General features: G+C 44.7%; 12 protein-coding genes and 1 long non-coding RNA gene across 50 annotated transcripts; 7 read left to right on the top strand and 6 right to left on the bottom strand.

Annotated features, from left to right (window-relative positions):
- Window positions 1-19,149: 19,149 nt before the first annotated feature.
- On the top strand, window positions 19,150-51,983 carry FOXJ2 (forkhead box J2). 2 transcript variants are annotated; one of them, XM_083801642.1, is made up of 11 exons: window positions 19,150-20,721; window positions 36,516-36,868; window positions 37,408-37,482; window positions 39,413-39,481; window positions 39,844-39,984; window positions 40,322-40,517; window positions 42,421-42,747; window positions 43,145-43,246; window positions 43,725-43,925; window positions 44,693-44,791; window positions 49,449-51,983. In XM_083801642.1, the coding sequence occupies exons 2-11, from the start codon at window positions 36,536-36,538 to the stop codon at window positions 49,535-49,537; spliced, it is 1,632 nt and encodes a 543-aa protein (XP_083657768.1). In that variant the 5' UTR covers window positions 19,150-20,721; window positions 36,516-36,535; the 3' UTR covers window positions 49,538-51,983. The 2 variants fall into 2 exon arrangements, with proteins under 2 accessions (XP_083657768.1, XP_083657767.1); XM_083801641.1 differs by having other exon boundaries at window positions 19,153-20,721; window positions 40,319-40,517.
- On the bottom strand, window positions 51,327-57,200 carry C3AR1 (complement C3a receptor 1). Its single transcript, XM_083801681.1, has 2 exons — window positions 56,572-57,200; window positions 51,327-54,769 (listed from the first exon to the last, which is right to left on the bottom strand). Exon 2 carries the CDS (start codon window positions 54,766-54,768, stop codon window positions 53,365-53,367), a length of 1,404 nt encoding a protein of 467 aa, XP_083657807.1. The 5' UTR covers window position 54,769; window positions 56,572-57,200; the 3' UTR covers window positions 51,327-53,364.
- A 7,321-nt stretch (window positions 57,201-64,521) lies between these two features.
- Window positions 64,522-68,375, bottom strand: LOC310883235. Of its 11 annotated transcripts, none has more exons than XR_014573382.1 (5): window positions 68,237-68,375; window positions 67,788-67,851; window positions 67,497-67,687; window positions 67,110-67,253; window positions 65,833-66,500 (listed from the first exon to the last, which is right to left on the bottom strand). It is a non-coding gene; the product is annotated as an uncharacterized lncRNA (long non-coding RNA). The 11 variants fall into 11 exon arrangements; XR_014573384.1 differs by having other exon boundaries at window positions 68,249-68,373; XR_014573391.1 differs by lacking the exon at window positions 68,237-68,375 and adding an exon at window positions 67,995-68,226.
- An 86-nt stretch (window positions 68,376-68,461) lies between these two features.
- NECAP1 (NECAP endocytosis associated 1) lies at window positions 68,462-75,425 on the top strand. Its single transcript, XM_083803246.1, has 8 exons — window positions 68,462-68,710; window positions 70,147-70,247; window positions 70,424-70,528; window positions 70,963-71,044; window positions 71,417-71,525; window positions 71,608-71,794; window positions 72,848-72,941; window positions 73,066-75,425. Exons 1-8 carry the CDS (start codon window positions 68,613-68,615, stop codon window positions 73,112-73,114), a joined length of 825 nt encoding a protein of 274 aa, XP_083659372.1. The 5' UTR covers window positions 68,462-68,612; the 3' UTR covers window positions 73,115-75,425.
- A 10,545-nt stretch (window positions 75,426-85,970) lies between these two features.
- Window positions 85,971-112,797, top strand: LOC310894954 (uncharacterized protein). The gene is made up of 11 exons (XM_083825685.1): window positions 85,971-88,067; window positions 90,539-90,655; window positions 93,064-93,156; window positions 93,678-93,829; window positions 94,054-94,187; window positions 94,967-95,111; window positions 105,240-105,567; window positions 106,640-106,732; window positions 108,416-108,585; window positions 108,805-108,935; window positions 109,211-112,797. Exons 1-11 carry the CDS (start codon window positions 88,001-88,003, stop codon window positions 109,368-109,370), a joined length of 1,590 nt encoding a protein of 529 aa, XP_083681811.1. The 5' UTR covers window positions 85,971-88,000; the 3' UTR covers window positions 109,371-112,797.
- A 6,450-nt stretch (window positions 112,798-119,247) lies between these two features.
- On the bottom strand, window positions 119,248-126,441 carry LOC310905422 (C-type lectin domain family 4 member D-like). Of its 2 annotated transcripts, XM_083851687.1 has the most exons (6): window positions 124,890-126,440; window positions 124,148-124,243; window positions 122,981-123,073; window positions 121,010-121,179; window positions 120,650-120,783; window positions 119,248-119,800 (listed from the first exon to the last, which is right to left on the bottom strand). In XM_083851687.1, exons 1-6 carry the CDS (start codon window positions 124,954-124,956, stop codon window positions 119,653-119,655), a joined length of 708 nt encoding a protein of 235 aa, XP_083707813.1. In that variant the 5' UTR covers window positions 124,957-126,440; the 3' UTR covers window positions 119,248-119,652. The 2 variants fall into 2 exon arrangements, with proteins under 2 accessions (XP_083707813.1, XP_083707814.1); XM_083851688.1 differs by lacking the exon at window positions 124,148-124,243 and having other exon boundaries at window positions 124,890-126,441.
- A 12,517-nt stretch (window positions 126,442-138,958) lies between these two features.
- TCAF2 (TRPM8 channel associated factor 2) lies at window positions 138,959-161,218 on the bottom strand. Of its 11 annotated transcripts, XM_083851544.1 has the most exons (11): window positions 160,525-160,719; window positions 156,743-156,821; window positions 156,442-156,615; window positions 153,607-153,728; window positions 152,126-152,759; window positions 149,404-150,374; window positions 147,356-147,450; window positions 146,211-146,424; window positions 145,197-145,436; window positions 142,004-142,341; window positions 138,959-140,189 (listed from the first exon to the last, which is right to left on the bottom strand). In XM_083851544.1, the coding sequence occupies exons 3-11, from the start codon at window positions 156,516-156,518 to the stop codon at window positions 139,944-139,946; spliced, it is 2,937 nt and encodes a 978-aa protein (XP_083707670.1). In that variant the 5' UTR covers window positions 156,519-156,615; window positions 156,743-156,821; window positions 160,525-160,719; the 3' UTR covers window positions 138,959-139,943. The 11 variants fall into 11 exon arrangements, with proteins under 11 accessions (XP_083707670.1, XP_083707668.1, XP_083707674.1 ...); XM_083851542.1 differs by lacking the exon at window positions 160,525-160,719 and adding an exon at window positions 161,160-161,218 and having other exon boundaries at window positions 156,442-156,821; XM_083851548.1 differs by lacking the exons at window positions 156,442-156,615; window positions 160,525-160,719 and adding an exon at window positions 161,160-161,218 and having other exon boundaries at window positions 156,672-156,821.
- Window positions 161,219-161,372: 154 nt separating this feature from the next.
- FKBP4 (FKBP prolyl isomerase 4) lies at window positions 161,373-177,430 on the top strand. 2 transcript variants are annotated; one of them, XR_014589023.1, is made up of 11 exons: window positions 161,373-161,506; window positions 164,092-164,236; window positions 165,543-165,685; window positions 168,349-168,469; window positions 169,015-169,171; window positions 170,497-170,587; window positions 170,929-171,012; window positions 171,757-171,942; window positions 173,107-173,346; window positions 175,137-175,226; window positions 176,538-177,430. XR_014589023.1 is itself a non-coding variant. In XM_083851648.1 (10 exons), exons 1-10 carry the CDS (start codon window positions 161,423-161,425, stop codon window positions 176,634-176,636), a joined length of 1,350 nt encoding a protein of 449 aa, XP_083707774.1. In that variant the 5' UTR covers window positions 161,373-161,422; the 3' UTR covers window positions 176,637-177,430. The 2 variants fall into 2 exon arrangements, 1 of the variants encoding a protein (XP_083707774.1); XM_083851648.1 differs by lacking the exon at window positions 175,137-175,226.
- A 2,466-nt stretch (window positions 177,431-179,896) lies between these two features.
- On the top strand, window positions 179,897-195,127 carry ITFG2 (integrin alpha FG-GAP repeat containing 2). The gene is made up of 12 exons (XM_083851632.1): window positions 179,897-180,126; window positions 181,100-181,195; window positions 181,628-181,669; window positions 182,372-182,543; window positions 182,863-183,002; window positions 183,374-183,522; window positions 184,767-184,861; window positions 187,361-187,414; window positions 189,570-189,661; window positions 190,170-190,287; window positions 190,891-191,064; window positions 191,224-195,127. The coding sequence occupies exons 1-12, from the start codon at window positions 180,031-180,033 to the stop codon at window positions 191,370-191,372; spliced, it is 1,377 nt and encodes a 458-aa protein (XP_083707758.1). The 5' UTR covers window positions 179,897-180,030; the 3' UTR covers window positions 191,373-195,127.
- On the bottom strand, window positions 194,098-219,582 carry NRIP2 (nuclear receptor interacting protein 2). Of its 4 annotated transcripts, none has more exons than XM_083851651.1 (6): window positions 218,522-219,582; window positions 217,853-218,394; window positions 211,412-211,588; window positions 205,087-205,169; window positions 203,381-203,508; window positions 194,098-199,118 (listed from the first exon to the last, which is right to left on the bottom strand). In XM_083851651.1, exons 2-6 carry the CDS (start codon window positions 218,081-218,083, stop codon window positions 198,898-198,900), a joined length of 840 nt encoding a protein of 279 aa, XP_083707777.1. In that variant the 5' UTR covers window positions 218,084-218,394; window positions 218,522-219,582; the 3' UTR covers window positions 194,098-198,897. The 4 variants fall into 4 exon arrangements, with proteins under 4 accessions (XP_083707777.1, XP_083707778.1, XP_083707776.1 ...); XM_083851652.1 differs by lacking the exon at window positions 218,522-219,582 and having other exon boundaries at window positions 194,098-198,316; window positions 199,066-199,118; window positions 217,853-218,507; XM_083851650.1 differs by lacking the exon at window positions 218,522-219,582 and having other exon boundaries at window positions 217,853-218,509.
- A 10,154-nt stretch (window positions 219,583-229,736) lies between these two features.
- On the bottom strand, window positions 229,737-240,588 carry FOXM1 (forkhead box M1). 4 transcript variants are annotated; one of them, XM_083824821.1, is made up of 10 exons: window positions 240,441-240,588; window positions 238,583-239,176; window positions 237,365-237,513; window positions 236,935-237,159; window positions 236,382-236,510; window positions 235,757-235,801; window positions 234,739-234,811; window positions 234,019-234,200; window positions 232,808-232,928; window positions 232,524-232,703 (listed from the first exon to the last, which is right to left on the bottom strand). In XM_083824821.1, exons 2-10 carry the CDS (start codon window positions 239,130-239,132, stop codon window positions 232,663-232,665), a joined length of 1,515 nt encoding a protein of 504 aa, XP_083680947.1. In that variant the 5' UTR covers window positions 239,133-239,176; window positions 240,441-240,588; the 3' UTR covers window positions 232,524-232,662. The 4 variants fall into 4 exon arrangements, with proteins under 4 accessions (XP_083680944.1, XP_083680945.1, XP_083680946.1 ...); XM_083824818.1 differs by having other exon boundaries at window positions 229,737-232,928; XM_083824819.1 differs by having other exon boundaries at window positions 229,737-232,928; window positions 234,739-234,808.
- Window positions 240,589-240,610: 22 nt separating this feature from the next.
- Window positions 240,611-245,327, top strand: RHNO1 (RAD9-HUS1-RAD1 interacting nuclear orphan 1). The gene is made up of 3 exons (XM_083825169.1): window positions 240,611-240,763; window positions 241,734-241,953; window positions 244,534-245,327. The coding sequence occupies exons 2-3, from the start codon at window positions 241,786-241,788 to the stop codon at window positions 245,182-245,184; spliced, it is 819 nt and encodes a 272-aa protein (XP_083681295.1). The 5' UTR covers window positions 240,611-240,763; window positions 241,734-241,785; the 3' UTR covers window positions 245,185-245,327.
- TULP3 (TUB like protein 3) lies at window positions 245,049-281,113 on the top strand. Of its 9 annotated transcripts, none has more exons than XM_083824955.1 (11): window positions 245,049-245,189; window positions 260,869-260,920; window positions 266,062-266,224; window positions 269,005-269,181; window positions 270,873-271,042; window positions 272,479-272,676; window positions 273,156-273,268; window positions 273,692-273,806; window positions 276,270-276,368; window positions 278,539-278,710; window positions 279,203-281,113. In XM_083824955.1, the coding sequence occupies exons 2-11, from the start codon at window positions 260,888-260,890 to the stop codon at window positions 279,334-279,336; spliced, it is 1,374 nt and encodes a 457-aa protein (XP_083681081.1). In that variant the 5' UTR covers window positions 245,049-245,189; window positions 260,869-260,887; the 3' UTR covers window positions 279,337-281,113. The 9 variants fall into 9 exon arrangements, with proteins under 9 accessions (XP_083681081.1, XP_083681077.1, XP_083681083.1 ...); XM_083824951.1 differs by lacking the exon at window positions 245,049-245,189 and adding an exon at window positions 245,257-245,507; XM_083824957.1 differs by lacking the exon at window positions 245,049-245,189 and adding an exon at window positions 245,514-245,962.
- The last annotated feature ends 954 nt before the right edge of the window (window positions 281,114-282,067 follow it).

Here is a 282,067-nt window from a genome sequence, read left to right as displayed (position 1 = left end):
AAATTGAAAGAAGGATGAAGAAGATCTGAAGCAAAAAGTAAGGAGAAAAAAATACCTGTCTTACAGAAAATGAGGGAAGGACAGGAAAAAAAGAGCAACAGAAAAACAAAATGCAGGTTAAGACTATACATGAAAGGAATAACTATGTGAGAAATGTATTTGCAAAAGACAAGAATAATAAAAAATGAAGAAAAGAAGAAAAAAATACATCTGATATAGAAACATTTCTCCTTACTGCAGCTATATTCTTCTGACTTGCAGAAAGCAATTGGGTAAAAGTTGCGGGACAGCATAAGGGAAGGATGTTCTTGCAGTGTTTTTGTACTAAGTGAAGTAATTAGTGCAGCAATGAGTGTGTGTGTGGGGGGGGGGCAGAACACGTGCAAGACTCCTTCAGTATCCACAGAAGGGTTTTCTTTTAAGATGTTAAATCATTACTTCAGTTATTCACTAGCTTGGAGGTCTTCAGAGTTTCTCTTGGTCAGAAAATATCTCCTGAATTATACCTAGTGTTAGGTACAGGCTCTCTCTGCAGCTCTTTGTGCCATAAAGGAGCTGGGCACCACAGCCATTCAGCCTAACCTATGCCAAGAGTTCAGGTTTCCCTGGGAATTTGGGACCCTGAGGCAAATCACCTTTACCAGGTCTAAATACTTATCAGATAACACATTCTTCAGCCTTTCAGAAGAATCACTGGATCAGAGACAGAGAGGACAATGTGCTAGTCACATGAGACCCTAAATCCTGAACTGACCTAAAAGTGCAGTGAAGCTCAGAACTCCATAAATGACCGATTCATATGCAACTGATCCCTAATCAAGTGTTAATGCAAGATTTCTGGGAACACCTTAAACTGTGGGGTGAAATGTAGTAGTAAAATACATGCATCACCACTATTGCTGGGTCCATACAGCAGGCCCAGGCCTCCCCCAGATCCCCATTTTTGTGCAAGGCTCAGGGCAAGACCTGGAATTATTTCCCCATGGCAGCCACTCCCCTGTTTGTTCCAGAGTTTACCCCATAGAGCTCAGAATATTTCAGAAACTAAAAATAAAAATTAAATAGAAAAATAATGATAAATTAAAAAAAAAAAACTACTGCTGACATGGCTTTCAGAGCCTGCAGCCAGCTAGGCATGGATTATAATAGGAATAATTAGTGCTCCTAAAGGGTCCAGCTGAAATCACAATGACCCTGTAGAAAGGACTGTATATAAACAGTAAGAGTTAGCCATGTCTCGAAGATCTATCTCAAGACCAACAGAGATAAGGAAAAAGAATTCATGTTAACACTGTTTTGCTGATATGGGAACCAGGCATGGAGTGATTACATGGTTTAGCCCAAGAGAAAATCTGTGATGATGTTATAAACAAAACCCCAACATGCTGAGACCCAGACTGGTGCTGTACCAGCTAAGCAATCCGTGATCTCCCCCTGGACTAGGAGCAGACACCACGACACAGATGTCTGTTATGTCTAGAAAACGGGGCTGCTACATATGCTGTATTTTTAATGCAGTTCATCTTTACCCTAGATTCCATGCTCCTTTACTTACTCGAAGCCTCTGGCACCAAAGAATAATCTGTGGGGAAGTGAGGAAGTGTAGTTATGGATCATAAACCTTCGCTTGCCTGCTGGGAATGTCCACAGCTGATGCTATCAGTAGGACAGATGTCAGATTCTGCCATCTAGCCCAGACCAGAAGCAAGAAAATCACCTTTAGAGTTGCACTCCACATTTTTCTGCCTAGGTGACTGGTTCTAGTAGGACACTCAAAAAGGGCAACACTCTTCCGAAACCAGGATGAAAATCAAAGATACTTGCTGTTTGGCATTATGCACCAAAAAAAGTTGGGGTACAGCCCTTGAGATACTGCAGCAAAACATCAAAATGCTGTTGTGACTGCCTATGTGAGCACAAGCATATTCCTACTTTTTACTGATAGGAATAAATACTGTTCAGGACGGTGACATTGTTCCTAAATTGCAGCTGGAAGTTGACAGCCTGTCAAAGAGAGGAACCAAGCATCACTGAAGAATATATGTCAAAAATGCAACCTACTTTTGCATCCCTATGGCCTGTTCTCCCACAGGCACCTCCCACAGGCTAAATCAAACCTTGGTGGTTTGTAGTGTAGTAAAAGATCTGCCTAGACCCAAGTAAAAGAGAAGGGACATGACATGCTCAAACACAGAACGCCTTTTTCTGTCTCTGATTTTGACTCCCTTGTGGCATAATTACTGGGTCTGGAGTAAACTGTTAATGCTGAAGCAGGTCTATATGAGTTCAGCATGCTCTGTGGAGAACAGCTGTCTCCCGCTTCCAGACGAGACTGATTGTGCGGCAGCAGGTGTGGAAGTTGAACCTGTCCATCCCCTAACAGTGAGAGGAAAACATATGGAGTAAATGTGGATTTTATCTACAGGGAAGGCTCTTACAGTTGCCACGACTCCACACTGGCTCCTCCCCAGCTGTAAAGATGATGCAACATCTGACAGCAATCAATGGCATCTGAGTACTGAGTACTGTGTTCCCCTCACTCCGCGTTGCTTCTGTCCCCACCTTGCCTGCAGCTTTTGGAGCCCCACCAGAGCAGCCCCACTTTATGACTCACCACTGGGAGTATGTTCTCCTTCACCAGTGTGAAATTCAGACGGACAGACAGCAATTTAAATGTCAATACAATTAACTGTAAACTTAACTCCCTTTCAAAGAGAGCAGGTGAATATATGTCATCTATTCCCTCCGTTGCACAAATCATGTGAACAGAGGTTATTACAACCTGAAAAACTGAACGAGGACTAACCATGGCAATCCAACACAGACAAGCCAGAGCCCCCTCTCTCCAGATACCACCTCTGGCATTCCCACCTTACAAAACCCCTTCCCTTGGGGTCCCCTCTGTCTGCAGCACTCTCCTCCGTTATATACCCAGGTATATACCCTGGAGGAGCTCTGTTACCATTTGAAACCTTTGTGCTCACCACGCGTGCTCTAACATTCTCTTCAGCTGCTTTTCTAACTCCCAGGACATGCAGTCCCCCTTTCACCTTCAAAGCACCTTCCCGAGGGCAGTGGTCCTGCTACAGAAGCTGGTATTGGTTTCCTCCTCGTCTTCCCGCCTCGGCTGACCTGGCTGAACCTCGAGCACCCAACTAGCCTACCCATTTCGCCTGCCTTCACTGAGTAATTCAGGAAGGTGGAAGGCAGCATGGCAAAAGGAAGAGCTACAGCTGGGTCACCACGTTAGCTGAGCATGCTGCAGAGCAGGCTGCATTCCCTGATGCCTCTTGACTTGCCACAGGGCACTGTGAAACCCCTCACCAGCTCACGTGTTTCTAGGAAGACCTAGAAGCACTGCAGCCCGCTTCCTCCCTTTTAAAGCTTGCCAGCTGTCTTCCACTCACAGCTGAATTAATCAGATGTCCTCACTCCACTGGGGACAAGTACTGTGCTTCTAGGTATGCAAAAATCGTGACCATGTCAGAGTTAACTCTGGCTCGTGAATTTTGCAAAAGGCTGACAGTTTTCTTTCTTTCAGCTAAAGAGTGATGTTGCTAAAACATACTGAGTTCTCCTAACAATGTTTCCTTCAACCCAATCACGAGCCAAATAAGCACAGCCAATATTTGCGATTCTTCTGTTGGGCATTGTATCGTTTTAGGCTTTTAAACTCCTTTTACTAGAGTGTAGTTCAGAAATAGGCAGCATTTGAGAGATGCAAACAAATTTCCCTTGCAGTTTTTCCCTTGAGTCATCTTGTCATGGATTTGTTATAAAAAACTAACATCCTGCTTCACAATGAATGGGCATTTTGATAGTTATAAGATCTGTTTCTGATGTGTGCATGGTCTTTCAAAGTTCCATGCATGTTTTCCAGGCTAAAATGGCTTTGGGAGGCAGGGTACTTATAACTGATTAAGGTCATTTTTATTTTCTATGAAAAATGGATGTAGGGACAGCCACAGAGAAGAGTAATTATCTCACTGAGATGAACACCAGTTTACTTCCCCTCATAAATAAGTATGTCTAGATTCAACAACAACACAAGCAATTGTAGTCAGCAAGGCCTGAGAACAAGGGAACCTTCTTGGGCATATTAATATCTCTCCAGACAAAGTCAGCCTTGATTTGTCATTGTTAAGTATTGTACTCAGAACGTCACATTAAGGACTGCACAGAGAAGTTACCACAAAAGCAGCAACTAGTATTCCCAAGAGTTTACAAAGGTCAGAATTATTTAATGCCCTTGCCAAATGACAATGATTGGTCATGCCAGACCTGGAAATGGATTTCGGGCTATTTCTGTGATCCCATTATCCTCTGTTTCCCACCTGCACAGCAACTGAAATTCCTGGCCCTTCTTCTGTCCTCCTCTACTTTAGCATCTCTCCAGCCAAAGCTCCAAGACAAGTAACATCATGGAAATGTGCAACTGGATCCACCAGCCTCCCCTTCTCCCCTCATGCCCATGCACCTTCCCTGTGCTCACTTTCCTGTAACAGGTCCCCTCTCATCTTTAAGCATCTGCGCTGTGGTCTGTGCACAGCATCACCCAGCTCCTGCATTCATTCCCTCGTGCATTGTACGTCTCCCTTGTGTATGCAGCCATTCCCTTCTGCATCATCTTTTCTCCATCATCTTTCTCCTCTTCAGCCTCCTTTTTTTCAACATCTCCCTCCTGGCTTAATCTAGACTGAGGTTAAGGTGTGATGTTAGCCACCCAGGATAACCCAACTAGTTTTTTTTGCCCAGAGAAGCTGTGGATGCCCCATCCCTGGAGGTGTTCAAGGCCAGGCTGGATGGGGCTTTGGGCAACCTGGTCTGGTGGGAGGTGTCCCTGCACATGGCAGGGGGTTGGAACTGGGTGATCTTTAAGGTCCCTTCCAACAGAAGCCATTCTATGATTCTGATTTTTACCGGTCTAATGTGGACACAGCAGACTGGTTTTAAGAAATGTTAAGTGGATCATTAGAATCTAAAAGGTACACTTTAATTCCTAATCTAGGCAAGAAAGTTAAGTTGCTTTGCAGCTCTCTCAGTTTCTATCAGTTTCTGACTCATTGTTTCCAAGGGTCTCTCCTCAGTTTTGCTCTGGTCTTCGTCATTTGGAACCCATCTCTTTTTCCTTCTTGTCTTCCCCAAAGAGGCTCTTTTGTACAATTTCTCCATCACCCCAAACAGCACACAACTCTTTGTTTTCCCCCTTCAGACTCTGCTACCCGCAACATGTTTTTTAGCCATTCTCAGAAAAAATCACATGGCCTTTCTCATTTTGTTACTTCCTCCTCTTACGCGTTCCTGTTAATATTTGCTTGTTTCTCATTGGGAGTTTATCACTCCTTCCTCAGAGACAAGAGAGAGAAAGAGAGAAAGAAAGAGAAACAAAGGACGTGTTTTGCGCCTTAGACATGGATTAGGTGAGGTCGGGATCTGGGAGGACTTTTGCTAACAATAAAGGGAGGCAGAAAGGGAACTAAAGAGACTTTCATCTCTGGGGCCCCCAGTGTAAGAAGGACACAAATGTATTAGAACAAGCCCAGAGGACAGCCAAGATGAACAAGTTGCCCAGAGAAGCTGTGGATGCACATCCTTGGAAGTCTTCAAGGCCAGGTTGGATGGGGATTTGAGCAACCTGGTCTGGTGGGAGGTGTCCCTTCCCATTGCAGGGGAGTTGGAACTGGATGGTCTTTAGGGTCCCTGCCAACCCAGACCATTCTGTGATTCTATGACTAGAAAATAAGATGGAGTTAAAGCATAAAAGCAAAAGGTTGCAGGTAGGGCTGAGTAACAGCTAACATCAAGAACAACAAAGAGGCCTGATCCCACCTTCCAGTGCTGCCTTTCCTATCTAGGAGAGGGCAGGTGGCAGCAAAAACTGGATTGCACGAGGGGCACCAACCACTCCAACACTCCCCTCTGCTGGCCACTGCCCAGGGGGAACCGGCAGGGAGTGGCGGGGTGCTGCGGCAGGGTGCGGGACTGCGGGTCCCAGGGGGCCCCCAAAAATGTCGCTCTTAGCTGAGCCACAGAGTTCTCATTAAGGCTGAGAATGGCTGAACTACTGGCGGAATTCATAGCTAAGTTCTGGACGTTTGGATTGTGTTACTAGTTATACGTGGTATCAACACACCAAATCTACTAAATTCGTAGCTCTTTTACGCCTTTAAATGCATATTAATATCCCACAGCATTCTCATCTCCTTATGGCACTTAACAGCTTCCTCCAGTGGTCTGGTTTTCTTTCCTCACTGCTGTTAAAAGGGGGCAGAAGCTACGACGAAATGACGAGCAGAAGCCCTGAAAGGCTACATCATTTACAAAACAACGTGGAGGCATGCGTTCATAGCATGTTAAATAGCATGAAAAAAAAATATATATGTTTTGCTGCATCCTTTTGTGCTTAAAAAGTACTGATGCATGATCTTGGTTTAACACACATGAAGAACTTCTTGGCCTACTCCCGAGAATCGCATGGCTCTGTAAAATTTGCTACAGCTTTTCTGTTGACAGTGCAATGCAGAAGGCACTCTTATTTGGCTACAGCAGAGCCCGTTTTCCTTTTGTTTTCCCCAGGGGATCTACAGCGTGCGTCATGTGTCTGCTGCGTGTGTATTGGAGGAGTTTCTGGATTTCCTTCCCGTGCTTGTATGATGGTGGGCTCACAGCCAAGTCCCATTTTTCCCTAGGTTCCGATCTCTAGATTTTTAATTTTTTTTTAACTGAGCACTTCCTTTGCCCTGCTTTTAGTGACGTGCTCTAGACGGGTTTTCAGGCCTGCTTTAATCTCGGCAGGCGTTTCAGCACGGCGGACATCCTCACGGCGGCTCTGCGCTCCCCCTTCTTGATCCGGAGCCTCCCCCTGCAGCCCTGGGGGCTCTGCTCCCCGCTCCGCCCCCTCTGTGCCCTCCCTCTTCGCTCCCCCCGCCCCTGCCCCGCTCCTTCTCCCTGCACGCCTGCAGGACCGCCGGGCAGAGACGCCCTCCCTCCCCTCTCCCTTCTGCAAACTCACCTCGGCCAGTCCCGGGCAAGAGAGGGCCATTTTTTAAGGCTTCAGTTCCCAGCGGTCACCCAGCCGCCCGCAGCCCTCTGCCTCCGAACGGGGCGGGTTGTGAGGCAGGGGATTGTGATGCGCCTCTCGCCCCCGGGGACCCGCGGGCCGCCCTCCTCGGGCCGCTAAACAGTGCTTTTCTGCCTGGGGACAGGGCTAAAAGCTGGCAGCACTTCTGCTCGGAAGGACCTGTTGCAAAACAGGGGGAGCAGGGACATGCCAGGACCACCCGCTGCCGAGCGGCAGAGGCTGCAGAAGACGTGGGTGATTTACCGCAGTGTCTGACTGGCAGCTCATTGCTTGCCACAGACAGTAAGCGAACGGTACGGCAGGAAGAGCAAGCAGTTCCCATGGCAGCAGAGCTCAAGGCATCTAAGGTCAAGATATGACAGAGGCTGCCGGAGAAAATGAGTTTTGCCGAGAGGATAAAACCCGCGGCACGGGGCTCCCGAGCAGCTCTGCAAACGCCCCCCAGCCAGCCTGCATCGCTCCCAGCTACAGCGCTGCCCAGGGGCTCTCCCGGGGCCTGACCATCCACCTCAGAGCCTGTCCTGAATCCACCCATAGCTATTTTTGTTTCTGGGTCACCGAGAATACATCTGCACAGCCAGCAGAGGCGGTTGATTGCAGCATGGGCTGGCGTGTGCACACTACGCTCAGTCACGAGCAAGGGCAGCACCACGCAGGCTGCACAGCAGGCTGCACCAACCCGCCGCAGCTTCCCAGGGAAGATTCAGCTTGCCAGGCACCACTTCCTCACCGTCCTCAACTACCCAAGCCGACTCGGTAAAAAGCCAGCATAGGCATGCCTAGAGACGACAAAACCACATTGTCTTCTCGTGCAGGCTTTTTCCTTTCTCTCTCCACCTCCGTCCCTTTTTGGTAGCAGTGCAGGCTTTGCAGCCCTGTAAATCTTCCAGACGGGAAAGCAGCTGGAATTCAGCGAGTCTGCCTGCAGAATCCTGACGTGTAAAAAATGGATTTCTGTTGCCATCTGGTGGATACCTGACGAGCACTTGGAAATAAATAAATAAATAAATAAATAAATACCAAGATCCACCCCCTCCCCACCCCTGCCATTCTTTGAGAGGTGCTTATTCGCCTCTGTTTATCCCACAGGCCCTTACTCTTGCCACATCACAAATTTTTCATGTTAGAGGGGAGTATGTTAGTGTTGTTGGATTATTTTTTTATTATTTAGTCTAATGTTATTAAATTTCTTGTTATACCTGCCATTGCAAGTCTTCTCCATAGTTCTCAATTCAACACTGGCAATTTTCTTGAGTACTCCACGTGCTGCAGTCAAGAGTCCCTCCTAACTTCTGAAGCTTGTGGTTTAGCTGGCCCTAAATTAGAAAGATTCACTTCATCCCTGTGAGCTGCTGAATGAGTCACCCACTGTGGGTCAGTTAATGAATGTAAAATTACTAACCCCGTCTGCCTGTTGCAGAAATCAACAGGATTTATAAGATCGTGCCCCTGCTTACCAAGGGACTTAAAAACCAGCAGCCATCTTCAGAAAATTTGTCTACTTCAGGGCTCCATCTCTGGCATAGTGGCAGATATCTCACAGAATGCAGGAATCTCACATCAGATGGTTTGCTCACATGTGCTCCTTTCGTGGGTACTGTTGTGCAGAAAGGGTTGAGCCTGGCTTAAATTGTAGAATAAAAGAGCTAGCAAAAAAAAAAAAATCACCCTCTTCTCATCTCCTTATGTTTTGGTATAGAATAATTCCCTTCCCATTTAAGGATGGGACCAGATCCCAAAACTCTGCAGACAATTCAGAGGGAGGGCATCCTGATGGCATTTGACAGTAGTTTTCCTTCAGCGTTGGCTCCCAGCTATGCTTAACTCCTTGCTCAAGCCCTGCCTTCGTGCCTCCCTTCCATGCCAGCCTCGCTTCTGCCTGTTCCTTGCGCCAGCTCAGCCACCTCTGCCTGTGTGAACACCCGGCCTTGTGACCGTCTTGCCCGAACTCTCGCAAACTGATTGACCACTCAGGCACAGAGTACCTGATGAATTTCCCATTCCAGTGTTCCCAAAGGCAGGGGTGACTCACGACATTTAGTCACTCCCAGTGACCCAGCCCATGAAATCTGAGGAGCAGCAAGCCGCTCTCCAACTCCGTGTGGACGCTGGTGCACAGGTTTCTGCCCCATGTGAGACTGACCACAGAAGTGCAGTGATCACTAGCCCCATCTCACAGTTTATGTAGACCCCAAGGGAGTTCAGTCAGCAGCAGCTGCACTCACAGCAATAAAGCAACAGCAGTGGGACTGTATGGGGATCTTTGGCCATACCGTGACCCTCAGTGCGGCCCCTGGAAGGAGCCCTGCAGTGCAACATTCCCATCTCCAGCAGGGATCAATTGGAGAAGTCCTGGTGCGGTTGAAAACATCCTTCACTTTAGGTAATTTATTTTTTATTCTCTACATCAGTACTGGCCTGCCCTGGGAAGACAGAAGGCTGAGAGTTTGAGGGACTCATAACCAGCAGTGATTTTCTCATCCAGCTCTCTAGCGCTACATCTTTCAGCTTCGCATTCAGCCCAGTGCATTCACAACTGACCAAAGATCAGAGAGAGGCACTCAGCTCGAAGGAGTTGTTAGCCATCCTGAGTTAAACCCCTGCTTCCACAGACATCACAAACCTAGGCAGCCCAAGAGAAACCTGACTGACCTACCAACCTACTGCTTTGCTCCGAAACCAAGCAACCTCATCCCACCACAGGGTGACAGCAATGGGTCACATGGTTTTGAAAGACAGAGGAGCCCCTAGAAACTTCATAGACAAATGATTTTTCCAAGAGTACTGATGATTTTTTACAGCTGAGGCTGGGGTGGATATTCATTCACTCCAAGCGACTGGGAGTGTTCCCCAGCAGTGAAATTTGATTTGATTTAATTTATTTATTTATTGGCAACCAACTAGCAATCTTCCAAACAGCTCTGTTCACAGTTTAGGAGTCAGCACATGGCAAGGACTGTTCCCAGAGGGAAGCCTGCACACAGCCAGACTGTCACGGAGGGTAAGAGTTTAACAGTATGGCCACTTCTGGCCATACTGTTGGCCTCAGAACCAGAGAGCAGTCTTGTTTAATTTACTACCACAGACACAGCCTTTCTCTCTGAGTGGGAACTGAGCCAATCCATAAATACTTTGTTCACTTTTCATACCTTCCAATTACTGCAGCATCTATGCATGGTACCAAAATCAAATGGGGCAAGGGACTAATGCAGTTTAGGTCCAAATTCTTCTTTCACTAGCAAGTCTCTACATGTAATGCTTGATTGCAATGCATTATGACGACTTAACCAAGTTCATTCACATTTTTTTTCTTTCTTTCTTTTCTTCTTTTTGGCTGCATTGCTTTCAGAAAATCAGAGCTTCTTCGTAGTTTTCAGGATCCAGGTTACTGGCAACATTGTTCAATAGGTCAAATGCATTGCAGTGGAGTGCATTACCATGTAGTACATGGACATGGAGTGACATGGACATGGAGTGACATGGACATGGACTCCTTAAGAAGAGAGAAGTATCTTCTGGATATCAGCTATTCGAAAATCCTTTGAAATCCTTCTACAGGCATTAGTAAATATCCTTTTTTTTTTTTTTAATTATTCATCCTGTTTCTCCTCAAATGTTTGAGAAAATAGTCTTTGATTATGTATAAGAAAGAACACAGTTACCCAGTTATCCCAGTTGCTGGTTCCTCAAACACACAGGCATCTTATGCTGACTATTTCTGTAAACTGCCAATTGCACAATATAAATAGCACCCTTGTCAAAACAAAACAAAACAAAAAAACAAAAACAAAAACCTGCGATTAGGACAATGTCTGACAAATGGTAACCCCACTTGCAGGAATATGTTGTGCTCTCAAGTGTGGACTGATAAGAAAATTAATAGTTCAGAGAATAAACTGAATTGAGTTTAAGTTAAATGGTTATTTTCATTTCCTGTTTCCACTATACCACCTTAGGCTGAGTGGAAGAGTAGGACAGCAGGTGCCAGTCCATGAAATGAAACATTAGTCAGCCCCTTTCTCAACCACTGTGTCTTCACTTTAAATTCAGTCGTGTTTCAGTGTGACTCACACACCTTTGGGACATCATTCACTACAGTCTCTCCTGGGCATCAGTCACGTACCAGATAGCTCAGCACCCTCAGCCAGGATGTTCCCCGTCACAACCTCTCAACAGCTCATGTGGACAGAACTGTACCAAATACCCCTTTCCTAAATGTATTTTCATTTCCTCAAGATACTCATGAGAGCTACTTGTTCAGTTCTTTCTGGAAGCTGCTTGGCTCAACCACTTCCTTCAGCAATGAATTCATCAGTGTAATTTCATGACGTGGAAAAGCATTACCCCATTTTCACTCCTCAGTTTCACTGAATGGTCACTTTGTTCTCATATTGTGATACAGGAAGAACAGAAGTTCTCAACTTTACTTTTCCCGCTCCAGTAGTTACTTTATAAATTGTCTGGACACTTTTATATCTCTCCTTTACAAAACAGCAACCTCAGTTTTTCTAACCTCTCTCAGAGAGCTTTTACATGCCTTAATCATTCATGTCACCATTTCCCAAAACCTCACATTTAAGGCCAGACATGCATCCTACACAGAGCATTCAGACAAGATTGTCCACACCGGTGCTGAAATCTCATGGCTATGATTATATAGCTAATTTAAAACCTTGAAGGGGTAACGTCACTCTACATGTTCCCCTTGCCATTGTACTGTTGACGTTGAATTTCATTTTCTGTTGTGCTGTCTGGTCATCTTCCTTGTTTAGGTCTGACTCAAGTCTTCCAGAATCCGCTCTCATACCACTGTTCTGAATTACTTTGTCTTCTGCAGAGGTTGTTGCTTCACTGTTCACTTTTCCCTTCTCCTTCCACGTGATTAATAAATGCACAAGAACACAGGGTGGATCCTTAAAACATTTTGCTCTTAACCTTTTACCATGATGAAAATGAATTGTTTAATTGTCCCTTGCTTGCTGCCTATAGGGCAGTTTTTGTTCTCATCTTGCCCTGCATGCTTAGAATTTTTTAGGATTTTCGCTCCCACAATCTAAGGAAGGCCATTTTGGAAAATCCCTTCTCAGTGTTGGATTTTTCTTTCTACAGTTCAACTTTGGCCATGCTATGCCTATTTGTTCTTAAATTAGTACTATCCTTTCCCTCGAAAGCTCTTTTTCCTACACGTTGATTACTGTCATGTGTGTTTTTAGCCAGTCATCAGAATATTTCCAAGGCTTTGTTTTACTAGGCAAGATTTTTAAGTTCTACTGGTAGGATCATAGTCCTCAGAAAATACTAGAAGCTATTCTTACACCTGCTTCTGTTTGAAAGAATTTTTGTTGAGAATGACTAATCAGAATTATTCACAATATTAAATATGAGATTTCACCTGTACTGGTGCAACATTACTTTTTCTTTTCCTCTTATAGAAAATTTATAGAAAATTCTGTTGATACTCTCTGATTTATCTTTTAGCAATTCATCTTATGTGCTCAAAGGTTCCTCTTCTCCTCCTGTCCCATTTCCAATTGTTGAGTTCCCACAGGACAACAACAACAACAAGGACAACAACAAAGGTAATTCTTGGCACTAAATTTTACATACCTGAATCTTATGCGAGATCTCATTTCATCCAAATTTCAGAGGTCTTTCAGTATGCTTCTGTAAAACCCTGATCATTCTGCCGTTGTGTTATCAGCAAATTTCATCCAAATGTTCTTTTTATTTATGCCAAGTCCATGAATTCAAATATGAAACAAATAATGGCCAAAAAGTGACCTGTATTAGTAATCCCTTTTCACTATCAAGATGAACAGGATGGTGTAGCATTGCAACACAATAATATAAAAAGTCTCCTACATCCTCAGAATTGGAGTTGGGTAAGAAAAAGCAAAGTTTTTCTTAATTGTTCTCTTTAACCTCCCTTGATCCAACACATCCACTAATTCTTTCACAGACTTCCTGATTCTCACACCCTGAAAGACTCTCATTTATACTTTTCATTCATTTCATTGTTTGCACTTCGACTCCCTATTCCAGCTTCCGTCCTAATTATTACATGCTGCAAATTCAAGCTTCTGTCTACTGTAAATTTTGAAGACTCTCTTGCGTGACTCCAGGTTTCTCAGAAATTATAACTTAAGTCACTACTTTTCTTTTGATCCACTGAGATGCTTGTCATCCAAGACTATTATTATGCCTGATATTATATGTATGTGCAGCACTTCTAAGGATTTTAATCTTTTACTATTAACGCTGATGCCTGGTTCTCAGTCAAGATGCAACAGCACGAACTGCTCATTAGTGTGAGCTATTGCGATCAAACTTTGTATCCTGTCTGCATTTTCACACCGTCTGCTTTTGAAGTGGTAGACAGTTAGTCAGCCTCACTGTGCTTCAGTGTTTATGAAATGTAGGGGCTCTTTGAAAAGTGACTCGAAGTGGTCCTACATTCACTGCTTCACAGCAATCTCTGTCCACATTTACAGGCAGACGGAGCTTTTCTAGCTGCCGGTCCTGGGATGTGAGACCACAGCTTTTCTTCCTTGGCACCACTGCCGGATATGAGGACCAAAAGTTTCATACACAAAACAGGGGTTCCTTTAAGGACAGCTACTAAATGATCTTTTGGTTTGTTCACTCTAACTAACTTAAACTTAGAATACAATTCTGTCGATTCAATACAGGCAGGAGTAGTATCCAGCTTCCTCTCTCAGAGCTATTTTAATTCTGCAGGGCTAACAAGCAAGAAAAACAGTAAAAAATATTTCAGTCACTTAAGTCAGAAGATTAGTCAGAACATACCTAAGCAACTTAACTGCTGAGTAAGAAGGTACCTTTTTACGTACAGCTTTTCAGAGGAAAATCACTTCGTAACTTTCCTATATATTCATTGAGTCCATAGTAACATAACATCTGTAACCATAGATCAGCGGGCTTTTGGGCCCAAGAATCTGCTATTCATTATCAGTTTGCTTAACTACTGAAATGTCTCACTTGTGAGTACTTCATAAGTCTGAACTAAGTAGTATCACTTAGTAAACCTTGTGATTCAGTAAAGTGCAATTATCATGGAAATATTTTCTCACGGAAATCTTGTCGGATGTTTCACACTGAAGGAAAAACTGTATGAATTGAAAATGAATGTTGAATATATTCAGTTCATTCACTGACGTGCCTGCAAATTCTCTCTTCCCGAGAAAGCTCCTCCAGCCCCAGCAATCAGCTGCTCTCTGGCCTTATGAGCACCCGAGTTGCACAGGAGTCTGCATTTAAGCAGCACTTACTTGTTGTAATGCTGACTCTGTCAGATCTGACTTCACCCTCCAAGATTTTCAGCTTGAGTTGAAGCTCCAGAACAAGGTTCCTAAGCATGGTTTTCCCCAGCCAATCTGACCAGAAGGCCCATTCACAGCACTTCTAAACCACAGGGAACACATAGGAAGGGGTGTGGAAGACAAAGCATCTCCCAGTTAAAACAATCTCCCCAGCTGGTGGGAGATCAGGACTCCAACTCCTCTCCTCACATTGCTTTCTATCAGAGATACCACGTTCTGAACAATTAATTAATTATTTTTTATCAAGTACTTGTCACTTTGGACCTAATAAAATCTAGCTGGTATCTCCCATATACTGAGTGACTGTCCTAAAGACCAGGGTTTAAAATCCACTTATTTATGTCTCTGTGAGTATTTAATCTTTCACATAAAAAGAGTTTCAACAACACCAAGCCTTAAAAAAGTCACCACCTCCAAATACACAGAGGTGGGTAGTAAGAAAATTTACCTAAGATAAGATGCCATGTCGTTCTTTCAAATAGGGCGTTTGACCTTGGGCAGTCAGGAATCTCCTGCTCACGATCCTTGGGAATGAGACCTGCTCTGCTACCTACCTACGGCCACTATACCTGTCTGAAGGACTGAGGGAAAAGCTGGTCACCCAGCTTGAAACCTTTGCTATAAAGCAACGGGAAGAATGAGAGGCTACTTGCAGGGATCTAAAAAGTAGAGAACTCCTACAGGGTTCATGAAAATAACAGCCCAAATACAGCAGAATGACTTTGCGTCCTTGCAGACAGGGAGGTCATGGTAGAAACTGAAAATTTAAAAGGCATAGGAGAACCAGAATGAAAAGAGACATTACAAACGCACCAATTAGGGGAAAAGCTTCAGTGTACCTTATCAGACATGAAAGAATCCAGCTACGAGACCACAACTGATAAGAAACCTGCCTTTGTTAGTTCTGCAGCTCACAGAACTACCTGCCTCAAAGCACACTGAAGTGCAGCTGTAGCCTAAAAAATGACTATGGCAGCCTCATGCAATGGCACGGAGACCGCGAAGTCAGACTTGGAGAAAAAGAACAAACCAACTGCCGCTGAGAAATCAAGACTGGGATTTTCCTGCTTTTGAAAAGGAGTTCCTATATTAAAAGCACAGCCAGCATCCCTGTCTTAGACTCCTGAGAGTTTCAGGGACGGGTTCATACAGTTACAGGTCCTGTTTGAAAGCAAGGGGAGACCCACGGCAGAGATAATTCGTGTGTAAACTGTGCTTCTGTGGGCGGTCAGAGGTGGGACCGTCAATTCCCCTGGGCTGCATTTACTCCTTTATCAGGTGTATTACAACAGATAGAACAGGCTGCCGAGAGCCTGCGTGGAAACTCAGCGCTTCACTTCCCCCCCACCCGGCGCTGACAGGGCTGCGCCTTCGCGCCCACCCCCCCCGGCCGGCCACCGTCCCGCCGTGACGTGCGCAAAGGGGGGGGGGGGGGGGGGGGCGCAACCACCCTTCGGCGCATGCGCGCGCCTCCTCCCGCAGGCCGGCCGAACCCGCCCCGAGTCCGAGGACTGGACCGGAAGCCGCAGTCCGCGGACAGGAAGTGACCTCTCCGCCGCCCGCCCCTCTCTTGCAGGCGTCCGCGCGGCCCTTTGTGAGTCACTTGACTGACGGGCGCCAGCCGGCCAATAGCAGCTCCCGGGTGGGCGCGCGAGCCAATCAGGGCCGAGCTGCGGGCCGCCCTCGCCCCGCCCGCCATGGGTGCGCGCTGAGGAACGAAGGCGCCAGCGGGCGCGCGCGAGGGGCGGGGCGGGGCAGGGCAGGGCGCGCGCCGGGCGCCCCCGAGTCTCCCCTCAGCCCCTGAGGCGGCCGGGCCGGGCCCAGGGCCGCATCCGCAGCGCACGTTCCCGGGCGGGCCCCAGCACGGGGCGGGGCGGGGCCGCCGGGCGCTGCCAGCGGGGGCTCCGCGCGCTCTTAAGGTGGCGCCGCGGAGGGGCAGGCCCAGGTGGGGGCCGGGGGCGGAGCCGAGCCTGCAGGGAGGGGACCCGCGAGCAGAGCGGGGCTGCTGCGCGGGCCGAAGCGGGCGGCGAGAGCCCGTCGGGAGGGGGCGGCTGCTGGAGCCGCGGCGTCTGCGTGCGAAGGGGTGAACGCGGTGCAGGGTGCACGGCGCCTTTAGCAGCCGAGGCCCTAGGCACGCGTTTAAAACGCCCTGCTTTAAGCCCCCGAGTCTCGGCTCTTAATTACCCTGGGCGTCATTACACGTTAGTACGCAGAAAGTGCTCAAAAATATTTTTATACGGCGCTACAAGAAATGATTCAGGGCCCAGAACACTGGCAAGAAAAATAAACTTACGTATACGTACTGAAATACAGACACATCAAATGTTTTCCTGGGTAAGAAATAAAGATGTAGTTCTGGAAGAAAAAAAAAGTAAATTTGAGGGAAAAATATGTCAGGCTACCTGTACGTTATGCTAGGTTGCAGAGATGCGTGCTTGTCGCACGCGGAAGGAACAAACCTTTAGTCAGGATGTGGAAGAATTCCTTCCCAAATGCCACGAGTTTCGGTGTCCTAACTGCCAAAAAACAAAGCCACCTCCTACACCTTCCTGGATACCAGAAGCCCCAGCTGCCCCCTACCCATCTGTCAAAATTCGTAGCTTTGCCTAAATAAACATTGACAATTCAGTCATGTACAAAACCAGTGGCATCTTGAAAAAATGGGAGGATGAAATACATTGAATGTAATGTAAAAATAAGTTGCATGATGACTAGTTTACTCTTTTTTCATGTCCCCATCTGCTATCCCCTATCTTCTACTTAGCTTGCAGAGGCTTTGGGATGGGTCATTCTGTTCTCAGAATACTAAATGTGACAATGGGGTCACGATCCATTATCTTCTATGTATTTCTGCAACACATAGCTGCCTCTCAAAGCCCCTTTTTGCATTTAATAGCATTTTTATATTTATGTCCTTTCATGTAGCAGAGTAAGTCAATTACATCAGATCGTTGTTGTCTGTAAAAAACAGAATATTTCAGATGTTAACTTGTGGGAGAAGACAGTGGACACACACAGGAAAAATAAATGGGGAATACACATGGGATACCTGAAACATGTTGAGTCCAACTGCAGTTTTCCAACGCTTCTGCAGTTGGCTGTAAATCAAACAACGTGCAGTTACCACTCGCTGGTTCCTCCCAGCATAATGATGCCCCTGTCATGTCTCTCAGCAGAGTGATGAGCCTATGCACAACGTGGACACAAATCCTCACAAGAGGGGGACTGGAGGACTTGGTGTGGGAATAGCAGGGAGGAACAAAGACCATGCACCCCAAAGAGAAATCCTAAGAAGAGGTAGAAAGCCAAGGGAGTAGGAGCTGAGGTGCTTACCCAGAACTGGAGCAAGATTGGGGAACAACGAGAATGGGGCAGAGCTCTGTCGTGGCCTGCAGAGGTGAGGGCGAAGACATGGATGTTATCCCTTGGTAATGAATGCGAACACTGTAATGGGATCTGTAATGAGAGAATAATGTGTGTAAAGGGACAGGGAATCATCCTTGGCAGAGAGAAGAGTAGATAACAGCACAGGGAAAAGCGCTCCCGCCAGAGCTGCTGGCATAGAAGCAGAACAAAGGTTTGGTATGGGAGAAGAGGGCACAAACTTCCTGAGAGAGTGGACATCAAGTGTTAATTCTTGGTACTTCCTGAAATGAAGGCATGGGAGTTTGGCACAGATTTTGACCTGTTGAAGGAATGCAAAGAGTCTCTGGTAGATACAAGAAAAAACTAAGCCCTGAAAAAGTAGCAAGTCTTACAACAGCGGCTGAGCCATCAGAACAGTTTTCATATTACAGTTCACAGAAGAAAAAAATAAGAAATTTACTCAGAAAATAAATGTATTTCACCCCCCATTGTATTTCACATCCTAAGCTCCAAGTTCCGTAGCAGTGGTACTGCTTGGAGGGATGCAAATATGAAGCTCGCCGTGGAAAGAAGAGATTGTCAAAGACAGGGAGCCCTCCAGATGACTGGCAGGGAACCTGTGGCTATTACACGTTTGTGCATTTCAGATTTCCATGCAGTAGCGGTCAGCCTACAGCACTGGCCTCACACTCAGGGGGATCTCATACACTGGCTCTTCCTTCTCCCATGCACGTTTTGGAGTATTTGATCTATTATCTAAGTCACTTCACTGGGCAGTCCCCTGTCGTGTTCTGACATCATGGACGGTCCGTGTCTCCAAAACCAGCCTTGCAGCATACCAACACGAGACTCACAATTTTCAGCCAACTGGGTGGAAGTGAGACAACACGGTGTGCAGCTCACAGGGATCTCTGCACCGACTCGGCTGATTATAACGTGTTAGGGGGGGACAGCTGTAAAGACTACGGAGGAAAGGCCTCGTTAAGATCTGGCGACGTTGCTGCGATAGGTTGCGGACAAACGCATGGCGTGAAGGAAGATCAGCAGGGACGGAGATCCTGAACCGGGGGCGGGAGGGCCGGAGCACGGCACAGCGCTGACACGACAGGTAGGGGCGCCCTGCCGTGCCGTGCCGTGCCGGGCAGGGGGCTGCAGGCAGAGGGGCTGGCGGCCATTTGGGAGCGGTGCCAGGCGGAGGAGGGGGGGGGGTGGGGGTGCGCCTGCTGCCGGGCTCGGCCCCGGGCCTCCCCGGCCGCTCTCCCCGCTGCGCCCCCCGGGCGTGGGCCCGCGCCCCCCGCCCGCCGGCGCCTCCTTAACCCGCGGAGGCGGGGGCGGCCGCGGCCGGGGGGAGCCGGAGGAGGCGGAGCGGCGGCCGGGGAGGAGCCGGGGCCTGCAGCGGAGCCGCAGCCAGGAGCAGCAGTCGCGGGAGCGGTGGGGCCTGGAGGGACTCAGCGCCGCCCGGCCGGCCCCCCCCCTCACCCCCACCCCCTCCCCGCCCCGGCACCGGAGCCCGGGGAGCCCCCGGGAGCGACAGCCGAGGCCCGGCAGACGGCGGCGGAGGAGGCGGCCGCTCAGCCCCGCGGCCCGCCGCGGCCTCCCGCGGTAGCCGGGCCCGGGCGAGAGGAGCTGGGGCCTGGGGGGGGAAGCCCGGGCACGGAGCTCCGGACGGCTGGGGTGGGGGGACCCCCGCGGCCTGCCGGGGGCACGGAGAGCCGCCCCGCCGCCGGGAGGGAGGCAGCCCGCTAGGGAGCCCCGCGCCGGCGGGGGGCACCCCGGCAGGCCCTCGCCCCCCCCCGCCCCCACCGCCTCGCCCGCCGGCCGAGGGCGGACCCACCGCCCGCAGAGCCCTTCCGACCCCGCCGGCCGCCCGCGGGGGGCTTCGCGCTCGCCCCCGGGCCCGCTAACCAGCCGGGGGCAGGCAGAGGGCCCGGCATCGAGCCCCGGAAAGCTGTCGAGAGGCGGTGGGAAAGAGCCTCCTGGAGCGACTTCCATGCTTATTTAGGGGAGAGGCGTCCTCAGCCCCCCGGCTTCTGAGGGTCGCAGGAATAACCCTTAGCGCCTCCTCACCCCCTGCTGCGTATCTCCCGGGTGAGGAAATTCCTCCCCCGAGCAGGGGAGACGGCCCTTAACCGGCTCCTTCCCAGAGCAGGGAGCCTCCACAGAAGAAACCCCGTGTGCCCAAGGGAGGCAGTTCCCAAAACAGAAATAAGCAGAAGCCCCCGATGCTTATCTAGTAGTTTTAATTATTTATATCTGCTTGGTAGACGGCAGAGAAAGCACAGGCAAATTTAGATACTCTTCTTCCCTTTTCCAGTTGCTGTTAGCCACTGGAGATAAAGGCAATTTGCAATACTGACCTGATCCTCCTTCCTCCCAAGGAAGATCCCTCATTCCCTAACCCCAAGAGGGTTTTCTCCAAGTATTCTCTGCAAGGAGAGACGACACACCTCCCAACTGCAGGGAAAGAGACAGATATCCCTGATAATATCCGCAGAATTAGCAAGAATTATTTCACAGAAAGTGGTCCCGCCACCCCTAAGGACAAGGTGCACCTACAGGAAAGAGAAGAGACTTCCAGGTAGGGAGATTATTTGAGATAAATTTTCCCAATCTGACAGACGGCAAGGAGAAGAAAAGGCTGTCTCCCAGGGGAACACCCCTTTAGGTTTTAGCTGCCAAAAGGGAGAGAGGATCTCCATCCAGGGATAAACCCAGCAGTTTTAGGGGGGTGACAGTCCCAGGCAGATTGTTATAATACTCAAGATTCTGATTTAATCTGCAATCCCCACGCCCTCGAAATATTTCTTGAAGAAGCACTTGGAATAACTGACAGCAACATTCTGAGGATGGGTCTCAGAGAAGTGTGAAGAGCAGCACCCCAGAAACCAGCACTGAAGATAATCCACCTCCCTCCAGAAGAATCTTCCAGTCAGAGTGAGTGACCGCATTATATCACCTCCCTATTCCTATCTGTCCTTCTCTTTTGCCTTCTATCTTTGTTTTCCACGTCTCTTCTCTCACCGTATCTACTTTCCTTTTAATCTTTTTTCTCTCCTTTTGTTTCTGAACCTTTTCCAAACCTTCTTATGGCAGTCTTTCTCCGTCTCTGTCATTTAGCGGTCTTGTACACTGTGTGTAATTGATCTGATTTATTTTCTCGCTATTTAGTTTATTGGAGACCTTAACCCTAATTAATTGTAAGAAACCTCACTGTCCTCTCCCTTCTATTTTATTGCACTGGTGTATTATTCCTAGGCTCAGCCTTCCACATCTCTGGTGTGGAGTGAATTTCTTCCATTCAGGGGTCATTGAGAAGGATAATAATACTGGCCAAAAAGTATTGAGGAGATACAGACGGAGATTTGTAGTGCTGGTGCCCAAGGATGCATCCATGGGGCTGGAATGGCAGGTGGTCTCCTTGAGTGCCCTCTTATGCAAATAACGGTGGGAATAAAATCATCGTGGGATGCAGACCTTCCTGTGCTTGGGATCCGAACGTACAGATCCCGGTGCTAGCACCCAGAGACGCGTGTCCTGCTGTACCTCGGGGCTGTGGAGTGAATGCTGGTACGAGTGCCCTTGAGAGTGGGTTCTGTTGTGCTTAGGGGCCTAGGAATGAAAATCATGGTAGTGCTAGCGGAACCTGCTCTGAAAGCCAGAAGAAGCTGTTCTGTTGCTACCAGTCTTCATGTGTGTTTTACCCTGTGCTCACGTGAATGGTAACGCTGGTGCGGTCGTGAGCCAAGCTGTCTGCTTTCTGTAGACGAGACGGTTAATTTCCAGCCTCAGATGAGTATTCTGATGCTAACGTGATTTCCTGAGAAATCGAGTCCAAGGGAGACTTCATTTCCAACGAAGTCAAAGCAGATTCCTGTAGCAGAAGAATCAAACCTAAGGGTATCTCACCTGAGATACTCCTGTTTGTGTTCTCCATCGAGGCAGCAGTGAGGAAATCCAAGATCAAAGGGCCCTTGACCAGGACAGGAAGCCTCGCAGCATGCGTTTCAGAGAACAGTGAACAGGGAGACCCTGAAGAAAGAACGTGGCCAGTAAGATCAGGCAGAGGATGCCTCCAGGGTCCTCCAAAACGATTCCCCATTTCTGCAGAGAATTTTGACAGTTAGCCGTAGCTCGAGAAGGTGCTTCTTGCTGAGGGGAGACTGAATCAAGAAGTGATGTATATTCAGAGTACTGTTAGATGCCCTCCTACCTGTTGCCCTACAGTTATGCAATCAGCCTGTTTTGAGTACAGTGTTATCTAGCGCAAGAGAAGAGATAACTCAGGCATTTTGTCCTTTGTACAGTCAAGGGGGTAACTGACTTTTCATGCTCTAGAGGTTAAATTCAAGGGGGTAGCTAACTTTTCATGCTTTAGAGGTTAATTTACCTTGCTCTACCCCCATCCTCACAGTAATGACTTGACATTTTTCAAGTGCTTTTGGCTCTGATGGATGCCAGGGCACTTTACAGAATATATATGCCAGCCTTACACAATTTTGCTTTCCTACAATGATTATTTTTTTGTGTGTGTATATTTATATATTTGTATATATTTCCCTTGGTTATTATGATTTTTTTTAGTTTGCATCAGAGCTTTTTTCGTGACAGACATCCAGGGCTGAAACTCCTATGCTGTAGTGTAATTGCTCGCTATTTATTTGTTAATTGCTGACAGTGCAGTCGGTGCTGACTCAGACACACAAAATTAAGACAATCTCTGCTCCAAAGATCTTGTAGTCTAAAATACAACTATACGAAAGCCAGGACATACTGATAAAATCAAGGGAGGGAGTAGTTTTTCTGGGAGCATAGGTTTTCAGTGGTGATGCTGGTATTTACATCAAATGTTTATCACGGACTAAAATGCAGCTTTCTCTGAGGTGGAATACTGCAGCTGTTTTGCATCATTTATTTTATACAGACGTATCCATGAAAGAAAAATGGAGAGTATTACCTTCATAAAAAGTGCGAGGTACTTTATAGGCGCATTTGAATGAAAGTACTATGTCTTTAAGAGTTTACATTAAGAATATTAAACATGAACACCTAAAATTAGACTTCTGAAACCACATTTAGGTACCTAAGTAAATAGCCTAATTCTCCTAAGTGTCCAGGAATGTAGAGTTGACTTAACAGAAGCAATGAAGTCTTCAGCGTACAGAGACACTTAGATGCATGCGTATGGATTTGTAGATTTAAATTTGGTCATTCATCATTCCAAAAGGTGACTTTTAAAGTTGAAGCGGTGTGATTCTGCCCTGCGTGTGCTCCACTCTCATCTGAGAACTTGGGTGTATGTCAAGCCCTAAGGTAAAATGCAATGAGAAGGTCTGGAGAGTTATGTCAAAAGGATTAAATTACTGAAAGGTTAGGAGGTTGTATGAGTGTTTCAGTATATGTTCTGTAAGTTCCTTGGATTTTATCTTGAAATCTGCTTTTGGTTCTGTAGGCAGGCGTCTGGGGTAGAATAAAGAGTCAGACAACTTCAAATGAAACAGAATAAATGATTTTTAAGGAGTTTGGATATCATTTCCCAGTCCAAGATGTGGTTGTGACTACAGTAGTACGTATTTTTTTCAATAAAAATACATCTGAATGCTTACGTCTCCCAGGAAGGTCTTTTCTTATCCCAGAGGTACTGGTATCTTTGCTTACTACGTCCTCCTGTAAATTTCAGCTGACCTTTGTAGTGGGAGATTCGGTCTGCATCGCAGTCTGGATCTTTGGCCCTTCAAGTGTCAGAAAGGAAGTATGGCTAATGGCAACTGTGATATGGACAGCTGTCCCTCAAGAGCAGGGCTGAGATGATTATCTCATTTTACACAGCTGTCAGACAGGAATTACATCTCTGTCATTAGCAACCAGAAGATGAAATGCTTTTGGACTCATTTTTCCATTTGCTTTTCCCAACTTTGGGATTGTAACCAATGACTTGAAAACAGAACCCCCTGTGTTCCGTGGTACTTCATTTGCAGAAACTGTTGCCATGTGATGCTTCGGAATTGAAACTTTAATTAAATAATAATAATAAAAAAATTTTTCTAGCACTTCCGGAAGACAACTTTGAAAATGAGGGTAGCGTCCAGGTTGATGGACAGCCTAAAATTGTTATTTCCAAAATGTCTGAATTCTCCAGATGAGTTAATTCTGAAGCCTAAAGAAAGGCAGTTGAACCCCTGTTTTGCTGGCTGCTGTACTTGTTATTTTAGCAAGAATATCCCATTTGTGTTCAACTGCAAAATGCTTATCCTCTTTGTAGGGTTTAATATTGATACTTGCTACCTATTGCGCTATTGATGTGTCCTCCTTCTGAGGTATATATGATGAACATAAAAATCCGTAGCGTACTTTTACTCTGCCCTTAGTTTTTCCGTGCTTAAAGGCAGCCTGTGAGTGTATGTTACTGAGAGAGGGCAAGCATGCTGCAGGACGTTTTCACAATTAATGAACTGCAAAATTTTCACTTTACATTTGAAAAGGAACGTGCGAAATTCTGGGAATGTTTCAGAATTCAGAGACCTCACAACAGAGTGTGGGACCCGTTTACAGTTGTGACCTGTGGTGCTTTGCCAATATTTGGACTAGGCAGTTGTTTTATCCTTCAGTCTTTGACCTGCTCCATCCTCTACCCCATCCTAATACTAACCTTTGAGTCGGTGCCTTAAAGGTAGAAGACACAGGTTCTGCTAGTTGCTGACCTGGTCAGCTGTTTTCTGAATCCCGTCCCCGGCTTCCTATCTTCATGTCATAGTCAGGTTCTTCTCCTGCACCTTTAAGGCCCAGCGTGTTTCCACCCCATCTACTTTACTTTCACTTCCTCCTACACCCCAGTACTCCTCCCAGTTCTCTCTGTACTGCTCTTTGCATCTCATTTTCCTTACTGTCCGTTTGTCATTCTCTCTTGTGGTCCTGGAAGCCTAAAACGCTTCTTGTCTCTTCAAAGAGCAAGCATTCCATATGCCCTTTCAAAGTTTCTTTACTATCAGGAGTCCTTTCTTAACCCGTTTCACAGATCTTATTATTTATGCACCTGCGTTTCAATCTTTGGCTTTTGTTAGATTACATGCTTACGGATGAAGTTTTCCTTTTTTTTTTTTTTTGGTCAGGGTTTGTATCAGGAAGCATCTTTTTATACAAATATAAAACTTTGTTCATCTGAAAATGTCTAGGTCAACAAAGCTGGGGAATGGCACTTTGTCTCCCATGTTCCTTTCCTGACTGTCCCCTTCCTTTCTTCAGGAATAGCTAGGTTTTATTCGGTTAGAATGAAAAAAAAAACCCATGCATTACAATCTCTAGTTGCTCCCAGCACCTCAGGATCTTGGTTTTGAATTGGTGTGAACAATTTGTGCAAGGCCCAGTACCTCATTTCTGATCTGATCTTTCTAAGCTGGTCGGTTTGCTTGATGTGAAGTCAACAAATAAAGGAATGTGTGTTTTTGTTTGGCCTTTCTAATGTATAACAGAGACTGAGTAATGAGGGAGAGATGAGGAGTGAGAGCTTTTATACCTTGAGGAAAAAGTATTTGCTTTTTCTTTTTTACATTAGCAATTCAAATTTTGTTTATGCTCTTTGCTGTGTAAAGGCTGTGGCTGATTATGAGAAATATATACATACTGTTAAAAGTTCAAATCTGAATAACTGGGAAGGAATCTGAACTTTCTGTTGTCGTAAGTTAAAAAAGGAGCAAAGTTTCTGAATTCTCAGTTTCCCCCCAAAAAATATTAAGTAAAAAAAAAAGTCTCCCTCTCCATCTGTAACTTGCAGACAAAAATGGAAAAACTATTAATTACCTCTGAAATTCCATTTATCTCTACCTGGACAAAGCAGACAAAGTTTCAAGGAGGAAAACTGGTGTGGGAGACTTGTGTTCTCTGCATGGCTCTGCTGCTCCTCTGCTGGCTGACCTTGCGCTGTGTGCTTCTCTTTGCACAGCTTCCTATTTATACTGGAAGAGGGTATCGTTCCTTCATAAGGGTTCTGAAGTATGAGGATGAGAAACACTTTATAAAGGCTGGGTGTTGTTATTGGTGTTCTTCTTCCTGTTGATTACCTTAATTGCAATGTGAAATTGAACTCAAAGCCTCTGTATGCTGCTTTTCTTGGCACTGAGAAGCAGTGAGAGCATGATGCCCCTGTTCATTTTTGTTTCATGGAAGGACCCGCAAAGCCAAAACTGAAGGGTGACAGATCCCGTACCATGTCTGCAGCCTAGAATTGTTTTTAAAGTTGACTTAAGTATAGATATTCTGACTCCCTTGAAGAGTCTCCTTCTAAGATCTCTAATGACCTTTTCTTGGCCAGGTCTCAGGGTCTGTATTCCATCTTCATCCTTCTTGGCTTCCCTGCTGTTTTTGACACTTGATCGTGCCCAGTCTTGAAATCTTGTCCTCCCTTGACTTTTGTGTCTGTATTTTCCTGGTTTCCCTCCTGCTGTTCTAGTTATTTATTCAGTTACTTCTGTACTAGGCCACTTACCTTCCTCCGTTTATTTTTTCATAAGTTAGACACACAGACCCACTTCTGGCATGCTCTCCTGGCTTTTTTTCACTTTCCTCATGCCAGTAATATTACATTATGCATCTCAGCATACCACCTTAATGTCTTTTTTTTTTTTTTAATGATTTGCTGATAGTTTAAAATTGCTGAGACCAGGATGAAACTCCAGAAATCTCCCTTGAGATTTCCCTTTGTTTCCTGCTTTCCTCTGTTGCAATCTTCCACAGTCGGACCGTAGTTGGACATGGTTTTCTCCGAATCGCGCTATTCTTTTTACACTTACAATATAAGACCTCATCCTCCAATTTCGTGGCCGTAATCTGCTGCTTCTTTCTTAGTTGTCTCTTTGGGTAACCCTTATGCTTTCTGTTTTGCTTACCATCTCAGTTACTGCTCTCTCTTCTTCCTGGCCTCTGACAACTCTCTTACTTTCCCTGAGTCTTGTCAAAAAGACAGTTGCTGAAGCAAACCTCCTGGCAATTTTAATCAAAACGTTGCCACCTCTCCTCCCCCTCAGTTCTGTCCACTGGCTATCATGCACCACGTAAGGTCACAGCTTCTCGTACCTCCTCTGAGGAGCCTTCCGCATTTATGTTTCTCCCCTATCTGTTTCTGACTTTTATTGTATTGTCCTTTGCTCTCCAGCAACACAGGCATGACATTGTGCTTTTCCATTTCTTGCGTGATCATCCCTTCGCATTCTTCCTCAGCTGACTCATACCTTGATACATATAGGAAAATTGCCAGCCAATAGAGGCAAGACAAACTGGAGGTTACTTATTTACATATTTGAAAATTATTCAAAAGGCCTTACTGATACTCAGATGTAGCTGGGTTATTACATGTGTCCTCCTCTCCCAGGCTGCTTCTGTGAACGGGACTGATTACGAGAGTAAATAAAGATAGTCATAAGCAAAGACACATCTCGGAGACTGGGAAGGTCGGAGTTGGAGCAGAAAACATTTATTCAGAATAGCAAGGTAGTAACTGTGGTAAGCGTGCCTGTGGAAGAACATGGCTTCTTTATGTATCTGTAACAGGCTGAACAGGAGGTTTAGTTTGACGATGACACACAGGAAGTAGCACTTTGCAGGTAGGATGCAGAATGCCAAGTAGCAATAATAGCATTTTAAGCTAGCAGAAACAGTTAATGGGTGTACATCCCTTCTCCTGTGGTATGTGGAATCCTTTTGACTTTCACACTTGCTATAAATCTTTAAAAGTTGTGCACCTGGCTGGAGGCTGTCAGATGTCTCCTGGAAGACTGTTCAATCACATTAGTTCAAATTAACAGCTAACAAAAAAGTGAAAAAGAATTATGTTTAAAGTTGTGCTTGAGACCTAGTTTGTGAACTTTACACAGTGTTACATGATTCATCTGATCAATCTACAACTTAAATTTCATCTGTACTTTGCTTCCAAACAAGTTTTTCTGCAGTGCTTTGGTAATCCCAACTCTGGGAGCATTTGCTGTGCCAGGTGGTATTCCACTAATCTGTACTTGATACCAGTTTCCTTATTCTCTAAGAATTCAATACAAAGTTGGTGCTCGATACCCATTTTCTCAAGAGGCTCAGAGTGGGTTGTGGCTTGTTTCAGCAGCTATTGCAGAATTCATATGGACTAATGTCTTTTTCAGTGGTTCAGATTTTAGTGTACAGATTCTGGCCACTTGCAGTCGGATTTTCATTTTTTACTGACAGATCCATTTTTTAATGTGAATAAGAACACACTTTTTTATTTACAAGTGCATGTTGCATTTTTTTAACCTGGGTTTTTCTAGCTGTCTTTGCAATGATGTGAAGATCTTCTGAACAAGATACTTTGCATGCTGATCTACTTCTGATTGTCTCTAATTTCAGAGACAATCTGTGTGTCATATCAGCGTTTGCATATCCTGTACTGAAGCTTTACTACGGGATATGATTCTGATAGGCAGCTAAAATTGAAATCCTTCTTTTCAAACTAGGTGCTTCCATGAAGCTGGGGGAAAATACCTTCTCTTAAATATGGTTTATCTACCTCAGGCTTCTGGGTTTCCAAGGGAAACCTTTGTTCCAGATATGTGCTCATAAATTTAAACTATTTCCAGAAACAATACCCAATACCTTTTTCAGTGTAGGACTAATTGTTCTGTTAATATTCTTAAAGTTAATGCCAAAGATTTCTCCTGCCTTCTTGGCATGTGTTTAGAATTGTGCTCCTATTTCCAATGGTAAGATGTTGCGTAGTGGTTCTGAAGGTGGAGGGATGTTGTAGAGATCCTTCTGCTGTGGTGATGTATTTTCATTGTGCTGCTTCAGATTTACTTGGTTTGCTTTTTACTTTTTTTTTTTTAATAGTGGGACATTAGGCTTATTATTAGAATAAATCTTTTATGATGGTCTTACTACAAATAAAGTAACTTTTAGCTCAGAAGTATTTTAAGCATGCCACTATTCTCAATATCATTTGCTGTTTCTTTTAACAGGTGTTACTTATTCCCCACTCTCACAGCACCATAAATAAGCACACTAATCTTAACTTTGAACACATTTTCAGACTGTCTGAGGGGTTTCTGCAATGCTTGCTGAGTGTTTCTCTGCATTTCTACAGCATGTTTATATAGCAAATGACAAAAGTCTTTTGACTAGTTGGTCTTACTATTGAAATTTGGATCAAACTGTTTGATCCTACCCTTTTATGCCTGTAAAGACACTGTTTCCCTTGATGTGATATTTTGGATGTTGGCTGTAATGCTATCTATTGATAAGTTTAAATATGCAGGTCAAGTTTTGTAAACTGTATCTTTCTGCCAGTTTTGTACAAAGCTAATACATAGTAACTTTAGGAATTGGATCCTTATGCACTTCTAGCACATGGGTTTTGGTGACTTTAAAGTTGCTACAAATCTTCTTGTTTCAGTTGTACCAAGACTACATTCACAGACAGGGCTGTTCATTCAATAAATTCAAAATATAAAATCATTCCTTGCGCATGCATCTTTCCAAAAAAAAAAAAAAGGGAATCAAAAGGTATTATTTCAAAAAATTGTACTGTTTTGACATTCATTTAATGGGTAGCTATTATGAAAACAATTTTTTTTATTTTTATTCCCTTCTCTCAGAGTTAGTATGAACCTTATGTTGTTGAGATTTGTTTGTTAAAGGAAAACCATAGGTATAAAACAATATAATTGTAACAAAACAATTAGTTCAGTGATTTATAGTGAGCTATACATGATCCAAAAGTTTTCATCTTCCTCTGATGCTGATGTTTCAGCACCATCTTAGTTTGTGTTGGAACTTTTAGCAAATTTTCAGTTCAGGATGTCCTAATTATTGTATTACATGTAATCTTTTACGTGAAAAAGCACTGAACATTCAAAGCCATTCAGTCTTGCACACTAAATGGTTTTGAGTAGGGGGGCATAGAGTCAGATAACTGTGACATGGACAGGCACAGAGTATGACAGTTCATATTCATATAGCTGTGTGCTTTTAGATGATAGTAACTTCCTTTGGTTGAAGTCTTCTTTTTTTTTCCTTCGTAGTTCATGAGTAGTGTGAACTGTGCATACTCTATTACCACACCTCCAGTCCAATAATTTATTGGGAATAAATTATTAGCTTATTAGTTTAATTACTGTATTAGTTTATTTTTTGTGCTGGTGATACTGCTCCCGAAGAAGGGAAGGGTGGTTCTAGGGTATGATGATTACTGTTACCTCTTTGCCACAGGGACTGCTTTTCCTCCTTTTATATGGTACTGCAAACAGAAGTGTACTTTCTAACTGCAATGCTTTTATTTTTGCCAGCAAAAATACAACCCCTGGGTTTTTGCGTGCAAAAATACAACCTCCTACAACAACACAACCCCTGCCAGTCTTTGCAGGTTCAGTTTCATTTATGAACAACCATAGAATGATTTGGGTTGGAAGAGACCCTAAAGATCATCCAGGTCCAACCCCCTGCCATGGGCAGGGACACCTCCCACCAGACCAGGCTGCTCAAAGCCCCATCCAGCCTGGCCTTGAACACCTCCAGGGATGGGGCATCCACAGCTTCTCTGGGCAACCTGTGCCAGTGCTTCACCACCCTCTGAGTGAAGAATTTATTCCTTGTATCTAACCTAAATCTCCTCTCTTTTAGCTTAAAGTCATTCCCCCTTGTCCTGTCACTCCACCCCCTGACAGAGTCCCTCCCCAGCTCTCCTGTAGGCCCCCTTCAGGTACTGGCAGGCCGCTCTAAGGTCTCCCTGGAGCCTTCTCTGCTCCAGGCTGAACAACCCCAACTCCCTCACCCTGTCTTCATAGCAGGGGTGCTCCAGCCCCTTGATAATCTCCAGCTCCTTGATAACCTTAATAAAGTACATCAATTTTTTTTGTCAAAGTAGAAGCTATTTTCTCATGCATTCTCATGTGTTACTTTCTTCCTTAGTTTCTGAGGCAGTTTAGTCTAATTGGCATCCTGCTCACCTTTCTGTTTCAGTGGTCAAGTTGTTCTTTTCTTTTTTTTTTTTTGCATGATGATGTTTATTTGTTTGCTAAATACCCCAGAAGTGACGTTTATGTCGGACTATATTAGATGGATGCTGTCAGCACTGGATCTGTGCTTCAGGCACCTAAATAGAAGTGATCTTATCTTTACAGGTGTTCTGCAGCAATGTGTCTCACTGCTTGGTAGTCTGTTTTGTGTATCTTCCTTCTCAAAGTTTATGTTGAGAAAATTAGGTTGAGTCTCCTTCGAGTGTTTCACCAGCAGTGTTTCATTGGATTAGAATAGCAGGAGGAAGAAAAATAAAGCAACAGTGGAAGTAAATTTGGAAAGTAAAACTACAGATTTATTGTAGAATATGCATTAGCTATAGGCTGTGTGCGGTGTAGTTTCATTCACTGCTTCACTCTCTGCTGAATGGACAGCCTTTGGGCCCTGCCTTACAGAATATTCCAGGTTATAAATGTTAATTGATCGCATACAGTATGCCCCTCAGAGTGTTGTTCCTCACTTTTCACACATTTCTTCAGTTCCTGATATATAAGGAGTAGTGGTACAAGGTAAGGGCTGACTGGCTGAGAACAAGCATTTGCAAAACAGCAGGGTAGGCAAAGTACAGATTTCTTCAGTCCAGCAGCAGGTACAGTACAACCTGATAGACAGAAAGCTGGCTTACGATTTCAACCTGAGGTTCAATTTGTTAGCTGCAGATACTCAGGGTAAGGCAGTAGCTTTCCTGGAACGCTGCAGTGAAGTGTTACTAGTCCCAAGGGAATTAATGGTTATTAACAGGTATTCTGTGCTAGGATTTTCTTTAATACGTTTTCCTTATGAATCAGACAGATTCTTGTGTATTTAACTGTAGATCTGAGTTGGTGCTTGGCTGTCGCTTTTATATCTCTGATCTGTCTTGACTTGGTGTTGTACTGGAACTAGTTAGTACTTAAGGAATGAAGACCGTGCAGTCAATTTCCAGCTGTTGATGGTGCTTATGACTGGCTACCTTACAGCTGTTTTTTAAAGTCAATCAAATATATAAACTGATAACATTTACTTCTGTACATTCAAAATGGGAGATTATGAATTCTGGTCTTTGACTTTCTTTTTATTTCTTTGAAGTTAAATCCGTCTTGCTAATATGGTAGGATTTTTTTAAACACCCTTGATTCTAGTTCAGTATGTTTGTTATTCACTAGTTCTTTTTTTTTTTTTTTTTTCCCTCTCATTGAGTGGGATTATAAAACAGGAGTTTGCAAGAAGAATTGTCGGGCAATGAACTGGGAAGGGAAAGATGAAAGAACCATCAGCTGCTGAAGTTTGGCTGTAGTGGTGTTATACTGTACCATTAAGTAGTGTCAAGCTGGTGTACGGCTCAGATCAGATAAATGAAAATATGCAGCACAAATTATAGCAAGTACTATTGTTATAGTAATTTAGTAACAAATTACACCAAATTATTTTTGTATCAACATTGTTCTGGAATTGCCACCTTACCTGAGGGTTTGGCTGTGCATGAATATTATAGATCCTTTATTGCCAGGATACAGATTTATAATTCCGGTAATATGTTAAAGTTTAAGCTTGGAAAAACAATCTTATTCCACTGCTTTGAAATATCACAGGTGATTGTTGTCTGTCTAAAAGTCTTTCTGTTCAGAATTACTGTCTAGTGTGTGTATTCTTAAAGAGCTGCTGTATTTTACTGAGAAGTAATTGTTTCAATACAGTTGATTAGTGCATATGCATACATATATTCATATACATATATATTTAATTATATAGATATTTAATGTTTAAGGATTTTGTTTTCTTGTTAAAGTGTTTTATAAACCAGGGAATGAAAAAAAAAAAAGTCAGATTCTTAGTGTGAAAGTAATGGGACCCAATTCTAATCTTGCTTGCCTCCCTGACAAATGTTTTACACGAATACAGTAATGCTTGTATATTTGATAGTGGGTATGTTGCATATCAGCTTTGCGTTTTACTTCATAGCCAATGAAGTAGAGCTAAATGCTCTGCTGACATAAGCTGGGAAAATCTGAATCTCTGTGAAAACTGCAGTGTTTTCTGTTGTTTCTTATTTTTTTTTTCCTTTCATTTTGGTATCTCAATCTGTTATAGGCTTTAGTAACTTCATTTTCTTGGTATGTGTTTGTCTTTAAAAAAAGGGGTGTTAGCTGTAACTTGTAACTATTTTGCTTTTGATTTGTATTGTTAGCACAACTGATATTTCTTGATTGCTTAATGCATATGATAAGATGTGTTCTCTGATCGCATTGTGAAAAATTGAAATTTATATGAGGCACACTTAGAAAATTCAACCTTCATCTGACATTAGTTCATGTTTGTTTCCTCCCAAGTTGATCAAAATAATACTTTTTAGTGAGGGCTGTCCAAGTAGAGTTACCATGCAAGTCTAGCTGTGTTTCAGTTCGATGTCAGCAGTCTCAGCAGTCTTTGTCCGTGTGCCCAAAGCTGTATAAAAATATATTGTTGCTTTATCCTTGTATGATTTGGAAAGGAATAATGCTGCGTTCTGTTTTTTAAAAATGCCTGAGATTGGCTCTTCTTGGTTGAACGGATCTATGTTCAATAAGCAATAACTTTAGCAGGCTACATAATGAATGTAAAGCCTTTTGCAGCTCTCATCACTTAGCTGCAGAGCAAGTAGTCATCGCCGTCATCTGTGATACTGTGGCAGATGAGTAGATAGATAAGGTAGTAGCAGTTGGGCTTTTCCTTTCCTCCACAGGCAGAAAAATGTTTCCACCCACTACAGATACTGTAGTGGTGCAATTTTACTTTTCAATCCATGCAGGCACTGGAGCGTGAGCGGTAACGTTAGCTGTGCCATTAGGAGGTGTTTTCTCAGCCCCGTGTGCTGGAGCAGCTGCTTGTGGAGGTTGAGGGCTGGGTTTTGTTGGTGTGCTGTGTAGGTGGCCGAGGCCTGGAAGGTGTCGTGCGCACATGAAAATGTGCCTGAAAATGAAAGGTTTAGTGTGTAGGAACATGTTGGGAGTGTAGACTTTTTGCATTCTTCTGTACTGTGAGAGCACATCAGTGCAGAAGCGTGAGGTGGGTCAAAAACTGGCCAAATGGCTGGACCTTGAAGGTAGTGGTCAGTGGTGCAAAGTCTGGTTGGAGACCAGCAGCTGCCAGTGAACCTCAGAAGGCAATGCTGGGTGCAGTCCTGTTTAACATTTTAATTAATGATCTGGGTGAGGTGGTGATGACACAAAACTGGGGGGAGTGGTTGACTCACCAGCGGGCTGCACTGCCATCCAGAGGGATCTTGACAGGTTGGAGAGGTGGGCTGACAAGAATCTCATGAAGTTCAACAATGAAAAGTGCAAAGTCCTCCATCTAGGGAGGAACAACCCCAGGCACTGGTACATACTGGGGGCCGCTCAGATGGAAAGCATCTCTGCTGAAAAGGACCTAGGAATCCTGGTAGACACCAAGTTGAATATGAGTCAACCATATGTCAGTGCTGCTAAGAAGGCTAATGGCTTTCTTGGCTGCATTAGGCAAAGTACCACCAGCAGGTCAAGAGAGGTGATCCTTCCCCTCCACCCAGCACTGGTGAGGCCACACCTGGAGCACTGTGTCCATTTCTGGGCTTCCCAAAACAAGAGAAACATGTGAATACTAGAAGGAGTCCAACAGAGGGCTACCAAGATGATCAAGGGACTGAGTACCCCTCCTATGGGGAGAGGCCAAGAGACCTGTGACTGTTCAGCCTGGAGAAGAGGAGGCTCAGGGGGATCTTAGCAATGTCTATAAATACCTGATGGAAGGGTGCAAAGGAGGTGGAGCCAGGCTCTTTTCAGTGGTGCCCAGTGCCAGGATATGAGGCAGTCAGCACAAACCGAAAGGCAGGAAGTTCCCTCTAAACATCAGGAAACACTTTGCCACTGTGCAGGTGATGGAGCACTGGCACAGGTTGCCCAGAGAGGCGGTGGAGTCTCCCTCCTTGGAGATCTTCAAAGGCCACCTGGACGTGGTCCTGGGCAGTGTGCTCTGGGTGTCCCTGCTTGAGCAGTGGTGTTGGACCAGATGGCCTCCAGAGGTCCCTTCCAGTCCTAACCATTCAGTGATTCTGTGTAATGCATATGGTTGTGGGGGAAGCATGGGGAGCTTCTGTGTCAAAATGCTGGGTGCATCCATACTGTGTTATTGTAAAATACCTATTTTTAGAACGAGTGTCTATTATACTCTACCAGAGTATTATATCATACTCTGCATGAGTACTCAGATATTCTAATGAATGAATATCTATTTGCGTGTCTCCCTTTCTCATCTGATCTGCTCAGATGAGTGATGGACTTGTGTGGGGGGTGTTGACTGGTGAATCTTTCCTATGCAGTGCGTGCTCATGCTAGTCTGTTCTCTCTCATATGTAGGCACATAGTTGATTTGTTACATGAGCATGTACAAAAGCGTGTGCATGTCTTTAGGCATTTAACTTTTCTATGTATTAGCAAGCTATGGGGTGGTGTCATCTAATTCTCTACAGAGATTAATTTCCAAAATGAAAGATGCAGAACTTGCAGCCCAGCAGTGCAGGTTGTGACCATGGAAACTATCTCAGTCCAAACGATAATGATGCTTCTCATTGCAAGTAAAAATAATGATCTTTATGATGCCCTGACTACTCCAAAAGGCAGCATATAAGCTTTTTGTACTGTGTACAAGTTCATCCATGTTTCTGCTATTAAATATTTTATTCCTATAAAATATTTAAGTAGGAAACCCTGGGTACAAGTGCTAGTTATGTTGGACAGGTGCGTTTTAATTCTTTTTTTGGGGGGTGGGGGGGGAATATGCAATATTTATGAAAAGAAAGATCCTGAGTCTGTTTCTACCCTGTGGCAAGCTTGTAGTGTGAGCTTGGATAAGTCCTTTTTTCTTGTGTCTCAGATTTGGGCAAAATATTTGCTTGTTATTTCGTGAATTCAGCAAAATTTAACACAATCAAAATTGTATGTATATTTAGGAAAAATGGGTTATGGTAGGCAAAGCTTTAACTATTACAAGCTTTATATAGTCTGTTCCACCTCGACATGGTAGATGTAATTATCTATATATAGTATTATGCATGATCTTGGTGTTTTAAAATGAGATATGTAATCCTAGCCCTAAGGAATAGGATTAATTATAATGTCACCTGATGCAAAAAGAGAGAGTGGGCCTTAGAGAGAAATTAATTTCTCCCCAAATTAAGATAGTCACAGTCCTGACTTTTCCAGATGATCCTAATTAGATCATTAGATCAATTGTGGTTTGGATATGGTGTGAATGATTGAGTATTCCCTTTTAGCCATGATCCTCCTCTTACATGACATAACAAACCTACTGTATTACAGCTAATCTTGGTGAAGGTCTCAAGGTTATATTACTTAGGTAGTAAAGGAATGAATGTGATATAGCTGCTGAAGAAGGTCCACGTCCTTTGAATAGATCTTGGTTCTTTATCTGAGAACAGTTGGGATGCTCTGGATAAGGCTGTCCTAGCAAAGTTATTGTCAGTGCTGTCCTCGCAAGAATGGTCCTCCTGGAGATGTAGTGGTAGGCCTTTTTGGATGATTATATCTGTCTGTGAATAACGTATACGAAGTAGGATGATCTTCACTCAGGTATTTTGTGATAGGGGAAGAAGTAGAGAAGGGGAATGCAAATGGATATTTCTGTTCTTACGGTTTACCTTGTTTGTGTATCAGGAGTTTTCATTCTGCTTTTCGGTCTTCTCACAGATACACCTGCTTCCAGCATCATGGCCTCTGACCTGGAAAGCAGCCTCACCTCCATTGACTGGCTCCCACAGCTTACTTTAAGAGCTACTATTGAAAAACTAGGGGGTTCCTCACAAGCGGGACCTCCAGGGGCTGCCCGAAAGTGTCCTCCAGGCTCACCAACTGATCCCAATGCTACTCTCAGTAAGGATGAGGCTGCAGTGCATCAAGATGGGAAGCCACGTTACAGCTATGCCACTCTGATCACGTATGCAATCAACTCATCGCCTGCCAAGAAGATGACACTTAGTGAGATCTATCGTTGGATCTGTGACAATTTTCCCTACTACAAAAACGCTGGTATTGGTTGGAAGGTAAGGACTTCCATAGCTAAAGTGCCCTTTCTGTCTAATAAATGGACGTTATTTTCTTAGTTCTGTGCCAAATATGCTCACTGAGCAAAATCAAGAGAAACAGATGTGAAATTAAATTGACCATTTGGAAGAAATGAAGAGAGATGGAGGTCCCATTTTTTCTGAGATTTTTGTTGCGTGTATGTGGTGGCCCTTAAGAAGAATCCTGGGGAAAAGAGGGAGGAAAATCACCACAAAAAAACAACACCAACAAAAAGAACCCACAAAACCCACGTTACTACCAGTCTCTGCATCACGCTGATACTATTTTCACTGTACCTTTTGTATTTGTATAGGTGGTTCAGCCCCAGTTACTCAGCCTATTCTATTCCTCTCCTTTCCTAAGCTTCTGTTCTGCTGCATGGTGGGTATATGTAGTGAGGTTTGGCTTTTGAGTATACGCTACCCTTCTGTTTTCTCCTTTACCCACTCCTGAGCATACACAGAAGGCTGTACCTTTTTGTTGTAGCACTTACCTGTATCTCTCAATTTCTCTTCAGAACTCTATTCGTCATAACCTCTCTCTGAATAAGTGTTTTCGAAAAGTGCCTCGACCGAGGGATGATCCTGGGAAGGTAAGAAATCTGCATGCTCCTGGGCAAGACATTTTAAACTGCAAGGAATAAGCAGGGGTTGCTCTTTCTAACTCATGACTGGAATTTGAAACCTAAAGTGCAGGCAGAAATGGAAGCAGTAGCAAGATTTACTGCAGTGCTTGGCTACAGAAGCATTTGCTTAAAGGGAACCTGTAAAGGGGCCTGAATGGTTTTAGCACTTCTTTTTCTTATCTGTGATCTTCTGTTAACTATAAACATAATGGAAAAAGGACTAAATAGGGCTGAGCATACTTTTTTAGTTTTGTTTCTTCTTCATCTTTACGATGTGGGTCTGGTCCAACCTGTTCTATTATGAAAGGCTTTAGTGGCTGGTGGTGGATGGCAGGATTATGACATGACTTCATAGGTTTCATGGAGGCAAGATCCAGAGAAGTGAGAGCAGAATTACTTACGCAGACTGCAGACAATTTGGCATTGGGGAAAAAAATGTCATGATCAGGTAGTTCAGATCTGTAGATACCTGTAGATATCAGTTACAAGTATAAGTTAAGAATTTAGTAATTTGTTGTGTTAGTAAAGGCTGATAAAGCTCTGTTAGTATGTAATAATTGTAAAGGAGAATTGATAGCAAAACCAAGACATGGCAAGCAGATATTGTTACTTTTACAAAACAAACAAGCAGAAGAAGGTGGGGATGAGAAACTATGCAATTAGACAGAAAGCTTTTATTTTATTTATTTATTTTAACTTTCCTCCATCCCTCTGCATCCTAAAGTTGCCAGGCCTTCGTGTAGGCCTTTTCAGGTTATATTTGAAGGACTAGGTGATGCTCAGTTGGCATCTAAAAATTGAAGTAAGGTCTCTAAAGACCACTGCTCAAAAATACTGTTGATTATACGGCTTATTTCAGGGAATCGTGACTGACTTCAGAGTACATGTGTGAAGGTGCTCATTGACATTTTGGGCTGGGTTTGTAATGATAACCCATCCTGTGCTTGTCACTGATTATTCAGGTTCAGTCGGAGGTCAAAATGAGTTAAATCACACCCTGGAGTTCTGTGTATACTGCTTCAGAAAACAACAAACTGACAAAATTATAGACTATTTCAGGTTGAAAGGGACCTCAGGAGGTCAAACACCACTCTCCCCCCTCTCCCAGCTTATCAGACAGGACATGATTGGGTTGTTCAGGTCTTTGATGGGCACTTGTTTAAGTAATGCACCACCATCATTTATATCTGATTGGAATTTCTCTTGACGTAACTTGTGTTTGTTGCATCTTATTTTTGTGCTGTGCATATCTGAGAAGAGTTTGGTTTTGTCACCTTTATAATTTTATCACATAGTTGAAGACAGTGGTTAGATTTCCTTAGCCTTCTCTTCTCCAACCTAAACAGATCTGTCTGTGTAAACTGCTTGTACCTAGCCAACGTGGTGGTCCTCCATTGGATGTTTTCTTGTATGTCAATGTCTTTCTTACCTGGGAAGTCCCCAAAAGGACACAGTACTTAAAGTGAAATCTCACAAGCATGGAAAAAGGGATCCTTCTAGTTCTTTTCGCCCAGTCTGAACACTGAGTTGGTCCTCATTAGTCAATAAAAAATAACATACTGTGAGGAAGGTACTGAAGGGGGGCGTATAGGCCCAAAAGAGTTGGTCTGTCTTGGATCAAAATATCTCTTGCTCTTCTTGGTGTCCTGTCTCAAAGTGATGGAAATGTAAAGCATTCTGCCTTCCACCAGTAGCATCATACCTCATTGTTCAATACAACACGATGCAAGAGAGCAACCTCTGTTTCCAGCACCCAGGTCTCGGTTGTCTGATATTCAGGGTGGTCCTGGTGGTCCTAATGTTTAGTAGATGTGGCATTTTTTGAGGCAGTAAATCCCTGCTGAAGGAAGCACTCTGATTTAGTAATAAGTAATTCACCACTGGGTCTTCTTTCCAGGGCTCTTATTGGACAATAGATACGTGTCCAGATATATCTCGCAAGAGGCGGCATCCTCCCGATGATGACGTGAGTGTTACTCTTTCCTGACAGCATGGAGCAGGAGGGGGAATTCCCTTCTTGTTCCAAGGAGTCCTTCCAGCACCAGATGATGCTGTCATTTTGGGGGCAAAGTGTGCACACTGGGGAAACAAAGGCTAGAACTGAATGAATTAATGTGTATATCTTGCTGATTGGCTGTTGCTGCTGCCATTTGGTAGCTAAGTTAATAATGCTTAAAGTCCTTTATCCTGTCTCTTTGGTGACTAAGGCCTAGTCCTCCCGTTTTCTAAGCCATGAACTACAGTGGGGGAGCTGGCTTCCCATCTGCAGTTTCACTTCTCCATCTGTTTTTGATTTGGGCTTCTTTTCTCCTTCTTCCCCATCCACAGATACCACAAGACTCCCCAGAGCAAGAGGCAAGCAAGAGCCCCCGAGGTGCTGTTCCAGTCAGCACAGAAGCCTCTTTGCCATCTGAGGCCACCCCTCAACTGTCACTCCAGAGCACTGCCCCCATTGCCAACTACAGTCAGGTGAGCAGTGGAGAAAAGGACAGAAGCCTTAAGAAGTGAGGGGGGGGGGGGGGAAGGAAAAAATAAAAAGGAAGGGAAGAAGTTAATCAGACAAAATAAGGAGGAAGTGACATTTAAGAAAGGGCTGGATGGCTGGAGCCAGTGTGCTATGGGGGGTGGTTGGTTAACTTCCGTCAAGGAAAATGGCATTTGGGATGGTCTGTTGGGAGATGAGCTAAGTGATAGGAGGTAGCAGTGCATGTTCTACCTGTAGGTAGTGTTTGGATCCCTGTCAAAAGTTACAAAATATAGTATAAAGCCAAGGCCTTATATCTGTCACGTGTGGACCTTTTAGCAGGCTGCAGGACCTGTGGATGTTGCCTCTACTGTAGCCGGGGGGCAGGGCCGTGAAGGGGCCGATGTGCCACCCCCGCTGTACAGTGCCAACCATGACTTCAAGTTCTCCTACTCTGAGATCAATTTCCAGGATCTTAGCTGGTCCTTCCGAAACCTCTACAAATCCATGCTGGAGAAATCATCTTCCTCTCAGCACGGTGAGTAACAGCATGTGTCACATGGGGTGGGCAGGTATCTGCCTACACAGTCTTGTTCGCTGATCTATCCTTACGCTTTCTGGTCTTTCTTCTTCTAGAAGCCTGTGCAAACAGACTTTCCTTCTTTGGCATTCTGTAATTAGTTCTGCCAGAAGCAGATAAGAAATCTGCCTGCCCTTTCTCTATTGCTTCCCCACTAGTTCACTCAGAATAGAAAGGATTATGATTTAAAAATACCTCGTGTTGATACAAAAGCACATACTAAAATGGTAGAAGTGTAGAGAAATCAAGTCCTGAAGAACAGTGTGTCTGAGAAATAATCACCGTCTGACAAGCTAGAAACTGTAAGAGGGAGAGGGTTGTTGCATTTAGGCAGTGGAATTTCCCCCAAAAGAGAATGGAAGGTCGTCACTGTGAAGATCTTTTAAAAGCAGAATTTGTATGAGACCTTGGAGAATTGAGCTTTGTGGGGAGGAAAGCTTGTAACTCCATTCATAGCTCACATTTCTGTGATTGAGGAACCAGCCACCAGAGGGCAGAATCGCTGTAGGGATGAGATGAGATCTGTGTTTCTGCAGGAAACACTTCAGGAGAGTCCCCAGTTGCTGTCCCGATCTTTAAACATTCTTCTAAATATTAGTCTGGTGTAGGAAGGAGTATATGATTAGATGAGCATTTCACCTATGCTGTCAGCTATCATACAGTGCAGGCAGAGTTTGCTACTCTATAGGAGGAGCCTCTTGAAACTTGTAGTTTCAATGAAATAACAAGCTATTACATTTACTACTTTCATCACACTTGCACTTGAGATTACTAGTAGGATTCTGTTGTATGAGATGTTGTACAATGAGAAAGCTACAGAAATGCGGAGAAGAACCTTGACTCCCTTGTGTGCCTTTGTAAAAGTTCAGCAGAGGTCTGTTTTTCAATTCTTCAGCTGTAAGGTAGTCTAGGAAAAGTTGCAGTTTTTAAGGAAATTGTGTTGGCAACTTTTGAGTTAAGATGTTAATATTGACCCTTTTGTTCCATTACAATTAGTAGGATGGTCTAAGGGTTGATTCTGGGTCTAGTGAAAAACTGAGGCTTGCTTGCAGATGGTCAAGTAAGGTCACTGAAAGTAAGGAATGGATAGCTCAGAATAGTGGGCATGTCATGCCTTTCACTGTGACTGTTCTCAGAAGTTCAATGTAAGGGGACAATGAACTGGGAAAGCAAACATAAGAGACAGCAGGAGCTCCTGATGTGGGGAAGAATGGATAACACCTGATGCTTTTGCATGTAGATGATGTCTGAAATGGAAGAGGATAGAAGTGACACACCCAATGAATTGGGAGGAATTAAAGTAATAGAATCAATTTCATAGAATCCATAATAAAGAAGCCCTGACATGTGCTCTGTGTGTAAAAGCAATAGAATGTGTGACTTTTAATGATCTGTGTGAGGAAAAACTGTGACGGTTCCAGACCATGCTGCTTGTAGGATAGGAGCTGAAAGGAGCTTTTGGAACCAGCAAATCAGATTTATCAACTTCTTTATTTTGTAAATGTTTTGTTGCTTAAGTTTGCTTGTGGTCATTTCTAGGAAAACAACACGGGCATGAAATTTCCAGAAAACCCGTGTTACCTGGTGTATATAGGAAAAATCCAAGGAGGCATTTAAGTGCCTAACACTGTACTAAAAGGTTAACTTCTGCTGGGGCTTTCTTTTAGAGCCTTTTGTTCTGAAAAGGACCTGGAGCACAGTGAGAACATAACTATAAAGGTGCTAATTGTTGGCAGCCTCCAGAGGGCATTCCAAAAGCTTCATAAATAGCAGGATGAGCAGTGTGAAATTAGAGATGGATAATTTAATCAGAGGTCTGATTCAAACAGCTCTTAAAGCTCCCTCCTCTTTCACTGCACAGGTTTCTCTTCTCTCCTTGGTGACATGCAACCCTCCAACCACAACTACTACATGTACCAGCAGCAGCAGCAGCAGGGTCCCTCAGCAGTGGGTGCTGCTCCCCCACTCCACACTCCAACCCCAGACGGTTGCCCGTCCCAAGGGGGAAAGCAGCAGGGTGGTGAAAGTTATGTCCCTCCACCAGTGATGTCCATGCACCCTCCTCCAATGCAGCATGGAGGCTACCACCAGCATCAACAACATCACCCACACTCCCACCCACAGCAGCAGCCACATCAGCACCAGCAGCAGCAGCAGTCACAGGCTTCAATCAACAATGCTGGCTTTGGTAAGTCAGGGTTGATGGAAAGAACAGCTGGGGAAAACAGAGCAATGGGGAGCCCTCAGACAAATTCCACAAGTGAGCTTTCCCTAAGTGGTACCTGCAGTGTGAGTAGAAAAAGGGTGAAAATGATTATGATTGAAATCTGAAAGGGAAATTGCCGCCTTACTGAAGGAAAGAGGGATACAGTCACACTTGGTTTGGGATTGTGTTTAGGGATGGAGAATAAAGTCAGGGACTAAATGAAAAGGGAGGCACCACACCTGGTCTTCCAAGAGAAAAAAGGTTTTCTAGCTACTATAGCATTAGGATCCTTGGTGAAGAGTGGACAGTCATTTTGTATTAAGGGATGGAGGGAAAGTGTATTCTGTACTGTAACAATTTTTTACCTATTTCATTCCAGCATTTCCCCCTGATTGGTGCTCCAACATTGATTCCCTGAAGGAAAGCTTCAAGATGGTAAACCGGCTGAACTGGTCTAGCATTGAGCACTCCCAATTCTCAGGTCAGTGTTGGCCTAGTGATGAGGTCTAGTCACTTAGTGACTAGGGACTGTAATCTATAAAATTTGGGAGTGCTGTGCACAGTGTTCTGGATTTTTTTTCAGTTTAGCTTTGTCAAGTTTGTTGATTTCTCAGTGACTCAACTCTTCCATTTGTAAAATGAGGGGTCCTGTTTCATGGGTTCTATTAAAGACCCTAAAGCACTTGAACGCTGTAGAAATTTTGGGCAGGAAGTATTAATTTATAGATGTCAGAAACCTAACCAAGATTTTTTCCCTTCTGCTCCTCCCTCCCTCCCTTACCTGAGTCAGTGAGACAACACCTTAAAAAGTGGGCTCTCTAGTAGTCCAGTTACCGATTAAAAGCGGTGAAGTTGGGTTTGTGGGGGGAAGGTGAGATTTAGAGGTGGAAAACAAAAACTCTTTACAGGGAAGACTGCAGTGTTAGTGCTGTCTTTGACACCGTTCTTGTACTCTGCAGAGCTGATGGAGAGTCTGCGCCAGGCTGAGCGGAAGAACTGGACGCTGGATCAACACCATATTGCCAACCTCTGTGACTCCCTTAATCACTTCCTTACCCAGACTGGTCAGCTCCCTCATCTGGTCGGCCCGCAGCAGCCCCCTCGAATCTCTGATTCTTGTGCCCTGAACAGTGGCAAACAGGAGCAATCCATGAACCAAGGTAACTGGGATGGAAACCGAAATGCCATGCTAATGAAGGTGCAGTTCTCTGAATATCCTAAATTACTTGCCACCTTGCTAGTCAGTGCAGCACCAAGCAGTTCAGGGCTGGGCTGTCAGAAGCCGTCCATACCAACTCAGTCTCCTCTGACTTTAAAGAATTATGATGTCCTATGTTTACGGCCTGGATACACCATTATTATGTGATGCGTACTGCTGAAAGGCTACCTGTCCAGACAGAAATTAGATTAACCTGGAAAAGATTAACCTGGAAAAAGAGAAGGGAAGGGTTTTTTTTGGTTTTTTTTTTTTTTGTTTTGTTTGGTAATGGTAAGATTTAGAGTTTGCTGTTCTGGATGGCAGGAGCTGTAAAACAGAAAGCTTTCGCTCTCACTTCAGAGAAGGAATGACTTGACAAAAAGTAAGAGGATGCTCTCTGAGCTGAGTGCAGAGGATAACATGGTCTTGGTACAACTGTGATGGTGTGTGTTGCCTAGTGCTAAACTAAATGAGTTCAAAAAAATAAATATTGAGCCATCTTCTGACATTTTTCAATGGAAAAAAAATCTTTACTAATAAGAGAAACTCCTGCAGGTGCCAAGAACAAGATCCTTGACCAAGCTATAGCTTGTGGTTAGGATCCAGCAACTGAACACCACCTCAGTATCCCATAGGTTTGAATGGGTTGCTTTATGGCTGAGCTGCAACCCAGTCAGGACCAAGACAGCTGACCAGAACATTAATAGCTTGTTTTACTTCATTCCACAGTGAACTCCTATGGTCAGCCCCAGCCTCCCCATCTCTTCTCCGGGCCATCTCCTATGTACCAGATTTCCACCCAGGATTCTCCAGGATATAATCGACCAGGTAAGAGGCAATGTTAAGGCATATTTATACCACAGAACATTGAAAAAACAGAGAATCACAGAACAGCTTGGGTTGGAAGGGACCTTAAAGAACATCCAGTTTCAACCCGCCTTCCATGGGCAGGGATGCCACCTGCTAGATCAGGTTGCCCAGGGCCTCATCCAACCTGGTCTTTAACACCTCCAGGGATGAGGCAACCACAGCCTCTCTGAGCAACCTGTTCCAGTGCCTCACCACCCTCTGAGTGAAGAATTCCCTCTTAACCTCTAATCTAAATCTCCCCTCTTTTAGTTTAAAACCAGTGCCCCTCATCCTGTCATTATCTGATTGAGCAGAGTCTCTCTTTATCTTTTTGTAAGTCCCCTTTAAGTACTGAAAGGTCACAGTGAGATCACTCCAGAGCCTTCTCTTCTCCATGCTGAACATCCCCAGTTCTCTCAGCCGTTCTTCATAGGAGAGGTACTCCGGCCCCTTGATCATCTGTGTAGCCCTCCTCTTGTCCTGTTCTAACAGATCCACATCTTTCTTGTGCTGGGGGCCCCAAATCTGGACACAGCACTCCAGATAGGGCCTCACAAGGGCAGAGCAGAGAGGGACAATCACTTCCCTTGCCCTGCTGGCCACTCCTCTGTTGATGCAGCCCAGGATGCCATTGGCCTTCTGGGCTGCAAGTGAGCACTGTTGGCTCATGTCAAGCTTTCCATCCACCAGAACCCCCAAGTCCTTCTCTGTAGGGCTGCTCTCAGTGAGTGCTTCTCCCAGTCTATGCTCGTGTCTGGGATTGCCCTGACCCAGGTGTAGCACCTTGCACTTGGACATGTTGAACCTCATTAGGTTCACGTGGACCCACTTCTCAAGCTTGTCCAAGTCCCTTTGGACGGCATCCCTTCCTTCGGTTGTACTGACTGCACCACTCAGCTTGGTGTCATCTGCAAACTTGCTGAGGCTGCACTCGACCCCACTGTCTGTGTCGATAAAGATACTCAACAGTACTGGTCCCAGGACAGACCCCTGAGGGACACCACTCGTCACTGGCCTCCACCTGGACATAGAGCCACTGACCACTACTCTCTGAGTGCAACCCTCAAGCCACCTCCAGTCACGAAGGACCTCACCCGACTGCCCAGATTTTTCAAATATGACAAAGAGTGGCATGGCAACTCCATCAACCAGTTCCCTCAGGACCCTGGGATGCATGTCGTCAGGCCCCATAGACTTGTACTTGTTTAGTTTCATCAGGTGGTCTCGAACCTGCTCTTTGCTTACGGTGGGAGGGACTTTGCTCCCCAGCCCTCATCTACAGGTTCAGGGAAATAGGAGACATGCGAAACGTGACTGGCATTGAAGACTGTGGCCAAGCTGTTAAGTACCTCAGCCGTCTCCATGTCTGTTGTTACCCGTTCACCCTTCTTGGTCATCAGAGGGGGAACACTCTCCTTGACCTTTCTTTTCTGGCCAATGTACCTATAGAATCCCTTCTTGTTATTCTTTGCATCCCTTGCCAAGCTCAGTTCCATCCATGCCTTGGGTTTCCTAATCCCATCCCCGCACATCCAGACAGCATCTGTGTACTCTTCCCAGGCCACATGTCCCTGCCTCATGCCACTGTCTGTGCATTTCTTCCTTGCACCTGTTTAACCAGCAGGTCCTTGTGCAGCCATCCTGGTTTTCTGCCCTCCCTGCTCACTTTTTTAGACAGGTGGATGGAGAGTTCTTGTGCTCTTCAGAAAAACATCCTTGAAGAATTGTAAGCTATGTTCAGCTCCTTTGTCCCTAAGGACGGTGTTCCAGGGGATCTCATCCACTAGGCCTTTAAATAGCTGGAAGTTTGCTCTTTGGAAGTTCAGGGTCCTGACATTGCTTGTTGTCAGGCCCATGTTCCCTGAGATTACAAACTCAACCAAGGTGTGGTCACTGCAGCCCAGACTGCCTCCAATCTTAACTTCTTTAAAGAATTCATCTGCACTGGTAAGCATCAGGTCCAGTAACTCTTCTCCTCTGATAGGTTTGTCTAATAAATGGACCAGGAAGTTCTCCTCAACGCATTCTAGGAGTCTCCTGGATTGCTTACAGCCTGCTGTGTGGCTTTTCCAGCAGACATCTGTGTGGTTGAAGTTCCCCATCAGGATGAGAGTGTGCAAGCATGACGCTTCTTGTAGTTGAAGCAAGAAGGCCTCATCAGCAGGCTCCCCTTGATCAGGCAGCCTGTAGTAGGCCCCAACACAAGGTGCTCTTTATTGTTCCGGTCCTTAACTTTTACCCACAAGCTCTCAACCTGTCCATGGTGTGGTGGTTTTACTCGGGTGGGTGGCTGAACTCCACCACAACCATTCTCTCACTCCCCCTCCTGAAAGAGGAACGGGGAGATAATACAATGAAAAGGGCTCAAGGGTTGAGATAAGGACGAGGAGATCGCACAGTAATTATTGTGACGGGCAAAACAGACTCAGCACAGGGAGACAGTAAGATTTATTGCCTATTACTAACAAGCTAGAGAAGTGAGAAACAAAGGAAAGAAACCAAAAGCACCTTCCCCACCATCCACCCTCTTCCACCTCCTCCCCCCAAGCGGCGCAGGGGAACAGGGGAATGGGGGTTATGGTCAGTCTATAGCGCTTCTTCGCCACCGCTCCTTCTCAGTCACTCTCGTCCCCTGTGCTGTGGGGTCCCTCCCACGGGATGCAGTCCTTGCTGAACTGATCCGGTGTGGGCTGCCCACAGGCAGCAGCTCTTCAAGAACTGCTCCAGATATGGGTCCGTACCACGGGGTCCATCCCTCAGGAGCAAACTGCTCCAACCTGGGTCCCCCACAGGCAGCAGCGCCCCCCAGACCCCCTGCTCCTGCGTGGGCTCCTCTCCACGGGCTACAGGTCCAGCCCGGAATCTGCTCCAGCAGGGGTCTTCCACAGGCCGCAGCCTCCGTCGGTGCAGGTCCACCTGCTCCACCGTGGTCTCCTCCACGGGCTGCAGGGTGGAACCCTGCTCCACTGTGGTGCTGCAGGGGGACAGCCTGCTTCACCATGGTCCTCACCACAGACCGCAGGGGACTTCTGCTCTGGCGCCTGGAGCACCTCTCTCCCTTCTTCTTCACAGACCTTGGTGCCTGCAAGGCTGTTCCTCACTCCTCACTCTCTCAGCTGCTGTGTGGTGCAGCGTTTTTTTTTCCCTGTCTTAAATATGCTCTCACAGAGGCGCAAAACAACATCGCTTATTGGCTTGGCTCTGGTCAGCAGTGGGGCCCTTACCAAACATGGGGCAGCTTCTAGATCCTTCTCACAGAAGCCACCCCTATGGCCCCCTGCTACCAAAACTTTGCCACGTAAACCCACTACACATGGCTGCTCCTCAGAGGCTTCTCTTCACAATCAATCCATTCCCTACCACAGAGGGCAACACACCCGCCCTTCCTTCCCTGCCCATCTCTTCTGGAAAGCTTGTAGCCCTCTATTCCAGTGTTCCAGTTACGTGATTTGTCCCACCATGATTCCACGATAGCAATCAGGTCATATTTTTCTAATTGCACCATTGTTTCCAACTCCCCCTTGTTTCCCATGCTGTGTGCATTGGTGTAGAGGCACTTCAGCTGGGCTATTGGTCTCATTGCATTTTCAGAGGAACCCTTCCTAACTGCTTTGGGACAGTTCTCCAGTATTTCTCTGTTGTTTCCTAAAGAGACAGTGTTCCCAGGTTCACTTCCATCACTCAGAGGTATGTCCCCTTCCCCTGCCGCATCTAGTTTAAAGCCCTGCTAATAAGGCCAGCCAGCTTGCTGCCCAGAACACTCTTGCCCCACCTGGCCAGGTGCGCCTCATCTAGTGTCAGTGTCAGTCTCTCAAAAGTACCTCTGAGCTTGTAGGACCTTGAGCTTAACACCAGCCTCGCAGCCAATTGTTCACTCGGTCCATTCATCTCCTCCTTCTTGGGTCCCAGTCACCAACTGGGAGGATAGAGGAGAACGCTACTTGCACTCCTGATCACTTCAACATCTTTCTGAGGGACATAAAGTCCTTTTTTATATTTCAGAATCTCTTTGTTGCAGTCTCATTTGATCCTACATGAAAGAGTAGGAATGGGTGATAGTCTTCAGACCCCACCAGGCTTGGTAGCCTCTTCATAATATCACAAATGCAAGAACTGGTTCCCAAGTCCTCTATGCATTTCTCCCAAAACAAAGTGCTTCTCTGATGAAGCACTGAGGGTAGAGAGAGATTGGACTGCAAGGGACCCTCCATTAGTACTCCGGCAGGGTTTAGAATTTCAAGGAAAAAAAAATAATTTTTTTCACCTCACATAAATCATCTTACAGTCCAGTCTCACCTTCAGTTGGTTGCTCGAAGGAAAAATTACATGAGAAGTTTCTGTGGCCGAAGTCCTTTGTATTCTGTCAGCAATTAGCTGGGAGGAAAGTTAAGGAAGCTGAGACTGAACCTCTATAGAAGCTGCTGTGGAGAATTTCACAGCACACCACCTACAGACATTAGTAGGTGCTGTCTGACGGTAAGAAATTCATGCCAGTAGTGTTCTTGCTTGTTAAACTGTTGGAAAGAAGTCCACAATGCTTCTATGATTTCTTTGGCCAAAGGCCTGCTGTAAAAAAGTACAACGTTTTTTCTTCTAACTGTTCTTTCCCTTTCTCTCTCTTTTTTTTTTGGCTCAGCTCACCATCTGGTCCCTCGGCCTCCAGGGCCTCCTCCAGGTGCCAATGAGGAAATCCCCGATGATTTCGACTGGGACTTGATCACTTAGCGAGTTACAGACTTAAGAGCCCGTCCTTTGTGAAGGACGCGGGAGGCGAGGGGGACATGGGGTGAATGGTGCTGCACCACCTTCCCCAGCCTCCCTACCTTGCCTGTATATAGATATATATTCTCTATCTCCGCCAGAGAAGCCACCGCAAGATGCTGCCGAAGATAATCCTTCCTTGCGTCCTGTTTTATCTTTTTTCTTCTTTTGTTTATTATTATTATTATTATTATTGTTATTATCAATAATTGAGCACAGCCCTTCCCCTCCTCTGGTGGCCTCGGACGCATCAGATTGACTCTTTCATGTTGCGTGGTGCCCTATGGAGGGCAGAAAGATGGTTCCTTGGTGCCACGAAAAGACCTCGGAAGGTTGAATCCTCGAGTGCATCTTTCTCTGCCTCCATCATTTTGCGTTTAACAATCCCTCTTTCCCTTCAAGGTGGCCAGTGAATCTGTTATATTGGCTACCGGAGTGAGAGAGTCTAGTGGACCCTGGGAGCCTGTAGTTATGTTGTTTCTTAAATGTTGTAAAGGTCGGGGGCTAAAGGGACACTGGAGGGGTGATCTTAGCTCTGTGAACTTTCTCGCACCCGCAGAAAAAGCAAGAAAAGTAGTAGATATCCCAAGTACAAAGAGAGGGTAATCTCTGAAGTAGGGAGAACAGAGCTGAGCTGGGAGGGAAGACCTGAGTTTGGAGAAATGAGAATGTAGCAGATGTAGGTTTCAGAATGCAGTGCCATCTGTGAGGACCAAGAACGGTTTTGAGGGAATCCTGACCTGTTTTGTACACTGCCTTTTGCAGTCTCCAGGGAGGTGAAGTCTGCATACCCATCAGGTAAAAGAAGCAGTCAGGGGGTGTCACGATGCAGCGAAGTCTGTTCCCCAAAGCTTTTAATTTCACCCCCCACAACCAACCCTTCAAGCCTTTTTTCAAAATACGCAGTGAGACTCTCACTTGCATATACAAATTCAGAAGTTTTCTCACTATCAGTATTTGTTCAGTTTGTTCAGTTGTTATTTGGCCCTCTCCCCCTTGCACTTTTTTGGAGACTGTCCTTGCCTGTGGCTTGAAAATGACGACAGGTGTCTTGCTGCATAGGTGTAAATTCTTAGTCAGTGGTTCCACTTTGTGAACGGGCGAACGGTGGGAAGAGGAAGCTGCTGCTCAGAACAGAGGTGAATTAGGGGACTTCTGGTCAAGGGGCTTGAACCCTCTGGTCAAGTAAGTGGGAGGCCCTTACAAGTGATTTTTGTAAGAGATGCATTAGAAGAGAGGACGAAGTGGGGCAGATTGTTAAACTGAACAGCCGGAGTATAGTACAGTATAAAATGAGGAGGGTGGGTCAAACCCTTGCAGTTCAGCTGGGGAGATAGATGATGGAATAGAGTGTAAATCCCAATTGATGGGTTCTGTTGGCACTTGCAAATCAGGAAGGCAGAAAAGGTGCAGGAGCAGGAGTGAGTGTTGAGATGTCTCCTCTCCTAAACTGTGTCCTTTGTTCCCCTTTTTGCTGGTATGGCTCTGTTCTGTCAAACCTTTTGTTTCCTTTACATGTTTTATAAAGCCTCCCCCCAGACTTTATTCCCTGTTTACCAATGAAGGGAACAAGACACACAAAATATCATGGCGGCTTGACGTACCTGGGGCAGAGGAGGTAATAACCTCTACTCTGACTGAAGGAAGGTGGGGAACTAACATTGCTTTTTAAATTTGCTGTAGGGATGAACCAATTGGATCTTTGTCAGGGAAGTGGACAGAGTCTCATTGTATTGGGGAGGGGGGGGATGGGACTTTTTTTCTTTTTTTTTTTTTTTCTTTTTTAAGTGTGTGTGTGGGGGGAGTTCATCGTTGAGTGTTTCCAAGAGAAATGAGGAATTCCAGAACCAACTTCAACATGGAGTCAGCTGTTATCTCTGCTGCCTCGGGATGGGAACGACACAACTTGGAAGCATGTGTGATTGGTTTTCTGTGGAATGTGGCACCAGAGACAACCTCTTGTTGGTGCCAGTTAGTGCTTTGCAGAGGATGTTACTGAGAGCCGGCCCTGTGGATATCTGAAACCACCAGAAGAAAAAACAAGAAAGATGGCTCCTTCTGCATATCCAAGTGCTCCTCATTTGCATATTTGCCTCATTTGCATATTCAATCGCTCTTCATTTGCATATGTAAATATGTGCCGGTCAGTGTGCAAATTAGCCTCATTCCTCTGTCCCTGAAATAAATGTGCATTGTTAGTGTGTGGGAAGGCATCGGGTTGGCTACACGGAGCTCTGCTGCAAGCTGGTACCAGCCTGCGGGGAGCGAAGGGATGCAAGCCTGTCCTGGGGAGCTCTTGCAGGCCCTTCCTCAGTGGTGTGGCCCACAATGTTTTGTTCAATGGTCAGGGAGAGAGGGGTGTGGTCTCACAAGTTTATTTTTGTGCATGCTTTCTTAATAAAAAGAAAAAGTGAATGTTTATGGTTTAACTGTTTTGGTGCCAGTATTGAATTTCTTATGGCGGTGCCTGACAGGTGGGCTTGGAAAATTGCCAGTTACCTTGTTACCAGCTACCTTGGAAATAGCCATGTCCACACCCAAATTCTAACTTAGCAGCTTGCACCTGTATGTACATTGACAACCTAAGAAGTTTAGGTTGCAGGAGAAAGACTCAAAAGTCCCTGTAGCTGCCTGTCTTCCCAAAACTGCGATCAGTGAGTCTTTCAACTCACACGTTTTCCAGAAAGGCAATGAAAACTATACCGTGGCTTAGTTGCTTGTCATAGCATTTATCGACCTTACTCCTTAAACCACATCCTTAGAGTGCTTAATAAGGAACAGGGAACATTCAAGCCTGGGGAACACCCCTAAAAAGTCTGATTGGAAGCAATTTTTATCCTCCCCTACAATAAAGACATAAGCACATCTCTCTTCTAGAGAACAGGACATGACTGAGCTGAAAGAGGCTAGTTCTCCACCTTCCTGGGAGTCAGAATAGAGGTTATCATTTCTCAATTCCAAAGTTTTCCCAACTGTGTGATAGTCCAGCAGCCATCTAATCTAGTTCATCAGTGAAGGCAGCTGCTCAAATTCTGCTTGTGATATCCTAAAATGCTGTACGGACATTTGGGTCGTTTCAGGCCACCTCCAGAAAGGAAAGTTTGGGACTACTGGTGGAGTGAGTGTTGGGGAGACAGTGAGTGAGTGCATGCTTATGAACATAGTTATACATTGTGAACTGGGCCAGTTACTACTGTACAGTGATGTATTTGTTGGGATAAAGAGATATCTTGGTCATCTACCAGGGCATGAAAGTCTGTTAAATGCAGCTCACTGGGACAAATTCTGATGTACTGCTGTAAGAAAATGTAGTGCTTCCCTCTAGGTTTGTCTTCAGAAAAAACCCTCTCAGGCCCCAGTATAGTCAAATGAGAGGAAAGGTGGGATGGTGGATTCCAAGGAAAGACACCATTGTTGATTTCATCTGCATTTTATCAGAGACAGGAGATGCAGAACATCTATAGTAGACATATGCAAATAACCGATGAGTTCCTTATCTAGCAATTCAGAAGTTAAACTACATGATCCCACCACAAATCGTTCACCAAGCCTACTTTAAAGTACTCTGGGTCTCCTGTTTCACCAGAGTCATCTGTCAAAAGATTATCACTCTTGGTATTTCCAGCTTCCACTCTCTTTATCGCAAGACATAAAGGGCATTTGCTGATGCGATCTGAACCATCTCAGTGCCCTCTGTGCAGATACGTTGATTGATCAGATGTGTTGGAGCAAAAAAAAAGCAGAGAATTGATGTACAGAGCTCGCTCTTTCTGCATTGGTGAAGTCCTGCATTAGACTGTGCTGCTAACATCCTTGTCCGTTGAAGTCTTGCTTTTGGCGAAGGAGAAAGGGGTTGAATGTGTTGGTTCATCAGTAAAGGCTCCTTCCAGGACTCCTTGCACTGTTTGCTGTGCCTTTGCCCTGAAGTCCCGACCCACAAAAACATAGAGCAGAGGGTTTATGCAGCTGTTAGCATATGCAAGTGCTGTAGAGATGTGATCCCAGAGGATCAGTAACTTCAGTCCTGTTCCAGGAGTAGCTACAAGGAACAGAATCCCAACTACATGGTATGGAACCCAACAGATGAAGAATGCAGCTACCACAAGCGTGATTGTTCGCAGCATCTTGCCTTGTGGCTTATGAAACTGACTTGCACACATTCTGAAAGCAATAAGAGCATAGCAGACTGTCATTACGACAAAGGGGACCATGAAGCCGAAGACAGCCCTAGTTATTATCATTAAGGCGAAGGGTACAGGATAATGATCCACATCAAAATTTCCCAGTGAGTCATTACCACTGTAGTCACTGTAAAAATCAAGCAAAACATCAGGAAGGTCAAGTAGATTTAAATGGAGGTCAGCATTGGATGGTACAGACAAGTTAGTATTAGGCAGATCACTACCAGATTCCAATAGCCTGATGTCAGGATAGGCAGTGGAAGTTAATAGGGAGTGCACATCTACAGAGGCATACAGATGGTGAGCTGCTGTGGTTGCGTCTTTGTTGGTGGTTATACTCTTTGCCTGGAAATCTGGATAATTGTCAGCAGGCTGATGAGTGAAGATGGTGCTAGCATACATGATAGTCGGTACTAAAGTTGAGTTTTCTTCCAATAACTTAGTTATAGGATCAATGTCATCCATATAATCTAGCATTTCATTATCTCCAAAATTGTACCCACACTCAGTTTTGCCATCTTTGTTGACGATCTCACGGTAGTGAAAGACAGGACAGCAGAAAATGAGGGCCAGGATCCATATGCCACTGCATACTAGTGATATAAATTTCACCGTTCGATGATTTTGACACCAGACAGGTTTCATCACAAGGAGGCACCGGTCAATGCTGATTGCCATGAGCAGAAAAACACTAGCAAACATGGTGAAGATTATGATCGATGGAATGATTTTGCAGAGGAACCAACCATATGGCCAGTGTTCATGGAGGGACAAGTGAACAATGTAGAATGGCAAAGATAAGCAGCACACGAAGTCAGCCACAGCAAGGTTTAGGAACCAGACAATGTTCACAGACCTTTTCATTTTCAGACCAGCTACCCAGATAACCAACCCATTGCCTGGAATACCTATGATGAAAACGAGGATGAAGATAGCAAGGGAGCCAATGGTTTCTGGTGCATAATGTACAGCAGCCTGTTCATGTGAACTGCTATTAATCAGGAGTGGAGGCATTCTGTAGTTGTAAAACAGAAAGCAAATTAGTAGGCAATTCATACTCCCCATTTTTTTTTTAAAATCTGTACTGAAGTATCTCTGAGGAAACAGTACTGACCTGGCTGGATACAAAGGCATCAGTCTATACTAGTTTGTGCTAAAGACTTACTTCTACTGATCTGACCGTTCTACAGCTTCATCATTCTCATGGTGGCTAAGCTATGTAAGTCGCACTATTCAAACAGGGATTTTGTATATGTACTTATGTTCTATTTCTGTCACCCTTTTTGATTTCAGTCTGGTTCTTTTTACTCTCCACTCTAAAATGGAGCTCTCACTTTACTCATGCCCACACAATCACCAGGTGTCTTTCCTGATTGACTTCCAGCTTTGCACGTAATTTTCTTCTTCAGAAAGACATTTAAGTTCCTTTTTAAGTTCCAGAAAGCATTTTAGTTCCTTTTCTCTTTAAAATGAACAGTTTCTTTTCCTGGCATAACCAGTGAAATAGGTTTAGGTTGAGAAAGCAATGTTTGTTTTAATGAAAGGCCCCTGCTCTACTTTCTTGACATCATAAATAGAACAGACAGGACAGCAACAATGCTTGCTAAAGGATATTTTTTAGGGAAGTCTCAGTAAAGCACTTCCTTCTTGCTTTTCTAGCCTATGTATCTGTGTTCTGAGCTCTCTGCTAGATCCTTGAAAAGGTAGTCTTGATGAGCAGAAAGACAAGAAATTAGTGGTTTAAGAATGACAGAGATTTAGTTATAGAAAGACAAAATACAGAACAATAGTAATGTTCTTGAGCCCATTAGGTGTCAAAAGCTGTCCTATTGCATGACAACAAAACTGAGCCACAATACAATTCAGTGTGTTTTTAAAACTATGAAAAGTGGCAATGGAAATACTAATTATTCAATCATTCTTGGACTTAGATACTAGTAAATTAAGAAGGAAAAGTGAAGAAATCTAGAAAAGACAAGATAGGTCCGAGAGAAAAAGCCTAATATTTATCCTGTAGGCATTAACAGAACTGGTTATAAAACCCTTGTTAACTAAACCCTTGCCAAATCAACGAAGACAGTGTTGTTGCTGTATGGTCCCTAAAAGCGTTACTAGAAGGCAAGGAAACCGCATAGGCGAGAGCTGAATACAGCCTGCGGAAGCAACAGAGGAGACATGAATAAGACAGCTAAGACCAATTCTACTTAAACCTCCATGCCAGTACTTAGATGCCAGTCAGGGATTGTTGTGTGCAGGACTAAATCTACAATAGTATTAAAAGATCTGAATAATCAAATTCTTTCTTGCATAACATGTAGTCTAAATGTGGAGTGATGCACAAGTGTTCAAACTTTCACCACAAAGAAAATGAGATAGTTGCAACAGACGTTGTAATTTATCTTTTTTGTAACAATTGCTCACAGGCTTAGGTGAGGGTGACCCATGAAGAAAGCTATGAAATAAGTTCCTGGAAGGCAACTACGGTATTAACTTAAAATTCTAACAAGTTTGTTCAATTTCCTGTGATGTTGTTGTTACATGCAGAAGCAACTTTACCAGGAACAACTGGAGAAAAGTGCTGCAGAAGCTGAATCTGGCTGCCTCCCCATATAGCTACAGAAGATGGTATGAAGAGGGCAGGGAATCAAGGAATGCTGTAAAGACGGTAATGCTGTCCACAGTATGTTTTCCGGAGTGTTAGGAGGGCTACTATGCGGTTATGAAGATGGAAACAGGAATTGGAGGGAGAACAGAGGCTTTTAGAAGTGAACAGTAAAAAACTGCAAGCTGAAGAGGAAAGCAGAATTCTGTACCTACCCCGGCAAAACAGCTATTTCGGTGTGTCAGGGAGCGAGAACCATCAGTCCTGTCTCTGAAGTGACTGAAAAAAAAAGAAACGCTCAAAATATTTTAGGAACTGCTTTTTTCCTCTGTGTACATGTATATGCAAACTACCCTTTCCGCCCTGAAGGAAATGCTTACGATGACTCATATTTGAAGTTTTAGAAGGCAATTGGCTAGTAAAATAGCAAAATAAAACCAACCAACCAAGCAAGCAAACAAAACCTTTCAGCACTGTCAAAACAAAATATTGTCCTGAGTCAAAGAATAACAGGAAGCTAGGGAGTGATAAGCACAGACACATTCTTTATTATATAGTTTCCATAAGACAACACAAGATCACAATAGCAAATCAGATGTCTTGCCTATTGGCATAACACTGACTTTTTCTTCATGTAAATCATAAATACAAACACCACCATGATATCATTAGGTGTCTGAGCTACTGTTTTATAGCCATTTCATCTTTTGTCAGATCGGCACATTCATCTGTCTAATCCCATTTCTTATCATTCTGGATTCTTATCAATCCAGATAAGCTTCTGTCCCAGCCTGAGACAGTTTAGTTCACCAAACATAGAAGATTGTACTCAACAAACCGTAATCTTTTCTTTTTTTTTTTTTGGGTGTGTGTGTGTGTTAAAGAAAGAACTTGACTGATGAAAAGCTGGAAGTGGTTAGCTGAAATGCTGATACCACAAAATGTATCCACCCTATAAGAAAAGGTAAGGCATTTAAAATGTGTAGCAATAGGGTTCCTCTCCAACACACCTGATTTGGGAAATCAAGAGACTGCTAGCAGAAATGGCAAAGCCCAGACATAAAAGATTTGGCCTCAGTATTTTGGTTTGGAACTGGAAAGTGAGCGAGGATTGTGGAGAGTTCTGCTCCTGGGCATGTTATCTGTTCTGTGAAATACATAAATGCAGACTCAAAAAAAAAAAAAAAAAAGTGACCATATGACCATAAACAGGAAGGCAGGCCGGAAATGGGCTGTTCCCCCAAAGATGCATGGGCTGTCAGCAGCCCACAAAGACAATTCCTCTAGCTGTATCTATTCTCAGCTGCCATCTTTCCTGAGAGAATCCTGAGACCCTGAGAAAGTCATCTGAGAGCTGAATGAACTGACCTGTTGAAAGAAGCGTATTCCTATTGGCTTCTACTGGTCAAGGGATGCACAGCCTTTTCACCAGCATATGACTTGCTAGCTCTAGTTAAAACCTCTCTTGCAAGAAGGTCCTTCGCTACCAGTTGTTTCGGCTCTGATTCCTCCAGCTACAACCTCTCCCTTGCAGCCAACCTTATCACAGCAAGCACTGTATCTTTTGTCCCAACCAGCTCATTCTGGAGAGTGAAGATGAAGAGGTACCTCTGTATGTTTCCAAGCCAATGAAACTTTCAAGCAGTTTAACTTTGAGCAGTTTTACACCTCAGAATGAAGGGGTTAATGATGTGGCCACTAAACGGACATGGTGCAAGAAGGAAGGAAGACATTTTGTCACTTTCAGAAAATGATTATTCAGATCAAACCAGACCTTTGACTTGCAGCTGTGATATTAATCCCAAATCACCATACTATGATGACGATCATCTTTTCATCTCTTCTGGATCTCTCCCTTCCCCAGCTGGGAAACAGAGTTATCTTAGGAAGGCTGTGTTTCACAGAATCATAGAATAGTTGAAGTTGGAGAGGACCTTTGGAGGCTGTCTAGTACACCTCACTGCTCAAAGCAGGATCAGCTAGAGCAAATTACCTAGGACTCTATTGTTTTGATATCTCCACAGAAGGAGACTCCCCAACCTCTCTGGACAATCTGTTCCAGTGGTCAACCACCCTCACAATTAAAAAAAAAAATAATTTATTTTGTGTTCAGACAATTTCCCAATTCAGTTTGTGCCCACTGTCCCTTTTCCTGTCACCAGACACCACTGAGAAGAGTCTGGCTCCATCTTCTTTACACACTCCAATCAGAGAGTTACACACATTTATAAGATCCCCCTGAGTCTTCTCTTCCCCATGCTGGACAGATTCAGCTGTCACAGCCCTTACTTGCACGAAGGATGTTCTAGTCCTTTAATCATCTTACTGGATCTTCACAAGTCTCTGCTATGTCCATGTCTCCGTTGTACTGGGGAGCCCAGAACAGCACCTAACACTCTAGATGTGGCCTCACCAATACTGAGTAGAGGAGGAGGATCACTTCCCTCTGCTGACACTTGTCCTAACATAGCCGTGGGTGCTCTTGGCCTTAATTGCCATTGGGGCATTAGGGTGCATTGCTGGCTTATGCTCAGCTTTTTGTCCACCAGGATCACAAGGTCACCATTCCCTGCAGCGCTGCTTTCCAGACAGTCCTAAGAATGTACTGGTGCATGGGATTGTTCTTTGTCAGGATAAGGCCTTTGTAGGTCTGTCTGTTGAATTTCATGATGTTCTTGTCCGCTCAGTTCTTCAGCCTGTCCAGGTACCTCTGAATGCCAGCAAAGCCGTCTGATGTGTCGGCCAGATTTGTACCATCAGCAGACTTGTAGAGAGCCTGCTTCATCTTCCTAGCGTTGAGTTAAACAATACCAGAACCAGGGCTGACTGCTGCCAGATACCACTAGTGACCTGCAATTAGTCAGATTTAGCTCTTCTGACCAGCACTTTCTGAGCCCACCAGGTCAAACACTTTTCAGTCCACCTCACTGTTCACTTATCTAGCCCATCCTCCATCAATGTGTCTATAAGGATGGTCATACTGAAATTTATCTTGTATAGATTCAACTGGCCCCCATAACCAATCGACTAAAACCTTAACGTGAGCTACAATTTACTTTGCTTTTTCAGGTTTATTACAAAACTGTAAGTCTACTAGTTACTAAATAGTTGCACCCATTCAGAATCATAGAATCCTAGAAAGGTTTGGGTGGAAGAGACCTTAAAGATCATCTAGTTCCAACCCCCATGCCATGGGCAGGGACACCTCCTGTTAGAGCAGGTTGCTCAAAGCCCCATTCAACCTGGCCTTCAGCACTTCCAGAGAGGGGTCTCACAAACAACTCTGGGCAAGCTCTTCCAGTGTCTAACTACCCTCAGAGTGAAGAATTTCTTCCTTACATCTAACCTAAATCCACCTTCTTTTGGTTTAAAACTGTTATCCTTTGTCCTATCACTACACTCCTTGACAGAGTCTCTCCCCAGCTTTCCTGTAGGCCCCCTTTAGGCACTGGAAGGCCACTGTAAGGTCTTCCCAGATCCTTCTCTTCTCCAGGCTGAACAACCCCAACACCCTCGGTTTATTCTTCATAGGAGAGGTGCTCCAGCCCTCTGATCATCTATGTGGCCTCCTCTGGACCCACTCTAACAGGCCTATATCCTTCTTGCATTGGGGGCCCCGGAGCTGAACACGGTAGTCTATGTAGGGTCTCACGAGAGCAGAGTAGAGGGGGAGACTCACTTCCCTTGACCTGCTGGCCACACTTCTTTTGATGCAGCTCAGGATACAGTTAGCTTTCTGGGATGCAACAGCATATTGCTGGCTCATATTCAGTTTTCCATCCAACAAGACCCCTAAAATTCTTCTCCATAGGGCTGCTCTCAATGCACTCATCACCCAGCCTGCATTCATGTTTGTGACTGCTCCGACCCACGTGCAGGACCTTTCCCTTGGCCTCATTGAACTTCATGAAGTTTGCATGGGCTCACCATTCAAGCCTGTCCAGATCCCTTTGGATGGCATCCCTTCCTTGTAGCATATCAACACTCAGCTTGGTGTTGTCTGCAGACTTGCTGAGGGTGCACTTGATCCCACTGTTCACATCTCCAACAAAGATGTTAAATAACACTGGTCCCAATACCATACAATCATAAAATCATAGAAACACAAGGTTGGAAAGGACCTACAAGATCATCTAGTCCAACTGTCCTCCTATCACCAATACTACCCACTAAGCTATTAAATCATATCTCATAGCACCTCGTCCAGGTTCTTCTTGAACACCGCAAGGGACAGTGACTCCGCCACCTCCCTGGGCAGGCCGTTCCAGTTCCTGACCACTCTTTGAGAGAAAAAGTTTTTCCTGATACCTAATCTAAATCTCCCCAGGCAACTTGTGGCCATTTCCTTGAGTCCTATGATTAGTTATCTGGGAGAAGAGGCTGACCCCCTCCTCATCACAACCTCCCTTCAGGAAGTTGTAGAGTGCAATGAGGTCTCTCCTGAGCCTCCTCTTCTCCAGGCTAAACAAGCCCAGCTCCCTCAGCCACTCCTCATAAGACTTGTGCTCCAGACCCCTCACCAGTTTTGTTGCCCTTCTCTGGACATGCTCCAGGGCCTCGATGTCCTTCTTGTAGCGAGGGGCCCAAAACTGAACACAGTACTCAAGGTGCAGCCTCACCAGAGTAGAGTACAGGGGGACGATCACCTCTCTGCTCCTGCTGGCTACACTATTTCTAATACAGGCCAGGATGCTGTTGGCCTTCTTGGCCACCTGGGCAGACTGTCGGCTCATGTTCAGCCAGGCATCGATCAACGCTCCCAGGTCCTTTTCCTCTTCACAGTCTTCTAGCCAATTTGCCCCAAGCCTATAGCGTTGCATGGGTTGTTGTGGCCAAAGTGCAGGACCCGGCACTTGGCCTTGTTGAACCTCATCCCATTCACCTCATCCCAGCAATTCAGCCTATCCAGATCCCTCTGAAGGGCCACCCTGCCCTCAGGCAGATCGACACTACCTCCCAACCTGGTGTCATCTGCAAACTTACTGAGGGTACACTCAATCCCCTCATCTAGGTCATCAATAAAGATATTAAACAAGATAGGTCCCAGTACCGACCCCTGGGGGACACCACTTGTAACGAGACACCAGCTGGACTTAACTCTATTAGTCACTACCCGCTGGGCACGTCCCTCCAGCCAGTTCTTTACCCAGAGAAGAGTATACCTGTTCAGGCCACGGGCAGCCAGTTTCCCCAGGAGAATACTGTGGGAGACCGTGTCAAAGGCTTTGCTGAAGTCTAGGTAGACTGCATCAACAGCCTTTCCCTCATCTACCAGTCTGGTCACACGGTCATAGAAGGAGATGAGGTTGGACAAGCACGACCTGCCTTTCATGAACCCATGCTGGCTGGGCCTGATCCCCTGAATGCCACGGACGTGCCAGTCACACTGGCAAGCCTCCAATCCCCTGGGACCTCTCCAGATAACCAGGAATGCTCGTAGATGGTGGAAAGCGGCTTGGCAACTACCTCCGCCAGCTCCCTCAGCACCCTAGTGTGAAGCCCATCTGGTCCCATGGACTTGTGACGTTCCAGATGGAGGAGCAGGTCTCTAGCTGTCTCTTCCTGAATCACGGGTTGATTCTCTACCTGAATCACAAGGGACTTCCAGGTCAGTGTGTAAAGTACCCTGAGGATAACTGATCCGACTATTAAAGACATGTAAGAAGACGTTGAGAACCTCAGCTTTTTCCTTATCCTCAGTGATCATATTTCCTGCTGCATCAAGTAAAGGACAGAAATTCCCCTTGGTTCTTCTCTTACTGTTAATATATTTGTAAAAGGGTTTCTTGTTCTCTTTTACTGCAGTGGCCAATCTGCGTTCAACTGGGCTTTTGCCTTTCTAACTTCTTCCCTACAAATCTTAGCAACTTCTTTGTAGTGTCCTCTAGTAGCCTGTCCCTTCTTCCAGAGGACATAGACTCTCTTTTTCCCCCAGAGTCTCAACAAAAGTTCCCGGTTCATCCACGCTGGTCTTCTTCCCCTCCAGCTTGCCTTATGGGACTCAGGAACAGCCTGCTCCTGGACTTTTAAGATTTCCGTCTTGAGGAGCGTCCAGGCTTCCTGGACCCCTTTGCCCTTAAGGAGTGAATCCCAAGGGACCCTTGCAACAAGTGTAATGAACAGGTCAAAGTCCACCCTCCGAAAGTTCAAGATAGCAGTTTTGCTAGTTACCCTTCTGACATCACCAAAAATAGAAAACTCTACAATTTCATGGTTGCTCTGCCCAAGACAGTCCCCAGCCTTCACATCTCCCACCAGTCCTTCTCTGTTAGTGAAGAGCAGGTCTAGTGGGGCACCTCACTTGGTAGGCTCTCGTACCAGCTGTGTCATCTATCTTCCACACACTCTAGAAACCTCCTGAACTGCTTCCTCTGTGCAGTATTATACTTCCAGCATATGTCAGAGAAGTTGAAGTCTCCCATGAGAACGAGCGCTGGTGATCATGCAGCTTCTGCAAGCTGCTCATAGAATGCCTCATACATCTCTTCACCTTGATTAGGCAGCCTATAACAGACCCCCACCAAGATGTCACCCCTACAGGTCTTCCCCCAATCTTTATCCATAGACACTCAACTTTATCGTTCCCAACCCCAAGCTCTTCAACATCAAAACACTCTTTAATATAAAGACCCACACCACCACCCTTCCTTCCTTGTCTATCCCTTCTGAAGAGCTTGTAGCTGTCCATCACAGTACTCCACCCGTGGGAGTGATCCCACCATGTTTCAGTTATGGCAACTAGGTCATAGTTAGCCTGCCGCACAATCGCTTCCAGCTCCTCCTGTTTGTTGCCCATGCTGCGTGCATTGGTGTAGATGCACTTCAGATGAGACATCTGTCTCACCCCCAGCTTCAGCACCATTCCCCTAGGCTCTTCTCTGGTGAGCCCTGTTTTATCCCTTTCCCCCCATCATAGCTAGCTTAAAGTTCTCTCGACGAGTCCTGCTAGCTCCTGTGCTAGGATTCGTTTCCCGCTTTGAGACAGGTGAGTTCCATCCATCGACAACAGGCCAGGGGCCGAGTAAACTGCCCCATGGTCAAAGAACCCAAGGTTCCTGTCTCAACACCAGCCTCTCAGCCAATTACTCATTACCTGTGTTTTCCTAGCCCGCTCTGTGTCTTTCACCTCCCCAGAAGGAATAGAACAAAACACCACTTGTGCTCCTGCTCCTTGAACTATTCTCCCTAAACTCCTGAAATCTCTTTTCATAGTTCGCAGGCTTCTCTGAGCGATTTCATCACTGTCCACATGAACTATGAGTAATGGGTAGCAATCAGTGGGGTGAACCAGCTCCAGGAGTTTTCTAGTTATGTCCCTGACCCAGGCCCCAGGTAGGCAGCACACTTCCCTACGGCTCGGGTCTGGTCTGCAAACGGGGCCCTCCGTTCCCCTGAGAAGGGAGTCGCCTACCACTACCACCCTTCTTTCTTTCCTGGGAGAGGCGGTCTGAATGCACAGAGTCAACCGCCTCGTCCTTGGTAACCTCTTAGGGGAACCTTCCCGCGCAGCCCCACTTACCTCCCCTTCAGTGTCCAATGCTACAAACCTACTGCTTAGGGGGACCTGGGGAGGTGTGTGTGTGTGGGGGGTCGCCAAGGATGCTGAGCAGGGACCCTCCCCTCCCCACCTCTGCCTGACAGGGGCAGGGCAGGGGATCCACCACCAATTGTGGGGTATCTCCCTGGCGCCTTTCCCTCTGGCACGCCAGGGAGCTACTCCACCAGTCGATCTCCTGCTCACAGTCCCTGATGGCCCTCAGTCTCTCAACCTCCTCTTTCAGCTGACCAGACCTTCCACCTGCTCGCACCCCACACAGGTGCAATACCTGCTGCCCTCCCCCGGCAGCAGCAGGCTCTGGCACTCCCTGCAGCCAGAGACCTGTACAGCCATGGCCTTGGGCAGGCCCTCTGTTTGGGTCACCACAGCCTTTTTGGGGGAAGCTCTCTGCCTGATGGAGACCACAGCAAAAACTGCGGTCACAAAGGCTGCCAGTAGACAGGATGGACAAGAAAGGGAGGAGGGACAGAATCCCTGTGCCCCACAGCCACCACTGCAGCATGCTGCGGGCAGCTATAACGCGTTGGTCGCCCCTCCCTGCGCCTGGTGGGCAGCGACTCCTCGCTGCCCTCCCTGAGGCTTTTTTAAGGCTGAGGGCGATGTGATTCCATGAACAGTTGGTGAAAACCCCGCGCCCTGCAGCACCAGCGGCACACACGCTGCTCGCGGTGGGCACCTGCAGCCACAGCAGGTCATAGAAAGTCTATGACAGGGCACCCTGTCATAGAAGGCTACCAAATTTGTGATGATTTGCCCTTAGAGAAGCCATGTTGTCTGTCACCAGGTACCTCTCTGCACTTCTCAAAATGTGGTATTTCCAAGTGCTTCCCTCATGCCAGGTTGTCTCCAAAACATTTTAGCAAGAACTACGAATTCCACTTTTATTTTTTTTTACTACTTCTTGTGCAGTTCACCAAAGCTTTGCAACTTCTCTTGACTCCCCAGTTGTTTCTGCGCAGGTGGAGTCACTAGGTAACTATCATCTTTCAGACTCTGAATGCTCCTTGTATGTGGCAAACTCTTCTTCCTAAACAAACAAACAAAAACCGTTCAAAAATTTCCCTATAAAGCTTATCTATAACTAATGCAACTATTTCTCTATAAAGCATATGGCAGTGCTTTGGTGACCAGTCTTTGCACTGCACTTGTTTTCATCATCACAAGTGCATAGTTAGTTTCATAGGGTCTCCCCAGTGATACCACATATCTGCAAGGTTGTCCTGCTGTAGTATTTCTGAGATTTGCCTCTTCAGAAAATCCCATGTATGGTCCCAACATATCTTGTACATTTCTAGGTAAGTTTAGGTAAGCACAAGACATTTGGACATCAAGCAGGGAACAAAGGATGGCAAAACCGGTATGTACGTAACTGGATCATACATAACTAAAAAGTAGCTCTTCGCAATAAAGTGTTCTCAGGACTGGGTGAGTGTTCAGGTCAAATGTTTTGCCAGTGCATTTTCAGTGAAGGAAGTACCATTTGAAATAGTATTTGGACTGTTTTGTAAAAATGCTTGTCTCAGCATTAACCTTTAAACAGTCTAGTGAGTCATTTTGTGAGACTGGTTTCCTTCCTGTACACAGAAGGATAATTCCAAATGTTGTGTCCATCCACAGAGACAGGCTTCATGGGCATTCCTAGACAATGCCATATATATATATGTATGTTTCTTAAATAAGCAAAGCAAAACAAAACAAAACAACAAAACAAAGCAAAAGCAGAAATGATTCTTCTCCATGTTTTATTATCAGGCTACTCATACATTGGTATGCACTAGATATTTTATCTTACTTGTGTAGGACTTTGTATTTGCTCACCTCATATGATTGAGCTCCAGCCAAGACTTTTGCTGTTCTTTGGTTCTCATTCATTAACAATTTCTGTGGGAAGCCTATAGCTTCCATTTCTTTCACAGTCAGACTTTAAATAAGCTCTCCTTCACGATTTCATCCTTACTGCTTAATCCTGTAAAAACAAAACAAACCCTCAAGCTATTATTGGCAATGCTTTATTTTTTCTTGGCCCAAGGACACTTGTTTGAAAAACTAACAAACCAAACAGAAGACTTATGCTCCCTGTTGGATAACTTTCAATAGAATCAAATGGGGGAGACACATTCCCGGTGTCCTGGTGCTCCCTGTGCACCTTTCCTCACGTGCTTACAAAAGTTGGCCCTTTGCCACTCTCTTGTTTAAATGCTCTCTTACAAGAGTTGTAAGAGGATTGTGGCACATGACAACACAATAAGGAGGCGGGTGACATTTAATGTTGGTAATTGTGAATTACTGAATTTGGAAAGCAAACACAACTATACATAGAGTGGTGTAATCTAGGTAAGTTACCACTTAAAGAAGAAACATAGCAGTTGCTGTAGAAAATTCTATTAAAAACCACGTCACGATGCTACGGTATTCAAAAGGTAAATACAGCAGGAAGTATTCAGCTGCATCTTGAATACTGGCTGTCGTGGTGGTCCTCTATCTTAAAAACAATTATAGTAGCAGAAATTATGTAGACAACCGGACAGTCACGGCTCAGAATAGTTTCTTCTGGTGGACAAGCTCAACTGATGAGAACATTTCACCCTGTGAAAAAAAGACATCTAAGTGGCAGTATGAGGGATATGAGGGGAATAGTTTTATGTAATAGTTTTATGTAAATTTTAACAGTACATTAACTAGGAGATATCAAATGAAATGATCAGATAGAAGTTTGAAAACAAAACTAAAAAGCAAACAACCCAACACTTTTCCACATTTTGCATGATTAGATTCATGGCTTAAAGGATGATTATTGGTAACCAAAAGTATGAACAGGTTTAAAAAAGCAATTAGATGAATCCAGAGGAGGAAAGTCTATAAAATATTGCTAATTAATGCACACCCAACTTCTGGCCCACAAAGCCCTTACATTACAGCTTGCCAGTCTAGTATACTAGGAAACTGTAATTCTGTATTGTTTACTGTCTTTAAACAGCTCTGCTCTGTTCTTCTCCAAGGTTTGCCTCTCATTAACCTCTTTGCCTTCAATCTGGCAGTCTGACAAGCAATACAACACTGGCATACTGTAAGTAGGGAGGCACAGCTTTCTTTTGCATTGTGGCACGTCTGCATTAAGTATAGACTCCATATATTCCCACATTTTCTTGTGCAGGTTGTACAAAAGTGTTCAAACCTCTATTCCCAAGCAGGTACCTGTCTGTCATTGTGTGCAGCCTGGCAGGGCAAGGCCTTTCTTCACCCACACAGCAGGGTATGGACCTCTGATCCCCAGGCATCAACATCTGCCACAAAGCAATGTGTCAGCCTCTCCCTTCTACTTCAGAGAAACAGAACAAGCTGGAAGAGGCGAGGGGAAAACAGAAGTTGCACATTTGCATAATTCCATCGTGTTCAGGTACTTAGCTCACACCAGTCATGCATCGTTCCTGTGTATCTATTCATATAGCTGTCCATTTTTTTTTTTTTTAAAGCTAGGCCAGTTACATTGACATATGCTAGTTAAATTACAAGTATGCTATTTCATTGGTCTTAATGACCCCAGACTGTTCCTTTTATTGACTTCAAAACAGTTTCACTTACCAGATCTATGGAATCAGCAACACAATCCCCCTTTCCGAGTTTCGTTTTTTTTTTTGCACTGGGCACTGTCAGAGATGCAATGCTGGGCTAGTTGGGTGTTTGGCATGATGCAAGGACAGTTTCTTTGACTGCTACCACCCTGTTCCTCCTACAAACCTCCAGATGCAGTTTCAGCTCTCACTGCATTAACTCTTGTTTCATACCAGAAAAAAATAAATATATATATATCCCTCAAACTCAGTGCTGTTTCATTTATTTGTTCTTATAGTCTCAGCAATAAATTGTACTCACTGTCTTGCATAGATAGCTTAAATTACTTCCTGGCGCAATTAGCCCATGCCACGTCTGTCTCTGGCTGTGGGGACAAAGATAACTTTGTTTATAAACTTTTCTTACACCTTTTCTCGTACCTTTTCTACCAGTTTTCAGAGTGAACATTTAGGATTGTTAGAGACTCAGTTCACAGGCCACCGCACAGCAGAAGACTTCAACACCAACCTTCACCGGGAAGTCTGTGACTATTAAAAAACGGGAGTTTACACACTATTAGTCCTTATCAAAAAAAAAATGTGAAGGGGAGAACAGGGGGATCTGCTTCAGCACGCCCCGACCCAGGGCTTCCCAGCACCCGCCGTGTCACGGTGATCCCGGTGCCGACAAGCCGCCACCCCCCTTGGTGGCGCTGCCTGCCCGCGGCCCCCCGCCCCACGGGAGGCCTCAGCCGCGCGGCGCCGCGGTACCGCAGCCAGCACCGAGGCCAGCGCCGGCGCCCCGGCGGCCAAACGGGAGCTCGCACACAGGATGGCGCCCGGCGCGGCTTCGTCAGCCCGCACCAAACATGGCCGCCCCGAGCCCCGTCAGGCGGGGGGAAGCGGGCTGCCAGGAGCCAAGATGGCGCCGGCCGCGCTTGCTTTGTCAGGACCGGTTCCAAGATGGCGGCCGGGCGCAGCAAGATGCCTTCCTCGGCGCCGTCGCCGCCGCGGCCCGATCCCAACGTAGGCGCAGCGGCGCCCCCAGGCGGGGCCTGCCCGCATCAAAGATGGCGGTCGGAAGTGCCGCTTGTTCCTAGGCTCCCACCCTTCGCTCCGCGCCGGGGTGCCGGGGTTGGCGTCCGAGATGGCGGCGGCCGAGCTGGAGTACGAGTCCGTCCTCTGCGTGAAGCCCGATGTCAACGTGTACCGCATCCCGCCGCGCACCTCCAACCGCGGATACAGGTGCCGGGGCCGGGCCGGGGGCCCGTGCTCGCTGCGGGGCTGTGCGCGGTCCCCGCTCCGCCTGGGGCGGCCGAGCCTCTCTCGCCTGGCCTCGGCGCTGCCCGCTTCAGCGGGGCGGGGAGGAGGAGGAGGAGGAGGATGAGGATGAGGCGGCGGAGGCCTTGCCGGGGTCGGTGGTCGACTTTCACATGAGCGACCGATCAGCTGGCACGGTCAATTCTGCGTGGACGAGCAGGGGCTTGGGATGCAGGTGCTCGTGGTGCCTGCTGAGCCGCACTCTGGCTTTAGGCAGGTCAGGTGGACTTCCTGAGGCCTTAGCACCTCTGCCTCCGCTGGCCTCAGCCGCAGATGACATGCTGAATGTTTCTAATAAATTTGAATAGTCTTTTGTATGCTGTCTGTGCCTTAGACCAGAAGTATTCCCTCCTATACTGCGGAGGACGGGGGATTGCCTAGCTAGTCGTACGCAGGACATGAGAGCACGTAAGTGACTTCCAGTGCTTTTTCCAGGCAGAGCCAACATCTGCTCTCAATTTGCCAGGTTCCCAGTATCGGACACGAGTCCAATTTGCTGTAACCAAATGTTGAATTTGGTCTGTTGGCTGTTGCAGTAGCTGGGAGGAAGGCAAAAGAGCTTCATTATGATTGTTATGAAAATATTCCAGGTCTAGGAGTTAGAAATACCTTCTCTGTCTTTAGCCAAAACCAGTGGCATGTCACTGTGAGCTGCTCCTGCAGACTTGCTGGAGAAATTGGTTTGTACTCTGAAGCTCTAGTGGGTATTGCTGGTACTTGCTGGGCTTGGTGATCTGCTGCTGGTGTGGATGCTGTACCTGGCCACAGATGCTTATTTCCATTTGCAGACTCCTGTAGGTTGATGTTTTTTCTGTTTTTTTTTTTTTCTGTTTTTTTTTTAATTATTATTTTTTCTTTCATTCTGCAACAGTCTGTTTGATGGGGCAGCCAAGATGGTTGCATGTATGATGTTTTACCTAGTATAAACTAGCTGCCTCTAGATGTACAGGTACTTGATACTGTTTTTACAACAGTAGGATAAAATAATGGAGTGACTTTTCAGTATGTTTCAGAAAATTAATGAATTTTCCTGATGATTTTAAGTTGCTTTTTGTGTTTACAGTTCCAAGTGAGTTCTTGGGTTTCAGTCTCCCCTACTCTGCAATATTATAAAGGAAAACACAGAGTTGATGTTCTCTGGATAGTATCCATTTCCCTTTATGCAGCAGAAAGGTAGGCTGCTCAGAGCTATGCATGTAGATTGGCAGCAACAGAGGAGCTGAGACCTTATATATTGTTAGAGAAGAGAAGGGGAATAAGGCAGCTGCATGCATTGAAGGTTTGGGAGCAGAGACTTTAGCTGGATGGGCAGAAGTGGAAGGGTTGAAGTACGGTCAGTGAACAGTTGCTTTTCTTTTCAGGGCATCTGACTGGAAACTGGACCATCCGGACTGGACAGGGCGACTTCGTGTCACCTCCAAAGGCAAAACTGCATATATAAAACTAGAAGATAAGGTTTCAGGTAAGGGAAGGGATGTGGTTTGGCAAGACCGTAACTGTGGTTGCTAGTTATGAATCTGTGATTCTAAGCCTGCTCAAAGCTCTGTGATTCTAAGCCTGCTCAAAGCTCTGTATGGTAGCTCTGGACATGCATTAGAAAAAGCTTGCTCTCCTTAATACCTGATTCTTTGTTTCTAGGGGAACTATTTGCTCAGGCTCCTATAGACCAATATCCTGGCATTGCAGTGGAGACGGTGACGGATTCCAGCCGTTACTTTGTGATTCGGATTCAGGATGGGACTGGTAAGTTGAGGGGTCGTGTATATGCCAAGTGTCGGGGTGGAGGAGACGGATGGAGCTGATGTATGTCTGCGTTCATCAGACATACCTGATGGAGCTGCATGCATGTCTGGTGGATTGAGATGGTGGGGGGAGTGCTGAAAAGTCTGGGTAGGGTGTCTGGAGGGGTAGGAAGGTAAGATTAACAGAGGAGGGTTCTCTACAGTACACAGAGTACAGGGAGGAGCATTCAGTTTCTGAGAGCGCTACATGGTGAGAAAAGTGCATCTTACAGGCTAGGAGCAATGAACTTCTGTGAGCTGCTTGTGTTCAGCTGCAGATGTCTCAGAGGGAGGTAGCACAGAGTGGTTTAGGAGAAGCAGGAGGATTTTGGAGTGAATGGACACAGGGGCCAATTTGCAAGGCACCTACAATGACTCCTTCCGTCTCCTTGCTAGGACGAAGTGCATTTATAGGCATTGGTTTCACGGACCGTGGTGATGCCTTTGACTTCAACGTATCTTTGCAGGATCACTTCAAGTGAGTTGTGCTTTTCTGGACTGCTGCTTTTCCTCTGGCCCCTGGAATGAGTTGGGTGGTGGTGCATGTCCTCTTAGAGCAGGTTTCCTCAGGATGATCATGAAGCCCTGCTCTGAGTGTGCTGCAAGCTGAGGGTCCTGCAGGGTCTGATCTGTTAGTCTTAAGTCCTATGACACTACAGGTGGAGTGTTAGACAGTCTCTTGGGTTTGTGGTATTCTGAGCTTTTTGCTATACTGCACTGGGGGTGGTGAGGTAGCTGGCTTGACAAGGCATGACAGTTCTTTGGCAGAGTGGGGAAAGGAACCATGCATTTTTCTGAAGCTCTGCTCCCATTTGCCACAGTGTCTTGTGTTTACCTCTCTTCTTTTTAGGTGGGTGAAGCAGGAGACTGAGATCTCCAGGGAGTCTCAGGAAGCTGACACACGTCCCAAATTAGATTTAGGGTTCAAGGAAGGGCAGACCATCAAACTGAACATTGGGGTAAGGAGCAAAGTTGACTCAGCTTCTTTCTCTGGATATGCCAGTGGAGACTGTTCCTCACTTGTCCTCTCCCTGTATACAGAACATGACGACAAAGAAAGGAGGAGTAGCCAAGCCTCGTGTGTCTGGATCAGGGGGCCTAAGCCTGCTTCCACCCCCACCAGGAGGCAAAATTGCAGTCCCTCCCATCCCTCCTCCTTCTTCCACGGCCATTGCCAACCAAGTCACACCACCACCGGTGCTGAAATCCAGTAATGCGAGCAGTGCAGGTAAACATTAGCATAGAACAAATAGTCTGTTGGACACCAGTAGGCGCAGAGATAGAACATGGGCCTGCTTCAGGGAACTAGTGTCAAAAGTGCAGTTAAAAGCCCTGTGAAACATGACGGACCCTGAGGGCTTTGCTCCCTTTGACCTGAGGATATCCGTGTTTGTTTAATAATAGCAGCTTGATAGCCTTGCAAGGGAGAATAGCACTGTAGCTGCTCTCCTTGCAAGAAGAGAAACCAAATGAATTGGTCAATATGACCTGGTTGGTTGGGTATCAAATTTAAATACCTGAATTCTTCTGAACTCATGTGTGCTTTAGGGGCACTGACAGAGCTGTATAGGGTGTTCAGAAAACTAGTGCTCAGTCATTTGCTTTCCACAGGGAAAGACAGATAGTCCTGTGGTTTTTGAAAGGTGCAGGAAAAGCACTTCTTGAGAGGAGTTGAACAGGGAGGGGAGGTAGTTTTAGTATGAAGACCAGAAGGTGCAAAGTGTAGTGGAATTGGGCTGTAACAAAGAGGTTGCTGCAGTCTTCTAGGTGCTGTACTGAGTGTGTGACTGCAACATGAATGCTGATGATACTCCTGTGAATTCAGGGACATTAGCAGTGCTATATACAGACCTGATTGAGAAGAAACCGTAACCTCTTGAGTGGGACTGGGCTGCCGTGCATGATTTGTACTGATCAGGAGAAGCCTGTTTAATAACTATTATGGTTGCTGTGCTTGGGCTGAATCTGATTCCTAAATCCACTGGGAAGGGATAATATGTTGCAAATCTGCTAGCTGATACACTAAGATGAAGACCGAATGGTTCTTGATGACAATGTACCCCTGCAGCAGGAGCTGGAGGCTCAGTGTACATTTGGTAAAAGGGGCTGCTGTTACAGCAAACTCAGTCCTTGAACATTCTAGCTTCCTTCTTCTGGAGGGAGAGCTGGATGCTGTTGCATCCAGTAGTTTATGTAGGTGACAGTTTAAATGCCCGTGTTTTTGTTGTTGTTTGTTTACCCTTGACTATCTTGACAGATTTTTCTTCTTTTTCTGTCTTAGATATCCTGTTAGACTTAGATGCTCCTGTGTCTGCATCCAAGGCACCAGTGTCAGCTACTGCAGACCTCTGGGGAGACTTCAGCACTGCATCCAGGTAAACTCTGGTGAAGGGAACTCCACACAGGAAGGGTGGCTTCCTCATGGGTGCTGGAAGAGCAGTGAGTTACGAAGTCTTATTAGAGCTGCTCCTTTGATTGTCCTTTCTTTCTTTCTTTCAGTGCTGTTCCTAATCAGGCTCCTCAGCAGTCCAACTGGGTCCAGTTCTGAATGGTCAAAGCAGTGGAATGGAACAAACTGATGACCAAGAGGCTCTAGAGGCACCAGATGGAATCACAGGAGGCACAAACCTCTAGTCTTCAATCAGAAACAAGTCAGGACAATCCTTCTTTTTTAAGCCAGGTCTTCACTTCAGTCAAAACTTACTATTTTTGACCCCACATTGAAACTACTGAACCTAAAGAGAACATACTGACTCCTCACAAGGTGGGCAAGGAGGAGAGGGAGCCTCATTTCTTCTACCTACTTGGCTGTTGCATGCTACATCCTAGCTCTTCTTCCCCATCTTTTCATACAGGGAAAGCAAGAATCCTGAGGAAGGTGGGTACAGGAGGAGGCTGGGTAGGTGCCTCTGGGTTCTTTGTCCTTTTTTTTTTTTTTTTTTCCTCTTGCTTTTTGCAGTTACTTTCAATAGCAGCTCAAGTCACTGCATCTTGGCCTACAGTGCTGAGGGCTGCAGCATTTGGCTAGAGCTTGTAAATGGAATCTGTGAGGAGATAAGTCATGTTTCTCCTAAATCTCAACACAAAATCCTGTTAGATTAATTATGTCTGTGGTGGGGAGTGAACCTCCCCATGCATGCACTACTATTCCTTTCTTTGGTGCAATTCTTTATAGTGCTGGGTGTTCCTGTGCTCTTAAGGGAGGAGTCGTGCAAGTCCTTGAGTAGATCTGCTGCCACTATGCTGTAACTGCAGCTGGGCACCCCATCGTGAGACTCCTTGTTTGGCTTCTAGGTTCACTGGAAAAAGTTCTCTCACTCCTCCCTTCTCCCCTGTTCCTTCATGCAAAGGCCTCATTGTCCTTCAGCTGTTTAACTGGAAATAGCTTTAAAAAAGAAAAAAGAGCCTGTCTTTATAATTTGGTAGTTACTTGCACTAGATGACATCCAGGTAGTCCCACCGTTCAGCGTTTCATGTTCCTGCATCACTATCCTGAGCCCTGGACTTGTATCTGTCCAGCAGTACTTGTCGTGACTCTGCACTGTGTTACAGGTATTGGGTATCCATGCCACAGTAAGAGCTGTGGTGAGACAGTGGGTTATTCTCCAGTGAAGGGACAGTCACTCTCCCCTTTTCAGCTGTCACACATCATTTGGGCAAGAAATGTATGGTAGGCTCAATCTTGAGAACTGTGACGGCCAAAATATCCCACCTGGGTTCCTTGTGGCTTTTATTCTAGGAATAACTTTCTAGGGATGTGAGCTGGTTCCTGTAACTTGGAAGCTTATTTTTAATTTTTTTAATGTGTCCTGAAAATTCTCTACTTCCTGTGTGGTTTAGGGAATTAGAGGTAGAAGGCCCTTACTCTCTCCTGTTCCTTTTGGGAGAGTTTCTGAAGGCCCTTTGATGTGGACGCTATTCCAACTTCAGCAGCTGTGGATGTCATCTGGGTTGTAAGTCTGCTGATAACCCTGGGCAAAGCCTGTGGGCAGGCTAGAAACTTCACAAGCCCTTCCATGCTAGCTGATAAGCCAAAACACTAGTCAGGAAGATGGTTTCAATGACCATTTTATAGTACCTAGTTACTAGAACCCTAGCATTTTGGTACTTCTCTAGACGACTTCTTCCCATTTTCAACGTTCAGCCAGCAGCAACACTTTTGAAACTGGGATATTCTCTGCTAGCACACCTGTGCAAGTAAATTTTGCCCTTTGGGACTAAGATTTCCTCATGAGGATTTTAAGAGAGTAGTAAGTTGTATGTACCTTGCACTTGCTAAGCTCTGTCATCTGTTTTGTCTTCTTGCTACAATGAGGGCATTTTGGGGACTAAGTTTCACCTAGATCATCACTCCAGGAAGCAAAACTTTTTTGAAAATAGCTCTAAAGCTGCTGCAGTTCCACTTGTGGAAGTGGGGACCAGACTGCTCTTGGATGTATTTTAAGTAGTCATTTAATTCTGATCCCCTGGCTCTCTTGGTGTTCCCCTGCTTCCCCCTACCTTCAGAGTTGCTCCTGCAGTCTCATTGTACTTAAGCTCTCTGTCTCCTCAGAATCTGTGGGTGGCCGTAGTCTGCTAGCTAAGCCATGGACTCTGCTGGTTGGCTTTTTTTTTTTTATTTCCTCTCTTATATTGTCAGGTCCTGTCATTTCAACTACACGTCAGTTCCCCAAACTGAGGAAGTTCATAGCACCAATTAAAAACTAACTAGGAGCCTCTTCTGTGTTGTCTTAGTTAGTACTCTGAAGATAATATATTATGTATTTGAAAAGCTAAAGAAGCAAAGATTAAAGATACATGTATATAAAGCATAAAATGTACTGGTGAAATGGCAATTAAACAAGTAATCTTGGGGAAAAGAATGTCATGAGTCTTCTAAGTTGTCAAATTGTTGTTTTGGAAGCCCTGCAGGTCGAAGATCTTTGTCTCCAGCAAGATGCCACTAGCCTACTTGTTCTTCTGCAAGTGCATTATGGCCTGCAGACTGGACAGGAACAGCTCTAGGAGTGAACGAATTTCAGTCTCTGTCGGGGCAAAGTAGGTGCCTGGAAGAAGGACGTAACAATGGCCTATGGCTGTTCCAAATGGTGGGGGTCAAAAAACAACACTGAAAACAGGCTTGACTGGGGGTGGGGGAGAGGAGGGAAGGGAGGGAGGGAGGGAGATACGCTTGATGAGAATATGGATAAAACTAGCAAGTGAGAAAACTTTGTTGCCCTGCCAGTTAGCGTTTCAGACATTAGAGGCTTTACACCCTGAAGGTATTTGTCCAAATTCATTCTTGCAATGCTTGCAAATGTGAAGCAGTCTCTGCTGACTGCAGAGATGAACTCAGTGGGCCCTTTGTCAGGGAGCAGTGAGGGCAGGTTGCTCTGAAAGGAGAGCAAGCTGGGAGCTGAGTCACAGCAGTGCAGGCAAGGGCAGCGGCCTCACCAACAAAGGAATAGTCCTTTGGTACGTAAACAGGAAGATTGGAGTAGGTCAGGGTGAGGATTCAGATCAGCAGGGTACACGGCCAAGCCTGCGTACGGCTGGCTGCACTGTAGGTTAGGCAGGGATCAAGGGTGAGAGCCTTAGCTTAGATACAGTTTGCAGGCATAGGAGGAGTAGGGCCGTGCTGACCTGAGTCCAGGCAGCCATGTCCCCAGAAGATACGGAATATATGCTCGGGACCCTGACATTCTTCTGTCTTTGGTCTGGGCAAGGTTGCTCATGGCCATCTGTTCTTGCACAGCCACACTCGCTCAGTGTTTGTCTGCCAGACAATGAAGTACTACATCTGGTTGCGCTGAAAGTATCGTGGAAGTCACGTGGCCTGGGTAAAGGTGAGAAGTCTTAACCTTTTAAGCCAGATATTTGAGTAGCGCCTGTAAACATTGGTTCCTTTCGTCAACTATGATAGAATCTGTGGTGGCCTGGAAAGAACACCTCTCTGTTTCTTCAGATCTAAGAGGAAAGCCGTTATCCCTTTTCAGTGAATATGGTGGATATACGGCTGGGTGGGTTCTGGCAGTGAGGAGGTGAAGGGTCCCGTCCATGTACTATGGTGAAGCTTGACTAACTTTACAGCAGGTACGTGCAGTGAGAAGGGGTGAATAGACTGGGGTTATTTCTTCACAGTAAGAGGAGTTTCAGGTAAAGTACATCTATGGGAGCTGCTGGGATATAATTGTGCTTGCGGAGTAGAGAAGTGTAGATAATTGGAAAACAGTTCATGAGGAAGAGAGCTTTGACCTCTCTGGAGATCTTCCTGATCCCCATGTCCTTCCTCACAGCAGGGCCTGCTACAGTGCAACACCTTGACGTGTTCTGTGCAAATCCTCTCCCTTTCTCAATGGCCTTCACCAGGAACAGTCTTTCCCTCCCCCTGGGTCTGCATGGTAGAAAAGTTGGCTATGACAGTAAGTTATTGGTGAACTTACTTTGCCTGTTACCAGACTGGTGGAATCTTCCATCTTTTCCTGCACTTTCTGTTGCTAGTGTTTTCTTCTAATCTAGCTTCTGCTGGATGCAGGCTGCTTCAGACATAGTCTCTGATGTTGCAAACAATAGTTCTCTCTAGATGAAGGATTAAGACCAGGCCTTTAATATGAATCACAACATCAAGCAAATACACTCAGGTCTCTGGGCAGAAGTGCCAGGAGACCTGCATGGATGAACACAGAGCTCCTGACCAAGCTTAAACAGAAAAAGAAGGCATACAGACAGTTGAAGCAATGACAGGTAGCATGGGAGGGATGCAAAGACATTGTCTGAGCAGCCAGGGATCAGGTTAGGAAAGCCAAAGCCTGTTTAGAATTAAATTTGGCCAGGGACATCAAGGGCAATAAGAAAGGGTTCTATAGGAACATTGGTGATAAGAGGAAGACTAGGGAAATTGTGGGCCCTCTCTAGGAGGAAACAAGAGACCTGGTCACCAGGCATATGGAGAAGGCTGAAGTACTTAATGACTGTTTTACTTCAGTCTTCACAGACAAGAGTTCCAGCCACATGGCCTGGGCCCCAGAAGGCAAAGGCAAGGGCTGCAGTGATGAAGAACCATCCACCGTGTCCCTGCCTATGGCAGGAGGTTTGGAACTGGATGATCTTCAAGGTCCCTTCCAACCCAAATCATTCTATGAATCTGAGCACTCTCTCCTGTACATTTATTATGTTCAACACAATGGATCAACTGCTGTCTTTGGGCAGCTAGGAAATGTGGCTCTCCATCTGAGAGGGGTGGTGATCAAAAGGGAGGAAAGTCCATGCTTGTGTTTTCCAAAGGGGAAATGGACTGTAGTGGATAGAAAGAGCTGCTGCAAAGACACTAGTGTTTAAAAAAAAAAAAAAAAAGAAGAAAAAAAAGATCCCAGTGTTGTGTGGTTATTGGTTGTCTTTTTTATTTATTTTATTATTTTTGCAACTGCTGTAGTTGGGATGAGATGTGACCATTTGTCCCCTAGCCCCATTAGTTTTACATTCTGTGATTTATAACTCGTCTCACTGCTGTGCAGTAACTGTTCCTACTATAGCCACACAAAACGGATTGCAAGCACAAACCTTTGAGATGTTACAAAACTTTCTTGCTGTATATAGACTCCAAAAGAAATGGAAATGAAGAGATGTCTATTGGAGGAGATAAATTAAAAATGAACAAAGCACACAAACACACATGCAAAACATAGTCTTTGTGAGCTTTAGTGATTGGGGGAACAGAATCTGAACCTGAAGTGATCTGTCCTGTTAAATCAGCATAACCATACAAAACTCCAGGAGGGAGCGTAACTGGGCTGTTAATGAATAAGAGCAAAACAGTGTGGCCCACGTAGTTAACACGTTTTAATGTCTCATGGCCTAGGCAAGCCACTGGGTGCTTGTTACGTTATGTGAACAATAGTTTCTCAGTCTAGACACTGTGTTAGGTCTCGCCCAAGTTAATAACTTTGTCCATGTTGATAGTCAGGAAAAACACATTGCAAAACACAAGTGTTATTAACAGTCCGTACACTTCCAGTTTGGTAGCTTAATTTTTTGACTGCCATTAACTATAGTGCTGTGTCCATATCCAGACTCGGCCTGCTGTAAAAATATTCAGTTAAGCTGCCTCTGAGCTTGGAAAGATCGATCAGCAGCCTGTCTGTAGTGACTTGAGAGCAGAGCTGTGTTTGTCCAGCTGCCACTGCTGGGAGTCTTAAGGTGAACTGCTGGCATCACTTGTGTCTGGGGCAGGCCAGCCAGGTAACACGCAGTAGCCGGCCTTTCCTTTCCTTTTCTTTCCTAGGTGTCATAAGATGGCAGCAGCACTGCATGACAGGGTGGAGGCAGCTGGCTTTCTTAGGGAACAGAATTTTTAAAACATTTGAAGCAGTTTGAAGAGGCACCCACTGAAGGCGGTAGTTGCCTGTATCTTGCAGCCTCTGTGTTGAGAGCCCTGCGCCCTAGGGATGTAAGGGGGTGTGGTGCTTCCTGGCGCCCCCAGCCTGGTGCACAAGCCTGGCTGGGTTGTTAGTACCTGCCACCACGGAGTGCAAGCTCAGTCTCACCTGTGACGATGTGCTGCCACCTGCTGCTGATTCCCTTCTTTGTAGATCTTCTGCTAATCCCTGCCATCGGCCACCTTCTCCACGGGACCAGCTGAACTCCAGTCAGTTCGGGCAGGGGAGATGAAGGCAAACATCCAATGGAACCTGGCTAGAACTGGAGAAGTGCTGTCTGCAGAGAAATCACGCCTGGCATCTGTCACCAAGAACATGCTGACTCCTGGGTTGGCTGCCTGTGGGGACCTCCCCAGCCGGGGGAGACCAGTGTCTGAAGGAGGCACGTGTGCACTCAGGCCAGTAGGTCAAAAGAGAAGGAGATCGGCAACCATAAAATGCTAGCACAAGGAATTTCATGGATCTGCTTTGAAATTCCAGAGCAGATTTGGGTGACTGCAGAGTTGTATTGGCTTTTTTTTTTTTTTTTTGAATGCTTTCCTCTGTCCAAGAGCAGCTCTGCCTTCGTGCCCACCAGTATCATAACTTGTCATTCAAATGATTTCTTGAACAACATATAATTGACCTCCGGTCAAGCTTACTAAAACACAGTTTAAACGTTTTTTCCTTAATCTCACTTGACAGTTTGGCCGTAATTGAAATTATATCTTCCAAGTGCAGAAATGTTATGCTGTCCTATTAAACTCTGCACTTCGGTTCCCTTTGCACAGTGTAGGGTTTGGAACTGAGATGTCCCAGGGCAGGCACTTACCCCCTCTTGTGGTCTGCCAGTGTATACACATACGTGCATATGTGTTTTTTTTTTCCCGTTCTTTTTTTTTTCCTCCCCTGAGGTGAAGTCTAAGCACTTGTCCATGAACACTGATTAGGGTGTTATGAAGACCTCCTTCAAGGATGTGTGGAGATGCTAAATCAGTAGCACTACACAAAAGGTTGCTTTGGTTAGTAGCAGAGACAAGGAACTGAGCTCTAGGGAGCTGCAGTGCCAGGAAAGTTAGGAAAGCAGTAGGAAGGCATTTTCTTTGGAGAACATTCGATACGGGGCTAGAGATATGGCAGGATAGGCTGCATGTCTGGCCCAGAGTTAGGGGCTGATGTCAGTAATACCTAACGCTGAAATCAATACCATGGGTATATGTACAAAAACATACTTTGAAACTACTGCTGCATACTTTTTGGATAGAAGTACGGAAAAAGTCCTCAAGTAATATATTGCATAGAGGCAGGGTTTCTGTAAGCAGTGAACGTACCCTGATCTAACGGATCATGATCTAACTTCAGGAGCAGCTGTGCTTAGAGAAGCGTTTGAACAAAATACCTCCAACCTGTATTATTTCACAGCACAACTTTTGCGCTAGGCTGTGATGAGGTAAGTCCTGTGATGGGCCAGCAGAGTCTGACGAGGTGTCTGATGAAGAGGTTTGATAAGCTGTGGGGCACACTGAATTCTGACAGCAACCCTTCCGCTCAGAGAGGGCAGAGGCCGCACCCGTTGTACAAAGACCAGCGTGGTGTGCTGGAGTTCCTTCCTGGTCCTAAAATGCTAAATACACAAATAAATATGAACTGGAGGCAGGGTTTAAAATACGCAAGCCATGGTGCTGCAGGCCGGTGTGAGTCAGCAGGGAATACTTTGCCCTACATATCAATCCCAGCCAGCAGCACCACGCCTGCTGGGATTCAGCAACAGAAGGGAGAGGCCCTTCACCCTGAGTCCACAGTGGGTCCCATGCTGGTGGCTGCCATCTGGAGTGCTGTTTACTTGCAGTCCTTTCAATACGCCGATGCTGACTTCAGTGCCTTAGTGTGGCAGAAGTAGGTGATGCAGACACCTGGAGGGGAACAGAAGGTGCCTTTCCCCATCTGACTGTGTTGCCATCTACATCATGAGGAGACTCCTGAACATGGTTGAACCCCTGAGTGCCACAAAGCAGAACTGCAGCATCTGAAGGTGTCCCCAGGATCGTCTGATATGGAGGGTAAAGAAAAAGGTATTTTGACATTGGCACTCAGGGCACTTTGACTGATGTCATCATGAGACCTCAATTGTTTTTCTGGAGAATCTGGAGAGAGAGGTCCCAGTCGACTGGAAGCTGACAAACATTGTTTCGATTTTCAAAAAGGGCAAGAAGGAAGACTCTGGTAACAACAGGCCTATCAGTCTCACCTCAATGCCTGGTACAATTATGGAGAAGATTATTCTGGGAGTTACTGAAAAACACCCTAAAGACAACGCAGTCATTGGTCACAGCAAACATGGGTTCATAAGGGGAGGGTCATGTCTAATAAGTTTAATTTGCTTCCATGACAAGATCCCCCAGCTAGTTGGCCATGGGAAGCCAGTTGATGTAATCTTTCTGGTTTTCAATAAAGCTTTCAATACTGTCTCTCACAGTGTCCTTCTGGACAAAATGACCAGAATACAGTTAGATAAAAGCATAATAAGATGTGTGAACAATTGGCTGACAGGTCAGGCCCAGAGGGTTCTTGTAAATGGGGTTACATCAGGCTGGCGGCCAGTCACTAATGGGGTTCCATGGGGCTCCATTTTAGGGCCAGTTCTCTTTAACGTTTTCATAAATGACTTGTATGCAGGACTTGAAGGTATATACTAAGTAAGTTTGCAATCAACACTGAATTGGGAGGAGCTGTTGACTCCCTCGAGGTAGAGAGGCATTGCAGAGAGATCTTGACAAATTAGAGGTTTGGGCAATCACCAACAATATGAAGTTTAACAGGAGCAAGTGCTGGATTCTGCACCTGGGACAGGGCAATCCTGGCTATACGGACTGACTGGGGGACAGGAGGCTGGAGAGCAGCCCTGTGGAAAGGGATCTGGGGTTTTGCCCAATGGTAAGCTCAATATGAATCAACATATTGAGCAGCCTGGCAGCCAAAAGGGCCAACCATATCCATGGGTGCATCAAGGACAGCATTGCTAGCTGGTTGAGGGAAGTGACTGTCCTGCTGTACTCTGTGCTGATGTCGCCTCATCTCGAGCACTGTGTGCAGTTTGGGGCACCATAATGCAAGAAGGACATAAAACACTTTGTGTCCAAAGGAGGGCTATGAGGACGGTGAAGGTCTAGAGGGCAAGATGTATGAGCAGCTGCTAAATTCACCTGTTTTGTTCAGACTTGAGAAGAGGAGACTGTGAGGAGGCCTCATGGCGGCCTGCAGCTTCCCCACGAGGGGAGTGGAGAGGCAGGTGCTGAGCTCTGCTCTCTGGGGACAGCGACAGGACCCAAGGGAACGGCATGGGGCTGGGACAGGGGAGGGTCAGGCTGGGTGTTAGGGAAAGGTTCTGCACCCAGAGGGTGCTTGGGCACTGGGACAGGCTCCCCAGGGATGTGGTAATGGCAGTAAGCCTGTCAGAGTTCAAGAAGCATTTGGACAATGCTCTCAGACATATGGTTTTATTTTAGAATGGTCTTGTGTGCAGCGAGGTATTGGATCTGATGATCTCTTCCAACTCAGCATATTCTGTTATTCTGTCATCAGCAGGCAGCTCTGACTGATGTTATCAGCCATGTTATAGAAGGGCGTGTGATGGCTCTTTGTCAGATCCCAGCAGACTGCACTGCTCTCACATTGTACCCAAAAGCTGGAGGAATCTGGCTCCTCTGCAGTAAGAATTTCAGCATCCTACCTCTTCCACGCAGCCTGGTAGACAATGGGATTGCTTATTGCTAGATCTCCTCTAACTAGCCAAATCACAGAATCATAGAATCATTAAGGCTGGAAAAGACCTCCAAGATCATCTGGTCCTACCATGCCCCTACCACCAAAATCAACCACTAAATCATGTCCAAATCCCTCAGGAGGTCCCATTGCCTGACTCTCTTTAATTAGATATCTGTCATCCCTTACTAGCTGCTCCATGCTGTGCCTTGGGGCCTCACTCACCATGTTTCACTGGCTTTTTATGCCCTTCCCTTGGCTGCAAAGACTTTTCTTTCCCTTTCTTCTCTCCAATTCTGCCCTAGGAAAAGAGCTAGGTGCTGAGATGACTTGGGGAAGGGAGGGAGGACCAAGAGGGTCTTTATGCATTTTTCTTCACTATTCTTGGTGTTTGATTTGCTTTTCTGTCTGCCTCTGAAATTATTTTTAATAAGTTTTTCTTTGAGTGGCATTAATCACCTCAGCCCACCATTTTGTGTGTGAAGCTAGGGTTGGGGTTGTTCCTAAAATGCATTGTTTCACTACCCATTTCCCTAAAGTGCATTGCTTACCTACTCTGGATTCTGTCTTCCCTTTTATCACCCTGTCACTCAGTCTCATTCTTCTGTCATTCTTTGCAACTGGCTCTTACTTTTACTGCCCCAAATAACTTGGTATCATCAGCAGACTTTGTAATCTCATTCCTCTTTGCCATGTTTTTTAAGGAAATGTTAGCACGTGTCCTGTTACAGAGCTGGTAAGAATTCTGTAGGTGCTTTCCCTCCAGTGAGGGAACTGACCATTTATTCCTACCCACCTTTCCTGTTTGCTCACTGTGAAAAGATCTGCTTTCTTATCCTGTAGCTGCCTACTTCCCTTAGAAACGTTTGCTGAGGAATTTCACTGTAAGTCCTCTGAAGTCCAAGCACCCAGATTATTCTTATTCATATGACATTGACCCCTTCAAAGAACTATGAGAAGCAGGATTTCTCTTTACAAAGGTTATGTTGAGTCTTACCAAGTAGGTCATACTTACACATATTTATGTTAATTTTATTCTTTTCTAATGAGTTTTATTAACTTGGCCACTACAGATATTAAAACTTTATTTCCTAAGTCTCCCTAGACTTTTTGTTCCCATTTGGCATGTTTTTTTGCCATGCTGTAATTCATTTATTAAAAGGTAGTTTAAGGCAAGAGATCAACCACTCCCATTAGCATCTGTTTCACTTCTGAGTTTCTTGGAAACCCCTGGGATTATCTTGTCCATACCTGCTAATTCCACGCCTTTTCCAAAATCACTTTTCTTTTGGGCAGGTCTTTTGGTTCAGTCCCCCCAAACCAGGTCTTTTTTGTGGTACTTTCTCCAGTTTCTTCCGCTGCCATTGCTGTTGCAAGTAATTCATTAACTTTGTTTCAATGTCCTTGTTCTCTTTGACCGTTCCTTTTATACCCTGATCTTAAGTTGCCCTCAAACCTGTGAAAAGCTTTCTGCTTCTAGTGTCTGTGGGAAAGGATTTATTGCCAGTCCTGATTTCTAGTTCTGCTTGTTGCGGTTTCACCTGGAGGTCACGATCCTTTCAACTTTCCTCATTTGTTTGCAAAGTCAGCTTGTTGAAGAACGCATACTGACAATTCGCCTGGATCTGTCAGCTTCCTTTTGCTTTTGTCAAATCTTCTGAGGTGCTAGGTATTTCTTCACTCAGGGGGTGGTGAGGCACCGGAACAGGTTGCCCAGAGAGACTGTGGATGCCCCATCCCTGGAGGAGTTCAAAGCTAGGTTGGATGGGGCCATGGCAAACCTGATCTAGTGGTTGGCATCCCTGCCTATGGCAGGGGTTTGGAACTAGATGATCTTTAGTGTCCCTTCCAACCCAAGCCATTCTATGATTCTGTGATTCTATGATTCTATGTATTGGCTTTGGGCTGTCAGTGTGATGTGCCTGTGTAACCTCCATGCTACCTGTGATAATTTAGTTCCCTCAGCTGACCCCCTCAGTTCTAACCGCACTGTAACAAATGTCTTACTTTCTTGCAGTTTCCGCCACAGTTGTGCTCAACTTCAAAAGGGATTTTTTGGGGGGAAAGTGTGGGATCACAGCTTTAGGATTCAAAATCCTCTTTGTTCAGTGAATTAAACTTTCACCCAACTGGATCAATTTGATTTTCAAAAGAAATAAGGCACATGTAATGAGTCCTGTTTCCTCTGCTGTTAAGCAGACCTTCTTGTTAAATTGGGTGAAACTGGCTGTGAGGTGAAAGGTTGCATATACTACCTTACTCAAAGTTCATTGAGAGGTAAATGAGAAAGAGCATTAGTGCTTCTGCTGCCTTCTGTGTGGGTGCTCACACGGCTCCAGAGCAACTACCTCAAATCAACAGCCTCTGAAAAGATAAGGATTTGTGGTGAGCAAACCAGATAGGAAGGAGCTGGGACTTAGAGGTATGTGGGAGTTAGGAGTGTGGGAGGTACCTTGAACTTCTGAGTGGGCCTACGATGAAAGAAGTCTTTGGGAAAATACAGATATTGTGGGAGGACCTGGGTGTACTGGGGTGGGGAACACAGGTGGAAAGGGAAGGGCAGAACACGAGGGGGAATGCAAGGAAATAAATGCAAATAAATGCAAGGTTTTGCTTTTTTGTTTGCTTGTTTTCTTAAGGTTTCAGACTGGTTAGTATGATATTAATTAGGCTTCATTTTTCTGCAGAGAGCAGAATTAACTGACTTTTTTTTTCCCCTTACTTTCAGCCCCATAGCTACCACCTGGGCTCAACTTCCTCTGTCTCCCACACAATTACTTGCCATCAGCGCCTATCAAAGTCCAAGCACAAATTTCATCCCCAGGAACATCATCTCACAGGAGACCAGCACTGTGCATTATGCATTATATTGCATGGAAGCATAGTTCAGGGTTGAATTTTGACATCAAGCAGAAACTTTGATGGCTGAGCAGGAACATTTGAGTCATCTTCTGATGTTTGAGTAAGATCCAGTGCGTCCTAATAAACACAAGAACTAGATCCTGAATTTATATCTGAAATGCCTCAACTGTGCTTGGAGATATGTTTCAGCTTCAAAAAACTCATGAAGCGACACTGTAACTTTCTTCCTTGTCTGCTGATCATATTTCCCACTTTTTTTGGACAGCTTAAAACCCTTCCAGGAAGTAAGCCTTTTTCCACTAGAAACAGCGAGTCTTTTGCAGCTTGGGCGGGGACAAGGAGCAGGCAGAGGATTACTCAGAGGATTACTGGGGAGGGACTCTTTGTCAGGGAGTGTAGTGACAGGACAAGGAGTAATGGCTTTAAACTAAAAGAGGGTAGGTTTCGATTAGATATAAGGAAGAAATTCTTTACTATGAGGGTGGTGAGGCACTGGAACAGGCTGCCCAGAGAAGTTGTGGATGCCCGATCCCTGGAAGTGTTCAAGGCCAGGCTGGATGGGGCTTTGGGCAGCCTGGTCTGGTGGGAGGTGTCCCTGACCATGGCAGGGGGGTTGGACCTGGATGGTCTTTAGGGTCTCTTCCAATGCAAACCATTCTACGAAATCTCGACATGAAATTTGAGAGCAATCATTTAGGTGTACATAAGTGCGACAGCAGGGCCCAGAATGAAGACAAAGAAAAGAAGTGAGAGGATGTTGGGAAGAAAAGCAGGCAGCAAAGAACATCTCAAGGGGCCAGGCTGTCCTGTATCTGCTTTTCTTGTTGTATAATGGAAAAGTCACTGTCTTTGCACACGACAGAAAAAGGAGAAGTGAAACTAGCTCAATACACATGAGACATGATGATTTTCCAGAAACTGATGGAAAGGAAATTCCCTGGTAAAGAAATCCATCTGTGTATGCCCCATTCTGTTTAGGGGCAGTATTTCTCCATAATTTGTTAAAATGTCCACTACATCACTCCCTTGCCCTTTACCTTCTCCCACATTGTTCTTCTCTGTTGTTCTTCTTTGCACTGCCTTGTCTACCCTCCACCTCTGTGCCGTGTGCTCTCCATGCTAACCCCCTGAATGCTAGCACATCTTTCTGGCCTGCTTTGAGAAACTTGCTATCAGCCAGACTAACCAGGCAAAGCTTCCTTCCTCATCCTTCAGGCTGATTCCTGCTCCTATCTGCTGACTGAGACCTTCTGACCATTTTTTTCCAGGGCAAACTGAGTCATTTGCATTTCTTCTCAGAAGTCTTTCTGATTCGGCATATACCTCAGCAGCCATCTCCCTTAATTAGCTCCCCCCAACCACTGCCCCAACTTGAAATCAGACTAAGCAGTAACCTGACCATTCTGCCCCAATGTAATAGAAGGTAAATGGACACAAATGACAGTGGTGGAGTAAGAAATATAAACAAACCCTTTTTAACCTCTGAACTGGAGTCTGATTCCCTGAAGTGAGCACTGCTCTGCACTTCCACAGGCTGTAAATCCGGTTGTGATAGAGTGTTATCTGTCTTTGCTCTTCCCAATAACTTCTCAAACCATCATCACTTCTAAAAAGAACCTTACTTTTCTTGTCCCCACATACTCCTAAGACATTATCTGCTTCTCCATTGATATTTCAAACTTTTGATTGTTTTCCATTCCTCTTTGCAGAGGCTGCAACTCCCAGTCTCTCCTCTACAGGAATAGTTCATTTGAGATTTAATCTAATGCTAGCTGCCAACTGTGGCTGACTTCCTAGGATGAGGCAAGGAATGGAATATTTGATGTAGCAAGTGCAGCTTAACCACAAGAGACAACCGAGGGCAGAATACATCTTATATTTCACTGTGCTGCAGGTTAAACTGGGCTAAGACTTGTACTAGCTGCAAACCTAAAGGAAAAGATAGAATTACTAACAGACAAACGAAGCAAAACATAAAGATAAATGAGGGAAATAAATCTTAAAAAAACAAACAAACAAACAACAACAAAAAAACACGACAAAGGAAGAAACAGGAGATCTTAAACAGGAAACCTATCAGCTAGAAACTGAGACTGGAATTTGAGGAAGGAGGAGTGCAACTTCCTTCTCAGTCACTAAGTTCTCATTTTTCTTTTCTTTCTCACAGTGCCAGGGCTGATTTTCTGGGCTAAAAAACCAAAGATTTGTTTAGAGTAGTTCTGAGCTCCCAGCAATTCTCATGTTTTTGCCATTGCTTCCAGTGTTGAGCATGGATGCCTTTGACAGCCAAAGGATGAATGAGCAATAGAAAAGGTTCAGCAACTCAGTGGTGTCTTCCTCTGGATCCAGGGACCTAAAGGGACAAGCTTTTATAAAACAAAACTACAAACGGGGATCGGTGAGCACACTGTGATTAAATGGAATCAGAAATCACCTATGCCGAAGTGCAGTTCAAGAATGCATCACCAACTGAAGAGGTTGAAGGTAAGGAACTGGTGCTTTTTTAAGGGGAATGGGACCTCAGAAGGAGGTGGACTGAAGAACAGGAAACAGAGTTTTTTCCTTCTGGGACTCTGGTTCATAGTTTGACAAATTGATGAGACAGATCTGCCACTACAAGAGCAGGAGACTGAAGGAATTTTAAAGTAAGATGCTAAAGGAATGTCTACAAGAGGAGAGGTGGGGATTGTTAGGTAGTCAGATTTGCAGCATGAATAAGGATGATTACTGACAATGCAACAGTAGATGTCAGGTGAGCATTCAGTAAAGTATTTGGGCTCCCTTAGTCCACTGGTTGCAACACCAATGAGCGAGAGTCTAGGATGGGTGCTACACAGTAGTAGTGCTTAATCCTGGTATGGTGCAGGTGGTAGCTGCCTCTTTACATGTTATCTAGGCATGTCTTGGATGAGAAAGTTATTTTTGGACAAATATCTAGTACCAACAATAGAGACTGTGGTTTATTACAAACAATCTGATCTGTTACAAAGGTGGAGGTGCTTCCATGTCAGTGAACAGCAGCAAATGAGCCCAAGCCCTGGCTGCTACAGCTCTTCCTTCTGACAAAATGAAGCTGCAGATTTTTGCCTGTGTAAAGACCATTAGAGAAAAATGTAGAGCGGGCACTTGTCCTCCACACCGTTTTGAGAGGTGGCACTGGCTGCAGAAACATACAGCCCCATGGCCCTTTGTTTATTGAGAAATGGTGCATGGAGAAGACAGACTTAAAAGTTAAAAGGAGAGATGGGCTTGAACAAAACACATTGAAATACACAGGGGAAGAATTATCTAAGATCTGGAAGAAGATCCATGTCTACTGGTCCTGAAAAATAATCAACGCACGAAACACATTTTTATTGCTATTTAAAAAATCATGGTTGTAAAGCAGTGCCTTTACTAGGCTTTGTGCAAATTCAAGGCATGTCCACATCAGTGTGCATACTGTACTCATTATGTCACAAGTAGGAATACACAGAGGTGTAGATACTCTGTGCTTGCCTCATGGCTTCCACCATTAGGTACAGGACCCTACACAAAAGTGGTGAAAGTATATATATATGTAAATGAATAAATAAATAAATAAACTATTCCTGCTACTAAGGATATTAAATTGCCAATTTACATCTTTACCTCCATCTTACAAGAGGCACCAGCTCCAGATTATTCCTTGCCTGCCCTGAGGCATGAGTAATGGCTGGATTCCAGGTCATGATCCAGGTCCCTGTTTTCAGCACAGACATAATCTGGCTGGAAACACATGATTTGTCCAGGGAAATCTGAGTCCTGACTGCCTGTGAATGTTTTTTCTGATAATGAAAGATGATGATTTTTCCCCTGCTGTAAAAGCCTCCCCCAGGCCTTTGGGAAGTAGTCAGAGGGCTTCCTTGAATAGCAGCTTCTGAAAGTCTTGCTCACTCATCATGTCTGGCAGGCACATGGGGTGGCTGGCAGACTTGGGCGTTTCATCATGAACAGTGAATGAGGTCTCTCTAAGCTTATCATTAATATCGGTCTCTTCAGAAACTTCTTCACTCTTGTTCTGCAGTGAGTGCTGCTGTCTCTTCACCCTCCTATTTGTCCTGGCTTGTGTACTTGCTACAGCCTAAAACTGTCTCCTAACAGGTGTTTGCTTCTCCTTCCCTGGGACCCATTCTCCTGCCTGCTCCCAAACCTCCTTGGCACTTGGTACAGCAATGTCTAGATGTCTAGACAAAAGTCAGGCTCCGGCAAGTGTGAATCTGAGTGGGATACTTTCTGCAGGCTGCTGGACATGTACCTCTGTTCTCACAGACACCCAGCCTGGCACAGCCAAGTTTTACCACAGAAAATATCTGAACCCTGGCTTGGAAACCAGAGAGGGAAGGGGCTTTTCCTAGGAAGTATTTTTTTTTCCTCTTCTGTTGATTCTGTACCGTCATACCTTTGCACATTTTTCGTTCCTTGCTCTTGTTCAGCTTATACCAGCCTTCCCATACACAGAAAGTCCAGAAAGCTGAAAAAGAACTGAAGCAGGTATAAAACATATTCTGTGGAGAAGTTTGCATGAAATTTTCATGTGAATGTCTCAAATACCATGGATAGAGCAATGCTGCATTCAGTAGCTTTGAGGTCAATTTGGAGACACATGGCTTCAATCCAGACTTTGAGGCCATGTGAAGGCTTCACCCCCCATTGCTAGCAATTAGCATTGGTAGCAATTACTACTGCTAGCTCACAAGAGTCACTGGGGCTGTGGACACTGGTGCTGAACCTGACCATCTCCAGAAACCTAACCTGCTCCAGAAGCCTGACCTGCTGCAGAAATCTGCTCCTCTCTCAAACTGTGTAACTTGCCATCAGAACTGAAATTGCGTTTTTTAGAGCAGTTCTTCCTTGAGTTGTACACCATTGGTATGTGGGCTGACTGAAGCATGTTTGACTGTGCTGTTGTGTTTGGTACATTCCTTCACTTGTAGTACCTCAGAAGAAGAAGAAGCAGGAGCAACGTACCCAGACATATCCTCCATGTCTCCCGTGGCTGATCTCATTGCTCCTCCTCTTGGTCTGCGCTGCCCTTGTTGTTGCTCTCCTAGGTGAGTATGTGCAGGCTGGTGACCAGGAGTTGGGAGAGAGGCTTGGGGGGTGTGCTGGGAGAAGGGTGGAGAAATCTGTCAGCAGAGGGGAACTTCTTCCAACCAGAAGGGAGATTCAGTAACTGTGTTCTCATGAGAAAGGGTGCAAACCCTATCATCAGGGAGTTTTTACGGGGTTGTGGTTGGAGAAAGATATTTCTTATTACCCTGTAACCCTTCGGGGAGCCTCATCTCTGGACAGCTTTCTTCAGCTTCTTCCCCTACCTCTTTCTTCATTCTTCTTAGCCTATGGGCAACCTCAAAGGCTCACATTTGAATTTCTCCACTGCATTCACAGTTCCCCTTCTGCATACTTGTTGCCTGTGCAGAGAACTGTTGTGAAGCAAGTCTAGCTGGCATCTACAGGCCTCACTGAACAGTTGCAAACTCACACCCCTTTTAAGTGTTTGTGGCATTTCACTGGAATAGTTCAAAAAAATGATTCTTGCACACACACCGGAGATTATGATCACTGGTTCGATCTCATTTTCTGCTAAGGATCATTCATGGCATGTTTACACACATTGTCAATGTAGGTGACAGAAGGTGTGCTGTCAGGATATATTGCTGCCCTTCCTTTATTGTCCTTAGTCCCCAAGTCCCAGCATTGCTTTGTTCCCAAATACATAACTTTTCACAATACTTTTTTGAATTTTTGGGGAGGCTTTGGGTAGGCTGTTAGAATCTAATACCTCCTGGCTTTTATTTTATTTTTTTCTTTTTCTTTAGGGATTCCACATGGAAGGTTTAATCTTTAATAGCAAATTCCCTTATTTGAAGTTAGTTGATGTTACATATGATTTTGATGTGGCAGAGGGACACAGCAATGTATTTAATCAAAATACGAGTACAAATCACACGTAGAAAAGAGTAGCAATTGCAACGCACAGTTGAATCACAATATAAATGTGACCCCATTACCAATCTCTGCCATCTGTCCACCATTGCAACACTGTGTATCCCCAGTGACCAAAAAGGAATATATGGGTTAAAGCCAGCTCAGGCTCACTGCTCTCCTCGGAGTTGTTCTTCTTAGTTGTTCGTTTTCCTACACTGTTTTGGGCTGAGCTGTGCATACCTTCATCCCATGCCAGGCTGGCTAACTTAGGAAATTATTGCCATCTTTTTGATCTTCTGAGGGGTGAACAGTTACTCAGCTGGTCAGTTCACTCAGCTGATATAACTGGTTGATTCACTCAGCTAACTAGGGCAAAGTCCACTCTCTGGTCCCATTTGTGCTGAGATAAGGTCACCTTTCATTGCAACGGCTGTGGTCAGTCACTGCAAACATTCTTCCCCGAGCTTTGTAATTGCCCCTGCCCAGCTCCTCTGAGCCTTCGTCCATTATAGGAGTTCACTGATCGCTCACAGAGGTCACTATGATTACTCTGCCCTCCTCATTAGTACCGTTATTTCTAAATGACACAGCTGATGAAAATAGACATCTCTACTGTCAATATTATCTATATTATCAATATCCCTGAGTGCTTGAGTTGGTGACAACTCCACAGTCCTTTGGGCTGTGAACATGGCCTGCTGACACCAGTCACCACCACTATATTATTTCCCATGAGCCAAATAGCAAGTCCCAAGTATTCCACCCTGGTTTCAGTAGTGAGAGGTGTATGCTGTTACCTTCACCTGGACTGTCTTTGCTGCTGCTAAAACAGGCCCATCTAATGTGTTTCTCATCCAAATTATTGCTGACATCTATGTCTAGCTTAGGAAGAGAGAAACGGTGTTGCTGAAGTGCTTCTTTTAATCCACTGTTTGTAAAGGGATTTAGATGGGTATCTCCACGGTAAATGCCTGTGGTCAGGTGGAATCAGTCCCACCCTGTGGCATGTTCTCTGTGTTATCTCCTCCCAGTGGTCCCTCTGCTCTCTGACATGGAAGATTGTCACTTTCTTTCTGTGAAGGCAGCCATACCACTGTTTTGGGCTTAGTTTTCTAAGAGCCATGGAGCAAGTAACCCCACACCTTCACCTCCATGGCATCCAAGGAAGCCTGAAGTCATCTGCTCAGTGCTGGGACAGACTCCAATAACAAACCACAGGCTTCCTACAGCCACCTGGGACTGCTCAGGTGGGTCCCAGGCTTTGTTGACTAGGTCATCCTGGCTAGAAATTGTCAGTCACTGAGTGGAGGATCCTTGCAGGCAGCTGTGGGATGCTGGGAGCAGAAATACTTGCTCCTTTTCCCTGACAGAATGTCAGTTACCACTTGAGAACCTGAAAGAGAGAGCCAGAGGAGCAGTGATGCTGAGTCAGTGCTTGGTGGGGAAATGCATAAAAAAGTGAAACACAAAAATGGTGTGGGAGAAGCACGGAGAAAGTGGTAACCCTGCCTTCTTTTCTCTCCCTTTCCAGTCACTCACATCTCCCGCAGTTGTGATGAGCCCACAGCCCTGCAGCTGAACCTCACAGAGTGGCACTGCATCTTGGCAGTGCCTCAAGGCAAAGGTCAGTAGTGCTGGCTAGGATGCAGGAGGTCTTTGGAATGAGGATGATGATTACTGGGGTCTGCTCTCACAGCAAGCAGCAACAGGAGCAGGCTCCAGAGGAGAGATGTGGGGAGAAAAAGGATTTCCTGCTAGTAGCCTAGGGGGAGGATAGGTCCGTGTTAAGAGTATCCTAGGAGGACACGGTGGGTGTGAACACACTGACAAGAACAGAAGGGATAGTATCATACAGTGGCGTGGGGAAGATTAATAATGGAGCAATAATAAAAGTGCAACTCTATTCAGGAAAACAAGCAATATTCCCTGCTGCTGCTCCTACAATCTTATGGGAGACTGTACAAGGAGGAGTCAAAACAGATCGCCAGAATGGCTTTGTCTTTGTCAAGGCAATACCTGAGAGCATGTTACAAGAATTACCGTGGATTTGTGTACAAAGAGCTCTCTTCTGATCATACCTCAAAACAATTTGAAGAAATACCTGCATTATCCTTGTTGTATCCTCTGTGGTCTCTCCCTGCACAGGGCGAGGCTGGAAGTGTTGTCCAGAGGGCTGGAAACGCTTTCAAGAAAGCTGCTATTACTTCTCAGCTGATCGGATGCGCTGGGATGACAGCCAGCAGAACTGCAGTGGGATGGGCTCCCACCTGGTGGTGATCAATACAGAAGCAGAGCAGGTAAGTGCAGGGCTGAGAGAGGGGCAGAGCAGCCTGGAGACAGGAGTGCCAGGCCTGGAGGGGCCTCAGCCCCTCCTGGCTCCTGCAGTGGAGGGGGGATGTCCTTGCTGCACCCACTCAGCACTGGCTCCTGTCTGCCACCAGCTGCACCCCACTGGGACTCCTGCCACCTCCCTCTGTTCAGTCCTGAACCTCATGGATGTTGTACTCTCTCTGATTTCCAGGATTTCCTCTATAAGGAAATAACACGACAGCTTAAATACCAGGGACAAGAAATCAATTTATACATCGGTCTGAGGGCACAGGAGGTGGGCCAGTGGCACTGGGCAGACCAGACTCCCTATAATGTAACAGCAGCGTGAGTATCCCATGACGGAGAGTGTTTGGTGTGGCTCCAGGTAGTGCAAGAGGGTGGAAGAGATGTGAGGGTGTCTGATGAGCATGAGAGGGATATGCCATGGCTGTCTGTGAGAGGACAATGGTGGAGCAGGCAAGGGCGTTGTAGGATACCAGGTTCCCACAGATCCATCCATGCTGGTTAGTGGTTAGCGATAAATTATCTGTGACATGACCATCGGTGCTGTAGGCATATAAGAAGCTGCATTTCATCAGGAGAAAGAGCCCTTCATACATGACGAGCCTTGCCTGACCTCCGTACTGCCCCACCATGCATGTGTGCAGGGATAGGCACGTGGTATATGTGCCTGTGTGTGTGCAGGTGTAGGCACGTGGTATATGTGCCTGTGTGTGTGCAGGTGTAGGCACATGCTGGGCCACTGCTGTGATGCTGCAGAAGCGATGGGGCGCTGGGAGAGTTCTCCAGGGCTTTGCTTGCAGATGTTTCTCCTGGAAGAGACACATCCTCTGCTGGCTGTGAAGTGCCTGGGGTGAGTTGTGGTGAGCAGCTCTGCCCACCAGGCCTGAACAGATCCCTGCCGTGTTGGTTCTAGGAAGAAGTCAGGTTTCCATGTAAGACTGCAGCCAGTGGGATTAGCAGAGTGAGAGGAAGGGTACGACTTCCGTCCATCAAACAGCATCTGGAATTTCTCCCCTCCAAGCGTTGTGTTCCACCTGTGGACTTTTCCAGCAATGTGCTTGCAGGGTGCACAGGGAGTAACATGTCTGTCTCTGTCTCAGGTTCTGGAGGCCTGGGGAGCCAAGTGATGCATCTGATGAGATGTGTGTCGTAATCCATCACAAGACAGAAAATCTCCGGAACTGGAATGATGTCCCATGCAGGACCCATTGTAATCGGATTTGTGAAACTGCAGCAGTTACTATATGATGGAGGAATCCTCATCCTGAGATTAGCAGCGAACTGGGAACAGCAGAGGGCTGTGTTGGGAGGGGTAGGGGAGCCTTGGAGCCTTTATCTTCCCTCTGCTGGGTGGGATGATGAGACTGGGAGTGATGTTGCTCTGCATCCAGCATCCCCTGTGCATATGTATTTCTGAAAGTACGATGACCCCTGAAGTGGAAGCAATAAATGCTACAAGAACTCTGCCTGTGCTTTCTCAGGCTGACCATCCCATCCCATGGTTGGTGAAGACAGATTTGGCAATGGAAGCTCCAGACAAGCATGGCAGGTGAAGGGTCATGTCTCGGAAAAGGGCCAATACCTTTCTTTCAATGCCTTTGCCTCCATGGGACTGACACACGAGGGTTCAGGGTCATTAAAGCAGTTCCTGGCCTCTTTTGTCATCCTCTTCTCTCTGTGTGGGTCTGGCAGCTGCTGGCTGAAAAGAGGTAGAGCTCTCCAGAAGGAAGACGGTGCAGGAATGCAAGAAGGATGTTCAGAGCTGCTATTTCCTTTGTCTCCTTGAGAAGAGGTGCCTGCTTCTTGCTGGGTCATAGAGAGTCCTGTTCAGCACTGGTTTTGCTGAACAAATACCGATTTCCTGTAAACCAGAAAATATAATATTACACCAATGAAAAAGGCTCTGGGCTCATTTCCCCTCTGCCTCTTTCCCTTTCCCTCTCTATGCTGAGGTATTTTGCATATGCACGTGCTTCATATCAGGCATGTTGCTGTGCCAGGAGAGAGCCATAGCTGAGTGCTGCAGTAGAAGTTGCGTACACCCAGTGAGTCTTAACGCTTCAGAGATAACCTGTGTGTGTAACGGACCTCTTGCACGCAGCCAAAGCTCTGGGAGAGACCAGGCACAGGAAACCAGCTGTGGGGTTTTTATATGTTGCCATGGCTGAAAGTCTTACCTGAGAGAGAAACATGAGCATGTGCCAGGAGTCTAACCTGCACATGGTTGACCAAGTGTGAGGACATGGCCCCAGCAGCAAAATAATTAGGTCCCTTGGTCACCCTTCCCACCTCAGAGCTAATCCTGGACTCAACAGATGCGGCGGCCGTCCTGGGAGGCTGACAGCTCAGTGGACCCTGTCAGGGCACACCTGCCCAGGCTGGACGATGCTGGAGAAGAGGCAGGAAGAGGCAGGGCGGCTGCTGCCCATGAGGGTCCCTCCAGAAATCCAATGCATATTGCCTTCACTTCCACCTGAGTCTTGCTGCGGACCGTGTGCCCCTGTGGCTCCCATCCTTCTCCACCCATTTCTGTTTCCTGGTCCCTCTACCCCCACCTCTGCCTCAGGAAGCATCATCTGCCTCGGTTCTCCCAAACAAACTGTGCCAGTTCGCCATGAAGTGCTGATGTGCATCTCCTGGCTGTGTTATTCTGTCCTGCCTATGAATGTGAACTGTCCCTCTGTGTCCCAGTGGAGGGGAGAATTTGTACTGGAGGAAAGGTGGCTGACCAGGAGAGTTGGCTTCCTAAACCAATCAATGGGAGTCGTTCTGCGGGTGGTGGCAGAAGCTGCCAAATCCCATAGCCCAGCAGACGCAAGGCAGCTGCAGTTCCATGTCCTTAGGTCCAGGCTGTAGCGAGGCTGAGTGTGTACACCGAATAGGCACAGATGCACACATTCACACAACGTGTATTTATACAGGTACAAGTATACATAGCATGCAGACAGACAGACAGATGAGCACTGCTGAAAACCACTGATGCAAATGTCAGCAGCAGCCTCATCCTATTACCCTCTCTGGCTGATCAGGGTGAAAGCTTGTCCGTGGAAAATATAAGCTTACATTTATACAGTATGGATCTCTCCAGCAGCTAGGCTTAGTCATTGAGTATCCAGTAGTTGGACCCTGGATTCCCTGGTTTTCCCTACACTCTGCCTCATGCATTGACACAAAGGGAAAAAGGTCTCTCTGGTAGCTGGTCAAGACTTCTGGTCTTCACAGTAGCAGACCCTCAGAGCCACTGGTCTGCCCAGGAGCAGGCCTGGGCACCTGGGCCTCTGCTCCATTCTCAGTGAAAATGTTTCTAGGGCTCCTCTACCTGGCATTGTTCCTTTGCTCCTTTGTGTTTGTGGAGAAGAACCTGTAACTTCATAAACTAACAGGCAGGAAGATGCTGGAGTCCTGCTTCTGAAATTATCAATCCACACTGGTTAACGAGGATATGTCCACAGGTGTACTATGGATGCTCGTAGGGATTTGACAATTCCACAGGACACTGACAATAAAGCAAGGCAAAATGAAGCACTGTCACAGACAGATGTCAGAAAGCAGTGTTCAGTGGAGGCCTCCAGCTAAACCCAATGCTCTAGCTGTGACCAGAACAGAACAATATACTTCTTTCCCCCTATGTCATGCATCTGAAGTTAATACACCTCACCTGGAGACCATTGTTTAATGAGATGTTTCCTCCCCTGTTTAGGGAGTTTAAAAGGGCAAAATTCACATCAGCAGGCCTTTGTTTTAGCATTAGTGGAATGTAATAGCCCACACTTTGCCTCCTTTTGAGCAGACACTGAAAAACTAGATAGGGAGGAAAATGAACCCAGTGGCGGTCTGCCTTGGTGATCTGGCTTCACCGTGTCACTTCTCAGAATGGCCTTCCCTGAGAGCTCTTGCAAAGGAGTCCTGGGGTGTGGCTTTCTTCCTGAGACACGCACAGTCTGAGGTATCATAGACCCAGACCCTGCCTTGGCCATTTCAAGAAGGGTAACCTGTGACAGTACTCTCTCCTGGCCCTGCACGTAGGGCCTCTTCACCTGCAAGCTGGAAAGCATCCTGTGCTGTGGCACAGCTCCCCCCCAGCCCCATTCTGGGAGCCTGGGCTCAGGTCTGACTGGAGGGACCTCCTTGTCTGGAGTCTTTAGCTAGGTTCCCACCTGTTTCTGCCAAGCAGGACTCTCACGCTGGGATAATTCTTAGCACGCAAGAATAACAAGGAGCAGTTTTCCTTTCTTCCCTCCTTCAGCAAAGAGCCAAACCACCAGAGAGAAGGTTGAGAGTGCAGTGGTAAAGCTGACTGAATGTGCCACAGCCATTGAATGACAGAGCTGAACCACAGTTCCTTCTGCTGCTGTGAAGAGGCTGTGGTGAGCAGCTCCTCCTGCCAGGACCAAACACGGCCCTCTTGTAGAAAGGCTGTAGAAAGAAGGCAGGTTTCCACATGCGACAGCTGCCAGTGGGATTAGCAGAGTGGGAGCACAGAGGTGAGTTTGTGGATGAATCAGCTTCTGGAAGGGTTCATCTCCGTGCCCCTCTGAGCCCTTGGCCAGCAGGTCCTGGACCTGGTTTTGCCCTACAGGATTCGACAGAGCATGCCAAAGAGTAGCAAGTCCTTGTCTCTGGTTCTGAAGGCCTGCGGGACTGACTAATGTGAACAATGAGACATATCTTGTAAACTACCAGAAGGCAGAAATACAGAAGAAGTAGAACAGACTCCCACATAAACGAGAGCCATCGTCTCCAAATTTCTGAAGCTGCAGCAAAAACTGTCTGGTGGAGGGAGCCTCATCCTAAGTACACCTGAGAGACCATCCATGACCTGACAGGAACACAGAGGATTTTTGTGGAGCTTGCAACTTCATTCTGCTCAGTAGGAATGTGTGAGTGGATGTAATACGGTCACACGACTGCTGAGCATCAACCTTCCTTCACCCTTCCAGGCTGAACAGTCCCAGCTTTCTCAGCCTCTCCTCGTATGGAAGATGCTCCCAAACATGTATGTTTGCCTTTTCAGGACATAGGAAACTTCCATCAATTACCACAGATGGTCAAAGACACTAGCATTGCAATGACATTGGCCTTTTCCTGAACCTTCTTTGGACACGTGGTTAGAGGTTCGATATGCTGCCTGGGCATCAAACTGCAGGGACCAATGCAATGTTGTCCTCAAGACTGCGGTGACTCTTCAGACAACAGGCCGTGTTCCCTCTCCGTCTTCTCGGTAACATTCACTCTGTGGCCTTCCATTGCTACAGAGTGCAAGGCTGGGTGTGCTGCACAACAGGCTGGAGATGTTTGCAAAAATGCTGCTAGTACATGTTGGCTGAGCAGATGTCCTGGAAGGAAAGCAGTGCCTTTTAGTGGCTGCTGTGCCTTTCAGTGGCCTTGGCAAACTGCACTCTCCTAAATGCTACTGGGACTCTCAGGGCTGTGGTGCTGTTCTTTAGTCCTTGAAAGCACAATGTAACCAAACACATTGGTAAGAACTTCCCATGGGATTCATTCTCTCTTTCTGTATTGTCACAGATGGTGGCACTTGCTCTGTGTTTTCTGCCTCTTGCTTTGTTGGTATTTCCTTCTTGAGTGCTAGCTTACAGTTGGCAGTTGCAGATAAGTCTTTCCCTTCAATTCATTCTGAACTCAAGAAAACTGGAAAGCAGGATCCCCAGGGGCTTCAAACTGATGCAGGAACTGCCAGCGACCTCTGAGGATGTGTCAGCTAGATCCATCAAGTTCATTCCTAAATGCGAGCACACCTGCTGATCTTTAAAATCACGGAATATCCTGAGTTGGAAGGGACCCACAAAGATCAATGAGTCCAAGCTGCACACAAGACCACTGTAAAATAAAACCATATGTCTGAGAGCATTGTCCAAATGCTTCTTGAGCTCTGACAGGCTTACTGCCATTACCACTTCCCTGGGGAGCCTGTCCCAGTGGCCAAGCAACCTCTTGGTGAAGAACCTTTCCCTAACATCGAGCCTGACCCTCCCCTGTCCCAGCTCCATGTCATTCCCTCAGGTCCTGTTGCTGTCCCCAGAGAGCAGAGCTCAGCGCCTGCCCCTCCACTCCCCTTGTGGGGAAGCTGCAGGCCTCCATGAGGCCTCCTCACAGTCTCCTCTTCTCAAGTCTGAACAAAACAGGTGACTTTAGCAGCTCCTCATATGTCCTGCCCTCTAGACCCTTAGCTATCTTCATGGCCCTCCTTTGGACACCAAGTGTTTTATGTTCTTCTTGCATTATGGTGCCCCAAACTGCACACAGTGCTTGAGATGAGGCGACATCAGCACAGAGTACAGCAGGACAGTCACTTCCCTCAACCAGCTAGCAATGCTGTCCTTGATGCACCCGTGGATATGGTTGGCCCTTTTGGCTGCCAGGGCACACTGTTGATTCATGTTGAGCTTACCGTTGGGCAAAACCCCAGATCCCTTTCCACAGGGCTGCTCTCCAGCCTCCTGTCCCCCAGTCAGTCCGTATAGACAGGATTGCCCTGTCCCAGGTATGGATTCTAGCACCTGCTCTTGTTAAACCCATGTTTGCTGTGACCAACGTCTGCATGGTCTTTCAAGATTTTTTTCAGTAACTCCCAGAATAACCTTCTCCGTAATTGTACCAGGCACTGAGGTGCGACTCTCAGGCCTGCTGTTATCAGGATCTCCTTTCTTGCCCTTCTTGAAAGCCACCACAACGTTTGTCAGCTTCCAGTCAACTGGGACCTCTCTCTCCAGGTTCCCAAAACCATTGGGAAATGATTGAGAGAGGTCTCACGATGATGTCAGCCAGCTCGCCGAGTCCCTGGGGATGAATCCCAACAGGCACCATAGACTTACATGAATCCAGCTGGATCAGCAAATTCCACCTCTGCTGTGTCTGTGTCCCACTTTGTGAGCTGACCATCCTCATCAAGTATCGGACCAATGTTTTCTCTGGTCCTCCTTTTGCTGTTAGCATATCTTACAAAACTCTTTTTATTGCCCTTGCAGTACTGGCCAGCTTCAACTCTAATTGAGCTTTGGCTGCATGAATTCTCTCCCTACAATGGCAAACAGCAACTCCGTAGTCCTCCCATGTCACCCAACCTCTCTTCCAGTGGCTATACACTTTTTCTGCCTAAGCTCTAGAAGAAGGTCCCTGCTCAGCCAAGCCAGCCTTCCGCTCCACCTGTTTGACTGCCAGCATTCTGGAATTGCCTGCTCCTGTGCTCTTAAGGGGTGGTACTTAGACACTGACCAGCACTGCTGGACCCCAGTGTCTTCAAAAGCAGTCTTTTTTAGTGCTTGGATCTCTGCCATATCTTTTCCATCCTGGTTCAGGCGGCTGTTTGCTCGACAGAGATCCTCTAAAACCAGGCACTTTTGATGCTCCCAGCATGTCATTTTCCATGTTGCCACCTCTCAAACAGGAGATGCAACCAATTCCCTGTGTGGTTTGATTACACAGAAAAGCCGATGAAGGTTTCTTTTCCAGCTTTGGGCTTTCAGCTTCCCAGACCACGAGTACCTCTGAGGGAAGCTGCATTCTGTGGCTCCTCCTGCAATCCTGAGTCATGCAAGACCCCTGTCGCTGCAGTATTTTCTTCTGTTCTGAGGCCCTGGCAACTCTGCCAGGTTGGAGCATCTATAAGCAGGGTTGGATGCCATGGGCAGGCATTCAGCTGTCATTCCTGGCGGTAAGGGGTAACGGCAAGCACAGGCCCACATCTTCAGCAGATGCGTGTTCCCTTGAGCTTCCTCACCGGCCCGTGGGTCAGCAGACTGTACGAAGTGGTGTGGACACACACAGAACCTGCACCAGCAGCAGGAAGCCCCTGTAAACAGGGGAACCCACACACCCAGAAAAGAGGATGTGTTCTCGTAAGCCGCACTTCCCGCAGCAGGGGTGAGGGCAGGGTCGGGAGCTTGTGCAAGTGTGTGTGTGATCACACGTCGGGGCTGGAGTTCTGGGGGCTTAGTTGCAGGAAGCTGTTTAGAAACCCATAGCTGTTTATTAATATGTTGTCAATCCATAATATTGCTGATGCTGACCCCAAATATAGGGATCGTGGGTTGCCATTAACTACGTGTCATTAATGTACTGCTTCAATCCTGATTAGACTTAAGCTGTGTGAAATGAGCAGATTTTCCCTGTAACAGTTCCATACCCTCTGCGTTTTCCTTCCTCATCAGCCACCCTCACCACACCTCCCATATGCACAAAGTCAGGTATATTACAGAGCAAGAACAAAGAGCACACATTCTCATTTTGGGGCATGAGTGGTACAATTCATCTTTGTTACCAAGCTTTGTTCTAAAATCTCATTTTAGAATCTCTCACTGTGCTGTGAACCCAGTAGCAAGTACCTTCCCGTAGCTAATTCCTTCTAGGGCAATACCAGCAAGCATGTTTATAGACCACCTTCCCAATGCAACAGCGCTGTTGGGATGGTCTGAGCCTTTTGTGCACAATAAAAAGAGTCTGCTTTTCTACACACAGTTTAGGTTTGTCCTCTTTTACAACCAGCTGTGTGCCCTGCTCTTCTGAGCCTTTGATGGATACACTTATGCTCATGTCGTTAGCTATCCCATTTCTTCCTCAGCACGTGCATGTCTGCCTGCCTCTTCACAGGGAGAAAGCTAGCTGATGGGGTGTGGAACAGCAGTGTCTGCGAGCCCACACCACTCAGCTCAGAGTGCAGCGAGGCCCAGCAGGGCTTCTTTATCCTTAGGGATATCCTTAGGGATACTTACATCCTCCAGAGTTTTCAATCAAGTCACCCCGAGCAGTGCTAGAAGCACCATGTGTGCCTTACGTAGTGGTGACAGAGTAAAGCTTCACGATCTGTAACAGGCAGGGATGCTGACATGATCTGGTGATCCCTTCTGATCTCCAGCCCCATAACAGCAAGACACATGCAACCCCTCCTCTCTGCTCAAAGCACCACCCTTTTTCCTCAGCAGTTAGTCAGAAACCATGTTGGCAACTTCCTGTGCTCTGGGTTACTGGGCTCAGGCCTTGCATGGGGACTTGCCCAGACTGAGCCACAGATGTGCCGTCCTGGGGTGTTCTGACTGCTTTTGTAGGCCCTTGTGAGTGTGTTTATTATCCCTTTGTCAGGAAATACCAACTGCACAGGCATTTTCACACACATACTCACCCACCAGGGAAGGAAAACCACCAGTACTGTGTCCTGTGAAGCTGACTGAAAATGTGCAGAAGGAGATGGTCTGAGCAGCAGTGGTTCTGTTTTTCGTCTGTTTTCCTTTGCCTCTATGAGTTTCTGTGTTGCAACTAGCCTCTTGTGAAATGTCCTGACAGAGAAATGATGAAAATTCCCCCGTCTCCATGTGCTGTGGGGAATACCCCAGCTATGACTCTATCTGCAGATCAGGTTAGAGTCTGTACAGGCTGCCCAGCACTGTGGGAGCTGCCCTAGCTCCTCCTCCTGCATGAGGAGGGCTGTGTTTGTGGCTGTACCAGTAAGGTGGACGGATTCTTGATGGAGAAGAGTGATGATGTGGTAGCGACAATGAACCAGCGAGGGAGAGTCATTCCTGGGACTGCAGGTAACCATAAAGCCTTCCTTTTTGTCCTCCTCTAGAAGGAGAAGGTGGGGGAAAATACAGGGCTGGGTTGTATAAAGGGCACAGTACCGTGGCTGGCTGCGTACCAGGAGAAAGACCCAGTGCCCATTCTCAGGGTAGAAACCATCTCTTCTGCGTGTCTGCTGCCACAAACACCGAGCTGGACTGTCACTCCTTTGAGTAAGTGACTACACGCTATTGCATATAAAAGGCTGGGGGACAGAGCCGAAATAAGGAGTTGGGTAGCTGAGAGAAAGGAGCTCTGAAGAGAGGTGAGGAGGAGGGAAGACGCCCATCTATAAGAAGGGCCGGAGGGCAGACCCGGGGAACTATAGGCCTGTCAGTTTGACCTCAGTGCCAGGGAAGCTCATGGAGCAGATTATCTTGAGGTTCATCACGCGGCACTTGCAGGGCAAGCAGGCGATCAGGCCCAGTCAGCATGGGTTTATGAAGGGTAGGTCCTGCTTGACGAACCTGATCTCCTTCTATGACCAAGTGACGCGCTTGGTGGATGAGGGAAAGGCTGTGGATGTGGTTTACCTTGACCTCAGTAAGGCTTTTGACACCGTTCCCCACAACATTCTCCTCAAGAAACTGGCTGCTCGGGGCTTGGACTGGCGTACGCTTCGCTGGGTTAGAAACTGGCTGGATAGCTGGGCCCAGAGAGTTGTGGTGAATGGAGTCAAATCTGGTTGGAGGCTGGTCACTAGTGGTGTCCCCCAGGGCTCGGTACTGGGGCCGGTCCTCTTTAATATCTTTATCGATGATCTGGATGAGGGCGTCCAGTGCACCCTCAGTAAGTTTGCAGATGACACCAAGCTAAGTGCGTGTGTCGATCTGCTCGAGGGCAGGAAGGCTCTGCAGGAGGATCTGGATAGGCTGGAGCGATGGGCTGAGGTCAACTGCATGAAGTTCAACAAGGCCAAGTGCCGGGTCCTGCACCTGGGGCGCAACAACCCCAAGCAGAGCTACAGGCTGGGAGATGAGTGGCTGGAAAGCTGCCTGGCAGAGAAGGACCTGGGAGTACTGGTTGATAGTCGGCTGAATATGAGCCAGCAGTGTGCCCAGGTGGCCAAGAAGGCCAACAGCATCCTGGCCTGTATAAGAAGCAGTGTGGCCAGCAGGTCTAAGGAAGTGATTGTGCCCCTGTACTCGGCTCTGGTGAGGCCGCACCTTGAGTACTGTGTTCAGTTTTGGGCCCCTCGCTACAGGAAGGACATGGACGTGCTCGAGCGAGTCCAGAGAAGGGCGACCAAGCTGGTGAGGGGTCTGGAGAACAAGTCTTACGAGGAGTGGCTGAGGGAGCTGGGCTTGTTTAGCCTGGAGAAGAGGAGGCTCAGGGGAGACCTCATCGCTCTCTACAGTTACCTTAAAGGAGGCTGTAGAGAGGTGTGGGTTGGTCTGTTCTCCCACGTGCCTGGTGACAGGACGAGGGGGAATGGGCGAAAGTTGCGACAGGGGAGGTTTAGGTTGGATGTTAGGAAGTACTTCTTTACCGAAAGGGTTATTAAGCATTGGAACGGGCTGCCCAGGGAGGTGGTTGTGTCACCATCCCTGGAGGTCTTTAAAAGACGTTTAGATGTAGAGCTTAGGGATATGGTTTAGTGGAGTACTTAGTGTTAGGTCGGAGGTTGGACTCGATGATCTTGAGGTCTCTTCCAACCTAGAAATCTGTGATACTGTGTGATACTGTGAAGTACAGAAAGGGAATTCAGCTAAAGACAGGGGTAAGGGAGGGCAACCAGGACGGTGTGCAGGGGACAAAAGAGGCGTGACAGGACAAGGAAAGTAGTGCTTCTTCTTTGGGGAGAGCGCAGGCATGGCTTGTGATAAAAAGCAAGAGGGCAGTCCCTGTGTTGCCCTACGCTGCAGGTGTGACCCCCTGCTAGCGACAGACAGCACGACCCGGTTACAGCACCTGCGGGACTTGCCAGTCCTTGGGACAGGGTTATCAGCAGGCTGTCAGGGCATGCAGCCCCTTGGCTTATCCTGCCTCCCAGCTCTGGGCCGGGGGATTTCCACTCTTGCCTTGTGTTTTTCAGCCCCAGCAGAAGGGAGAAGCTGTTCCCGCCTGAGCCCCTGGGTCTTCCTTGTTTCTGCCCTTGCCGTCAAAACTGCCCTTGTGACCGTCGGCCTCGGTGGGTTCCAGGGTCCCTTTACTTCCCCGGGGATGGAGGGAACGGTCGCCTGAAGTTGCCTGGTGTCAGGTGGAAAAAGAAAACCCTAGTCTTTGCCAGCAGGCGACTGCCGTGCACCAAAACAGCCTGTTCTGCTGCCCCTTTCCCCCGCTGCCCTCTTAGCTGGGGAGCAGCGTCCCTTCCACAGTTAGCAGGTAGTGTCCTGGCAGGGCCTTCCCACAGCTCCTCTCACTTCCCCACCTGCCCGAATAAAGCCAGTCCTGGCTGAAACCCATCAGCTCCTGCCCTCCCACTGCAACAGAGCCGAGAAGTCTCCTTAGTGCCAAACGACATCTGAGCAGGTTCCCCGAAGGCCGGCTGTTGGGTCTCCGTTCTCCTGGCCACATTTGTGGTCTCCCTCAGAGCTCCTTGTGACCATGTTGCAGCCGAGGAGCCAGCATGGTCTCCCTGGAAATACTGCTACCAGGGCTGCCCACGTTTTAGCAGGGTGAGGCGTAAATCCACCAAAATGCTCCAGCTGCATCCCACCCACACCGCCTGGAACAAACAGAAGGGAAATATGTTGCCTGTAGTGTCCTGGAGTATCGTTATTGCTCTGTGGTAACTCTTCTGTGGTGTTCAACTCCCTTGGGTGAGGCCTCAGCACTCAGCAGTTCTTCTCCTTCTTGGTATGGGTGCAAATGGTGCTCTAAAGCTGCAGAACACAGGAAGATTAAGAGGGAATGCATATTGATATTGCACCTTTATTAAGATGATCTCACAACTTCTTTGACCTTTTCGCGATCCCATCCTCAAAGGGTGTCTTAGCTGGGCTTTGTCAGCTGGGAAAATGAGTCTCTCAGCCAGCTGAGGAGAGAGGGGTTCATCTGAACAATGTTTGCCCAAGGGAGGGAGTGACCAGCAGTGGGGAAAGCTGTCTGCTCTTTTCCTTCAGGATACAATTTTCAGAGCTTGTTAATGTAACAGAGTCTTTGAGGGAGCTCAGCCAGAAGCTGGAGGGCAGGACAGCTTGCCCATGAGTGAGGATGAAAGGATGACAGTGGCGCCTTCCTTTTCTTTCCTCTCTTCCCAGTTGTTCTCTTTCACAGAAGCTGCGGCCAGTACAAGACTCTGCCTCAGAATGCTCCAGAGTGGCACTGCATCCCCAATGTACCTGCAAGCAAAAGTGAGTGATGCTAAGAGCCTTGGGAGTGACACTAAGCACGTCCCCCAAATTTATTCAGGTGTAAGTCAGCCTTTGAGTTTGGGAATGGGATTGTCAGCCAGAGATGGATTGCTCTAGGGAAGGAAGATGGAGACGTGAGGAAAGAAAATGCTATGTTGTACAATCTGACTTAGGATGCTCTGAAAACATGTCCTGGGCCAGTGGAAGAGGGTGGGTTGCTCCAGTTCCATCTTTTGATCACTCGTCCCATTCTCTGCCCACATACAGCCCCTCAGGTCCAGTCCATTTCACAAATCTAGCCAAAAGCACCTCATCTTTTTGTAAGGGATGGCTCAAGCCTGTGCCAGGGTTTCTGTTTCTACAAATGTAATGGTAAACCTTGATCTAATACAGAAGAACACAGGTAAATTAACAAAATTTTTCTACTTCTTCCACTCACTGGACACTACACTCTCTCCATTTGGTGCTAAGAATGGGATCTGAGACCCCTAAGATCAACTGCTTTGATCCTGATTAGATTTAAACTGCATGAAATGAGCAGATTTTCATTTCACAAAATCACAGAATTGTAGGGGTTGGGAGGGACCTGAAGGGAGCATCACGTCCAACCCCCTCCAAAGCAGTTTCCCTACAGCTTGTTGCCCAGGTAGGCATCCAGACGGGCCTTGGATATCTCCAGAGAAGTAGACACCACAACCTCCCTTGGCAGCGTGTTCCAGTGCTTGTTTGAGCGGATGAAAATGAGTTTCTTTGCATTCTCCTTACTGATCAGCCAACATCAGCTCCCCTCCTGTATGCACAAAGCCAAGTGTTTTCAGAGCATTAGGTTTTGGTTCCTCTATCGTCTTGCTTTGGACAGCAGCCTTCTGGGCATCTCCGTTCCCTATTCCTTTCAATTTTCTGGCCCCGTATCAGCAGCAGTTGGTTACAACATTTGGCAGTTGCACCTTGATTGCGTAGGTTTGCACTTAGCCCCCCTGGAGAGCTCCTGTCTGGGAAACCCAAGAAGACATTCCCTGTGAGGTCTGAGATTCAGGGCAAGCATCTTCAGCTCTGCTCAGTGTACCAGAGTGTATTTGTTGGTTGACTATACTGGATGGACTTGTTTGTTGGACATATTCTATATTGAGCTATATTCTGAGTGTGATATATACAGCTTACAGATAGAGCTATGTAACCTGAAAAAATACAACCTCGTGCTTAAGAGAATGTGCCTATGCTTTTCAATCCATCATGTGACTTTCTGTGTGTATGGCAAATTTCTAGGAAAAACATGGCTTGTGTAAGAAACTACCTGTGTTGGCAGTAAGGCTGTCAGACTAGTTTACTGTGTATGTTTGTTACTGGGTATGAGTTGAGAGCTAATCACTTGGACAACGCTTTTCTGATGTAAGTGTTCCCAGAGGAGTCCTGCCAGCTACTTCCCATCTCACTTCCTCGGGAACGGTAAGGCAGAAACTGCCGCTCTCCCCAAACAGAGCTTGAATGGGCATGATAGAACAAAGTAAAAAGCACTTCAGGCAGGGGCCTTGTGACAGGCTGTCAGTGGTGCTCTTTGTGGAGCACAAAAGAGATCATTTGCCGCTGTCCAAAAAAGAGGCGCAGTTCAAACCCCTTCCCTGATACTTGGGGTTGTACGCTGAGCTCACTGAGAAGAGGCACAGCGCATCTTGTTCAAAACAGGGTCTTCTTCCCCTGTGGAGGACAGCTGGAAGTGCTGTCCAGAGGGCTGGAGACGCTTTCAAGAAAGTTGCTATTACTTCTCAGCTAATCGGATGTCCTGGGATGAGAGCCAGCAGAACTGCAGTGGGATGGGCTCCCACCTGGTGGCGATCAATACAGAAGCAGAGCAGGTAAGTGCAGGGCTGAGAGAGGGGCAGAGCAGCCTGGAGACAGGAGTGCCAGGCCTGGAGGGGCCTCAGCCCCTGCTGGCTCCTGCAGTGGAGGGGGGATGTCCTTGCTGCATCCACTCAGCACTGGCTCCTGTCTGCCACCAGCTGCACCCCACTGGGACTCCTGCCACCTCCCTCTGTTCAGTCCTGAACCTCATGGAGATTACATTTTTTTTCTAGGAGTTCCTCTTCAGCTCGGTGAAAGGACTAGTTACGAACACCTATGAAACAAAATATTACATCGGCCTGACTGCTCACAAAAATGGGCAATGGCAATGGGTGGATCGGACTCCATATAATAAGATGGCCTCGTGAGTATCCTGAGAGAGTGAGGAAAGTCCTGCAAATCACAGCCCTTGGTCCAAGGGACCAATACACGGTGTAAGGCAAGGTCTGTGTCATTGAGGGGTTTCTGTCCCTAACTGCCCTGAAAAGTCAGGGAGACACAAACAGTCTTTTTGCCTTTCCAGAGCTCCCGATCTGTCACATTTTTGTTCGCTTTTGTTTTCCACAGCCGTTTGAGATGACTTCACCCCAACTGTCATGCATGCCAATGCATTCTCAATAGGGGAACTTTCTTTTACAGGTTCTGGAAACCTGGAGAACCCAATTTACTCTTTGCAGAAAAATGTGCTGCAATTCATGTCAAGGGAAACACGGACTCCAACACATACAGTAACTGGAACAACATCCTTTGCTCTACAAGTTGCTATCGAATTTGTGAATTGGCAGTCAAATTTGTCTGACGAAGGTGTCCTGGTTTTGGTTGGGATGAAGTTAATTTTCTTCATTGTAGCTTCTATTGTAGCGGAACAATTTCTCCCTTGGAAAAGAAGATGTATTGTCTAAGTTTATTTAAGGATCCCTATAATCAACTATCATTTATGTAGCACAGGACAAAAAAAAAATCTATGTTCAACGTTTAACTTAGGCTCCATTTGATCGGGGCAAAATGCTCTTTCTGGAAGAAAGAATGGAAATGAGGCAACAGAAAGTAGCCTTAAGTTGTCCTTAGGTGATGTGACCACATATGGATAAAAAGGGTTAGGGTACTTCATCAGGAAAGACCACTGAAGACCACCAAGTACCCCCAAAGAAAAGAAGGCATGAGCAGAAGGGCCTGAAAAGGAGCCAAGAAGGATGATGCCACAGAATTATGTAACTCATGTAGATTAGCATTAATATGTATTTAATTGATAGGATATGTACGAATTTACTGTAGCAAAGAAACCAGCACTGGGCGTGCTTGACTTATGGAAAATCCACCAAGCACCCAGGTCTGAATAAAAGCAATATCTCTCCTGAGTGTGTGAGAATTGACCAATTACACACCAGGTAAGGGATCTATATTTTTGGACGACAGTATGGTGACACATTTTGGATTCAGGAAGAAAATAATGTTGACAACAAACTGAGTAGTTGCTGAGCAGTGCTTACACAGAGTCAAAGACGCTTCTGCTTCTCATGCTGCCTGGCTAGCAAAGAGGCTGGGGAGTTACAAGACGCTGGAAGAGGACACAACTAGGACAGCTGACCCAAATGGACAAAAGGAATGTTCCATACCGTATAACATCATGCTCAACAATAAAACCTGGGGCAGTTGGCCAGGAATGGGAGGGCTGCCATTGTTCAAGGACTGGCTGGGCATCAGTCAGGTGGGTGTGAGCAATTGTGTTGTGTGTCACTTGGGTTCTCTATCTCTCTCCCTCTCCCTTCCTATCCCTCTCAATCTCCCTCTTTTCCTCTCTCCCCCTCACCCTCTCTCGAGCTCTTTCTCACTCCCTTCTGCTCTCTCCTTCTTGCACTCTCTTTCTCTCTCTTTTTCTCATTCTCTCTTTCTTGTGCTCTCCCTTCCCTTCCCTTTCCCCTGGGAAACTGTCCTCAGGAATAAAGGGCATTTTGCTTAGACCATAAGAGCTCTTTATTCCCACATGCAGGAAATTGGGAAAGGAAGACAAGAGACCAGCATGGCTGAGTAAGGACCTCTTGGTCAAAGTACAGTGTAAGAAAGAAATGCATAGGAAGTGGAAGCAGGGACAGGTATCCTGGGAAGAATACAGGGGTACTGCCTGGTGTGTAGGGATGGAATCAGGAAAGCTAAGGCACAGTTGAAGCTGAACTTGTTAAGGGATGCAAAGAATGAAAAGATGAGTTTTGACAGGTACATGGGTCAGAAAAGGAAGACAAAAGACATTGCACCAGCTCTGAAGAAGGAGATGGGATCTGGCAACAACTGACATAGAGAAGACTGAGATACTCAACATTTGTGCCTTGGCTTTCACTAGCAGCTGTTCTTATCACATCTCTCAAGTCCCTGAATCTCAAGGTAAAGACTGGTGGAATGAAATCCCATCCATTGTAAGAGAAGATGGTTCAAGACTATCTGAGGAAACTGGATGTACACAAGTGCATGGGATCCAGATGCATCCCAAGGTCCTGAGAGAATAGGCCGACGTAATCACTAAGCCACTCTCTGTCATACTTGAAAAGTCATGGCACTCAGACAAAGTCTCCCCATCAGACTCCCCATCAACTGGAGAAAAGGGAAACATCAGACCCATTTTTATAAAGGGTAGAAAAGAGGACCCTGGGAAGTAACAACCAGTCAGCCTCACCTCTGTGCCTGGGAAGATCATGGAACAGATCCTCCTGGAAGATATGTGAAGGCATATGAAAGACAGGAAGGTGATTAGAGACAGCTCACATTGCTTCACCCAGGACACATTGTTCCTGATTAATCTAGTGGCCTTCTGTGATGGAGTGACTGCATTGGTGGAGATTGACTGTTGTCATCTACCTGAACATCTGTAAGGCCTTTGGCACAGTTCCACACATTTTTGTAAATTGAAGAGAGATGGATTTGATGGACTATTCAGTGGATGAGGAGTTGGCTGGGTGGTTGCATTCAAAGAATAGCAGTCAGTGACTCAATGTCCACATGGAAACAGCAAGCTCACAATCCTGGACTTTATGAGAGCAGACTTTGGCCTTTTCAAGGATCTGCTTGGTAGAGTACCAGTACCATGGGATAAAGCCCTGGAGGGAAGAGAGGCCCAAGAAAGCTGATTAATATTCAAGGATCACCCCCTCTAAGCTCAGGAATGATGCATCCCAATGAAGACATCAGGCAAAAACGGCAGGAGGCCTGCATGGATGAGCAAGGAGTTCCTGGCCAAACCCAGACATAAAAAGGAAACCCATAGAGAGTGGAAACAAGGACAGATAGCCAGGGAGGATACAGACAATGTCCAAGCAGCCAGGGATAAAGTTAGGAAAGCTAAAGCCCAGATAAAATTGCATGTGGCCAAGGACATCAAGGGCAACAAGAAAGGCTTTTACAATTACCTAGTGACAAAAGGAAGACTAGGGAAAATGTGGGCCCTCTCCTGAAGGAAACAGGAGACATGGTTACATGGGACAGTGAAAAGGCCAAGGTACGGAATGCATTCTTTGCCTCAGTCTTTACCAGCAAAACTGGCCTTCAGGAATCCCAGGTTCCAGAGGCCAGGCTCAATAGCTGTAGCAAGGATGATGTATCTTTTGTGGGAGGGGATTGGGTCAAGGAATACTTGAGCAAACTGGACATTTGCAAGTCCATGGACTGTGATGGGATGCACCCATGAGTGCTGAGGGAGCTGGTAGATGTGATTGTGAGGCTGCTCTATAATCTTTGCTCAATCATGGCAAGTGGGAGAAGTGCCCAAAGACTGGAGGAAGGCAAATATCAACCCTATGTTCAAAAAGGGCAAGAAATAGGACCCAGAGAAGTACAGGCCAGTCAACCTGACCTCAGTCACTGGGAAGGTGATAAAACAGCTAATCCTCGAAAACATTTCCAGGCACATGAAGTAAAAGACAATCATCAGGAGTAGTCAGCATGGACTTACCAAGGGAAAATCATGCCTGACCAACTTGGTAGGCTTCTGTAAGCTCAGTAAAATTCACAGATGACATGAAACTGTGAGGAGTGGAACTGGGACTCACCAGAAGGCCATGCAGCCATCCAGAGGAACTTTGACAGGTTGGAGAGGTGGGTTGACAGAAATCTCATGAAGTTCAAGAAGGAGACGTGCAAAGTCCTGCACTTTGAGGAACAACACCAGGCACCAGTACATGCTGGAGGCCACCAGGCTGGAAGGCATCTCTGCAGAAAAGGACCTAGGAATTCTGGTGGACACAAAGTTGAATATGAGTCAGCAACGTGCCCTTGCTGCTAAGAAGGCTAATGGTATTCTTGGCTGCAATATGCGGATAATTAACAGAAGGTCAAGAGAGGTGACCCTTCTCCTTTAATAAACGCTTGGTGAGGCCACACCTGGAGGGCTTGGTCCAAGCACTTGGGTCCCCAGTACAAGAGAGATAATGGAACTATTGAAGAGAGTCCAACAGAGGGCTACCAAGATGATCAAAGGACTGGAGCACCTCTCTTATGAGGAGATGCTGAGGAAGTTGGAACTATTCTGCCTGGAGAAGAGGAGGCTCATGGGGATCTTAGCAATGTGTGTAAGTACTTGATGAAAAGGTGCAATGAAGATGGAGACGTGCTCTTTTCAGTGGTGCCCAGAGACAGGAAAAGAAGCAGTGGGCACAAATGAAACACAGGAGGTTCCATCATCAGAAAACACTTTGTTACTATTACAATGACTGAGCACTGGCACACCCAAAGAGGTGGTGGAGTCTCCCTCCTTGGAGATCTTCAAAATTTGTCTTAACATGATCCTGGTTAATGTGCTCTACGTCCCAAGGTCCCTTCCAACCTCAAGCATTCTGTGATTCTATGATCACTTTTTGTAAATAAATGTATCCTATAAAAGGGGATCAGCTGTCATAATTAAACATAAAGACAGCAGCAGGCACAGTAGACAGATGTAACTAATAAGACTGACCAGAAGAATCATGGATACTGATTGATTGATGTTCCCTGCCTGACCAATATCAATACTAATTGCTCTGATCTCCTGAAAAATTTGGCATAATTCCTCAAAGCAAGAGGGAAGGAAGGTAAGTCAGCATGTTCCAGTGATCTATAAGGCAACTGGGAATTTCTTAAGAAGGTGGATGCACTGTTACTGCAACAGAACCTGCACCACCACTCCTGCACCACCACTCCTCTTCCATCTGATTCCATGAGGCAGATGAGAGTACCTGCACCAGTCTTGCCTCTTCCAGCCTAATGCCACTAAGATACAATGAATGTCTTCTTTAATACCTATACCAGCTATTCCAGCTCTTGCAGGACACATTTTTATTGGACACTTTCTGAAAACATAACACAGTATTGTTTCTTTCCCGTTCTTGGTTCCCTCTCTCCTCAGTGATGCCTGGCACTTTCTTTCTGTCTCTTGCCAACTAATCAATCAATGGATATAGTCTGTCTTTCCTGAGGAAAACCAGAGGCGAACTCAGGTTTGAACCAAGACAGAATTTTTCTTTTCTGCAGTCAGACTGTTTCTCAGTGACAGTGCATATAGCTGTAGATTTGAATGTCACTGTGACTCCTTCCCCATTCTCAAATTTGAGCTCCTTTCCAAAAGAGAAGGGAATGTGCCAGCATCCAGGCCTTGTTCTCACGGGCAGTTGGGATGTGGCCAAGATGCTCACCTGAACACAGGACTGCAGATACTATCATGAAGTATACTAATCATCAATTTTTGGCCTTTTCCTATTTCTGTGGAAATACCTACTGGGATACTCCATTCCCTTTTTGCAAGGCTCTACAGAGGGAGAGAGTGGGGGATTCCATGTAGGATTTAGCAGCTATTTAGGAATCCAAAAATCTGCTCAGAGGAAATAATATGGGGTAAACATATGGAACATTTGAATATCTATTGTAAATACCTGTAAATATATGAATTCCCAAACTCTTAGGGAGACTTACTACATCAATGACTGATACATCAGATTTCACAAATACAGACTCTATTTCCTCTTACATCAGCTATCAAATACCAGCCCTTGTCCTTCACTCTGTAGAGTGCATTATCCTGTGGCAGAGGGCAAGTGGTTGATTGTTAATAGTCTAAATTAATCTGTGAAGAATTATTTGTTCGTCATTCAGCTGAGACACAAAATTTGAATGCAAAACTATTCTTCTCATCCACGTCAGATATTACTGGCTAAAATATAGGTAGGGCTGAGCTTAGTAGTTCAAGATGAAGTTGCAAAACTGGTCTGCATCTGTGTTTCCTTGCCTTTATCTAAAGTGAAGCAACATGTTCTCTTGTGAACATCTTATCTCTTTGGCAATGTAAATGGTGAACAGGGTTGTTTTCTTCTGAGGAAGTTTTGTGATAGCTCTTAGTCCTTCAAGTGCTCTAAATATTGCAGAACCTCTCCATTGACAGGGTCTTCACCTCATACCATGCCCTGAATGGAAGTCAGTCTGGTGCTGCACAACCTGGGGTTCCCAACATCTGATGGGATGTAAGATTATCTGTATTAGCCTCGTTTTTTCATTCTAATATTAGTGAAATAAACGGTATATTTGGGAGAACATGCAGGTAGGAGACAAGATGGGTACACATATGCACAGTGTACAGTCTCATTCTTCTCCTAATGTGAGCACAATGAAAGGGATGCAGCAAGACCTCCTATTCCATGTAGAAAAAATACTGTACCATGTCTGGCTGGGATGGAGTTAACTTTCCCCCCTGCAGCCCATATCGTGCTGTGCTCTGTACCCGTAGCTAGAACAGCACTGGTATCACACCAATGTTTTGTCTATCGCTGAGCAGTGCTGGCACAGCATCAAGACTCTCTCAAATCCCACCCACCTCCACCCCCAGCACCCCAAAAGCCAGTAGGCTGGGGAAGAGGTGGAGAAGGGACATCACAAGGGCAGTTGACCTAAATTGACCAAGGGGATAAAAAGGATATTCCATGCCATATGACATCGTACTCAGAAACAAAAACTGAGGAAGGGGAAGGAGGGGCGTTCATTATGAAAACGCCAACCCGAAACAACCGCTACATACATTGAGGCCCTGCTTCCCAAGATACGGCCAAACATTTGTTGCTGATGGGAAGTAGAGAATATTTTTTTCTTCCTTTGCTTCTGTATTATCTTTGTTTTTTATTATTATGACCTTTGCTTTTTATTATTATTATTATTATTATTTTCCTTTAATTAAATTGTCCTCCTCTCAACTTGTGAGACTTTTTTTTTTTTTTAATCTCCCCTTTTTTCTGTCCCTGTTCTTCTGAGGAGTGGGAGTAAGAGAGTAGTGTGGTGGACTTTAGCTAGCCGTCAGCGGGAAACCACCACACATACCCAGCTTCAATGCAGCCAGCCTGTAAGCCCCGTTGCCACTGTTTTTTCCTCTTTCATATCCCAAAAACAAAAGGTCTGAGTGAAGAGGCAGACTGAGGAAAGACGCATGACTGGGAGACTAAAAAGAGTTGAGTGCAAACAGCTGAAAGATTAGAAAATACAAAACAAAGAGCTGTGCAGAGCAGAGAGGGACTTTTTGGTAAACAATCTCACAGTTATCAGATAAGGCCTCTACCAAGAACTATAGGACCTCAGGGTGTTATGTTGCTCTAATTTCAACATTTTATGCACTTGCCGTCACACTACACTCAAGGGACCCGGGGTGTTTTCATACCTCTGCACTCTCCTGTTACGTGGTCTCCCATATCAGATCATTTATGTCTTACAAAAAAGGATGTTTTTTTTTGACATCATTTCATGTGAAAGCACGTAAAGTTCATTTTGTGAAATGGGAATGTGACCAGAAGTACAGTGTGCTGTGTCTTTTGCACAGCTCTGTTAAATTCCCTGCTTACAAGCCACATTTCTCACACCTGATTCATAAGAACCAACCCCCCCTCCCCCAAAGGCCTTGTGCTAGATATGACACCAGCCCAGGGTGGGATTTAGTGGTTACTACAATGCCTCCTGATGCTTATTGGCACATCCTAATGCTTGTTACTGCGACGTAGCCCCCTTCAATAAAAAAGAGCCTGGGACTATCAGCAATATGGAGCGTGGCTGAGATGTGGTCCCTGGTCATTTCTGCTGGCAGCCTGTGGGAGCAGCCCATCACAGAAGACCAGTGCTTGGCAGCTAGGGAGCAAGTGGAAGGGCAGTCCTAATATTAGACAGCTGAGTACAGCGTCCAACCATGCCTAAACTCCAGATACTGCTACTGCGCTGAACTAGTCAAGGGTTTTGTCTTGAGGACACACGGCCGAAACTCTTACTTAGAGTTTCACAACTTATCCATCAAGACTGGCTGCATGAAGCAGAGATAGGGACCAACTCCTATGTCTACCTTCATTTGATGTATCGTACAACCAGTGGAAGAGAATGGGTTTGTGCCTGTTGTATGTGCATATGTAATCAGGAAGATGGGATCAGGAGATTCTCTTCTATGCTTCAGCGGGAAAATCCAGTATCATTTCACAAACCTCTCATATCAGAAATCTCAAGCAAAGCTTTACATTCTAACCATATAAATACATATATATGTGGTGGTCTTCAGTGGTCTTCCCTGATGAAGTACCCTAACCCTTTTTATCCATATGTGGTCACATCACCTAAGGACAACTTAAGGCTACTTTCTGTTGCCTCCTTTCCATTCTTTCTTCCAGAAAGAGCATTTTGCCCCGATCAAATGGAGCCTAAGTTAAACGTTGAACATAGATTTTTTTTTGTCCTGTGCTACATAAATAATAGTTGATTATAGGGATCCTTAAATAAACTTAGACAATACCTCTTCTTTTCCAAGGGAGAAATTGTTCCGCTACAATAGAAGCTACAATGAAGAAAATTAACTTCATCCCAACCAAAACCAGGACACCTTCGTCAGACAAATTTGACTGCCAATTCACAAATTCGATAGCAACTTGTAGAGCAAAGGATGTTGTTCCAGTTACTGTATGTGTTGGAGTCCGTGTTTCCCTTGACATGAATTGCAGCACATTTTTCTGCAAAGAGTAAATTGGGTTCTCCAGGTTTCCAGAACCTGTAAAAGAAAGTTCCCCTATTGAGAATGCATTGGCATGCATGACAGTTGGGGTGAAGTCATCTCAAACGGCTGTGGAAAACAAAAGCGAACAAAAATGTGACAGATCGGGAGCTCTGGAAAGGCAAAAAGACTGCTTGTGTCTCCCTGACTTTTCAGGGCAGTTAGGGACAGAAACCCCTCAATGACACAGACCTTGCCTTACACCATGTGTCGGTCCCTTGGACCAAGGGCTGTGATTTGCAGGACTTTCCTCACTCTCTCAGGATACTCAGGAGACCATCTTATTATATGGAGTCCGATCCACCCATTGCCATTGCCCATTTTTGTGAGCAGTCAGGCCTATGTAATATTTTGTTTCATAGGTGTTAGTAACCATATGTTAGTCAGTATACGTAGACGTTGTGTGAGTGTGTGCATCTGTGCCTATTTGGTGTACACACTCAGCCTCGCTACAGCCTGGACCTAAGGACATGGAACTGCAGCTGCCTTGCGTCTGCTGGGCTATGGGATTTGGCAGCTTCTGCCACCACCCGCAGAACGACTCCCATTGATTGGTTTAGGAAGCCAACTCTCCTGGTCAGCCACCTTTCCTCCAGTACAAATTCTCCCCTCCACTGGGACACAGAGGGACAGTTCACATTCATAGGTAGGACAGAATAACACAGCCAGGAGATGCACATCGGCATTGCATGGGGAACTGGCACAGTTTGTTTGGGAGAACCGAGGCAGATGATGCTTCCTGAGGCAAACAGAGGTGGGGGTAGAGGGACCAGGAAACAGAAATGGGTGGAGAAGGATGGGAGCCACAGAGGCACACGGTCTGCAGCAAGACTCAGGTGGAAGTGAAGGCAATATGCATTGCACTTCTGGAGGGACCCTCATGGGCAGCAGCCGCCCTGCCTCTTCCTGCCTCTTCTCCAGCGTCGTCTAGCCTGGGCAGGTGTGCCCTGACAGGGTCCACTGAGCTGTCAGCCTCCCAGGACGGCCGCCACATCTGTTGAGTCCAGGATTAGGTCTGAGGTGGGAAGGGTGACCAAGGGACCTAATTATTTTGCTGCTGGGGCCATGTCCTCACACTTGGTCAACCACATGCAGGTTAGACTCCTGGCACATGCTCATGTTTCTCTCACAGGTAAGACTTCCAGCCATGGCAACATATAATAACCCCACAGCTGGTTTCCTGTGCCTGGTCTCTCCCAGAGCTTTGGCTGTGTGCAAAAGGACCGTTACACACAGGTTATCTCTGAAGCGTTAAGACTCACTGGGTGTACGCAACTTCTACTGCAGCACTCATCTATGGCTCTTTCCTGGCACAGCAACATGCTTGATATGAAGCACGTGCATATGCAAAATACCTCAGCATAGAGAGGGAAAGGGAAAGAGATAGAGAGGAAATGAGCCCGGAGCCTTTTTCATTGGTGTAATTTTATATTTTCTGGTTTACAGGAAATCGGTATTTGTTTAGCAAAACCAGTGCTGAACAGGACTCTCTATGACCCAGCAAGAAGCAGGCACCTCTTCTCAAGGAGACAAAGGAAATAGTAGCAATGAACATCCTTCTTGCATTCCTGCACCTTCTTCCTTCTGGAGAGCTCTACCTCTTTTCAGCCAGCAGCTGCCAGACCCACACAGAGAGAAGAGGATGACAAAAGAGGCCAGGAACTGCTTTAATGACCCTGAACCCTCGTGTGTCAGTCCCATGGAGGCAAAGGCATTGAAAGAAAGGTACTGGCCCTTTTCCGAGACATGACCCTTCACCTGCCATGCTTGTCTGGAGCTTCCATTGCCAAATCTGTCTTCACCAACTGTGGGATGGGATGGTCATCCTGAGAAAGCACAGGCAGAGTTCTTGTAGCATTTATTGCTTCCACTTCAGGGGCCGTAGTACTTTCAGAAATACATATGCACAGGGGATGCTGGATGCAGAGCAACATCACTCCCAGTCTCATCATCCCACCCAGCAGAGGGAAGATAAAGGCTCCAAGGCTCCCCTACCCCTCCCAACACAGCCCTCTGCTGTTCCCAGTTCGCTGCTAATCTCAGGATGAGGATTCCTCCATCATATAGTGACTGCTGCAGTTTCACAAATCCGATTACAATGGGTCCAGCATGGGACATCATTCCAGTTTCGGAGATTTTCTGTCTTGTGATGGATTATGACACACATCTCATTAGTCGAATTACTTGGCTCCCCAGGCCTCCAGAACCTGAGACAGAGACAGACATGTTACTCCCTGTGCACCCTGCAAGCACATTGCTGGAAAAGGCCACACATGGAACACAAGGCTTGGAGGGGAGAAATTCCAGATGCTGTTTGATGGACAGAAGTCGTACCCTTCCTCTCACTCTGCTGCACTGGCTGCAGTCTTACATGGAAACCTGACTTCTTCCTAGAACCAACACGGCAGGGATCTGTTCAGGCCTGGTGCGCAGAGCTGCTCACCACAACTCACCCCAGGCACTTCACAGCCAGCAGAGGATGTGCCTCTTCCAGGAGAAACATCTGCAAGCAAAGCCCTGGAGATCTCTCCCAGCGCCCCATCGCTTCTGCAGCATCACAGCACTGGCCCAGCATGTGCCTACACCTGCACACATACAGGCACATAGACCATGTGCCTACACCTGCACACACACAGGCACATATACCACGTGCCTACACCTGCACACACACAGGCACATAGACCACGTGCCTACACCTGCACACATACAGGCACATAGACCACGTGCCTACACCTGCACACATGCATGGTGGGGCAGTACGGAGGTCAGGCAAGGCTCGTCATGTATGAAGGACTCTTTCTCCTGAGGAAATGCAGCTTCTTCTATGCCTACAGCACCGATGGTCATGTCACAGATTATTTATCGCTAACCACTAACCAGCATGGATGGATCTGTGGGAACCTGGTATCCTACAAAGCCCTTGCCCGCTCCACCATTGTCCTCTCACAGACAGCCATGGCATATCCCTCTCATGCTCATCAGACACCCTCACATCTCTTCCACCCTCTTGCACTACCTGGAGCCACACCAAACACTCTCCGTCATGGGATACTCACGCTGCTGTTACATTATAGGGAGTCTGGTCTGCCCAGTGCCACTGGCCCACCTCCTGTGCCCTCAGACCGATGTATAAATTGATTCCTTCTCCCCAGTATGTATTCTTTTGTGTTATTTGCTTATAGATGAAATCCTGGAAATCAGAGAGAGTACAACGTCCATGAGGTTCAGGACTGAACAGAGGGAGGTGGCAGGAGTCCCAGTGGGGTGCAGCTGGTGGCAGACAGGAGCCAGTGCTGAGTGGATGCAGCAAGGACATCCCCCCTCCACTGCAGGAGCCAGGAGGGGCTCTGAGGCCCCTCCAGGCCTGGCACTCCTGTCTCCAGGCTGCTCTGCCCCTCTCTCAGCCCTGCACTTACCTGCTCTGCTTCTGTATTGATCACCACCAGGTGGGAGCCCATCCCACTGCAGTTCTGCTGGCTCTCATCCCAGGGCATCCGATCAGCTGAGAAGTAATAGCAGCTTTCTTGAAAGCGTCTCCAGCCCTCTGGACAGCACTTCCAGCTGTCCTCCACAGGGGAAGAAGACCCTGTTTTGAACAAGATGCGCTGTGCCTCTTCTCAGTGAGCTCAGCGTACAACCCCAAGTATCAGGGAAGGGGTTTGAACTGCGCCTCTTTTTTGGACAGCGGCAAATGATCTCTTTTGTGCTCCACAAAGAGCACCACTGACAGCCTGACAGATTCCTGTCACAAGGCCCCTGCCTGAAGTGCTTTTTACTTTGTTCTATCATGCCCATTCAAGCTCTGTTTGGGGAGAGAGGCAGTTTCTGCCTTACCGTTCCCGAGGAAGTGAGATGGGAAGTAGCTGGCAGGACTCCTCTGGGAACACTTACATCAGAAAAGCATTGTCCAAGTGATTAGCTCTCAACTCATACCCAGTAACAAACATACACAGTAAACTAGTCTGACAGCCTTACTGCCAACACAGGTAGTTTCTTACACAAGCCATGTTTTTCCTAGAAATTTGCCATACACACAGAAAGTCACATGATGGATTGAAAAGCATAGGCACATTCTCTTAAGCACGAGGTTGTATTTTTTCAGGTTATATGGCTCTATCTGTAAGCTGTATATATCACACTCAGAATATAGCTCAATATAGAATATGTCCAACAAACAAGTCCATCCAGTATAGTCAACCAACAAATACACTCTGGTACACTGAGCAGAGCTGAAGATGCTTGCCCTGAATCTCAGACCTCACAGGGAATGTCTTCTTGGGTTTCCCAGACAGGAGCTCTCCAGGGGGGCTAAGGGCAAACCTACGCAATCAAGGTGCAACTGCCAAATATTGTAACCAACTGCTGCTGATACGGGGCCAGAAAAATGAAAGGAACAGGGAAGGGAGAAGATGCCCAGAGGAATGTTGTCCAAAGCAAGACCGCAGAGGATCCCAAACCAAAACCAAATAATTCTTCTCCTGCAAGAAGCACATGAAAAGCAATGAGCCTGCCCCCCTCCAATGCTTCTGCCTGGGCAGGTGCTTAGTCCTTCCAGTACCTTCAGGTATATAGAGCTGTTGATTCTCACCAACTATGTGACCATATCCCTTCCACTCACATATTCGCACCCAGCAGAGTGAAGATGCAGGCTTCAGGGATCACACCCTTAAAAAGCTCGCAGCTTTCATGCATGAGGCTGCGGAGTCTCTTCTCTGGAGATATTCAAGGCCCATCTGGACGCCTACCTGGGCAATCTGCTCTCGGGAATCTGCTTTGGCAGGGGGGTTGGACCTGATGATCTCTTGAGGTCCCTTCCAACCCCTACAATTCTGTGATTCTGTGAAATCAAAATCTGCTCATTTCATGCAGTTTAAATCTAATCAGGATCAAAGCAGTTGTCTCAGTTTCCCGTCTTGGCACCAAATGGAAAGAGTGTAGTGTCCAGTGAGTCGAAGAAGTAGAAAAAAATGTTAATTTACCTGTGTTCTCCTGTATTAGATCCACTCAAAGTTTACCATTACATTTGTAGAAACAGAAACCCTGGCACAGGCTTGAGCCATCCCCTACAAAAGGATGAGGTGCTTTTGGCTAGATTTGTGAAACGGACTGGACCTGAGGGGCTGTATGTGGGCACAGAATGGGACGAGTGATCAAAAGATGGAACTGGAGCAACCCACCCTCTTCCACTGGCCCAGGACATGTTTTCAGAGCATCCTAAGTCAGATTGTACAACATAGCATTTTCTTTCCTCACGTCTCCATCTTCCTTCCCTAGAGCAATCCATCTCTGGCTGACAATCCCATTCCCAAACTCAAAGGCTGACTTACACCTGAATAAATTTGGGGGACATGCTTAGTGTCACTCCCAAGGCTCTTAGCATCACTCACTTTTGCTTGCAGGTACATTGGGGATGCAGTGCCACTCTGGAGCATTCTGAGGCAGAGTCTTGTACTGGCTGCAGCTTCTGTGAAAGAGAACAACTGGGAAGAGAGGAAAGAAAAGGAAGGCGCCACTGTCATCCTTCCATTTTCACTCATGGGCAAGCTGTCCTGCCCTCCAGCTTCTGGCTGAGCTCCCTCAAAGACTCTGTTACATTAACAAGCTCTGAAAATTGTATCCTGGAGGAAAAGAGCAGACAGCTTTCCCCACTACTGGTCACTCCCTCCCTCGGGCAAACATTGGTCAGATGAACCCCTCTCTCCTCAGCTGGCTGAGAGACTCATTTTCCCAGCTGACAAAGCCCAGCTAAGACACCCTTTGAGGAGGGGGTCGCGAAAAGGTCAAAGAAGTTGTGAGATCAGCTTAATAAAGGTGCAATATCAATATGCATTCCCTCTTAATCTTCCTGTGTTCTGCAGCTTTAGAGCACCATTTGCACCCATACCAAGAAGGGGAAGAACCGCTGAGTGCTGAGGCCTCACCCAAGGGAGCTGAACACCACAGAAGAGTTACCGCAGAGCAATAACGATACTCCAGGACACTACAGGCAACATATTTCCCTTCTGTTTGTTCCAGGCGGTGTGGGTGGGATGCAGCTGGAGCATTCTGGTGGATTTACGCCTCACCCTGCTAAAACGTGGGCAGCCCTGGTAGCAGTATTTCCAGGGAGACCATGCTGGCTCCTCGGCTGCAACATGGTCACAAGGAGCTCTGAGGGAGACCACAAATGCGGCCAGCAGAACGGAGACCCAACAGCCGGCCTTCGGGGAAGCTGCTCAGATGTCGTTTGGCACTAAGGAGACTTCTCGGCTCTGTTGCAGTGGGAGGGCAGGAGCTGATGGGTTTCAGCCAGGACTGGCTTTATTCGGGCAGGTGGGGAAGTGAGAGGAGCTGTGGGAAGGCCCCGCCAGGACACTACCTGCTAACTGTGGAAGGGACGCTGCTCCCCAGCTAAGAGGGCAGCGGGGGAAAGGGGCAGCAGAACAGGCTGTTTTGGTGCACGGCAGTCGCCTGCTGGCAAAGAGACTAGGGTTTTCTTTTTCCACCTGACACCAGGCAACTTCAGGCGACCGTTCCCTTCATCCCCGGGGAAGTAAAGGGACCCTGGAACCCACCGAGGCCGACGGTCACAAGGGCAGTTTTGACGGCAAGGGCAGAAACAAGGAAGACCCAGGGGCTCAGGCGGGAACAGCTTCTCCCTTCTGCTGGGGCTGAAAAACACAAGGCAAGAGTGGAAATCCCCCGGCCCAGAGCTGGGAGGCAGGATAAGCCAAGGGGCTGCATGCCCTGACAGCCTGCTGATAACCCTGTCCCAAGGACTGGCAAGTCCCGCAGGTGCTGTAACCGGGTCGTGCTGTCTGTCGCTAGCAGGGGGTCACACCTGCAGCGTAGGGCAACACAGGGACTGCCCTCTTGCTTTTTATCACAAGCCATGCCTGCGCTCTTCCCAACCTGCACTACTTTCCTTGTCCTGTCGCGCCTCTTTTGTCCCCTGCACACCTTCCTGGTTGCCCTCCTTACCCCTGTCTTTCACTGAATTCCCTTTCTGTACTTCCCTCCTCCTCACCTCTTTTCGGAGCTTCTTTCTCTCAGCTACCCAACTGCTTATTTCGGCTCTGTCCCCCAGCCTTTTTTATGCAATAGCATGTAGTCACTTACTCAAAGGAGTGACAGTCCAGCTCAGTGTTTGTGGCAGCAGACACGCAGAAGAGATGGTTTCTACCCTGAGAATGGGCACTGGGTCTTCCTCCTGGTACGCAGCCAGCCACGGTACCGTGCCCTTTATACAACCCAGCCATGTATTTTCCCCCACCTTCTCCTTCTAGAGGAGGACAAAAAGGAAGGCTTTATGGTTACCTGCAGTCCCAGGACTGACTCTCCCTCGCTGGTTCATTGTCGCTGCCACAGCATCACTCTTCTCCATCAAGAGTCCGTCCACCTTACTGGTACAGCCACAAACACAGCCCTCCTCATGCAGGAGGAGGAGCTAGGGCAGCTCCCACAGTGCTGGGCAGCCTGTGCAGACTCTAACCTGATGTGCAGACAGAGTCATAGCTGGGGTATTCCCCACAGCACATGGAGACGGGGGAGTTTTCATCATTTCTCTGTCAGGACATTTCACAAGAGGCTTGTTGCAACACAGAAACTCATAGAGGCAAAGGAAAACAGACGAAAAACAGAACCACTGCTGCTCAGACCATCTCCTTCTGCACATTTTCAGTCAGCTTCACAGGACACAGTACTGGTGGTTTTCCTTCCCTGGTGGGTGAGTATGTGTGTGAAAATGCCTGTGCAGTTGGTATTTCCTGACAAAGGGATAATAAACACACTCACAAGGGCCTACAAAAGCAGTCAGAACACCCCAGGAAGGCACATCTGTGGCTCAGTCTGGGCAAGTCCCCATGCAAGGCCTGAGCCCAGTAACCCAGAGCACAGGAAGTTGCCAACATGGTTTCTGACTAATTGCTGAGGAAAAAAGGATGGTGCTTTGAGCAGAGAGGAGGGGTTGCATGTGACTTGCTGTTATGGAGCCGGAGATCAGAAGGGATCACCAGATCATGTCAGCATCCCTGCCTGTTACAGATCGTGAAGCTTTACTCTGTCACCCCTACGTAAGGCACACATGGTGCTTCTAGCACTGCTCGGGGTGACTTGATTGAAAACTCGGGAGGATGTAAGCATCCCTAAGGATATCCCTAAGGATAAAGAAGCCCTGCTGGGCCTCGCTGCACTCTGAGCTGAGTGGTGTGGGCATGCAGACACTGCTCTTCCACACCCCATCAGCTAGCTTTCTCCCTGTGAAGAGGCAGGCAGACATGCACGTGCTGAGGAAGAAATGGGATAGCTAACGACATGAGCATAAGTGTATCCATCAAAGGCTCAGAAGAGCAGGGCACACAGCTGGTTGTAAAAGAGGACAAACCTAAACTGTGTGTAGAAAAGCAGACTCTTTTTATTGTGCACAAAAGGCTCAGACCATCCCAACAGCGCTGTTGCATTGGGAAGACGGTCCATAAACATGCTTGCTCGTATTGCCCTAGAAGGAATTAGCTACGGGAAGGTACTTGCTACTGGGTTCACAGCACAGTGAGAGATTCTAAAATGAAATTTTAGAACAAAGCTTGGTAACAAAGATGAATTGTACCACTCATGCCCCAAAATGAGAATGTGTGCTCTTTGTTCTTGCTCTGTAATATACCTGACTTTGTGCATATGGGAGGTGTGGTGAGGGTGGCTGATCAGGCAGGAAAACGCAGAGGGTATGGAACTGTTACAGGGAAAATCTGCTCATTTCACACAGCTTAAGTCTAATCAGGACTGAAGCAGTACATTAATGACACGTAGTTAATGGCAACCCACGATCCCTATATTTGGGGTCAGCATCAGCAATATTATGGATTGACAACATATTAATAAACAGCTATGGGTTTCTAAACAGCTTCCTGCAGCTAAGCCCCCAGAACTCCAGCCCCGACGGTGATCACACACACACTTGCACAAGCTCCCGACCCTGCCCTCACCCCTGCTGCGGGAAGTGCGGCTTACGAGAACACATCCTCTTTTCTGGGTGTGTGGGTTCCCCTGTTTACAGGGGCTTCCTGCTGCTGGTGCAGGTTCTGTGTGTGTCCACACCACTTCGTACAGTCTGCTGACCCACGGGCCGGTGAGGAAGCTCAAGGGAACACGCATCTGCTGAAGCTGTGGGCCTGTACTTGCCGTTACCCCTTACTGCCAGGAAGGACAGCTGAATGCCTGCCCATGGCATCCAACTCTGCTTATAGATGCTCCAACCTGGCAGAGTTGCCAGGGCCTCAGAAGAGAAGAAAGTACTGCAGCGACAGGGGTCTTGCATGACTCAGGATTGCAGGAGGAGCCACAGAATGCAGCTTCCCTCAGAGGTACTCGTGGTCTGGGAAGCTGAAAGCCCAAAGCTGGAAAAGAAACCTTCATCGGCTTTTCTGCGTAATCAAACCACACAGGGAATTGGTTGCATCTCCTGTTTGAGAGGTGGCAACATGGAAAATGACATGCTGGGAGCATCAAAAGTGCCTGGTTTTAGAGGCTCTCTGTCGAGCAAACAGCCGCCTGAACCAGGATGGAAAAGATATGGCAGAGATCCAAGCACTAAAAAAGACTGCTTTTGAAGACACTGGGGTCCAGCAGTGCTGGTCAGTGTCTAAGTACCACCCCTTAAGAGCACAGGAGCAGGCAATTCTAGAATGCTGGCAGTCAAACAGGTGGAGCGGAAGGCTGGCTTGGCTGAGCAGGGACCTTCTTCTAGAGCTTAGGCAGAAAAATAAAGTGGATGGCCACTGGAAGAGAGGTTGGGTGACATGGGAGGACTACGGAGTTGCTGTTTGCCATTGTAGGGAGAGAATTCATGCAGCCAAAGCTCAATTAGAGTTGAAGCTGGCCAGTACTGCAAGGGCAATAAAAAGAGTTTTGTAAGATATGCTAACAGCAAAAGGAGGACCAGAGAAAACATTGGTCCGATACTTGATGAGGATGGTCAGCTCACAAAGTGGGACACAGACACAGCAGAGGTGGAATTTGCTGATCCAGCTGGATTCATGTAAGTCTATGGTGCCTGTTGGGATTCGTCCCCAGGGACTCGGCGAGCTGGCGGACATCATCGTGAGACCTCTCTCAATCATTTCCCAATGGTTTTGGGAACCTGGAGAGAGAGGTCCCAGTTGACTGGAAGCTCACAAACGTTGTGGTGGCTTTCAAGAAGGGCAAGAAAGGAGATCCTGATAACAACAGGCCTTAGAGTCACACCTCAGTGCCTGGTACAATTATGGAGAAGGTTATTCTGGGAGTTACTGAAAAAAAATGAAAGACAATGCAGACGTTGGTCACAGCAAACACAGGTTCAAGAGGGGAATGTCCCGCTTAATGAACTGGATTTCCTTTTATTACAAGGTCACCCAGGGAGATGACCAAGGGAAACCAGTTGATGTAATCTTGTTAGCTTTCAGCAAAGCTATCGAGACTGTTTCTCACAGTATCCTTCTGGACAAAATATCCAGCCTCTGGCTAGATAAATACATACTACGAGGGCTGACGGGTTGGGCACAAAGAGTTAGAGTAAATGGGGTTACATCAGCCTGGCGGCACGGTGGAGCAGGTGGACCTGCACTGAAGGAGGCTGCGGCCTGCAGAGGACCCCCACCGGAGCAGATTCCAGGCTGGACCTGTAGCCCGTGGAGAGGAGCCCACGCAGGAGCAGGGGGTCTGGGGGGAGCTGCTGCCTATGGGGGACACAGGTTGGAGCAGTTTGCTCCTGGGAGATGGGCCCTGTGGTAGAGACCCATGTTGGAGCAGATCTTGAAGAGCTGCTGCCTGTGGGAAGCCCACACAGGATCAGGTCGGGAAGGACGGCATCCCGTGGGAGGGACCCCACGCGGAGCAGGGGCAGGGAGTGATTGAGAAGGAGCGCTGGAGACAAAGTGTTATGGACTGACCACAGCCCCCATTCCCCATTCCCCTGTGCCACTCAAGGGGGGAGGAGGTGGGAGAAGGTGGATGGGGGGAAGGCGTTTTTGGTTTCTTTCCTTTGCTTCTCACTTCTCTAGCTTGTTAGTAATAAGTAATAAATCTTACTATCTCCCTACTCTGAGTCTGTTTTGCCTGTCACAATAATTGTTGAGCGATCTCCCCATCCTTATCTGAACCCTTGAGCCCTTTGCATCGTATTTTCTCCCCCTTCCCTTTGAGGAGGGTGAGTGAGAGAGCGGCTCTGGTTGAGCTTGGTTGCCCACCCGAGTAAAATCACCACAACACAATGAAAGTTGTATAGACTTAAAGGAACATACCTTATATACAGAGTCAGGAATTTAACATTAGTCTCATTAGTGTCTTGACAGGGTAATTACAATACAGTAGAAATATGCACCCAGTTAAAATGATACTAACATATATAATACAAATTATTCAATTCTTGCTAAATCCTGGTAATGGTACAGTTGAAACGGATACACGTGGACACAAGTATCTAACCATTTCACCACTGTTGAGTTATGCTGTTCAGTGGTGCTAGTCTTTTAGAAGAGATGGTTTGCAGTGAGTCGTCCTGAGTTCTTCGCTAGGAGGAATTCAAGGGAGGGGAGGAGGGGGGAGTTCTTCCTCTTTGATCTTAGGTCCTCTTTGGGTTATTTTTATACTTCTTAAGAAGCCCATTTTTTACTGGCCCATGGGTCAGTTACACAGTGACTACTTAGTAATGTTTGACCTCTACCATATCTGATACATTTACAGAATCAATGTTAAGCGATAAGAGATAGGCCTCCCAACCTTTTCCTGACACTCACAAAATCTTGCAGGTACATCTAAAATAGACCTGTGAATACTCAGCACAGTTACTGCTGAGTCCTGAGCTGTAAAATTAGTACAAGGCCTGTGGCTTGCCACTAGCAATAGCAACAATACACTTACTGGACAACAGAGAACACTGAACCACTCCTAGCACATCAAGCATCCAGTGCTGAATAATTAGACAGATCCGTGCTTTCACAAGGCTGAGGGTTTAGGCATACATGTTCTGGCATAAGTAATGCAGTCTCATTGCCTCCCCATTTATCTCCGTGACCATGAAAGATAACTGTCCATTTGTAATACTAATCTGGGGCTACGCTGGTGTAACAGGTTCTACATATCTCTCCACCTATCCAGACAAGGAAACTAACCAACATGGTAAAGCTGTGTTAACAGATTTTATTTTTTTAAACCTAGTCATGCAACCAGTGCCCCTTTCTTACATAAGCTGACCTAGCAATATACTGGGTGCCTTCCTGTGTCAAGGGGACATGGCAGAGACCTAGCGATATGGGTAGAAGAAATAGAGTGCTGTTGCAAATCTGTCCCAGGCAGGAGAAACTAGAAGCTCTAAACATTTAATATTTGCTTCTTACAACCCCAGTGAAGTGACTAGCTAATCTAAACCCCTTTCCCAAGAAGCTACGAATACATTGTCCACCATGCACGTTTTTCTGTTGGCAGTTTCAGCTGAATGTCAGGGTCCTAAGTGCACCAGTGGTTTGCTGTGGAGAGGACCAGGGGACCAAAGCTGTCCCTAAGTTAAGTGCACTCCTGCTCATTTGGAACGAGGGAGTCTGTGAGTGTGTGAGATGCGGCCATTTCTGGATTTGGATTTACAGATACAACCATGTGTTTCAGCTGGGAGGAACCAACAGCAGGTTGCTTCACATGGAATTTCCTCTGACATGCCAAATCATTTGTTATGTTTTAAGCCACCTGGCACCTACTCTTTTATGCTATATAGATGCTATTGTCCCCTGTTACAGGGCTCAAGCATTTCCTCCCCGTCAGTGCACAGAAGTTTGGCGGGTGCCTGACTCAACTATGTCCCTCTCCAGAGCCCAGTGACAGCCATGCCACTCTCCTCTGAAGCTGCTGCTATTTGGCACATCCTGGAACCTCTCCTCTATGTGAGCATTCTGGGGCATCTCAAAGCACAGCTAATATATATCTCCATGAACAGAGGTCTCCAAGGTTCTTCCTCCCTTCTGCAATATTATCATAAATGCAATTGTTGTTCTGAACTTGCACACTACTCCTTCATGGAGCAGTTTAACCCATCGTGGAGCTCATGGCCCTGTTCCTTGTTTTTGATGTGTTTTGGGAGATTCAGGGAGCTCTGTTTCAAAAAACAATTGGTCAGCGTGTGGAAAAATGCTTTTGTATGGAATAGCATAGGATTAAACCCTTGGCTACTCTTAAGTTTCTGTAGGATAATTTTCTCTGTTCTGCAGCCACATACGTATGTTTATTTCAAATTACAGGACACTGAAATACACTATTTAATCTCACACTGGACATGGTTTTCTTTTGAACTGATCTAACCCTGGGAGCTGGATCCCAGTTTAGAAATTGTAGGTCCTACACAACCCTTTCACATTCTGCAAAAACAGCAGCAGGTTCTGGCTAATTCTGTGCCTGTTTTTCTATTTTCCCATTTGAAAAATAGCAGAACGCCATGCACCCTAGCTCTTTAGGCTTTCGGGTACATTTTCAACCCATTGCCATGAGCAGGGCCCTATTAAATTCTGCCTAGGTTTATTTACCACCAAGCTGGTAGGGCCATATTCCTAACCAGTACCAAATATTGTGTAACTGCTAAGTACACTTGGTGATATTCAACAATGCTTGGCCGTACATCTTTGTCATCCTGTTTATCTTTGTGTCTTCTGCTGCTTATGGGTCATCTCGACCACATGTCAGCTTCCTATCTGAAAGCCGGAGCACTGAAATAGAGTATGTGTATCAGTCACACATCAGTTCTGCACCTAAGCTTACAGACTTCCATTCTATGCTCCTGATTATGGATCTCTGGGTGGCCAAATTTTGTACTTCAATTTCATTTTGTGTAGAGGTTCTTGACTTCACTGATTTAGGGGAGAAGAGTGATGCATTCAGTCTCATATAAGATCAGTGCACTGAAAACAACAAATAGATCAATGCCTGCAGGCAACTCCCAAAGAAAACAATCAAGGTGGTCAACATATTGAGCTCATTGTCAGTGACACTGAACCTTCAGATCCCATTGCTCGTAAGGACCTGGAAGAAGAAATAGTTCCAAATACCTAAGTAGCTGACCTACATGCAATCACAAGAAGGAACCATATCATGGGAGAGTACCAACCTGATGGCTGTCAACATTTTTACCTCCTGGGCTCTTGTTCCACCAACTCCTTTCACCCCAAACAGGGGCCACACTGTACAAATAAAAAGCCTCTGATTTGTGAGCACCTGTGCTCTCAGCCAGCCACCAATATTATTTTGCATTTTTTCCCTTAGCAAGGGACTTCCAGTAAAACTAATTACAAACTGTTCTCCCTATTCCATCCCGGTACAGAGCTTATCTAAATGACTGGCAATGCAGTATCTAATTCAATGTCACACAACAGGGATAATTTTCTCTGTTGAAGCAAATGCAGAAATTTCCCCTGCTTTTGCCCCTTTTTAAGGCAGATCCAAAAAGGGAAGGTAGTCAAACACAGTGTACAAGAAAGATAATATCAGATACTAAAGAGTATGATTCATTTAATCCACTACTGAAAAGAAACCTCACCTAAATAGTGTGTTTGGATTACAGTTTCATGAAAGCACACAGATGTTAAGCAATGTGAACTATCAAAATGTATGTCACCCAGGGTGTATTGTACTGTTTCTAAAGAACAGAGAACACTTATAAGTATTAAGGTTCCTTATACTCTGTAGAATACTGTTTAGTTTGGAGGGCATATTACTCAGATGCTCAGTGTTATGAAAGGTGAGACTAAAAACCAATGCTCTAATTTGGTATGATGATTACCAGGTAAGGCAGCTCCCTTGGAGCAGCCCAAACATCTGTAGTCCCCTGCGACCATTCTGTGATGTCAGGACACGTGTTTCTGTCTCGACCTGCACAGGCTTTAGCTGTGCATTGGCAAGTTGCAAAAAGTAAGGCTGGCAGGTTTAAGACTGCAATTCCACTTTAATACTGCCTGATTGCCCATCTTTGCTGTATACTGAGTGAGTTGGATATTGGGAGGGAAAAACATCTTAGATGACACAAATCAAAATCATCATTGTGGGAGTGTGGCCATGGGGGTCGACAAGCCCCATGGTTGGTGATAACATTGGACACTTAACGATGTACTGCTGTGGGGCAAATGGTATAGGAAGGGAGCCTGTCCTCAGTAAGGGAGAATGAAGTTATGTCCTCAACATGAGAGATCAAGTTAGGCCCTCAGTAAGAGAGAGTTGAAGTTATGTCATCAGTAATGTGGTAGCAGTTACTGATCCTAAAAGAACCCTGGTGTCCGTGTGGTTATTACGCCACTAATGGCGCCCAAACAGGGACATGAAGAAACCAAACAAGGACATGAAGAACAGGAACATGGACAGCCTAACAGAACAGGGACAAAACCAAAAAAGGAATGAATAGGGACAGGCTAGCAGAACAGGGACCAGGACAGGAACAGGGACATTGATCCTCTCATGAAGATACGTCCGGCCAAACTCAGCAAAGCGCTCAAAGAAGCTCGTACTGAATGTCGCTGGAAATAAGTGCACTGGAGCTGGAAAGAAGCTCGTATTGAAAGTCGCTGGAAATAGTCGCACCAGAGCTGGAAAGAGGCTCGTACTGAAAATCGCTGGAAAGAAGCACACCCAGGCTGGAAGGAAGCTCAAGCTGAGAGAAGCGGACCCCCGCACACGACTGCCCCTCACTGGCAAAGGTAAGCAGTTGCACGCTATGGGGAATCATATGTCCTTAGAAACAAAAAATGTCCTGGTAACCTTACAGCTCATTCCCTTTATTACGAATCAGACAGTTTATGATCCTGAAACATGGGACCAAACTGAGGTCAAGGTGTGGGACTCTGCTACTAAAAATGACAAGGTTGCAGCGGGATTGCTCGGCACCTGGTGAGCAGTCTCTCAGGCCTTAAAGAGCCATGTGGGACCACAATCAGAAAGGTGTGGTTTGCCGGACAGTGAGGGAGCTGCGGGCTCGTTTACTGACCAGCCTGCTATTCCATCGGCCCCTCCGCTGCTACAGCCAACGCAGGCCTTTGCTGTTATACCCCTGGTGACCTGGGCGTTCCTTTTGATCCAGGCCCTACAGGCCATGAAAAGGAGCCGGGTCTGTTTCCCTTCGATCCGGGAGGAATAGGATACATAGGGCCCGAAGGCCGAGTTGCTTAACAACTTAAAGCGAGACATATTGTTCCCACGACTAGCCCTGGAACTCTCCGGTGTTTGTAATCAAGAAAAGGAATGGAAAATGGAGACTTACATGATCTGAGAAAAAATCATGAAGTCATGGAAGATATGGGAGCACTTCAACCAGTATTACCATCTCCAACTATGCTCCCCCAGTCATGGACAGTAATAGTGATAGACTTAAGAGAGTTGAAGTTATGTCATCAATAAAGTGGTAGCAGTTACTGATCCTGGAAGAACCTTGGTGTCCATTACGCCACAGTGGACGCACTGTTACTGCAACAGACCCTGAAAATCATCATCATGCATATGCAGAAAGGCAGAGAATCATAGAATAGCTTGGGTTGGAAGTGACCCTAAAGGTCATCTAATTCCAACCCCACTGCCATGGGACACCTTCCACTAGATCAGGTTGCTCTATGTCCCATCCAAACAGGCCTTGAACACTCCCAGGGAACAGGCATCAACAGCTTCTCTGGGCAACCTGTTCCAGTGCCTCCCTCACAATAAATAATTTCTTCCTTAGATCTAATAGAAATCTACCCTCTTAGTTTAAAGCCATCACACCAAGATCATCTGGTCCAACCATATCCCTACCACCAACGTCACCCACTAAACTATGTCCCTAAGCACCAGGTCCAACCTTTCCTTAAACACCCCCAGGGACGGTGACTCCACCACCTTCCTGGGCAACCCGTCCCAGTGCCTGACTGCTCTTTCTGAGAAGAAATGTCTCCTCATTTCCAACCTGAACCTCCCCTGGCGCAATTTGAGGCCATTCCCTCTTGTCCTATCACTTGTTATCTGTGAGAAGAGGCCGACCCCCAGCTCCCCACACCTTCCTTTCAGGTAGTTGCAGAGAGCAATAAGGTCTCCCCTGAGCCTCCTCTAGACTGAACAACCCCAGTTCCCTCAGCCGCTCCTCACAGGACTTGTGTTCCAGGCCCTTCACCAGCTTCGTAGCCCTTCTCTGGACATGCTCTAGGACCTCAATGTTTTTCTTGTACTGAGGGGCCCAAAACTGTACACAATTCTTGAGGTGCGGCCTCACCACAGCAGAGTACAGGGGGACGATCACCTCCCTGCTCCTGCTGGCTACACTGTTCCTGATACAGGAACAACATTCCAGGATGCTGTTGGCCTTCTTGGCCACCTGGGCACACTGCTGGCTCAAGTTTGGACAAGCATTGACCAACACCCCCAGATCCTTTTCCTCCGCACAGCTTTCCAGCTACTCTGCCCCAGGCCTGTAGAATTGCATAGGGTTGTTATGACCAAAGTGCAGGACCCGGCACTTAGCCATGTTGAACCTCATCCCATTGGCCTCTGCCCATCTATCCAACCTGTCCAGCTCCCTCTGCAGGGGCTTCTTACCCTCCAGCAGATTGACACCTCCATCCAACTTGGTGTCATCTGCAAAACTTGGTGTACATCTGTTGTTGTAGTTAGGGCATGATGTGGCAGAGAGCCTCTGGGTGAGAATTAAGGGGATGGACAGCAAAGCAAATATTGTCATGAATGAGCTATTCTATAAGCAATTAGGAGAAATCTCTGGGTTGGTTGTCTTCACCATTCTGGGTGATTTCATCTTCCCAGGCATAAACTGGAATACTGACAAGTAAGTCTGAGAAATTCCCAAAGCATTTTGAAGATAACCTCCTGTCACAAATATTTAGTGAGCCAACTAGGAAAGATGCCTTCCTAGACCTGCTGTTTGAGACTAGAGGCCTTTTGGGAGATGTGACAGTAGACGGCTATCTTGGCCACAGTAATCATGAAATATCAGAGTTTAAAATTTTTGTTGTAAGGAGAAAAGGTCAACAGAGTCGTCACCCTGGATTTTAAGCTACTAAGAAGCTAGTTAACAGTGTCTCCTGGGAATATGCTCTAAAGAGGATTTAGGGATCCCTGAAAGCTGTTCACTTTTCAAGAACCACCTTTTAAAAGCCCAGGAGCAGGCACCATGTTGCAAGTCAAGCAAGTGGGGCAGAAGACTGGCTTGGTTAAACAGGTAACTCCTCTTGGAACCTGGGCAGAAGAAGAAAGTACCTGATCTCTGGAAGCAAGGTCAGGCTTCACAGGGAGATTATAGAGCCACAGTTCACATTTGTAGGAAGAAATCAAGATAAAACTAAGCTTATCTTGAGTTGATCCTAGCCAATGCAGTATCAGACAAACAAACAAAAAAAGGCTTCTGAAAGTATGTTAAGCAAGAGGAAGTCCAAGGAAAACACTGGACTGATACTCGATAAAGATGGTCACCTAACCAAGTAAGGATGAGGAAAAGGTTGAGATATTTAACATGTTTGTTGCCTCAGTTTTTAGTATTAATGATAGATTGTGGGTTGTCAGGTCCTTTAAGTTGATGGATCATGACTGCGGGAGCAGTGACTTTCCATTTGTGGTCACTGAAATTAAAAGGACAAGTTGTATCAATTGAACATTTATAAATCCCTGGGGTCTGACAGTATTCACCTCGGAGTACTGAAGGAGTTAACAGGTGTTATAGCTGGACTCCCCTCAACAATTTACCAAAGGACTTGGGAGTCTGGGGTGAACCCTGCTGACTGGAAGTTGGCACAAGAAGTGCATAAGAGAAGACCAAAGAAACTACAGACCTAACAATCTATCCTCAGTACCTGGAAAACTTATGGACGTTATCCTGAATGCTACTGAAAGGCAGTTAAAGAAGAAAGCTATTAGACATAGTCAACATAGGTTCACGAAGGAAAAGTTCTGTTTTAATAAATCGGTATCTTTCTACGATAAGGTCACCCACTTAGTGGATGAAGGGAAGGCAGTAGATGTAATTTTTCTGCATTTTAGTAAGGCCTTTGGTACTGTCCCATACTGCATCCTTCTGGACAAATTGTGAGATGAATAGGTACACGCTATGCTGGGTGATGAACTGGCTGAATGGTAGCACTCAGAAAATTGTACTGAATGGGATTTCATGAGGCTTGCTCAATTCTAGGGCCAGTTCTCTTCAACATTTTAATCAACTATCTGTATGCAGGAGTGGGGTGCATCCTCAGCAAGTTTGCTAATTATACTAAACTGGGAGGTGCTGTTGACTCAAGGGATGAGAGACCTTGCAGAAGGATCTAGGTAGACTGGAAGAGTGGGCAATCATCAGTGGCACGGAATTCAACAAGCAAAAATGTCAGGTTCTATACATGGAACAGAGTAATACCAGACACAGGTACAGAAGGGGAGATGAGTGGCTGGGGAGCAGCCCTAAAGAGAGGGATCTGGGGGTGCTGACTGATAGCAGGCTCAACATGAATCAGCAGCGTGCCCTGGCAGCCAAGATGGCAAACCATCTGGGGTGCATTAAACACAGCATGGCAAGACAGTCAAAAGAGGTCATTCTCCTGCCATATCTAGCGCTGGTGCAACCAGTGACCACAAATGGACTGATCCTTGTAAGCACTTTTCAACTGAACTATTCTAATTCTAAACCAACCAGAAATATTTGCTTTATGGTGCAAAATGAACATTATTTATTCAAAGAAAAGAACTGTTTCTGTAACCCAGAAGAGTTTTATTTAGGGAACATTGTGTCCCTTTCAAACTTTGGTTCACCCACATCGCTTGCACTCTCCAGAGCTCCATCTGACTGTCCAAACTCTCTCCATCCACAAAAAGGCTTCTCTTCTTTCTTGTGTAGTCTTTGGCTTCAAAGTATTAAATCAATCAGCTTTTTTTTTTTTTTTTTTTTAATCCCATTCCTATTCTCAGAGAATTCCCTGGACCCCTAGTACCACACTGTTCTGCTATTAGTAGCAACAAATTCATATTGCACGTTTTCATCTTTTTTACATTTTAACACCCTAGTACTGATAATAAAAGGAAAGTTTGTCAGATCTTTGTTCAGCTTCCTGCTCCCTACTAGATGAAGTCAGTGTATAGCAATGGCAAGTGACTTTCTGCTAAAGAAAGCTTACTGTATAAATGAAGCCAGCAAATCTGTATGCGATATGAAAACATCACCAGTTAACCCATCCATTCTCAGAGTTGATTAGAACATGAATATCCTGTTTCCTGGTTTATTTTTGCTAAGGCTATTATGGTCTCGAAATCTATTTTATTTTTTTCTTTTCCTCTCTATTTCAGCTACTGCTCAGGTCAGTCTCAGCTGTGTTCTAGGTTTTTCCCAGACTGCATGCTAAATTTCTCTGTGACTGCTGCTTGAATTACATTTTTACAGAAATGATTAAATGTTCCACGTGTTATTTTGCAGACTGTCTCTGTGCTCCCATTTTTTCTTATTGCTGTGGTCTCAGTTTGGCCTTTCTGCTTTGACAGGCTGCTCCAGTATGCACCATAACTAGTGGAAAAGCAATTGCAGAAATCAGTTCATAAATGTGCCAAAACTTTTCTATGATTTGTCCTACTTTTTTTTTGGGGGGGGGGGGGGGGGGGGTGGTGGTGTTATTTCCACTAAAGAAGAACAGATACCATTCTAAGGGTTACATTAAATTGAGTTAGTCTAATGTTGAGTTTGTGTACTACATATGCCTAAATATTTCAGGCTGCATTTAGAGCTGGTGTAAACTGTAACTTTTCCATTGGAATCCCTGTGGTTGGACTAGTCCATTCTAGCTCAGAATCCAGCCCATCACCTTTTTCTTCAGCCTTTTTTCTTTTTTTCTCTTAAATACTTTAAGATCCATTTTGTTGTGCCTTTCATGTAAAAGCAAACAACAATAACAACAACAAAACAAAAAACAAATCCTGCCATACTCAGGTAACAGAACCAATAATATTTTGAGCATTTTTTTAAATGTACATGAACTCAACTTTTGCTCATAAGCTCATTAGGGGTGAAATCTGCTTCCATAGGTCAGGTCAAATCTAAACCTTTACACCATGAAAGTTTTCCTTGTAGTCTAAAGCACTCTAGTACTCTATCTAGTTCAATACTAAACTAGTACTGAACCACTGTCTATCTAACCACTATCATTAGCCTCTGCATATATGTTATTGGAAGAACAACTTACAATGATAGTGAATAAGAACGGAAAGAAAGTTCAAAAGACAAAGTAAATATTAGGCCAATGAATCACAGAAAAGTCAGAACTACATCTGAGACAGAACAAAAACGAAAAACTGCTGTAAGAAATTTTTGGATCACTTCTAATTAGGCTTTTTTTTTAACTGGATATAGAGACTTGAAAGTAGGACCACACACAACCTGCAAGTCCAGAATTGTCTTATTTATTGCTGATACATAAGAAGTGTGTCCAGACTAGTATGCTACCAGATAAAGCATTAAAACACTTGTCAGCAGTGTGTAGTCACCAGTGTGTTGTGCTAGTCAAGCAATCATTAATGAGGTGAGGGAAACATTAATGTCTGTTGGTCCTCCGAAAATGCTGGCTGTGCTGCTCCTTCATGCTGTCATGTCATTGCCTAGTTTTCAATCTCTGATGAGTCCAGGAGTTGGATCGCTATTAACTATAAGCAAGTCACCTCTTCTTTGTTTCTAAGCTGACATATTTCATGGCTTGTATCTTGCCCACAGACTACAGTAAGAGTGATGGCTACCACTCAGCATTGACTTATTCACACAAAGCTGGACATTGGGTCACACAATATAAAGCAGGAAGAAATTACAACACTTTAGTATCAGCTGTTATATAAGCTGTATATAAGCATTATAAGGTCAACTTCATGATAGTAGGTGTGGACCTTCTACATAGTTAGAGAGATTAAAGATGAAGAATTTTATAGGTAATCATGTCCATAGTGAACATCTCATGTTACTGAGATTACAGCTGAAGAATACAACATTGTGGAGGATACTATTTGCTTTAGAGATCCATATTCTATCGGTATTGTACTTGAGACCACTCCAGTGATTGCTCCATCCTGAAAACTTCCATCTCATCACATAAAGGTTCTGCAGGAACTATATCTACTCAGAATTACATTCCTTTTGAGGTGAGGAACCCAGAACAAAGCCTATTTATTATTCAAGCCTTCAGAAGGTGGCTTAGATGGGTGGTGAGCAGCACACAAGTTTCTGCTGAACTTCTGTTGGGGGTTAACCTCCATTCTGAGCCAGCAAGCTAAAGAATTTAATGTAACATTAAGTGCACAGTGAGCAATCATGCAGTACACAAGGCCTAAAACATAGGCTGTACCTTATCTGAGAATCAAAGTTCAGATGTTTTTCTTTCATGATCTATAGGACTTCATTGGGTCCTGTTCCCAGATGGGTAAAGAGGAGAGTTCCTCAGACAGCTCTTTCTTGATAGGCCATCCCCAGGCTGTAAAAAATGGACCCAAATTTCTATTCACCTGCTGAGAAAACTTCTGCGCCCACAAATTCATCTTAGAAGGGTTGTCTTTTGGGATGGTGGACATTTTCTGGTAGTCAGAGAAGAGGTGAGTGAAGGGGTCCCAGCCAAACCCTTCCTGCAGCTGCGGGAGAAGAACACAGCGTAAAAACAATGAACTTCTCATTTCATTGACGTTATTCCTGTGTTACAAGCAGTAGAGCGACCCTCCCATCCCCTAGTTTCTCTAGTGTCTTTTGGAATTAATGTAAAGTTAGAAGAAGGCATCCAGCTTTCAGGCTTCAGAGCACAACTTACAGTATTAGAGTACAGAAAAATACACCTTCCCATTACACTGGCTTGCAAGCACAGAGATGAAAGATGCATTGGGAGGAGCTAGAAATGTCAGTGATCAACTATACAAGTTGCTGATTTGTGCAGAAGAAATATTCTTGTGCAGCAAAAGAAGTATCAAAGAGGACGCTGACAGATAACCTGGACAGAAGGAACACAGGAGAACAAGGAGTGATCAGAAAACAGGAAGGAGAGATTGTGAGCTGAGCATGAGTTTTGGCTAGGAATAAGAACACAGGAGTTTCAGATTAAAAAAAAAAAAATTAGTCTTGTATGAGTAACAAATCTAAAGTAAAGAGGGAGAGGAAACCTATGTTGTTGCTCAAGATGAGGTTAATATGAAGAGCTGACTTGAAACAACAGCATGACAGGATGCAGAATATCTACTGAACATCTTTAGTTCCTTAACAAGCCATGACCTGCATCTCACTTCCTGATACTAAGTTGTTTGACACTAAAACGTATTCTACAAATCCACCATCATGCTGGAACAGCTAAGCAGGAGCAGACAGCATTTCTACATTAGGAAGTACAGACGGACAGGTTATCTACCTCTCATAATCCCCTACTACCACGGAAACCCCTGGTGCTGAGACTAGCTATGGACTAGGCAATATCTTTAGCTTGATGATTCAGGCTCACTGATTTTCCACTCTGGAATGTGGAAAAATCAGGATCACTACTCCTTCAATAAATATTTTGTTATTCATAGAAGATGTGAGAGCTCCCAGACAAGGGGGCTGAGGGACATTCACCTCAAAACAGTCAGTAGCTTAAGTCATCACAATGGACATTCACCTTAAAGTCCAGAGTTCAGATCAGGTTGAGTGCTCTCTCAATCAGACTGCTAGCTACTACAAGGACTACAGGAAAGCGAGGAAGGGAAAGATCTCTTTTGCATGCTTCCCATGAGAACACATTTTAATCTAGGCCAAAGTTCATGACAGAGTCTCAACCACAGTGAAGCATTCTGCTTTGTGTTATGCAGGATAAATTGAATCCATCCCCTTGCCACCTGATGCACTATACTCGTTCCACTCAGTGCATCAGCTGATAGAAATTTCTTGCTCTCTCCTATGTTTTGTATAGGGGAACCTAGACATGTAACTCACCAGGATACTACTAGAATCTGGGCTCTTCTACATGCTTTACAACGCCAAAGGATTTTTTTTTTTGCCAGCTAACTCAATGTCCCACAGGAAATCTGCAGCAGATTAAAGGACTGTATCCAAGCTTGATCATCCTTTTCCCACACCATATAATCAAACATAAATATATGCTATCTATATAATTATACATATATAACATATATCATATATATTGTTATATATAACAAGCAGTTCCTGTTTCTCTCCTAGGGAGAGAGATTAATATATTGTACGAAGTTCTGCTAGTGAGCAGTTAAGCCCCAGTCTTTCAAAGGAAGGGCAACAGGAGATGCTAGCACTACACAATCTACGTGTGCATCTCTCAGGTGCCTTCTGGACCTATGATGAATCCGGATTGTAAGCAAACACTGGCATGACGCCTGGAGTCACCAGGCTGAAGACATCCTTCTGACACAGGGTTCACCAGCTACAGAATGCACTCGCTTTTCCCAGTTACCTGCAGGTATGTCTCCAGAGCAGTCCATACATTCCAGTCCTTTAGCTGAGCACCTTTCTTCAGATACTCTCTTATCCTTTCCTCCCGGCACTGTGACCTAAGTGCCCCATGTGCCTGATGCCTGGGGATCCCCAGCACCTTCTCATGCACATAGACAGACCAGAGATTGCAGGTGGCCTCTGTGGTATGAGGTTGAAACTCCCATGCTTGCTGCTGTTGATTGTGTCCCAGCTCATGGACAGGACCCCAAAGACCAGCAGTTTTCATGTGCTTCACATCTAACATCTCCTTCACTGAATCGATGTGGCCCATGATGGGGTAGCCAGAATGCATCCAGCCTGCAAGAAAAACATAAGTACTTACCCCAGTGCCTCTTAAACATAAATCACTGCATTTCTTTTTCATTTCTCCAGTACCTTTCCTCCGTCTCACAAACCATGCTGTATTACAATTACATTACAAGCTGTATTCAATGGCTCTATGTCCAAGTGGAGGCCGGTGACGAGTGGTGTACCTCAGCGGTCTGTCCTGGGACCAGTACTGTTCAATATCTTTATCAATGACACAGACAGTAGGATCGAGTGCACCCTCAGCAAATTTACAGAAGACACCAAGCTAAGTGGTACAGTTGATACAACAGAAGGAAGGGATGCCATCCAAAGGGACCTGGACAAGCTTGAGAAGTGGGCTCACATGAACCTAATGAGGTTCAGCAAGTCCAAGTGCAAGGTGCTGCACCTCAGTCGGGGCAATCCCAGACATGAGCACAGACTGGGAGAAGAACTCAGAGCAGCCCTGCAGAGAAGGACTTGGGGGTTCTGGTGGATGGAAAGCTTGACATGAACCGGCAGTGCGTGCTTGCAGCCCAGAAGGCCAACAGCATCCTGGGCTGCATCAACAGAGGAATGGCCAGCAGGTCGAGGGAGGGGATTGTACCCCTCTGTTCTGCCCTTTTGAGGCCCTACCTGGAGTGCTGCATCCAGGTGAGGGGCCCCCAGCACAAGAAGGATGTGGATCTGTTACAGAAGGTCCAGAGGAGGGCCACAAAGATGATCAGAGGGCTGGAGCACCTCTCCTGTGAAGAAAGGCTGAGAGAGCTGGGGCTGATCTGCCTGGAGAAGAGAAGGCTCCGGGGTGAGGTTACCCCATTGTAACCTTCCAGTACTTGAAGGGCACTTATAAAAAAAGATGGAGAGCAACTTTTTGCTCAATCAGATATTGACAGGATGAGGGGGAATGATTTTAAACTAAAAGAAGGGAGATTTAGATTAGAGGTTAGGAGGAAATTCTTCACTCAGAGGGTGGTGAGGCACTGGAACAGGTTGCCCAGAGAGGTTGTGGATGCCCTATGCCTGGAGGTGCTCAAGACCACGTTAGATGAGGCCCTGAGCAACCTGACCTAGTGGGTGGCATCCTTGCCTATTGCAGGGGGGTTGGAACTAGATAATCTTTGAGGTCACTTCCAACCCAAGACATTCTATCATTCTAAGTTTACCACAAGTGACTTTTTTTTCCCCTTTTGTGAGATAAGGAAATACTACAAGCTTCACTGTATCAAAGAAGAGATAAAAATAGTACTATCAGTTAGGTACAGTTTCACCTACTTTCCCTTTTTAGATATAAGTGTACACTCACAGTTGGGCTGAGGTTGAGATTTTAGGTTGAAGGAAGGTTCAGGTTTGGGGCAGACTTTCTTTCCTGACCCTCGCCCAGAATACCCCCAAACGCTCACAAACTAAGCACAGTTGACACCAACCCGATTCAGCACCCTGGTAGAGTTTGACTTCTCCTATGTAGAGTGTGGATCCTGCATGTCTGCACTCCAGAAGTCAGCAGTGTAGACAAAATACATGGACGTCACAGCTTGCCATGCTTGAGGGCTGCAAAACTTGTCATGCTGAAGTCAGCTCTTAACCTCACAGAATAGCTGTTCTATAAATAACTTCCCACTGTCATGCAAGGCAAGAGTTTTGTACTGCAAGGGATTTTTCCCAAGTCTTCTTGGTGTTTTCAACCTTGACTTGTCCTTATTCCTAAAGATTCCCAAAGCTTCATAAAAGAATCATCTCCCCAAACTCAAACACCTATTGTAGAAGTAGATAAACAGCCCTTATACTCACTACGCTGGGAGCCTACACAGCTGGATTAGACTGAACAATAAGCCTGTATAGTACTCAAGTGAGAGGACATGAATCTCAACCCCCTTCCCACAGAAACTATTTAAGATCTTGAGCTCCCCCATTTCTAATAAGAGGGATGCATGTACTTAAAAGCCATAGGCATACAAAAAGTTCAGGTCCAGAAATATGAGTGAAACCATTTACTCCACCCAAAACAGGAGGGAGTTTTGTGTTTGCAGCCAATGGTCTTTTTAAATGGCATTTGCTTAGCATAACTGAATTTAACACTCCCAAAATGTGCAACAAATTATTTCCATGTGACTTAGCAAAGGATTAGGACATCAGGGTTTGTGCCAAGACTTTGCCTCACTGTGGGATGATGAATTTCACCAACCTGATTTGAAAACCAATTGAAAAAATAGTATAACAAGGTTCCAAATTTACCATCTAGCTTGACTCATTTAAATACACTCAGTACACAACTTGAAAAGCTGGGGTCATGGAGTATCAGCTGCAAAACTACAAACTCATGGGCTTTAACAGTAGTGTTTCTGCTTCTCCACTGCCATCACCTCAGGCACATCTTTTCCAACTACGGTTTGCCCACAATAACCTTTGCACAGCCTGTCTCCAGCAGGTAGGTACACACAAGTATAACAATTATCACTGAATGTAAGCAAACAGTCCTATGGCTGAGGCAGAAAAAAACGCAGAAATTAGATCACTGTATCCCAGCTGTACTGATTCAACAGTACATTCAGGAAGGAGAAAAAAGCCCCTGGAGTCACCAGCTCTGCCTCTTATCACATCCAGGCAGCAGGACAGCTGAGTGAGACAATGCCAGTTTAGATAGAAAGGCATCCAAAAGGGTCAATATATTTTTTTAAGTCCTGTCTTACCATATTTCCATACTGTTTGAGTAGATCACAATTATGCAAGGATCACGATCATTTGACCCTTTATATATGTTTCCAGTCTGGCTTTACTGAAGTAACTTTGCAGGAACAGATCTTGCTACTAGAAGCCACTTGCCTCGTAGCCCCTTGAGAAATGCCATTTATCAATGCACCTACCACATGAGATCTGGACATCTGTTACAATCCTCTCTGGCCTTGGGAACTTTGTTGGTATGGCTGCCAATTTGCTTATTGCCGCCATGATCTCCTCCCACAGGGTCAGCAGTGGCTTTGGGTTCTCCAAGTGGCGGATGCTGTCAGCTGGTACCGTCAGGATGAGATTCTCAGCTGCCAGTTCTGCCCAGGGAGCAGGGTAGTGCCGGATACAGGCTTTCCACTGGTTTTCACAGGTCTCCCCTATGTCAACACAGAAAATCAGTTAACTACAGCTCTAACTTTTGAGCACACTCCCAGAAGTCAAGCTGGAGAAACAGATCACAGTTGAGAAATTCTCTTGGAAAACAGTACGTGGTAGTTGTGTGACTGCAGGTGGCTGTTTAGTTAATCCTCACCCTGTACTTGGGAAGCCTCAGGCTCTTATGGATGGGAGAAAACTGGCATATACCAGAGTAGTTAGCATGGCAAGAACAAATCTCTGTTTTCCTTCTGAGAACAAGAAGCAGGCTTCTCTAGTCTCACCTGATGATATTGCTTCCTCTTCTCCAACAGAGGTTTTTTTCATCTAACAACACTGATTTCTGTTTAGTTTGATAGAGAAACAAGATATTGCATACAACAAGGAAAGAGAAATTGACAGAAAACACAGAAAATTCACCACAGAGATTTACCACACTAAAACACAGAGTGCAAGGTAAGCTTCGTTGTGACAGAACACTCCCACCAACACACGGTTTTCATCAGAAATGACTATTTCAACCACTAAGAAATGTTGGGTTAGATAAACCCTACCCTTTTCGTGACAGCTCCCTCACCTACCTCATGTAACAGCAGGCACAGAGTGAATATTTGAATTACCTAGAATCCCAGAGTAAGACAAACCAAGGAAACTGAGTCTAGGCATTACTAAACCCAGTCAGGTGCTCCTAAGCATGGCACCATCTTTCATTTCAGTCACAGGGAGAGCAGCATCGTGAGCAGTGCTAAGAAAGGCACCAAGGTAAATAAACCTACCAAGCTTGAAGAAAGGAGCTCTGACTGCCCCTTCTACAGAGATGGGCACTTTCCCCAGGACGCTCCTTTCCGGTACTATGATGTAAATGAGGCCACCCCAGAGGCAGGAAACTGACTGTTTCTGGCAGGTAATATCACAGGTGCGTATTACCACTGGGGCTCGTTTCAGCTCTTTGGCATTAGAGAGGTCATCCGCATGACACCCAACCTGCACCTGGCAAACAGAATGGTAGGTGATTTTGTGAGCAGCTGAGCAAAATGCTTCAAGCACAACTTGCCAACCAACTATATAGCACCCTGAGCCCTCAGCTGCAGCGCTGTTCCTGCAGGGCATATGTGCAGAAACAGCTTTCTAACTCCGGCATAGCTCAAGTGTTCAGCCTGTGGTCTCACAGCTCTGCTCCTATTTTTACTGGGGTCAGCTATATCCTTCATTGGCAGTTCATAGAATTGCAGTGACTTTTTTCACTGTACTGTACTTGTATTTATTTTTTCTTCACCCTGCACCAGCATCAAAGTCACATCCTATAACATAAGAAGTGGAGGTGTGATCACTTCTGGGTTGTTTTATCATGCCTCTTCCTTGGCCCTGATACAGTAAAACAGGCAGAAAGTAGCTGCAAGATTATACAAAAATACCTGAGTTAATCTTGTGTTTCAGCTGCAGGAAGCTTACTGCAAAACATACCCAAGCAGGTGAGCTTTTGTCTGCTTTGTTCTTTGATGAGAACAGGATTCCAGTTAACTGGTTTATATCTGATCTGGATACATCTATGAGAGCAACAGTGGCAGCATTGTGGAAGTACATTAGGAGAGTTCTGGAAAGAGACAGAACTAAGTTTCGTGATTAGAAGGGCCCACCCAAGTACTTATTTGGGCCTAGAATCACCTTGATCAGTTCTCTTTGCACGGCAACAAAACAGTTACAGCAAGCAGTCTTCAGGCAGCAGGCACAATCAATTATCCTGCCAGCACACAGAAGAGGAATGCAACGGCAAGGAGTGAAAACAAGGTGAAAAATTATGACAATGCATTGAAAGTGCCACGGGGTGGCAGCAGAAGGAAAGGACTGACAAGGCCTAAGAACCATACTCGAGTGCCCAACTGACATCGTGTAAACAGTAGCCAAACTACTAAGGGCTCACCTGCAGACCAGCACCGACCAGCCGACAGGGGAATGTTATAACGGCTGTGTGACCCTCAGGGAGGTAGAGTCCTGTACTCCTCCAGGCTGTCTTACCTAAAATGTGAGAGAACACAGATCTGAACAGTCAGAAACTCTTCAGCCTCACATTATGGATTCTGGAGATTTCAAGCTGCAATAAAAGAATCTTCCGCCCTTTCTTTCCCCTTGTCTCTACACATACACGATCGTCTCATATTCTATCCAATCTGTCGGAAACACAGCTTTAAAGCAAAAGGGTATTGGCATGAACAAGATCGTCACACAATTAGAAAGCAAGCCCACCCAAACTTAAAATTCCAAGAATGACAAACTTAAATGTACTTATTAATACTTGTAAAAAAATAAACAAAAAATAATAATTAAAAAAGAAACAACTCCTCCTCCACTCAGATCGTCTTACCCTCATCAGAGGTGCATACTGTGGTGGTATTAGACATAGTTGAAGTTGTAATGGTCATCAAACATCTCCTAAATAACAGACTGACAGTGACATCATATTTTTCCCAACTGACTAGTCAGCACAAGCTGTGGCCCACACAAATTCCTGTTTCTAAGCTGACTGAAGTTATGAGAAAGCCTAGAGGACTGTCCTAGTCAAGGCATAAGATGGGCACCCTACCATACCACTAAAATTCAGCAAGCCTCTAGACAGTCTTCCCATGGAAATTAAAGCCTCCTCTACCTAGGAGATTTCAGTAGACACTTCTGATACACACTGCAAAACTGATCCATCTCTGTTGTACCGGTCAGGCAAAATCCACTCATTGGTTCTAACATAAAGTTTACTCAAGCATATTTCAGCACAAACAGCAAAAATCCTCAGAAGAGCTGGACCATCCTAAAGCTCCTCATTTACAACCTTCCTTGTCCTCCACGAAATTTTGTCAGACAAAACCTAATCCATGGAAAAATGTAAAATAGACATCATAACATATCATAACTTTTCACCAATTCATCTCAATTTTGCTGAACTTACACCACTGGCATTTTTGAAATTGTTTAATCTCAAATCATGGGTTGCCAGCACTTTTCTTTTTTTTATGTGAAATTACAGAAATTCTGAACAGTCCCAGTCAAAAAGAACACTACTCAATTCAATGCGTTCAGTCCAACCAACTCTAACAATTTTTCCCTTTTGCCCTGACTCATTAGTGTTACAACCAGTGAGCAATTATGCCACAGCTCTTGTCTCTAAATATCCTCTGCACCAAAGACATTGCCACTCCAGAACTGTCTCCCTTATCTCATTAGAATAGTTTGCAAACAACAACTCTCAATCATATTCAAATTCAAGATCCATCTGTCCAGGGAGAAATACCTTACTAGTGAAATTACTTAAAGTTTAAACGTATCAGTATCAGGAATCTCAAAATTATATATCTACAAAGCTTAACCTTAGACAAATGATTCAGGGTGTAATTACCAACTACCATAGCTTCAGTGATGGTTTCAGCCCATGACGTTCCCATCCTGCTCACAGTCTCTTGTTTTCACCCCAAAACCACCACTTCACTTCAGCTGCTCTGCTGATACAAGTTGTGAGACTGCTACTACTCAGACTGAAATTACCTAGATAAAAAAATAAAACTTTGTTCCTAACTCCTTCTACCTTTTCACAGGATGGTCTCAAAGATGGCTGTATCAGAACACTAGTGGGACAACAAACTGTAGAGCAGAGCCTGGAGTTCCTGCAGAACTTAAAGCTTTCTTGAGGAAGCCATTGCACTGTGCAAGTACCCTCAGGAGCTTCTGTTAGTTGGCTCTTCTCCTCCAAGTGCCTGTGTACCAACAGTGAGGATGCAACACTTCCACGGCCTGTTTCAGGGCACTAAAATCAGTGCCAGCCATAAAAGGAGCCTGCCTGCCACTACACAGAGGCCAGCATCCCCACAAGCCCACAGTGAAACTGGACATCTGTCCTCATGTTCAGACATACACACAGAGGACAAGTGCCTTGCTGATCCCAGCGCCAGCATGCCTCAAGAGGAAGGGAGATACGGTACTCACCTGGATTAGTGCCATCGATTTCCACGGTAACAGGAAGGGCACAGACCCCAGTGGCAGATTTCTGCACTAGGGCCGCACAGTCTGTCATGGTGTATGACAGCTCAGTTGCCATGCAGAGCAGGGCTGCCTCTTTGGAGTTGCTCTTGACAGGGTTGCGCCTGCTGACGTGCGGGATCCCACTTCGGTGAAGCACTTTGGCCAGGATGCGGTGCAGCGAGGCATATGCGGGGCAGTCCTGGGCAGGGATGCGCAGAAAGGCAGCGCAGTCTTGTGTCAGCCTTGGCAGCCAGTCTTTCAAGGGAGCTTTGAGATCCTCAACCTTGTCTACATGGCTCTTGAAAAGAGCGAGTGCCTTGCGGAAGTGGTAGTGTTCCCCAAACGCTGCGGCTGGGAGCTTCGCTGCCTGGACAGTCTGCCCCAGGATGCTCAGCCCAAAGCGGCTGAGGATTTTGTTGCCAGGGTATTCTGCCACTGCAGCTTTGCTGCGGTTCTGGGAAGCCCAATACCAGGCTTGGCCTCCAATCAGTAGGCCACCCCCTTCTGCCACAAAAGCACGAATCGTCTCCACCTGTTTGTCACTGTAAGAAGGACAGCAGTATACACTCATGTTGCCTGTCAGCTCTGATACCTGTAACTTCACCTCTTCCTCATGGAAGAGGCCACACAGTTTCTTCAGGCTGGCATCCACACCCACCAGCCCCTTTCTCCCAGCATCTAGCCAGTGGACAGCATTGAGCAGGAATTTGGCCATCTTTGGGGAGAAGAGCTGACTCTCATGGGTTGCCACCACAACGCGGCCTCGGCCATAGCGTGCTGCAGCTAAGAGGCAGCGGTGCGAGCTGTCCAGGCAGAGCGGGAAGGCGAGTACACCATGCACCAGCAAGATGGAGGGTATGCCCCCCGTCACCATATCCAGCTCCGACAAACCATGCAGGAGAAAAGCAGCATCAAGGCCAAGATTGGCCTGGTGTCTGCAAAACCAAGAGAGGTTCAAGTTAGCCCCCATTCCAGAATCCTCTGCTTAAACAGCTTGACCGTCCCTGCCTCTTCTTCCTCTCTCACCCTAGCACATCATGTTGCCACTTCTTTCATTTTAAAAATAAAATAAAATCCATCAATCTTTTTTTTTTTTCCTTTTAAAGTTTCAGTTTTTGCAGTCAACCAAATCTGTAAGAATCTCAGCACTCATTTACAAAAGGAGAGAAAGAAAAGGTCAAAAGGAAGTTTCCAGGCCTGTTACTTTGAAGAGCAGCTTGAAAATCCAAATGCAGGATCTCAAAAGTCAGAGGACCTTTCAGATTTTTAAAGCAAGTCTTTTGCAAATTTAACCTGCAAATGACGTGGAAATTAGCTTATCTCCTGTAGCAGAAACTTCCTTGAATTACTCCACCCTAAATATCATACACTGGACAAACCCAAAAGATTTCTCTGCGTGTTCTGTTGAGAACTGAAGAAAGGATAGATAGACCACAAAAGATAGACCCCAAAATTCCTACCAGTTATCCTCTACAGTATCTTTGTGGAGCTTTTACCATGTAAAGCTCTCTTATCTTTGCTATTTCCTTATAGCTTCTGTATGACACTGTGGAGAAAGACATGTTCAATCGCTTGCAGTTACTTCATTTTCTCCATTTGGGCAAACAAAATTTTTCTTTGACACCTGAAAAGAATCTGTTGTTACACGGCCATTGCAGCCAACTCAGTTACAATAAAAGATGCTGCCCTTGTGCACACCCACAGGACGGGAAACAGGTGTGCCCTTGTGCACACCCATAGGACAGGAAACTGCACCTCCCTCTGATTATTACTTTACTGACACTGTGAAGGAAAGAAAAGACTTGCAGGGAATTTTATTTCTATCGTTGCAACTTCCACTGCAGTGAGGTGAAACTGCCAGACACAGGAAGCGTAGCATCGCTCCTGCTCCACCTAGATCCCATGGCACTTTCCCTAACTGAGCAGAAAGTGGTGCTAGGCACAGCCCAGCACTCTCAGTGGCAAGTGGGGGTGGAGGAAGACAGAAGAGCAACGTTCAGGGCACCGCTGTCTGCTCTGCGATACAAGACACAACAGCTCAGAGTTTCACACCTGCTGCTCTGAGACCAAAAGGCCAAGCTAGAATCCCAAACTAACTTGAAGCACAGTGGGTTCCTGCCCACAGCCGTTGTCTCCTGGAGAAGGGAGGTGGCGCCAGGCCTGCCTCCTCAGCTCAGTGTCAGTCCAACGGTTTCACCTGCAAAAAGGAAATTTCTGTATGTAACAGGTTAAGCAGGTTTAGCAGCTGTCAGGCAGAGCCCAGCCCAGAGCGCTGGCCAGGTGCTCCATCTCCAGTCTGGTTTTGAACTGTGGGAAACTTGGCCTGAACATACCCACCCTGGGGGGATGGATGGGATGGGAGCACGGGAGTTACTCCTCCTTTCCCCAGCTTGCTGTGTGGTGCTCACAGGCACAGTTGGTCAGGGAGACAGCTCTACGATATGGCTGCCCTCATTTCTTGACCCTGAATGAATGCCCTAACCCACTCCCCTGGAAGCAAAGTCATCATTCTTCCAGATTACAAACAGCAAGAAGATTCCCTCTTAAATCTGAGGATAACAGCTGCATCCCATCCTGGCTATTAACAAACCAGCATTCAACATCTTCATCTCTTACCTCAAGGATCTTCTGTAAACATCTCATTTGCATAACTTGTTTAAATAGAAAGAACAATTCAGATACTCACGGAACAGTTAAGGGGATCTTTGGAATTTTCTTGGCAACTTTGAAGATCCCTTTTCCTGCAGTATTTCCTGTGAAGTACACACCAGCCACACTGGTCACCTGGTTCCCAGGGAATTCAAACAGCACCTTCTCCTTCCCATGTAGGCTACCCCAGTGCCAAGCCTGGCCTCCAATGAGCAGGCCTCCACCTTCCTTTACAAAGCAAACCACGTCTTTTGCCTGCGTGCTGTCATAGGCATCCATACAGTACACCCCGTGGTGGGTGCTGAGCTCTGCCCCAGCCTCTACTTTGATGCCAGCCCTGAGGAGCAGCTGGGAGAGGGAATCCAAACGGTGATGGGACCCAACCAGGGCTGCAGGGGAAGGCTTGAGCCACTCCACGGCATTTCTGAGGAACTGGGAAAACTTGGAGCTCTTCATGATTCCCTCGTGGGAAACAACCACCATCTTGCCTTTCCCATACCGTGAAACAGCGATCAGAACCTGCTTCTCAGCGCTCAGAAGCACAGGGTAGGCATCCTCTCCAACAAGCAGCAGCTCACAAGGAACAAAACCACCAGTGAAGTCCCATTCTCCAACACCGTCTACTAACAGCTCATAGGTGGCAGAGGGTTTCATCTTCAAGCCACTCTTATCTGATGGAGAGAAGAGCAACATTCATTACAGTATGGCTCAGCAATACAGAACTGCTATAACAACACAATAGTGTCATTTTTTTGTTGTTTAGTAGGAACTCCAAAGCAAACAGGAAACATTTATTGGAAGCAGCTTTGTAGACACAACTTCTTTGGTGACTGCGATGTTCTGAGCTGCTTGCTTGGCTTTGTTATTGTACTTTTTACCATTAAAAAATACTGTACTTTTTTCCATTGTTATTTGCCATTTAAACAGAATTAACGAGCACGTTGAGATGATGGAGAAAAAGGAAGTGACTGTTTTAACAAATTCTGCTATGCATCGAGGAGGAGAACAAGGAAATAAGGATGAATACTTTCCCATTAACAACTGATTTGGAGAGGGAGAATAACAGAAACTCCAAGAAGTCTACTAGGAACTTGCCTGGTAGAGGTGGCCTACATGGAAGGTGACAGAAAATACAAAGACCTGATCAGCACAATACATGGCGTAATTCAAACATGCAGTTTACAGTTTTCTTCCCAATTGGGTATGTACAGAAATACACGCGGCTGCTGCAGCTTGAGTTTCCAAAGATGTACTTTTTCTACCTGTTTAGACACTGAAAGCAAGGAGTATTAGGTGGTGATGTGAAGAGGAAGAGGGTTGGTAGAAATGATAGAGACAATCAGCTCCCCTGTCTTAACTGACAGTTTAAGCCACATAGGACCTAGCAGAGCAGGTCTGGGCACAGGATTTTCGTGCCCTAGTATTCTGTTCTAAACTGCCACATGACATCAAGGAAATAATTTCCCGTTTCTGTAGCTTTGTTTTTCCCATCTATGAATTGAGGAGAATGGTACTGACCTCTATTGCCAAGTCCTTTGAAGTCTGTTGGGTGACACGTGCTATATTTAGCTTCCCTCAGGTTGAAAGCTTGGACTACCTCTTCAGCAAAATCGTCTCCTGCTGAGCGGAGGCTTCTGTGACTGTGCAAACAGGAAGAGTTTGAGGAGGAGAGTTTGACCAAGTCCCACCCACTTCGTGTCATTCCGAATTCACAAGGCTGACTGGAGCACAACGCCTATGGCAAGAGAAGGAGTTCTTCTGGGGCAGACTTCGCCCTTTCCCTGGCAGCGTCCTGTGCCAACACCAGAGTCTCTGTGGTCTTCACATACATTTCAGATTTGGCTACCCTGAAACCTAATCCTTGGCACGCTAACACAGGAAAATAGAGAGATTCTGGAGAAGCGGAATCCTTGACACAGATTTATTCGTCATAAGCCCCAAGGTGCTCAAAAACTGCAAGCTGATCAAGAATGACTGCTCATTCCCCTTGCCTATCCTCTGGACAAACCTGGAAGCTCTGAGTTTTTTGCATAAACTCTCCTAAGACTTCACTGCTGTTTTATATATGATTTCTGAGTGAAAGTTGCTGATTAACATTGCCCAGAAATTTAGTGCTTGTTTGCTAGCTTAGTCTGAATTCCAGCTTTGTTTCCCTGGGTTTGAATAAACCCTACATTTAAAGGCAAATACAAAGTGATTTAGGTTGTTTGCCAGGAATCATGCAATGAAGTAGTAACAGCCTGGGAAAATAATAGTCTCTTTCTGATGGCTTCTGTGGATTTTAAACTAATATAACTATACTGGTACACTGACTATGGCGTAAGGGAGAGGAAAATCAGGTGACTAGTCATTTAGTTTCAGTAACTGGTACTCCATCTGAGGACTACCCTCCAGGATTATAGTTTGAAGTAAATTCAGTAATAAAGCAGCCCTTACTTCTTAGCACCCACTCTTGTTCTTATCACAAGATTTGAAAGCTAAAATCCTGGGCTCTGATCCGACAAAAGGATGGGTACTTCCTGGCACTTAGCCAGAAAAAGATATGGCTGTCTTTATGTTATGCAAACATAAACTCTGTGTTTACAGGACACAATGACACCACATAACAGAATTCCCAATTTCTATGTATTTACGATTTCTCCCTTAACATTGTATTAACCAGTTGACCGTGGAAAGAGGAAGGAATTGTACTCATTAGACCTAGCGCAAACAACAACGGGCAAATCCCTCTTTCTAAACAGAGAAAATAGAAGGTACAGTAGGGACAGAGAACATGGAGCTCTAATGAGAATTAGAGGAACCTGTAGAAGACAGATGTGTGTCTGATGTGTCAATTTGGAGGAAATAAAATTTGGCTCTGGCTACATGCAGAGGGAAGAGGAAGATCTTGACTACCATTTGCCTCCCTTGTTAACACGGAAATGCAAATTTTCCATGGCAATGTCTGGAACGAGTTAAAGACTCAATTCTTTGTCCTCTGTCCTGCCCCTTCCACCTCTCACTTCCAGACAGTTCCCATTCCCTACAGAGCTGAGACTATTAAGAGTAGGGATTGGAGCATACATATGTAAATCCTGTCAGATGACCAGTCCTAGGCTTTCTTCTCCCTGTGGAAAAGGAACAAAAATTACACGGAAAGGTATGGTGGCTTCATTAAATGCAGACTTAAGATTCCATCATCTTCTGTCCAAAAGCCATCACAGTCAGCACAGAGAACACCCAGGCAAAAGGGACATGGTATGGAGGCAGGAAAACCGTTGGGTCCATTTAGGAAGATCCCTGGCAGACACATGACTAGGAGGGAGTTCTAAGGGTGAATATGGGAACAGACTTCGCATCAAGTGCTCAGTCACTTTGGAGCGAGTCCTTAATGGTTGCTGCAAAGCCTGTCATAGGTAAAATGTAGGGGAATGTGCAGTATCTGAGAGGGGGAGGGCAAAAGGCACAGGACAGTCACTGGAGGTAGATCACTTGTTAAGAACACAGGCAGCCTAAGTGAGAGAGTGAGAGACACGATTCTCAGCAATTTGGATGCTGTTCCTAATCAGGGGGGACTCTTGCAGTGTCCAGTCTTTCCTCTTTCAGCTTTACAGTCCAGCTGTCCGCACAAGTAACTATGCATCAGGTAAGCTGCAAGGTATGCATGTAGTAAAGAATTGGTGGGCTCTTGCTTTTTAACACGTTTATCTACAGAGTGAGCAAGGAGATGAATGCCAACATCTGGCATTTGCTGAAGAGACAAAAGTATTTATATCCATGATGTCCGTTCATCATCAACATTGGATTTTTATTTTATTTGATTTTGTGAGTATCTACTTAATTGGGAAACAGAATAAGGAGACTAGGTGCATTAATGACTAAACCATTAGCAGTCTGGGGCAGAGCTGGAGTAGATTCTGGGAAAAAAAATCTCTTAGGCAGACAAAACTATTTTGAAGACAGCTAAGAGACTTGCAAAGCAGAAGGGAGATGTGACCTTTCAAAATGCAGATGTTTAAAACTGAGCTAGTCACTGTGAGCTCTGTTTTCTATCAGTGGAGAAAAACATGCGACTGGATGGAAAAAGCCATCTGCCCTGCTTTAAAACTTTTCTTTAGGGTGAAATGGATCACCCTATATAATCTAGTGACTGGATCTCTCCTAATTTTAAACGGAGCACAGGGCGACTAGCTCTGATGTAGTCCTTTCCAACTAGATGAAGCCAGTGTCACTGGTTCAAGGCCTATATGGAGACCTGAAATGACACTGGGCTCCAGAAATGCCTTTATATGAGTTTTGTCCCAGAATAGCTAACTTAGAACACAAATTTCATGCCTCGAGCAATGCCCTTTGGCATGCGAGATGAACACTCACAGCTGGAACTTTGAGATTCCATGTTCTGCCAGGTGACTGTAAGAAGAAGCTTTGAACCCATACCAGGAGAATATCATAATCCTCTTGTGTCATTGTGGAGCAGGTCCTCAAAGCTCCTCCCAGACATTCATCCAGCCAATCTTGAAATTATCGACTCAACTATTTCCTGCTCATCTACATTCCAAATTGAAACAAAAAAGGCAAACATTATCTGCATCAGAAGTCCTTACCTCCACAGAGAGCCTACAACATGCATTCTCATTAGTCTGGGATAGAAACAAAGAAGAGTGACCGTAGAAACCTGGAGAATGTTGTCCTCATAGGCCCTGTAGAATGACCAGTACCATGGCAAGTCCCAGCATCCATATGGCAGCAGTGACCTGCAAGGGCACAATAACTTAAAAAAAAAAAAAAGGCAGCAAGACACAGGAAGGAAGATACATTTATGTCACACAGTCAGAAAAAACAAACAAACAAACTAGAGGTCATAATCTGAAATGCTTAGGAAAGCTGATGACATATAATACACATGAAGATTTATTTCTTCTCCACAAGATTGTCTGAGCTGTGTGACAATGCTCTTTTTAACAAGGAAAAAAAAAAGTGTTGCCAGTTCAGAAGAAAAAAAAAATCATATTATTTTTGAACTGTGTAGCATAAATGCAAATTTAACGTACATAACAACTGCAAGTGTACTTAAAAGTTCTGTGATATTCTTATAAAGAAATCCAGTGTCTACCCTGCAAGAATAAGTAGGCACTACAGCTGGCTTAAGCATACAAATGAGAGCTTGGGCTGCTGCTACGACAGTAACATGCTCAGGCTCTGCCCTGCCAGATGATCAAGAACTTGGTCTCCGACAGGGTATGGAAAACATTCAGAGCAAAGCTGTGAAGCTGGATCACTTCAGAATGGGCTCACATTTGTGTTAATCTGAAGATGGGGACAAAAACTCTCAGGACTGAACACCTCAGGTATGTCCTGCATGTTTCTCCACCTTTTTCAATATGGAAAAATGGAAAGACCAACCTATGTGTAAGAAAGGTTGTGAGGAAAAGCAATAAATCCAGGTGCAAAGAGCTGTAGCTAGAACAGCACTGATACCGCACCAGTGTTTTGTCTATTTCTGAGCAGAGCTGGCACAGCATCAAGACTCCCTCCAACACGTTCCTACCCCCCCCCAACTCTGTGAAAGAGCAGTTGTGGTGGAGTTTAGCTGCCCAGCAGGGTAAAACCACCACAGTGTTACATAAAAAAAAGTCAAAGAAACAAAGCTTAGTAGATCAATGGAACACCGAGGCAGACAAGAAGTAGGTGAGGTTGTGAAATTAATAACAACTCTAAAATGACAAATAAAAGCTAAATACACCAAGAGCATCATCACAAAAATCCTCCAATAGGTTATACCTTCCAAAGGTGGCTGTTGATAAAAGCCATATGGAGAAAAAATGTAATCCATACAGACTGACGGAACCGGGTTAACAAAGACAAGGCCAAGAAAGCAATTACTAAAGGAAGTTACTATTTTTTTAATAGTGTTAGAGTTATTAGAAAACAAGTTGAAAACAAATACAGTACAATTTTCAGTAAAGGTGCAGCAGAATCTATCAGGCAATTGCCACCTGTAATTAGTTATTGGTAGTATTTTCCTACGGAAAAAATCAACAGGGATTGCCTATCCTTTCTGATGATATTAACGTGCACGCATTAGGGCTACTCAATGTCTAACAGAATGCAAAGAAATAGAAATCCTTAGTGTCTAACCACACAGGTGAACAGCAATCTCAATTACTTCTTAAAGATAAGGAAAGACCACAATGAAAGTATATATGTAACATCTGCCTGGGTGTTTTTAAATAATTTTGCATTTGAAAATGTAATTAAAATTTTAATTAAAATTGAATTTGACTAAATTCCTAAGAACTGAAAGTAGGCTCATGGGCAATGATCAGTAAAGACACAGATGCCAGAGATGTTTATACAAAAAAGTCCTACTTACTCTTTTTTAAAATCTCTATCTGTGATCCAAAAAGGACAGCACGTATCACATAAATGAAATTCCCAAATAATATGAAGTATTTATGTGCAGAAGCCCAGGAGAAGGAACCATAACCTTACTAGAAAATAACTTAGAAAATGAGAACTTTCATTTAAGTAAGTCCTATGGCCTGTAGTTTTAGAAAAGTGCTGACATCTGTTGGTGAACAACTAAAAGAACAGCTACAAAATCTCAGAATTGCAGATACTGAGCCCTTTTCCAATCCTGCGGTGGAGGGTTTGGGTCTCATTTGCATGCCTGCTATATTATGCCTGTTCGGATTATTCCCCTTTAAATGCTGCTAGGTTTTGAAGCAGGGGATGAGTGTAACACCACAGTTCTTCATTTGAAGAGAAAGAGAAAAGAGACCTGTGTCAAACGCTCTTTGGATGTGGACCATGCCAATCTACCGCTGTCTGCAGTGATGTGGTAAAGGATAAGGAGAAACAACAACTTTCCCTCTTCTAAACTAAAAGGACAGCACAGGACTTGTTTTGCTATATACTATCAAGAGCAAGGGAAAGCAAGGATAACAGGATAACCCACTGAATCTGAGAATGACAAATGGATAAGGTGTAACTTGGCTGGCAGGCAGTGGCTGGCATCCTTAACGGCCTAACATGAAGTGTCACACAAATTAGCAGCATAGGGTTAGACTGATGAACGTTTGTACCTTACCGTAGGCTTCAAGAGTAACACCACTGCTTGCAACATCAACAACAAAGCACAATTCATATAAACTGGTCATTTCCTCCTAATTATGCATCATTATATTTTATAATGCACCAAGCAGAGGTACTACAAGCTGATCTCTTAAATCATATTATTTTTCAACTTAGTATAAGCTACAGCTGAGCTGTGCTGCTCTCTGCCCACCTTTTAATGGCTTTATGTCCAAACCTTGTTATATATAACAAGTTTTTACATAAACCTATTCATAAACATAACAAGTTGCAGACCAGCATTAGCCAGGCTTCACCTCCTGCAAGTCTGTTCCAGAGTCTCGCTGCAATTAGTTGGTTTAGGACATTTTATTGCCCAGGCTATTCTCTGCTATTTTAGGTACTCTTCTTACTTGCCTTTCAGCAGTAGCCTGAAAGCTAGTGCCAAAAAATTTCATTTTCACCTCTCCTACTTGAACCTACCGTTCAAGTTCTGAAATCTTTCATACTCTCCTCACCTTGCTTAGTTACTCTCTTTAACTTTCAAAATTGTCTCTACTGTTTATCTTCTGAAAACAGGCCTGATATGACATTGAGGTTCCTTTCCAGTGCTGTGGTATTATAAACATATTTTGAAAGTCTTAAAGGGCTTAAAAGAAGAGACACAGACTTTTTGTCTCTCTTGTGACCTGTCTTCCACCCATAACCTAGTGAAAACAGTGAAACCTAGCATAACCTAGTGAAAACAGTGTCATTGATATCACCTAAAACACCCCCTGCCTCTTTTCTATTCTCTCTGCCTTCTTTCCCATAAAGCACCCCAACAGACAACTCATTTTCAACTTTTGTGTATTGCACCTTAATGGAAGCCCTTAGACAACGTGTAAGCAGTCTTTGAAAAGTTACTAAGGGATGTAGCCAGCCTGATGTTCTGGGTTTAAATCACTTCTGGAGGAGTCTGCACTGCAACTGAGGGGAACTGCTGAAAATATACGAGGTGCAGAACATCTCCAAAAGATCTCCACTAAAAGACCTACCTCCTTTTTTACTATTTATCACTTTCTTAAACTCGGTTCCAGCATGTTTGGAAACTGTGGTTAATTTGGCACCATTTCTACACACCACAGTTTTTAAAAGCTGGAACATAAAGTCTACAACATACAGCTCAAGCAATACGAGTACAGAACAGAATCTGCATTGCCCAACAAAAACACTTAGCACTGTGAGGACACGTTAGTCAGAGGACGGATGAAAAAGTGCCTCCACGTTTTTGCTGTCTCCCCTAAGAAGACCTGTTGGACCAGAACCAGCTCAGATGCTTTTCTCTGGGCACCCCAGCAGATCACGGTCTGGTTTATGGTATGCGCAGAACCAGCTTTGTACCTGCTGCAGATTTCATCTGCAAATTCATCCACGGGGAACTGCGAACTATCGGCAGCTAGAACCTTCTAGACCAGACGCATCCAGAAACTGTTCCTTTCTCTCTCACCCTTCTTCATGCTTAATCCTCGGTTTGAAGCTGCACTAAAACGTGTTTCCGCCTGGGGCTGGAAGGCACGCCTTTTGAGGGGAAATCTGTGGATTTTGCACGTTGCATCTACCTGGGGGACGACAGCCGTCCCCCCGCCCGTGGGCGAGCGGGGAAGGAAAGTTCAGGAAGGGCCGGGAAGGTGCGGCGGGGAGGCACACGCGTTCCGCAGCCCCTGCTGCTGCCAGAGGCGCTGGACAAGGCCGCGGCCTGCCTGTACATCCCCGCAGGCGGCAGGACCCGGCCCACGGCGCCGTACAGCCCGCGGGGGGTCGCGCCGCGGTGCCGCCCCTCGGCTCGGCAGCGTCCCAGCGGGGGGCTGGCGGCAGAAGCGCCCGCAGCCCGTCCCCAGGGGCCGCGGAGGGCAGGGGGCTGCCTGCCGGCACGCGGCTCCTCACGGGGCCGGGAGTCCCGCATCGCTCACAGAGCCCTGCCTGCGACATCCCCCGAGACCCGCGCCCCCTCTCCCCGCCCCCGGCCCGCCGCGCACTTTCACCCCGGCCCCTGGCGCCCCGGCGCGGCGATCGCGCTGCGGCAGCCTCTAGAAACTTCTCGGTCCCTCCCTCTCCCCCTCCCCTTCCTCCTCCTCCTCCTCCTCCTCCTCCCCGCTGACCCGGGGCCGGCGCTGCGGCGAAGGCAGGAGGGAAGAGAGGCGCGGCGACTGGAGCCCGCGGCGCAGCGCGGAGCCAGACCCGGCCCTGTCCCTGTCCCTGTCCCTGTCCCGGCGCAGCGGTGGCAGCAGCGGCGAGCGGGATGACGGCGGAGGAGATGAAAGCGGACGGGGCTCCCCTGGAGGGGGTGGACATCACGCTTAAGCGGGATGAGGGCGTCCTCAAGGTACCCGCCGGCTGCGGCGCGGTCCCCTGGGGGGGTCGGGAAGGGGAGGGGGGCGGCGTCCCCCCCGTGTCACCCCGCACGGCCCTCGCGGTCAGGCATTACCGGCGGGGGCGGCCGCCGCCATCTCCGCAGGCGCCGCCTGTGTGCGGGGCTCCCCGCGGCGGCCGGGGGCGAGCCGGGGTCCGGCCTCCCTCCCTCCCTCCCTCCTGCCCGGCCTCCCCGCGGGGCGCAGGGCAGGGGAGCCGGGGCCGAGCCGTGCCGTGCCCGCTGGTCCGGGGGCCCGGGCCCGTCCCGCCCCCGGCACGTGTTGCTGGCCGGGGGCTAAAGATGGAGCCCGGGCAGCGCCACCATGTGCGTGTGGTGGCCCCGCGGGCTGGCGTGGGGCAGCGCTGCGGGAGCCCGGCTGTGTCGGCCCGGCGGCCGGGCTCTCCATCTTGCTGCGAGCGGCTCCGGCAGCCTGAGATGGCGCGTCTCAGGGCCCGAAGGAGCCGTGCTCGGCGACGGGAGCCGGAGCGGCCGCCCCTCGGTGCGGCTCCCCGGGACGAGCGAGCTGCCGGCGGGAGCTGGCCGCGGGGCTGGGTCGTGCCCTGCGCTGGGAATGCCGCCAGCCTTCCCTTGGCGTTTGCGTGCCGGTTGGTCAGGGTAGCAGGATTAATACCGTGAGGGGGGAGTTGCGCGAGCTTCCTCCTCCATCAAACATTTCCAATTTCCATATCTCTAGAAACTTCTCCGGTCTCTCTCAAAAACTTTCCACAGCAATCCCGAGAAGTCTTATTTAATCGCAGTGAAATTGGAGTCTTAGCGTTAGGGGAGATGAAAAGGAGCAGGACAGAGAGGACAAAATTCTCTTTAGCCTTCAGAGCCTTTTGGTTTTAGGTTCTGTGTTTGTCATAGTGATGCTTGCAGGAAGGATGCTGGGGACCTCACTGAAAAATGCTTGGTTTTACACTCTCTCACGTGTTTCTTACCAATACGCTCTGCTTAGAGTTTCCAGATTTTGCATGTATCACAGTATAACGTTGGAGTTCTCATATATCATATACATAGCTCCCAAGGAGCTGCCTGGAGGTCTCTTGCATCTTGGCTGCTTGAACACAGTAAAAGGCAGCAAGTATCCATCTACTGTATGCAGTACCCACCTTTTGATGGAGAAGCAGGTGATACTAAAAAAAAAACAGGAGTGAGATTGTGAACTTTAAAGGCAAAAGATTGTAGAGACAATGAAATCTAGCCAGGGTGCCTCCACGGACTTTATTTTTGTAGTGATTGCAGGATACACATATTAAAACCAAGGAGTCTAACTCTGAACCTAATCTACACCAATTTTGTGCTGGTATCATTGCACCGATTCCAGGAGAGGTTCTTTTCATTTGTTCATTAGCTTCATATCAGAACGGTATCCAGAGTTTTTCACCTGGTGTTACTGCATGTATTTGCACTATTTCTAGTGTAAGCATTTAAGCACAGAAACAAATATTTGCAATAACAATATGAACAGAAAAATCAGGTTCCTACATCTGCAGGGGAAATGTAAATGCTATTGAAAATAGGGCTGCCATACTTACGAGAAATTAATTTTGAGTCTCCTGAAAATGAATTAAATGCAAAATACTAATGTTGTACAAATACTGAAAATGAGATAATCAGTGTTTGATGTTGTATAACCTGTTACGACACTTTAAGAATCTGACATTTGGAAAAGCTTAGTAAATTTTCAGTAAATGCAGTTACTCTTCCAAAGTGATTTCAGATTCATTGCTTTAAAGCTACTAGACAAGTCTGTGCATGATGTAGTTCAGGCTGGTTACTAGATTCACATTATTTTAATATACCTCTTTTCAATTCTCTGTTAAAGAGATTGCTTAAATTTTTGCTTTCTTTGGGAGGAAAGAAGATCAATAGATCTCGTTTTAGCGCTGATGCTCATAACTGCTGTAGCACAGAGGTGGTGGAGGATAAGGGCAGGGTGTGCAGAGTGAGGTCAAGGCATCTCTCTCTCTGTTCACAGTGTTCCCTCCCTAGGAAACTGATTAGGTAGTATTCCCCTCCTTCCCTTCCCCCCCGGTGAGCTTTGCATAACTGTCAGGTTTAACTGGAGTAATTTCAGATTACCTGTTGGAATAGACCTCGTATGGGAGGAATCATGATGTTTTCTTGTTTGCGCTTTGCCTAGAACACTGAGCTTCTTGGTAATGATACAGTAGTGGCAAGGAAAATACTTGAATAAAACAGACCAAAAAAAAAACTGCTTGGTGGTTTTTCTGATTAAGTTTAAAGATCATACAAAATACTGTCAAGGAAGTTTAAATGACATTGGTAACTATAGATGGAGAGATTTGTAAGCTGGTGCCAACTGTTGCCAGTTAAATTCTTGTATCACAGTAGAACCATCTTGAGGTTCCTGCATTTAAAACACTATTAATCTGTAGACAATCTAATCAGTCAGTTACTTCCCTGATAACTGAAACAAGCCTGCAAATCCCTTACTGGCTGAAGATAATGCACGTACCTTGAGTAAATGGAATTAATGTCCAATAGGCAGGTGTAGTATTCATCATCTTAGTGTTGCTTACTGTTTTTTTCAGGTTGTCAAGAGAGAAGGCAGTGGGACAGAGTCTCCGATGATAGGTGATAAAGTGACCGTCCATTATACAGGATGGCTCCTCGATGGCACAAAATTTGACTCCAGTCTGGACAGGAGAGACAAATTTTCATTTGACTTGGGGAAAGGTAATATTTTATGTTTGGTTTTAATCTTGGTAGTATTGAGATGGAATTCCCTTGCATGTGTGGTTCATTCCCATATTAAAGTTACTATTTAAATGTGTTTTCAGAGCTTAAAGTTTATTTACTTAGAACAGCACAGTCAGAACTGCTTTGAAATCTTTCTGAATGTGCATGCTGTGTACCTGCCTGCTAGAGAATTCATGGAGCCTCAGACAAAGCCCTTTAGGGCAAACACTCACCTGATGGGAATTCACCCTGAAGCAGAGTGATAAAGGGTAGTTAAATAACCAGAGTGTGCATTTTGTTGATTGTTTTTTTTTTTTGCAAACTACTTTTGCAAGCAACTCAAATTCAAGAGTACTTAATTGTGACCAGATACTGGGACAGGGTGCACAGATACTGGGGCAGGGTGCACAGGGGCAACTGTCAGCTGCAGCTGAAGAATGATGAAATGTACTCCTTCTTTCCCTAAATTCCCAAATTAACCCAAATCTGAACGTTGAAGTAAATCCTGTCATAATCAAAAGCCTTCATTTTTTGAACGCAAAAATCCAAACATCCTAGTTCAGCAAATCTTATTACTCAATCTTTGTTTTTTCACTAGCAGTTCTCTACCTGCTGCTCTTTTATTTTGGAGATAATTCTGCAGTGTCCTGAAATCTGGGATGATACCAAGTTTACTCAGATAATTGAGTCTGAGTTAAAAGGAGACAGGAGTAGGACAGCTTGAATGAGAGGATTTTGTTACTTGAGATTACAGCTTCTGTTCCTTTTCCTCATTAGAAGGGATACTGTGCCTCCACCCCCCCCCCCTCCAACCCGCCCCTTCTGTTACGAGTGCATGTAACTTTTAGTTACCACTTTTGCTGGTCTTTGCCAACTGATAAAGTACAGAGAGAAAAGGCTGTTGTTTCAAGTTGTTTTCAAAACACAAGCAACCAATCTCTCACCCTAAGACCTTCTGCTCCAAAGAGTTTATTGTTATTTTCTCCACACTTGAGATTGTGCCAGGCTCTTCAGGAATCGTCTGTGTCTAGATAACTTGTATTCTCCATGGGCGAGGAAGTAAGGGGAGGAAAAGAATCGCTATATCTAGAATGAAGAAATGTACACAAATTTGAGTGCCCGAGTAACTTTGTAACTTGATTACAGTTAAAACTGACGTACATAAACCAGAATGGGCACGAGTCTTTTAGTAGTTCTGCTCTGTCTTAGGTTTTGTATACTAAAAGTGATGATGCTCAATTTCAGAGTTGATGATGTCTTTCGTGTGTGCCTAGCAATCACGACTGAAATTTGACTTCTACAGGTGAGGTGATCAAAGCATGGGACATTGCTGTGGCAACTATGAAGGTTGGCGAAATTTGTAGGATTACTTGTAAACCAGAATATGCCTATGGCTCAGCTGGGAGCCCACCAAAGATACCTCCCAATGCTACGCTGATCTTTGAGGTAAGTGAGATACAGACACTAAAACTGTACACTCGAAGAACAAACAAAAGTCATATTTCACCGTAGAAATTGTGTGGTGTAGTATCTTTTTAAATAGGAGGATTAGGCACTTAAAATCTGTGAAGGTCACTCTTTCTTTAGTCTTCCTCTTACATTGATTTAAAATAAATTTAATAAATAAAGCAATGCCAGCATGGTTCCTTCGCAAGTGCCATCATTGCACCAGAATTGTGTACAAATTGTCCTACAAAGAAAGCACTTTTTTTTGTACATGCTTGCCTGTAAAACTGATGTTGAAAGATGTAGTAGCTGTCTCATTGCTACATCAGCATTTGGAGACTGTCTTGGTTATGACCTGAAATAATGGATGTCCTTTTTTCTTTTCAATTCGTAATTCTTCTGTCGAATACTGGCGCAGGGGTTGGTGGTGAAAAAAGAAATGGGAAAATTTGTAATGTCATCAGTGGCATGTTCTGGAGTGATGTAGCTTGTTTCAGACAGACTGAATAGAAAGACCAGAATTGTATTAGGTATCTATCAAAATGCTAGCTGGAAATACTCCTCGTGCAGACGAATATTCAATTTCTTTTGCGTTCCGCGTATCTTTAGTTCAGTGTCATGAATCTCAACAGCAATAGCTTTGAATTTCCTTTTTTTTTTTTTTTTTGCTTAAACAAGGTACTTAGTATAAACAATGCTGAATATACTGGCTTGCTCTTTTGTGCTGTTCTTACTACTGTTTTACTCGAAGATAGGATAGCAAAACATTTTCTTCTTAATTTTGTAGTTGTTAGACAAAGTTTCTTTTGTGACCAGATGTGTTTTTTCTGTCTTGTCTTGGTACTCCCACTTCAAACTGTGATTTTCATTAGAGACTTGAAAGACCATTTGAAGAAGTTTCAGGCTGGTTAGTCACCTGCATTAAAACCAGCTTTTAAAAATTCTAAACAATTTGTTGCAGCAGCAATTCTAGATAAAAGGTAGGACAGATCATGTTTTTGTTGTATTTGTAAAATACCTTGTGTACATTTCTTTCTCGGTGACTAATGAGTTTGGTCATCTTGGTTTCTTCTTTGTCTTGGAGATTTTTTTATTTTTTTTCCCAAAATGATCATAGAGTCATAGAATGGTTTGGTTTGGAAGGGACCTTAAAGATCATCTAATTACAACCACACTGCCATGGGCAGGGACACCTCCCACTAGATCAAGTTGCTCAAAGCCCCATCCAGCTTGGCCTTGAACACTTCCAGGGATGGGGCATCTACAACCTCTCTGGGCAACCTGTTCCAGTGCCTCACCATCCTTACAGTAAAGAATTTCTTCCTTATGTCTAATCTAAATCTCCCCTTTTTTTAGTTTTAAGCCATTACCCCTCGTACTATCAGTGCAGTGCCTGATAGAGTCCCTCTCCTGCTGTCTTATAGGCCTCCTTTAGATACTGGTGGAAGGCCGCTATAAGGTCTCCCTGGGGCCTTCTCTTCTCCAGGCTGAACAACCCCAGCTCCCTCAGCCTGTCCTCATAGGAGGGGTGCTCCAGCACTCCAATCATCTTCGTGGCCCTCCTCTGGACACGCTCTAATACTTCCATGTCCTTCTTGTGCTGGGGGCCCCAGAGCTGAAGACAGTACTCCAGGTGGGGTCTCACAAGAGCAGGATAAAGTGGCAGAATCACATCCCTTGACCTGCTGGCCATGCTTCTTTTGATGCAGCCCAGGATATGGTTGGCTTTCTGGGATGCAACAGCACATTGCTTCTCGTCAAGCAACACCCCCAGGTCCTTCTCCTCAGACCTACTCTCAATCCATTCTCTGCCCAGCCTGTATTTGTGCTGGGGTTGTCCCAGCCCAAATGCAGGACCTTGCACTTGGCCTTGTTGAACTTCATGAGGTTCACGCAGGCCTGCATCTTAAGTCTGTCCAGGTCCCTTTCTGGATGGCATCCCTTCCCTCCAGTGTGTGGACTGCACCACACGGCTTGGTGTCATCAGCAAGCTTGCTGAGGGTGCACTCGATCCCACTGTCCATATTGCTGACAAAGATATTAAATAACGCTAGTCCCAAACCAACCCCTGAGGAACAGCACTTGTTACTGTTCTCTACTTTGATATTGAGCTGTTGACTGCAACTCTCCAACCAAATCAATTGTGAACTCATAATACATAATGATAAGGCAAGTCTAGAATGGAGAATGTAGGAGAAATAAAAGGGGAGCAGTAGCTATGTTCAGTCATGCAAGGAAGAATGATGCAGAAGTTTCGAAACTATTGTCCTTTGGACAACTCTTAAAGAAGCCAAGATTTCTTTTTTTTTTCAGTAGTCCTTAAGTATTGTGGTTCATGTAAGTATAACTTAGAAGCCAGTCTCACACTTGTTTGAATCAAAGGATCTAATTTGTACTGTTGGGAGACCAAAGTTGTTGGAGAAGAAAAAAAAAAAAAGCCGTAAAGGCCTGAAGTATCATCAGTAATTCATCTGTAGGTTTCCATTCACTATCTACTAAATACAGCATCTTCATAGTCTTGACTATCTAATATCTTACAGGATGTTAACTAAGACAGTGACTGTCTGAACAGCTATAGTTTCAAAGAACTCTGGAGTACAAATTCCATGGGTTACTGAGTTGATGCGATGAGAATAAATGCAAGACTTTTCTTCCCTGCACAGATAGAGCTGTTTGAGTTTAAGGGGGAGGACCTCACTGATGATGAAGATGGTGGCATCATCCGAAGAATCCGTAAGAAAGGAGAAGGCTACTCCAAGCCCAATGAGGGTGCTCTTGTAGAGAGTAAGTATATTATACAAATAGTACATAGCTTTACGTGTGAGAAGGCAGAACTCTTTTTCCTTACCTACAACTTCTTTGTCCTTAGAGAGACGAATACCTAGCTTATCTCTCCTTTACCAAGTGACATAACTTAGGGTAAGCTTTCATTCTTTTATTTCTAGAGAGGTTTACATTTTCAAGGAGCAACTATGTTCTTCAGAGACACTGAATCTGATCAAGTGCTGATCTGATAACAAAAGTTAAATGATTCTAATAAAGTAATTCTATTTGCAGAGGAACAAGAGGGGAGATAGTTCTTGCATTTGTTGTTGGAGTAGAAAAAAAAAATCCAACACAACCTGGATGAATGATGAGGGGGGAGAGTTTATTAACTTTAGCAACAGAAGTTGTGTTTGCTACCAATAGCTAACATACATATGTAACAGTTAGAAAAGACTGGTTAGGAGGAGGCTTTGGTATTACCTGTATTACATGTGCTACCTACCCCTTACCATGCACAGTTAACTTCTGATTTGTCTCTGGGTTGTTCTGTTTTTTGTCAACAGTCCAGTTTGAAGGCCGATACGGAGATCGTGTTTTTGACAAGCGGGAGCTGCAGTTTGAGATTGGAGAAGGCGATAATTATGATCTTCCTCATGGTCTGGAGAAAGCAATACAGAAAATGGAGAAATCTGAGGAATCTATTTTCTATCTCAAATCCAAGTAAGCTGTTCCTGCTCTTTTGATACTTGAAGGCTTATTCCTAACATCTGGCAAGGATGATGTGTTCTGTTGCAATGTTCTTCAGATCTTCTCAGTTCTGTAGTAAAAACTTCGTCAGACATGAAAATCTGATGTATGGAAAGTACAAAGCTAAGGTTAGGTAGCCACTAGGTTATGAAGTAGTAGCACTCAAAATGAAATTGACTTAAGTGTCTATAGTGTTGATCCTAGTGAAAGCAACAGTATCTGTTTTAATACTCTTTAACTGACATTCTTGTGTCCCCTCTTAATGAAACTACTTACTGTACAGAAGTGCATATAAAGATACCTGGATTAAAGAACAGCCTCAGAATAGGAAAAGATCTGATAAGCCTTCCAAGCAGCCCTATGTGATATGTAGTGAGATGTTGAGTATCTGAGTATCTGAAACCTTTTTCTGTTAGAAAATGCTCAATGATATTCTTAAGCAATTTGGAAAAACACGTCCAAGATTTCTGTGAGGCACGAGATTTCATAAGGCAGATTTATAGCCAAACCTTTGATCATCACAGTTGTTCTTGGTTTCAGAGAGCCCTAACTTGGAGGTATGAGTGCACAATACCGTAATAGTAAATGTTCTTAAATAAAAGCAGAATTTTCCCCTTACAGTGTGAACACATTTAAAATAAGTGGAGTTTGCACTGATTATTTCCACCAAACTCTAACTTATTTGTTTTTATTTTAAGCTTTTTAAACTGGGGTTGAATCTGGAAGAAAAAAAGCAAAGCAGTCTTATCTTGAGGGTTTTCCTGCTAGTATACAGTTTCTTAATGGAGTTTTCATGGCAGAAAGGCCTTTCTACAGGCATTTACTGTTAATCAGCAGATTTGTGCTATCTTAAGTGTACAGCTGTTTACTTAATCTGTGCATCGCTGTCTTTGCTTTTCTGAAAATAGTTAGAATAGAATATAGATGTTCTGAAAAAAATAACCAGTCTTGGACTATGAATATAAAGTAGGATGTGTATAACTTCAAAGTATATGTATTTTTTTTACTTGCTGAACTTGCTTTCCCTTCACATAAACAACAGCAAGCTCAAAAAAAGGGGAAAAAAGCATATAATAGTCAAATTAATCCCTTTTTTTTTTTTTTTCAAACTCTCCCCTATCTTGTGCTTGCTAATTTTGGAAAAGTATCTGGAATTGTTGAAGCCTTTGTCTTGCAATAATGCTATATAAGCAGACTTGCATGTTGTTTGTTTGTTTGTTTTGCCTCAAGCTTCCTGTGTAAGAGATCATGGTTGTTTGGATAGTTTTTCAACTTTCCCCCCTCCCCCAATCTTTCAGCTATGGTTTTGGAAGTGCTGGGAAGGAGAAATTTCAGATCCCTCCAGATGCAGAACTACAGTATGAAGTGAAACTCAAGAGCTTTGAAAAGGTGGGAATAGGAGATGAAGTTCCAAACAGACTGGGAGGAGGGGGAAGAAGTGTGGGTGCAGCTTAAGCAAGGACAATGGTATCCTTGAACTTTTGACCTGAAGTGAGGAAGTTGCTGTAGTAGGTGGTGATGAGACTTTGAGAGCTCTTGGGTTAAATTGTCCTTACTGGATCCCTGTCTGTTGCTGTCAGTGTCTCTTCTGCTCTAGAGCTCAGTTTCTAGTAGTAGTGTAAAACTGCTTTTTCCAAGTCTATCTTTACTGTATTGTTACTGTGAATAGTGTAGCCACACATTTTCCCAAGAAATTACATTGCTGTCTTGAACTGTTCCTGTTTGGATAGGCTAAGGAGTCTTGGGAAATGAATACAGAAGAGAAGCTGGAACAAAGCTGTATGGTGAAGGAGAGAGGCACTCAGTACTTCAAGGTAAATTACAACCCCGAAATAATAGTACCATTTCTTAGTCCGTGTTATGAACTGGTAATGATGATCTACAGCTGTGGTCATTTTGGAGTGGTGTTTATTGGTATTCTCTGTGTCATTTTACAGGGAAGAATTTTGGGGGGGAGAAGGTGTCTTCAAAAAAAAAAAAAGCCTCAGAGTTGCAATGTCTGAATACTTGTTGTTCTGTTCTGCAGTTCTCTGTATCAGAGCTGTTTGTACCTAGAGATAACTTTGGGGCAAACATTGAGTAGTGGCAAGGTCACAGTATTTAAGCTCCTGCTGTGGGATGGTGCTGTGAATGAACAACTTTCATTTGGGTAGGTAGAGATGTGTGGAGAAGCAGTGTTTCAAACAATTTGATGAGCAGAAGGCAGACTTCACCATGATTTTCTTGGCATTGTGATAGTTGTACTGTTTTGAAAAAGCCCCATCTTGTTTTGTGTCAGAAGTTGAACACAAGGTGGTAGCTGAGAGTAAAGTATCAATGCTGGCCAATGTGCACAGCTTTAGTGGGGAAACCAGTAGGTGGTATGATTCCTTAAGATTTACTGTTCTATGCAGTAGTGATACACTATGACAGACGTAGTATACTTTTGATGATAGAAGTTTTTCTGATTATTCTGAAGTATTTCTTCAAATCTATTGCTTAAGGTAAGCAGAAGAGGCAAGGGGGAGGTAAAAGTTACTGTGATGAGCTGTGTGGAAAACTAAATTGTCTCGTTACAGGAGGGGAAATACAAACGGGCAGCATTACAGTATAAGAAGATTGTGTCATGGCTGGAGCATGAATCAGGACTCCCTGAGGAGGAGGATACAAAAGCCAAGAGCTTGAGGCTTGCTGCCCACCTTAATCTAGCTATGTGCCATCTCAAGCTGAAGGAGTACTCCCAGGCTTTGGAGAACTGCAACAAGGTAGTAGAATTGATCCATTCTTAAGGTGCTCAAGTGGTCTGACAATTTATCTCTTGCTTTAATAATTTGAGGAATATCAGGCCATGTGGTGTCTGAACTTTATCGTCAGCTGGCAGGTGGGTAGTAACAAACACACAACAAAAATATCCAGCACCTTAGGTTCATAGTGGTATTTGGAATATCTTTTACTAACTTGCTGGTACATTAACTAAGAATATTTGAGCGTTTAGAAATCAGAAACGGGAACACATCATAGAATGGCTTGGGTTGGAAAGGACCTCAAAGATCATCTAGTTCCAACCCCCGTGCCATAGGCAGGGATGCCACCACTAGATCAGGTTGCTCAGGACCTCATCTAACGTGGTCTTGAACACCTCCAGGGGTGGGGCATCCACAGCCTCTCAGGACAACCCCTTCCAGTGCCTCACCACCCTCTGAGTGAAGAATTTCCTTCAAAATCTTCACTCTTTTAGTTTAAAAGACAACATTCCCCCTTGTCCTGTCATTGTCTGATTGAGCAAAGAGTCTCTCTCCATCTTTTTAATCAGTTCCCTTTACGTACTGAAAGGTCACAACAATGTCACCCCGGAGCCTCCTCTTCTCCAGGCTAAACATCCCCAGCTCTCTTAGCCGTTCTTCACAGGAGAGGCACTCTGGCCCCTTGATCATCTTTGTGGCCCTCCTCTGGACCTGCTCTAACAGCTCCATGTCCTTCTTGTGCTGGGTGCTCCACACCTGGTTGCAGTATTCCAGGTGGGGCCTCACCAGAGCTGAGTAGAAGGGGACAATCAACTCCTTTGACTCGCTGGCCACTCCTCTTTTAATGCAGCCCAAGATGCCGTTGGCCTTCTGGGCTACGAGCACACACCGCCAGCTCATGTTGAGCTTTTCATCCACCAAAGTGGATGAAAGAAGATAGTAATGTTGGCAAAAGTCCAACAAAGAGCTGGGATAGAGCCAGGACTAACTCTCAGATTTTCTGGTTCTCTGTCAGATGGCCTACTATATCTTTTTCTACTTAATTCTAATGTATTTGATTCCATTTATTAGTAAGTCCTGACAAGACTGAAAATCAGAAGGTTCGGTTTGTAGCAGTTACTGATGTTCTGACTGCATGTTATTTAGAAAACATTTCTTTTTTTTTTTTTCATTTTTTAAATGCAGGCACTTGAATTGGATAGCAGCAATGAAAAAGGCCTCTTCCGGCGTGGAGAAGCCCACTTGGCTGTCAATGACTTTGAATTGGCCCGGGGAGATTTCCAGAAGGTGATACAACTCTATCCAAGTAACAAAGCTGCCAAAGTGCAACTAGTAACTTGTCAGCAAAAAATACGTGAGCAGCATGAGAAAGAGAAAAAGATGTATGCCAACATGTTCCAAAGGCTTGCAGACAAAGACTTAAAGGTAAGTAACACTGCCCCAGAAGACCACAAGAGGTGATGTCACATGTTAGATAACAAATAGAGTTTTGGGTATTCAGCTTACTTTTCCCACTTACTTCTCATACAAGTGGGAGAGCACTCAAGTAGCTGCCTGTGGGGGAAAATAATGGAACAGGCAACACTCAGAATGATTAAGCCTTCTTGTTTGAACAAGACAGCTATCAGTACCAAGGGTATGACACAAAATGTTTTTAGTTAATTCAACTGATTTTGAAACAGCAGTGATGATCAGAAAGCAGTTGAAGCGGTGAGTGAGAACGTGGTAACATCCAAGAACTGAAAAAAGAGCCTTTTTTCCGTGAACTAACAGCTCTGAAGAACAGTCTATTCTGGTGTCAACATGGCCAATCTACTGAAACTTTATGCCTATCATACAGGTAGTGCTGAGAAAAACCTTGATTTTTGTCGTTGCTGTTGTTTTTGTTTTCAAAGGTGTTGTGGTTTAACCCGGCCGGCAGCTAAACACCACACAGCCGTTCGCTCACCCTCCCCCCTCCCTCTCTGGGATGGGGGAGAGAAACGGGAAAGTGAAGCCTGTGGGCTGAGATAAAGACAGTTTATTAAGACAGGAAAATAACAACAACAACAATAATAATAGTGATAATGATAATAGTATTAATAATAATAATGTGTACGAAACAAGTGATGCACAATGCAATTGCTTACCACCCGCTGACCGATGCCCAGCCTATCCCCGAGCAGCCGGCCCCCCACCCCGGCTAGCCACCCCTATATATTGTTTAGCATGACGTCAGATGGTATGGAATACCCCTTTGGCCAGTTTGGGTGAGCTGTCCTGGGTCTGTCCCCTCCCAGCTCCTGCTGCACCCCCAGCCTGCTCGCTGGCAGGACAGAGCGAGAAGCCGAAAAGTCCTTGGCCTGGTGTAAGCACTGCTCTGCAACAATTAAAACATCAGCATGTTATCAGCACTCTTCTCATCCTAATCCAAAACATAGCACCCTACCAGCTACTAGGAGGAAAATAACTCTGTCCTAACTGGAACCAGGACAAAAGGGTAGCAGTATTCTTCTGGATTTGGTTCTCCTTCTCATGGAGAAGCGTAAACAAACACACAAATGCAGACATTCCCCAGTGATTCTGCAAGGGAGGTGTCATTGTCCATGAGCAGGGTAGTTAAGTACCTGGCAGCCTAATGTCAGTAATGGCCCTTGCCTGCTAGATCTTGGGAAGAAGCTATTCTGTCGTTTTAGATACTGACATATATACCCGTCCGTTGTCTTTATTTATTCATTTGTTTATATTAAAAATCTCAGCAAGATAAAGATACAGCAACCAAACTAGAATTAATCTCACTTTTAGGCATCTTTACGTGTGAAACTGCAGGTTTTAATTGCTAGCTGTCTGGCTGTGCTGTGCAGATTCCTTCCAGGTAGCACAGCTGCTAGGAGTCTAGTGTGTTTCCCTAGGTGTGGCGTATTGCAAGATCTGCCATACAAAGAAGATTGCTGAAACAACTGATATCCACTAAAAGTATGAAAGGGCTGTCTTCATACTCTTAAAAATGTATGCCTCAGTCCCTAAGAAGGACAGCTGGTAGAGTCATCTTCACAAAAAGCAGATTCATTGTCTTCACATTGCAGATCACTAAAGAAACTGTAGAGAGACAGCGCACTTTCTTCCATTTTTCCCATTTACTTTAGGAAAGAATCAATTGTTCATTCTGCTCAATATATTGTCAGATAATATCAGGAATTGGCATGTGTTTTTATATGTTTGTGTTTTTTTAATAGAAGCCATCTGGCCTATTTCATATTTGTGATTTTGTATGAAAATGGATCTATGGAGTATGGAACTGTAAACAAATGCCACTTAGTCCCTAGGTCAGTCTTGGTAATTTTTCTTGCAAGAAAACATGTATTCCTGCAACTTCATTTTTCTTGTTGCCTTACTCAAACTCCAACAGATTTTCTACTAGTAGGTATAGGAGAAACTCAAGAGCTCTAGAGAAAAGGGTTTGTTTAGCTAATGCCTCTGACTCCTAAGAAAGCAGTGTGCAGTATGGTTCTGAAATTCCTGACGTTGGCATATCTAAACAGTCTGCTAAAGTGTGATGGCCACTACTGCATCAGTAGTCCTTTCCTTGAATTGGAATAATTCACACGTATGAATTTTTAATAGTCAAGATTGCTACCTAAGATACTTTCTGTGAAGAGGCTTCACAGAACATTTTGAATTTCCAAGGATGACTTTTGACTGGATGACCAGTCAGGTCAACCTGACTGTTTGACCTTTGGCTGGATGTTTTTTGGCTGATTTCATGACTTAATTTAATGATTCTGCCCCTTTTTACATTCCTCCCACACCAGTGCATGCTTATCTCCATGCTTGTTCTTGTCTGACCTCATAGTAAAACAGCTGGTGCTAGGCTGACAGGTGGAGTAGCAATTTCATTGCAGTATTTTTTAAGGTGAGTAGGACAAGACATTTCTACCTCCCTTTACTGTGTTTGAAAATCATTGTGAGGTCAGTATGTGCAAAAAAATAGGGTATGTCCTGTTGTAAAAACTGATTTAGGGCCATCACTACGTGGCTCCCTGCCTTCCACACCTTTTTAAGTGGACTGGAAGAGCAAGGAGAAGAGCACTTTTAGAGCAGACACTTTGTCAGATTAGATTTTTCTTCCGGGTAAACTTGTAGAGGACATCCAAGTGACTTATTGAAGTTGCTTTTCATGAAACTAGCTGTCTGAAATATTTCTTCATAACTTGAGTTCAACTGTGCCTCGTACAAGTTGGGAGAGGAGGCAGAACATGGGAATCACTGAAATTGAATCACATTGAAACATAAGCAGGAGAAAGGAGTTCTGTGTAGAGGCTTCCTAGATAAATTTCAGTTTGTAGAAGAACCATTTAAGAAAGTGCTACGTGGCAAGCATGTAAATACCATATTATGAATCTTAGCTACCTAATACTAGTATTATTTCTCAGCCTACTCTGAACTGCTTCTGGTTTCTTTGATACAGGAAAAAACGCAAAGAATTTTTCAGCTTCTCTTAGCTGAAGGTCTTAATATCTTAATTCAATCTTGCAAGCAGTCCAGGTGTCCTAGTGATAGACATCAAATGATGTTTGTAGTATTGTCTGCAAATTTAGAAATTTTGAATAATGGAGGCTTTTTTTGTCTCTGTTTAGTCAGCTACTACTCTTCAAACCACCCACACTGAAGATGCAGAAATGAAAGATGAGCAGAATGGAGTTGAAGATAAATCCGAAGTTGACACAGAAGCATAAAAACAAAAACCCTATTCCATTAGTTTTGTAAATGAAAGAATTTCCAGTGAATTAGACCTTTATTTTTCTACCTGGTTGGACAGTGGCTTCAGAGGAACAGAAGCTGAGGCCACTATGCCATAGTCAATTACAGCTTTGTATGTCTGTGAAAGAAGCTGAGTGGCAGCATAAATCTGGTTTAATCCTAGGGACTTTATTTATTCATGCGGCCTCTGTTACTGTTTGAGTTCTGTCTGGATTTACTCTGCTTGGTTTATTTGCATTTTACCATTGTGTTTGTCTTTCTGGTTCCAGCTTACTTAAATTTAGGAAGCAGAATCTGGGATTAATTTCCTTGATTTTTTTTTAATGACCTTTTCCAACAGTCCTCATGTGAGATCTGAGAACAAATCAGCACTCCCTGTTCTTCTGCCTTGGCATTGTCCCCATTCCCCCATTAAATGCTGTAACCTTCCTTGTATGCCTCCCCTTTGCAAATTACTGAAGGTGAAGACTGTGAAGTCACAGCTTAAGAAATAAAGCTTCAGTTAAACTTAAGAAAACGGAACTTTTTATGGGTTTTTATTGGAATTTGCGCAGAATTAATTGAATTTACTGTCCCCTAGTCATTCAGCATTTTCTCGTCCACATAGCTGTACAGTAGTGACAGTATGTTTTCCTCTATTGTTCATTATCATAAGTTTTCACAATCAATACAGAATCTGTTTGCAAATGAAAAAATGTTGCTGAAAATTGTAAACAAAGCATGTCTGTAACCTATGCATATAAAGTTTATTTTCCTGTTCATATTGCTACATTCCTCTTTCCTCTTTTTGTTGTAAAACTGGACCAGGAAAATACTGATTTATACTTGAAAGTAACTGGCTTTAAGGAGAAAATGTGATAATAATTGAAATGTGTTGCAAATGCTTATAATTCCTGATGAACTACAAACTTCTGAGTGATCCTCATTTCACACAGAAGCTATTTGATATCCTTCTGCTTCTTTATACAGTATGTTGGGTGGTTTTTTTGCTAGTGGTTTTGTGGTGTGGGTTGTTGTTTGTTTGGTTTTTTGGAGGTGAGGATTGGGGAAATATGTGGGGTTTGTGTGGTTTTTTTTTTTGTTTGTTTTTTCCCCTCCCTTCTCTGCAGGTATGGAATGGAGTATTCAAACTTAACTTTGTTGTTTATTTCGTGATGTAATGGTAAACTCAGCATCTCTACTGTCCTGTTCCAAAACCTTCTAGCAGCAGGGACTATTTTTTTTTTGCCTGCTTTGCAGAAGGAAGGTAGCTTTATCTGTTCCTTTCAGGTAATGGATTTCTGCACTGAGAAGGATGTCTTGTCTTCCCATGGCATGGAATGGGCTGGATTTGTTTGTATATTGCAAAGAATATGCCTGTCTTAAACCTGATTATATCTGAATTCTTGGTTTGAATTCCTGGTCTCCTTTCCTGAGGGGGAGAAAAAAAGTGAGCATTCGTTCATGGGCTTCCTATAGGACTGGAGGTTCTAGCACCTGCCTCTGCAGAAGAGACAGCTTGGGCCTGGGACCTATATGATTAACTATCACCAAAGTGGTAAGCCTAAATTACTCTCCTGCCCCCAGTCCCAAGAAGAGAAGTCCACCAAATGCTGCTGGGTTGGAGCTAGCTTAGGGATCTGTGAACTGCACTGCTTTCTGCATGCCCTAAGATTCTTCAGGGTGGGAAGAAATAGGAGAAAGCAGCAGGGAGAGGTGCTTGGTAGGGCATCACACTTAAGGAAATGCTGTTTTCCTTGACTTACCTATCACAGGCTGGTTTATTTCGGAAAGATACAATCACCAGATAATGTAAGTACTTGTCATGAGTTCTGACTGAGTAGCATCATCAGTCCTGCATACGTGAAAGCAGCTTTGCTTTCTACCAAAATACAGCTACCTCTAACTGGAACATTACAGCTGGGTTACAACAAGATGTGAAGAACATCTTGCCCATTGAAGTTAAAAGATTTCAAGACACAAAACCAGCAATTGGAATCAAGCTAAGATAAAGGTTATCACTTCCAGTCCTACAAAAGAAGCTAACGGGTTGATAATGCTTGCCACTACCTGGGAAGAAGGAAAACCAGAATATTTAGTACGTGGGTTTCTTTAGATTGAATCAAAATGGAAAAATCAGTGCCAGTTACCTCCTGTTAAGTTACCGGAGCTTTACATGCATTCAATAAAAGCAGCAAAAGACATGCCCTTCTGGCTGCACACTAGTAAATAAGTCCAAATAGCTCAGTGGAATCATCTTGACAAATGCCGTGTGTGAGAGACTGAGAAACACAGGGAGAATCTTACTGAGAAAAGACAGTAATGAAACTGGAACAGTCAGATTCCTGTCTTATCTCTTAGATGATAGAAGAGCCATGGAGATTTCTTCCTATGAGGTATGCCGCTTGCAAGGAAAGAGAAAAGCACTCAAGCTTCAGCTGTAGCTGGTAATGCTAATAGTGAAAATAAAGCGCTTTAATTTGTATTGTGAATCAGGCAATTTACAGAAGTGCTTTGTAGAGTTACTCTTAAGACAGGAATACAGAACGATACACTACAAGAAAGGGGAGCAGGAATGTCAAGCAAGAGGCCTTTTTCTCCAGCAAGGACGCCTTGATCTGCTTAGAATTTTTACAAGAAGTGGGAGCTGTGGCTGAAACGGTTGTTGTGAAAGCAAGAATGGGGTAAAATCCTAATAAGTTTCTAATTCTTGAACAACGGTTTAAAAAAAAAAAACTCGCATGGATGACAGTTGTTAATGGGTCTTTGAAAGCAGAAAGTAGGATTATTGTGTTAAGTAGAACACTTAGAATTATTAATATTTAGAGACAATGGTCTTAATATTTAGAGACAATGGTGGATGCATTGGATGTGAGCAACTGTGGAAGTACCATTCTGCCTTCACTGTTATTCCGTATGAAACTGTGAAGTGTTTAAGAATTTAAGTTCACCAAGCGCAGTGAGCACGCTGTATTCAGGCGGTGGAAAGGAGGTTCCGTGCTACCCGTAAAGACGCACCTTGCTGCTGGCAGAAAACAGCACACTGGCATTTATAACTGAAGTTATGCATGTAAACTTCACGCATAAACTATTCTTCATGTTCTTACAGAAACAAATACGAAATAAACAGTTACGGCAACGCCTCCGCGAGCTGCGCGCCTCCGTCTCTCTCGGTTTGTCGGAGCTTCGCCTCACGCGGCGTTCCTGCGGCAGGGCCCTGCCCCTGCCGAGCGCCGCCCCTTCCCTCCCTCACACCGCCCCTTCCCTCCGCCGCGGCCTGGTGCCGCTGGAGCCGCCCGGAGCCCTGCGGACCCCCCCGGCGGCCCGAGGCTGGCGGCAGGCCCGGGAGCGAGCGGCGGGAGCTCGGCCCCGGCGGGCGGCGGCGGCGGGATGCGCTCCGTCAGCTACGTGCAGCGCGTGGCGCTCGACTTCGGCGGCAGCCTCTTCCCGCACGCCATTTGCCTGGGGGACGCCGACAACGACGCGGTGCGGGGGTGGGCCGGGGCTGGCGGGGCGGCGGAGGGAGGTGGGGGGGACCTGGGGGGGTCTGGGGGGGACCTGGGGGCCGCCCTGCGTGGGTGTCGCGGAGATGGACGTGCGGATGGACGCGCATCAGCAGCGTTGCTGTCAGTCCCACGGGTGGTTGTGTGTGATGGGTCTGATTTGGCTGCAATTATGAAGAGATTAGTTTAACTACGTACAAGGGAACCGTCCTTTCTCAACAGCCCAATCTTCTTACAGCCCTACCTCGCTATCCTGAAAAGTGTCATTGCTAGCAGTGTGGTTTTTCCCATTTTCGTTTTTTCCCGTTGCGTGGGGTAATGTGCACAGGGAGTTTTGAAATGCACCCAATTTAAAATACACAAAATACACAGATGGTAGGATGGCAGGAGCAGGCTCATCAGCAGGAAGAGGTGGTGACTCCTCAGCAGTCTTCTTTCAAGAAACAGTCGCTATTCTGTAAAGATCAAGATCCAAAGATCTTAGCTACTTCATCAATGAAATTGAATACCCAGTGTAGATCAATTGTGTTTTTGCAGCCTCTTTTTGGGTGATTACTTTCACCCCGTTGTCATCATCTTCCTCGGATGAGCCGAGAAAGATCACGTCAATCTAGATTGAAGGATGGAAGCTGGAGCCATGATGGTTATTATCTGAGCACGACTTCAAACGGTCAGTGACAGAATTCTGAAGCAATGGCTAGAGAAGAAGGGGATAATAGGGTGTTGCTCTAAGGAGCCATTCCCCTGCTGTTTTACCTGCTAGACTAAAACCAGGGCTTTTATTTTTTCCCAGACCTTCTGTATTGATTCAAGCCTCTCTTTAATTCTTGTTTTCCTTTGCCGATTCTTCCCACTGAGTGATTTTAATGTATGATATCTGTAATTCTCACTACGCTGGGAGTGCTGTGTTGCTGTAATTGTGAATTTCTTCTTACTAACCCAGTTTTCTTGTACAGCTGAATGAGCTGGTGGTAGGAGACACCAATGGGAAACTCTATGTGTACAAGAATGATGACAGCAAACCATGGACTATGCGATCATGCCAAGGAATGGTTAGTTTTTGACAAAATTTAAATGGTTGGGCCTTTTGGTGTGGGTCCTTGACTGCCCGGGAACATGAAGGCCAGAGAGGAGTGGCAGCAGGAACTGGTTCTGATGTCTTTCATGTAGTAATGAAAGACCCTGCTTTTGCTTACAGCTAGCCCCATGGGTTAGAGATGATGAGCACAGTACTGAATGAACACAGGAACTGGGCTTCTACATTGACCCTGTTCCTATGCACTGTGGATTTTGCTCCAGAGCTCTGGGCAGTTGTGTGGCAGATGTGTTTCTGTCTTAGGCTATGCTCTCTTTGTCTTGAAAGGGCTGTTAAAGAGACTGTTTATGAGAAGAGGAGGGGGTGGGGCAGGGGTTTATCTGAAAATGCTACCTTGTATTGCCTTCTCTTATGGATGGACTCTTAAGGCCTTTTTTTTCTCTTGCAGCTCACATGCGTTGGTGTGGGAGACGTATGCAATAAAGGAAAGGTGAGAGCAGCCAAACTGTCCCCAACTGTGTCTGTGGGGCATGTGGGAGGTGTGATCCATATGCAGGTCTTAGTGAGCAAAGAAATACATCCTGTCTTCAGAAAATACTACTGATTAGCACGTCTCCCTATGCGAGTGCCATGAGGTTTCAGAGGTTTGAGGGTTGGTCCCTTTCCTCAGTGGCTTTTATCCTGCTCTGTACTGATCCGTGCTGTGGTCATGTCCCTTCTGCTATTTGTCTGTGTGTGTTTAAGGTCACCTAAACAAGACTGAGCCACAGAATAGTCCAGACTTTCAAGTAAATTTCTCTGAATTTATATGACTCCTTTTGCTGGTTTGCTATTTTTGATAGTTAAACCCATGACCAAAGCTTGTAGTTTAAGCACCCTGCCTAAAATGGTGTAGCTGTGTGTGCTCTATAGCGGAGCATGGCTAAAGTGAGGATTGAGGAAGCCACACACTGGGGATTGCATACACACATCATCCTGATATCCTAGCCTAACAAGAATGAGCAAGAAGTTTGGACTTCACAGGACCTGAGTGGTTTGTATGCTGGCCAAAAATCTTCTCCTGTTCCCCTGTAGCAGTCATTGATCTTGATGGAGTCACCCTTGCATCTTCCCTTGCCATGCCGAGTGACAGCTTCTGTAGTTTCTAAAAGAGAAATAAAATCAAAAGACTTTTTTTTCCCCTCTCTCTTAGAATCTTGTAGTGGCAGTGAGTGCAGAAGGCTGGTTTCATCTTTTTGACTTGACTTCTCCACCTTCAAAACACCCAGAAGCTTCTGGCCACCATGAGTTGGCAGAAGAGCAGAAGCCAGTGTTCAAGCAGCATATTCCTGCCAACACCAAGGTCATGCTGATCAGTGACATTGGTGAGTAGGGTAGCTGGGGTGGGAGTGCAGGGTGAAGGAATTTGTGGGTATTTGTGGGGCTAGGGAGAGAGAAAGTGTGCAGGACTCACAGAAGGAAAATTACTACCTTGCTGAAACAGATGTTTTAACAAACACGACAAGTCGCTGAGGAGAGGAGTGGGAACTTCAGAAATTTTCCTGTAGTGCAAGTTCTCCTAATGGGATTGGGATCCTCAGGGATGCTACTTGATGGAAACCAGCACAGTGATTTCTGAATATTAGGGGTCTTGTGGTTATGAAGGCCTGAGAGAGCCTATCTATCTCGTTGTCTCCCCTGCAGATGGAGATGGGAAGTGTGAGTTGGTGGTAGGTTACACTGACAGGGTGGTGCGTGCTTTCCGTTGGGAGGACCTGTCGGAGAATTCAGACCATGTCTCTGGGCAGCTGATCCTGCTGAAGAAATGGCTGCTAGAAGGTCAGGTAAGGAAACAGGGGAAGAGGCACAAAATTTCAGTCCTATCAACACAGCGATTGTTGTCTTGATGGCTTGAAAGGAGATTTGCCCAGCGGTTGTCCTGTGCTTGCAGGGAAGCTGATGGGATGGTCTCGGAAATGGGCAGCTACTCTCACCTAACTAGAGAGCATTTTCCTCTAGGCCGTTCTTAAGTGGCTTTTGGTAGGGAAGATACCTTTTACTTTCGCTTGGATATTTTGCCTCTAGCTGGATTTGTTCAGCTCCTGCTCAGCTTCTATCAGAAAATCTGCTATACACACACAAACACAGTGGAGAATTCTGGGGTGTGTAAGGTTCTCAGTTTAACCGTGTCCGTGTTTATCCTGTGCCACCACAGGTGGATAGCCTTTCTGTGAACCCGGGCCCTGATGGCTTACCGGAGATGATGGTGTCCCAGCCAGGCTGCGGCTATGCCGTTCTGCTGTGCACCTGGAATTCTGAGCAGCAGCCTGCAGCCGAGGGAAGGGAGAGCTCTGCCTCCAGCAGGTGAGCAGCGTGACTGCACGTGGTAGGTGAAGGGATTCCACTGTAGATGGCTGTCACAAGGGGGCACCACCACACCAGCCTTCTGGGCGGGGGGGGATGCTGTTACCTGTCCTGGTGAAGCCAGCTGGCTTGCTGTGTACTGCTGGGCGTTTATGATTTAAGCCCACCTGCACCCAAGTGCCCATGAATTCAGGTCGCTATCACAGAGCTGAATACTGCTGTTTTCCTTGAGTCCCACTCTTTTCTCCTTGGGTTGGCCAAAGAGAGGTGGCAAAACCAGTCTACGGAGGGGAGCTGTACTGGAGGAGTAAAACAGGAAAGACAGCGACCTGTATTTCCAGAGAAAGAGGAGTAGGCAGTCTGGGGACTTGTCTAATGGTGGGAAGGGTGGCTAATGAAAGGCTGAGACAAGGCCAGTTAATCTGAATCCCTAGGATTACAGTTAGGGTTTGTTCACTGTTTTTTTCCAAGTGAGGTAGGATTGTGGGATTTTCTAATGAGACCCTGGCAGCCAGTGCTGTAAATCACAATCAGAGAAGTCAGGATGAGCGGTGAGGTTATTGTCCTTAAGCCCCAGAGGGATCATTGTGGGGAATTCAGGTGCTCCTGTGCTGTTTTCTGAAACTTTAAGGCAGAACCAGAAAATCAACTGAACAGGAGCTAGCCTCCTCGATGTCATAGAGACCTTAGTGGAATGTGAGTACCCTCCTCGCTAGAACTCAGGCCCTGACACGACCTGTGACCAACTTGTTCAACCACAGTCAGTTTTCGCAGACAGTTTTCCTGAATGAATAGCAGCTAGGCTTGTGTGACAGTAATGATTTAAAAACAAACAAACAAACAAAAACATATATTTTTTTCCTTGGTTGGAGTAGGTGTTTTATTGACTTTTTTTAGTTCTTTTCAGTTTGCTGATGCATCAAATCATTATGTTTTATTTTTTAAGCATTAGCAACTTTCTTTCATTCCTGAGGTGGCATGCATTCTTTTCATTGATTTTTCCCAGCAAATAATCGCTCTGCTAATGACTGAAATGGCTGCCACTTTGAGCGATCTCTGTCATTTTTTGCTGTTGGGATAGCAGACTATTTCTGAGTATTTAATTGAACTGTTGGCCTATGCACAGACTCAGTCCATCTCTGGACTTGGAGAGCTCTGGAGTACACCGCTCATGAGATTGTTCTGGTACAGTCCCCCAGCACGGTTCCCTAACCTTTCCTGATGCCTGCCACTTTTCTCCCTAGGGAAGCCCCTGTTCGAGATGTTATTCTCCACCAAACATCTGGCCGAATTCACAACAAGAATGTTTCTACTCATCTGATTGGTAGCATTGGCCGAGGTGAGAGGTCTGAAGCTTGGGATCCCTGCCCCAACAGTTGTCTGTGATATTTTTTCAATATGTCAGTCCAGCATGAAATCAGATTGCCTGTGGCTGAAAAGTAATAACTTTGAGAGGTAGCTGCAAGAACAGGAGGCCAGCCTCCAAAGAAGGACAGCCAAATGGTTGCTTTTGAGCTTTTTATAGCCTTTGTCCTTCCCTAGCTTACTCTTCACCCAGCACAACAGTTTCTCTGCAGCTTCCACTGGCCTTCATTTATTCATCTTGAATGGCTACTATGCCCTGCAGATGTCCTTGATCCTGGCTTTTGCATGTCTGCAGCTTACGCCCTTCTTACTCCCTAGATGCATTTCTTTCTTTCCACAGCCTAATTTTAATTCTTGCTTTTGTGCTTTACAGCACTTGATTCCTAATAACCTGTCCTCCAGCAGCTAGATCCTGCTCTTCCTTTATCTATGCAGTCCCAACCCCTGCAGAGCTGCTTCCATATTTCATTTATATCACTGTCCTCTGTCTCCTTTCAGTATATTCTGCTCAGCTATCATGTCTAAAGTCTCCACAGCTGCTGTCTTCTCTCAGCCCTAACACACTGCTGCTACATCCAGACATTTCTTACACTCTGCCAGTGCTTCCCCTGTGCAACTGCTTTGTGGCCTGGCCTGTGCCTGGCACCCACACTGAACCCTGTTTGGAGAATGCAGGTTTCACTCCCCCTTGGGGCATAATGCAAGAAAGAAGAAGATTCCAAGCACAGATCACTTTCCTTCCTTGTCTGCAGCTAGCTAGAATTCAGCTGCATCTGTTCTGTCCAAGTACTATCCCCTACGGTGCTGTCTGGGGAGGATTTTAGGCTGTCCAATGTGATTAGAGCTGGGGTAGAAGGACAACCCACTGAAAATCCTTCTTTCACCCCCTCTCCAGAGTACCTTTCCTACCAAATTTCCTAAGCTTGTCATTTTTTTCAGCATCTCAGATACTGTTACAAGCACCATGGTCACAGAGCATGAAATCAATTATTTCACCACATACAAAGCCTTGCATGTAGTGAGAGAAGCCTGTAAAAAATGAAGGCATGCAAAATTAGGGATGAGGAGAAGTTTATGAAAAGCCCCTTGGTGCTGGGCCCAGCAGTATTGAAGCAGCTAAAGAGTGCAATGCTGACCAGTTTTTAAAGGAGGCACAGCAGATCTTTTGGAACAGAGCTTGTCTGGATGGATGTCAGTTAGAGGCAATAGAGCACCCAACCGTACAACTGTTTGCCTTAAGCTCACCTGCAGAAATAGGGTAGTCAGTGTTCTGGGAGTGTGTAGGGTGGAGCTGTGCATGGGCAGTGGAGGTAAGCTTGCAGTACAGCGTCATTCTGGGGAAACTGCCTGAGGAAAGCACTAAACTGCTTTCAGCTCTGATGGCTTGCCCCTGACTGCCAGACTTCCTGGGTTCCTGCAGATCTTAGAGAGACAGTGTTTCCTTCCACATTGTCACTCCAAGGATAAAATGCAGCTGTAGTTGAATACAGCTCATCTTCCCCAACCGGGTGTTGTATTTCAAAATCTGACCTTCCATGTCTTTTCTTACTAGTGGACAGGTAGAGAGTACATTGAAGTGGTGGTCAGGGGAGTCTTCTCTTCAGGTTCAGTTAGTCACATCTGTTGGTGCTGTCCTGCACACACCTGTGTGTTTTACAGGCTTTGGAGAGGATACTGTTTGCAGGAAGTTCACAGCTGTAGGGGCGTAACCCAGTAAAGCCAGGGCTGCGTGTGTGAGCATGGAAGCACATGTCTAACCTGCTCATGAAGCAAGGTCTGTGTAGCATCTAACCGGTGTTTGCTGAGAATGGACCACAGTTTCTGTGCAATTTTGCTCTAGTGAAAACAATAATGTTGGTAGCATCATCTCCACAGTCTCATTCAGGAGTTGCAAAGGAGGTGCTTTTGTACTAATGTGACTGATATATAGTCCTCCTAGTGGAATCTCTCTCTCTATTTTTTTTTTTTCCCCTCCTCATTTCTTCCTGGAACAGCTGAAAGCCACATTCCTGCCCCTGAAGAAAACAGTAAGGGTACAGTTGTAACACTCATTTGATATAGGCTGTTGTCCACATTGTCCCTTTGTGATTGTCCTGCCTCTGTTTGTGTGCTTTTGGAGCTTGGAGAGGATGTGATGCAGTTGAGTTCAATCAGAACTGCCAAGAGCCTGGAAGTGCATACATGGCACAGATAGACTTGCAGAAGTAGCCAGCAGAGCCAGACATGCCTATATCAGTGCAAACCAAAGATTTTAGATTCTTGGATTTTGAGAGAGTAGTGCCCTACAAATAAAAGCTGTCATGAGGCAGGATTGGTTGCAAGACTGCAGGTATCTGTTATGCAAAATGTCCAGGCTGGGTAAAAAAGGAGGCAGTATGGGTCAGCTCGTTGTTTTGGATCTTTTTTCAAGAGAGGGAAGGGACAATACTCTTAAAAAGGTATTAACTCCTGTAATTCTCTTCTGCATTTGCAGGCTGCTCCAGTGAGAATAGTGGCTCGGGTCTTTTTGCCCTCTGTACTCTGGATGGTAAGTCCTACCACTGTCCTGGAAAGTGGGCCGGTGGGGCAGCCAAGGCCTGTCACTAATTCCAAGTAGGAGACAGGTGCTCAGTCCTTTTGGTTTTGAAAGGAGAGGGAACAGAGCTTCAGAAATGCTTCCTGAGGCAGGCAAGAGAATCTACCACAGCTCCTTCTGCTGACACGCTTTAGGCATGAAAGCAAAGACAGGAACCGAGGTAAGAGTTGTCACTGTAAGCAAGTCCCCCGATTAAACCAGGTGTGTGATCACATGCCTGTATCCGAGGATATGATGAAACAGCTTCAAGCTGAGCATGTCTTTCTGGTCCTTATTGAATTGGCTCCCATGTTGCACAGGCTTGTACTTTCTGGGAAACTTGGCGTTTTTTCAGTCTGTTAGTATCTGCCTTTTTCTTTCCCCATTGCAGTGCTTTCATCTGTTGATTCCAAAGCATTTTACAAACATTAATTACTCATTTGGCCCCATGGCCTATGGGGATAGAACTGTTAAAGCCTGGCTGCTGTGAGCAGGCTGGAGAATGAAAAGGTTAGGTCGTTGGCCCAAAAGCATGCTGAAAGCTTCAGGTGGAGGGTGAGACTAGAACTTATATCTGCTTACTCCTAAGATGCCTGCTTACCCCGTGTTTAAACAACTGTTTGTGATACCAGTTCAGCAGTACCATTCATGTAAACAAGAGCCTCTAAACCACAGCAGAGATGTGTCCTTGTACTTGAAGAGACTTGAGTTATTTCCAAAAGCAGTAAAGGAAATGGATGTTGGAACTCGAGTGTTGGTAGAGAAGAGCTGGCCTCATGTAGGCCGACTCTGAACCTGAGCCAAGTTCTCATGCTGTGTCACTAACTGAGAATTATAGAATCATTAAGGTTGGAAAAGACCTCCAAGATCATCTTGTCCAACCATCCCCCTACTACCAATATTACCCACTAAACCATGTCCCTAAGCACCATGTCCAACCTTTCCTGAAACAACCTCAGGGACGGTGACTCCACCACTTCCCCCATTCTTTCCAATGTCTGACCACTCTTTCTGAGAAGAAATGTCTTTTAATTTCCAACTTAAACCTCCCCTGGTGCAACTTGAGGCCATTCCCTCTTGTCCTATCTCTAGTTATCTGGAAGAAGAGGCCGCTCCAGCAGTCCAGAGACCCCCAGCTCCCCACAAGTTCCTTTCAGGTAATTGTAGAGAAAAATAATCATAGAATCATTAAAGTTGGAAAAGACCTCCGAGATCATCTAGTCCAACTGTCAGAGGTCTCTCCTGAGCCGCCTCTTCTCCTGACTAAACAATCTCAGTTCCCTCAGCCGCTCCAGATCCTTCACCAGTGATAGGACAGACTTAAACTAATGAACTGAACAGAGAGATTCTGTCCAACTGTATGGAGACAAGGTACTGTGCTTCGCTCTTCCCGGATAGACAGCCTGGCCTGCTCAGGCTAGATGTTCGTCTGCCATATGTTGTCCTGCTAGGAACTTTCTGATTCTTTTTTGGCCTGAACTCTGAAGCTACTGCAGTGGGCAAGGCCTCCAGCCACACCATGGTTCTTTCACGAGCCTTAATGAGACTGGAGGGCACTGTGAGGATAGGTTAGTGTTTATCTTATGTGAGACTTTGTCTCACAGATACACACTTCCCCCCACCCTCCAACACCCTTTCTGGCACTATCATAGTATCTCTGGATAACAGGAAAATGGTATGATCTAAGTGTCCAGCATGGTTTTAGCATCCAAGAGGGCATGTCTATACTGTCAAGCCAGTCACCTTTCAGCTGTTATCTGCTCTCTTGAGATTGTGGGACATGCTGAGAAGCTTCTAGTTTACATAGTCTCATGTGAGACCTGTTGACATATTGTACTCAGGGGGAGCTTGTTTTGGACAGTTTTCTTGCATCCAGTTAGCATGGGCTGCTGCTTCCATTTTTTATTTCTGTTTTCTGTTACTGCTGACAAGATAATAGACTGCCATCCTTCCCAGAAATGAAACTACGCTATCTGTTATCAGCCACAGCCTGTACCATGCCCTCCCCTCCATATGCAGACCTCAAGTGTTGGAAGAGTGTGCAGGGCCTAATTTTAGCAGAAATTGTGCTACCTTTTAATATTTTCAAGACAATCTTGACAATCTTTTTTTTTTTTTTTTCATGCAGGGACACTGAAACTCATGGAAGGGGCAGACAAGCTGCTCTGGTCTGTGCAGGTTGATCACCAGCTGTTTGCTCTGGAAAAGCTGGATGTTACTGTGAGTATCTGTGTGAATAGGCCTGGGAGGGAAGGAGTGAAGACAAAAACTCAACATGGCTTTGTATGTGTGAATTTAGGAAGGGCAGAGGGAGCATGACTCAGCTGTAGAACTGCTGGGATTATCTCAGGATGACACAAACAGTGGTTCTGACTGTGCCAGTCCATTCTGCACTCACGCCAGTCTGTCTCCCTGCAAGAGGTTGAGCTATGTCTGCCTGTATGACCTAGTGAGCCCAGCAGCTTGCTATGAACCTTTCCATCCCCTAGCTGCTCTTGTGTCTCATTGCAAAGGTGAATGGTTTTGCAAACTGCCAGTACCCCAATTTGTCTGCAGGCTCTTTGGATGCATAATCTTTATGATAGAAAGCAGATGGTCTCCAAGAAAATGAAAAGTGATGTCTTGTTCAGTTAGTAGTGTTCTGTCTCTGAACAAGTAGGAAGGATTCCTGACTGTCTCTGTGAATTGTTGATGTTTGTGCTAATAAGAGATCTTACGGTTCCTGCAGGGCAATGGGCACGAGGAGGTGATTGCCTGTGCATGGGATGGTCAGACGTACATCATTGACCACAATCGAACTGTTGCCAGATTTCAAGCAGATGAGAATGTCAGTGCGTTCTGTGCAGGTGAGGATCCTGGTGGCAAAGACAGCCCTCACAGCATTTCTCCATCAAAGCTACTGATGGCCTCTGGGAAACCTGAGATCCTTTGTCTGTTGGCAGAGTAGTTTCCCTAGGGTGTGTATACTGCATGAGGCCCTGCTGGTCTTCCATCTGGTGGGATCTGGGAAAATCAGGGGTGAGCAGGGGTGATGCTGGGGTATGTCTGTGATTAGTTTAGGGTTGTTTTTTTTCTCGTCCTACTTGAGCGCTACAGTGTTCTCTTCCCCACTGCTTTTTAATTTGTGGGCTTCTAAGCTGTTCTCAGGTGAAGATACAGAACCCCATGGAACCAGCCCGAATCTTGACTTTGCTAATTCCTCTCTCTCAGACTTGGAAGAAGCAGCTCACAAATCCCCAGGTTCCATGCATGAGTAACATAGTTTAGAGACACTTACTCAGATTGTCTCAGAGTGACTTAACATAGCCACGTCCGTGTCTCTGTTCCTCTCCCCAGGGTGCTCACTGCTTTACGCTGACATCTTTGTTCTCTCATCGTGAGAAGTTGCCTATTTGCTTTCTCTGTATTGTGGGCAGTAGCCACATTCTCCATACTTCTGCTTTTCGTAGGCCTCTATGCATGCAAAGGAGGATGCAACAGCCCCTGCTTGGTTTATGTCAGCTTCAATCAGAAGATCTACATCTACTGGGATGTGCAGCTGGAGAGAATGGAGTCCACCAACCTGTTAAAAATCCTGGAGGATGACCCAGAGTTTGCCAGTCTTCTGCAGGAGCTAGGTGTGGGTGAGTGCAGAAAGTGTGAGGGGTGTACAGGAAAAAAAAAGATGAAAGGCTGCTGGCAGATGACATGCTGAGAACTAGAGTTCTAGGTACTTCTTGAGGAGGGGGGCTACTAACTGTTGAGAATCCCTGTCAATTATTAATTTTCTCTCTTTTCTGTAGATAAAGATGACGTTTCTGCAGTGAAAGATCTGATTCACAAAACACTGTATTTTCCTGAGAACCATCAGCTTAACAGCCCCTCACAGTGTCAGGACCCTGCTGGAACAGACTCCTCTGCCTACCACACTGCCCTCCTGGATTCCTTATAACAAGTCACATAAAGATTAACATCTTCCATCCCAACACAAACTCTTCTCTGACTGGAATCGAACATTCACACCTCATGAAGATTAGACTGTTCTTTTTCCCTCTGTCAAGGCCTCCCCTCAGCAAAGGGTGTACAGGCCAGGTTCAGTGGAGGGAAGCGCTTGGCTGTAGGCTTAAGTGAAGGTGGCAAGTTGATTTGACTTTAGCTGAGAAAGCTACCAGGACAGTAGGAATCTAGTGTGTTGCTCATTGGCCTTCTGTAGTAAGATTCCATGTTCTCTGCTAATGAAAGTCCATTATGGGTGACTGTGGAGGGGTACTAAGGACATCGGTAGGAGAAAATAGCCAAGCTCAGTCTTGGTTTTGGCTTATTCTTACAACTGCTTTAGTGATTACTTCTTAGTTTGTAAAAAGAGCTGCAAACTGAGGAGCTGAGTTAGGGGGTGAGCAGGCTGGGGCTTTTCCCTTCTCCCCCATTAGGTTTGTCTTTAAGGTAGACCCAAGCATTGTTTGCTTTTGCTCTGCTTCTGTCCTGTTAAACAGAGTTGCTCACAAACCACCTCCTGTTCTGAGGAGCTAGGGACATGAGTGAGAAGAACCACAAATCGCACGAGTAAAGTGTCAAGAGAGAACAGCTCCAGCAAACCACAGCTGTACTCAAGAAGCCTTGCTTGCCTCCATTCTCTTGGGCAGAATGACTCCAGAGATGGCTGTGACTTAGTAAAACACCTGTGATCTGGGTAATAAGAAGAATCTGTCTTAACCAAGCATTTGTGGTGCTGTGGTGGCTTGTCCATTCTATAGCAGTGGGAATGCGGCACTTTCTTCTGGCTGTGGAGAGTGCAATGCTATTTTCTGAGTCCTGCACAAATGAAGGAAGTGGCCTGGGGTGAGGTATGTTCTACTTGCTTGCATGTAGAATCTAGAAAAGGCTATTGCTCACCCAGGCTGCTCATATTCAAAGGCGCAGGGGTGCCTTTCCACATGTTGCTGGTGTTCTGCTTTTCCCCTCTCGGCTTGCCTCTTGCCTATTTCAGCTTATTAGGGTAGGAACAACCTGTTGTATTGCATCTATTATCTTTTCACATTTTTGTAATTTCTTTTTGGTCATTCGTAAGGGATGGAGCAGTCTTTCACCCATATGGCAGCCTGAGAGGGTTGGATATGAGAGCAAATAAAACTAATTCAGCGATCTTCTGTTAGCAAATGACATTTAAAGATCTTGCAGACTGTTTTTTGAAAGACTGGTGTGCGATGCTCTGCAAAACATCCAAGAGCAGCCCTAACAGGAAGAATGAACTTTGTATGGAGGAAAGGGGTGTCCTGCTATTTGGGTCAAAAGGTCCATTGCTGGAGTAGGCCCTATGTGGGAGAAGGGCTTGTATTTTTTCCTATCAATTTCCATTCACAGATTTATAAAAGCTTTATAGAGGGCAGCTTCTGTAACTACAGATCACTCTGTAACTACAGGGGAAGTTTCTCTCCATTTTAATGACCTCTCTGAGAAACATATTTGCATGTTCCCTTGTAATACTAAGTGCTTGTGTTCGACTAGACCCTCAAGGCAGGAACTCTCAAATCATGATAGTGCTTTGGTGACAGTGTTGCTCAGGCTAGTGGAAGTTGGGAGCAGCAAGGCTTGAATTTGTCGTTCATAGAGAGTGTAAGGACCACTGGGCAATCACCTTACAGAACATAGCTGCTGGTGGTTAGTGTGACACTGTGGGCTCTCATGTTTCATTGTGCTTTCCTAATGAAGATGAATCCTGTACTGGCTATTAACTAGATCACAGTAAATTGTTTTCCTGCCGCTTTGAGGTTTCTTTTCCCCAAAACCTAGAGCTGCTGTTCTGATCATTTGAACAAACGAAGATTTTCACTTTTCTCTTTCAGAATTTCAGGTGAAGTAGTAGCAGCTACTACCCTTCTTTCCTCTCCTGGGGGCCCAGCTGAGCTGGGGAGAAGCAGAGAACCCTAGAGGTGGGGTGAACAGGTTGGTTTCACTGTGTTCTGAGGTACTTTCCTAGCCCTGTTGCTACTTGATTTTCATCTTGTACTTCAGAATTAGGACCCGACACTGAGAGGGACCACAGTGGAGCAGGACTCTGCAGAGCATGTTTCCAGAAATATATAACAAAATGACATTATAACTATCCCTGAGCTGAGCAACAGGCACGTGTCTTGGCGTGTGCTGTTCTATCCTGAAAACAGACTGCTGATCTTCATCTGCTTTGGGCTGTGTATTTTGTTGTCTTTTTCCCCCACACCCTTGGTACTGTGACTGCCGTCTCCCACACTGGGGACAGAGACAGTATGATTACAAATAGTATCAGTGCCTGAGTTCTTAGTCATGGCTCGGACAACCTGGTACGTGTACTGCTGCAGAAGTGGTGGATTCTTTTTGCTGTGCGTGCTTTGATGAATACAGTTGAAGTTCTACCACAACTTGTGCCTGCCGTAGCCCCACGTAGCATCTTGTTTGGCTTTGGTAGCACAGGCATTCTCCACAAAAGTACTCTCCTTGATCCAATGCTGGGATTCCAGAGGTTCCTGCAAGCAATTGCCTGGAGCACTTCGTTTGCTTGAGAGCTGGGCCTGGTTCATCAAATCTGTTAGCTGGGTTTTACAGGCTGTTGCAGTGCTGCTGCATTGGAATTCCTTCCTGAGGCCTAACAGCAAAACAGGATTGCCTACACTCATTAACAGAGAACAACTCAATGCTCACAATCCGTGCCAAATGGAAACCTTTATTAGCAACATAAGCGCAAGGGGGACACAAATAGTTGTATGACTGAAACTGATTTATGCAAAACAAACTGCATTACAGGTCAAATGATTTCCAAGGAAGGAAGGAAGTCAAACTTGATTTATTTTAGTTGAAACAGGAAAATGTTAATGGAGAAAAATGACATTTTCCTAGGAACCATCTTTAAAAGAAAATGGGACAAAACATGTAATGGACAGGGCAAACCTGTACAGCCTAGCCCTCTTCTGCTGGGTAACACTGCTGTGTACTGTGCAAGCCCAGGCATGCTTCACTGTGGAAAAACAAGTCGGAAGATATGGATGTTATATACCATCCAATCTTGAAAGTATCTGAGAAGGAAGACAGTAGTGCTTGAGGGTTTTCTCCAACAGTTTTGTTTTGTGTACAGTACATAACTTGCAGATGTTTTGTTCCTGTTCCCTTTATGCACGAAAGAAAATGAAACCTGTACAAAAGAGTTAATTGGAACTTCTGTACTGTTCCTTGGGCAAAAGATGACTTCTCTGTTCTTTTTCATGCCCTGAACCCTCAAAGTGACAATCAATAGACTGGCAGCTACAGCCAATGCTTCAGGCTATTTCCAGTGCTGTCAACTTTCTGTGAAGTATACAGCTGCTCAGAGGAGGAGCCACGTATGCTCTGTCTCTGGAGCGGTGCAGTTATATTTTCATTGTAACTCATTGCCGGTTCATCCTTGCCAGCCACTGCAAATTCACAGCATTGGAATTAGTTGTTCCTTTCCATGCAGCAGCAAATGTTGTTTGCTGCATCCTACTCAGTAGCAGATTGTCATACCAACTGGTGCCAGGTAACTGGCACCACGTAACAGGGCTTGATTTGCAAGACACGTTTGTGTGTCCTAGTGACAGCACACAGCAAGTGAGGAGTCCAGCAGTCTCAGACAATGGGGATGTTTGTAGACGAACTATTCACAGCTTTGGTTGTGAGGTTCAATGTACTATCAGAAAATAAAGGGAGGGGTTTGTTTGGTTTTCCTGAGAGATAATAATGCTGCTGGCCATCCCTGCTCCCATTTTTGTGATCTCTTTGCTGAATGCAATTATTTCTATTACTCTTCAGGTATATCCTGGTATTTGCTTACAAACGTATGTAGCAGCTCAATGCTCTTCAGTTCCATAATTCACCTGCTAGTGGTAAAAGAAAGAGCGAGCTTCTGGGAATATGGAAGACTAGAGCTTCCATTCCTTTCAAAACCAAGTGCCCCCAAGCTCCTGGCAAGACAAGTGGTGTGATTATGGCTTCAGGATGGTGCATGTTTTTGGGATTGGGTTACCTCTTGCACATGAGCCTTGGAAGGGCCTCATAAGGTCGTACAGTCCATTTCCCCATCACAGGGTCAGCCATATGGATCTCATGCCTGAAATGTGATACTCGTTGCTCTGTTCCACAAACATGTTTTGATACAGTTCCCTGCACACAGTTTTGCAAGTGTTGTATGCACTCTACAGAAAAGTAGCCTTAGCAGGAGCTGACCACCAAGGCAATTCAAAGGGATTCTCCCTAAAATACCATTGTCCATATTGAAGGGGTAGGACTTGTCATGAAGAAGCCAGTGTTGGCCACACAGGATACGCTTAAGTCCTGCTCTAAGGTGGCAGTTCATACTGAATTTCTACTTTAGTGGGTTTTGTTCTCTTGTGAAAGACTTCCCTCATTCCCTTTGCCCCCAAAAGGAATAGAGATGATTAGAGCTGGGAATAGGGAAGTTTGTGTTTTCCAAATGAAGCTACAATTGAACCAGTCTTAAGCCTTGACAACCCAATTAAAAAAGACTTAATGTGCTCCCTGACATACAAAGATTCTTAAAAAAGAACCATGTATGTGGATGTGGGCGTACTTTTTAAGATGGGATCATCAAATATACTTGGTCCTGACATAAATGAGAGAATACTGTAAACTGTTGGTGTCATTCAGCAGATTCATGCAAAGCAGTTCACAGACAGAAATAATCAGATGCACAAGTAGAAGAGTATCAAAGCATGATCTGAAGCTGCAAGATATGGTTACTAACAACAGAAGTCATTAGCTTAATGTTTGTAGGAGAAGCATTTGCCAACTAATACTGGTAAACACGTCACAAGTTGTATCAGCCAGGCTGTAACTCCACTGTTTATAGCGCATGTTAAAATACAGAATCCAACAGCTGGTTCAGGGAAAAAACAACAACAACAACAAAAAACACACACAGAAATGCATGTATTCAGCTCTGGTGAGGCCGCACCTCGAGTACTGTGTTCAGTTTCGGGCCCCTCACTATAAGAAGGACATAGAGGTGCTTGAGCGAGTCCAGAGAAGCACACGAAGGATACAAAGGTGGTGAGGGGCCTGGAACACAAGTCTGTGAGGAGCAGCTGAGGGAGCTGGGGTTGTTTAGACTGGAGAAGAGGAGGCTCAGCGGAGACCTTATTGCTCTCTACAGCTACCTGAAAGGAAGGTGTGGGGAGCTGGGGGTCGGCCTCTTCTCACAGATAACCAGCGATAGGACTAGAGGGAATGGCCTCAAATTGCGCCAGGGGAGGTTTAGGTTGGAAATTAGGAGACATTTCTTTTCAGAAAGAGCAGTCAGGCATTGGAATGGGATGTCCAGGGAGGTGGTGGAGTCACCGTCCCTGGGGGAGTTTAAGGAAAGGTTGGACCTGGTGTTTAGGGACATGGTTTAGTGGGTGACACTGGTAGTAGGGTGATGGTTGAACCAGATGATCTTGAAGGTCTTTTCCAAACTTAATGATTCTGCGATTCTATAAGTGTTTGAGAAGTACAATAGAAACAATGAGAGGAAGAGAGACGGTGTTTAATCCAGCAGGACAGGCAAAATGAGGATATCGTGATATTCTATGGGTAGATGAGGGGACATTGTGAAGTTTGGATGGTCACTAAATAGTCATGAGATGGAGCAAGCCCTGATGTGGTGCATCTTTCATATAGCTAGTAAAGAATAGACTTTGAATTTATCATACAGTTATGCTCTAGGATGCAAATGGAAAAAAAAAGGAAAAGTGACTTATAACCACTGTTCATCCCAGATGAGTTCACAGTTGTCTGATCTGAGCTGATTCTGCATAGTAGTCTAGTTCTCGTTTCCTGCAATAGTAGCAAAGTTGATGGGCTGTGAAATGCCAGGACTTGAGGTTGATGATGTATTTGTGTCCAACCACTAGATCTGGTGTCGAAAGAAAGTTGCTAACAGAGCAGAAGACCGGGTGTTATAATTCATTTTAACATTTAACATGAGTGGCAGGCTTGCAGACTGATGATGCAGCAGAGGTGATAGGAATATAGCTCTCGGAGCTGAATTGCAGAGAGGAGTGGCCTGGTTACCATGTGTAGCATCAAGAGATGATCAGCTTTGCTATTCACACAATATAGCCTAGTAGCCAATGATGCACTAATAAAGCCCAAGCATCCATTGGTGTCTACCATACTCTACGCATCTAAGTTCAGTGTTTTTTTCAAAGGTTTCTTAGAATTAGGAACTCTAAAAGTGCTCTTGCTGCAATTTTTTTTCCAATAAAATCCTGTTCTGCTCTGAGCCAGCAAAGAAGTAACAAAATCCAGATTCCCAGAGTGCAGGTGAGGGGACTGGCTACAGAGCCCTTCCCACAAAGAAAGAGGAATGGAGTCTGTTCACATTGAGGAAAAGAGCTAAGGGAAACATACACAGCAATCTTTGGAGGCTTTTGGAGAAAGCACTGTCCTGTCCATAGAACAACTGCAGACTCTTCACAGTGACTCTCGTCTCATGAACAGAGGGTATTGTAAAAAAAAAGTCATTGAAAGGGTAGAGAGAAACAGAAATCAGGGGACTAGAGCAAGACAGAAAAACAACAAGAAAAAGCCCATTCAGCGCATGGGGACAAGCAGAGGGTCTAATGAAAGGAGGGAGAGCTCTCCCAAGATGAGACACTCCCAGTAACAACAGTTTCCAGCACCCATTTGTCTTTTTCTCTCTCCATGGTGAATGCATCAACCCAGAACTTGGCAAGGTTAGGGGCACGTGAACCTCACCCTCATCTCTCTCATATGGCAGCAAGTCTTCTCAGCCCCAGACACGGGGAACGCAGTCAGTCACTGACCAGGCTCTTCAAAAGCATGTAGAAAAGGCAAATCTTGATTCAGTGTTTTAAATCTCAGGACTCCTTCCTCCAAGTCGATGCAACACTAAGAAGGGGAAAGCTGGTTACTTGCTGGACATTTCAGGTAGCAAGTACCTCAGTCTCATAATGTCTGACAGGGGAAAACCTGTATAACCATTAAACATCCCCACTTTGGATTTGTAGCAACCTCACAGTTCCCCTCCCTGTCCCCTGTGCAGCCTCCTTGCTCCTATTCCCTCCAGTTAGTTCATCTCTAAACCCTTCACAGGGCAGTCTGTCCCACTCCCTTCTTCCCATCTGACCTCGTCTGAGATGATGTCCTCACATCACTCAGCCTTTCAGTCCAGTGCTTTTCCTGCTTTATGAATCCAACCATGTGGCTACATGGTATTTGACAGGCAGGCACAACCTTCCTGCAGCCATGTTCTGAGGGGCTCAGAAGCCAAGCTCAGCAGAACCCTAATCTTGAGCTCTGAGCTGACAAAAGGAGAGGACTCCCTCCATCTATGCCCAGCTAATGTCTGTTGAATGTAGCAGTACAGCTTCACTTGGCTCAAAGCCAATGCTTGTTCCCATCTGTATTCAAAAGGCAACACGGATATATCTCAAGTGATACAGTGTGCCCTGCCTTTCCCAGTTTCCTCTTCAGTTTCCTCTTCCCATTTTGCAGCTTGTGTGGTTGGTAGCTGTGCAACAAGCACTGCAAGTGGCACTCTGGAAGGCCTGACCGTGTGAATTTTCAATGCTTCCAGCAACCAAATCTGGAGGACTCAGTGAGAGGAGGCCTGCAAAAAGCAAGAAACTGTTCCTTACCTTGAGAGACAACAGAGTTTGGAGACCAATGCAAAACTCCAGCATTTCATCATCTAAGAAGAGAGAAGAGACTGATCAGGCTCAAAACTATGGATACTGCCCCTCTAAAGAAAGTATCCCTCTCCTACAAGAAGTGGAATATGAGAGCATCTGGTTCATTAAGTTATACGGTTAAGAACTTTTTAGTATAAAGTTTATCACAAATATCAATGAAAGTGATGAATTAAACACGCAAACATTAACAAGAAGGTGGTAACAGTGACAAAACCAAAAATCAACACTCTTCTACCACTGACTGATGAGCCATTAAAGGAGTAACTTAGACATAGCCCTGTAAAGGGTCAAAATGGACTTTCTAACTGATAAGAGGGAACTACCATTAATGTAAGTATTAAAGAATATTTGAGGAGGCTTGTGGGATTGTTTGAAATTCATTATGAGATATCAGAAAAGGCTTTCTGGTTCATGTAAAACATGCTATGGGATGTTTAGTGGAAGGGCCGAGGGCAGAAGATGGTAGGAATCAGGGTGAATCAGGGAGGAACAAGAGTGGGAAAATGGAGAGAGGGATGCAGGGATATGGGGGAGAGTCATATGTAAGCAGGCCATCGGTCAGTTCACCTGTTTGACTGAGCCCTGCCCCTGGTGACTGCAATCTATCCTATCTTCTTATTAAATACCTTTTTTTTTGTATAACTATCCTGTGTGCTAGTGCTGCAAGTCTAAGTACCAGCAAGTGGAGAAGAGGCCGCAAGTCAAAGGGCCAATAGGTCTAGGTGTCAGCAACTGAGGGACTGGCATGCAAGAGAGGTTTATGTGCCAGTAAGTGAAGGGCCCCCAGACCATACAGCTAATAGGTCTGTGTCAGCAACTGCAAGAAAGGGATGCAGCTCACAGGGCCAATGGGTCCAGCAACTAGAGACACCAGCGTGTAAGAGAGGTCTGGGTGTAGTCCTAAGCTGGGGAAAACAAGGGAACCTTGAAGAAAATAGGAAGGCTTATAGCCTGGTAACTAAGGAAGGGAGCATAGGCCTGGATGCAAGCAACTGGGAGAACTGCGATGTGTGCTGGAAGGTCTGATTTCCAGCAACTGGAGAAGGGACTGTGGGTCATAGGGCCTGTAGAGCTAGGTGTAAGCAATTGGAGAGACTATCGTGCAGGAGAGTTCAGGGTACCAGCTGTAACCAGGGTCACAGCGCCCAGAATTTTATAAGCCAGCAACTGAAGAGGACAAGGCATATGTATGAGAGGTCTAGAAGCCACTAGCTAGAAAGACTTGGGTGTGTTTGTATTATTTCCCCGGTTAATTTAATCTTGTATGCATGTATGTTTATTTTTGTAATTTGATAGCACACTTAACGCTGGGCTTGTCAGTGAGTAGGAAGAGGTCTTTGTGGCATCTGGAAAGACTCAAGGTCTGAGTTAGTGACTGGGTAAGGGGCCTAGGGCCCAGACACAGATACAAAACAGAATCTGTGCTGATATTCGAAAAGTCTGGGAATATAAGTCTGCTTGTGAATCTAGAGACTTGAGGGTGTATGAGTTTCTATTAGTGACCTTCCATCCTGATCAGCCAGAGAGGAGGACCAGGACCGGGCTATCTATACTGGTATTTATGTGAGGCTGTTTACATTTATGTGAGTGTTGTTAAAGACAACACTCTATCTATGGTAATATGTTGCTGGCCTTGTCTGTGTCCTCTTTGTGCCTCTCTGGAATATATGATCAGCCTTGTTACTGTCCAAACCTATAAATGAGAACATGCATCGGATTAGGATGGAGAAAACTTCTGGGTCTTCAGTTGTATCCATCCAGTGGCAAGGAAGGAAGAACCCCAAGTCCTAGAGTATGCGAGATTTGGCAGCCTCCAGTAACACTATTAACACCCCCATGGGTTTTAGATGCCCTGTAACCTGGTTTAAGGGTTTAAGCCCTGTAATTACTGGCCTAATATATATATATATAATATATATATAATATATATATATATCACAGAATCATAGAATCATAGAGTGGCTTGGGTTGGAAGGGACCTTAATTATCATGTAGTTCCAACCCCCCTGGCATAGGCAGGGATGCCACCCACTAGATCAGGTTGCCCAGGGCTTCATCCAATCTGGTCTTGAACACCTCCAGGGACGGGGCATCCACAGCTTCTCTGGGCAACCTGTTCCAGTGCCTCACCACCCTCTGAGTGAAGAATTTCCTCCTAACCTCTAATCTAAATCTCCCCTCTTTTAGTTTAAAACTACTTCCCCTTGTCCCGTCATTGTCTACCTGAGCAAAAAGTTGTTCTCCATCTTTTTTATAAAACTCCTTTAAGTATTGTAAAGCTGCAGTGAGGTCTCCCGGGGAGCCTTCTCTTCTCCAGGCTGAACATCCCCAGCTGTCACAGCCTTTCTTCATAACAGAGGTGCTCCAGCCCTCTGATCATCTTCTTGTCCTTCCTCTGGACCCTTTCCAACAGGTCCACATCCTTCTTGTGCTGGGGGCCCCAAAACTGGATGCAGTACACCAGGTGGGGCCTCACAAATGCAGAGTAGAAGGGGACAATCACCTCCATCAACCTGCTGGCCATTCCTCTGTTGATGCAGCCCAGGATGCGGTTGGCCTTCTGGGCTGCAATGAAGCGCTGCCAGTTCATGTCAAGCTTTCCATCCACCAGAACCCCCAAGTCCTTCTCTGTAGGGCTTCTCTCAATATGTTCTTCTCCCAGTCTGTATTCCCGCCTGGGATTGTGCTCACCCAGGTGCAGCACCTTGCACTTGGACTTGTTGAACCTCATTAGGTTCACATGGGCCCACTTCTCAAGCTTGTCCAAGTCTATTTGGATGACATCTCTTCCTTCTTTGGTATCAACCGCAACGCTCAGTTTGGTGTCATCTCTGAACTTGCTGAAGGTGCACTTGACCCCCTTGTCTATGTCATTGGTAAAGATATTGAGCAGTACTGGTCCCAGGACAGATTCCTGAGGGACACCACTAGTCACTGGCCTCCACCTGGACGTAGAGCCATTGACCACAGCTCTGGGTGTGGCCTTCAAACCAATTGCTTATCCACTGAGTTGTCCACCCATCAAGTCATATCTCTCCAATTTGGATATGAGAATGTCATGTGGGACTGTGTCAAAAGCCTTACAAAAGTCCAGGTAAATGACATCGGTCAGTCTTCCCTTGTCAACTGATGTGGTCACTCTGTATATGCAGTCACGCTATATACATATATAAATATAGTTTATTTATAACCACATAATCTAGAACACTTTTGTGTGCAGGGAGATGTAAGGCACAGATACAGCAATTTTGCTTTTTGCAGGCAGACATTTCCACATCCAAGCAAAGTGGGTAGTTACTATGGGGTAAATTCACCTGTGCTGGACTAATACAAAGTCTTCATGAAGGGCTAGAACAAGAAGGGGTGAAACCAGGGAAGAAGACTGAGCTGGGGTGTGGAAGTGGAGGAATGACTAGGAATGACTAGATGACCAAGCAACAAGTGGAAAGAATGGACATGAAAGGAGATAGGGAGCAAGAAAAGATAGTAAAAGAAAAGAATAAAAAAAGAAGAAAAGAATAGTACTCACTGAAGATGAGGAGACAGATAAAGGCGACAGGAAAAAGCTGAGGAGACCAATGGAAAAAAGAAGGGGGGGGCGGGGGGAAGGCTTTCTGCTGTTTTCTGGATGTGTTCCACTGGCTACTGATGGGACCTTTTCTCCTACAGCTCCTGCCTTCAAAGGGTCCTGCGTCAGGACAGCATGGGAGACTCAGCACACTGGGGCTACTCTGGTTCTTCCAGGGTGCTCTCTGCAGAGCACCTGCCTCAGAGGCGGATGAGTACATAGACAAACACTCTGAGGTACAAGCTGTATCCTCTGCCAGTTTCTCTGATAATTTCATCCAGCCAAGGGCACAAGTGCCCATTCAGACAGAAAACAAAGGGCTCCAGAGAACTTATCAAGCAGTCTGGATAATTTATGAAAGGTCCATTTTAGAGAGCTAAAATAAATGGATAATTTTCCACATCCTGGGTTAATACCAAAGAGCACCAAAGTTCTCCCCACTTTCAACATCAGACTCTTCCCTGTACTTTTTGGTTACAATGAGGATATACACAGCAAACAGAATCAGATAAAAGAATATCCTGAGCTGGAAGGGACACACAAACATAATGAGCTTAGTCAGCAATGGAGGTTACCATGTCACCAACCTTCTACCACCTTACCCTTTTCCTAGAGATTCATTTAAATACCCTTGGCAGAGCAACAAGGACACAGGAAAACTGGGGGAGAGAGAGCAGGGGCTGGCACTCTCACCTACAACCAGTGCTGAACACAGCACTTTCTCCTGGCCAAATTGCAATTCCATATGTTCTACTCGGCCGACAACGTTGTGGATGGGAAGAGAAAGGTCTCCACAGTCCTTGACAGACACTTCTTCCAGCCTGTGGGACACAAGAGGAGTTATTGCTGCAACTGGAGAAAAAGGAGAAACAGGACTTCTCACTGATAGCAGTGCTTGGTCTCACTGGGAACAAGCCCATGAGAGGAGGAATCTTTCATTCAGCATGTCTGTAGGCAGATTCCAAAAAAAAGATCATAATGCACTACCCACTTGGGTTCCTCACCAGGAACCCAAGACTGATATTAGCTGGTCAGCTTTACCATGCAGTGCACGCAGACAGAATGACACAGCTCCTCCTTCTAGTCTGGGGTCTACACACAACTTCGCGAGTGCTCCTGATGCCTTGCCCTATAGTCCATCTTCTGCATCTTCTCCTAAACAACTATGTACACGTGTATTGGGTTTACTTGGCAAGAGTTTGGTAGTGGGGGAGTTGCGGGGGGGGGGCTCTGTGAGAAGAGTCCAGAAGCTGCCCCATGTTAGATAAGAGCCAGTTTCAGCTGGCTCCAAAGGGACCTGCTGCTGGCCAGAGTAAGCCATTGAGACACACGGGTTGCACCTCTGTGAGAGCAGATTTAAGAAAGGGAAAAAAACTGCTATACACCAGCAGCTGGGAGAGAGGAGTGAGAACCAGCCCTGCAGCCCCCAAGGTCAGTGCAGCAGGAGGGCAGGAGGTGCTCCAGGCACGCAGCAGCAGTTCCCCTGCGGCCTGTGGAGAGGCCCCTGGTGGAGCAGGCTGTCCCCCTGCAGCCCATGGGTCCCACACGGAGCAGATCTCCACGCTGCAGCCCGTGGAGGAGCCCCCGGTGGAGCAGGTGGATGTGGCCTGGAGGAGGCTGCGGCCCATGGAGAGCCCCCGCAGGAGCAGGCCCCGGGCCGGAGCTGCAGCCCGTGGAGAGGAGCCCACGCAGGAGCAGGGGGTCTGGGGGGAGCTGCCGCCCGTGGGGGACCCGTGCTGGAGCAGTTTGCTCCTGATGGATGGACCCTGTGGTACGGAGCCGTGTGGGAGCAGTTCTTGAAGAGCTGCTCACTATGGGCAGCCCCCGTAGGATCAGTTTGGGAAGGACGGCATCCCGTGGGAGGGACCCCACGTGGAGCAGAGGCAGAGAGTGACCGTGAAGGAGCGGCGGAGATGAAGCGCTAGGGTTTGACCACAGCCCCCATTCCCCATTCCTCTGCACTGCTCCCGGGGAGGGTACGGGGACATAGAAGAGGGTGGATGGGGGAAAGGTGTTTTTAGTTTGCTTTTACTTTCACACTGCTCTATCCTGTTAGCAATAGGTAATAGATTATATTAATCTCCCTATGCCGAGATTTTTTTGCCCATGACAACAATTGTTGAGTGACCTCCCTGTCCTTATCTCAACCCTTGAGCCCTCTCCATTGTATTTTCTCCCCCTCTTCTTCTGAGGAGAGGGTGTGAGAACGGTTGTGGTGAAGTTCAGCTGCCCACATGGGTAAAACCACCACAACATGCAAAGCTGCTAGTAATTATCATTATAGGATTGGGCATGAAGAGTACCCTAAGTCCTTGTCATAGGTTTGTGTGATTTTTTTGTTTGTTTGTTTTTGTGTTTGTTTTTAGCCATCCCTCCTTTTCTAGTGTGCAAAGACTTACCCCAACTGGTATAAACATCTCTTGGAGATGAGATTTGGCAGACATCCAGTATTTACAGTGGCTTTCAATACCTGACCTTGGCACTAGAAAAAAACATAAAACCGGATAATTACTACAGGCTCAAAGTAGACATACACACTCCCTCAACAGTGTGAAAATCCCTTAGACTCTCCTTAGCAGCACAGCCAAAGCTGTGGTGTTTAGGCAGTAGTCAGAAGGCAGGAGACACATCCAAGGCAATGACAGTCTCCATGGTGCTCTGCAAACATCTGCCCAGACACTTAACTGTTATTAGCAACTTTAACTTAGTGGTATTCCAGTCAAAAGATACATAATTATTATTTTGTTCAGAAAACATGCATGGATTTTATTAGCAGAGCAATAATTGATATGATGAAAGCTTCTAAAGAAACACAACCATGTGGTACATCCTTTGGAGGTTTCCTCTCCATTTCTTCTGGTGTCACAGGGCACAATGTTCTAGGGCTAAATGTCTGCTCTCAGTTGAGTATTTTGGGACTCCATCTTCCAGAAGAAGTCCATTGGAGAAGCAGAAGCATCCAGACAAATATCCCTGAATTTAAGGCAGTTCACTAGATAATTGGCCCACCCATGATTCCTGAATTCAAGAAACAATCTAATCAAGAGGTGTCTATTTTGTATGAGACTTAAGTTCCCAGACAGCTCTTTAAGGAAACATGACACAAGCACTTGTCCTGGTTTTGGCTGAGATAGAGTTAATTTTCTTCATAGTGGCTGGTATGTGTTTTGTTCTGGATTTAGGAGAAAAGCAATAATAATAACACACTGATGTTTTAGCTGTTGCAAAGCAGTGCTTACACTAAGTGAAGGACTTTAGTTTCTCTTACTGCCCTGCCAGCAAGAAGGCTGTGGGTACACAAGAAACTGGGACAGGACAGGAGAGCTCTCCTGGGTCAGCTACCCAAACTGGCCAAAGGGATATCCCATACCATATGATATTATGCTGAACAATAAAAACTGGGAGGGTTGGCCAGGGATAGGGGCCACTGCTCAGGGATGGGATGGGCGTTGGTAGGTGGGTGGTGAGCAATTGCATTGTGCACCATTTAAAAAAAATATATATATATATTATTAATGTTTTCCCTTCGTTTTCTGTCTTATTAAACTGTCTTTATCTCAACCTATGAGTTTTACCTTTTTTTTTTTCTTGATTCTTTCCCCCATCCCACTTGGGGGTGAGGAGTGAGTGAACAGCTGTGTGGTGCTTAGCTGCCTGCCAGGTTAAACCACAGCAGCACTACAGCTTTAATATTCACAGCTAAATGTGATCTATGATCAGGAGAGACTGAATGTCATGAGGCAAAGTCGTGACTGCATGATCTTACTGGAACAATCCCCAGTGCCTTGTCCACTTATTTCTTCACCCACTTGCAGTTGAAAGAGAACAGGAAATGTGGTTACTATCTGTTTTCTGTCCCCTCTGCAAGGAGGTCCTAAATGACAGGCCAGAGATGCTGAATTAACAGCAGCTTTCATATATGGTAGAGGTCTGAAAAAATAGTGTTGGCAAATACATTAATAAGGGTTATATTTAGAGGGGGGAAAAAAGAAAAAAGGAGGAAAAGGACTTAGTAAAGGAACTAGAAAAGATGGAGTAATTGACACCTGCAAAATATGTCTTGCACCTACTTATAGTGCCCAGCCATACATATTCTTAATGGCTTAGTTCTTCAAGGCTCTGTCTTCTTTCACCAATATTAAAAAAATGAAATAGCATCTCCCTCTTGGGAGGCTTATTATCCTACTGCTGTTGTTAATGTTTTGCCTGTGATTCCTTCTCTTCCAGCCACTGTGGCACTCAGTGCCATGAGCCACTCAGAAGCAGCAACACGCTTGCCACAGTTCCCCCACCCTTATGCTCACTCCTGAAAACAACTAAAATACTTTAAGTGGAACAGTGTGACTATCAGAGATTCACAGTACATCATCAATAAGGTCAAGGAAACCATCTAAATTTCCTGATTTCTTAACTTAATATGTTTATGATTATTACATGGGTTAATCATCAGCAAGAGCTACATCCAGTATTTCCAAGGTTTTATTCTCAACAGTGTTCTGTTTGTGAGTCATTACAAAGAGAAAGGAGAAATCACCTCCTGTGAGAGATACTGGAATGCCGCAAACACACAATGCCATTAGTAGCTTGAGTGCTAGCTGCACTCAAGGAAACCTCAGAGATTACATTCTGGAAACTTCAAAGCTGTTTTGCCTTGGAGCTCTTTCTGTGATCTAAATGCCTAGACACATCTGTAGTACATCAGCATAGAGAATTTCATCATCCTGGACATTCAGATACACCTCATTCTTAGAAGGGTCATTTAGTTGAGAAATTCATCACTCTGGTAACTGCAAGGCCACTGGAGCTAGAGATCTCAAGCTATTTTGTTTTATAGAGTTCACCAAGAATCATGTCAGACTCATATATGTACTTACAATGTGTATTTAAAAAATGCTGCTGGTTTTAGGAGGATGAGCATTTGCCATGTGTGGTCTCATCTAGGAGCAAGGACGGCAGTACTCGGCTGTATCTACACAGACACATATTTTCAACAGCTCCTAGTTCTGTTATTATACTTTCTCTTTTTTAATGTAAAAAGCATGTCTTATTCATAAGGTATTATTTCCAGTTGGTTAACAAACCCATTTGGCTGCAAACATTTAGGACTCCTTACAACACACAAGTAAGGCAAGTAATGCTAAATACTTAGCAAAGCGAAACCAAAACAGATCTCAAAAACTTCTGGCTGCCAGCACTGTGCCTTCTCCATCATACACCCTTCCCACAGTCTGAGCCATCTCAGCCATACTGTCAGAAACATTCAATTCAAGGGTGTTCTTTGGCACATGATAAGGAAATTGCCAGAGATCTACAAAGTCATACTTTGGAAGAACTCAAATGACCTCATACCAGCTGGAAGATTCATGAAACAGAATCAGAGCACAGAAAACCCAACCCCCAGAAGCTCTCCCTGCAGTTCTTTGCACATTCACACAGGAATATTCTTTCCAGCTCCTTCACAAATGAACAGTCCTATTGCACTCCTGAGCAGCTTGAACTGCTGTCCCATGGTAATACATATCACACATGGTATAGCTAGTAGGAGACACAGACGAGCTGATGCCTGTTCCCAGAACACACCACATTCTGTTGCCCTTTGTTATGAACATGCCTCCTGCCTCTCGGCACAAATATGTTTTATGTAAGTGGGGGAGCATGACAGAGCCTCACAGAAGGGGACCAGCTCCAAAGCACTCTATTTAGAAACTACTGACTTTGCCAATACTTCTGCTTGCTTAAGAAAAAAATAAAATAAAAATACCCATCACGGCTCCAGGCTGTCTGGCAGGTTGAGTTTAAACAAGCTGGACTAAGAGTTGTGCCTGCCCATAGAGATCCCCAAGGCCAACTGGAAATATCCCACCTCACCTCATGACAGCACCTGTTTGTGGCGAAAGTAGTATTACAAACCTCAGGCTTTTAGAGAGAGATCAGTCTGGAAATGGACTGGACCCAGAGGACAAAATGTCTCCTCTTCTGTCTACTTTTAGAGCTCTACAATGTCTGTGCTGCCTGACCCTCACGGACACACCAGCCCAGCCTGGAAGGATTGTGGCTGGATTAAGAAGAGACACAGAATAAAGCATAAACTACAGATGCTCTGTCCTGTGCCTCCTCATTACCTGAATGGGCATATTAGTTATGAGCGTGAGGTCAGGCATGCTACTGCATCTGTCCAGACTACAGCCTGCCAGCAGTGTCCAGCTGAATCAGTGCTTTCTCATTAACAGACATGGATTCCACTGAGGAGCTGACCGTTCCTGTTGCTCACAGAGACCAACTCTACATGGCTCAGCTACAGAAAAGGCATTGTATCAGCTCTTCCAAAACAGAAAACCCAGAGTATGAGCAGCAATTTCTAAGAAATCTGGGAGCAGGCAGAACTGAGATGGATGAGCTGTTATCATTGTTGTGATAATAAACCTGAACTGTATCTCTAGGCAGGCTCCTGTGTTTTGTTCCAAAGCAGGCTGGGAAAGCTGCAAGATAAAAACTTGATAGGATATAACAGGACAGTGATTACTCTTTAGAAAAGAACAATTCAGACCCTCCCATTTGGTGGTGAGCAGCCCTGCAGATATCAGCTCCAGCAGCCTCACAAAAGCTATCCACCTTCCTATTACACCACTTAATCATTTACGCAGAGAATTCACCCAGAGACTGAGGAGAATTCTTGGCCCAGTGTACCAGAAATACGATGCAGACTAGGTAAGGAGTACACAATGAAGTCATGAGCGCTGTAAGCCTGCTTGGACTAAGAGGACTTTTCATCACATTGCTCACTCACTCTCATCTCTGCCCCAGAGCTTTTAGTCTGTTACTACCAGTTTCCCCAGTTTCCATTAGTCTTTATTTAAAGGTCAACTATGTAGATTTCCAAGAAAGAAAGAGGGAGAGGAATCAGTAAGGATCATCATTTATAAACAGCTTTGTTTTCTGAAATAATGTCAGCTCTGAGGTCAAGAATCTGCTTTTAGCAACTAAGATTGATTAATCCCCAGGTTGCTTTCACATGGAGGAAAAGCAGCCTAGGGAAGCAGTGGAATCTTTCAGCATCTATTTCCAAGTCAACAAGACACAAGCTCCACCATAAAAATAACAGCTTGTTTTTACTGTGCAGATGGCACTCATGTGACAAGCTTTCCAAACTGCTTTACAAAAACTGCCATAAACTGGGTATTGCTGAAGTACCATGTGAGTAACTTACCTAAGTAAATAAAGGGTGAGCGACTCTGCAATACAACTATTACAGACTGTGATCTGTGATCTTTGGAAGTGCAAAAGGCCTTAGGCACAGGGAAACTACAACTTGCTGGAGTGAAAACACTCAGTATTGGGTTTACTTAGAAAGGGTTTAGTAGCAGGGGGGCGCTGTGGGGGGGGCCTCTGTGAGAACAGTCCAGGGCAAAAAAAGAGAAGGGCAGAAAAAGAGACGGTACCTGTGCAAACGGTAGTGAGTTCAGGGAGAGTTAAGTGAATTATTAGACCTATTTCCTTAACTGTGATATGTGTTAACCTACCTCCATAAAGAAACATGTAAGGTGTATGACAGCACAGGTACAGTCTATTAGAATCACAAAAGAGGAACGATTAGTGGATTCTGACCATATTGCCATTGGTATGTGATACCCATGCCTATGCCTGGCTGTCCTTGTTTGAGACACATGCCTGACAAAAACACCGTTTATCACTGATGTTCCTCTTAATGAGCAACATAGAGGGTTGACTAAATTAAAAGAAACACTTTCATTTGTTCAAAAAAGACATTAGCTACTTGGAGAAGTTGTATTGAGTGCCATTCATCCTACTCCAAGTATGTTAACTTAGCTACCCCAGGGTCTAAAACCCAGGGTAAGCTATGACTTTCTGCAACAGTAAAGGTTGGAAAACAAACTAGGCAATGATTTTGCATGGTTCTGAGACCATGAGACCTGAGACCTGAAATCTGAACATGTCAGAAAGCATCAGGATGTGTTCATAAGATAATTAATTGTGCCAGCTGAACTTTTAAAGGTGTATATGCTTTTGCTGAAAGCTTTGCAGTCTATCATGTGATAATTTTTTTAGGACAGAAAAAGACACAGCTGTAAAATGTATTTTTATAGCAGGTCAGTGTTCTGTATATCTTTGGCGAGTCTCATCTGCACGTCATGCAACATTAAAACCCACTTTTATGAGACACGGCTTTGGGACACTCTTTTTTATCTGTAGGGGCCATGGAAGTGTGTGTTCTGCTGTATTGGTGGATATAAGAAGAAAAGGGAGACAAAAACACTGCTTCCATCGACAAATCCAACAGTGCTAATTCAGAATACTGTTAGTCACTTTCTTAGAAGCTCCTTTGACACCTGTGAGGATCTGACCAGTCTGGGTCCAGTCCGTGTTAATCATCTAAGGGCACCTGTCTTAGAGTGATAAGGAGACATTCCTTGTTTCTGTATGCAGTTACGCAACACTTCATATCACAGGAAAGCTGACCACCAAACAAGGAGATGTGAAGAAGTTATTTTCTCTTATCTTCAATTATGGACAACTAGAATGCATGTGGTAGAAATGCTTTCCTGTGTCTGCTGGAAGAACAAGATCTGAACTCTGGGAGAGACCATGCGGGAAATCAGCTTCAGCTGGCTTTGCTATTAATAACTTGGAATGGCCCTTGGGAGTGGGAACTCAGTGAGCATTTGCCATCACGATGAAATCAGCAGCACCGTGTTGTTGCCTTACCTGGCACTGTATTAGCAGGGCTGAGGTCTCTTTTGTCCTGTCCTCTCCCTTTTCCATCTTTTCATCCCGGTCTTTTGCCAGTGGAGATTGAACCCATGCAGACCGAACCCTGGTCTCGCCCCGCAGCTTGTTCAGATTGCCTTCCATGAGGCGCCGCTGGACCACACTATGCGGCTGCTGTCTCCATCACAAAGAAAGAGAAATCCCGGCTAAGTATAGTGCTAAGGACTAGGACATTTGCTAGCCCAGGAAAGCAGATTGCAAATGTTTGGCCCACCTGATTGTCCTGATTCATGACAGGATTATCCCAAGAAATATTCTTTAAATCCCAAACTTTTTTCTGCAGCCCCTGTGACGATTTTAAAGTATTGGACTGTCTGTGATAGGCAGGTCTCTGGGATGCAATTGCTGGAGGAGAAGAACGTCTGGTGTATGCTTTCCCCACATATATCTGTTCCTTCAGCTGAACATGCACTCTGCATGCTCATACCTGTGCAGGTATGCAAATACACTACCTGGTGTGTGTATGCTGACACCCAACCAGACACATTCACACCTTCTAATGGGGGGGAAAGGAGGATGACAGCATGTATGTGATGTACCTGTGATAAGAAGGCAGGATTCCAGAAACTTTAGGTGTACAAGCATTTATTTGTAGTGAAACAGGATTTTTTCACTGCGTAGGAAAATAAAACTAGCCTCTAATGTTCTTTGGAGTCTGTCTCTGCTTCCTTCCATCACAAGTGATATTATGTTGATTCCTTTCCTAGTTGGGAGAGCATCTATTAAGCCCTACGTTGTTCATAGCTACAGGGAGTGCCACCAACCAGATCAACAGCTGAGGATCTGCTTTATTCCTATCTCTTGTAGAAGTAGCTGTTTCACCTTCCTCTCTTCTGGGTTGAAAAAGGGGCAATGCATGAAAAGGGAGGAAAAACGGTGAAAACCTTTCTGGTCTGACATTGCATACACACGCAGGCAAGTGTTGCTCTGGAAAGAACTTTCCCTTTGATGCTCTAATTTTTCCCAATATTAATCCAATGCCTCCAGTCCCTGCAACACAGGGAATCAACAACGGGCAGCATCAATGAATCATACCTGTTGGAGCTAGTTTTGGTCCATTCTCCATGTACTAGGACCCTCTTTGTTCTCTCAGAGCAACTGAGCAGAAATGTGAAGAAAGACAATGAATCTAAAGGGGCTAATAATATGCTATAGCATAATCAGTTGCTTTTATTGTTTGAAAAAGAAAAAAAGGAAGGAAGGAAGGAAGGAAGGAAGGAAGGAAGGAAGGAAGGAAGGAAGGAAGGAAGGAAGGAAGGAAAAGAAAGAAAAGAAAGAGAGAAAGAGAGAAAGAGAGAGAGAGAGAAAGAAAGAAAGAAAGAAAGAAAGAAAGAAAGAAAGAAAGAAAGAAAGAAAGAGAAAGAAAGAAAGAAAGAAAGAAAGAAAGAAAGAAAGAAAGAAAGAAAGAAAGAAAGAAAGAAAGAAAGAAAGAGAGAAATATAGATCAGCTCTCAGATGGTGCAGCAGTTTGATGTAGGAGTTTATCAATGTGCAGACAAAACATCTGAGTAAGACCAGACCTACCAATGGGCTGGGCTGTTGTGACCCTGCACGGTGTGTATGCTTCAGACTAGCTTTACACTTGGTCAGAGTGATGAGGCCATGGAAGTGCATAAATTGCAACTTGAACTGCACACTGATTCATCAGCTTTGTCCAGTGGTTGGAGCAGCTGTTAGAGGCTCTTTGGTCACGCTCATCATGACTCTTTGCAAGGTGCTGAGTCCCTTGTGCTTCTGTTTCTCCACCACCCAAGGGGCAAGAGTCAGATCATTCACATTCTGCTTGAGAAGCAATGTAATAGTTGAAAAAGTGAAGCAAAAATATCCCTCTATTCCTCTTCCTGGTCTTTTCCCAGCCCACTGCACAGGTCCACAGCACATCTGGCTGTTGAACTGCGCTCCTTAAATACTCCGAGCACAGTGCCAGCTGGGCTGCCAACTAACGTCTGGGCCATGGGAAAAGGGCAGGGAACCACCAGCAGGTCTATAAATTTCCGTACTCCCTCCTCTGTTTCCTCTCACATTCTGGCATGTGAATGACCTTCCCCTTTCCCTGCAACCTTTCCCACAGAAAAAGCAGGCCCTTTGCAGCTGATCTCTCTGTCCCTTTCTCGTCACTCAGGATGGGAAGAGGCTAACCACTGATGGGGAGTAGATAAGCTTAGGGACTGGGAGGACATCTGATTCAACAGCAGACTCCTGGGGCTCTCCCTGACTTCTGTATCACCAATGAGATGGAGAAATGGAGAACACTATCTCTCCTGAGCTGGTAAGAAACTATGAGATGAAGAGGATGATGAGGGAGGATGTGAAGGGAGTTGTGGCAGACAGCTGGAAGGGATACCCTCTGAAGACTCTCAGGAGGGTAGGAGGAGGTTCCCAGTGCAACTCATCATTTTCAGACTCTCCAATGTAAAATTTCAAGGCACTGCTATGATTAGTGAAGTGATATGAGCTGGAGGTCCTGATTTTTGGGAGGGGAGAAGCTAGGTCTTCAGACTTTCTTAGTACTTTCAAAATATTTTAATTCATGCAGCTACATTTTTCCCCTAAAAAAAATAAAAAAAAAAGTTGTGATAAAGCTGAAAATGTGAGGTCTCCACTGAAAAGTATAATTTCTCTTTTTTGGAGATGTGATGGTTGCATCAAATTCCAGACACTGCTGAATGCATTGCATAACCTGAATGCACAACCTGAATACACAGAAAAGATTGGAAAAAATATAACAGTCTGTCTTTATACGAAAACATGTCATTTTTGAAATGACTGGGGGCCTTGCCCTGATTTTAGGACTTGCAACGCTGCCACAGCAGGAGTCCCTGACGTTGTCAATGGAGACATGCTTTGGGAAATTAAAATCACTTCCCTATACAAGTGCAACTGGACTCCAGGGTGTTTTTCATTCTCTCCAAGATCAACCTCTCCAGTAATATTTGCTGCTGCTTTGTGTTCAGTGCTGCCTTCTTTTCATCCAGAAGAGAGCCAGATGAATTTTGGCAACGGGGGGAGTTTTGCGTGGGACTGGTGGAGTGTTTGAAAGCATATTATGTCCTCTTGTCTATTAAGGGCCCTCTGGCTTTTGTTACTAGCATATGACAGAGGAGTCTTCACTGCCTTTTATCATTCCTGCAGGATATGGCAGAGACCGTGGCAGGAGTGAGCACTGGACCAAGAGGACTTCAGCTCTATTTCTGGTCCTGAAAGAGGCCTGTGGAGTGACCTTGGACAATCTCCCTTTATTCCACATTTTCTCCAAGTACAAAAGGGGAAGAAAATATGAAGATCATTTATAAAGCCTACAGTCTTCATGAGCTCAACAGAAGAATTTTGGATTCTAATTTGCAGCCCCCAAAATGTCAGTAATATCACAGTGGCCCATCAAGTTGCAGGGACTGCTGAATGCAGGACACTGCTCTTGGGAATCTAAAGCCTGATTCTTCTCTTGCTTCAAGGCAAGGCAGAAACGGAGGTAACACAGCTACCACATTCACCCCAGCTATTGCATTACGTGCATGAACTTTGCACAGGTATCACGCTTTATTTTGTGCCTTCTACCACCATTGGTAAATTTCTATGGCATAAAAGATGTTATGCTTTATTTACTGCTTGCTAGGTCCATGGTAAAAATGTTTCAGTCATTCTGTTACAGACCATACATGAAATATGCTGTGTTTTTGAGTGGCTGACTGCTGTTCACATGTGAGAGATTCTCATGTCTAGAAAGATTATTTATAGATTAAAGATTAACCAGCAAAGCTGGTTATAATAGGAAATTCTAACAATGCCTGCCTCACTAGGGCAAGTATCTGAGACGTTATGCTGCCAGCATCCTAACACCAAGACTATCATCTCTAATATACAGGGCAACACAGTTGTCATTTTTGGGGCATGTTGTGATAGGAATCAATATCAAAGCAAAGCAGATAGACATGTTTTTCTCTGCTTTTGTGTCTGGGCTCAACAAACATGCAGTAGAACACTCAAATTTTCCCCCAACATATTTCCTGCTGAAAACTGTACAAGGAACGGCAAAATATGTGGTCTGGATATCCAGCTGCAGCACTGCATTATGCACAGGGTCATTGTTAGACTGCCTGTGCTGCCAGACAGGACAGAGCATTCCAGACTCCAGTTTGGTTGGATCTGCATCTCCACAGAGCAGGAAAGGCCCTGTTCCTTGCCAGTGGGTCATCTTTGTGACTCCCCCGTTACAATTCAGGCAGTGACTGTGTTCTGACCCAGAGGCATACTGATAACTGGTCTCTGAAAGGACCAGTCTCTGAAAAGGAGTCCAGGTGAACACCAAGTTGAACATGAGTCAGCAATGTGCCCTTTCTGAGAAGAAGGCTAATGGCTTTCTTGGCTGCATTAGGCAAAGTATCACCAGCAGATCAAGAGAGGTGATCCTTCCCCTCTACTCAGCACTGGTGAGGCCACACCTGGAGCACTGCGTCCGGTTCGGGAGCCCCCAGTACAAGAGAAACATGTGAATACTAGAAAGAGTCCAACAGAGGGCTACCAAGATGATCAAGGGACTGAGCACCCCTCCTGTGGGGAGAGGCCAAGAGACCTGTGACTGTTCAGCCTGGAGAAGAGGAGGCTCAGGGGGATCTTAACAACGTCTATAAATACCTGATGGAAGGGTGCAAAGGAGGTGGAGCCAGGCTCTTTTCAGTAGCGCTCAGTGCCAGGACAAGAGTCAACGAGCACAAACTGGAACACAGGAGGTTCCGTCTAAACATCAGGAAACACTTTGCCACTGTGCAGGTGATGGAGCACTGGCACAGGTTGCCCAGAGAGGTAGCAGTCTCCCTCCTTGGAGATCTTCAAAAGTCATCCGGACATGGTCCTAGGCAATGTGCTCGAGGTGTCCCTGCTTGAGCAGTGGTGTTGGACCAGATGGCCTCCAGAGGTCCCTTCCAGTCCTAACCATTCTGTAATGCTGAAAGCAGGGTATGCTGCTGTGAAAGGCTGGGACAGCATGGAGTGAAGTCTCAGGGTGACTTTAAGGAGCCACCCTTGCCACGGCCGAACCAGGGAATTTCATCAGCAGCTGGGGCAGATGTGGACAGTGTGGTGGGAACAGGAGTGCCTAACAGCACAGAGCCCACAACACTGACCCCTCACCTGTGCATGGCAGAGCTGCTGGTCTCAGGTCTCAGTAGAGGGGATGACTTCTACTCAGACCCACACACCCAGGACCCTGCCTGTCCCACACACTTGTGCCCCAGTGCTAAGCAGTGCCTTGTTGCCAGCAGTGCTGTGGCCTGGAAAGGGAGCAGGGAAAACAGAAGGAAAATGACCTGAGGAGGACAGACACAGACAAGCAAGCCTGATGTTGCTCCAGTGGTCTAGGAATACAGAAGAAAGCACTGGATATAAGGAGGGGCACCCTCTGCCATAGCTGAAATAAATGAACTTCCTGCCACTGAGTCTGCCCCTGCCCCTCCTTGGCTGGTAGGCCCAGCTTGCTGCTGCAGCCTGAGACAGTCCTGTGCCCCACCACCGGCCAGACACAGGACTTCTTTCTTTCAGGGGAAAGTGGTTTAGATTCCCCACATCCTTCAGCAGTGGATGAAAGACAGTGGAGAGGGAAGTTAGACAGCAAAGCTGCCAGAGCAAAGGGGAGATGCGCCCAGTGAAGCTAGCAAGAGATTCCACTGGAAATGAATCCCTGTATTGCCATGTTTCCCTGGGGAAGGCCCTCTAGACCACAAATTCTGCCTGGTCTCCTGGAGCAGATCCCTCCCTGATGCCTCGTGCTCCACAGGGAGATGTCCCAAGGCCTCACTGCCATGCCTCCTCCCCACAGATGCCATCCATAGGTGCTTATCACTGCAATCGCCTGCACTCCAGGCTATCAGTCCTGCCATGTGCTTACTCCTCCAGAAATCCAAAGAGTAGGGGGAAAGAGAAAAATACAAAAAGGTGACAAGGTCAAACATAACCCTCTAGGAATTTTATGAACCGTGCTTCCCTCCCAGCTGAGTCCAGGAAGGAGTGGGTCTGCTTTTGAGGTGGACCATACAGAAACACATGGAAGTTTTCAGAAAAGTCCCACATGAAAATGTAAATGTTAGATGAATATATTTATATACTGGGTGAGCAGAAAGTTGGGTTCTGGGGAGTCCTTGCACTCCATGTCTGCCTGCCTCTGTGAAGAGTTTTTTCCTTATGGGGATGCATGGGGAGATGAATGCAAAAAAGTAGGGGATTTATCCTTTCTTTTCACCCAGACCTGCTTCCAGATGATGCCGAGGGGCAGTTTAATCTTTGCTGAACCTGTGATTCTTTGACAAGCCTGGCAGCATTTCCCAGCTGGGACAGGGAGCTATTAGGATGAGGACCCACACCCAAAAGGGTTCCCAGTGGACTCACCAGATCCTTGGAGGTGCCAAGCCTTGTCAAGCCATCCAGGGGCAGCAGGTCAGCAGAGTCCTTGTGCACAAATTGTGTGGCCTGTTTAAGGCGCCTCTTCTGTTGCAGAATAGCCTTGTTCCTCAGCTCCACTTCACAGTCCTGTCGCTCCAGGTCAGGAGTACCCTCACTCTGTTTTTGCTCCCCATCTTCTTGCTCCAGTGACAGGGGGCAGCTCTTTCTTGTGCTCATAGTGCAGACTCTGACAAAACAGGTCCTTCTTTGTATGCTGGGGTGCTCTCTGCACTTGTCTCCTGGTGTTTGTGCTTTTCAAGCTGACTCAGTCTCTGAACGCCCTTCTGTTTCCCTTCCCCACAGCTGTCCTCCTCTCCCTTTCTCTGCCTTCCTTCCTGCTCTCTTAGTTAAGACTCACCCATCTCTTAAATGCTATGTGCTTTTTTCTCCTTTTGTCCTCTCCAGTCCCCCAGTGTCCCTCTGTTCTTCACCTCTTCTCCTCTTCTCCTGCCCTGATTGCAGCTCTCCCTCTGCCAGGCAGTAGATCCCTGTCGTAACAGAAGAAGCCCCACATCAGAAACCAATTTCCATAAATTACAGCAGGGCTGGCAAGATGCTCTGGCTGGAAAAATCCAGCAGCAGAGGGATGGCCCCACTGTTGGGGGCTGGACTTACCTCCCTCAGTGTCTGTGTGCGTGTGTGTGAGAGAAAGAGAGAGAACACACCGCCCCGTTCCCCACTGATACGCTGAAGAGACAGTAAATATCTGTGGCAGGCTGTGCAGTTCAGTGTCTGCTGGGGAACGCTGACGCATCTCAGCGAATCTGTAAATACTGGCAAAAGCAAGGTTCAGTCTATGAGATGATGCAGTGCCTTGGTAAATGGGATACAGCATCCACCTCAGGGCTCCCGGCAGGCATGCCCAGTCTCATTTCTGCAGGGGGTGTCATCACGCATTTCAGACAGGCTGCACTGAAGGATTTTACTGTGTAGCTTGAATGAAATGCTGAAGGCCTGCTTTTTGCTTCTGGGTTGGGCCTGACTCTGCCTTCATTTTTCCCCCTCTCCATCTAAAACAGTTCCCCCAAGGATGCATAAGACTAAGATTACTGTATTGCTGAGACCAGTGGACTTGACTCCCCATTTACACTGAATAAAGCATGCTGACATTGCTGCTGTGTCCCTCTCTCAGGGGAGAGAGGACATGACAGAAATCATTTTCTCAATCTTCTGCCTCCACATTGTTATTTTGTCCTGATTGATACTGTAGCTTACCCCAGTCAGCACTAATTCTGATGCCATGTACTGAAGAGGAAACTGTTTTACTTAGCTATGAAGTTGAGGATAGCATTACATTTCCATGAATGAACAGCTGGTTTTAGCAAGTGAGGGGTGAAACCGCTCTTGTGTACACACAGAAGGAACAGCAGCAACAGATTGTGAAAGTTCCAGATAAAGGAGGTTTTATGATGGTCTACTTTTTTTTTTTTACTTTTTTTTTTTTTCCCCAGCTTAGTTATACGTAACATTTCAACATTACCGATACAAATTATTTCTATGGTGTTCTAAATCATGTATAAAAATATAACACTGACTTTACAATGTTAGGAAATAAATCCAAAAGATCATGTACAGAGATGAGTCTATTCACTGTGAGACTTCAATGTGGTCACAGAAACTGCAAAGAAGTTTTGTTTTTTTTTTTTTAAGAATTGCTTTTGACTTTCCTTCTCTTATCCAGTCATATGCAACAGACATAAATTGTTATACTTCAGTGTTCTCATCCTTCATACAGAAATTCTTACTGGATGAGTAGTAGTGTTATTCAGATTATAGAAGAACCAATTGCTCAATTACAGGTCAGTGAGAGCTCTGGGTCAAAAGATTCCAGTTGCTAACCACAGAACTGTAGTGCTCTATCTGTATTTGGACTGTTGGTCCCTGATCTTGATCTTCTCCATGCCTGACAAATGCTGAAGAATTCAGAACCAGTGCCCATATTTCTGCAGAAAGGAAACAGCAGTTTCCAGTAGCCACTTGAAAAACCAGTTTTCGCATCCAAGTGACAAGAGAGGGTAATATTCTAGCCAGCTACACCTTTGCTGGATCAACCAATGAATACTACCTGGAGTATTGAAGATTACTAATATAGATTCCTTTGCTGAAAGTTATAATTCTTAAATTAAAGAAAAAGACAAAATTAAGACTTTATGTCCCAATGCCAGGATCATTAGGGAATATCCCAGCTGTTTGAAGAGCTGCTGTGTTGAAGGCTTTCTATGGCTTGACTTTGAGTTTCACAAGCTGAGGGTCTTTTACCACAGATATTTATTGTATCTCAGTTCTGGAAAGATTTACCTAACCTAATCATTCCTCTTTAAAGTATTCTGCTGCTACTTTTCAAGCTTCTAATACTTGTCCCTTTCTTAGAGATTTATCTCTGACTTTGAATTTTCTTTCTTTCAACAATTTGGAGACTATTAGTTTGTCCTCTTGTAGAGCCAACACAGTGCATTTGGGAGGGTGGATTGTAGATGAATAGCTTTACATTTCCTTTGTATCAGGTAGGGCTGTTACAGAGCTCAACAGCCCATACATAATGTAGCCAGCCCAGAGGTTGTTTCCACATTACACCAGGTCCCAAGGCACTGTCTCAGTTTGATAGAGCAAGCTGCAAGTTACTGTGGTAGTGCCACAGGGTGAAGCAACTATGTCAGGGCCAGCAGACTCCTTGTGGTGGCCCAGTATAAAATCTCAATGAGAAGACTTTCTGTTCAACCTCTCGCATTCTGTCTGAAACCTGTGCGCAATCTGTGGATGCACAGATGGTGCAGAGGAAGAACAAGAGGACAAATTTTATTCAGGCAAATTATGCACGTTTCTTTCTCTCTTTCCATCTCCAGAAACAAACAAAAAAAAAAAGCATGAAAAATGCTTCTTCTGCTTTGAATTCCCTCCAATTTGTCAATTTGAATAACAAAATATCTTCCTATTCTTCAAGTAATGAGTAACCAGTTACAGTATTTATGTCTGTGAATGTCTGGCAAGTTTTCTTGAGATAAATGTGATCTCAAATGTATGTAACATTTTAGCTCAGCTTCTAGGCAGCAAAGTGTGTCCTGTCAGTAAGGTCATTCAGAAAGTACTCCAGTTTGCCTAGCTAGGTAATTTATGGTCAAGTCTCTATAATCATCTGACAAAGGGACTAAATTTATGAAAACAATATGGCAAACTTCATACAATGTTGTCCAATATGAATATCCCCTGCTGTATAAATATTGCTTGCAATGAGTTGTGTCCTGTCTGTATTGATTTCACTGCTTGAACTAAGCTATATACAAAGAGACCTTTGTTTGATTAGAATAATTAGTACTGCCACAGAGCTGATGCTGATCATGCAGCAGGCAATACAAAATTCCACCTTCTGTTACATGGCTACATTAATTACACTAGATGACTTGGCTTTGTTTTCACAAGGGGAAAGAATATCTACTTTTATTAAAGAGTTCTAATGTATATTACTGTGGCTACAGTCTTGCACAGGTTAGGGCTTCTCTGTGCTCATGAGGATGTTTAAAGTAGAAAATTTCCAGTACGAATATGTTCACCAGTAAAAGGATGCAAAAGTCTGAGATCAAGGATAATTGTAAATTTAAGGCCAGTAACCCAGCAGTTGAAAACGTGCAGTCTGAAAGATGTCCACTGTGTACATCTCTGAGTATTCGCTTTCTTTTCAATGTCTCTCTGCTTCCCATCTGTAGGGAGAATAACATTTCCATTATCCACTTCATTTGAGGCTAAGAATTCACTTATCTCTGACACGGATTTTTTTTTTTTTTGAAGTCTCTACATCCAGTCATAATAATAAATATCTTTTTACATCATTAAGGATCCTTTCAAAGAATGTCCTAAAAGACGAACACCCACACAGAAAAACAAACAAACAAACAAAAAAAAACCAAACTATACAAACAAAAAAATCCACAGCACTGTTAAAGTTGCTGAAGCAATCTTACTGTATGAGTGTATTATCAAAAGCAGTTATGAAGCCTTGGAAAATAAATGTAAAATACCAATACTTTTTTTTTTTTTTTCCTGTGCAATAACTACCGGTAGAAAAAGAGCAAATATATTCTTGCTCAAAATGAAGCCCAGTGTAGTCCTCATCAGTCCCAGACCAGTCCCGGATATAGTCCTCAAGATAAAACATCTCTTCTTTGGCTATCTTTGGCTCCGGGCTCCTTTCCTTTGGGGACAGGTGTTACTATTAAAGTTCACCAGCAGACTCTCTGTAAAACTTTGCTATCAATACTTGCTAGAACTACTGCAGTGTTTCCTGTGATATTTCTAATAGCTTGTTTTGTACCTTTAAGCAATTGCGATCAGTCAGATTCTTCATCAATCATCAGTATAACTTGCTGATATTAACTATAATCACTTTAACCAGGTATATTTGTTGGTATGCACAGTTTAAGCCAAGCATATTTGCACTTGTAGCACCCTTGTGGTTCCTGCACTGTGATGCTTTGTGAACACCTTGACTGGAACAGTTCCATCGGACTACTCAGACACTCACACTCCAGTCTGGGGAAAGTGAGCCACTCTGAAGGATGTTACAGCCTACATAGGCTTTTGTTAAGGCAGACTTTCATCTAGAAATACAGAAATTGAAGCCTTAGTGCTCAATGGCTAAATCTACAAAGACATGACTGCATTCTCCTGTTTGGATGGTTCGAGAACAGCACCTCAGCCCTGCCCAGTGAACCATCATCTTTTCCCCATTGTGTATTCTATTTAAGGGTAGCTGGTGCTGGGCTTACCCCTCAAACATTAGTCAAACCCACCCCTGAAAACTGATTGTTTTGCCACAGCCTTAATCTGGATGACTGTTGAATCTGTGACCAGTGTGGCCCTTAACCAACCCTTCCTGTTCCTTATTGTTTTTTGGTTCCCATCTGCACTAGGCTACTTGAATCACTTTATTCTCATCAAGGTCTTCCTTCCTATCACCCACTCCTTAGAGGCCAGCAGAAGACCCTGGAACACAAGAGAACTCATGTTCTCATGCTTAGCTCCTGGCAGTCATGAAGAGTCAGTTCAGAAGAAAATCTTCATACACCTCAGCATGTCTATGCTGGAGCACAATCCATACTGCAAAAATCTCAGATTTTAGTTGCCAACTATGTCTCTTCTAAAGATGTGAAATAGATTTTTTTAGAGTACTTATAACTCAGACAAAAGTTGGAAATTTTTCATTCAGTTCAGAAAAAAAGAATACATCCAACCCAAGAATGATACCTTGATAAACTTCAAGCGCTTACTCCACAGCAGGGAGTAGATCTTTTCAGCAAAAAGTTTGGTATTAAATGCTCTTATAACCTAAGCAAAACATTATTTTACTTTCATTTATGGAAGCAATTGGGTTGTTTGAACTGAATTCCCTGTGTTCCCTGCTCATTCTTTCCCCAGTAGAACAAGAATAGATCTGCCTGAGACTGTATGGATATTTTCTGCTCAAACAATTCAGTATTTTATGATGGAATCACCCACCATAGTAGTTGCTAGTACAGAGGTAGCTTTGCGTAGATAATGTACATACAGTGGCTGGAAGGCAGAGGGATGTGTCATCACCCCAAGGACTTGATGGATAACAGTGTTAGTTTAACAATGAAATTTTATTTTAAATACCATGTTCCTTTCACTTCTCAGCCTTTAGGCTGCAATTGTATATCATGCCATCCAGCTGGTTTTTGCATTCTTGATGGCTAGGCCTTAGTATGATTTGAATGACAGCAAAGATTATATTACGATCTCCTAACTCCAGCAATTGGGATTTTAATAAAAACAGCAAACCAATCAAAACTGAGATTCATTTATGGGAAATGGTAAAACAGCTTTTATCATTGCAATGTGTCAGTCCCATGGGTATGCGTTGCAGAATGCTATCAAATATTAATTAGCTACAGGGTGGAGCTTGTAAGATCAGACCATTCTGTGGCATTGATCTCATTATTTGTAAACACTCAGAAAAGCACAGTGATGCTGAAAGCATCTTCAATGATCTAACAACTTGCAAATGATGAGTTTATGGTGTCAGTTCTTCTGCATTCCTGACATTTCTCCCCCTCCTACTATTGGATCCTAAATACATCAAACACTATCCAAAGTTTTAAGGCAATATTGCTATTTATAGACATGAAGGAATGACAAAGGTCTCAAGTATCCTTTGAAACAGAAAGAGAGAGTGATTAATAAGCATAGAAAATGAGAACACGGGATGAGAAGACATGGTGTAGGTCTATAAAAAGCAAGCGTATGCACCAAAGTTATCTAGCTAACAGGTTAGGGGCTGGAGGCTGGGGATCATCTTGGTCTTGGGGTTGTGGAGGGCAATGTAGAGACAACTGCTCTCATGTAAGACTATTCCCAACAGAAGCTTTGTAAACCTGAAAGCCCTCTTCAGAGAACTGGCTGGACTATTGATGATCATGGGACACCACAGATGTTCCCTCTGAGCCCTAACCTGTAGCATTCCCCACTTCAAGAGAGGGAGAAGTAAAGAAGCCAGACACAGCACTCAGAGCAAAGAGGAAACAGGGTGTGGTCATAGAAACACATAGAAACACGTTAAACAAGAGACAGAACCCAGGGGTGTTTAAATATGGAGACAGCAGAAGTATAGAGCACATATGGTCACTTCCAGCCTCCCCAAAGTGGCCCTAAGAGGTTGGAGTTCTTGACAATCAGTATTTTTACTAAAGTTTCGGTTACTGCTGACTTGACAATGCCAGACACAATTCCTCCTCTTGTTATCTGTGTGTGTATGAGAAGCTAGGCAGACAAAAATTTAACTGCCCTGAAGAAAAGCTTTTCAAAAGAGAAGCTTAAAGTAGAAAATACATGTTGGCAATTCTGGACAGATTATACTGCAGAGGTCATATAATTATGCCTAAATCAAGTGTTTCGGAGATTAACAATATACAGCCATTACCCAAAATAGAAATTGCAATTGGAATTGGAATTTCATACTGTTCTATGATCCAAAATAACACTGTGCATAGACAAGCATGTAATGTCAGAATCCTGGAATTCCAAGTTTAAAAAAAAATGCAGTTAATCAGTGTGCTCTATATAATGACTTCCCACAGATTTTGAGGCATGGAATGGAATCTGTTTTGCATAATCTTTTGCTTGTTATTTTGTATTGGTAAACTGTGTATCAAGCTATCTGTCATATGTATTTTTCCAAGAAAAGTTGTAATTGAAAATCAAGAACCAATGTGTCATCTGAACTGCAGCAGTTATCATAGTGGCTGGTATGGTGCCATGTTTTGGATTTAGGAGAAAAATAATACTGATAACACAATGATGTTTTAGTTGTTGAGCAGTATTTACATTAAGACAAGGGCTTTTCAGTTTACTACCCTGTCAGCAAGGAGGCTGGGGGTGCACAAGAAGATGTGAAGGGACACAACCTGGACAGTTGACCCAAACTGTCCAATTCCATAACATATAAGGTCATGCTGAACAAGTAAATTTGGGGGATTTGGCCAGGGGGGCTGCCATTGCTCAGGGACTGTCTGGGCATCAGTCAGAATACACTTGTTTTATGTATTCGATAATGGTGATGGTGATGATTATCCCTTCCTTTCCTGTCCTATTAAACTGTCTTTATCAATGAGTTTTACTTTTTTTTTTTTTTCAGATTCTCTCCCCCATCCCACTGTGGGGAAAGTGAGAGAACGGCTGTGTGGTGCTTAGCTGCCTGTCAGACTAAACCACAACTTAGATAGTTCTGTGTGGAGCTAGGAGACAGACCATTGTCTATGTCATTGTCCCATTGTCTATGTCATTGATGAAGATATTGAAAAGCACCAGTCCCAAGACAGACCCCTGAGGGACACCACTCATCATCGATCTCCACCTGGACATAGAACCATTGACCACTGTTCTCTCTGTGTGGCCATCGAGCTAATTCCTTATCCACCAGATGGTCTGCCCTTCACACCTTTTCAGTTTAGAGATTAGGATGTCATGTGGGACTGTGTCAAAAGCCTTACAGAAGTCCACATAGATGACATCAGTTGGTCTTCCCTTGTTGACTGATGCAATCACTCCATCATAGAAGGCCACGAGATTGGTCAGGCATAATTTGCCTTTGGTGAAGCCATGCTGGCTATCTTGGATCACCCCCTTGCCCTACATGTGCCTTAACATTGCCTCCAGGAGGATTCGTTCCATGATCTTGCCAGGCACAGAGGTGAGGCTCACTGGTCTGTAGTTCCTCAGATCTTCCTTTCTATCCTTTTTAAAAATGGGAGTGATGTTTCCCTTTTTCCAGTCACTGGGGACTTCACATGACTGCCACGATTTTTCAAATATGATGGAGAGTGACTTGGCGACTACATCAGCCAATTCTTTCAGGACCCTGGGATGCATGTCATCAGGCCCCATAGATTTGTAGCTGTTAAGTTGCATCAGGAGGTCCCAAACTTGCTCTTTACTTATAGTTGGAAGGGACTCTGCTCTCCCAGACCCCACCTAAAGGTTCAGGGACACAAGAGATGTGGGAAACCTGACCACCACCACTGAAGACTGAGGCAAAGAAGTTGTTAAGTACCTCAGCCTTCTTCACGTCTGTTGTTACCAGTTCACCGTCTTCATTTATTAGATGTGGTACAGTCTCCTTAGACACATGCTTATAGATGACTTCAGGACGAATTGTTCCATTGCCTTTTCAGGGATGGAGGTAATGTTGACCGGCCTGCAGTTTCCTGGGTCCTCCTTCTTGACCTTTTTGAAGACCGGAGTGACACTTGTCTTTCTTCCAGTCCTCAGGCCCCTTCCTCCTGATCTCCATGACCTTTCAAAGATGATGGAGAGTGTTCTAGCAGTAACACCCTCCAGCTCTCTCAGCACTCATGGTGCATCCCATCTGGGCCCATGGATTTGTGGGTTTCAGGTTTGCCTAAATGATCTCTAACCCGATCCTCCTCGACCAAGGGAAAGTCTTCCTTTCTCCAGGTTTTCTCTCTTTTCTCTAGGGTCTGGGATTCCTGAGGGCTGGTCTTAGCAGTGAAGACTGAAGCAAAGAAGGCTTTCGGTAACTCTTCCTTGTCTGTATCCTTTGTCGCAAGGGCACCTACCCCATTCAGCAGTGGACCCACATTTTTCCTAGTCCTCCTTTTGCTACTTATGAGTTTGAAGAAACCCTTCATATTGTCCTCGATATCCCTTCCTAGATTTAATTCCATTTGGGCAATAGCCTTCCTTGTTGCATCCCTGCATGCTCTGACAACGTTCCTATATTCCTCCCAAGCAGCCTGTCCCTTTTTCCACCTTCTGCATTTTTCCTTCTTCTGAGTTTTACCACAATCTGCTTGTTTGCCCATGCAGACCTCTTCCCACTTTGCTTGACTTCTCACCCATATGGATGTACTTATCTTGGAGTAACTTTATATTAAAAATATTAACTTTAACAGAGCTAATTTTTTGTTGTTGTTGTTTATGATCAGACACATTTTCCTCCCATTTTCTCAGAGATAATTCCATCATCACAGTAATTTGGTTTTACTTTACCTGTGAGTGTAACAGGTGATTCTCCAGAGCTGACATAGAACACCAGCATCTCAGCCTGGTTATTAACAGCTCAGAATCTCCTCAGCAAAGCAGTAACTCAACACAAGTAGTCAACAGTCTCCTAGGGTTGGAAACATCTCTTCTTTGGGACAGTCTGCTATCTGTTTTCTAAGCACTGAGGATACTGGAATGCATCCTTCATGGCAGGCGTACCTTAGTACTGCACTGAACAGTCACTGACTCTATCTTTATTTCTCCCTTTTTTAACCTTTATCTCCATTGTCAGGCTGACATGATATTTAGCAGTAGACCTGCAGTTCCCTTTGTGGAAATCTGAGTGTCATAAAAGTCAGCTAATGAATATTTCACTAACTACATACATTACCCTTCTATTTGCCTTTGCAGGTAGCAACATACACAGCACAAGTGCTAGATTTCAGCTAAAAACCCTGTTGCAAATCTTTCTCCCCTTTCTTTGGCCACAGAACACAAAAGGATGAATGTGGAGGCTGTACAAGCTCACAATGCTTGTACAGGGAGGCTTCCAAGCTGCACCCCAGCAACAAAGCAGTTTCCCTGTCCTGTAGTCGCCTGGAGAAAGGTGGCACCGTTTGTTAGTGGAAAAGAGAACTGGTTGCAATGTTGACATCTCCTACCAGTTCAAAGAGTGGCAGGACAAAAAGGTCATTTCTTCCTGTCTGCTCAGCCACGTTAAGTGGCCTTCAGAGAAACTCTGCTGACAGGGAGAGCAAAGGATCACCCACCTGGAACTGACACTATCCCAAGGACAAGAACAGTTCATAATCATCTGGGAACGTAATTTTTAGTTAGGTGGCTCTGATATTAGTTACATGCATGCATCCTCTCCATTAGCAGGAAATGAGGTGAAAGACAAACTGGATGGCTTGAGAAGCTTTAAGTGTTGACGGGTGTGTAACGTGTACTGGCAGAAAGCATGCCACAAAGTGTGCCTCTCCTGCAGTCGCATGACTATGATCTTGCCTTCTTCCATCTGCATCTCTTCTTCCCTCTGGGTCTAGATCTAGATTTATGGCTTTCTCCTCAGCCTGGGCTCCCCACCCTGAAGACAGATGTGCTGTGCGGCTTAGATCAGTTTTCACGGCAGTCTGTTACAATTTCCTGATCAGAGAAGGATGATTTCAGTCAGGGCTGGAGAACACGAACTCCTTACTAGAGGAAATGTATAGGTAAGAAGGAATCAAGACCTCCTGCCCTCATTGGCAGTGTCAGCAAATCAATCATAAACAAAATACACACAGGCTACTGACAGCCAACAATCATAGCCTTACAGCTTTGTTTCTTATTTCCTGCCCAGAGAAGAGCAAACCTCTGAGACACAATCAGAAGTGATACAGCTTCAATATCTGAATCAATGACAAAACTTTTCTGGTCTGAGATTCATATGGCAGGCTAATAAAATATTTGTCACTGTTGTCCTCAAGCTGAGCAATCACTTGTGCTAAGCAGACAGAAATGTAGATCAGGGAATACAATATTCCTCTCAAGAAAATCTGAAATAATAACCATTAAGTGCTGGAAATATCTGCTGAGAGCAAATAATCTGTAACAAATGCATGTGAGAGAACTGCAATTTTTAAAAACATGCATGTAGTAAATTTCTGCTCTAGTGTTTATGGATGACAGAAGAAATGTTGAGTGGAAATTGTTTTGCATTTAGAAAATACAGAAACTAGTCTGCTGGTGCTGTTCTAATGTTTCAGGTTAAGTTTTTATGTTTCTGACTCACAACATAAGGGTTTACCCATCAACCCCAATAAAAGGTATATGATATAAAGGAAGGAGTCAAGTAACCAACTGTGATGTGGTAAGGTCAAGATGGCCTGAGTAATACTAAAAACCTCCTGATTACTTACCCAATGAGGACAGAAAAAGCACCCTGCTGCTGGGAACAGGATAGCACAGCTGAGAATATTGGCAGTAGGAGTATTTGGCCCTTTTTCTGATTTCCTTCCCATGGTTTACACATATAGAAAAAAAATATTTCAATCTTTGCTGTAGGAATTGAGAGTAGTAATAGCATAGGATAATACTCAGTTCTCAGTCCTTTGAGAATGTAGGCAGTGACAGCAGAAGCAGTGGGTTACTGCTACAAGTCTGCCCATTAAACACGTGGATGACAGAAAAAAAGTAACTGTGTTGAAGAAAATACATACAAGAAAAAGAACAAAGGTGGACTGTAAAGCTATAGTCGTTTTTTTTGTTTGTTAATAAGAAGGATGGACTAAAAATTAAGAACTGTAAACTTATAAAAAATGAAGACAAACAGAAAATGATGACAACAGAAAAATGCACAGTAGATTCTCACTGATCTAGACTGCACTTATGTTGCCCGTGGTTGAAAATAAAAGCTTAAAAGAATTCATACAATGATTAGCCATATTTGTATAACATTTAGATAAAAAATTCTTTCAATAGAGTGGAAACAAAAATGAGGTCCTGCACTGCAGGCATAAACTAACTGTTGTCTAACAGAAGTAAGAAATGAAATCAAAACCGAACAAAAAACAACACACTGATCCCCACAGACCTGTAGTTCTCTAGCCCACCAAAAATTGATTTGTTGTTTTTTGTTTTGTGTTGTTTTATTTAATCATGTTTTGTACCACATCACTGAACAAGACAGACCTGAGATCAGACAAGCACCAAGCATGTCCTAAATTCCAAAATAGGGAATATAAACTAATGCACTTTCCCTCAGCTTCTCTATTGGAGCTGCTTCTTTTGATACAGCAGTGGGTAAAATGCAATTAGTACATGCTTGGCCTCTCTCTCTTCCTCTTTGCTTTGCTTTCTTTTTCTACCTTTTTGTGCTCTATGACTCAAAATAATTTTGTTCCCGTCATCAGTGCTTCAGATAGAACAAAGATTTTAAGAAACCATGTTGCCTGGGGGTGAAAGAAAATTTCATAACTTCCTGATGTTAGGCAGTAAGATATTTTCATGGACTATCATTGGCACTGTACCAAGGAATCTCACTTTGTGGAATCATTTGAGGCAATGTGCTCCTACTAACCCCTTGCAAACACTGGCCAATACATAAATCGAACAGTTTGCCCAGGTAATGGCTGTGGTTGCCTAGCCTACTACTGAAACTATTTTATAAACAACCCTTTCTATTAAAGCATTACCTGTACATGAAATGATTCTTCTAAACGCAAAGCAGTACTAAACACATCCTCTTCCCATTGATCCTCTCCTCCCCCAGAGCAATCTAGCCTTATTTCCAGAACTCAGATCCAGGGCTAAAGCATGTGTGTTAGGCAAGCAAAAAAAAAAAAAAAAAAATTTTAACTGTTCATACCATGGTCCAGCCTAAGCATGTTACTAAAAGCGGCAGCAGTAAAGACAACACTCAGCTGTGCTCCCAGAGAAACTTTATTGCATACGTAGATGCGTGAGCCATCATTTGACTGTAAGCAGAAGGATTAGGTTTTTTCCATACCAATTTCCTCTTTTGATACGAGTTTTAGAGAACTGGGATGAGTCACCCTATTGCACTTAGAAACATACCTTGTGTTTCCAGAGGTCACTTTTCAGTGAAAATGTTGGCATTCACTTGCCAATATTGGTATTTTATTATTTTTTTAAAAACATTTTTCAACTGATGATATGATGAGGACTGGTTTAACCATTCAGTAAAAGCCCATCTTACTGCAACAGTGACTCTACCTAGTCCCCTAGGTTATGTTTAACTTGAGCCGTCACTCAGTCACGTATAGATGATTTTTCAGATCTGTGTGCCTGCAACATGCAAAACAGCCTAGGCCAATGGGTTTCTTAGGTCAAAGAAGAAAATAGTATTTTGGGCTCTCATCTAGAGTAGAAGAGTACAGGACAAGTGGGACATATGGACAAGACTAAGTTAAACCCTTTACCAGCCCAAATATTCCCATGATAATCCTACAAGAATAAAATTACTATTATAATTAAGAGCTAGTTTAAGGAATGTACAATATTTACAGCCATTAGAACTACACAAAAGATGCTAAATAAGACGAGAACAAAGCAAAGGGAATTAAGGACAGAATGAGGAGGAAGTTCTCAGGGCCTTTCCTATTGGACATAACTCAGGAGTATATCTCTCTGATCCCTTGAGTAGCCAATTCCCTTCAGGGTCTATCTAGATGTTTTCCTGAAAGAACCTCTCTAACCTGGTACTAAAGATGAGAGTCCTTGAAGAGAGGCTATCTTATCCCACATAAATAGTCTATTGCAGCTCAAAAAGGGAGTTCATAGCAGCCAATGGGCCTGTCTCCCAGCTTAGCAGGAGTCAATAGTGCCCACTATTCCCACAAACGAGGGAATTCGTCAAAAGCAGACAGTCTTTTTAGACTATGTGAATAGATCTCAGAAGAGGAGAGTGCTTTCTATAATATCAAAATAAGCCAAATTCAGCCCTCTGGCCAGTTTACTTCAGTTCAGGTATAAGCTGAGACCAACTAATGTCCGTTCCTAAGTTTTCATCCTCAAGACCAGGAAAGCTGATATCTAGAAGGATTTTGCTCAAACTGTCATTCATAGTGTCCAAGATCAGGCCCTCCATGAGTGACCGGTTTTCAGCAAAGCCGGAGGTTGGCAGTTCAACAGGCAACTGCTTGGTAGATTCATGAGTAAAAGCTGGAGAGCTTGTGAGGGGGCCATGCACCATGTCACTTGATTCTGTATTGAGCAGTTCCCGAGGGGACTCAAAGAGAGGATTTTTAAGGGGTGTGCTGTTAAAACCCAGCAAGTCCTGGTTCTCCTGGAGGGGTGTGAATGGCAACTGAAGGGTTCTCACTGGACTGAAATCCAGCTCATTACTTCCCTTGGCTAACGATGCAGACTTCCAGGGATCAAGGCCTCCTAGTGGGGGAGTAGTATTTGCTGGGACTTTGCTGGGAGTGGAAGAAACTGGCAATTTGCTGAACATCTCTTTGACTGGTGTTTTGAAAGGCCCCTCTTCCCCCTGCAGGCAGCTGAGCTGTGATACATTCTCTGGAGGCTGGCTTTCCTGCAGGAAGGGTAAGTCTGCCCCTAACCGGAAAGGGTCAAAGTCATTGCTCTCTGGCAAAATAAGGACAGGCTCTTCAGAGCAAGGTAGTGCTAGGTGCTGTTTCCTTCTGGATCTGCTCATTTCCCGCCTCTCACGTCTCTTTATAACTAACGTGTCAGAAAAACTCTTAGATGGTGACTTCAGTACGGTGAAATGTTTCTTCTCAGTTGCAGCTGAGACTGGGAGGAACAAGGCTGGCTCTTCCTTTACAGTTAGGGTTGAGGCAAAGGGGGACAACCAGTCATCCAGCTGTGAGACCTCCTCCTCTTTTATACAGGGAGCCTCAGGGAAAGAAGCCAATTCCTCACTGGGTTGGGAGCTGCTCTCCTTTAAAGAATGGGTTTGAGAAAATAGGCCTTCATCACATTGACTCTCTTCCTTGACAATAGCCACAGGCAAAGAGGATGACTCATCCATAGAGAGTGACATCTACAAAGAAAAGAAAATGATATGCAGTCAGTAAACAAGGATCTAACCCATTTAAAATACAAATGGTAGTGGAAGAAAAAAAAAGAAAGACTAGTAGTAAAGTACAGCAGAACAGGTAAAATGGGAAAAAATAGCAAAAAAATTAGCAATAGCAACAGATAAACATTGCTCTCCCAGTGAAAATGATACAGAGAAGCCTACAGATCACAATGGGAAGGGTTTTAGCTAAGTGACTCGAAGTCGTGCCCTTCAGAGTACTTCTGCAATGAGCAATTTCTAGAAGGACAGGCAGGAGAAGAGCCAAGTATTTATGGTTTTGATTCCTCCTTACATTACGTACATGTGCAATGACAAAATGAGTGGGGACAGCTTTCCCAGAAACCAAGGAAAAAAGAAAAAAATAGAGGTTATTAGAAGAAAAAAAACATGAGGGAAAGACAAATCACAGCAGGAGAGAATATAAAGCAACAGGAACAAGAAGGAAAACAGGATTAAGGTTAGACAGGATGGAAAAGCTTGACAATGCCTAAGCATCCAAGACAGTGAGTCAGTAAGATGTGAAGAGTAAGCCCTGTTTAATAGCTGTTTTTTCTTCAGCCCAGAATAACTGAGAACTCCACAACTGGCAAATAGATACTGAAAATCTCTGGGAAGAGTCTACATGCAAGTAAATGCTCTTTCAAAAGCAGTGCCCTATATTAGGGCTGGCTCTTCAGAGCTATGAAATTCTGAGTGCTTTAGGGACAGAACAAAGCTATTTTTCCCATTCCTACTTATTCACATCTGAGCAGCAGAAAAAGACAGTCTGGACCATTCAGTCCAGAGTGCCCACGCCTCCACTGAATTAAAGTAATGTCCTTAACAGCAAGTCAACTAGCAGTTAACAGTGACCCTAGAGACAGAAAAGGACAGCAAGGATTGCCACTGGCTAGTTCTTAGCCATAAACTTACAGGCTTGGAGGACCCAGTAAAGATACACAAAGGAACCACGTAAAGAACGCAGTCCATGGAAAACAACAGCTATGGAGAAAACAAAACACAACACACCCCATTCCATCCCATCCCCCCAAAAGCAAGAATTAAAAACAACCTTTGGAGCAATGCGCACGCGTTTATTGCATTGGAAGGTCTCTGAGCTGTTGAGGGATGCTCCCTGTGCCATGGACAGAGGAACCTTCATAGAAGGCTGCAACACAAGAGGCTGACTCACAGGAAACTGGATTGGAACCAGGTAGGAATTGATGCGAGGAAGCAAAGGCTTCATCTTTCGGCCTGGAAGGGAAAAGAATTGATTTGTTAGCCTCCTGCCCTTCTACCACCTCGGGAAAATCAGATACCTAACAGAAAGTGCTTCTAAATACCCCCAAATAACCATTTGATCAGAGATAGCTTCACCTGCCTTCTCTGTTAGTTTTGAGGATACAAACCCCAAGCCAGAAGGCCTGATGAAGAGGAAAATACAGCCTCTCATACAGATCCTAGTCCTCAAGTTGGGGCAAGCTCTGCTCTCACTCAGTTAGAGAGGATGGAAGGGAACTGGGTGCTCAAAGAGACTGTAGCTCTACCTTCAGCTTTAAACCTGACAGATGGGAGCAGCTGTAGGAAGTCTGTAAGCAGGCAAAGCTGGATAACAATTTCTACTTTATTCCTACGAGAATCTGGGAGAGGTTTTGAGATTTATCTATAAGAGATTATGAGAGAATATATAAGAATATATATTATAAGAATATATAAGAGAATACGAGATTTATCTATGTCCTAAGACTTATGAGAATGATTCTCTTTGGCCTAGGCTGATGTAGACACTTACGTGCATTCTGGGGTTCAGTTTTGCTGCTGCTTCCCATATTCTTCTGGGGATCTGGAACATGTCTCTTTTGCTGCTGTAGACATTGTAAAATAAGGAAGACGAGAGGAAGGAGGAAAAGATTTAAAGAGAAGAATTCGTATTTATTCCGTTGTCTCATTCAGAACTGCAAATCCAGAAGCCTGTGCTGAGCTAATTACAGGAAAAGCAGCTGTTAGCACCCAGCAATCATGCTGTCTCTCTCTCTCTCTGCAACACTTGCTGTTTTGTGGTCATGCCATCTCAAAGCTAGCTACCAGTCAAAAAGAAAGAAATGGCACAAGATAGCTGATCCAGCTGTGGACTCTGCTGTAGAATTGACCTTGTTTCAGTGTCCTCAGCGCCTGAGGAAAGTTGAATAGCATACATTTATCGTGTATTTGATTTCCATACAAACCGTAGACCTGAAGTTCAAGTGGAATATCAGAGGCAACACAGGAATCAGAGGTCAAAGCAGATGGAATGAGGGCCAGGACTATAGTGGTAACAGAAAAGTGTCTTACTGGCTCATTGTAAATCCATCATTGTTAAAATTGTTGAATGCAAGAGACAGCAAATGCGTTTATCCTCCTGAGAGTCACAGTGCAGCTGGGTTCCAAACGAAACAAGGAGCACAGAGAGATCCCATTCTCTCTGGTTGTGAGACCCAGAACAGAGTGGGACTGCTGCCACAGATGAGGACTGTACCCAAACCCTGTCTTAGCTTTTTCTGAAGCCTGCTGGTGCCCACTGCAACCTATTTCAGCAGTAGATTTTTAGTTGCTCAAAGTTGTACAGCTCTAGCCAAGCTGTAGAGAGAACATATCACCTGAAGGCAATTAACCTTTGGCTCAACACCTTTCCCCAGGAAGGGTGTGCACAGAGCATATGACCAGGTGCAGCAGTGACCCAGTCCCCCCTCCCCAGATCTCTCATCCTTTCCTTCAATGACGGGCAAGAGGAGAACGGAAGCTCAAGCCCCGAACCAGGGGGAAAGTCTTACTGATTCAGAGTGCTCAGGCGATGTTGGTGACCCCAAGTCCAGCGGCTGGTAGCAACAAGGCATTGAGAGGGAGAAAAATAAGAAAATAAGAGGAAGTTATCAACCAAAGGGGGGGGGAAAAACGGGACAGTTTAACTTTGTATAATCCAAGCAAACCAGAGAGTAAATCTGCCCACCCACTGCAGAAAACACAAAAGACTAAACACACCTGTACTAGATTTGCAAGCTGTTGCTTCTACAAAAAAGGTACTTCCTAAAATATCTAGCTGGGATAGTACAATTCCATCCTGTGGCTGTCTAGTCAACACAAGAACTGTTAGACCACTTCAGTGGAAAACTTCTCACTGGAAGTTTGTTGCAGGCCCATGGAAACAGGTTGAACTAAGTCACTATTAGATTTGGTACACCACCTGAAGAATAAAATACATCTCAGAAGAACTCCAGCAGCAAAAGCCACAGCACTTCTTCTTTCAAATTGAGTTCATCTGTTTGTCAGGAGAAGTGACTGAGTCCAGCTTTTATAGAGAAGCTGATGTCAAAGTAGCTTAAATTTCCCTTTAAATTAAGGTGCCTGTCTAGCATGGACTGGATAGGCTGCTCCATTTTCTCTGCATGAGGCACTCACCTTAAACACTTGGTCCAATGTTAGGCAACGGTTGGCATCAGGGTGAATAGTCCAAAATGAGATTTTACCATTAGCAGATGTCTCACGAACAAACATATCATGAAGGGACAGGTTGTGCCGTATGGAGTTCTGGAGAAAAAGGAACAAGGGGGGAAATTGAATAGCAGAAGTTTTGTTATCAGCACTGTAGGGCTTACTTCAGACACGACTGCTCTGGCAGAGGAGATTCCATTCCAAAGTCCAGACAATGTGGACATTCATATTCACTGCATACCCAGCCAACCTTACCATAAGTCTCTTATTCTCTTTACCCTTGAGAACCCTATTCTTACTCCAATGATCAAACATCCCACCATCTTGCCTATGTAGCATGAGAAAAAGGATACTAGAAGTTGAAGAGGGAATGCCTGGAATGAGAGAGTATTTGGGGTGGGATGTTTAAATTAATTTCCATATTGCTCTGTAGGCTGGGGAACAACTTTTCATTTTCACCCAGAAAGCTTATGACTGCATCACCCTGAGGGCCACAGCAACTTGAGGGCCTACTTGTTACCTTCCAACCTGGCTTAGCCACATGTTTAAAATACGGGAAATGATCCTCAATCCAGGTATAGATGTCCTTCAGAGTCATACGCTTCCTCTCAGTGCTATTGATGGCAAACTGGATCATGGCCATGTACGAGTAAGGAGGTCTTTCTGACACCGAATCCTGCCAGGAGGAGGAGGAGGAGGAGGAAGAGGAGGTAGGAATGGCAACAGCAGCAGAATCTTCTTCAGTCTGAGACAGAAGAAACAATACATGAGTGCTCAAAGAGCTGACAAAAAGAGCTGGATAATCCATGTCCTGCTATTCAAAAACAGTAAAAGGCAATCTCAGATTACTTAGAGTGGATCACATCTAGTTCTTGCAAGTCTTCTAATCCACATGAATTGCATCCCTATCAAAAGTTTCAGTGCACACTATGTTGCCTTCGCCTGCTTACCTTGATTTTTTCCTGCAGAGGTATCTGGTTCTCTTTCTCCGTATCTTGCTTCACAGAACAGGGACTTAGTCCATCAGTTCTCATCTTCCCCAACCACTGGATGTTAGTGAGACTATTATCCAGCACAGAGCTCATTGTCTCGCCACTGCCTGTCGGGATAACAAGCCCATAACTCTGCTTACTCATAAGTAATCCTCTTCCTTCACCTTAATGCCAAATGGAAGGCACTAATCACACTGCTCAGAAAGGTATCCCTGTGTCACGATAGGGACAAGATAACATCGCAAAGCTAAAGCTTCTTGTGCATATACCTTAAATTCCTGATTGTATGAGAATCTGCCCAATTCCTGAAAAAAGCTGAAGCCTTAAAAAAAACAAAACACAAAACAAAACATTCAAACCAGACTATTGCTCTCAATCAAAACAGGACAGTGTTAACTCCAGTACTTCAAGAATTTTCAGCTAAAAGATGAACCCAGTAAGCAAAGGCCAAGGAAAAAGGTGGCATAAACTACAAAAGAAAGACTAAGCACAAGACCTAAGTCAGAAGCTCCATGTCTTCAGGGTTTTTCAATAGCAACAATGGAAAACTAATGCAGTTTTATTGTTTCTGGTGAGGCTGTTTGTAACAATACAGCTACTGGAACAGTCTATGGGTTCCTGTCAGGCAGCGGGATAAGATTTGCCACAGACAAAAGCTACATAGATATTTTAAGTTACAAATACAAATATGATTTGAGCAGTAAGTCAAAGTAAAACCCATCCCACTTCTAACATTTGCCCATCAGCTTCATGAGACAGTCAAGAAAAAACAGACTTGCCACTTAGTTATTAAAGGATGGGAAACACTTCTCTCTGAAAGCTCTAGGCTCCTATATTTTGTCACTGACTAGGGTACTTCATGCTAATCTTGACTCCATCCACCACCTCTTTGCTTAGTATTTTGTTCTATTAGACTAGATTCCCTTAAACCAACCCCACTTCTTTTTCTCTCAGCACTAAAATTTTGCTTTGCTACACACTTTCATATGCCAGACCTGTCTCTACCACCAAAAATGTATCTACTGAGATCATTCAGATTTCACTTCATATGTACAGCTATTTTGTAAATAACTTAATAATTTACTGCATACTGAGATGCAAGCACTATGCTCATTGCCCCACTTCACACCCCTTTGCCCATCTATCACGATGAAGAAAAGGGTAAGAGTTACATACTGTTGCTCTCCTGTTCCTGTGCAACCACAGAGTCAACTCCTGAATGCCAGAGTGTTGTCCCTCCTGCAAGACCAGGTGTCTGCATGACATTCTTCTCTCTTACTTCGCCATCGGCAGCCTTGATTGCTGCACTGGGTTTCTCTGAGGGGTGATGCTGCGACAGTCCTGAACCTGATGAACAAGAGGTGCCCCCACTGCTAATGAGAATGAACTTGTTGGGCCCATTATTTCCACATTCTTTTCCTTTTGCTGTAAGGGCTTCTATGATGCTCTGAATATCAGCATTTGTAGGGATGGCCACCACTTGTGTGTTGGGCATGGTAGGATGGTTGATTATTTTTATTCCTGCTGGGAATTTCTGCAGGCCAGAGTCCATTTTGTCTCTGCCTTGGCTGTCATGCTGGTCCTCTTGGCTGTGTTCCTGCTTAGATGTCTTTTGTCCCTGACCATTGTGCTCATCTCTTGCTGAGGTACTGGGTGCATCCTTCTGTGGAAGGGCCAGTTTCCGTCTTTTGAGAATTAAGGGCCTGCGAGGGCTGGTCCTCATCATTGATCTGTACAGTCACTCTCCATTGAAAATGAGAAGAATAAGTCCTGCAAAACAAGAGATATAACATAAGAGTGCAGGTGGCAGGAATAGAAAAGAAAGAGGCAGCAAATCACCCCAGGCCTTCCACAGCACACGTATAATCACCAACTATTACACTGCTAGGAAAAAAAAAAAAAAAAGAAAAATCAGAATTGAAAACTTTTAACAAGATTGACCAGCCTATGGGAAAATAGTACTGTATTTCTTTTATCCACATTTTGTGTGAGCAGGACAGGAGAGAGATTTGCAAAGCAGATGATTTATATCAGAAGTTCAGAGTCATAGAGTACCTAACAAGGAAGGAAAGTACACGTATCTGCTTTACAGAAAGGGATGCTAAGACTTAGCTGTAAAGTGGCTTGATCAGCATCAGTCAGCAAGCTGGAGGGATGAGAAGCTATAACACAGAAATAGCAGTCCTGATCCTTACATCTTATTGCTGTAAGCAGATCACGCAACATGAGAGAAAGGGGGATTTAGCAGGTGGTATAAGATTTGGGCAGCAGAGATTGCCCTGGACACTATAAGAGCACATAATAAAAGCAGCAGAAGCTAGGTACTTTAAAATAAATGTGAAGTAAATGCTCCAGTCATTCCTTCTGTAGACTTCTGTAGCATTAGACAAACTTGTCATAGGGCAGCATACAATTCAAATTCCAAACTTTTAGATAACAAACGATTTAGGTTATTAAGTCAAAAGGAGTAGAGATAAAAATTCAGAGACACTGCTTTCAGGGTAAGATGCTGCATGCACCTTCTGCGCACACCGCTTATAAATACCATGCCATTCACGAAATACATGGGGAGATTGCCTCTTGCAGCAAACTATAACAGAACGAGAGCACGCAAGTTGTGCTTACTATTTATCGTTAGGGAAGACAGGCAGAATAGAAACACCCAGCAACAACAAAGAAGGCATTTTGCATCCGTGGAATTGACGGGGCCAGCTAGTAAGCAAGAAACCTGTCAGTAAGTCACCTGCGCGGGTACAAAATAGAGCCCCGGGGACAAAAAGCGGAGTCGGTGCCCTGCGTGGCAGGAGCGTTGGTGTCGGGGCCGCCCGGCGGCCGGAGGCAGAGCTGCTGACCCCCACAGGCAGCCCGCAGCACCCAGAGCCCCGCTCCCTCCCCGAGGCCCCCGGGGAGGCCTCACCCCCGCACCCCCCTCTCCTCCCGGCGAGCCCCGGCCGCTGCCCCGGGGCCAGGCCCGGACACCCCCCTCTCCCCGGAAGAGCCTCCGAGGCGGCGGCAGCGGGCGGGCAGCACTCACCGCCGGGCCGGGCCGGAGTCGCGGAGGGAGGGAGGGCGGAGGGAGCCCCGGCGGCGCTGCCGGCCCCGCCGCCCCGCGGCACGGCTCGGCTCCCTGTTTGAATTTGGCGCCCGGCGGCTCGCGGCCGTCACGTGCCCGCCTGGGCCAATGAGGGGCTGCGCCCGGGCTGGCGGCGGGAGGCGGATCCCGATTCGGAGCCGGATCCGGATCCGGAGCGCGGCCGAGGCCGTTTGCGCCGGTTTGCGTCAGGAGAGCGGCCCTGGGCCCGAGGGGGGCGGCAGAGACGCTCGGGGGCCGTTAGGCAACGCCAAGGCCGTGTGTTGGTAGGGAGCTGCTGAGGGGGCCGTGCGGTTGTTCTGCTCCTCTGGTAGCAGAACGTTTATTTACGTTCGTTTACAAGATATTTGCTAGGTAAAAGTAATCGTGCAAGATACCTATAACGCAGGAGGGAAACATCAAGTATTTAAAAACTTAGAATTTCTGAAATGAAACCGTATGGATAAGTAGCAGCTAGAAATTGAAAGCATTCTGAGTATTACGGCCTTATACACCAATTTTATAGACTAAGTTTCTGGTTTCCAATTCTTAAAATCGTTCTTCAGTGGTAACTAGGGTAGGTTCTGAGTTGATGTGAAGAAATTATTTAAGTCTTCTAGATAGCTGACTTGTCACAGAGGATTAAGGAGGTCAACTGAATCCCATTGCAAACATTTGTTCGTTTTGTATTTTTTTTTCTTCTCTCTCGGCAATTTTTAATTTCCTTAAAATTGTCAGTGACCAAGCTAGTTCTGAACATAGTTGGTTCTATATTTCAGTATTTTAATCAGGTCTTATCACATATGGATGTCTTTCAAATTACTTCTAAAATATCTTTATGAAAGTGCCTATGCAAGTTTGTCAGGCTTGTGTATTTAAACTATGTATTTTTGTAAGAAACTGATCTTTCCTATAATGTTGAGGCTTGTGCAGAATGCCACTTCAGAACTCCTTGTGCAGCTACAGCATTTTTGTTTTGTTTGTCTGACTGTCTGCCCCAACATATTAGGCTGTCTGCTTTTGTGAAGCTTCGGAACATTTTAATTATCTATTCTATGGTGCATTTGCTAAATCTGCCTGGAATTTGACAGAAAGCTTAAAAGCTATTGGTGATGTATACACGATAATGTTGTGTGTTTTATTTCTCTTAAAATTTATATCTGAGCTTTCCAAACAGGCTTGTCTTCAAATGCGTTTGTCTTCTACAGATTTGAGAGCTCTTTAGCATCTTCTCAGAGTGCTTTTGTCTTTCTCCAGTTGGTTCTCGCAAGCGTCATGAGGTTTCTAAGTGGCTTTACCATATCTTTTGATGCCTCCGAAGAAGAAGCGTGCTCGCAATGCCAGGAAGGCAGAACTGGTATTCCTTGAGGAACCATGGGAGGGACCCATCCATTGCTGTGAAACTCCACAACCTTTGGCTGAGAATCCAAGACATGTTCCTACAAAACCTATAGACCAGAATACCTCTGCTGCCTGGGTTGGTATAAGTTATCCTTTCCCCTGTGTCCCACAGCAACAGTCTTAGAGTTTCTCCCACAAGTCACAAGACTCAAAAGAAAGCTGTCTGTCCTGGATACGCAAAATTAGTAGCATGGACCTGAATTGATTATAAATGCCTAAAGCATAAATGAGCACATGTGAGTTGCTTCACATTCTAATTACAAACAAACAACAAGATTTTGGGTATGTGAAGGCATAACACTGTGCAGTGTATACTGATTACTATTTCTGTTTTTCTTCTGAAAAACTAATTCTCATGAGGAAAACGCTTTCTGTGGCAACTGAAAACCCTATACATAATAAATATTTTTGGGGTAAATTTTTTTTGTTGCCTTGCTGCTTGAAATTGCTGAAATCTAAGTGTTACATGTTAAAATACTAGTTGTTTTGTTTAAATCTGACACTACTAATTTTAGGGACCAGAGGTCCTCACTTCAAAATAACTTGTTTTAACCTGCCTTATTTTCCATTCTGTGTGTTTTGAATAGTTTCTCTCCATATTGTTCTTCTGATGGGCTTCTTTCTAGTCTGAAAGAATATTGCAGGGACTGTTGCAGTGTCCCAAGATAGTCCGTATATTATGTAATGCAAAGATATATTTTTTTAAGTAAATGGCTGCTGCAAAGACAGGCTGTTCCTATATATGTGTGTTCCTATACATATATTCCTTTATACACACACTGTTCCAACAATAGTTATCTCCTAGGGGAGCTTTGTTTAAGTGTTATTTCTGCTTGAGTCTCTGTGATTTGAGGGCTACAAAGATGGTGAAGGGTCTAGAGGACAAGATGTATATGGAGCCGCTAAAGTCACTTGGTTTCTTCAGTCTGGAGAAGAGAAGATTGAGGGGAGACCTCATCACGGTCTACAGCTTCCTCACAAGGGGAGTGGAGGGCAGGCACTGATCTCTTCTCTCTGGTGACCAGCAGTAGGATCCGAAGAAGTGTCATGAAGCTGCGATGGGGCAGTTCAGGCTGGCTATCAGGAAAAGGTTCTTCACCAGGAGGGTCATCAGGCACTGGAACAGGCTCCCCAGGGAAGTGGTCACAGCACCAGGTCTGATGGAGTTTAAGAAGCATTCAGACAACGCTCTCAGACATATGGTCTGATTTTTTGGGTGGTCCTCTGGGGACCCGGGAGTTGGACTTGATGATCCTTGTGGGTCCCTTCCAATTCAGGTTATTCTGCATTCTTTACAAAGCAGGCTCAAAAAGTGTGGTTTCAAATGTACAAGAAACATTCCTTTAACCCTGGAGACCTAGATTTGTTTTTGTTATGCTTTAACCTTAAAGTAGAACATACTCAATTTTTTTACTTTTTATATTGGTGAGTTAGCTCTATGGCTTCTGTAATGCTGTGTGCAATAACTACTGTGAAGAAGTATGTTTTTTGTTTGAAGAGATGAAAATGTCCACATTATTCTTTGTTTCTAAACATTATTCCCTTTGAAAAATCCTGGTAAGTTTGTAACTTCCTGCAGATTCTTCTGCAGATGGATGTCAGTCGTTTCCGTGGCAGCTGAGTTTCTGCTCATCTTGGTGTTATCTTAAGTCTTTAATACCAGGTGAAGTCTACCTGACGTGTTCTCTGAAGCAAGGAAGTCATACCCTCAAAGTCAGTGTGGTTCACCTATGTTCTTTGAAGTGTGTGCTGGGATACAATTATTAGGGAATCATTGCTCTATTTTCCTGCACAATGGCTTTGCATTCAACAGTCACTACCCGTAGTTAAGCTGAACTTAGTTTTTTGAGGGACTATGTAGTAACATGAGAATGCTAAAAGGGGTCTGTGGTTGTCATAACTAGAAGCCAGTTTGGCATGCTTTAGGGAAAAACAAATTGTGAGAAACTGAACCACAATTTCTTTTGAGACCCAGGAAGATAAAGACTGCTGTAACAGAAGGATTTTCAGGTCTTGAGTCCCCAGTCTTTCAAGGAAATACAGGTTATTAACTTTGACCATCTTCTATGGACAGCTGATTTTAGAATTGGCAGTTCCAGTGATCTGCTCTTCTAGAATATAGAGGTTAACTATGTGATTGAGGCAAAGGTGTTTGGGGGGAATATTTTGAAGGCTTAATTAGCGTAATCTAAGGTGATGAAATGAAGTGGGTATTGTTTAAATCACTTTGTATTGAACCTCTACCTGTTCAGGAACACTGAGGATGTGGTTCACTGAATTTATTCAGCTATGCTAAGACACAGAAGGACACAGGATCCAGGTCTGAACTATTTTAAATCTGCAGGTGTGAAAGGTGTAGATGCCAGTTAGATGATTTAGATTTTTCTTTAAATCAGAAGTCTTGTGTTCTTTTGTATGTTACCAGAGGATAGTTCACTCGCTACCCACTTTCTTTAGAGAGGGAAGTGTCAGAACATAACTTTGAAGTTCAGAGGTGTCTCATGCTTACCAGCAAGGTTAATGACTGTTTTGCTTTGCTGCAGACCATCTTATGCATTTAGTCAACACGCTGATGAAAGATGGGATGGGTGGGGAAGCAGAATGAGGTTGGCGTTCCTTTAGAGAAAATTGTTTTTTCTTATGTCTTGACCTTCAGGTGTGCGCACAATTTGAAACAACTAAGTCGTTGGTGTTGAAAGCATTTCAGAAGAAGCATCGTGGTCCTTGTAAACCGCAGAAGCAGGATGCCAGCCATGGTTTGCCTTGTGCAAGGGGAGCTTGCCAAAGACCTGTAGCCTGCAAATTTCCTCCTTTAACTTTTGAGAATTCAGAAGGATGTGCAGTCTGCTCCCCAGATGTGCTGAATCATGCAGGGAAGAACGCACAGCACTCTCACAGCCGGTGCAAGAATGGCACAGTAGCAAAAAGCAACGTTCAGGCAGCCAGTTCAGAGAACTGTGAAGAAACACCGTCAATGCCTGTCCCTCAGCCTGTGGAGCCAGAAGCCTTCAGCCCACCAGATATTGGGACTCCAGAGCCTCCTGTAAGGAACAGGAGATGCAGCAGCGCTCGGTCGCGAACCAGTAGCTGTGCCTGGCAAACAGAAGGAGAGTTGGCGTCTGGCAGTGAACCCTGCGGGAGAGGGGAAGCGGCAGCAGTACTGGTTACAGACACTCCGGAGGAAGAGTACGGAGTAAGGGTCACCTGGAGACAACGGCCTCACGTCCTGAGGTACCTGCGGGACAGGGGGAAGCTGAGCGCCGCCGACATACTGGTGAAGCGGGACCCTGAACTCTGCAGGAGATAGGAACGGTAATTCTGCTGCGTGCAGAGACGTGCCCGCACGGAAAGCTTGATTCCCGAGGATGAGGAGGGAAGCTGACCGCAGCCCCGGCCCCCGCCGTGGCACCGCGGGGGGCGGCGTGAGGGGAGCCCCGCGGGCCGGCAGCGCGCTCCGCCCTCGGGCGGCCGGCGGCGGCTGCCGCGCATGCGCGGTCCCCGCGCTCCGGGCGGGGCGGGGCGGGGCGGCGGCAGCGAGTTCCGCCGCCACGCTGCGCGGCGAGGCGGGGCCATGGCAACGGCGGGGCCGGCCATGGAGGGCGGCGGGGGCCGGGGCACGGCCGGCGGCGGGTGAGTGAGGGAGCGGGGCCGGCGGGGCGAGGCAGCGCCACCGGGAGCGAAACCGGAGGGGCCGGAGCGGGGGCGGCATCAGGCAGCGGTTCCTCTGCGCCGCCTCCCCGCTGTGGCCTGGCCGCGCCGATGCGAAGGCGGCCGGCGGCAAGGAACGGCTGAAGGGGGCTCAAGCGTGATGGGAAGAACGTGTCTGTTAGTTTTGGGGGTGAGACTTTGCAAGGGGATTACGCCTGTGGCGTCTGAATGGCAAAAAACACTTGAGGTTAAATGTGAGGATGCGGGCAGCCGATGTAGAAGAGAGGAGGTGTTTGTTTGGGATAAGCTTTGTAATTTTAGTTGAGGAGGGTGAAGAGAGGCAATAAAGTGGGAAGGGATCCACTAATCTCGTGGGTCAACCAAATATGCTGTGAAACGGTAAAGTCAGCAGAAAGAAGAAATCTTCTAAGATTGAGGTTTGTATACCAATTCCAGAAGCTTTTTTTTTTTTAATGACCTTATGCCAATAAATTTTCTTGCACAGATATTAGACTTTAAATTTTTACAGAATTGAAGCCACAGGAAACAACGCTGCTTTTCTGTAACGTTGTAGTAGCACAACTTCTTTCTGCTAAGAAACTTGTTTTGCACATTTATATGGGTGCCTCACAGGAACAGCCTAACATTAGTGCAAGTTCATCCCTCTCAGCCCCAGTTTATTAAAGAAATAATATATTTTCTTTATTAGTCTCCATTGATTAAGGTAAGAATACTAGAATACAGGAACCTAAATAAATGTACACGGTCTTTAAGTAGATATTTAAGGCCTATTATTTTTAGGTTTTTGACTTGGAATGTTCAGGAACACTATAATAAATTGCAGGAAGACAAAAACAGACAAACAAAACCCTCACAACTGTATTCTTAGGAAAGGTCTTTTCCTAAGAAGAGAATAGTAAACTTAGCCGTAAATGACTAATTTAGTAATTACAGCTCTTGTTTGGCAAAGCAAACTGGAGAGGTCCGACTTGACTGGAAGCTAACAAACATTTGTCCTTTTTGAAAACTGGAATAGAAAGAAGACCCCAGTAACTACAGACCTGTCAGTCTCATTTCAGTGCCTGGTAAAATTATAACAAAGATTTTTCTGGAAGTTACTGAAAAACACCCGAAAGACAATACAGTCATTGGTCACAGAAAACATGGGTTCACGAGGGGAAGGTTCTACTTAATGAACTTAATTTCCTTTTATGACAACATCACCCACCTAGTTGACCAATGGAAGCCAGCTGATGTTTTTGGATTTCAGTAAAGTTTCTCACAGTATCCTTCTGGGCAAAATGTCTAGCGTACAGCTAGGTAAATACATAATACGAGTGGTGAAAAACTGGTTGATGGGTTGGTCTCAAAGAGTTAGAGTAAATGGGGTTACATCAGGCTGGTGGCCAGTCACTAGTGGGGTTCCACAGGGCTCCATTTTGGGACCAAGAAAATGGCATGAGTCTGTGACAGATGAGGTTCAGGGTGGATATTGGGGGAAGGTTCTTCACCAATTGGTTGTTGGGCACTGGAACAGGCTCCCCAGGGAAGTGGTCACAGCACCAAGCCTGATGGAGTTCAAGAAGTGTTTGGACAATGCACTCAGACATGGTTTTATTTTAGGGAGATCCTGTGTGGAGCCAGGATTTGGACTCAGTGATCCTTGTGGGTCCCTTCCAACTCAAGATATTCTATGATTTGATGAATTTGTTACTTGTCCAAGCAGTCTTTTTGCAAAGAAAAATGAATGTGGTACGTTATTGCTAATAATCAACAATATAAACTTTGACTTCCAGCTAGACATGACACAGCTGTCTTAATGCTTTATAGAATGATAATACTGATTGAGCTATTTCGTGGGTTTGATTAGTGCTACAACATTCCTTTTCATTTGGGAAAGTCTGAAATTAAAAATGTTGGATAAGGTGAACACATTCAGATGAATTAACTAAAATCATAGTAAGCTTTTAAAATATTGAGAAGGTGATTTGAGTCTTACAGTACTATGCGTTTGACAGTCTTGGAGACTAATGAACTTTACCATTTCACACAATAATTATATAGTAAACAGCGATGTTTAAAGCTTCCCACACGCTGCCTTCCAAATGCGATTCGGCTTCTGGCTTGCAGATGTCACATATGAAGAACATCATTTTCAGGACATTGAAGTCTTGACTGAGTCTACAGAGATTACAAAAATGGATGTCAACTACAATGGTCCCTTCTGTATTGATTTTACGTGGTAAGGTTTTGGTAGTGAGGAGCTGCAGGTGGGGCCTCTGTGGGAAGAGTTCAGAAGCTGCCCCTTGTAAGATAAGAGCAGTTTCAGCTGGCTCCAAAGGGACCTACCACTGGCCAGGGTGAGCCAGTGAGATGCACTGGTTGCACCTCTGTGAGAGCAGATTTAAGAAAGGGAAAAAGCGTGTTACACAACAGCAGCTGGGAGAGAGGAGTGAGAACCAGCCCTGCAGCCCCCAAGGTCAGTGCAGCAGGAGGGCAGGAGGTGCTCCAGGCAGGCAGCAGCAGTTCCCCTGCGGCCTGTGGAGAGGCCCCTGGTGGAGCAGGCTGTCCCCCTGCAGCCCATGGGTCCCACATGGAGCAGATCTCCACGCTGCAGCCCGTGGAGGAGCCCCCGGTGGAGCAGGTGGATGTGGCCTGGAGGAGGCTGCGGCCCATGGAGAGCCCCCGCAGGAGCAGGCCCCGGGCCGGAGCTGCAGCCTGTGGAGAGGAGCCCACGCAGGAGCAGGGGGTCTGGGGGGAGCTGCCGCCCGTGGGGGACCCGTGCTGGAGCAGTTTGCTCCTGATGGATGGACCCCGTGGTACGGAGCCATGTGGGAGCAGTGCTTGGAGAGCTGCTGCCTGTGGGAAGCCCCCGCAGGCTCAGTTCAGGAAGGACGGCATCCCGTGGGAGGGACCCCACGTGGAGCAGGGGCAGAGAGAATTTGGGGCAGAGACAAAGCATCAGGGACTGACCGCAGCCCCCATTCCCCTGCGCTGCCAGGGGGGAGAACGTAGAAGCGGGTGGATGGGAGGGAAGGTGTTTTTAGTTTGCTTTTAGTTTCTCACTGCTCTAGCATGTTAGCAATAGGTAATAAATTATATTAATCTCCCTATGCTGAGCCTGATTTTCCTGTGATGATAATTGTTGAGTGACCTCCCTGTCCTTATCTCAACCCTTGAGCCCTTTCCATTGTATTTTCTCCCCCTTCCCCTTTGAGGAGGGGGAGTGAGAGAGTGGCTATGGTGGAGATCAGCTGCCCAGCTGGGTAAAACCACCACACCTCCCATACTTTGGATGCTTTCCTGGTGACTAAACACACGAGTTAGTGTTTTTCAGTTTGGGAATCCCAGGTTACTCCAGAGTGTCTTCAAAAGGTAATGAAGAAAAAGGGCCTATTGTCAATAAGCTAAATTTCCAAAGATTATGAGCCTGTGGACTGAAAAATGTTCAAAAGTGATTTCCAGCCAAAAGGCCTTTCCATAGTTGAAAGACTGTAGCATAGTTGAGGTTGTTGGGAGTCTTGGGAAACAGCTGGGCTTGATTGTTTTGCATAGATGCACCTAAATTATAAGTTTGTGGAGGAAAAAAAAAATCAAAGTTATTTGCTAATGATTTTAGCTATACTTGTAATCCAGACAGGACAGAAAAGTCCAGGTTTCCTTTTAAAATCCTTTTAACATCTCTGTTAGCCCTTGGGTATTTTTATTTGGGTGCTGGTGACCTTCTTGGAATTAACAAGAACTGTTTTGTAAGTCCCAGGGTTTACAATTTCACAAATCTTATCCTTAGATAAAAGAGAATTGGCTTAATATCTTGTTTGCCCAGTCCCTTTAAAATCTGAGCATTACCAAGAAATCTGTCGAAAATGGTATAAATTTGTAAATATTTTTAAATGCAGTTGAGATGTACTCCTAGGAATGCATTTTAGAAAGAAGAGAATACCTTTGTGGCTACAGGTTGTTGCTGCTCTTGTCAATGTGAATAAAGAGGGAATCAGTTCACTTCCTGTGATGCAGACAGCAGTGGCAAGAGAGAGCAAAAGTAGCAAAACTGTTCTTGTCACTAAAATTTCCAGACACAACTTGAAATGTTCACGCTTGGTAACTGCAATTGTTAGAACAATAAAAGTCTTAAAGTTGCTGTTTATTTGAATTGTCTCTTCAGCTAAGTTCTCCCATTTCTTATGCTTTAGGTTACTGATGACCCATTTTTATAGAGGCGAAGGTTATTTTTTCTCCCCTTTTTTTTTTTAACGACTGTCGATATGGCATCTGTAGGAGGGGGAAGTGCCCAGATTTCAAGATAATTGTGACTTGTTTTGTGAAAACTGTTTCTGCAAATTGTCTTGCACTAGGATAGCTCCAGTCTCTTGTTTTATCAGTGGGACACAGCTGGGTAATCTCCACAATAAAGCTGTTAAATGTATTGTAATTGGGTTATGGAATGACTGCTCTTGTAAGTGAATTTGTTGATACGCCTAGAGCTAGTGTTTTAGACTACTACAAGAACATTTACCCTTAGTCCTAGTGTTGTTTAAAACATCTCCTGTGTGATACTAAAACTCCAACAGCCTGTTACTCTTAGAGAAGTCTGTGATCACTTCTGCACTCCTTTCCAATCTAAAATTCTTATGTGAAATTACAGGCCAAAAACAAACAAACAAAAAAACACAAAAACAAAGAATCTAAATCTAGTATATTGCTGAGTCATCTAGTTTGGGATGGAAATTAAATTTTGCTGTTTCAGTCTTCTTAATAGCTTCCTCATTAAAACTTACTTATAAAAACTGGACCGGGACTAAAACTCCACATACCATTCTAGACTGTTAATTTAGAAAATTTAATTTTTTTCCCTTATTTTTTGGCTTAGCAGACAATAAAACAATTTTTGGCATGATGTGCAGTAAATTTATTTTCAGGGATCTTTGTGTTTTGCTCTCTAGTCTGGGTTAAGCACGCTGTGTGCTGTTTAACTGCTGACTTTGTTGCTAGGGGAGAATAGCAATTGCTTTGCATTTAAATGATTTTGTGTTGTAATGGAGTGCAATGCCAACAGAAGTGACAGGCAAGGTTTAATAATTCACAAATTGAAGACTACAGGAATCTAAGGCCCTGTGGATCTTGCCAATGCGTATACATGAAATATCCCTGGGGATTTGGAGTATGTAGTTGAAAGGACATTGACTACAACCTGGTGTTCTGCTTACGACAGTTCCTGCTTCACAGCAGAAACTTAAGTTTCATTAGATTAACCTGAATACACATGGTTTTTGGAAGCACAGCATTCTACAGTTGAATCGGTGGTTAAGAACTGAAGGATCCTTACTCATTTTACAAATTCTTACTCATGTTACAAATTTGTATCTTCCATGTCAATGCCAGGATCCCTGTGAGTCACCAGCTATGAACTCTTGAAGGAATATGCCTGGCTGGAGGTTCCTTGTCCCCCTCCTCTTACAAATATTTTAATAAAGCCCTGTTTTAAACCCCATTTGTCTACGCACCTGAAAATAAGTGAATGTGCACATTCGTGTTGTTGTCTTCCTCTGTACCTCCCTCCCAGCATCCCCAATGATTGTAATAGTGGCCTATGTGGATTTCCATCTTGGTGTTCTCTTGGTCTTCATTCCAGGAAAAGGATATTCCTTTCAATTCAGGTATGCTGTAATCAATTATGTGAGACTTTTCTTGCTAAGGAAACACGAATCCATCTTCTGTTTTCCCACCATAGTCTAACAGAGAACAACACTGGCTTTTGTTTGCACTTCTCTTTATAACCCAGTTAGAAGACTTTGTAGCATCTGTTCAGAGAGTGCTGCTTTTTCATGGTTCCATTCCCCTTGTTCCAAGTAGTAGGAGCTAATCTTTGGTACCTGATGAGTCAGTTTTGAATGCTGTATGAAATACAAAACAGTCCATTAGTCAAAACAGTTCTAAGCTTATAGTTTAACCATTTTGTGATGCTAGTGTTTCTGTTGCATTTTCTTGTAACAGCCTGAATTATTTATTGTCACCTAACTCATTCTCTAAGACCTAGACTCTAAACTATTTCCATGGATCTTGTGATCTCCAGAATCCAAACACACAGAATCAGGGAATCATGGAAGTTAGAAGGAGCCTCTGGAGATCATCTCATGCAACCCCACTGCTCAAATAAGGTGAACTAGAACAGGTTGCACCGGATGGTGTCAAGTCAGCTTTTGAGTATCTCCACAGAAGGAAACTCCACAACTTTGCTGAGCAACCTCTTCCAGTGTTTGACTAGCCTCACAGTAAAAAGAAATGTTTTCTTGTGTTCAGATGGAATTTCATGTGTTTTAAATCGTGACTGTTGCCTCTTGTCCTGTCCATAGGCACTACATGCTCCATCTCCTTTATGCCCTCCCATCAGGTACTTACATACCTTGAGAAGATCCTTGCTGAACTGTCCTGGCTGTCTCAGACTCACCTCAAATGAGAGATGCTCTGGTCCCTTAATAATCTTTGTGGCCCTTTGTTATACTTGCTCCAGCATGTCCATGTCTTTCTTTTCCTGGGGAGCCCAGAACTGTACATAGTACTTAATATTATGGCTTTACCAGTACTGAGCAGAGAGGAAGGGCCACTTCCCTTGACATGCTGGCAGTGCTCTTCCTAATCATAGAATTATTTAGGTTGGAAAAGACTCATAAGATCATCAAGTCCAACCATCCACCAGGTGCTACAAGTCCACCACTAAACCATGTCCTTAAGCACCACGTCCACGTCTCTCTTAAATAGTTCCAGGGATGGCAGCTCCACTGCCTCTATGGGCAGCCTATTCCAATGCCTAACCACCTTTTCCATGAATAAATTCTTCCTGATAACCAATCTCAACCTCCCCTGGTACAACTTGAGGCCATTGCCTTACATCTTATCGCTTGTCATGTGAGAAGAGAGACTGACGCCCACCTCGCTGCATCCTCCTTTCAGGTAGTTGAAGAGAGCCATGAGGTCTCCCCTCAGCCTCCTTTTCTCTAGACTAAACAAACCTGATTCCCTCAGTCACTTCTCATATGTCTTCCAGTCCTTTCACCAGCTTCATTGCTCTTCTCTGAATGCTTTCCAGCCAATCAATATCTATCTTGTAGTGAGGGGCCCAAAACTGAACACAATACTCAACATGTGCTCTCAACAGTGCTGTCGTGTACAGAGGGACAATCCATTCCCTAGCTCTGCTCGCCACACTATTTCCAATAGAGGCCTGTATGCCATTGGCCTTCTTGGCCACCTGAGCACCCTGCTGGCTTATGTTCAGCCAGCAGCTGACTCACACCCCTAGGTCCTTTTTGCTGGGCAGTTTTCTAGCCACTCTTCCCCAGGCATATACTGTAGCATACGAAAGTCATTGTGAGAAGCAATCTGCAGCCAATAACACAGGCTCAGGTGAGGATCTCAGTGAAGTAACATGTTTATTCATGATTGCAATGGTGGATGTCCTGCAAGCAGGAGCGCGCAACAGAAGTGTATAATAGCCTTATATCCACTACTACCTGATGTTTGTTTCCTCCTTATCTGCTTAACATACCCCCCCACACACACACTGTTATGCCTTCCCAATTAGTTTCAAATATGCAAGGTTAGTGGAATTTTCTACTGCAGAAACACAGCTTTAATTCTCACATTATGGACCCAAGTGCAGCTCCCAGCGTTTAGCCTTGTGGAGTGCCCATACAATTGGATGTGGCACATCAATCTAGCCTATTCAGGTCTCTCTGCAGAGCCTTCCTGCCCTCAAGCAGATCAACGCTCCTGCCCAACTTGCTGCTATCTGCAAATGCAGCCCTCAGTGCTGTTAGCCAGCCACCTTAGGGGTGAGGGTACATTGCATTGCTGGCTCATGGTCAGCTTGGTACCAAGCAAGACAGTGTCAAGCTATTGCTGATAAAGGGATAATCTGCTTTAATCTTTGTTTCACCATAATTACATTTTTCTCCCACAGACCCCTCATTTTTTTGATATTGTTAATTTATTATCATGTTCCTATTTAGTTCATGCTACCATCTCCTGCCACATTAGTTTTTCCTATTTCAACATGTGTTTGTGTGGGTATGAAATAGTGCAGAGAATATTCCATTGCATTTATAAGATCATAATTTTATTCTAGAGTTTTGTGCTTCCACAGATGCCATTTTGAGACTGAAGATAGGGGTGATGCTTCTGAATGGCTATTTCACCTTGCCTATGTCATTTCATTTTACCTTATAAAATCACTGGAATGTGTTGTACTACCTGGAAAAGCTTGAGAAGTGGGTCCACGTGAACCTAATGAGGTTCAACAAATTAAAGTGCACAGTGGTGCACCTGGGTCAGGGCAATCCCAGACATGAGGACAGACTGGGAGAAGCACTCATTGAGAGCAGCCCTGCAGAGAAGGACTTGGTGTTTCTGGTGGACAAAAAGCTCGACCTGAGCCAGCAGTGCTCACTTGCAGCCCAGAAGGCCAACGGCATCCTGGGCTGCATCAACAGAGTTGTGTGTGACCAGCAGGTCGAGGGAGGTGATTGTCCCCTTCTACTCTGCATTTGTGAGGCCCCAGCTGGAGTACTGTGTACAGTCTGGGGCCCCCAGCACAAGAAGGATGTGGACCTGTTAGAGCAGGTCCAGAAGAGAGCCAGCCACAAAAATGATCAGAGGGCTGGAGCACCTCTCCTATGAAGAAAGGCTGAGAGAGCTGGGGATGTTCAGCCTGAAGAACAGAAGGCTCTGGGATGACCTTATTGAGGCTTTTCAGTATTTAAAGGTGTCTCACAAAAAAGAAGGACTCTTTACTCAGGCAGATAATGATAGGACAAGGGGGGAATGGTTTTAAACTAAAAGAGGACAGATTTAGCCTAGACATTAGGAGGAAATTCTTCACCGTAAGGGTGGTGAGGCACTGGAACGGGTTGCCCAGAGAAGCTGTGGATGCCCCATCCCTGGAGGTGTTCAAGACCAGGCTGGATGGGGCCTTGGCCAACCTGATCTAGTGGGCAGCATCCCTGCCAATGAGGGGGGTGGAGTTAGACAATCTTTAAGGTCTCTTCCCACCCAAGTCATTCTATGATTCTATTAAGAAACAGAAGTTTGTTTCCCCTATACTGATAAATACTCCCTTTTTTTTTTTTTTTGCATTAACTTAGCTGCAGTCAGTCAGTAGTAGGCTGCAGCAGTTACGTCTGGCATGTGAGCAGTCACATCAAAACAGATGAATTTCCAAAAGAACTCCTTTAGGCCAAGTCTAATGTATTCTTTTTCAGCTGTTTTAAGCTAAACAGCCTCTTACTTTCAGCTACACTTCTCTTATTAAGGCATTTTGTATTTAATGGTATCATTGCCTGTATTATTTAAGTATGGAGAACATGGTGTTGCAAGAATAGGTTTCTATCAAATTGAATGTTCTCTTGGCTTTTGACAACAGAAGTTAATCTGTTCATGTTTTGTAACAAAAGCTTTTTTTCTGTAGCACATGTATCTTGGATTATTGTTTCCTTAATTCTTTTCTTCAGCTTGGTATTTCTATTGCACTGAGTTGTTGGGGCATCTGTTTTGCCACAGTAATAGCAAAATGTGTGTGTGTGTATGAAGAATATATATATATATTCCTCAGAGTTCCAGCCTTAGTGATTTTTGTTGTTGTTTGTTTTGTTTTGGTACATTCCTGGGACATGTAACTTCAAAGCACCTAATAATTCCATGCTAAAGTTCCATTTTTTAACTCAGATGTAGGTAGGAGTAGAAATTGTGAAGGACTAATTTGCCATTTAGTTTCTTTAGGATCTTCTTGAGTAGTTTTAAATTAAGATACTTGCTGCTACTAATTTTCAAATTTTTCTAAAGTGAATCTTTTTTCACTGTAATATATCCATTCATTCAGGATTGCTTCCAAAATTATGTGTTAACTGGTCCCATATCATTCTTCCCATGTTATGTTCAGTACGTGAAAAACTATCCAAACAAGTTTTGTGAAATGTTTCTTTAAACAGCATGCTATTGGCATTAGAAATCTGTGCTTGTTTCTTTGGGGAAGAATCAAAGATAAAACTGTTTTCCTGAATAAAGGATTCTTATTTTAAAACCAACACAAAAACAGAGGGTAAAACTTTCCCTTGTTGAAATATCAACTGCTTGAAAATAACTTGTAATTAAAGTGTTGATGCAATGTGGGCTGTGTCACTTAGAAATGGGAGTGGCATTTCATGGCTGATTCGCAGCAGATCCTGTTTTGCCTCAGGAGTCTCTCTGGCAGTTCACTTAATTATGAAGCAAAGAATATCCTGTGTCGACCAAAGAAAACTCCTCTACCTTCGGGAAGGCGGAACAACTTGGTAGTCCTCACTCCAGTGGGTGCTGTTACACATTTTCCCAGAGGTGAACAATATAAAATTGTGTCAGTTGCAAGGAAAGCAAATTGGATTCCTTGCTTCTGTGGATTGGAAGGTGCATTACAGATTAATTCTGTTCCTCAGCCACTTTCCAGAGACATCACTGAAACTTCTATGTGGAACTTTTTTTTTTTTTTTAATATAAGAATCCTGCTTCAAATTTGTTATTTTCTGCACCATTTGTTTTTCTTCATAGCTGTAGTGAGGAGAACACAGAGAACAATACTCAGGAAAGTTCTTTGGAGAGTTAAGAGTGAAAACCCTTTCATACCATCTGACTCTGTGTTTCTTACTGAAGTTCATTTTACTTGCACTTCTACAACTAAAAATAAAATATAGCGGACAAAGATATGAGCCACAAGCCACATTCTTCACATTCTCCAATTCTTAAATTCTAGGACTATTGTGATCCCTACTACCACATTAATAAACTGTCCTGCAAAGAAAAAAGGAGTTATGTTAGCCTTGTAAGAGTCCTGATATAAGGAGCCCTCTAGAGTGAGAAATGGAACATAAAATATTGGTAACTTTGGGAGCTTTGTGGAGGAAAATGGTGCAATTTCATTATGCCTTGGAGTTCCTGTAAATGAAATAAAGCAATGGAAACAGTCAAAAAGCACAGCAAACTGTCTATCCTCCTCTCATGTCAGAGTTTCTTTTAAGGCTTTGGTGAGGTCTGTTTCTGTCAGCTAGTCTGACGTGCTTAAAAGAGGTCAGAGAACCCTCCTCTTTCAATTATTTATCAAACCTGTAAGTACTTGAATTACAGGATGGGTTGATCTGTCTGGAAAACTTCTCAGACCTTATGACGTTGCTTATTTAGGAGAAGAAGCTGTGTGGGGTATTTGTTTAGTGGACTTCTGATACCAGTCTGATACTAATTTTTTGAGTAAAGGAAAAACTATCTTGAGATTTTTCATTTGCCTAATGTATTTCAAACATGTCTTTCTGGTGAATTCTGTATCACATAGGGAATTCTTTCTACAGTCTGTATTTCCTATAGCTCTTCTCACTTCCTCTGCTTGCTGCCTCTTGCTTACAGGTGCAACAAGCCAGTTCATTGAAAACCAGTCCATAATAAAGACAGCCTTTTATTTGCCTCTTAAAGCTTCAACAGTTATTACATAAAGGAATCTTAATTGGTCCATTGCTGTAACTTGAACGAGGAATGCTTAGGTCTCCCATCTGGGATAGCCACACTTGAAATCTGAGGTAGACTGTATCCTTACTTCATGAGAACAGTTTTTAACATAATAATATTCAGGCTTGATTAAAGACTGTTGTTTTCTGCTGAAATCCACGCCTCTATGAGGCCAGTGGTGAATTAGTCACAATGTTGTTAAATATGTTTTATTTTGGAGTCTGAATTCGTTTAGCTTTAGTTTGGTACTTGCAGGATTATCCATCATGAAGCTTTAGTAGGAGAGCTAGAGGATTCTGCTAAATTCAAATCATAGAATCATTAAAGTTAGAAAAGGCCTTCAAGATTATCAAGTCCAACCATCAACTTGACCTTCCAAGTCCCATCAGTAAACCACGCATCGTAGTGGCACACCCACACATCTCAGTACCTCCAAGGATCGGGATTCCACCACTTCCTCAGGCAGCCTGTTCCTATGCTTGACCACCCTCTCCATAAAGAAATTCTCCTGATATCCAGTCTAAATTTCCCCTGGCACAGCTTGAGACTGCTTCTTCATGTCCTACCACTTGTCACCTGAAAAAAGAGACCAACATCCTCCCTGCTGCAGCCTCCTCTCAGGTAGTTGTAGAGAGCAGTGAGATCTCCCCTCAGCCTCCTCGTCTTCAGGGTAACCAACTCCAGTTCCTTCATCTGTTCCTCATAACTCTTGTTTTCTAGTTCCTTCACCAGCTTTGTTGCTCTTCTCTGCACGTACAAAAGCAACTCAATATCCTTGGAAGTGTTGTGAGGAGCCCAGAATTTAGCAGAGGGACCAGTGGTCAGGGTGTTGTGTAGTCTGCTCTATCCCAAGAGTTGGAAAGAGGAAGATCATGACAGGCTACTTCAATATTTTCACTTCTTATTTATCAAAGGTAAAGGGTGATTTTTTGTTTGTTCGTTTTTTGTTTTGTTTTGAACTATGTTGTTGCAGCTATGGAAATGCTGCTTATTTTTCCTGTTCCTACCGGCTATTCAATTCCACTCACTGCATGCAAATCCATCAAACAGAACAGGGCGTAGCGAGGAGCATAGTGGTTTTGTGTGGGCATGTCCATCAGAAGGCTTCCCATTTGAAGCCAGCAGCTGTACTAGCACACTGCTTGCATTCCTTAGTGGTGAGCTGTGGAGGGACTATTGCAAGCCTTTTCTGGCAAGGTTTGTAACAACACCAGTTTCACTGTGGCGGTTAGAAAAAAAAGTTGGAAGGGAGGTGGGGAAAGAAAGTTCTTCTGCGTGGTTACTGTGTTATACTTTTCTGATGACTAAGTGCTGGAGGGAACATTGCAGGAGTAAATAAGAATTGTGTAACATTTTTAGCTACTATTTATAGTGTCCCGGTGCTCTTTATTATTATTATTATTATTTTGATTTTGATCCATATGTAAATCTTTACATTTTTTAATGGAGAAGATTGAAGGCTGCTCATTTTGTTGCCTGCTATAAGGTGATTTTAGTCTGTGTTTAACAGTAAATTCTAAAAGAGAACACTCTTGTGTCTTTTGTTTTCTGAAGTTTTGTGACCAGTTAAAATCTTTATATATTTAAATCCCTTTTGAGTCTCAATTAAGTGGCCAAAGGTGAGGCGTTATGTAGTCTGCATTATGGTCCTGTTCCAGTAGTCTTCAGACCAGTCTTTGAAGTTACGTAACTTTATTGCAGTGTGGGTGGAAAATAAATTAAAAATACAAAGTAAATAATATTAATTGAGGATATCCACAAGTCTGATGTGCAAGACCTAGTATTCCAGTGTTTTATCATCATACAGGTAAAAATGAAAACTTAGAACCTTATTTCCAGAAGTAGTGCTGTTTGTTTTTCTGAAGAAGAGACTCAAATTGCTATGGGCTTATTTTCTGTTAGGAAAAACAATAAAAATGCAGACAGTCATTTGTATCAACGCAGTACAACTTCGTATTTGTTTCTAATTTTATATAAGAATATGTCCATATATTGGTAAAAATTGATGAGAGCTGTATTGATTGCTTTATAACAAACTCTTTACAGAATTTAACTGATGTCATCCATATTTTAAGACAGTTGGCATATAAAAAGAAACATTTTTTGTTTGCACTGCTTTTTTTTTTTTTTTCTTCAAGCGTCTTTTCTGGTTATGCCAAAGGTGGCCTTTTCCATCACCTGTGCTTTAAATAAAAAAAAAATGCCATTAGGTTGTAGTTTCATGTGGCAACTAATATATCCTTCTGCATTCAATAGATATGTCTCTGTTTCTTTTTAAATTGTGGCTGTTTTGAGATGGAGATGAGTGTATTACTGTAAATGTTGCTGTGGGGACAATCAGTAGCTTTCCATCACTTTTCAAGAAAGACATCGATTTTTCCAGCCCCTCCACATTGCCTTTGAATCCAAGGTGCTACCTATTACTAGCTCGAATGAGGAGTAAGGTCAGTTTTTATAATCAAGGTGTTTCCAGGGTCCTAGAGCCATTATGTGATGATATGTAAAATACATCGGGAAAAAAAAATCCAGAAATCAGGAAAACTGCAAAGTAAAAAACAATGGGATCGATAACTTCCTTTAAAATACCCTTTGTTGGGCAGTAAGCGTCAGTTTTAGGGTACGTAAACTGTTATTTATGATGTGCTCATACAAAACTTTTTTTCTGCACGTTTCTGCCTTCCAGAACAGGACCAATGTTGGACAGGGTAGTCTGTCTGTAAGGACTTCACCCTCATTTGACTTAACTTCCTTGCTTGCCTGGAAGTTGAGTCAGGTGTGGATTCTCTGTGGGTTAAGTGGACGCTGAGGCTTTTCTACTTGTTAGCACTACATACATCCATACTTCATGGCATGTGTTTTGCAAACACACACATGCCATTACTTTCTCTGATTTTCCTTTTTGAGGTTACATTCAGCACTGTCTGCCAGCTTGTGACTTCACATCACTGGTCATTTCTGTGTACCTAGACCAGACAAAATTTCCTGTTTAAATTTGAATTTTGGCTAGTCCTGCTTTTCTGCATACCATAAAAAAAATACATAATGCCTGTCTGTTTCTTGTATTAAGTGACTTCTTCCTGCAGTATTAAAGTTGTCTCACTTCAAGAGACATCTTCGTCAAAGCTGCGTAGGAGGAAAGCACGCAACTGTAGTAGGCAGAATATGCGCTTGTCAATTAACCTTTTTTCTTCGTAGGGTTAACCGCTCTAAATTGCAGTTTATGTAATAATTCATTATCCTACAAAAGGAAAAGTTTCTATATGAAACACGGCTTAGAAACAAAACCCAAAGTTCATATGAAAATTGGTTATTAAATAAGTAGGGAAATTACTTTTTTTTTTGTCTGTGGGAATTAATTTCAGGTGTTGCATACATTTACAGGTGTTAACAGTAATTCTAGGAAGTCTGGTAGGAGAAGTAAATAGTACAGGGTTGACCCAAGACAAAGCCTCAACTTTTTGATTTAGTTTGGAATTGGGTATTTTATGAAGGATAAAGGACTATACTGAATTGTCTTGTCTCAAAGCCCACCTCAGCAGTGGCTCGTTATCTATCTATGAGTAATGAAGTTTCTTTTTGCTTACAAAATGTTTTCAGAACAGTTTACTAAAGTGACTAAATCACAGGCTGGTCTTGTTTCTGACAGAACATGAAGTATGTTTCTTTTATAATGCCTTGTGGCTTGGCCTTCCTGTGGGATAGAAATTATGCTTTACAGTTTTTTTAAAATCTTGACAGTTATGTTGCAGTCTATGAATATTGTGTCTTATAATGCAAACTATTTTCTAGTAATAATTGTTTGTTTCTTTCACTTTCACAGCATTTTTGAGGATGAAGGCATGAAACTACGACAACTGAAATTAGAGAATCAGGTAAATGATCGTGCACAAGCTGGCAAAAATAAGAACAGGAAAACAAACATTCGCCATCTCGTTGTAGGAAGGGAGGAGGTTAAAGTGCTTGTTTCATTTTTCTCTTCCTTCCTCTCCCTCATTTTTCCTCTTGATCGCCCAGCCTGTTGTAATTTACTGTGTAATTTTTTGCTGAGAACTACATAAGGTGTACAGCAACAGTGAATCCTGCCCACATTCTTTAACTTGAGTTGCGATATGCAAGGTTTTATGTGAATTCACAGTGTCACAGAGACTTGAGAACTGGGAGTGAAGTGATTAAAAATGCTTAGTCTGAAGAATATAAACAGAACTGATTTCTAACATTTTTCTTTAAAGATTCGCCTGGCTGTTGTTAGCCAACATTGCTATGGCTTGTAGGTTTGATTTCTTTGATACATTTACTTTTCCACATGTCCTTCTCATTTCATTGGGACTGAGTCACCAAAAGGGAGGAATGAATAAAAAGGTTGGAAGACTGTAGGGAATTACCATTTAAGCCTCAAGTGAAAGAGAAGTGTTCCCTAAGCTATAGAAAGATCTGCTTAATACTGATGTTGAAAGAGATTTCCAGCATATTTCTATTTCTTTTTTCATTTCCTAAAAATAAATAACTAAATAAAATCAAACACAGCCAAGCATTTATCAGATATTAGGATTTATGTCTTAATTTTTAAAGCATGTGAGTGCTGTTTGCTGGATGTCTTGATTAGATACTCGTGAAAGCAATAAAGTGTGCATCCTCTGTGAAATTTCAAATGCTTCTCTATAGGTTAGAAGTTGTGAAATTATTATAGTTATCTAGCTGCCTATTCCACATGAAACAGAAATCACCATATTACATTAAATTAATCTAGGTAGAACTTTAAAGTATGTTCTTTAAAAATGCTGTCTCTCAGCTGAGGATCTTTAAATCCAGACATAACACTCTTTGGGGAACTGATGTATTGGTTAGTAGCCCACTTTACCAAAACTTGTTTGTTAGTTCTAGTCTATTTAGCTTTGAATTCAGACGTTGGATTTATTACCAATTTCATCTCAGTACATATGTAGGCTGTTACCTAAAACACTTCAGATCAGGGAGGAAAAATGATCTTTGGTCTTAACCGTAGAAGCTACAATAATCCTTTTATCTATAAGCTTTTCAGTAATACTTATTGGAGAAAAAAAAAAAGTCATTATCTTGAGAGAAAGATCTCAGAAGTAATCTTAAAAAAAAAAAAAAAAAAGGCACGTAATGCCCAATGCCATTCAGTAAAAAGATCCCAGACTAAAGATGGTCTTACTGCTTGGTGATGAACCTTGATGTCCGTTTCAGGATTGTTGTACTGGGTCATGAACTGGCAGTCGCTACTGGCTCTTAGTGTTAGATATTATGGTTAATGTATGCCAGTTTTCAGACATTGCCATGGAGATACAACACTGTTCCACCAAAACAAAGCTGCTGGGCTGGGTGGGATTTCTGTGGAGCAGCTGTCAGTTAAACCATGAAGAAGTGAGTTTATAGAGTTCATACACTTTTGCAATTTTATTTCAGGCTTTTTTTGATTTTATTGATTGCAATCATCTTCAAACAATGACGGCTAGAAAGTTTTAGTAAAATGTATTTTAACACCCCAGCTCCACTGCAGCTTGCAATTGAGATTTGCTGAGAAATGCTAACAGTCTCTCATTTAGGATTGTATTTTTGGGTTTCAATGTTAACTTTGAAAGTCTACTTCTATCTTTTACATGAATAGTACCATGCTTTCTGAAGAAATAGAGGTCAATAGCAAATCAGTATCAGACACGATGGTCATTGTTGGTTGTAGCTGATAGCACACTTGATCAATTTCAAATGTTTGTAGGAATTGAGATAAAAATTACAGAATGTTTTTGCAAAATACAGTAGAATTATGTTTATCGTCTTTGACCACACAAAGAATCTGGAATAACCATTTGCCTCAGCAAAGATATGTTTCTCATCCATCTTTAAGAGGTGTAATTGCAATGAAGTGTTATTTATAACAATGCTTGACATCAAGATCCATCTATGGGCCAGGTCTGTCTGACAGGATGCTTTTGTCTAGACTACTGCCTTTTCCACGAGGAGAGAGTGGGTGGCTTCTCAGGCAGTGTTTACTCCCCAGCAGTAGAACATGTTTCTTTTCAGGCACCTGAAGCTCAAACTGCGGGTGCTGCCACCTCTCTGTGGATGCGGAGGGTGAAGCTGAAGGCGTATTTCTGAATGCACTTAGTTTGATATTATTGACACCAAGTTTTTCATCAATGCCATCATCACTAACATTGTCCCTGGTGTCTCAGTATGAACTGAGGAGGAGCTGGAGGAGAGGAGACGAGAGGATGCCGCAGTGCTAGGATCCATCCCATGTGGCCTACTAAGGTGGGACCATGCCAAATAATAAATAGTATGATATTGCATCTTCAAGAGTGGAGTGATTGAAGCCTTCTTGTGTACAATCTTTCTGTTCATCGCACTAGTAGGAAGAGTACCAAACTGCTTCTCTTGTTAGTCTGATATGATGTATTCATATACATCTGACTTCTTAGGCAGCACACTGGAAACTCATTAGAACCAGAGCTGATGGTTTGTGACTGTTCAATCATCCTCTGTCCTGATGTTGTGCTTTTCTGTGGTGCAAAGAAAATGTTTCTGATAGTATTTAATATGTGGAGTTCACAAAATCCGGAATGAATCACGATACTTGGTGTCTGTTATTTATTTAATGGGTTAAGTGTTCCTGTGTTCTGTTCATGAACTATCTGATTTTTTTGTTGTAATGCTATATGAATTTTTACTGTGACTCAGAGCTGGAGGACAAGGCCACTTAGTAGACAAAAGGAAACAAAATACAGCTTGTTTTTTTAGATTTCATCTTAGGGGAACAAGTCTAAGAGCACACAGTGCTGAAGGTAATGCTGCTTTGCCACCTTGTGCATAGAGAAAGAACTGCTACTAACCATCCCATCAGTGAGCTTGTAGATTTTCATCTCAACAAGCAAAGCAGTAGAAAGAAACCTTTTAAAAACAAATGAAATTACTATCAGATTTTGTCGCTTTGGTTATCTTGAAGTTCTTGTGAAAAGAAGGTTAGTCACATATACCAGCAATAGAATATGTGTTTCAATATGACCCTATTACCCTGTTAGATTGGTGAGTCCTCAGGAAGTCTTTAATGAAGCAGAATTTACTATAATAATAAAATAAATTTATAGACAGGTGAGTAGTAAAATGTTTTTTTAAAAAAAGATCTAATAGAATAATCAGTTTAGTAACTCTAAAAATGATTATATCCTATACTGATCTCAATTTCCATCTGTGTACTTTCTTACTACCTTTAGGATGCATTTGTTTTATTTTTTCTAATCTGTCTATTTGCCATGTAGAAAAGCCTTGGCAACAGTTTTTCTCAAATCTTAATTTTTTGTTCTGTTTTTTCCCATCTCCTTTTATGTCAACTATCAGAGATTTAGAAATGTAGATGTATTTTTAATTTTCACTTAGCATTAATTTACAATATAATTAAAAAAAATACTTAAGTTGTTCTGGACAGTTTGACTGCTTGTATAGAAAATATTGTGACCTGTGATGACTGAGCATTTTCTCAGAATTTTACTTTACTGCTTATTTTCCTTCCTTTTCTCTAGTCCAGTCTGATAATCTCTTTGGAATTCTATGTATTTTTTGCTGTCCAGGACAATCCTTACAAATAATTTTGCAGTAATGAGTGGTACCTGTATTGCCATCTAGTCTTCAAATTGAAATCACGAATTTAAAAAAATACGTATTTTGGAGAAAATAACTTGAAAAGCAGAAAGAAAGAAAGAATAAAGGACCAAGGGCTGAGTTGTGTTGGAACCTTTCAGGGAGAGGTTGCCTGAGAAACTGTCCTCACTTGAGATAAAAAGCCTAACAGGAGAGGAAAGATCCAACAAGAGAGAGAAAAAGCATAACAGGAGAGGAAAGGATTCCAAAAACATCAGTCTCAAATGAATTGAGTTGTTGTTACTGTTTATCTGTTGGATCCTTGGATCCTTAACTGAGAAGCACTTGGTGAAGAAAGTATTTTTAGAAAAATGTTTTATTTTTAACATTAGCATATGGATATAAAGTTATTTCCTTTCAATCCTGAATTACATAGAAATATTTTACAAGGTAGATCTTTTCCTATTACTAAATCAGTCTTATTTTAATGACTGTGGGTTTTTGTTTGTTTGTTTGTTTTTTTCCTCCTCTGTTTTATCTTGAAACATCAGTTTCTGGGAGCTTTCTGAGTTCTCCCTGTTAGATGATAGCCTTTGTCACAAAAGCCATTTCCGTTGCAAGTACTGACCTGCTTTTACTGCATTGACAGCATTTATAACTGCAGTGGCAGAATAAGCCCTTGTTAAGGATGTTTAGAAATTGTATACTAATATAATGGAAGGCTTAATTGCCATATAATTAATAGGTCACGGGCTCTTATTTTTACTCTGATAATCTTGGTGTTAATCTTGGTGATAATCTTGGTTGTCAATGTTAGTTTAATTGTACAAACCAGTGAGGATAAACTATATATTCCCTGTACACACGGGAAGTTGTCCTAAAAGACATTATGTCTAGTCCAATTGTAACTATAGTGCAGCAAATGGAGAGTCCTTGTGTGCTGTTTGGTCTGTTCTATTAGCTTAAGTATGATGCATGGAGTAATAAAATTGACAGAATATGCTGTATGTTGCAACATTACTATATGAAGTGTCTAAGTGACTGATGAATTTGTCTGATTTTAAGGGTTGCTGAAGTTTTTACTGCAGGAGTTAGGAGGAATGGAGTTAGGAGGAATGGAGTTAAAGGAGTTAAAATTATCTGTTAAAAGGAGTTATAATTATCTATTGATGGTCTCAGGATAGATCAGAAAATAAGCAGGTGTCCTCATCACCCATCAATCACTGATGGAGAAGCAAAGGCTTTGGAGTATCTCGCTCCAAAGACACTGTGGGGTGTGTATCTAGGATTTTTGTAAAAGTTCGCAAGTGCATTTTAGGTTGATTGGAGATCCACTAGCATGTCATTACCAGTGGCTGAGGCACTGCCTCTCTGGATGTGGTTACTCATTCCTATTTCATGTTTTTCTCTATTTCAGAGAGCTCTTCTAGAGAAGAAGCAGAGGAAAAAACGTCTTGATCCCTTGATGGTACAGCCAAATCCCGAGGCAAAGCTGCGCAGGCCAAAGCCCAAAGGATGCGAGGAGCAGACTCCTTTAGTAGAAACTCCTACCCCATTCCACAGTGATGTTATGTTACATGGTAAGTAGTCAACCCAATTGCAATGATGTTCCTCAAAATGCCAGCGCATACGTTTTATGTCACATGTGGTGACCTACATTGGTGTGACAGTGGTCAAGCAATAAACAAGATTGATCACACCTTTTTTTATGTATACAAGTACAATTGTATTATTAGTGTAGTGGAGAAATACTGAAGTGTATAAACAAGTAAAAAAATTATCTTGAATTTTGTGACAGCTGCCTTTCAGTACACTCTTACTTGTGTTTAGCTAAAAAGAGGTGTAGAAATGGGCTAGGAACTTCTATATTGGCAGGGAGCTACAAATACAGAGTAAGAGAGTTTTCTGAAGCAGTAGGATAAAGAATAGTCCAGTGGTGGCTGCCTTTACTGTCCTTCATAGAATCAATGTATGCTCCATCTCAAGATTGGATATGACTGGATGTGGAAGCCCTCCATTGCAGTAAAAATGTCAGGAAGTAGTTTATGAGAGCCAAGATCCTGTCAGGCTATCCAGAAAGTAACAGCAAATAGGTTTTGAGATGCATACTAATGCAGGATGTTATAATACCGCTGTTAGATTAATAGGGAATTAATTTGCAGAGTAGAATTTAAACCAATGTTACCTAGTTTGAAAAGATCACATACAATATCCCCTGAGATCCTGTCTTTTAAATGTTTTTCTTGGTCTCAAGATCTCTTTCACAATCATGGGATGAGGAGGAGAGTGGTGATGTAGCATTTACATGTTTAAAATCAGGTTGGGGAAATCTGAAGAAGGACAGCTTTAAATGAGGAAAGAGGAAGAGAGGAAGGGAAAAGATTCATAGACATTCGAAGTTAGGAAACTTCAGTAGTACTGAAACTACAAGGAAAAAATGAAATTTACTACTCCCTCACTAGCATACGTAGTTCTGAAGTTTCTTCAGTGCAAACAAATGACTCTTGGGAGTCAGACCAAAAGGGGAGAGGGGTCCAGGAAGGCTGGATACTCCTCAAAAAGGAAGTCTTAAAGGCACAGGAGACAGGCTGTCCCTGTGTGCCATAAGATGAGCTGGTGGGGGAGAAGACTGGCATGGCTGAAAAGGGAACATTCGTTGAGTCTCCAGGAGAAAAAGAGAGTTTATGTCCAGTGGAAGAAGGGACAGGCAACTCAGGGAGAGTACAAGGAAGTTGTCAGCACATGCAGGGAAAAAATCAGAAAGGCAAACATGAGCTCAACCTGGCCACTATGGTAAGATAACAAAAAATGTTTTTACAAATATATTAACAGTAAGAGGAGGGCAAAGGAGAATCTCCATCTTTTACTGGGCATGGTGGGGAACAGGACTACTGAGGATAAGGAAGAGGCTTAGATTCTCAATGCTTTCTTTACATCTGTTTTTTAATAGTCAGACCAGTTATCCTTGGGTTCCTCAGCCTCCCAACCTGGAAGTCTGGGATGGGAAGCAGAATAAACCCCCCACAGTTCAGGTGGAAACAGTTAGAGACCTGCTGCTCCACCTGGACTGTCTCAAGTCCATGGGGCCAGATGGGATTGCCAAACAGCTTTCCATCATCTATCAGTAGTCTATCAGCAGAGAGGTCCCAGATAACTGGAGACTTGGTGATGTGGACATTAAGTTGGGGGCTTGGACAGGTACACTCTGCTGGGTTAAAAACTGGCTGGATGGCCGGGCCCAGAGTGGTGGTGAATGGAATGAAATCCAGATGGCAACCGGTCACCAGTGGTGTTCCTCAGGGGTCGGTGTTGGGGCACATCCTCTTTAATATCTTTATTGATTATTTGGACAAGGGAATTGAGCGCACCCTCAGTGAGTTTGCAGACGACACCAAGCTGGGGGGAAGTGTCGATCTGCCAGAGGGTAGGAAGGCCCTGCAGAGGGACCTGGACAAGCTGGATAGATGGCCATAGGCCAACAGGATGAAATTCAGCATGGCTAAGTGCCAGGTCCTGCACTTTGATCACAACAACCCTATGCAATGCTACAGGCTTGGGGCAGAGTGGCTGGAAAGCTGTGCAGAGGAAAAAGATCTGGGGGTATTGGTTGATGCTCATCTAAACATGAGCTGGCAGCGTGTCCAGGTGGCCAAGAAGGCCAATGGCATCTTGGCTTGTATCAGGAACAGTGTAGCCAGCAGGAGCAGGGAGGTGATCGTCCCCCTGTACTCAGCTCTGGTGAGGCCGCACCTCGAGTGCTGTGTTCAGTTTTGGGCCCCTCAGTACAAGAAGGACATCGAGGCCCTGGAGTGTGTCCAGAGAAGGGCTCTGAAGGTGGTGAAGGGCCTGGAACACAAGTCCTGTGAGGAATGGTTGAGGGAACTGGGGTTGTTTAGTCTGGAGAAGAGGAGGCTCAGTTTGTTAAGCTTGTAGCTGTGGATGCTTTTTATCAGATTTATCTGTGATGTTCACTGTAGAGCACTCACTCAATACCACTCCTTACAAACAAGGAGTCCAAACAAGGAGTTGGAAAGAGTAGTTACCCATAAATAAATTGAAAGGTACCAATGTGCATGACAAATAATGCTCATCTTAATTGCTTGAGTCCTTGAAAAAAACTGTATACAATGACTTATAAATGGAGAAACTCATGCCTGACATGTGTAGCATGACAGGAGATCTGTACCACAGTCAGGCCTGGCTCCTCCCAGGTCTGACAAAAGTTGACGTAAACAAGAATACATCAGTACTTTAAAGGGATGCTTGAGCCAGGGAAGGTGAAAGAGAAACCAACCATCCTGGGAAATGTATTTACCTGTAAAAATGAGACTTTTGCATTCTCTCTCATTTTGGCCTGAAGGCATTGATGGACCAGCTGCTTTCCTGAAATCAGAAGTGCAAGATTTAGGAACCAAGGTCCAAACTCTCTCTGTTGGATCTTCCATAACAGAAGACAATGCAGATGAGGAAAAGGATGGACAGTCTCTAACAGAAACATCAGGCAAGCCAGATCTGCAAGAAATCTTAGAGAAACGAGGTAAGAGTTGATAATGGGCAGAGGTCTTTTTCAGGACTCTTCTACTTGTAATTTTTTTTTCAGTAACATTTAAGAAATCATGAAACAAATGTCTGTAGGATCTTCCTCGTACAAGCAAAGCTAGCGGATTCTACAGCATGTAGAAATGCAGATCTGCAGTTCCTTCTGTTGTTAAGTGGAATATGACAGTATGCTTTATAATTTTCTGGCCTTTCTAAAAAAAAAAAAAAGCTAAGATTTTTTTGGTGACAAAACATTATACTTCACATTTTGCTAAAGTTCGGGGTGTTTTTATTCCAGATATATCTGGATACGATATACAAAATACTTGAGTATTTTCGCAATGGCAGAACCTTCTAAAACCAGTAATGCCGTAATTTAACTGTTGAGGACACTAACAACAAAGGTACTCTTCCTGTGTCAGGGGCCGTATCCCACTGAGTAGTTTCCCAGGGGAGCATCTATCTCTGCCTGCCAAGCATCTTAAGTTGCTGTTATAGTACCACAGGAAGCCTTTTTGTTGTATACAGTCTAAGCAAAGTAATGGCTATTGTTTAATGTGCTGTGCAACTTGTTTCATTTTACAGAGACTGTCTCCCAGAATGTTTCTAGTACACTTTATGAACGCTACCGTGTATAGGAATACTTTTATTCTGTTGTCACGTGAAACAGCTGTTATCTATGGATAATGACATTACACAAGAGTTAGGGAAGGAAGCAGGAGAAAATATCCGGAAACTCCAGGAGAACTTAGTCTAGGTAAAATATAAGCAGTGAATTTTGAAATTGGCTCTAATCAGCACCTTTCCTCTTTCCAAATGCACGTTGGGAAGTTTACAGACAAGGTATTAAGACTATGTTTTTCTGTTTTATGTGAGACAAAGAACTTACAGCAGTGTCCCCTGTATTGGAACACCGTTGTAATACTGATTCACTGTACTACTACAGTGCTTTATATGCTTTTCCATTCTACAGCAAAATTAAAGAACGGACTTGCAGAACAAAATGATATACCACCAAGTAAAAGGAAACACCAAATAGTGATGTGTTCAAATGCAGTCTTTATTCAGAGTTATTTTTGTTATATACCCAGTCATCCCTACATAGCTGTGCTTGGTTTAAGATTAAATAAATAAATACTGGGACAGTTCTGTTTCCATTCTGAAAATCAAATCATTAGTAGTATTTAAGAAACCTGAGTTACTGCTACTGATGTAAGAACAGGAAAGCATCTAATTGAAGAGGTATCATACTTCATTTCAGTGTCTATAATACTAAGTGGAAATGGTAAAGGATGTAAACTCTGTAGAGTCCAAGCTGCAGGGTACGTTTCACCCTGTTGAGCTGGATTGCCTTTTTTGTTCTTAAAGCATGGAGAGCTTTTCTGCATAAAAGTAGGCAAAATTTAATTCAATGGTAGCATATGCTAAACAATGTGCTATATCATGTAAAATATGCATTAATAAAAGCTTAATCAGCTGCACGCTGTCAGCTGTAAAATGTCGCCACTGGTTTGAATTTCAAAGCTCAGGAAACAATATAGCATGAAGAAAATCAGCAGTTGGAAAAACAGAAATTAATTGAAGAGATAGAACAGGATAGTTATGTAAGGGTCTTATGTAAATTAGTGATATTCTGATCTCATGACACCTTCTTTCAAAGGTTACTTGCTTGATCCTATGTTCTGACAGGAATTTCAGGCAGTTTGAATTTTGATGAGGAGGACACAGAAGAAGAGGAAGAAGCTAGTAAGAGACCAGCATCTCATTCACCACATCCTGAATCTGAGAGGCCTAGTTCTGCAACCAGTGAGAAATCCTTTGCAGTAGGTGTTTTGAAATCAGTTTCTGATAAGGACTGGGTACGTGCTTGATTTTGACTTACTAACCCTTTTAGCACTGGGTTAATATACAGTATTTGGAGCCGTCATTAATCCCTGAAGGCAGGGGAAGGACAAGATTGTCAGGTTATCTAACAGAAGGCTCCATGAGTTAAACACAAAGACCTAGTAATGATCAAAGGAACAATGATGGGTGGAGGAACCCAACCCAAGTAACCTAATCAGTGAAGAACAGAACACACTGAATCAGCTACCCCTATGATGCTCAAAGGAGAAAGATTAGACCATTGTCTCTGGCTCAAAATCCACTAGTCTGCTTGAAGGATTATAAATTTTAACGTGGGATGCAAGGGTGAGCAGAATTTTGCAATGGAACAGGAAAAATTATGGGATTATACAAAATTTATAGGCTGATTAGAGGAAGGGACACAAGAGGGCTGGAAAAAAGCAAGGTGGATCAAGGAGCAACTTGCATGGGAAAACGGAAGTAAAGGGAGGGGATAAAAGTCTGCAGCAATCCTGGATGTACTTAAGTCTGTGCTACTTTTCGAGAGACCAATGTGAGTATGCTTGTGAGGTGACTGGATGTATAATGTGCTACACTGCCAGTGAGTACGAGAGGTCTGGTCGCTAGTAACTTGGGTGACTGGGGTGTGGGTGACAATTGCTGGAGATGACTTGTAGGGGTGCCACAAGGGGTGGGTGAGAACCACTAGCAAATTTCAAGTGTGCGCGTGTATGTGTGTACTCATACAGACTTTCTACTCTCTGGACCTGGTAATAGGGGTAAACCATCAACCTCATCTCCTAGGCCCGGTCAGACAAAGAATACCCTGGGTTCTACAATCTACAGGATTCAGCTACCTCTAAGAAAAATGACTTTAATATGTGATACCAGATTTCCACTAGAATTCTAGTTCGTTTGGTGACCATAACTTGCATCCTGACTGTATGCATTGCTCCAAGGCTCCTCCAGCATTTAGTTGTGAAGGTTCTACTGTCATCTTGCTCTGTTTCTGCTGCTTTTCAGAACCAACATAAGCTTAGTGCTCAATTCAGTTGCAGAAAGCACATTCTGTCTTATTGCAGCATCCATCAGTCCAGTTCATCATGCTGCCTTATTTCCCACGGAGTGTTTGAAGCTCTAAAAGTAGAGAGGCTGTTTGATTAGAACATTTATGGTGTATCAACCTATTTTCCTGTTCCTAGTAATTCACTTTTTCCCTAGTTCATGACTACTTTTTCTCTCCTCCCCTTGGAGGGTTAGACTACTCAGAGTAAAAAAGTCTTCAGCCACTTTCTTCAGAGAAACACAACTGTTTTCTCATTCAACTTTCCTTTCCCAAATATATTCTTGAGGCATGAGATCTTCTGTTTCAATAAGCCTTTCTTTTCCTGGGGAATACCAGAGCCTCTGATCTGATATTGGTTTGCTAATATGATGGTTCTTCCCACAGGAAACAGGTGCTTCCTGTAGTCCATCCCCTCAGGCAGTTGCACATCTGGGAGAAGTAGAGAACTTGGAGGATTTTGCATTACGCCCTGCACCCCGTGGTATTACAATCAAATGTCGAATCACTAGAGATAAGAAGGGAATGGACCGGGGCCTCTTCCCTACTTATTACATGCATCTGGAAAGGGATGACAACAGAAAGGTATTGGAAGCAGCACACAGTATCTTGGCTTGGCTATTGTACTTCAACCACACAATATTTTTGGTGTAACAGAGAGCAGTGCATAAATTGGTAAGACACCAGAAACCGAGGAGAGACAACATGTAGATGAGGACAGTTTATATATGGCCAAGGCACTAAGGAGGATGTTGGCAAGTTTAGAAGCCATAATACAATGAAAGGTGAAATAAAGTATGAAAATGTCAGGGATAAAGAAAAGCAAAGAGATTGGTCTGTTGAGAAGAAACAGAGGAAAGACTAGAAAAGGCAGTTGCATTATATCCAGGCTGTCGAGTGAGCAGATTGGAAGAACAGGAATTCAGGCTGGGTACTTGTGGAACAGAAAAGTATGGAGACAGTAATAACAGTATAGAACAAAAAATGGAGATGTAACAGTTTGGATAGAAGTTCTTCTGCATTCTTTCAAAACACCAGTCTTGATCAAAGTTTTGTATTTCCAGACATTCCTTCTTGCAGGGAGAAAACGAAAAAAGAGCAAAACGTCCAATTACCTCATATCAATTGACCCAACTGATTTATCCCGGGAAGGGGAAAGTTTCATTGGAAAACTCAGGTGAGAACCACAGAAAAAAAAATATGGACAAATGTACATCTTCTGCAATAGGAAAGGTAGAATTTACATGTTAGAATAGTTGGAGTTAAAAATAGCAATTTGATATCAATTCAGGAAATGTATTAACCTCTTCCTGCTTAATGCCATGTGTACTCACCTGGCTTGGCAAGCCTCCTTTAGAGTTACCATTCACAATGATAATTTAGAATTTGGAGGAATTCTGGCTCAGGGCTTTTTCTAGTACAGGTTACATGCTCGGTTTACAATGGACATTTCACTGAAATTCCTTACTGAGCTGACTGTGGACAAACCCGATGACCAGAGGCATGTATTTTCTCAGTGCTGCACACATGCCTTCAGATGGTTAAAAAAAAATCCACTGATGCCTCTTTCTTTTTCTGTCTTTCCATAACCTGACATTAGGTCAAACCTCATGGGAACTAAATTTACGGTCTATGACCATGGAATTAGCCCAATCAAGGCACAAGGCCTATTGGAAAAGGCCCGTACCCGACAGGAGCTTGCAGCTATCTATTATGTAAGTAGTGCCTCTTCCCATGTAAGTAGTGCCTCTTCCCTTTTATGTGCTTCTTTTTTGTAGCCTGATTACTAAGGAAATGGGACTCACAAAATCATGCTGCCTGCATCCTCCCTCATTTAACTTTTGAACTAACTAACCAATTTCGACCAGATATGATAAAGGGCAGAGGCCTCAAATATAAATTTTTACAAGTTTAATGGGAAAAAAACCATTGTCAGAGGAGAGAGAGAGATCCAAACTAATGTTCTGATGGACTTGTCACCTGACCCAACATTAGGCATGTTGCCACTCAGCATATCCTTGATACGGAGCTAGCCACATCATGAACTGCCTCTTGCCCAGCTGGTAGACACTACAAAATAACTGGAAATGTCTCATGAAGTAGGGCTATTTTTAGCAGAACTAAAGGCATTTTGGTAAATAGAAGTGAGCTGGTATTATTTCAGTAGTAGCATGTTGTTAGTAAGGGCACATTTCCAGGGGAAGCTATTCACTATCACTGTCTCTTGTCCTAGAGACAGGATTTTGGTCTTGTGGGTCATCTCAGTCTAAGGCATAGAGACAATGTACTTGTAGGTACATCACTGTAGAATTCTGTGAAGTTTTTCAAAACACGTTGATTCCTGTTCCAGTCCTGAGGTTTGAGGAAAATTTAAGATACTTTACAAAATAAAAGCCAGTCAAGTGGAGAAATTTTTCTTTTATCACAGGTACAGTAGTAGAAATTTAATGGTGCATTAGCCTATTGGACCTTGATTTTTTTTTTTCCTATTAATCTTAATGCCAAGTAGGGGAAAAGAATTGACATGATAATTCCAGTGCTAGCCTGTTTACAGAAACATCACTGGATCTTTGTATAGAGTATTATTAATTTCATAGAATGTCTTGGGTTGGAAGGGATCTTAAAGGGAGCATAGGCAGGGATGCCACCCACTAGATTAGGTTGCCCAGGGTCCCATCCAACCTGACCTTGAACACCTCCAGAGATGGGGCAAACACCTTCTCTGGATAGCATGTTCCAGTGCCTTACCAGCTTCTGAGTAAAGAATTTCCTTCTAACATCTAATCTAAATCTCTCCTCTTCTACTTTAAAACTGTTCCCTTTTGTTATTGTCACCTGCCCTTGTAAAATGTCTCTCTCCAAACTGTTTCCCTACCTAAATGAACAGAGCAAGGTGTTAAAATGAGTACAGCAGGAACTATAAAGTCAATTTCTCGGATTTTAAACTGTTTCATATATGTGAAGTTAGTGAAATTTATACATGAATAAAATCAGTACTCTTGTTCTCATATGTGCTTATTGGTTTTCTGAAATGAAATAATAAAGATTGCAGCTCTGAAGACCTTTATTCTGTGTCTGTGAAAATGCTGTAGGACATTAGAAGTTGTATCACTTCTATTAGCTCAGTGATTCTAAAAGATTCTGGCTTTTTAATTGGTATTTAGAAGCTTTAAAGGTATCATTGACATTGTTACAAAACACTTTAAATAAAACACTTTAAATGGAACATTGGATTTTGGTTGACATTATTAAATGAATGGTTTGAGAATACCAAGAAAGACCTTTTTCCTTTGCTTTTTATACTCAATCTACTTGGAGCAGTCTTTTGCAGTACTCTGTAAAAGTCTGCTTGTCTTAAGATTGAAGCTTGGATGGATTGCCCCTTTAGGACAAGGGGCAATGGGTGCAAGCTGGAACATAGGAGGTTCTGCTTAAATATGAGACAAAACTTTTTTATGGTGAGGGTGACAGAGCACTGGAACAGGCTGCCCAGGGGGGTTGTGGAGTCTCCTTCTCTGGAGACTTTCAAAACCCGACTGGACACATTCCTGTGTGACATGATTTAGGTGTTCCTGCTCCGGCAGGGGGATTGGACTAGATGATCTTTCAAGGTCCCTTCCTATCCCTAATATTCTGTGATGCTGACTACTTTGCCTTCTGGGTCTGTTCTTAATGATTTATAAAAGAGCACAATTTGACAGCAAATGGTAGGTATGCTCTTAAACACAAGAAAAATGCCATTCATTCTTCAGGAACATTCTAGCCTAAATGGTGATGTCTATATATCATTGTCTCAGATCAAAGATCTGTATACTTTATTATATTTAACTCTTGCTCACTAGCAAGATTTTAACATGCTTTTGCCTTGGATGTAGAAATTTATGCCTGGAAATTGCACTTGTCTAATTTCGCTGTTGATGTTTCATTAAGACAATGAAAATGTACTACAAATTAGGTAGTGCTCTGTATGTCTTTTGAGACAGTTTTTTCTAAATGGAAGAAGAGAGCTATTTCAGTGATTAAACACATTTGGAGTTAGATGACTGCTAGCACAGTTACAGCTAGCAGATCTCCAAAAAACAACACAAATGTGGATTCAAGTTCAGCTTTTCTATCCGTCTTTCTGTGAGACAGAGTATCTCCATTCCTGAAAATAATGTCTTTTACTTGTATTTCAGGAAACCAATGTATTAGGATTCAAGGGTCCCAGAAAAATGTCTGTGATCATTCCAGGAATGAACATGAACCATAAGCGAATTCCGATCCAGCCACAAAATGTGAGTTACGAAGTTTGGTCATGGTTCAGATTGGAGGAAGAGGTTAAAACTTTCTCCTAGAGGTGTGGGTGTTGGTGACAATAGTGGTCGTTACAGCAGGGTTGTCCATGGCTGTTAATGAGTCTCATAGACAGTAACAGTGTAGCCTAAAGGTGTTAATTAATTTATTCTTGACTTTTACCTCATTTGTAGCCTTCTGAATACTGTTTGTATTCTTACTTGTCATGTAGTTAGCCTAAATGCTATTCACTGTTGCAGTGGCTACTGTATCTTGTTGCTGTTGCACCTACAACTCCTCATTGAAAGGACACTGTTACACTGAGGGTTACATGAACACAGAACAAACTCTCATCTCCCAAAAGCTTTCATTTTAAGCCAGTATGGGAATTACAACAGATGGATAATAAATGGATGGGGCAGTATTTTGGTGTAGTAGCAAGAGAGTAAGTACATTTTTATCAGAATGGTGTCAGCATCTTTGTAAGAATTCCAGGAAAGTGAGGATTCTTTAGGGAGAAAGTGGGATGAGAAGGATGGAATTGTGGCTATTTAATGAGGATTTCTCATATGAGGATTTCTCAGATGCATTTGTTCCTGGCAAGCAGCTTACAGATGTGTATCTGAAGATACAGTAAGGAGTATGATGAAGATGCCTTCTTGTATCCCTAAATGTGGGTATTATGTTTGGTGTGATAGGAGACCTGTGGCAGAAAGGACAGATGCCAACTGATTCACCCGATCAGTGTTATAAGCTAGAAAATGCCATCTGCAGCTATGTTGTGAGTAGATATAAGTAGAACAAGAGAGTATTTTTGATGTCAGAGAAGAGTGGCCTTCAAGAGTGGAAATTTAGACTCATGAGAACCTGAAAAACATATTTAATTCTGTGGGCAGGAAAATATCTGGAGGTGGTCATTGATTCTTTATGTTTCAGTGTTCTCATATTCTTCAGTAACAGTTTAACGGTTCTTCTTGCATTTTTCTAACATTTTTCATACCCCTTTGCTAGCAGGCAAGCATAATGACAGTAGCCAAGTCTGAAAGACAAAGCAATTCAAAAAAGTTGTCAAATCCTTTGGGGTGTTGACTCTGTTTTTATCTTCATTCTCTGTAGTGTGATGCCTCTGATTAGGCAATACTGCCCCCACTTTACAGGAAGAAAAATTGCATCAAAATGCAGCTTGTTAGTGCCAATTTTTAAAGTTGATGTGTACCTTTATGAAAATAAATAAAGCTAAAAATAAAGATACAACTTAAACCGAACAACAAATTTTAGTGTAAGGAAAACAATGAATTTTTGAGAATAACCTGTTTTTCTATCCATATACAATACTAAAACACTTAGTCATATTAGCCACACCTCCACAAAATGTTGTTTTCTGTTCACTTCCATTCAAACTGAACTTATTTAATGGGATTCTTTTTCTTGTGAGCTTTAGCTTATATAATGTATAATCTGGGGTTTTATTTATTGCATAACTTTTAAAATTAAATTGTATGCCATGTGTTTCATGCACTATTTCCAGTTCCTTGTAATTAATTATTTCTGAAATTTAATGTGCTGTTTTGCCTCTCCTTTTTGTGTATTTCTTTTATTTGTCTGTATATTTTTCATATTGTACACCTCTTATTAGATCCGTTAGGATGACATTTAATCTACTTACGGTGTGCTTACCACCTGCTGCAGCCTTTTGACTTTATACTGAAACACCCCAGGGCCTATGCAGTTTACACTATGTAGTTAATTGTAGATGTTCTTTGTTTGTTTCAAAGTTTAGAATTTTGGAAATGGATCCAGCAAGATCAGAGAAAGCATATGAGCCTCGTAAAGGAGATTTCTACCAGCACTATGATGGTCATCTGTGACCTGTGAATTGCAGTCTTTCCTGTGCATGCACACACTTTTTCTCTCACTCTTTTTTTTTTTTTTTTTTGGGTGGAGATATGGCAATAGCTCCTTGAGTGGAAAGGAATGGTTGGACTAGGAAACCATTAGAGTATTTTCCTGGTACCTGCAGGATACTTTCAGTAGGACAGAGTTTAAGTGCTGTCATTGTGTTTCATTTAACAGGGAATGACACTGAAGTCACAGTGTGCATAGGGGAGAGAGGCAGTACTCAGAAATAGAGCCATTCTGAATCTGATAAATATATTTCTTCCTTCTAAACAGGAACATGAGAGTCTTCTGTCAAAATGGCAAAACAAAAATTTAGAGAACCTCATTGAGCTGCACAACAAGGCTCCAGTCTGGAATGATGATACTCAGTCCTACGTTTTGAACTTCCATGGGAGAGTCACTCAGGCTTCAGTGAAGAACTTCCAGATTGTCCATGACAATGACCGTAAGAGTCTGGTAGAGAATTGGGGGTGGGGTGTCATTCAAACAGGGAAAGCACAATATATTTCAAGAGGTTTTGGAGGAGTAGGACACTCTTCCTGGAGAAGGGAAACTGGATGAAAGAAGACAGCTCAAGATGACTGAGGACTTCTCAGCTGTCAAGAAAATTATAAAAGGCCTAACTTTTTCTGGGATGGGTGCAGAGGCTGTTGTCCAGCAAAAGAGGGAACAAATGCAAGCCTCCTGCAGGGGAAGAAAAGTTAATGTGACACCTTCAACCCAGCAAAAGAGTGGTGTGGGCCTTGGTTTTTGGTAATCTCTAGAATACCACAGTCACCCCAGAGAAAAGATTTTAAGTCCAATTTGGTGACAAAGGATGGATACAATGACCACATATATTTGGGACTGCCAGATACTTCTGAACTTTTGTTCATTTGTTTGTTTTCTTTGCTTCCCTGTGAAATTGCTGGTCTCTGAATCTTTCTTTTCTCCCCAGCTGACTACATTGTGATGCAGTTCGGTCGTGTAGCAGAAGATGTGTTCACTCTGGACTATAATTATCCTCTCTGTGCTCTTCAGGCCTTTGCTATTGGACTCTCCAGCTTTGATAGCAAATTGGCCTGTGAATGAGAGACAACAGACTCGAGACATGGAACTGACTCCCATCCCTGCATCTTGTTATAAGAGTTTAGGTGGAGTAATGAAAAGCACATCAGGGATGGAAGGGAACTGGAGGACAAACTTCTGCAGGCTTATTTGAAAGCAAATAGCAGGCCGGAGAGCATTATGGTGGTTTACAGTAGATCTTAGGAGTCTGTCCCAAGACTGAGCAGTCTCTGTACTCATTGTTGAAGAACAAGGAATATTGGTGATGTTTTTGTTGTCAGAATTGATTCTGCTTTCAGAATCCTTGTAACACATGCTGCTGCCTGAACAGGCTAAGGAAGTTAACCCACTAATTGAAACACATTGCAGCTTGGACTAGAAAAATAGTGGTTTAGTGTCCATATACCTTGGATCTTCAGCAGTGCCCCTGAAGATGATGCTACCAATATTCCTTTGAGTTCCTGATCAGACTAATTCAGAAAAAATAGAAGGATGGTTATGGCATGTGTTCTCTCTTGCCCTGTGTAGCATTTTGCTGTCTGTAAAAACAGAGAGAGAGAAGGGTTGAGGTTAAGCCTCTGTGCAACCGTAGGTAGTGTTCAACAAGTACAAACTGGAATGAGATATTGGCTGTAGTAAAAACACTTACCTCCTTCTCTGTGGAATGATTCTCTGCTAAGTCTGATAGTCCAGTTCCTTTTCATTATTCTAATTTTCAATGCTGGGTTCTACAATATGGAGACAGTAGGTCACAGCATGGGACACTCCTTGATTCATATGGCCTTGATTCATCAGAGCGAATTGCTGCACACTGACACGTAAGCCTCGTAGTGCACACATCTGGTGTGTGCTAAAGTAGAGAACAGCTACTATCTTGCCAGTTTCATGGCCATTGTGCATATCCATGATGAAATTGGAAAACTGTATCCTTCCAATAAGACAAGAATCAGCGTTTACCAGTTTCGCATATTGTCAGCAGACAAGTTCTGTTTCACGCTCCTGAAAAACAGACTTACTGCTTTTGTTCTCCAGAGTCTTTGCAGTGGTAGATATCACTTGTTCTTTCAAAATAATATCAGAAAATATCTTCACAGAGTTTCATTGCCAGGAAAAAAAAAATGATGGTAATCATGCGTAAACTTTGTTTTAATTGTAAATTATGAACTGTTGCTGAGGGCACCAGCTCTAGAAAATGCTGGAAGCCAAGTCTCAGATGCCCATTGTGTATTAGCTAGAGAGCCGTTGTCTTGAGAGTGATCTCATCAGCACAGCAGTCAGTGAAGAGAACTTGAATCATGGATCTCTTTTGTGCCTTTATGTACTTCCTGCTCATCACGCTGGGGTTAAGACCTGACAGAGTTTTCCAGTTCTCCACTGAGTTCTTGGCTGATGACTCCACGTTCCCCACACCCATCCAGAAATACTAAAAAAAAAGTCAGTTCATAATCTGATTATTATTATTTTTCTGTCTAGGACTGTGTGAAAGAAACTGCCCTATGTTAGCTTGGGGTGTCCTGAAGCTACGATGATAATTTCTAATTTAAGTTAATTTTTCTCTGTTCTCGGAAGGCTACAGTAGCATTGCTTTACTCACCCTTTGAGCTAAGCTGGACAGCAGTGGCTCTTCAAGCTATCTGTTGATGTCAAATCATCTTCACGGCGTCAGAGCCTCCATGTCTTGGTCAAATTTACGCAGATATATGAACCGCTTCAGAGCTCTTTTATCAGATACTGTTTTACATCAATTGTATTTATAACTTTTATATCTAAATGAAAATAAACTAATTTATATATTGAAAAACTCCTTAATTCTAAATGAAATTTTTTCTAGGATTTTATTGTCACTTATGGGTGTTCTTTGTTCCTCCTGTACTAGATGCTACCTCAATTTCTTCCTGTCTTCATATCTCATCTCTCTTCTCTCTGTCCACTTTTCCTTTGTAATTCTCAATTCTATTCCTTTGTGTTGGTTTTCTTTATACACTAAGAAGGCTGGGAGTGAATGTAAGCTTAGTCTCTCTAATGCCTTTTTTTTCCATCAGGAACTTCCAGTAAGACTTCCGGTATAGTTCATGGTTCCTGTTTGGTTCTCTTTTCAAGCTGCTTGCACTTCTCTGCCCCATGTTTTTAATTATTATCCCAGCCTCAAGTTACGGCTTTTGAGATGGTTCCTTAGGCATTTTCCTACCTTCCATCGGAACCTTTTCTACTGTTGAAGTACAATATAGTGTACTTGTGAATCAACAGCTGAAATAATACAGGGCTCAAGGGAAAATCAAATTGAAGTGGTTATTTTTATTTCCACTGGCAGATGTATGAACCTCAGTAAGGGGAGCTACAATGGATCTGGTAAGCAAAAAGCTGACACAGCTCTCAACGTGTAGGGCGTATTCTTCATGCTGGCTGCATACCACCTTTTTTTTTTTTTTCCACTATTTCCTTCTGAGTGAAATTAGATCTAGTTGAGAGATAAAACTGAGCGAGAAGTTCTACTAAGCAGTCGCTCTTGTACACAATTAGTTGTCGCTCACTTACCTTTGCATGTAAATGTAATGTTCATGAAATCCCAAGACCTTAAACAAGGATGGAAGCATGTTATATTGTTAAATATGAATCTTAAAGGCAGGCCTAGTAGACTAACAACTCCTTGGCTCACAGACGTCAAAGAGTGAATAATGTCTTGCCCTCTTATGGCTCAGTCCTACTTTCATTGAAGCTTTGCTGCTGAATTTGGTAGCAGCAGATGCAGAGGATC

This window comes from Anser anser (genome assembly GCF_964211835.1).
Source record: "Anser anser genome assembly, chromosome: 1".
In the NCBI taxonomy this organism is placed as follows: Eukaryota; Metazoa; Chordata; class Aves; order Anseriformes; family Anatidae; genus Anser; species Anser anser.
This window is presented reverse-complemented; position numbering and strand designations above follow the sequence as displayed.

Excerpts from the sequence above, each read along its gene's own strand:
- FOXJ2 (XM_083801641.1), top strand. The coding sequence starts at position 36,536 with ATGGCCTCTGACCTGGAAAGCAGCCTCACCTCCATTGACTGGCTCCCA. Across the intron at positions 37,483-39,412 it reads CGAGGGATGATCCTGGGAAG|GGCTCTTATTGGACAATAGA; the intron begins GTAAGAAATCTG and ends TCTTCTTTCCAG. Across the intron at positions 40,518-42,420 it reads ATCATCTTCCTCTCAGCACG|GTTTCTCTTCTCTCCTTGGT; the intron begins GTGAGTAACAGC and ends TTCACTGCACAG.
- C3AR1 (XM_083801681.1), bottom strand. The coding sequence starts at position 54,768 with ATGCCTCCACTCCTGATTAATAGCAGTTCACATGAACAGGCTGCTGTA.
- NECAP1 (XM_083803246.1), top strand. The coding sequence starts at position 68,613 with ATGGCGGCGGCCGAGCTGGAGTACGAGTCCGTCCTCTGCGTGAAGCCC. Across the intron at positions 71,795-72,847 it reads CAGTAATGCGAGCAGTGCAG|ATATCCTGTTAGACTTAGAT; the intron begins GTAAACATTAGC and ends TTTCTGTCTTAG. Across the intron at positions 72,942-73,065 it reads GACTTCAGCACTGCATCCAG|TGCTGTTCCTAATCAGGCTC; the intron begins GTAAACTCTGGT and ends TCTTTCTTTCAG.
- LOC310894954 (XM_083825685.1), top strand. The coding sequence starts at position 88,001 with ATGGAATCAGAAATCACCTATGCCGAAGTGCAGTTCAAGAATGCATCA. Across the intron at positions 90,656-93,063 it reads CCTTGTTGTTGCTCTCCTAG|TCACTCACATCTCCCGCAGT; the intron begins GTGAGTATGTGC and ends CTCCCTTTCCAG. Across the intron at positions 95,112-105,239 it reads AAACTGCAGCAGTTACTATA|AGCGCAGGCATGGCTTGTGA; the intron begins TGATGGAGGAAT and ends TTCTTTGGGGAG.
- LOC310905422 (XM_083851687.1), bottom strand. The coding sequence starts at position 124,956 with ATGGAGAAGAGTGATGCTGTGGCAGCGACAATGAACCAGCGAGGGAGA. Across the intron at positions 124,244-124,889 it reads AGTCAGTCCTGGGACTGCAG|CCCCAGCAGAAGGGAGAAGC; the intron begins GTAACCATAAAG and ends TGTGTTTTTCAG. Across the intron at positions 120,784-121,009 it reads TCAATACAGAAGCAGAGCAG|GATTTCATCTATAAGCAAAT; the intron begins GTAAGTGCAGGG and ends TCTGATTTCCAG.
- TCAF2 (XM_083851542.1), bottom strand. The coding sequence starts at position 156,518 with ATGATATTCTCCTGGTATGGGTTCAAAGCTTCTTCTTACAGTCACCTG. Across the intron at positions 146,425-147,355 it reads TGGTCGGTGCTGGTCTGCAG|GTGCAGGTTGGGTGTCATGC; the intron begins GTGAGCCCTTAG and ends TCTGTTTGCCAG. Across the intron at positions 140,190-142,003 it reads CTCTGGAGACATACCTGCAG|CTGCAGGAAGGGTTTGGCTG; the intron begins GTAACTGGGAAA and ends CTTCTCCCGCAG.
- FKBP4 (XM_083851648.1), top strand. The coding sequence starts at position 161,423 with ATGACGGCGGAGGAGATGAAAGCGGACGGGGCTCCCCTGGAGGGGGTG. Across the intron at positions 165,686-168,348 it reads ATGCTACGCTGATCTTTGAG|ATAGAGCTGTTTGAGTTTAA; the intron begins GTAAGTGAGATA and ends TTCCCTGCACAG. Across the intron at positions 170,588-170,928 it reads AACTCAAGAGCTTTGAAAAG|GCTAAGGAGTCTTGGGAAAT; the intron begins GTGGGAATAGGA and ends CTGTTTGGATAG.
- ITFG2 (XM_083851632.1), top strand. The coding sequence starts at position 180,031 with ATGCGCTCCGTCAGCTACGTGCAGCGCGTGGCGCTCGACTTCGGCGGC. Across the intron at positions 183,523-184,766 it reads GAGAGCTCTGCCTCCAGCAG|GGAAGCCCCTGTTCGAGATG; the intron begins GTGAGCAGCGTG and ends TTTTCTCCCTAG. Across the intron at positions 187,415-189,569 it reads TGCCCTCTGTACTCTGGATG|GGACACTGAAACTCATGGAA; the intron begins GTAAGTCCTACC and ends TTTTTCATGCAG.
- NRIP2 (XM_083851651.1), bottom strand. The coding sequence starts at position 218,083 with ATGAGCACAAGAAAGAGCTGCCCCCTGTCACTGGAGCAAGAAGATGGG. Across the intron at positions 211,589-217,852 it reads TTGGCACCTCCAAGGATCTG|CAGCCGCATAGTGTGGTCCA; the intron begins GTGAGTCCACTG and ends TGATGGAGACAG. Across the intron at positions 203,509-205,086 it reads AGATGTTTATACCAGTTGGG|GCTGGAAGAAGTGTCTGTCA; the intron begins GTAAGTCTTTGC and ends TGTGTCCCACAG.
- FOXM1 (XM_083824818.1), bottom strand. The coding sequence starts at position 239,132 with ATGATGAGGACCAGCCCTCGCAGGCCCTTAATTCTCAAAAGACGGAAA. Across the intron at positions 237,160-237,364 it reads CTCTGCAGGAAAAAATCAAG|ACTGAAGAAGATTCTGCTGC; the intron begins GTAAGCAGGCGA and ends CTTCTGTCTCAG. Across the intron at positions 234,201-234,738 it reads AACTGAACCCCAGAATGCAC|GCCGAAAGATGAAGCCTTTG; the intron begins GTAAGTGTCTAC and ends TTTCCCTTCCAG.
- RHNO1 (XM_083825169.1), top strand. The coding sequence starts at position 241,786 with ATGCCTCCGAAGAAGAAGCGTGCTCGCAATGCCAGGAAGGCAGAACTG. Across the intron at positions 241,954-244,533 it reads AGAATACCTCTGCTGCCTGG|GTGTGCGCACAATTTGAAAC; the intron begins GTTGGTATAAGT and ends CTTGACCTTCAG.
- TULP3 (XM_083824949.1), top strand. The coding sequence starts at position 258,010 with ATGTTGTTGCAGCTATGGAAATGCTGCTTATTTTTCCTGTTCCTACCG. Across the intron at positions 269,182-270,872 it reads AGAAATCTTAGAGAAACGAG|GAATTTCAGGCAGTTTGAAT; the intron begins GTAAGAGTTGAT and ends ATGTTCTGACAG. Across the intron at positions 278,711-279,202 it reads GATTGTCCATGACAATGACC|CTGACTACATTGTGATGCAG; the intron begins GTAAGAGTCTGG and ends TTTTCTCCCCAG.